This window comes from Gymnogyps californianus, chromosome 15 (assembly GCF_018139145.2).
Source record: "Gymnogyps californianus isolate 813 chromosome 15, ASM1813914v2, whole genome shotgun sequence".
Taxonomy (NCBI): domain Eukaryota; kingdom Metazoa; phylum Chordata; class Aves; order Accipitriformes; family Cathartidae; genus Gymnogyps; species Gymnogyps californianus.
The window spans coordinates 9,494,138-9,782,495 of NC_059485.1; the positions used below are offsets into that span (position 1 = coordinate 9,494,138).

The following is a 288,358-nucleotide window of genomic DNA, read 5'->3' on the forward strand; positions in this document are numbered from 1 at the left end:
TTTTACCTGAATTCATTTTGCAGCTTAAGCCAGATACAAACAGTATTTTTGTTTCACTAAACTGTTTTTAAGCACTCTTACCCCAAATGTAACTGCATTTTTGGTAACAAGGTTATTTCTTTTTGTAATGAGCCTTCTCCAGGAGAATGTTCCCATAGTATCAACCTCCACATACATCTGCATTATAACTCCCTATATATTATTTCTTTATATACACTGCTATTCTGAGTATACTCCAAAGAACCAGCTACCTTCGGTAGTACAGCTGGGTGCTGCACACACTGAGACTGACCATAAAGTAGGCCTTGGCACAGAAAAGGAGGTCAGCACCAGGAACCAACCCAGTGCAACTCACAGCACATTCCTCCGTGACAGGCACTGTGCCACACGTGGCCAATTGAAATTACTTGGTGCATGAAAGGAGGATTAAGAGTCAAATATACCCCCTATCAGGAAATAGATATGAGCATCCTTCTGAAATACCTGTTCTACCTGAAGAAAAGCTTCCAAGAGCAAATTCAGAAACATTTCTTATGCTAGGAGCCCACTTCAGTCTTAGGGATTTCCTGACAAGCTAAGCTGATGATTGCTGAAGTAAGTGTGCAGAGTCACTCTGAAAATACAGAGCTCTGATTGTCAAGACAGACTAACAAGCAGACTGCTTTCAAGAACAATGTCTGAAGAGTCCTATCTATCTAGAGTGCTTCTCAGTGTTTCCTTACTGCCAGTGTTAGAAGAGACATGATATTCCTCAGCTGCACCAGAGAGGATGTCTCCCAGTAACAAGCACTTCATGACAAATACCTAAATCTCCTAACAGCAGGTTTCCTCACCTTTGTTGGCTAGCACAGAGTAACAGAGAACACCAGATAACACAGGATTTCTGTTCCCATCCCTTTACCCCCACAAAGAAAAGCATCATTAGCTTCTGATAGAAACTCAAAGTTCACCGCTGTAGTATATTAACCAAAACAGAGCCAGATTATTTAATATTTATGTTTAGATACCAACTAGTCACCAGCTGTGGTCACATGGAAACATAGGGTGAAATTCATCTCACCTAACTTTAAGTGGCAAATAGTTATCACAGTCTAAGCAAGCAGCTGCAATTCAGACACTTCTCTTGGGATATGATGGATCTGGAGCTGTTTCTCTCTACTGGCTATAGAAGGAGTGTAGACAACTACCTTAAACTTAGCAGATGTCTAAACTTAAGGTGATATGAAGCCCACCGTTCTTCAGCTAGAAGAGTGACTAAATTCTGCAAATCCTGCACATTCACACTGCAGTTGTCTGCAAATAGCACTACTGATGTATGCAAGAAAGATTGTGGTCTTGCCCATGGAGTCGAAAAGGGAAAGAAGAAATTACTTGGAGATTTCCTAGAAGACAGAACACTTCTGCTGCAAAAGATGTTCAGGCATGCCAGGTCAAGAGATTTAGACAGAACTTGAAGAGATGTTTGCTGGAACTGAAGGCTACTCGAAAGCAAAATTGTATTAGCAAAAGCTACAGACATGTAAATGAGAACTCTGTGACCCAGCAAGCATACTTCATGAATAAGCATTACTTCTTTAAGTGACACTTGGGCCCATCTGAGGAAGTTCCTGCTGTTTCCAGTTCAATACTGTGCTACCCAACAATGCTTCATGGGAAAATAGCTATTTAAGCATCCTTTGAACCAAGGCTGATAGCACTTCCTATCACAGGTCATGCCAAATGTCTTCTCCATTTATAAGTCATTGGTAACTTTTGAGGGTCAGCAGTTAAAGCTTGGCAAGGCTACGTGGTGAGCATCTGTACCAAGCAGAAAAATTTCTGTATGCAGGCACATAGTAAGATGGCATTATAACACATACCTGTGGGGTGCTCATGTGCAATATTGATCTAAAAAAGAAATCCAGTGATAAAGCTGGAATGATCCCAACTTTTAATACTATTCCTTTGTAATCTAGAAATTTTTTTTTTTGAAACAATAATGAGCTTTGAATTAACTTATTAACTAGAAAGCAAATTCTGATCCAGGAAGTTGTATTTTATCTTGATTCTATTTTAAAAACCATCTGGACATAAATCACAGATAAACTAGTATCAAAAATACATGGCTATTACTAATTATGGTATGCTGTGCCATTTCTCCCACCACCTGCTAGTGATGACACAACATTACTCAAGAATAAAGCTTGATAAGCTCGATGAATAATTTTTAGACTATTTTCTTCAGCTTGCAAATGATCTCTGAGCAGATTTTCTTCCCCCTATTAACTTGTTATTTAAAATTAGTCACAATAGTTTTGGTGACTAATTCCTGATCAGTAACTTGTTTATGAGCACTGTGTTGCAAGTGTTTGAGATTTGAAATTCAAATCTTTGGTGCACAGTTTAGATTTGACATGTAACTCAATAGTGGTTTACTCCCCGACTAGATAACAACACAATCACCGTCCCAGGATGAATATTTGCATTTGTAGACTCAAAGCTCACTTTCTACCAACTTGTAATGGCTCCTTACAGTTTGCTCCACCTTCATAAACCATTCAAAGAACATAGAAACAGTGCAAACATTAAGGAAGCTTGTGGGTTGGAGGAAAAGGTGGGAGAGGTAAGGAATTGCCCGAGATTACTGCTATTTTTGAAGATACTCCTGTAAAGCCAGAAACAGTCAGCTATTCCTAGCAATGCTTCCAAACAATATGTTCACCACTGGATTAACATAATGAGACTTCACAAGCACCTACAAAGGCAGAGACCTTCTGAAAACAACTGTTCTCAGCACTGTTCATCTCACAGCCATCTTCCTGCATAGATAAGAATGGCCTCGTTAAGAGCACTAATCCCATAAGAAGTCACACATGTGCACTGTTCACTGGAGGAGGGCTTCAGCTTCCTCACATCTTCCATCTTTTAACATCCATGACATGCACCAGTTTCATTTTGAAGGTGGACATATTTGACAGCACAACATATATAAGCAAAGCATGTTCCACATGGAAGACAGCCCACTGAATTGAAGCGGGAGTATTTCTACAATCCCCCAGCTGTTTAGACCCAAGCCTACATTTTGGGAGAGGGGTTATCACACTGTTGGTCAAAGCCCCTTCCTCTGCAAGCCCCTTCCAGTGCAGAACAGGAAGCCTCCCAGTTCCCATCCCCCTCAGTTCCATCCAGCCCTGTGCAACCAGAACTACAGCCCTCACCTCCTGAGTTTCTAGACATCCTAAGACTGATCTTTTTCCTCTTGGTTTATCTTCTTTTAAAAAGACATTTGCTTCCTCTCAGTCAGGCTCCCATGGAAGAGTTTCAAATCAGCATGGCCAGGAGAGCAAAGACCACTGCAATTTCAGAATCCTCCCTCGCTAGCTGGCCAACTCCCTAACCCATGTTTTTGAGATAGCATGCTCCATGCCAAGGAGCAGTCAGCACAGGGGTGATCCCTAAGGGAAGGATGAGCTGGGAGCCAAGGGTGACCCCAGGGCAGCAGTGTCCTCACCCACCATCACGCAGTCCCACAGGCTCCACAGACAGTGAGCAGAACCAAGTGCTGGTATCAGCATCCATCTGCAGTCCCAGACAGACAGCAGCCATCAAATACACTTCACTGTCACTAATATCAGTCAGCCCAACTATGCATCATCAGAGCTTTGGAGCAGAGGCCTTAGAAATAAAAGTTGCCATCTTCTAAGTGCTTTTCCCTGCCAGGCCATCAGCTTTGCCCATGGGCTTCCCAACCACCCTCAGACTGTATTGTATAACTTGGTCATTACAACACCCAGTGCTACAGAGCTGCTTGTAACTTCTGGGCACCCATCAACTTTAGGTACATCTTCACATACTCCTCTTGTTTCCCAGGTACAGTCTGAAGGAAGCTTAAACATAAGGCAGGCGCTCCCAGGAGAAGTACTTTCAACCTATCCACGTGGAGCAGAAAGCTGGGAGAAATAAGTGCTCTGCCTGGGATCGGGGAGCTGAGCACTGAGAAAAAGCACAGCCACTGCAAACCATGGGGGATCACAGCTGCTGCCACCCAGCCTCCACAGGCAGTGACACCATCTTGCAATCAAATATTTCTGCAAACTAACCTGTAGCTCAAGGTGGATTAAAAAAAAAAATCACCAGACAGCATCCCCGGCCTATATTTTGCAGGAGGTCTGCAGTACTCTAAAGGGATGATAAATGAAACTTATGAGAAGGAGCTAGCACTTTCAGTACAAAACAGATTGGCCGAACAGTAGAAGAAATAGCTTGTGAAGCAGCTGTAGCATCTGCCCCATCAGACTTAACTACACCTTGTGTAACAACACACTGCACCTGAATGCTCCGTGCCATGTTACATCTCAGTCCACTGATCTTATAGGACTGGTTATTTATACAGGATGGCACAAGCAGATCATAAAGGTCCCTCCAGCCTTAAGTTTATGAATGTGCTATCGTAGAAGTTTCTAGAACTGCTATGTTCTCCTGACTGCCCTGCCACAGGTACTTTGGAGCATGCAAAGATGTGCCACAACCAATATTAAACTTAATTATTAATTAAAATACCAGAGAAGAGTTAAACTTAAGTTTTAATTTTGACCTATTAATTATGATTAAAGTACTTTTCACAACTTGCTAGTAGCATTTTCTTCATTAATGCAGTAATTTCACTCATTAGTTTTCATCTGCAAGTCAGCCTCACTTACACCAGCGCTTGGGCTTGCCTTGTAAAAATAAATGAATAAAAAGTGCATCCAAAGCAACCCTTTCCAATGAAAAGTTATCCTGTGATTCTACTCAGGAGGTTAATTCAGCCATATGCTCCCAATTTGCAGTTCTGTCCTAGGAAGATGAAACACACAGTCAAATTTCTTACAAGTTTAATTGAATAAGACAGGACCACTTTGATGGAAGACTTGACTGATAAAGAGGGAGAAAAATCCTAAAAGACAGCTTAACACTCTAGTGGTTGCTTCACATGTTCACATGTGAGTGGTTTACTCACATGTTCTGCCTGTTTCCCAACAATGTAAAATAGTTGTGTGTTTGCAAGTTGCTTTGGAAAAAAAAAATCCAGAAAGTTTTTTGTCCTGGTGTTCCTGGGGTGAAGTGCTCGGGTTTCTACCTTCATGGTGATGTTTCCCAGCAGTGCACTAGATCTTTAGCTATCTGTCAGGGTGACTCACACATTTAGACTTCTGGAGCCCATCTCATAGCCCAGGGAAGCTTTCAGGATGGCAGGTCCAGGGCAACATTGTCCATCCCATCTGTTAACCCACTCAAAGGACCTGGCAGAGACAGCTGAGCACAGCAGGGAGAATACAGCTCTCCTTAAACCAGTGCAGGCTAGGAGTCTTCCAGGCTCATCTCATTAAACCCAAAGTTTAGAGTGGGGGAAATACCCTAGATGAATGAAAACTAGCTCAAGAGAAGACATGTTGATGTGATGTCTAGGCAAGGGAACAAGGTAACACGGGACTTACTGAGACTGACTGCTAGTCCTGGGATGGCACAGCAGGAATAGAGAGAGCATTGGGCTGCTCCTGTTTGATGTTACTCACCAGGAAACTCAAAGCTTCTGCCTTCCTTTGTACGACCTCTTTATCCCCAGATGATAATTTATTGTGTCCTCCTTACCAAGGAAAATTTTCTTTAATGGAGAATAAAACAAACTAGGTTTTAAAATAATTTTGGAAATAAAATACTACATCTGGCACAGTTAGGCACTGACAGCATTTTACTCGCAGCAGCAAGTGGCTAAAGCAAGGATAACGAGTGGGAAAGGATAAAACCCAAAAGGTGGAGGAAAGACCTTGGCACTATGACTGTGGACTGTAAATTTGTTTCCTGTTGCTATGTTTGACCCCAAGAGAAAGGTGAAAGTGAAGAACTGGGGCTTGGGTGACTGTGGGACTGGGAATAGGACACAAACTGTTGCCTCCGGATAAAGGCTTGCCCTGCAACACCAAGGAAGTGGTCACAGTTTTTACTCCATGCCGTGCTGGGAAAACAGAAGTCAGGGAGCATTTCTGGTCCCAGCTCAGTCTCTTGCTTACATACCTGTCACTAACACTACTGCTGTTAGGAGATACGGGACCTGTTCTGTACCTTCCCAGACAGCCCTCACCACCCACTGCCTGTCCCAGGGGAATGAGGACCCAGACATCAGACCATTAACTGCTTTAAATAAACACTGCATTATTTGAAATCATTAGGGAGGGGCTGGGTCTCAATTGCTTTTTGATTTCTTTTCCCACTTGTCCCTGCCACCCCATTTTTTTTTCCTCCTCCATTTTGCTCTCTTTATGCTGGTATGAAACATGTTTTATTGTCTCATTTACTAGTTTCCATTTCTCTGGGAAAACTGAATGTTGTGCTGGAATATCTCCCCATTCTCATGGTCTGTTTCATACAGCAAAAACAGCCAGATGACAAAGCGCACGGGGTACCATACATCTTGGGCAAAAACGTCTGCACAAGGCACAAGGTGAAAGGCTCTGGTCTTCACTATAAATGGCAAACTACTGTAAAAGGGCCTGAGGCAGGAAGGAAAGAGAAGGAGAGACTCATCTAATTTATTAGACCTCTGCCACTGCTGCCTAACTATTATTGGCTTGGGAAATTACTGTCAACGCGCCCAGGTCTCCAGCCAACTCATTCAGTGACGTTACTCCTACTCTCAGTGCTTCTCACAGACCTCAGGAAGAAAGTCTGTGCTCAGTGCTTCTCACAGACCTCAGGAAGAAAGTCTGTGCTCAGACCACTGAGCCACATACCCACCACCAGCATCTGGCCTGCAAGAAAGACTGGTTACTTCAGCGAGCTAAAGGCAGAGCAGAGTATCATTGACTATCAGCAAAGAAAAATTAACAAGTGACTGGCTTAAGAAGAAATCCTTCACCATCCAGACCAGCCAGAGCCGGTAGCTCAACAGTAACAATAGCCTAAAGGAGACGCTGCAGTTCCAGCACAGGCTAGGCAAGAGCAGCACAGAGTGTGTTAGTGCTGGAGGTCAGACTAGGTGCCCCTTCTGTTCTCAGCAGAGCAAGCATCCACCAAGAGACAGAACTGGACCCAATCTTTGTGTGACATCATCTTCAGCTCCATAAACTTCTCCTTTCGTGCTGGCCATGCAAAGCACACAAGCCCCCTGCAGCTCATCCTCTGCCCACAGACCCTACCACCAGTTAGACTTAACCTACAGAGCCACTGAAACTGATGGGAAGACAGTCCCACACAAGAGCTATGGCAAGCCTGGGACAAAAAAAATACAAATCAGTTCTTAAAGTACTTTGGCTCCAGTTGCCAGAGCAACAAAAGCCCACCTCTTCACAAAGTAGCTTAGGGAATTAAATGGAAAGGCAGGAGAGAAGCGAAAGTAAAGAGGTGCAGAGAGAACAGCGGTCAAGTTTGGAAAAGTCAGATGAGAAAGCAGGTCTTTGGCAAAGGAGGTCTCAGCTTATTTCTGCATGAGCCAGTTGCTGCTGACAGCCTAAAATCAGCAGTGTATTGGGGAGAGGAGGGAATGGGAGGAGCAGGAGGCCACAGATCATGCAACAGAAAGCCTACGTGAGGCCAGAAGCCTTGTTGATGCCCCCAGCTTCAAGGGCAACTAACCCACAGGACAGGAAACATTGCAAAGAAATACCTGCAGATTCACCCACCAAAATCCACCCTCTGCTTCTCCCTCCTATTACCTGTCTCCCTCCAAGCTGAAAATGGCCACTGCTAATGAGCTGACACACACCGACGCACTAGATTGAATACATACAATGTTTTCCATGTGATGGTGAACTAGTAATCACATACAAGATGCATGCTCTTAGGCTGCAAATGGAGCACGTACAATACACCACAAATAAAGTTACATGTCTGTATTTTACCTGCACATCACGCATCTTAAACTGTATGAAAATTGTCCTGTACCAGAGACACCGTGATCACTTGTATGTCAAGGCTATAGAAACAGGGTCCTTCCCTCAAAAGCACACACTCAAACAACCTAATTAAAGCATTTCATTTTCAAAGTAGTTGGGTCCCCACACACACCTTTAAATATCAACCTGGACTTCTCCAAGGCTTTACACATAGAGGGCTTCTGAAGAGCCGGAAAGTCATCAGAACGATTTGTTCTTGGGGAGAACAGCCCTCATGCCATAGGAGCATCCAGATTTCATTAGCGCAACTTCCATTCAGTTAAGAGCACCACTGACCACCAATCTATAAACCATACATCCATGCTCTAAAGACAGTAACAAAGCTTGTAGCGCTTACAAGCCACAAACATTATATTGTATGTATTGTTTATTTAAAAGCATCACAAGGTTCTCATTTGTGTGATTAACTACCTGGCTCAGTGCTATAATCAAATGAAAAGCCCGGATCTCTGCTGACCCCAAAACACTTAAAACAATCAGTAACAGCTAAATAAGAACTGTCCTCCATTTTACTTTCCCATTTTACCTTTCCGTATAGCTTTCTCCCCTACACAGCCCCCAGTGCCCCAGCAAGATGACATAAGTCATTCCAGGTCCTTAAAAGCATTTTCACAGACCTATTTTTAAGTCTACTGAAGTCACCTTGTTAATTGTGTCTTCTTGGCTTCCTCAGATGACCGCTGCCGAGGATGACTTCATTTCAGGGTGGGGGGATTTGACTGTTTACGTGGATATTCACACAGCACAAAAAAGATTAGCAGAACAAACATCTCCAAACTGAGTCCTGATGCTTTATTACCCGTGGTGTTAACATCAGCAAGGATATATTTTGGGGTTCAGGACTTGGCGAGCACCTGTGTTGATAAGGAAGGCTAAATAAACAGAACATGCTCAAGGTGATATTGCAAACATGGCATCTTAACCTCCTTACTATCTTCCCTAACAGCCAGGGAAATGCTATGCTTTTAAATGCTTAAAAATGCTATGCTTAAACTTGGGTGTAAGAGTCAAGCATTGTACCTGAGCTAATTTTGAAACACCTCGAGCTGGAATTTATAGAAGCCAGCCAGAGCAGGAGGGAGCCTGGCTGGCAAAGCCCACCTGGGCAGCAGGGCCTGTATCTGACAAGTTACCTTACGCTGGTTTCTGCTGCTGCAGCCATGCTGCTGGCAATAAATTAGTTGGCCCTGACAGAGTCCACTCGGGGAGGACAGCACAAGCCACACTTGCTCCTCTGATGACAGCCTCAGCAGGTCCCGCGATGGCACCGTTTCTTATATGCCCTCAGACCCACCACCCTGATTCGTGTCAGCTCTCCATTCATCAAGGCAGCAGGACAGGAGACTGTATTAGCTCTCTTTGCTTGCTGTCATCTTACCTACTCCTCTGGGAAAGTTTCGAGCCTCCTAACTCTTGCTGTCAGCTGTCAAGATAATTAGAGTTATTGTTTATTGCAGCAAAGCACTTTGATTGACATCCTTGTCAGAGTGCAGAGCTACTGTCCTGTGGCAGAACTGCAGAAAAGCATATAGTGCCATTAGTTTCAAGGCAGGTAGAGAAGAGCAGGGATGTTATTCCTCCTTTGGCTTCCCCTCTACAGTTCTTATTTAAGAGATGACAATGCATTTTCTTGAATTTAACTTTATCTTAAATGGGTCAGTCACTGACTGCTGTTTCTTGATGCGATGTTACATCCGGAAAGGGAAGAACAAAGCCAAGCAAAGCTTGGTAGGAAGATGAATTTAGCACACCTTTATAAAGGGCCCCAGCACCAGTTTTGGGAGGTGTAACCAGAGCTTTTCTGACTCCAGCCTCAGGAGTTTTGCTAGGTCATTGCTTCTCAGTCATACATATTACAAAGCAAGAACAGACATGAATGGCTTAAAAATACCTTTCCATAGGTCAGCATTGCTCCTTCCCCTGGGTTACATCTGAGCTTTCCTGTTCTGTATCTGTATGAATCTACTCCCCAACTAATGTTTTGCTATGGCACAAAACCACCAAGAATAAAATAAGAACAAGTCTGCAGTAATGAGGACAGACCTGCTTACATAAGAAAATGGAAGAGAACAAAACTTGCCTTTTTAGCTAAGGAAATAATTCTGAAAGACGACATTTGGAACAAAGTTGTAGTACCTGCTATAGTTTAAAGAATGCTTAAGGTGATGAGATACCATCAGGCGGTTGTGTTCATCCAGGACAGGCATGATTTTACTTTAATCTCAGTTCTTTCTCCTCCATGCAGAAAATTAATACCTTTCCCAAAATGCAAAGGTGACATGGAAAGTTTTACCTGAAATGGCTCAGCTCTTATAAAATTACAATGAACCCAAACCCTACCCAATAAAGCAGCAAGTATTTGGTAACCCCATAGAGTTCAATTTTTCAATAGATGTCATGGCACGCAACGTCTGACCCCTGAGCCCAGGATCAGGCTCTGACAAAGACACCTGTCCTGAAAAAGTCACAACCCTGCTCTGCTCTATATTTCCAATATGCATTAACAGGAAAACAATGCACAGCATCTGACCTCTCCGTATAAATTATTCTAATATGAATGCACTATAAGTCTCCAGCTTGGATGCATTCAGCCCAAAGGCCTGTCTTAAACAGCTGCTCTTCTACCACCTTTTCTCCCATTCACTTAGTACAAGGCTGACAGAAGTGCATCTCCTAAGTATTTTTCAGCCTAGCAAGATATGGAGGAAAAAATGGATCTCATTTTAAGAGGCACCCTCATCAGCAACAAAAAGATCTTTTTAATGGATATTTACTGTTTATAAAGAAAAAATAATTGGCTGGTCTGCGCTGTGCCAATTAGAGATTTTTCAAAGGTTTAAAGCTGAAGCTGGCACAAGCCCAAAGACACTGTAGTTCGTTATTAAAATTATTCCTACTTCTTGCCTTTTAACTGAGGCGCACTAGTCCATTCCTAATTAACAACATGATGGGGTTCACACTACAGCAGGGTGACTTTGGGTAGGGAAAACACAGTATTAGTAGTAAATAAGTATTTATATTTTATTTGTATTTACACTTGAGCTCAGCATAGCAAAGCACACCCAGAAAATACAAAGGAAACACCAGAGTTCATTAAAGCTCCAGCAGTTTTTACGCTCCCTATTTTCTCGTATTCCTCTGCAAGGTAACCCAGACCTCAAGCCATAAGCTCTACACCTCCCCAGGGTTTCAGAAGGACCATCAGGATACGGAGCTGAACTTCTGCCTGGCGGCTCTGTGAGTGGCCTACTTCCCAATCGCAGCGCCAGAAGCATCCAAGCCCTCTACATTTGCACTAAACTCTTCCTATGATAAAAATAAAGTAAGCCACATTACAACTAGCAACACTCAAAGCTCCTCCAGCACTTTTTGCTAAGCAAGGAGAATAGGGATGCAGAAACCTTCTGCTAAATTGCATCTCCATGCTGTAGTGACCTGCCATGCCCTGCCCGCATTGAAGGCAGTGGGGTGGCTTGATCCCTTAAAAGATATTGGCTCTCAGTGCAAGATGAGCATCTGCAATTAGCGGCACATATCGGTTTCATCCGTCTCCAGTGCCCAGGGGAGCTGACTGTCAGAATACCTCCAGCTGTTTTAATAAAGCTCAAACCTGTTGTCTAAAGGTTAGTCCCCTTCTAAACCACACTTAAACACTTCAGGTGGCCTGGCTTTGTGGGCCACTTGCACAAAGGACTTGGCTTCCCTCATCCCTTTGTGATTTAATGGCACAAAGTGAATAGAGAAAGAGGCAGAGCTGGTGGGGGCAGTCCTGCAGCCCTCGGAGGGGAGGGCAAGGAGCACCACTGCCAAAAGCCCTCCAGCAGCCTGGGAACGTGTGGTAAGTGCTCTGATCCAGGATACAGAGAGCAGGATTAATAACACACTAAAGAGCAGCTTACAGGCTGCAGAGGGAGGTGGAGACATGAAGAAGGTGACCTGCACACAACAGCAAGAGCTGCTGAACACCTCCGTGCACCTCCAGCAGAGGGGAGATTGGCTCTACGGGCCACCTTCCCTCTGCCTTCCTCCTGGGCAGGCCAACCCCAGCTCCCACATCCCGCTCGGTCCTCCAGCTCCGTGGTGCAATGTCCACAGACCTGGGGAGAGTGATTTGCCTCAGGACCAGCAGTTGCATTGCCACAAGTCTGTCCACCCACTCAGGGCCACCTCCCCATTTGGCTCTTCCATTGGTGACCAAGCAGAGAAGCAAACATCAGTAGGGTTACATGGCTGCATAGCTATGCTAGACCTGGCCTGGAGAGCTCAGCAAGGGACTCGGACTCCATTCCTAGAAGTAAGTCACCTACTATCTTTGATATGTCTGTCTGCAGAAGGTCAGTTCAGGGCAGCACAGGCAGTAGTCGTCCCCCCCTTTCCAGAAGGCAGCAGTTTCTTGTTCTATGAAGAAACTTAATTAGCATAACATTGTGCTACTTCATTAATGTATGATTCAATGCCATCAAAATCAGCCTTTAATGATTTCTGCCAGCAACTGCCCTCTAGCACACAATCTCTTCAACAGGATCCTTTGCCATCCTCCCTCTAGACATTTCCTCACCACTCTTCTAGTCATTGTCATCTTTAGGTAAGTTTATAGTTTGTTACTAGTCCTGAATAAAATACCCACCTGAATGAAGCTTGAAGAAAACACCCTTACTGGGTACTGTAAGGGAAGGCCCATCAGGCTGCAACAGCCACCATTCATTCTCTGGAAGCATTTCATGGCAGCACAGCACCCTTGAAGCACCACACTTGGCCCCAGTTTTGTAGAAACGGGGCAGGTTAACACAGCTCTGGGGAAGGCTGAGCTGGGAAGCCCATTTGCACTTGCTAGTTATTGACCCAGCATCACAGCAGGAAAAGAGTACAGACACCCAAGGCTGGCACTCTCTGTACTGGGACCAGACTCAGCAGTATCAAACACTGCTCTCATTCAGAGTATTTCTTGCATATATACATTGGCTTGGGGCAACAAAGCTTCCACTGACTTCTGAATAGACGGTCAGGGCTGAATTTTAAAAAGCACAATCAAATCACTTGCACTGTAGCATCCTATAAAGAATATCTCAGTGGATAAAAAAATAAATCAGAAGACAATACTGCAGTTGATACTAATCTAATGATGGGCTGTACAACACAGAACAATACTTAGCAAATTGGTGCACACTAACAATGGAAAGTCTAACCAAGTTAGATTAGAAAAGGTGGGGGTGCCAATCATAAGACAACAGAATTAGGTGCAGCCTCTCAATGAAGTACCATCCTCCCAAAAACGGGCATCCCATCTCATGTCAAGCACGCAGCATTCATTGTAGTTCAGACCAGACTGACAGGCCCTTAGTGCAGCATTTACACTTCTCAAGGTCTTTTCACCCATTTCCCATCTTTCTGATCTGAAAACAGGCACTATTCAAAAGGAACAGGTAAAAATGGGACAGCATCTTAATGCAGAGAATGGGGAACATTTGCATAAAATGAGATTGGAGAGGCTTTCAGCAGCACAGGCTGTTTCTGGGTAGATCAGGGTGGCTGCTGAACTATCAATTTCAGTGCATCAGAGCCTATGTGGAGCAAGACTGGATGTTTTTGAGACAGTGGCCTTGACAAGACCATTATTTCTTTTTCCTTTACCCTGAAACACTGGGGCATACGTGCTGTGCTCAATGTGTCCTGTTGAGGCTAATGCAGCTGCCAGACACCAACACCAGCACTCCGTGGGGAAGCTGAGCCATTTGTGCTCTGCTTGGAGCCTCCATCGCCACACTGGGACAAGCGCCTGGTGCTTTGCATGGTTTTGGTAAAGTACCACCTGCTGTCAAACCTGCCACCCTCAAGCAAGTCCCCAGGGACCTCAGGATCAGCTCGTTTAACTCAAGGCTCTTTTGCACGGACCACTGCAGCGCACCTCTCCAGCAATACAAACCACAGTGTCCACCACTGTACGCTGGCTTCTTAAGAGTGATGTTCAAGAATGGTATCTTTCATATGCTCCATGCCTCACCATGCTAAAAGATCACCTTCCATTCCTTGATGAAGGCTGAGATGGGGAGATAAGTTTCCTTGGTCTATAGAACTGGCAGAAAGCTTTTTATTCAAGGGGATCCAAGGAGTCAGGGCTTTCCTGGGCTTTGCCTCTGCTAATAAAGGATTATACATTAAGACCCAACAGCAACTTACCATTGCAAGACACTCACTGCCCATGCTTCTCCTGAGGAGCAGATGAAGGGAAACTGGCCCATGACTGATGTTAGCCACGTTAATGCCTGGAAGGCTCAGAAACTAAAGATATGCATGCACACAGCACAGGCACCTGTGTGGAGGAGGACAGGTTACAGGACCATCCTCTGGTAAGCTCACCCTGCTTCTCAGAAAACACAGCAACAAGGAAGTGTTCCCAAGTTTTTCCCCTGGGGTCTCATTTGAACACTGGTTTCCCTGAAGCTAAGGTTCACACCCAGCAATGCATTTATAGAGAGGAACTGCAGAGCAGACAGGAGAGCTCAGGCAAGCTTGGACAAGGAGGCAACACCCAACAAGCTGAAATTCCCTTGGCAAGTAGCAGCTACAGACTCGCCAGCCAGTGTCACCGACACCAGGCAGCGCTAAATACTGCCACCAGCTCACACAAACAGAGTTCTGATTTCAGTGTCTCTTCCGCTCTTCATCTTTCATCTTTTTAGATGAAATAACCTTTTGGTGTAAGGATGGGTCAGTCTGTCTAATCAATTAGGGGTTAGGCAAAGAGCAAAATGGGAAGAAAGGATGAACAAACAGTGCCAACTATTTTTTCAGCTCATTTCAAATTCTCTCCATCCCCACCCGAGTCTCTAGCTCTATCCCTTGCAGCTTCTAGCATTTTTCCCCACCATCATGCATCACTTTTTATCACTCCTGCCATTTGGTTTCTCAAGTCCTCCTCATCTAATCAGTGAAAACTTTATCTGTCTTTCCCCGAAACAAAGTCTCAGTGAACTATTTCAGAAGAAATGCCAAGAGCATATCTTTCTGCTGACAGGCAAAGTCTGAGAAACTGCCTAATCATGGTCCTGATACCCTATACGACAGTCTATTCAATGCATTAACTGATACTTTATGGCATTAGAGAGATAACATAAGTTTTTAAAAAAGCTTCTGATGCCAAATCTCAGGTGACATCTTTAACTCCAACTGCCAAAACTTGTGCTCACTCATCCATTGTTATTCCCCATCACATGTTTTCTGAATGGGAAGTCAAAAAGCTGAACACATTTTAACCTAATCATGCACTGACATCAACAGCAGCAACTGCTCTAAATCACTGCCATGTTTTATATTTTAGGGGGAAATAAGTTTTTTTTGCACTGTATTTCAGCTGGTGCCCTTCCCAGGGAGAGGAACCAGGATGGGAGTCAGGCAAGGCTGGGGTCAGTGCTGGGCAGGCAGGAGCAGACAGCAGGCAGACCTGGAGGAAAGAGCTCAGAGTGATTTGCCATAGAGGGACAAGCTTGAATCAGAGGTAGAAAAACTTACCTAAGCATATAATGACGTATTATTAGCATATACTTACAGTATTATCATGGGTAATAGGATAATGTATTTATATAATACATATAATAAATATAATAACCACCTAAGCTTTGAGTTATACATTAGCAGTAACTATAGGGTTTTCACACTGCATTCTCTGAGTCAGCCCAAGGTCCTCCCTGGGCAGCTCTGAGGCTGGTCCAGCTCAGGCTGCAGCCAGCAGCCTAGAAGGGGAAGATGTACAGCCTCTCCCCCTTCAGGTCACCTTGGGTTTCCCAGCTTAATGACCGCTCAGCATTGCTGCAGAGAGTATCTGTGGGGGCAGCTAGGCACAAACACGGATTTCTAGATCTATCAGGAAAATACCTAATCCTGCCATCATCGCACTCCTGCCTGCAACAGGGCCTCAGTGGGCCCCCTTTGCCAGAGCCCCTCCTGCCACCAGGACACTGGGAGCAGCTGGCAGACTGCCCAGGGTTTAGAAACCCTGAATATCCGCCATAAGGAAACTATTCCCAGCTGAGACAGTCTAGCAGGGCCTGTGACACTGGACACCAGCACTTCGTATCAGACACCAGGTGCTAGGTGGAGCACACCGTACACATCAACAGCAATACTTGTTGAAACACAGCCACATGTGTGAAGATTTGGGTCTCATCCAAACCAGAACATCAGCTTGGACAAACCCAGACACTGGGAAAAGCTCAGCCCTGAACTTTGCAGCTCATTTCCACCTGGGTTGTCAATGTAGAGCTCATCTGCACTCCAGGGGCACTTATGTACTCACTAGCTTAGAGGCCACCACTTACCTTTGAGTCAGCCCACAAGCACTCCCAAGCTTGAGTGCAAACAGCATGAGAGCAGGACAGACTCACTGGCTGTTAGCCCCAGCACAAGCTGCTGGCTCTCCCACCCTTCTTAGGCTGGGATTATATCCAGGCCTAGAAAGTTGTTCTTAGTTCCCACCAGTACAAATCAGAGGACATTGAGTGAGCCGCACCACCTGACAGGACCCTCATCAGCACAATCTTTGACGAGCCAGCACTGAAGAACAGCATTTTTAAGACATGTACAGCAACAAAAGCTGCAGCTGACTCCCAAATAAGGATGCTCATCAGTGTGCAGAGCTGCAAGGCCACACTGCCCCACATGCTGCTGCTGCCACCAGCCCCAGGACTCACTGCAGGCTGTGTGCACTTCCCAAAGGAGCCGCAACTAATCCTAACCCCTGCACTAGCATCCTCCAGAAACACAAGCCCCGTTCCCCTCCAGCAGCAGGCTAGCACAGCCCCACTCCACCGGGTTTGCTCCTGATCATCACAGTGTTGGCGAGGGGGAACAAGTGGGCAACAATCATTTTTCCTGCAACAAAAGAATGTTTTATGTGTTTGTTTTCATAACATAATAGCAAATTTTAATCAATCACTATTCAGTTATAGCAACTTCTTATTTTAATTAGTTTTGATAATTAGTCTCAAATTTTCTACATCTAGTCTATTATCCCTTCCTACTCCCAGCACTATTTTTCCATTACTTTACACTTGGGTTCTACAGCAGAAGTGTGATGTTAAATATTTACAACCAAAATACCCCCAGAAAGTATTGGTTTCCAATTTCAAAAACTAGATGTTCCAGTGAATGCTTTGATTAAAATTATATTTTAATAAAACTCTTGTAGGAAAAAAAAAAAAATCTTTCTGCAGTAGCTCTTCCTGCTGTTATTGCTTGTATCACTGTCAGTATGCCCACAGCAACTTCTCTCTGTACAGGTTGGCTTTAATCAAAGCACTGGTTTATAGCAAAGACCCTATAATGCTGGACAAGAACAAGATAAAAGGCCAGAAATGGAAAGATGATAAAGTAAAACAGGTAAAAGGAAAAACCTCTCCTTCCCACTGCCATAAGTTGCTGACAGAAGAGCTAATTACCCAGCAAGACCATAGGGGTGCTGGTGAGGGATGAAAAGGCAGCAGCAATATTCAGCAGTCATGTTTTACTCCTGCTCAGATGAACCCACAGCTCCTCCAGCTGTGCTGGGACCTGTTCCCACATTGCTCAGTGAGGAAGAGTGGAGAAGCTCCAAGGGCCAAGAGCACAGGGAGGCCAGGGTGAAAGGCAGCTCTGGTGTTCAATTATTCTGAACATGAGGGGTGCACATACCCTCTGTGCTAGGAAAAGCCACACAGACTAAAGCTGTGGCAGAAGATACCCAAGCAGAAGATACCCCTGAGCAGCTCTCCCCCGGTCCTTTGGGAGAGAACTGCTGGCTCCCAAGTCCTGCGTGTCCCATCTCCTCGCTCCTAATTCAATGGTGCCACCTAGTGCCACCAGCCCTGGCATGGGACAGCCCGGGTCTCGCTGCAAAGTGATGCTTCACTTGCACCCTCTTGGGCAAACTAGCTTCTCCCTGGGGTCCAGCCCAGAGCAGTTGTTAGCGTAGTTCCTCTGCAGACAGCCCGCGGTGGGATGGGGTTTATCACCCACTGTCACGCTGGGGAAGGTGGTGCTCAAGCAAGGGAGCCATCAGAAGCAAAACTCTTCCTGAGCTTTGGGGTCCAGGGTCTCAGGGACATGCTCTGGAGAGGGCAGCTGTGGAGGTGCTCCTGCTCACTGCGAGGGCTGACTGTAACCTGACTTCCCGTCGCCTGCTGTCACCACGCTTTTCCCAGAGGAGGAGAAAGGGATCACGTCCCATCACTACAACTCGGCCAAGTTTCCTCCCCACAGACCCCCGCACTCCCAGGAGGGCCGGCCACCACTCACAGCCCTCTAGGGGGATCGCAACTCAGGAGTAGCCAGAAATCAGATCAGACACAAGCAACAGGCTAAAGTCCTACCTGACAGGCCTGAAAACCTGCAGAATGTAATTTAGCTGTCACCTCCCTGAATCAGAGGTTTAACATCTCTAACAGGGGCTGCAGGGCTGGAATTCCAGGGCCAGTGCAGACATGCTGGGTACAAAGGAGATGAGTTCATGGTGACACCAGCAGAGATGAGAATCTCCAAGGGGCCCATCCATGGGAGGTCCACATGTGACAAAGAGTAATCTGCTCAGATGACTGCAGTGGCAGAGCCACATGAATAATGATGCAGTTGCTCCAGGACTGCAAACATCAATCCTGGATGCATTAGCCAAAATACCAACCACCGAAGTCTGCACAGAGCACCGGGTGTGCAAGCGAGCCCCAAAGCTTTGGTGCTTGGCATGAGCAAGACCCCATGCAGAGACCCACCAGACTTCAGTGGTTCCCTGTGCAGGCATGAGCCAAATCCTGAAAAATCAGGAGGCAGAGTGAAATCTCAGCCCCACCGAGACCAGAGCCATAGCCCACTGATGCTGCTTTAAGGGCAGGATGCAAGAAACAAGTTAAGATGAGGCAGCCTGCATCTCCTGAAAGCTGTTGTATGTGACAAAGGCTGGCTTAGGCATAAGTTACTGCTCTATACCCCGCTGAGCAGTTATTTTCCTCCGGTCTCATTGTGCTATGAGCTGGAGCTCAAAGGCCAAAGGCAGAAGAACAGAAGAAAGGAGACCGGCTGCCTTGCTGAGTTTTTTTCCTGCCACACAAAAGTACAATAAAACCGTCACCGCTAACAAGGCTCTCCCTCCAGGATGGTACTTCAGCCCAAGAAATTAAGGATAATTTTAACAGACATTTGTTTAAAGGGATACAGTATTCAAAAGTCTTTTTTTCTGAATGCAATGAGACTGCATCCACTGGGAAAATATTCATGCGAGAATACAGCCAAAACATTCCTACTGTTCCAAAGTGCGGCCATGCATACATCCAGGTAATTTCAACTAAATTAGAGTGAATTGATCTTGGCATCATTTCCTCTACATGGAGGTGGGGATCAAATTTTACTGTCAGCATTGATTAGGGGAACTGGTCACTTGATTGTGCATTTATTCAAGGGTTCCCCTGGGTTTCTGGAAAATCAACCCAGTCTCTGCTTTTCAGGGGTACACATGACCTGAAAAGGAATCACTTAATTTCATAGCCTTGAGATACAAAAGGGCAATTTCAGTTTTTGGCAAGAGAATGAAGCTGGATCTGAAAGATGGAGTGCTCATTTAGATCAAAGTCCTGGCCAACCAGCACAGTGTTGTCAGCTCACAGATCAATGCCCAAGCTGCTTTTTGGATCTCTTAATAATTGGATCTGATCGATGCTTTGAGAGGCTCCAGCACACCTCATCTCAGCAATGTTTCCTGGTGACAGGAGCCATGCAGGCTTTGCAAGGGGCTGGGTAGCAACATAATGAACTACTGTAAAGTGAATTTGAATGTTCAATTCTTTATTTGGATGTATTTTCATATTTTCCCTATTGTCTTCTTTAAGCACTATTACTATTCAACAACAGCAAATTCATCGTGCAGGGCAGGCAGACTGCAAGAACATAGTGCCCAGATAAACTGGCACGCAGGGAGCATGAGGAAGCCATGTGAGCAGGTTGGAGTGTTTGTGCAGGTCTGCACTCAGGCAAACAGCAACCTGAGCAAGGCAGAAAACATCCCTCTGCTGCTGCTCGCAGCACCACCCCTAAACACCTCTGCCGCATCTGCTGTCTCTGCGTTACCACCTCTCCAGGATTAATGTCACCATAACTCAGCATCACACCGCAGCTAGACTAGACACCAGGACGCTCCCGACACATTTGGGGCTAGAGAGGGGAGAACAGACCTGTCAATCCCACCCATGGAAGGACCAGGAGTACTTCTAGGGACAAGTGGATGTCACAGCAGTGTACCACAGCACACCCCTGGCCAGCAGCTCCTGACCCTGCTAGACACAGGCTTCGCCCAGATCACACACAGCATGTCTACAGCGTGCTCCCTGGGCAGACACCTTCCTCTCTGCCTCCCTGAGGCATCGTCAGGCTGCAGATACTCCTGAGCAAGGCTGTACCAAAAGCAGGCACGATTTCAGTGTGCAGGGAGAAAGGTGTCCCCTTCTCTCCAAGCCAAGGCGAGGGAGCACCTCGCTGCCAGGGCAGGCTGAAGGGAGCAAGGACAGCAAAGTTCATGCACCCCTTCCTAGACCAGAGCCCGCTTTACCTGCCCACGCTGCAGTCTCGGTGCTTAAGTGTTAAACACAACGTGACTGTATATTCCCCAGGGTGTAGCAGTTTAATTGCACTCGTGAAGACGTGTTGTCCCCTCTGCCACCGAGGCCCTGTGACACGAGGTGGCACTCACCGCCCGCTCTGCAGCCCCGCAGGGCCGCGGCAGCCGGGCGGCTGCTCCAGCCTGCACTCCCTTGCCCTGCACCCACGGCAACCTTTTGCTGCAGACTTCACAGCAAAACCACCCTCGTTGCTTGAAGTTCACCAACTTCTGTTATTTAAATAGCCCTTCCTCTTTAGAGAGCAAGCCCTCTGAAGTGCACGTTGCTAACCCCTCTGCCTGCTGCTGTGCAGGATCACTTTCCCCAGACCCTTCCGCAACCAAGCCATGAGGTCAGGGCTGGTGAGATATGGAGCATTTATAACCTTTCACACAACTGTGTGTCTCTGTGTTCAAGCACGAGAGCATAGGCTGTGTGCAAGACTGGGGATTAACAGGTACCTACTTGCTTATGCTAAAGCCAGCAGCAACTCTCAGTGTAGCCACAAAATTCCTGCTAGCCAAAGCTGCAGAAATGTTACATAGCGGTGTTAAAGCACTACTGACTTTATCTGTGTGCTTGCCAAGACCAAGGCAAGAAGCAGAGTCTCCAGCCCTTATCAAAAAAGCTCAGTTTCCCAGGATCATTCTTTGGCAACCCCTAAACATTACTTGATTTGTTTGTGAGTGCTTTGAAAGTATCAAATCTTTCAGAGGAAGGGGAATAGAAGAAGGATATCAGTTTTAAATGAAGAAGATAAGAAGCAAACTTACACATGTTGACCCCAACAGTCTTTCAAAGTCGTGAACAACTGATGTTGCACCAAAGCTTTCACATGGGGCCCCAGCAACTGCCTGGTGCAATGCTGGGTGCTCAGCCCAGAGTACATCCCCAAAGCAATTCCCGCATTGTCAAGGGGGAAGCTCTCCACCACTCACCAATTGTTTGTGAGCTTTGCTCCCTGGCACAAATTTGTCAGGTCACATCCGAGGGAAACTGAATCTCTAAAGCCATGCAGAAACAGGAGCAGGTTCAGAGAGGGACAGCAGATGGGCACCCTGCACCTCCAGCAAGGCCAACAGCAAGGAGACACTAAGCTGCTCAAGCACAGCTCCCAAGAGTAACAACAGCAGGGAGCATGCAGGTAAGTACTAACAGCACATGCGTGGATGTGCTTTCCTCCCCTTCCCCAAGCACTGATGAAATCAAACCACCTCCTCCCCACATAAATAACTTCTTCCCTTGCCTGAAGCATTTGCAGCATCTCTTGGGTTCAGAAATAAAGCACAAGCAGTGGCAGGGCACAGCGAGGGCCAGCTGCACCCTCAGGACCAAGCGCGATAAGAGCTGGCAGGGCAGGGGGACCACCTCGCAGTACCTGAGCACATCGAGCAGGGCAGGCGCAGAGACCATGGCCAGGTTCCAGCAGGAGTTGAGATCACCAGGCAAGTTCACAATGATGACGGAACTCCTCGGCCAGGCATGGCAGCACATGGCTGTGGCTGAACTGGAGGCTACCACCCTTACAACACAGCTCAGGAAGAAGCTAAACCCCCTGGGCTGAGCTTACATAGAGCTCCCGGCCCACAGCTGGGGAAGGGGAGGCCCCGGGTGAGGCTGGCTGGGGCCAATTAAGGCCTATTAGTGCGCTCGGGCCCTGACAAGCAGCTGGCGGGAGAGGCAGCCTCCCCCCAGGCTGCAGGTGGTGACCTTTGTTGTTCCCCAGAGGCTGCAGAGCTAGAGAAATGTCTCCTGGGGAAGGTCCATGCAATAGCATCTTACCACCCCTCCAGTATGAGCAGGTGGGCAGAAGATTTAAAGGAGTCAGGAAAGAAAAGCTAGGACACAAGAAACACCCGTCCATGAGCTAAACCATCCAGGCAAGGATGGCTCCCTTGCCAACATAACTGCTCATCACAGCTTGACATGAAGACTCCACTGCTGCCAGCCCTAAAACCCAGGAGTCTTCAAGGCCCTGGGACATCAAAAGCCCTGCCACTATCTCAGGAAAGAAAAGACTCAACAACATAAACAACATTTAGACAGAAGGAGGGGTGGCAATGCCAAAACACAGCCATGCAGTGTGGCAAGGGGCTGGCTGAAGCCCCCATGCTGACGGCATGTGGCATAGCTGCTCCCGCATCACTGGATGCAGACTGCAGCAGCGATGTCCGCATCAAGCTTGCCATAAGTCTGTGGTGGGTCACAGCTCATCTGCAAAAGCAGGCGGATTAAATGCAGTGACCAGGAAGGCGGAAGATCTGCAGGCTGGCTCCCGCTAGGCAGTGTCCTGTTGGGCTGTTAGGGATAAACACTGAAGCCAGGGAAAGTCTGTGCAGATTGTTGTGGGGAAAACAAAAAACACTGCAATTCAACTGGGAAACCGTGGGGGAAAGCATGGGGAGCAGGGAATGGTCTCTAAAAGTTCTCCTCCATGCATGCGTTTAGCTTTCGGTGGCATCGCAGCACCATCTGTTGGAAATGCATTAAAATTGGCCAGCCTGCACTTCACGTTCTCAGCTGATGCTGAGACAGACACAGACCGTGTCATGCTTACACGCACGAATAGGCAGTTTGGGGACAGAAGCCCCGATGCCCCAGTTCACGCCGGTGGTTACCAACCAAAAGCTGGTAAAGGTGTGTTTCCCCAGGGAAGGCAACCTCCTGAAGCCCCACCAAATCTGACGTCCACCCTACCCCTGGGTGCTCCTTCCTGCTGCTGAACCTGGTGACTGCATCAATATGAAGACATAAACGTGGTCCTCAGCAGTGAACTGCGAAACCTTATAAGGAGTCTCATGAAGAAGAGCTGCGTCACAGAGAGGTCGCTACGCCCTGAGCCCCTGCTGCAAGCTGCACAGACAGCATGGCTCATTGGAAACTGCACAGCAGACAATGATATATTTGCTCTAGGGACAAAATTTAGCCCTTTGTGACCCTTTGGTTGGTCACAGTGCTGGACTTTACACCTGCAAAGGTTGACATAGATTAAAACATATGAAGTATATATGCATTATGGCTTTCTCATGGGAGATCTCTGATTTCTTGCCTGCAATACAGTACGACAGGCCAAGTGGCACAAGCCTCTGTCCTCTCTCCCTTCCTGCCAGCAGGCACAGCGCCATTAGACCAGTGAGGCAGTGGTGATGCCAGAGCAAGAGTGTTACCTATAGGGGAAGGCAAGCACACTCTAGCAGTGAAGCCCTCCTTGTATGCTGAGAAGAGTCCACGTCTGGATTTGGGCTGATCACCTACTGCCTGCCCAGACAAGTGTGACCTTCATTTTCACTGAGAAAAACCTTTCTCAATCCCGTGTGCCAGCTTTGGAGATCTCGGAGCTGTGGATCCTACCCTGGGGGCTGAGCTCCCGCAGCTGGAGCATATGCTTCACTGGGCATTCCTGCGTATGTCCTCTCTGCTGTGCACATGCTGCATCATTAAACAAGCACTAGTACTTCTCCCCTCCTATTGCTGCAGTGGCAGAACTGGCCATGCCATGTGTCCTGCAGCTCGGTGAGGACATTTCTGTTAAAAAATGAAAAAGCTTTCCAAAGATTGCATCTTATTAACTGGGATGCTTCATGGCCTCATTCCTCCCCAGTGCTTGCAGAGGCATTACCATATGGTTGCCAATGGCCATCCAACGCAGGGGCTGCAGCAGGAGGATTCCTGCTTTGCTTGCTCAAAGCCAGCAGCACCTGGGGATTACTGGACAGGCCTAACCACGATGAACCTGGTGACCCTTCTTCCACTTCATTCCCGTCACCTGCGGTGACACAGGCTCCGTTGCTAGAAACGGATTCCTTCTCTGCATTCATTTACTGCCTTCCTTTCCGGTATTATCATTTTATGTAATTGGCCATGTCAAAAGAGCCCTTATATAACCACAGCCACCCCAGGCACAGGTCTTGAAACACATGCATGCCTCCCCTCTCTGTCAATTGCAATCTTTTGCACATGGATGGATTCAGCCCTTCTCCAGGAAATACTAAAAATAAAGAAAACGCACTTGCAAGCATCAGGGACTCACTGAGCTTGGCATAACAGTTTTTCGTGTCTCTCACAGACAGTATCTGTATACTACAACATAAAGAGACCTGGAAACAACATATGCCAGTGGGAAAATAATAACTTGTTTTACTCATAGTCACCTTCTCTGCATTCAAGCAGAGCAAGTTTTCTGAATGAAAAACTAGTTTTTTAATCTTTGCAAGTGCACAGATCTGCGTACAAGCCATCCATACAGAGCAAGGACCTGGAGGGGGGCTAGAAACACTTTGGACAAAGTAATTTTAATCTTCTAAGTGATTCCATTGATTTTCCTGGGCTACTTGCATATCTAAATGAATCCGAACGTTTGCATGACTGCTGCCCAAAAGTTTACTGGCTAAGAGCATTGGCACAATAACTTCCTGTGAGATCAGCTTTATCGCTGGCACAGGGAACCATACTGACTTGCTCACCACTCTGCTCGCACGGATCATTTGCAAGGGCCAGAGTATCACTCACGGACAAAACAGGCTGGAGCCTGTTGTGCAATGGTGAAGTCAAGGAGCACTTTGGCACTGACTTCAGGGAAAGCAAGATCAGGGCCTAGATAACTAAGGTCACGATTTGTTTGCAAAGTGAAGAGCCACTCCACCTGATTAGTCATTGCAACCTTACTTCACTCTGACAGAAAGACTTTGTAGTTTCTTTTTCTCTTCATCTCCTTACTCTGCTACCACTTCCCATGCGTCCCAGGCAGGTGTCTCTTCTCACACCTACCATCAGTAACTGCAAAGCTACTAACTCCAGGTACATGCTAAAAGAAGCTGGGATCTGATCACATCTGTTAAGCTGATTTTGGCCTCATACATGTTCCTGAAGGCTAAAGGCAATCAGTTGTTTCCTCCTTTTTATAGTCAGCATTTTATTTTACAAGGCTCATTACAACAGCCCTTCAATGCCCATGTAGACTACTAAAGTGTTGTCTGGCCTGAAAATCTTCCTAATTTATGAGATGATGTCAAAGCCTTGGAGTTGTGAGGCTGTGCTGACATCAGTCCAGCTAATGATGGTCTTTTTGGAAGGAAATTGTTTTACTTTTCTCTTGGGCTATGATCACAGATTGTGTTAGGGTCATTGATGGTGACCATGGAGTCACTAGATAGAGGCCAATCATTTACTAATCATTTACTTACAGGAATGACTTTTCCAGCCCAGCAACTCAGCTGGCACAGAAATGACAGTGGCTTTCTCCTGCCTGCATTTGGGTAGAGCTGGGATTTGGCCAGGCTTGGACATCAGCTCAGTGTCAGCCCCTGAGGCATGACTCCTGCTCGGCCAGCAGCAAGACTGCAGCGCCCAGCACGTCACACCGTCCGGGCCAGTGGAGATACCCAGCACTTACACCAGCAGAAATGCCAGGAGAGTGGGGAATTTGGAGACAGGAGATGCACTGTGCTGTGCAGAGATGTTTTGTTTTGCTATTTTTACTTTTTAAACTAAAAGGATGTGATTTGAGTAGAACTAAGTCAAAACATTTAATTTAGATTGTCCACGCTAGAAAAGTCACATTTGCACAAAACTGTTGTGTTCCTGGAGGAAAAATTCAGCCAACCATGTGTTCAACACCCTACCTCAGATACACGGATACCCGGGTTGGCACCCGTGGCTGATCCCTGGCTCCTGACCATGCAGACACAACAATAATCCACTTCTTTGGGGCAATAAATGGCCGAGAGGAGGAATGCCTAACCCCAGCCCTGGCTCTGAAAGAAACCACACCAGTCAGTATTTTGACAGACAGTTTTCAGCCAGCTCTAATGAAAAATCAGAAATCCCCACAAGCCGCGCTTTGCTGTCATCGTCACTTGCCCCTCACGGCTTTTTTTCTCAGGAGAGCTCACTGTCTTACAAGCATTAATTAATTAAGCTTCTCACACACTTCACATGCTTGCTGTGAGGTAAGTAAGAGATTTCTGGATCACTTCACTCACGGCTGAAGCACAGTCAGCCATCCGGAGAGGAGTGTGGTGGCCGCACACCAGCTGCAGAACTGCTTCTGGCAGGAGGCAGCCATCAGGTACCGTCTGCTCCTGCGGCAGCAACCCGAAACACCTCGCTGAAGCCACGACAGTCACACCAGCAGGAATGACGGGAAAATGTGGGTTTGCACCCAGCTGTACGTGCTGGGGAATTTGGAGAGAGGTGATGTAGCCACTAGAGTTTGCGTAAGTCCGGTACCTTCCTCCTGTTGAGAAAAGTGGACAGGCTTTTTCTAAACTAGCTCAGATTCCCAGCACGTATTTCATCTGGACATCTCTGCAACGTGTTGATGGTCTGAGATGAGAAACTTGCTGGAAGCTTTAGAAGCTCATTGCTCAGGCCCAGCAGTACGTTTGTCTGGTAGTATAATTCTGACAAAGTTATTTTGCTTAAAAAGTTAAACTCTCTGGAGAGAGTTCCTCATTCTGAAGGACTGGCAGGCTAAGCACTGATCTAAGCATTTTCTTCTACTGTTAACACTGAGAGAAGATACTGCATATAATTTTCTTTTACATTTTTCCAAAGACATAATTTGTTCACGCTCGGTCTTGGTTAAAGCAAAGCAAACTTTGGGCAGGGCTCGGGAAGTGCAACACAGTGCACACAAAGCAACATTTGACACAAACTAAATCCAGCTTCTTTCAGAAAGTCTCCTGACTTCCCACAAGTTCTCCACATCTCCGCTCCCAGATGCACAGGACTGCCATAGGAATAAACGCATGAAGACTGCATGTGCTGAAATGCAGTGGTAGGTAGGACCATACAGGCAGAGCAAATGCCTTGCCAGAAAAAAAATGCATAGAATTGCTCATACAAGAGAAAGCTGGCCTCATTTGGTTTCAAATAGCATATGAGTGAGTTGATCTCCCACTTCTTCCTGAGGCACAATGACCTTGCCTACCAAGCACGAGCTGCAAGCTGCGGTCTCAAATCTGGGCCCCTCTTCAGAGAGGACTTGCCTGAACAGGGGAACTCCACCAGCACAGCTCCATGGAGACAGTGACCCGGCTCTAACTCCTCCTCGGGGACATCTGGTGACATATTAGCACAGTAAAGCACTGAAGCTCTGTTTCTACCAGCGAGGGGACTCCTTTCAGAGGGGATGCTATTTAAGAGATTTATTAATTTCTGACCCCACCACAAAAGGAGTTTCTAACCAACTGAATAATTCTTATAATGTAATCTTGCTCTTGTGGGACCTTCTCTACTGAAGTTTATAAAGACCAGATTAAGGCTCACAAACAGCTCTGGTGGGGAGCAGCATTAATCTCATTTCACAAAGGACAGGCAAGGAGCAGAGGTGCAAAGCGCCTTGTGCGGAGCTTGCCAAGTAGCAAGCAAAAAGGCTTTTTTGGTTTTGGTTAAAATGTTTAATTCACATCAAATTTTTTTGTGTGTTTCAGTATGAAAAAGTCTCTTCGAGTTGAACAAAAACCCCCCATTTTAACAAACTAACCAACTTTTGTGGTCAGTCACCAGCTTCCCCATTTACCCTACAAACCCCACCTGCTTACTTGACCCTGCTCTTAAATGTTGCTGTGGGATCTTTAAGTCTGCACTTGGGCATTTTATTTTAATATCTTTATTTCCCACCTTCCTTTCCTTTCCCATGTAATCGATAGCATTAGATCAAAGCATTGCGATGCTTTGTGGAGCTGCACTTTTGTGAAATCAAAAGCCGGCTGGTTTGAAGTCTTCCTCGGCAAGCTTTGTCAGCTTCCCCAATTCTGGGAAAGTAAAGCTAGGTCAAGCCGACAGCACAGCTTGTTACAGCACAAAGCATCCATCTCTGAGGATAAACAAGTTATTTGCATGCTTTTTCACTCTTGCAGCATCATGCTCTCCAGCCAAATGTAACACTGTAAATAGCAAAACAAAGCAACACTTCATCCTGCTGGCTAAAGACCTTTATCTTCGGAGGTTACAATGACAAACAACAGGCAAATGAAAATACCCTCCCAAACCCAAACAAAATAATGGTTAAACCCAGATGTTGTTTTTTCTGTATGGGTATACAAATCCACCTGCCAGATTAAAAAAGTATAAATATTGTGCCTGTACATAGCTGCGTGCAGCACCTGGAGCTGTATTTGTAGTACAGGTCCAGCTGGAGGCCTCGTGCTCAATATTAGGAGTGGTTTACCTTCAGTTTACCAGGATGTAAAGTCAGAGTTTGAAAATACTTGAAGTGCCATGACACCTAAGGGGCTTGCTAACCAAACACAATGCTACTTGTACAAATATTTGCAAAATCAAGGTATCTTAAATGCACTTAAAGATTCTGATCTACTGGTTTGTGGCAGCCCAACTCCCGCCCAGCTGCAGAGCTCCCAGTCCTGCCTGCTAGCTGAAAGCAGCCTGAGTTTGGGGTACACGGGCCAACAAATGCCTCCCTTCCAGGGATGCCACAGAGACAGTCTGTGTGCACACATCCGATTTAAACCAGAGGCTTGCGGCATGTGCAACACCTATTTGGATATCGTTCTTTAAGGCCAAGAAGTTCATGAAACTCAACCACTAATATTTCTAAAACTAAGTTTGTAATTTTCTTCCTGTTCAGTTCCTTCATTCTGGATCCTAAAGATGGAAAGGGCCTTTTACTCCTCCCTGCTGCAATATAAAACCCAAGGGAGACTAGGAACCAGAAAGAGCCTGGAGGAATGTGGCTCTCAATGGCCAGGACTCTCAGAAACATCAGATGTTCTCCAAAGCCCCTTTCAATATCAGCCAGATTTGCAGCCTGAGCCTGAACCTTAACAAATTAAAATTCCTCTGTACCACATAGGAGGAACACCAGCTGGCCAAAGGGAGGGGGAGGAAAAGAAAAAGGCCGCATTTTCACAGCTGTATTTGATAGGTAGCTTTGCTAATAATAATTTAATAAATAGCCTCACAAGTCTGGCCATGTCTGGTGGTACTGAGTGACCCTTCAGAAGCTGCTATCTCCTTGCAGACCTCAGACTCTTCACTTTACCGACTGGCTGCAGCAGAGGACAACCTGCCCTACCATAACTCCAGGGGAGGCAGACAAAGGATGACAAGTCCTGCCTAGGAGGCAGGAGGGAGCACTCTTCAGCTGCCTCTTGTCAGCAGGACAGTGGCTCCTATAAAGACATCCTGCCAAATGAATGTCTCTGGTCTTTCACTGCCTCTGAGAGTGTGACAGCAGTGGCATCCTGCACCAAAAAAAGGGGGTGGAAAGTGCAGAGCTTTGAATTAGGTACACCTAAACCTCTCCCTCATGGTGCACTCCCTGAAGAAGATCAAAAAGCTTCTGACCTTGAACAGCCAGGCTTTACCTTAAAAAAACCCCAACTTTCTGAACAAATTCAAAGTCAAACTATCAGTGACTGAACATGCAGCTCTCTGCCTACCTTATTTCAAGGCTTGGCTGCAAGTCAGTGACTTTTTGAGCTGCAGCCAGCTGTGCCTGTCCAAGTGGATCCCTGGGGAGCCCCGAGCCTGGCTGCCTTCTGCCCACTCCTCCGCAGTTTCTTGATCTCTGTGCCTGAGTTGTTCCTGCTCCTGGGCTGTGCTCCCTGTCTTCAGTCCCCTGCCCAGCTCTCAGATCTTCCCTCTGAATGTGCTCAGTAGCACCCCAGAGAAAGAGCAGCCTACCTCTGCTTCTGGAGGTAACACCTGATCCAGTCTCTGCCTTAAGGAACACAAACCTAACTGGCGTAAAAAAACAGGAAAAAAAGACACTGTTTGTGACAAAGAGCATGAAAGATCCCCCTTTGAAACTCATGACTTCTCCTGCACTATGCTGCAGTCCAGTCCCACTCATGATGTGAGATGGAGGTGACTTCTAACGACAGGGTGGATGCTCTGCTGCACATTCCTAGGCATGGCTGATTTTGCCCAGCAGACAGCACCTTCTTCCAAGCTGCACAGCTCAGCTTGCGTGGTTCCCCCTTCTCCTCCCTAGCCAAAGGCAACACTCCTAAAGGCATCTGCCAAGGGGCTATCCTGCATCCCACAGAGGTGCTGCCATAACACAAGAGCTTCTCTCTCCTTCCTCAACAACCTCAGTCAAAAATGCTTTGCCTTGACCAAGTCCCAACAACAACAACTGTGTCAGCCCCAAGCGGTGAGCAAATGTTCATCGTCGTAACACTGAAATACGAGACCCAAGAGGGAGTCCTGTTAACTCCAGGACTGGTTTTTGAGAGGAGGGACAAGAGCAGGATCTGCTCTTCTCACTGTGATGGCCCTGTCACCAGAAATATCACTAAGTCCAAACAAGCTTCAGGTGATGAAAACTCTAACGCAGCACAAAGAATTTCTTTTTGACCTTCAATTCTCCCTTTTGCTAAGATACATCATTGCGTTTTCACAGCTTGAGCAGTCTCTCTTTGCTGGATCCATTTGAGACACGTAATGTTTTTGCCCAAACTCAATTTCCTTCCTTCCAAAGCAGTAAGATCTGCTTGTGACTCAGCCTTCAATAAAACACACAGCAAGGACCATTAAAATGAATGCGCAGTGCAGGGATAAAATTCATAGGCTACATTTTTTAGGCTAGAATCTTCATTGCCCTTTATTTACCCTCAAAACCAATATTAACTCATGTTATGTCTTGGCGCAAAGTAAATCTACCAGCAAAAGAGCAGTTTTAAAGGGAATCTTTCTCAGTGGTGAGAGAATATCTCCATGTGATAAATAAAGTGATAGACGGGACTGAAGAGGCTGCATGATGGCCCTGGAGAGCCCACGCTCCCAAGCCTCCACAGTACTTACAGAAACAACACTCCCCAACCATCTTCTGCCTGAACAAAGATCCCACCAGCTCCAAGGAAATGACTTACTGAGAAGTGTGGGCGGATAGCAGAGAAGGAAGCCAGGGGGATTTTTTCTAGTTTTGCATTCACAAATTTGAAAAGAGAGCATTTCAGGCAAAGACGCGTATTCTCAATGAAGTTGGAAAGGCTGTGGTTTTTCCCCGTTGATGTTTGTGAGAGCTGGCCCCAGGGTCTACCTGGCTGTGAGCCAGAGGTTTCTAAGTCCTCTTGACACCGAATGGCCTTGAAGTGTTTTGCTCTTTTACAACAGTGCACAGGAAGTGAGTAGTGAGGTAACCTATAGGGGAGGTAAATAGCATTATGCTTCCTGTACAGTGGGGGGGACTGAGACTCAGCATCCTATATTAATCCACCAGTCCAAAGCCTCTCATGAAATGCATTTGAAATCCGATCCTAAATTCTTTGAAATGACCCTTTTCACTGAATTTAGTGGAATTTCACGCAGACTCTAATCTCTCTGGTTTTCTTTTTAACCAACCACTTGCTTTCTTAAGAGAGACATCCAGGCACCCAGTGTTCTCTGAAAATTAAAGCTTATAAGTGTCCAAGCACAGGAATGACGTGAAGGGAAATAAAGGGAAATAATATACCCATTTCACAAAAAAATCTAATAAGAAATAAAAATATGGCCATTTTGCATAAATTCAGTGCTAGGGATTGACTCCAGACACGGCCTTGGCTGCAGTGACCATGAAATGGTGGAGTTCAAGATCCTTCGGGCAGCGAGGAGGATGCACAGCAAGCTCGCTACCCTGGACTTCAGGAGAGCAGACTTTGGCCTCTTCAGGGATCTGCTTGGTAGCGTACCATGGGACAAAGCCCTGGAGGGCAGAGGGGCCCAAGAAAGCTGGTTAATATTCAGGGATCACCTCCTCCAAGCTCAGGAGTGATGCATCCCAACAAAGAAGGAGTCAGGCAAAAACACCAGGAGGCCTGTGTGGGTGAATAAGGACCTCCTGGACAAACTCAAACACAAAAAGGAAGCCTACAGAGGGTGGAAGCAAGGACAAGTAGCCTGGGAGGAATACAGAGAAATTGCCCGAGCAGCCAGGGATCAGGTTAGGAAAGCCAAAGCCCTGACAGAATTAAATCTGGCCAGGGATGTCAAAGGCAACAAGAAAAGCTTCTATAGGTACGTCGGTGATCAAAGGAAGACTAGGGAAAATGTGGGCTCTCTCCGGAAGGCAACGGGAGACCTGGTTACCCAGGACATGGAGAAGGCTGAGGTACTCAATGACTTTTTTGCCTCAGTCTTCACTGGCAAGTGCTCCAGCCACACCGCCCAAGTCGCAGAAGGCAAAGGCAGGGACTGGGAGAATGAAGAACCGCCCACCGTAGGAGAAGATCAGGTTCGAGACCTCTAAGGAACCTGAAGGTGCACGAGTCCATGGGACCTGATGAGATGCATCCGCGGGTCCTGAGGGAACAGGCGGATGAAGTGCCTAAGCCACTATCCATCATATTTGAGAAGTTGTGGCAGTCCGGGCAAGTTCCCACTGACTGGAAAAGGGGAAACATAACCCCCATTTTTAAAATGGGAAAAAAGGAAGACCCGGGGAACTACAGGCCAGCCAGTGTCTTAGAGACTTGAGAGAGCTGAGAGAGTTGAGGTTGTTTAGCCTGGAGAAGAGGCAGCTCTGGGGAGACCTTATAGCGGCCTTCCAGTACTTAAAGGGGGCCTACAGGAAAGATGGGGAAAGACTCTTTATCAGGGAGTGTAGTGGTAGGACGAGGGGTAATGGTTTTAAACTGAGAGTAGATTTAGATTGGATATTAGAAAGAAATTCTTTACTGTGAGGGTGGTGAGACACTGGAACAGGTTGCCCAGAGAAGTTGTGGATGCCCCCTCCCTGGAAGTGTTCAAGGCCAGGTTGGATGGGGCTTTGAGCAACCTGGTCTAGTGGAAGGTGTCCCTGCCCATGGCAGGGGGGTTGGAACTAGATGATCTTTAAGGTCTCTTCCAACCCAAACCATTCTATGATTCTATGATTCTATACATGAAATCTATTTTTTACAGATGTGAACTAAGAGGCATATGAAAAACATCCATAAAAAAAAAATCTCTTCAAAGTTTCAGTACAACATACGGCAGTGAGCTTGAGGGTTATTTTAGACGTGCTTTCAGGCAGCAATACCCTTGTGTAACACCAAGTGAGCTGAGGATACTTGTCATGAAACAGCTTCTATGGCACTAGCTTTCCTTTCCTATCAGCAGTCCTGCAGAATGCCAGTAATACAGCTCAATTACATATAAGAAAAAAATGCAGATTTTAGGAAGAGCTATAGAGAGTGATGCTCCATTGGAATAACCAGTAAAGATGCAGTTTTGCAGTTCAACGCCTGTTGTCCAGCTCAGCAACTCATTTCTGTGTCTTAAACAGAAAAAATCCCAGCTGAACAGTGCATTTCAGGCAGTACATTAACCTGCTCTCAGGTCTGGGGAGGAACAGGGGGGGCACTCCTTGAAATGGGGAGAGTGAAACACCCTGCACTTTCATATTCTAGCTATGAATTCAGGCTCTCTTGTTTACACCAGTTGAGGTTCTGGCCCAAAGGCTGGCAGAAAATGTGCTAGCAGTGACAACAGATGTGAGGGCAGGACCAGGACAGGGCTAAAAGAGATTTTTAGAGCAATTCCTCTCCTTTCCTGTAAAAGCCATAGTGTAGATCTTCAGTTAAGGTCCTTTGATTCCTGTCGAGCTCTGCTGGTCAATACTAAGATGTGGCCCTTTCTTAAGGTCGTCTTGTATCCATGGTCTAACACGATGAAAATCCACCAGAGACAGAATAGCTGGTCCTTTTTTTTTCCTTTTTTTTTCCCCTTTCCCTTGAGCATTAGTTATAGCTTATTTTGCTCCCATTACGTTTACTGGAACTAGCATTTTACCCCACATCTCCACTGTGATGAGATCCTGGTTTCCTTTGCATTAGAACTCCATCAATCTGGGCATTTTATAAATGAAGAAGCTTTCTAGATTCTTGATCTAGCTCCATTTACAGAATTACTGCCCTGTTTACAGTGAAATAAAACAGGAACATCTCAGTGGTGTAATTTCTAAAGGCAAAGCTGAATATTTAATTCATCAGACTCTGACTTTGTTCCAGAGATCCTGGTGAGCTGCTCCGTGGCCAGCAGGTGACAGTCTCAGCAACAGAAAAACCTGGGCAGCTCACAAAGAGGGGGTTTGTTCAATATTCTGCCAGGATGTAAATGTTTTTTATTTGTTTGTAGACACATAGACAGTCCATAACAAGGGGCAATATTTTTCACCAAACGTGCCAACAAGGAAGGCCAGCAAAGTTCCTGAGTGTGGTTTCCTGCCTCCCCAGAGGAGATATTACAGATGAGGGCATTAACGATACTGTGCCTAAGAGGTACCAGAACAATTCTTGGCAGCATTCAGAAAAAAAACTTTACATCTCCGTGTAGGTGTGAAACTAGCAGATATAAATAAAACCACTTATAAATCAAGCCCATTTGAAACATAGGTACACTCAAGTGTGGCACAGTTACTGGCTGATACCTTTAACGTTTCGAGGAGGGAACAGGATGTAGAAAATCTCTATGTGCGTTTTAGGTGATTGCAACATTTCCCTTGCAGCAGCCCTAGACAGGGCTGTGTACCCCTCTTGGAGCACAATCGCCGCCTGTGAACACAGGCATGTGCTTGCAGCACGACTGCTTGTGATGACCAAGACAACCTTTGCAGCAAATCTACGAAAACATTTCCTTTGTTCATGTAGACACATGCATGTTACTTATTGAAATAGCTGCATCTTGTTTAAAATCTAAAGGAATACAAGAACTGCTTGAGTGGATCAGTCAGAACCAGGATGTGTGATTTAAGGGAAAAATGAGAACCCATAGTGGGTAGAGGGAGGTTTTCTACTCCACAACCATTTCATGTTATTCCCTCTGTAGAGCTGTCACTCTAAGGAACCTCACTGCACCCACCATCATCCACAGCTACTCACTAGGAAGAAGCTCTAGGTTCTCACGCAGAAGTTGCCAGTCTTGGCCAGGGTCACTAGCTCCCCAACACATGCAGTTTTAAGGCAATGTTCTCCTGCCAGGAACAGAAAGCCACAAATCATTTGCCTGATCAAATTTATTTTAACCCAATTGGGACTTTGCCTGAGGAAAGGTCAAGTATAAGCTTTTTAAATCGAAATGGTTTGGCCAGTTTGAGAGGTAGCTAGCTAGCTAAAGCCTCAGAGAGTGTGTAACAATAATTCAATAAACCAGAGATTCGCTGATTTAAGTATCTATCTCTGGCGGTTTTCCTTGTGAAATGAGGGTTTGAAGGTGTGCAAATTCCCAGTCATAAGAATTTTAATCACATGTGCCTGGTGTCATAGACCATCTCGATCCAAATTGTGTTTTAATTGAATTCTACCAGCTGCATTAGATCTGAAAACTTGTCCATGTTTCTCTGCAGTTTAAAGTAAGCATTTATGCATTACTAGTGTGATAAAGAAATGTGTTGAGAAAACAAATGAATATCACATTGACTGCATTGTAAATCTTGCCTGCATTGCTACTCTCTTGTCCTGGTGTTGAGAGCTGTGACTGGTAAGCGGAGAAGACTCACTGCCTTTCCATACGGTGTCTGTCAAGACAAGTGATGGGGTGAACCGCAGGACAGGTTGTATTTATTACCAAACAGTCAAAGAGTTATGAGTAGGTGCAATGCTATAAAAGGTGTGTTCTTACCTTGGTTTGTCCAACCCAAGTTGAAAAACGGGTACAATTTGGATCTGAACACAGATGTGACATCCAACACTATGGCCATTTACCCACACTATCCATCCTGAGAGCACCTTTCTTTTGTATCATGGATATAAGTTCTTCTGGATTACATTTCTCCTTAATGTTTCAATAATTCTTTCTTTCTCTCTCCTCCATGTATCCATCTCCTTCCTGCCATCCATCTTTTGCTTCATATCGATTTCAAGACTCTTTCCTTCTTTCATTTCCCCTTCTCCTCACTAACCACATTTGGCCACTCAGACCCGTTTAACAGAGTACCGTGGAGAGCAGACTCTGCCTTTGGCAGTGCAAGGAGCAACATGTGAAACCCTCTGCAGTTACAGAGAAACCATCTTGCCGTGGTCACACAAATCGCGCCGTCTCCTCGATGCCGCCAACCAATGGGAGCACCAGGATTTGTATCCTACCCTGAGAAAAAGCAGGGCAAGTATTAGGCAAACGAATCACGCTGCAGGGATTTGTGTAATGAAAAGTACCTCTGCTTGGGGGTCAAAAACGGTGTAAATCAACTGCACACCATTGGTTGGGGCAAATTCATCCGATATCTCCTTATTCTCTTCTGTCGTGTTCATTATCGGGGCGTCTGAACATCTAGGAAGCGATACCACAGCCTGGTCACCCTATGATTAAGGCACATGGTTTGTCTCAGGGTATTCTTTCAGAGACCACTGGAAAGCAAACTGGTTTACAGACTGCACTGCACGCAGGAGGGCTGGTTTCATCTCGCACCATGCAGTCCTGTCTCTGCCCGGGGCCTCTACGTGCTCCCTAATGCAAACAATAGTAATGCATACTTAATGACAGCTGTCATTTCCATGTGCCTACCACTGATCTCTTAATGAAATATTCTATTTAAATTGCACTGGCACAAGCACAGTTCCATGCTGGCAGGAGCTGCAAAATCAGTCTACCAAGTGAAAAGGTTTTGCAGGACCTGCCGTACAATAGGAAAGCTGTTGGTGAAATACTGTTTGACAGTGTTTCTGCCTGCTCCTGCCGTAAGCATGACACCTTCCTGGCATCCTGAAGGGAAAGAAGAGACTAGAGGGTGGAAATCGCCTTTATCTCAGGTTGGGACACAGAAAAAATTCGGAAGTGAGGATGACAGTCTGTGGCAATACGGATTTGGCATTCGTTGATGGGTGAGTGCTATCCACTCAGCGCGGCTGTAATACGCTCGCTCTCTGCTGTCAAATCCTGCTAACAGCGCTGCTGCAGAAAAGAAAAAATTGGGGACATGCAGCATCACCAAGACTCTTTGTTTACCTATTGTTATAAGCAGGAAACCAAATATTGAAAAAAAAGCTAAAAATCTCTTCAATGACCAAATGTGTGTTGTAGGAAATAAGAAGAGTAAAATTACTGAAAAGTGATGGGTTTTTAAAGTTGGGCATACTATATGCCCAGTCTAAAATAAAGACAATAGACAAGAGATGTATTCTTCACTATTTCAGAGATGAACAAAAGCATTGAGCTTACATCTTCTTAAGTCATCAGCTCTGGGAAGTATTGCACGGCATAAGCAGAGTTCTCTAAATTTCACCTTTACTTTGGCCTTGCACACCTCGCCCCTTCCCCAGTCTCCGAGCAGCGCTCACGTGCAGGCAGTCGCTGGCTGCAGCCGCTGCAGGGTCCCAGGAAGTGGTGTAGGAGCTGGGAGCACCATGTAAAATCAGGGAATTCACACAGTCCGCCTGGGTCATAGCACCTACTCCATCCTTCCACCAGCTCGCCTGAGGCAAGGAAATGCTGAAGTTGCTGGTGAGTTAGTGGTTGACTGATGGAAATACTTTCCCCCATAATAATATTCAGAGCATATTTTCAAAGTTAACTGCTAAGAAAAGTAACGCAACCGGAGCTGTAATTTAGTCCAGCTACTCTACGAAGTCCTCCTGCAACTTCCTTGATGATTCTGTGTTCTGTCCTACACATTTTCATGGTAGCTAACACTAAAAACTCCCTCAGGAGGACAGAAATTAGCCTTTTTCAGTAATGATCCACTAGTAATGGTTGAGAGGGGCATTAGCTTCCCTGTTCTGTCACTAAAAGGCAAATGGGGGAGGCCATTTCCTTTACTCGTACCACGGGTTGTGTTAGAGACACACAGAAAGAAGGGAACAATGACCAAGATTTGCATTTGCTGAAGGGCTCAGTACATTGCTCCGTTGTGAGCAGGCCAAAACCTCCAGCACATGAATTCTTGTGATTCATCCGTCCCTCTGGTCTACCTCTCTGTATCCAACATGGTACAGAGAACTCTGTGTGTTTATTTATACACAAAAAGGATGTTGCTTGTTACTGTAGCATTTGGGTGCTTGGCTCAGGCTCCCAAGCCGGAGGGGGGGTACAGACTGATCTGGTGAATCAGTATTTTTTACTCTCCTGCCAGGCTGCTGAGTGACCTTGGGCAGAGTACACCTCTCACCACCTCAGTTTCTGTAAAATTATCCTGTTTTGCTTTGAATAGCACGTAGATATCGACTGATGCGAGGGCAGGGTATTATTGCTTATGTATGACTCAAATAAAGGCAATGCCTAAAATCCAGAATCAGCAAGGCAGAGAAATTGAGAGAGAAAAGATCAGAAATGTGAAATTGTTGCTCTGCCTCAGCTTTCTCCCCCTGCTGTCCTGCCTAAACACAGGCAATTACAGCCCAACCGCACCATCCGATTTACTCCATGTCAGCCATGCTGAGAAGTTCAGGTAACCCCCCAAGGCATAATAAGTGACATCTAAATAAGCCCACGCATGTTAGGACGAGTCTCTTTAAAGGTTACAGTTCTTCTGTGCTGAAGAATGCACGTTTCAGAGCAGATGTTTCCCGTTGGAAGGCTCTGGATACGGAAACCTGGCAAGAAGGGCAGCGTGCTGCCCATGTTCAGGAAGGACAGGCATCAGTCGCTGCCCGCTGACAACGCCATGTCAACTGTAGCTGCCCAGTTTCTCGTTAGCGGTTTAAGTGAAAGCATAAAACCACGCATGCACGATACAGCGTGGCTGCCAGTCACAGATGTGTCACACAAATGTGCTCTAACTGGTTGAAAAGGCAAACAAGTTTCTGCTGCTCATGAACGTCATACGCTGAAGCTGACTGTCTTTCCCTTCTACACATAATTCCTCTTGGAGTTTGTAGGAAGCCTTGTCCAGTGCATAAGGGTTACAACTGTCTCAGAGGTGAACTGTGGAGAAGCTGGAAAGTGGGAGACTAGCTGCACATTGGGAGGTGGGAGGCAGATACTGAATGGTTCCCAGCATCGCCTTTGCAGGGCCTCATGCGCTCATAAGGCCTGCTCCCGAATTTTGCTGCATAAGCAGACTGTAAAATGTCACTTGCACAAGAAAGAGGCACTTTTTCTCTTCCAAATGTTTAGCTGCTGTCTAAGGTAGCAGCAGGTTGGAAGCATGCATTCGAAGCAGATTTGGTCAACGTATCCAGCCCATTGCAAAATCTCCAGCTGTCACAGGGCTGCAAAACCTCTCACCCCTGAAATCCCCGAATTGGTCATAGGTGTGCACACGCAGCTAACGTGCCTGGGAGGTGTTTTCCTAATCCACGCTGCCCGCATTTCTCTCGCACTCATTTGCGCAGCACAGGAGCACACAGGAATGCCTGTATGCGTGTGTGCCTGCTCACGCCTTTCTGTGTGTCCTGCATTCGCGCCACCTTGCAGGAGCACGTAGAGCTGCGACCATACGTGTGTCCGACTGTGCAAGTCTACGCTTATAGAGGCGTATACGTGCCACGCTGCACATGCAGCTCTGTACGTGTGTGTGTGTGTGTGCGCGCACCCTTGCCGTGCGGATGCCCCTCTCCCCGGGGGTGCAGGGCAGCCCCGCGCTGCCAGGACGCCCCGGTGCCGGGGAGCGCGCTGCCCCCGGGGTACGCCCGGCCGTGCCGTGCCGTGCCGGGCCCCGCCGTGCCGTGCCCCGCCGAGCCGGGCCCCGCCGTGCCGTGGCGGGGCGGGGCGGTGGGAGGGGGCTGGCCGCGGGGCCGTAGCGCAGCGGGGCGGAGGGGGCAGAGCGCGGCGGACAGAGCAGCGCACCGGACCGCACCGCACCGCACCGCACCGCACCGCTCCGCTCCGCACGCCGCGCACCGGGGCCAGGCGCTCTATGAGCCGCCGCCGCCGCCGCGGGGGGGCTCGGCGCTGCGCTCGCTCCCCGCCGCGGAGCCGCCGCGCCGCCGGTGCCGGGATGTGACTTGCGGCGGGCTGGCGGACAGAGCTGCCCCGCCGCCCCCGGCCGCAGCAGCCAGCGGGTGAGCGAGCGAGTGAGTGAACGGGCGGGCGGTGGGGACCGGCCCCCGGTCCCGGCTCCGCGGGGCTGCCCCCGGGGCAGCGCTGCGGGCGGGGGGCCACAATGGAGCCGCTCGCCCGGCTCTGCGCCCTGCGCTGCCCGCAGAATTAGCCCGGTGGCCGCGAGCAGACAACAGGCTGGATATAGGAGTCCGGGGGGGGGATTAGACGGGATATAGGGCAGGACGGGGGGGGCTGGAGCAGGGGGCTGCGCGCCGCGGCGGGGAGCCGGGAAGAAGACTGGCGAGGAGGGTCGGAGGCAGGATGGGGAAGGAGAGCGGGGACAGGCGGGGGAGGGAGAGACTGGAAAAAGAAAACGAAGAGAGAAATGAGCGAAGGGACAAAAGAGAGGAGGCTGGAGCGGGATAGACATCGTACGAGAGGAGGAGGAGGAGGTTGCAGGCGGATTAAGGGGAGACCGGAGAGGAGGCAGCTGCGTACCGGCCTGCAAGGAGGGGGCTGCTTGGTTTCGCACCCGCGCTCGTACGCGGACACGGGGTAGCTGGAGCAAAGCCAGGCACCTTTGCGCTGTTCTCCGGCTCGCTTCTGGGCGGGAGCTCAAGGGCAGCGGTAACGGGATCTGGGCCGAGGGGGAAGAGCCTTTTGCTGGCCCCTCGCTGCTGCTGTCCGCTCCCGGGGCCGGGGGGAGGTGGGAGCCCCAGCCGGGGTTGTGGGTGCGCAGCGCTGGGTGCAGTGCAGCCCCGCCGAAGGGCTGCGCAGCACTAGCAGTTTTCTCTCTAGTTAATAAAAAGCCCTGTCTCCCTATTACCTCTCCCCAAAGCCAAATAGGGATAGGATTTAGCACTTAGGTGAACCCTTTGTTTACACCTGACCTAATGTTTATCCCACAGCTAACAGGATTTCCTGCGTGCTGAACCTAAACACCTAGGTTGGTTATCATCACTGTAGTACTGAGTATCTATTTGTCAGTGATATGCTTGCTACTTACCAGCAGAGAGTATCGGTGTTGAGGTGTTCTCTCGCTGCATCAGAAGAAATCAGGTGAAGGAAACCCATCTGTCATGAGGGTGTGACATGAATAGAAACAGTCTGAGAATTAGCAAAGGAAAGAAAAACATTGATTGATATCAGTAGTATAATGAACATCAGGCATTATGGTCAGAAGTATCTAGGCACAGGCGATATACAGAATCTGACTGAAGGGAATTGTGAGCACCTAGAACATTAGAAAGATCATTTCGTATTATATTCAGCATTGCAAAGTATTCCTAAATGAAAGCAATAGTTTTTCTACATGTTCTTTTAGGAGTGGGGTCTTGCTTTCTGTAGCCGTGTGGCTGTACATAGCATGATGTGTATTATTCTAATGCAGGGGATGTCTAAATCAATGCTGTATTTTTGCATACAAAGCACAATTGCACTATTAATTATTATTCTGGAAATACATCTCTTCAGTAGTCTGATCTCAGCTTGGCTGTTGCTGCTCTGTTATCAGTCCTAAAGCTCATTCTTCAGATCTGATCAAAAGGAGCTGGCAGAGATCCCGTGCTGTGATTATTTCCTCACTCACTAGCATCTCTCCACAACACTTCGTGGTGGGGGCGGTTTTCTTTCGGAAATTGTACAGTGAACCAGTCTTCTGCCTATGTGTGGCAGGGCAGGTTACTATTTGTGCTACTATTGCTTTTATTTACTAGATTGTTTTTCTTCTCTGTGATTGGATGCATTTTCCTGTATCAGTCGATTAACATTAGGACCCTAAAAAGGGGAACAGATAATACATCTAACCATGAATAGCCTAACCTTACATCTTTGCATGGTTACAGATTTATTCTTTATATACATTCTTTAGCAGCATACAACAGTATGTTTTTGACCGGATAAGAGATATTTGCAGTCTTTGGTCAGAAGACTTTAGCTATTGAGAGCCTCATTGATTTTTCACTGTGACAACTTTTTGATGACAACTGTGAGATTTTCTGTTTCTGCGTAGTTGCTTGTGATTGTACTTCGTACCCGCTGGGGCAGCTTTGTGTCTGCAATTTCTGTAGTGATTCTATACCAGATAATGTAGGGGACTTCACTCTGTTGAAAACAGTGGAGTTATTACTGTTGTCACTGAGAGCAGATTTTGGACCAAAAATTGAGGACTAGATTTGGAAGCTGTCCTGCTAATTGTTCGCTGCTTTTGCCTGAAATGTGTAAGGCTTATTGATTCATTTTAAGTGCTCGTGATTGCTCTGGGTCCAGGTATGTTGGCTTAATAGTTTTAATGAAATATAATTTTGGAGGGGCATCTTGGGGGGGGGGAAATCTCAAGTTGATTTCCTTCTGTATGAACAGTTCCATTCAGCTATGCGGGGGATATATCGGTGCCACTTACTATATCTGTGCTGGAATGTTTCTGTGACATTTCTGTATTACTATTGCTGTAGCTCTCTGGTAATAGAAGTGAAGTGCCAATCAAATAGAGCGCTATTGTTACTACCATGAGGTTACACAACTTTGCTAAGAGCTAATCTAGACATAAAGAGGTAAAAATACTATTCCTCTACAGATACTGATTTAGATAACTACTGGCCATAATGTGCAGACAGAAGATTTTATTACAAAATCTCGAGAGACACAGGACTTTGCAATTCTATCCGCAGCACAGGCTTGAGGAAGACACTATTTTAATAAAAAACCCATGTTAATATACTTCTCTTTTCCAAAACAACTTTTCTGGCAAAAAGACTTTCTAGTTTTCCCTTAAATTTATTGTATCTATGGTTTCAGCTAAAGTTGTGGTATTCCCTTGCCAAACTTGTATATTGTAATGCAATGTTTTCCATTGTCTATACAGCTGTCTTGAGTTCAGTGCTGAGTACCAGTGCTAGAAAGAGGATTTTGGCTGCCATCGTCATAGGGGGTTGATTATTAACGTTGCCAGTTTTTACCTAGTCAGGCAGAAATACATAGTAAAGAGGTTGCAAACATGGCTATATTGATAGCAGTGGTGAGGAAAAGATTCCTCGTTTGGAGATTTCGAGCCCTGCTTGCAAGCTTTGGTGTGGACAGGATCTAGTGTGTAGCGAGACTTACTGACATTTGGTAGGAATATGATTTCACGCCAAGAATACCTGTCAGCAGTCCTAGAGATTTCTTGGTCAATCCTATAGCTATCCAGGAGCTTTCTAAGAGAACCACTGTTTATCTCATCAGCTGTCCCAAAAGTAATTTCACAAATGGAATTAACTTGGGAAAACTCCTTTTGAGTTGAACATCTCTGCATTTCTGAATATATATTTTGTCTGAATTCTCAGTATATCTTGTCACAGCTTAATTCCCTCTTTCCGAAAGAAACTACTTCTTTGTGGAGGGGGAAATACTCAAAATTCATTAACCCTCCCTGCCCCCCTCCCAAACACTTCCAAATAGGAAGAGGAAACAAATGATGGGCTGACAATATGACTGCTTACCCATGCAGCACAATCTCCATGGAAACAGACTGTCCTAGAATAGCTCAATCACATGAGGGTTACATGACATGAATAAAGTAACCAGAAAACTGGAAAATATCTTAGAACTGGAGATACTTGCACTTAATTCATTACCCCCAGGTCTTTGGAGAGTAGCTAATAAACAAAGCTAGTATTGAAACCAATTTAGTACATGCATATCAAAATTTGTAAGTGATAGGATAGTGGAAAATTAACGTGATCCTCGCTTAAGGGCTGTTTATTGTTTCCAGTCCGGGCAGCATTTAGAATTAATTTTGAATAATTTTCCACATGACCTCCTGCTTCTTGAAATTGGTACCAGTGGTTTGCAGCATTGCCTTAGTAGATCCTAGTGGATTTCCTCCCTTTGTGTCAGCAGACACTGATCATTTCACACTTTTTAGGACATTTTGGATATTCTAAAGAGTAAATGCACTACTTGAAGTAGGAACTGCCTGTGCATAGAAGGAATTGCAAAATTACCTTCAGAATGTTTTCTTCTAGTTAATTATGTACTCATAGGGCAAGGAGATTTATTGAGTGTAACCATATTCAATAAAAAAATGAATATATTTCACCGATGATTAGTTTTCTGTCTGTAAAGTCAGTGTTTTTAATGTGAGTGTTGTGACAGTCATTGAGAAACCTGTTATACAAATCAGATATAAACAAGTAAATATTCTACCAATTCACCATAAAGTAAATTACAGCTAGGTAGAAAAAAAAAAATCATTAGTCATTAGCTGCAGGTCATTGCATCATTAGAACATTGTAGCCCTTTCAACAGTGCAAGGATACTGTATTTCTGTGGGCAGGCACAGATCATCGATTACCCTGTTCCTGTTTGTCCAATCCCAGATCACATTATTTGTCACAGCTTCCACTTCTGAGATGAAGTTTTGTAATAAGCTTTTTTTGTCTGTTTTTTAGTCTGAAGGCCCTAAAGTCATTACGCATGTATATTAGCACATTTGCTGTCTTGGTGCGTCTAACAGGAAACAGTATAATTTCCATCATCTGTCTCCTGGCAGAGGCCGAAAATGGGCATTGGTCATTACGCAGTGAAAGGGGAATGAACATTAGTTTGAAGATTGAGATCTTCAAGATTTAACTTTGGTCATTACAGGACTGTAATGCACAGGAAGAAAGCCCATAGTTCTCAGCTGTGAGAGACTCTGTACGGTTTCGGACAGTCTATGTAAATAGTTTTTGTATTGGTTATGACTGATCGTGTTCAATACAACAACACTGCACCGTTACTTTAAACCATTTTCAACTCTCATTAAAGTTTTCCATGTTTTCATTAAATGCATTTCAGATTCATGAAATATCTTTAGATGGGTAATCATTTAGGGCTGTTTGTCTAACTTACAAAAGAGCTACCGATAGTTGCTCTGCTTCTCGCTTTGTATCTTAAACGTGTCACATGAGCTGTATGATTAACACTATTGCCTGTTTATATGGTGCTTTTCTTCCGTATGGTCATACCATACAAATGGAAGTCTTACTCTGAACAATTTCGCCTAGGCGTGTTGCTCACATCAATGAACATAATCCTGCTGGAACCTGCAGCACTAACTATGCAAGTGAAGGTTAACAGCGTCAGGTTTCATATCTGGTAGATGTAGTGTTTACTTCAGACTGCCCTTACAGGGCAGCTATCACGGGGGCAGATTGTTCATTTAAAGGTTACATTTTTAACAATCATCTCCTTTGCCCTGCTTTGCTTAATAAAAGCAAAATGCCATAACATATATCTTTTTAAAGCACCTAACCCGTGTTCTTCCTAAAACTAAGTTGGGATTCGTCCAGGCTTTTGGTCCTGATGGTCGGAGTGGGATGTGTTGTGTTCCTAGAGAGTTTACCATTGTTCGCTCTCTGGATTGGGGAAAGTGATGCTCTGTTTTTTGTTGTTTGTTTCCTTTGAATGGCTTTAGACTTGCTAAGAAGCACAATGAGTCATTCATTTTTGATTAGTTGATTGATGACACTGCATGTGTGCACCATTGTCACAGAATATGGGATTTCTCTAGCCAACCATTCCCATTTGCAAATGCAATCTAATACCTAGGTTTTGGAAGAGGATGAAAGGAGTGAATATTATAACCGCCTATTGACCGAGCATGAAAACAAGATTTTCCTTTTAAAAAAAAGCACAATGTTTATTTTCCTGGGGCTGCTCTATCCTTAACAAAACAAAACAAACAAGGTTTTGACTCTGCCTTTATTCCAGTAAAAGGAGCAAGGCTGTGAAACAGTTTAATTCTGATACAACTTACACTTGCATCAGGCCCAGTGCAATTTACACATACTTTAAGCACCTGAATTTGAACAATAAAGTACTGTAGATAATGTATTATTTTGCAACAGGATACATAATTTCTTCTGGTTGTGTTTTAGGATATTTGCAGGGGCAGTGTTTGGAAATATTGTTTTCCATCTGTGCAAACACAGAAATGAGTCAGTTTGCATTCTGAGTACAACAGGCAAAAGCAGGTTTCTGGGAGAGCAGCAAAGGGGACTAGGGGTAGGCTATGCCAGCTGCAAATCCAGTGCAAAAAAACCAGTAAACGTGGGCTATTGAAACAAGCTGTGCTTCCAGTTGCTGCGAAATCCTCCAAAGTGAACTGTAGCTAAACGAACAAATATTTTGTTGTCTCAGACAGAAAAATGAAAACCTACCCAGCCATTGGTTTCTTCCTCCTCTTCGTGATCAGCTATGGCTCTTCTGAAAACTCAAGTACATCTAGAGGGTGCGGACTGGATCTTCTCCCTCAGTATGTTTACCTGTGCGACCTGGATGCCATTTGGGGAATAGTTGTGGAGGCAGTTGCGGGGGCAGGGGTGCTGACCACGTTACTGCTGATGCTGATTTTGCTGGTGAGGCTGCCCTTCATCAAGGACAAAGAGAAGAAGAGCCCCCTGGGGATGCACTTCCTCTTTCTTTTTGGGACTCTCGGACTGTTTGGGCTGACGTTTGCTTTCATCATACAAGAAGATGAAACAGTGTGCTCTACCCGAAGATTTCTATGGGGAGTTATCTTTGCTTTGTGCTTCTCGTGCTTGCTAGCTCAAGCCTGGAGACTTCGCAGACTAGTTCGACATGGGAAGAGTCCATCTGGCTGGCATCTAGCTGGTGTGGCAATCTGCCTGATGCTCGTTCAGGTCATTATTGCAACCGAGTGGTTAATACTGACAATTGTCAGAGATAACAAGTTGGCCTGCAGCTACGAACCAATGGATTTTGCTATGGCTTTGATTTACGTTATGTTCCTGATGGTATTTACCATGGGATTTTCTCTTTTCACTCTCTGTGGAAAGTTTAAGAAATGGAAGAAAAACGGAGTATGCCTCATTATAACGCTTTTTTTTTCCATTCTGATTTGGGTAGCCTGGATGACTATGTACCTCTTTGGTAATGCTGAGCTAAAGAGAAGAGATAAATGGAGTGATCCCACTCTTGCTATTGCACTGGTGTCCAGTGGTTGGGTGTTTGTTATTTTTCATGCCATCCCAGAGGTCCACTGTACCATCCTTCCATCACAGCAGGAAAACACTCCCAATTATTTTGATACTTCACAGCCAAGGATGCGTGAAACTGCTTTTGAGGAAGATATACAGCTTCCTCGGAGCTACATGGAAAATAAAGCCTTTTCAATGGATGAACATAATGCAGGTAAGAATTTACTACAGAGGACTATATTTTTCTGTAGTAGCCAAGAAAATCATCTGTATGAGACATTTTTCAGGTGTTCAAAACAAGGGTCATTACAAATGCCGTATTTTGCAGACTACATATTGTTCCCTTTTACAATTTTCATTAAGATATCACCTAGTGGGGGGGGAAATGAGAAAAAAAGCAATACAGAAAATACATGTGTTTGGTTAAAATTATTCTTCTGCCTGTTGTTTTTTCATTGAAAAACTGAACAATTTCAAATGCAAAGCCAACACTGGAGGCCAAAAAAATTCACTGTGGAAAAAATAGCCTCTATTTTAAAATAGTTTAAATGACATTTTTTGTCATTGTCAGTTAACAACATTTAATATGAAATATTCTCCAAAAATCCAAGAAAAAATCAAGTGAGTGCTCTACGTTACAAAATGCTCAGCCTCTTGAGCAACAAAATAATTAATTATATTTCCATTAAAATGGGATTTAGTGCCACTTCGTGACACTGTGGGGGAAAAAAATGCAAAGTGGCATACAGACAAGTTCAAAGACAGTCTTTGTTCTGAAGGCTTTAACGTCTGAATAGAGTATGCATAGACAGAGGTTTCAAGGTAATGGTTGCTTTCCTTGTCATAGCTGTTTGGTGACATAGAACAATGTGTGATGACACATCATTAAAATTTGGAATTAAAATGTTTTTGAGTGATTACTGAAAGGGCCAGCAACAACTGGTTGCTTAAGAGATGCAAACCATTGCTGAACATGTAACCCGTATCAGAAAATACACGGGGATGCTTATGTGACCAGCGATGGGAAGCACGAGCCTGATGGTGTTCTATAGTGCAGGATGCAGTCTGGTGCTGTCCCACAGTTGGATAAAGGATTTCATTACTAGTCACACTGCTTTTTATTCACTCTAATTGAGAAGAGGACTTTGGTATCCCAGCCAATAGTTGCCACATTGCTTTGGCAGCCCCCAAAAGGCGGCTTGGGGCACGTTGTCCAGGCGCTTCACCTTCCTATTCGTCTTTATTTATCTTCAGTTTCCTCTGGGTTTGATGCTTCCTCTGGATATAGACCAGATATGGAAGCAAACAGCACTATTGTTTGGCACAATGTCGGGTCAGGAAGGCATTTTTCCTCCAAGTGTTTTAGCAGGAACTTTAAAGGTCTCCCTTTAGTATGGAAGCTTTGAACAGAAAGGAGTTAGTTAAGTTCTGTGAGTATATACCAAGGGCAGTGGTAAAACAATCAAAAAATTGCATGGATAAAAGAATGGTTGTTTATTACTAATGTTCCAGAGCAGCAGAGGCAGCTTCATGATGGACTGTAAAAGCACTTTTTTTTTTTTTTTTTTTTACTGTCCTCTATCCCCTGTTAAATTAATTTCGTAGTAAGGTAACTGCAGTGGCTTCAGTGGAGCTATTTCTGACTAAGGCAGATCTAAGAACAAAATTGGATCTTTCACTCTGTATTATTCCCATTCATGCATATGTTTGAAAAAAGAACTGGAAGCTCTTTTTTGATCTAATTCAGTGATTAAGTTTTTTAGTGAAATGGATAGACATATGATAGCTATAAAATCATTATAGTGTCTATTATAGTGCGATTTATGTTGTTTTAATCTATCTGAATCTTACGCAGTACAATACAAAATAGATTTCCTTATCTGATGCCCTTATTAATATTTATCGTAATAAATGCATGTCATTCCTATTCCTATGGCATGTGGGAGAAGGATACATACATTTTTAATAAATCAAAACAGATTCATTATTCCTTTGCAGCAGTTCTTTAAGCACAGACTTAGGACAACAGGGTTTGGACACCAAACTTACTAGTATGGTAGAGAATTAAAGTAAATACAGGTAATAATATTCAAGTCACATATTATGGCTGCTGAAGTGTTAATTTAAGTCAGATCACTGTACTGATGGTTGTCAGTGGCTAAGCACCTGGAATCTATTAGCAATTGGCTCTCTGCAGGTATGTAGAGAATGTTCTCTTTTGTTCATTTAATTAACCTCAAATCAAGAATTCATCATTAAGAGTTTAGAAATTAAAGGAAGGGTACTTTCTTCAATTATACTTAAGAATGATGTTTAAGAATATACTACTAGCTGTAAAATTTTGGAAGACATGATAACCAGAAAACACCTCTTAGTTCCCTGACTGTAATATTTGTTTTAGTAAGTAGTTAGCTTTAAATAGAAAACATACTTGGATAAACATATTTGCCATTAATTCTTGTTATTTCCCTTAATACTTGTATAAAGTAATTTAGTAATTTTGCTCTTTTTTCTTTCTTTTTTTTAAAGATTTTAAGCAGCATTTTAAGAATCTGAACAACCCTTAAACTATAGGTTCAAACAAACATATGTTCTTCTAGTTTCTCTCTTTCTTAGCAAAATGTAGCTCCAAGTGATACATAACAACAAGAGCTGTTCTATTGCAGGAATATCATTAAGCATTAATAAAGCAAAACTATTTTAAAGTCAGTTATTTAAACATCATTTAAACAACATACTAATCTGGGATTTTAATATTCATCATAGATAAGTTGAAATATCTACTTAAAAGAGTTATTTTCATGCCTGTGTCTTGTAAAAATGTTAGTGAAGTATTTAGAAGCCCTGGAAAAAGGCAACTTGAATGAGTTCTCAGTGCTCTCTGGAAGGGCAATGCACACTAATAAGGCAACTTCTGTAACGCAAAGAGAATTTGCCTTATACATGAAAAATCTGGATGTGAAATGTAGAATGCTACAGCTGTCAAGAAACCCAAGCCTAAGCAGCTCTGGTACTCACTGAATTTCATTTAATAACTTTTTGTACTACAAATCACCCTTGGAGCCAATGCCTAAAAACACAGTTAACAAAATTTAAAATATGTGTTAAAAGGAGACTTTGACACGGCGTTTGCTCAAATCTTCTTGGCACTATTTTTTTTTTAACCTACAAATACTCTATGCAAGTAGATGTATTTAACAGTAATGGAAAAAGTACAAGGAAAAATCGTAAAACTGGTATGAGAAAAAAATTCCAAAATGAGTATTTTGTCCACACGCTGTGTCTCTGATTCTCATGTTAAAAGAATTTTAGACTTACTGCAATAATAGGGAAGGAAAATTTAGCAATATGAAATTGAATTTACTGGCTCTTTAAGAGAACTTTGAAATGATCATGGAAATTTTGTGTAAATATTTTGTGTAAATATTTTAATGATAGTATGCATTATAAAGAGGTGTTTTTCTTTATGTGTACTAGCAAATACCAGTGCAATCATTTGTGTTTAACACACAATAGGAAGCCAAACTACAAAGAAAGAATACTACTGACCCTGAGATGGTTAAATATAAAATAAAAAATAAATAATTCTAGTTTAGGCATTTTCATCTTTTGTTCTCCCAGTGTTCTCCAAAAATATCTAATTTTAAAATATCGAGCAAGTGAGGGTCTGTGTGTATCTGAAGTCAACAACTGAGCATTTGTGGGGCTGGATTTCTAAATTTCTGTGCTAAATCAATACTGTTCTTCACTTCAGTGCACAACTCCCAAAGAGAGGAGTAGCAGTGGACAGAGGACAGCATATGGCAGTAAGATCCATTTAAATCTTGTTCCACACAGTGCAACTATATTAAATCCTGGCTTCATTAAAGTCTATGCTGAAATTCTTGTAAACTTCAGCTCATTCACGATTTCAGCCAGAGAGTGTAGAATTGTAATTTGAATTAAATCTAAGAGAAATTCTTGCCCCAGGTGCCTGAACTAGGCGTGTTTCTATTTACCAGCTCACAGATGAGTATTGCCCTTTGTAACCACACAAGTCGCATGGATAAATGAGATCTGTTCCTTGGCCACATCTGAATTCAGTGAAGCCATTATTTACCCCTGAAGTAAAAAGAGAGTTTGTATTTGCCAATCCCTGGACTGGTTTAGAGAGAAAGAAGCATATCCCAAACTATGCATATCTCTCATTCAGAATATACATCTTGAATCCAAACTTGTGCTAAAATTAATGGAGAGACTGATATATTTTGGTATAAACATTCAGAAGGACAATCAGTATCTTTTCTTTTGCTTCAGTCATTTGCCATGTTTAAGCTATGCGAAAGCAATATTTACTTCATATTTCTAGTTTCTCAGAGTAAATATAATCTGAAACATCTGGAAAATCCTTATACGCTAGTCATGCTGAAGTAATGCTCAGGGGGGTTGTGAGCATGCTTACTGGCTCGAGCAATGTTTTGGATCCCTGTCCTCTGAATTTGATAGAAAGCAAAATGTAGTATCATTTTACTTAACCCCACAGTATCCAGACCAATACAGTAAGCACTTTGCAAAATACATTGCACAAGATACATCAAAGGTTCGGTGACTGAAGACATTTAGCTCCTATTGAAATGAGACTAAGCAAACTTGAAAAATTTGGTCCCAATAAATTGTTTCCCATTCCACAGCAAACAGTTAATTTTTTGTAAAACTGATTCTTCTGAGATCCATCCCCAGCTATGTAAGAAAAACTGCTGTTCAAAAGCAATGTGAAAACTAGTATGACAGCATGAAAGTTAAAATCAATGGCAAAGTTCCCAATAACTAAACTGGAAGCAAGATACTTTTATGATTTCAAAGGAGATGCAGAGCATTAATTGTGTTCCTAAGAACGATCTCTCTTTTCTAAACACAGCGCTAAGAACGGCAGGATTTCGAAACGGCAGTTTGGGAAGCCGACCTAGTGCTCCTTTTAGAAGCAATGTTTATCAGCCAACTGAGATGGCAGTTGTGCTAAATGGTGGGACTGTAAGTATCAAAATGTGATGATTTAAGAAATCTTTGATATGCACTGATACATACAACCACTACTAATTGAAAAACCTGCTTTTAGCTTATTCACAGCAGGGGGGAAAGCTATAAATGAAAATTCGGGCAGCAAGTATGCATGTAATGCTTCCCTCTAGAAAAGATGTAATTACAAAGTATTTTGCATTTCTTTACTTGGCCGTTCACATTTTGCAGTGTAGCTTGAGTGAACCAAGTTCTTTGGTGAGACTACATGTTCAAAAGCCCTTTCAAATTAAATTTGTGCTAAGGTATTCAACATAACTATTAAGTGACACGATTTCTAACCTGATTTTTTTTCAAGATGCTGTGAGTCACACAAATGTGTACAGGCCAGTACATTACTTTAAATAAGAATCATTGTTGCAGATAGTGGTGGTCTCTCATATATCTTCCGTTTTCTTGTGAAATGTATGTAATTCTTTGTAAGTAAGTTACAGATGTGTACATCTCTGGGAAAGGGATTAATAAAAGAGGAATATAGAAATTTTAATGTTAATAGCATTGATTTTAGTTTGGCATGCCATTCTTTGATAGACCTGTTTTTCTGCAGCCTGGTTGTTGTAGGAATGGCTTAGTGATCTGATGCCAAACAGACTTTCTAAATGTTTGTCACATGATGTGTAATTTGCACTTGAAGACATTTCATATAGCAGGCATACTGTTGAAAAAGAAGAATTTTCATCCCCATATTTTTCATGCATACCTACATGCTTCTTAGAAATCTACCCATGAGCCAGTTTATACTCATGTGAGTTGGGTTTTCTTTATTTTGAATCATGAGCTGATTCCATAACTCAACCTCTACATTTAAAACCAAATAACATGAACTGATTGCAGGTCTCTTTGTTTTTAAGTAAAGTTTTTGTTGATTTTAGTGAACAAGAGGGACTAGATACAAGTATTCTCCTGGGTGGGTAAGACAGTGGGAAACATATAAACTTGAATAAAATGAAAAGACTTGTGCTTTGCTGTCAGTAATGAATAGCATCCTTCTGATGCTTGGATTCATCTATGCCTGATGCTTGGATTCGTCTACGCCTGTGTTTTCTGATACCAGAATATGCAGCTCAGGGAAAAGGCAGTGTAGGGATGGGAAGCTAGAGAATTTGTTTGGGGGTTCTTTTTGTTTGTTTTGCTTTGTTTTGAGGTGGATACAAAGCTTAATGGAGAACATCAGATAGTAAAATGAGAGATTAATGTGTATATATAGTCATGGTTTTTACAGAGAGGTACATGTACTGTATGGGTGGAAGATGAGTGTCTTTGTATCACTTTGCTCTGGAATTACTGTCTGGAAAGCTGTCATGTATATGTAGCATGATAACACTGATTTTTGAACAGACTAGATCTCTCAGTTACGGGTTTATTATCCTTATTTCCAGATACCAACTGCTCCGCCAAGTTACACTGGACGACACCTCTGGTGAAAGGCTGTAGGCTGTAGAGAATAAGAATCCTTGTTGCAGATATTGTTCCCTGGCAGTGTGTCTTTGAGGGAGGAATCCATAACAGTACCAGAACAAAGCAACAAAGCATCCAGGAGCTTTCGAAATCCTACAGAGGATTTTGTCTAAATGTGAACACCATTGAACTGATATGATAATTGCAAAAGCAGAATTGTCAAACTGAAGCTGAATCTAATTTAAAATAAAGTAGGCACACCTTAAATTGGAAGAGAGGGATATTGTATTCTGAAATGTAAGATATTCTCTTGTCTGTAACTAGCGTGCGAGGCAAGCCTGTTTTTGTTGGTTGCCAGTTGCTTGCAAAATACCCTCCTCTCACCTAAACTTAATTAATGTTGCCACAAGAGATTGCCACTACAGTGTGAAAACATGCAGGATTTCTTTCCATTTTGCTCCTTTTCCCTTCATTTCAAACGTCATGAGAAGTATCTTGTTTGCTTCATTATCTAGCTGTGCTGTACAGTCAAATAGCACTGTGTAGTCAAGCACTGTCACTCTGTGGCAACTAAATTACCATTACACTGTAGGCTGATACTCTTCTCTTTCAAAAGCTGGTGTAGGAAATGCAGTTCTGGAGGGATGAATGGTCTACGCATGTTTTATGCGAGTTGTAGAGCTTCTAGAGGCAGAGAGAAAAAGCGTAGGTCCAGCCCAGAGGCAGCTCTCCTCAGCCGCGTGGGATCGATTCCCCAGTGTTCCAGCCTCAACCCTGGGTGCGAGCAAAGAGCCGCGTGCTCTCACGTCTCCTACAGATGAAGCCATTAAGTGAAACGTTGGAGGGATATACTTTTGCAAAGACTTGGCTGGGGAGAGAACGTGACTCGAGTTTGCCAGGAGTTTGTTGTGATGGTGGATTAAAGGCAACCCACTGTAATGCCTGAGCCAGCCTGTTCTGCTGGGCTGATCTTACCAAGCAGGAAGGCGGTGGCAGCTGAGAAGCACTGACCACCTTTCAGGAGAAACTCAGCAGCAGATAGGGTCAAGACCTCCCTTTCTAATCCCTGTTCATACGAGTAGTCCCCTTGACTGCAGTTGTTTGTGCATTTAAATGTGGTTGTGCATTTTAGTGCCTAGCTAGTAGAATCTCCGTGCTGGAGGTGGTTTGTTGGGGTTTTTTTAAGGTAGTTTCTTCCCTACTCCTCCCCCTCCCCTCCACTTTTTTGAGTTCATAGAAGGCAGACTTTCTCAAAGCTTTTTATCTTTGTTTTCTCCAGGTTATTTAAAAGGTTCCCATTGCCCATTGTTTGTGCCATGGTTTTTCATTACGTTTAACCAATCATTCCTTTATTTAACATTTAATACATATCGGACATTCAAAGCATCATTGTATCCTCACTGTTTGGCCAATGTTAATCTTAGCTTTCCTCGATACTAAAAGCTAACTGTTTTTACTTGAGGGCATAGGAAACGCATAACAACTAAACTTTGCATATGCTGTAATAAAAATATATATTTTCAAACTAAAAAATATAATGTACAAATAACTGAATAGCTTAGTAGCTTCACAGAAAGAAGTTACTTGCTGTATACTGCAAAAGAAAGACAAGCTTTTTATTTTTCAAGAGTCTTCCTGATTCTTCATGTACCTCCATTTCTACTGAATTAGGAACCTAGTCCTGCAGACTTGTACTCCCACGAGTAGTCCCATCGACACCAGTAGGTCTACATACAGGTACAAGGGCTGCAAGACCAGTCCCTAAGTGTTGCACACAGAGATATATATATATATATAAAAGGAAAAAATATATATTGCCATTCTTGCCATGATCATCTTATGGGGTTTTATTTCAAAGCCCTTCTCTTCCAGAAGCAATGTTTTTCTGTCATGCATGAGTAAAGGAGTATGTTAGCTCCCCCCTGCCCTTCCCTCCTCAAGGCCAAGGAAGCACGTGCTTGTTTTAGGGATTGCTTATTTTATTTTGTAAGTAACTAGATGGCCTTAGTAACCAAGTAGGGTAGGGGAGGATATTGCATGCTATCCAGCAACTTAGAAATACATTTTGCTTGTTTTCAGCAAAGCTTTGATCAAATAAGATAGTATTTAAGATAATGATAGTTACCCAGAAGATGCATCATTTGGAACAATAAAAAAACCTATTACCATCACTTGCCTGCAGAATTTTGCTTTTAAAAACCAATTAAAAAAACCCAACCTCATAAAACTCTGTTGTAAAAACATATAAGATGACCATGGCATAAATGGTAGGACAGCTTTCTTTTTAAAAGTTTATCATGCTACAACCAAGATTTACGGATTATAATACACATTTTACAGACTTTGGACAAAATCCGTACAAGATATAGTTATCTTAAGAAACGTTTTTTTCTTTTTCTAGATGTGACTGAATTGATAAATAGAGTTCCCAATCCTGCTCCTGATGAAGTTGTTTGGAATTTCAGGCCTTATGCAAAGATATGGCCAGATCCTACAAACTGCTACTCATGTGACTAGTCTCCTTGGGTTAGTCATGTGGACTATTCACAAAATTAAAAATCAGCAGGATTGGGTTTAATTTGTGGTGGTGAAGGTGTGGTAATAGATTAGGAAGGTCTTTATTTTCCAACTTTATACAATTAGTAATAAGCAGCTTTTTTTTGTCACTAGTCTGTGATGTAAAATGCCCCAAATAAAACTGTAATTGAAGAAAGGCACCTTTATGTTAACTTATATTTTTGTTACAGTAAACAAATTGTTTACTTTTGCCTTTTATGAAAGTTATCTAGAATGTAGAGCATCTGTGAACAACATAGTAAGTAAGCACAAGCCTTTCACAGTTCAGTTAATTATAATTAGCTTTTATACTATAAAAGCTACTATGTTGTCCCTTGATGGTTATGTGCTCATGGTGTTTCCATGCAGAAAAATGAAATCGTAAAGCATCTGAAAAAACTATTACCGAAACAAGATTTATAATAACTGGCTTTTGATCAATGGCTGGGAAAAAGTTCAAAGCCATACTTTACAGATCCTGTCCTGTTTTCAGATGAGTTGAGGGTGTTTGACACTTGCCAGAAAATATGTAGCATCTTCAGAAGAACACTCTCAATACATACAGTTGTTTCTATAAACAAAGTACATGAAATACTATAGAACTAGATGTTTCTGTTTTTAGTCTAAACACAGGCACCTTGGTTGGCTTTGTTTGAGCTTGATGCCTTCGGTCTAACCAAAGGCCATGCAAAAGGGAGCATTGTAGCTTTTATAATAAAACAATTGGACTATTCTACCAACTTACAGGATTACAAAGCAGGTGCTTTTTATTAATTGATGAGAGCTAAAGCTCATTTTTGATAGATTATATATATTTATTAAATGTATTAATGTGTGTTTTATAACGTACCCTTTTTTCCGCTGATTGTTGCATACTGGTATCTTATTAAGTACATCTTTAAAGGATTTTCAAGACAATCAATGTGTACCATGATGACTGTACATAAGTATACAAACTACAAAGGTTGTAAAGCATGGGCAAATGTTTTATTTTCAAACTGCTGTTCTTAACGAGAATAAAGGCTTTACTATTTACTTACAATGTTTGTGTTAACTTGGTGTTAAAATCCACCTAAGATTTTTCCATTACAGTAAACTAATGGTGCTACAGACAGCGTTGTCCTGTGGTGATACCGTGGGTGCAATTCTGCAATAGAAGCTAAGTTAAACTAAAGGAAACCGGCTCCTAGAGGCTAGGGCCACATTCCCACATTTACCCTTAGCTCTGGCACCTATCAAACCCCAGTGAGCCAGTCAAGGAGCTGAGCAGCCAAACTCTTAACACTACAAGTGATTCCCCCCCCAGTTGGCTGAGCAGTTTCCTGTACTGGCTCACTTGCTAGTGCTCGTGAAAAGGAGGGGATAGGATCATACAGCTGGGGTTGAAGAATGCAGGTTGAGAGTTTTTTCTTCAAATGGTTTGATTTTCCTGATCTGGTGCAACAACCAGCATCACCAACCAGGAAAAAAATGAGGGGTGGGTACTGGTATAACACTGAAGACAAAGTCTGTGTAAGTGATGGAAGAAATCCACATTGAACCACAGCAAGAGCTAGAGGGTATCCGTGTTTTATCATGCTTTCATTCAAAACAACTAGACCTTTGTTTAACTTGTATGGAATTAGTAGTAGAACTGCAAATATCTTCTCTGATTGTGAGATTATAAAGGCCTAAGTAGGACTATGCTTGACAAGACTGAGTTAAAAAAATGAGGGCTCCTTCACAGGGGGCCCAATCTGATTTTTATTCTGCATGTACCTTACTTAAGTACACATACACAAGATCGCTGAAAATGCTATCACTGTGATCTTAATTTTACACTTTCTCAGCACATGTGCTAAGTGATAACAAAAGGGCCTTTGACTTTTTTCCCCTGCAGAAATGCAGAGCAACCCTAGCTCTCACTGCCTTCAGTTGGAATTGCAGAGGCACAGTGTTTCTGAAAATTAGACTGTTATGAACAGAGCCTGGATTTGTGTAAATTGTCACAGCTCTGCAGAAGTCAGTGAAGCTACTCCAGTTTATACTAAATGAAGATTTTTGCCTTAGTTTCAACACTTGCCTACATGTGGGTGTAACCCCATTTAGTTCATCCGGAGTTTTGTCCCTGTCAGAAAAGCTTGCAAGTGAGCATTCAGGAACACAAGATAAACACAGACTCAAAATTTTTGGCTAAATGTGCACAATTCCATCTGTTTTAACAGAATTGTGCTCACTTCTTACATTAGGACTGAATTTTTTCTTGGCATGCTGGGTCCTTACATAATCTCCCTTTGATTTACAACACCTCACGTGCAAAAGTAAAACTGTAATGCTAAGAGTGTTTCTAAATCAGTACCACAAAGTTTAGTCCATGAGCTCTGTGTTTTGTGATATTGCTGAGAAAACTAAAACCGAGATGTTGAATGTTTTTGTGTATGTTCTTCTGAGTCTTCCGATTTGCTTCCCACTGCAACCATACAAAACAAAACATTAAATACTTAACTTTCCAAAACATCCACAGAAACAAAAAAGTAAACATCCATACTTCCACAGCAAATACTCTGTTGTTGAATAAATAAATAAATAACTAAAAATCCCCCACCCAACCCAAAAGACCTATTTCTTCTGTGCATGGCATTTTTTTGTTTTGACACAGCTTCAGCACTCAGATACTTGTACAGAGTTCTCAGTGCCATCTGTGGGAGTTGTGCATATGTAGCTGAGGGCAGAGTTGTTTGCTAATAAGAAGTTATTGGATTGTTCAAAAAAAATGAAAGCAGCTCTTTGAGGTTTTTGCTTTGAAGAATTTTCAATTAAAAGTCAGTGAAGAAGTCATACAGTTCACCTAGTATATAAATATATTTTTGTCATTTAGGACAACAAGCAAGGTCAATAAAGAATAGTTTTTCTATGTCTCAGTGGAAAGAAGAATGTTATCCATGTGATTGCAAAGGGTCTGCCAAATGGGAAAAATCAGTCAAACAAAGAGCACAGGGTTGCTTGCTGGAGTAAACAATTCTAAATGAACAAAAGCTCTACATAAAAGTAAAATGTCCCACCCCCTAGTGAAAGCTGTTTTCAAAGCTCTGTATTCTTTCAGAGTGCTGTAATACAGATTAACCTAATGTTTTTCTTCTGCTGATACAACAGTCTGGTTCCTCAGTCTACTTCTGTGATTTCAGCTGTCATATTCTGTTCTTAATATTTTAATATTTTACAAACTGCCTTTTAACTTACAAAGATACAAATCTGTTTTTCTACTCCCTACGCTTCAGAAGATGCATCTGTACACCTTTCACATCAAGCAAGTTTGTTGGGAGATTTATATATAAAAGTTATGCTAGAGGCAAAGAAGGCCAAATAAGGCCAAAAAATTCCCTTTTGTACATACAGTTTCAGGAGAGCTTAGTTACCCTTCCAAGGCATGTAGCTGAAAACCAGCAAACAAAATCCTCTTGGTACGTACCCGGAATACTGGGCTGCAACAGGCCCATGTGCTAATTTAAGGTGCTCAATGTCCCACCAACGTGGAAGATCTCAACTTACAGAAAACATACAGGAAAAGTGATGTGTGATGATGAGGAACACAGACAATACCTTAGAAACCCAAAATACAACTGCAGTGGCAGGATATGCCATATCCTTTAGGATTTTAGGGCTTTTGTTTGTACAGCTGGTAAGGAGAAAAATCAGAGTGGCTTAAATATCCCATGTGATTATGAATGTCCTATATACAAAATACTAACTATTGCATTGAATTTTATCTAATATTCCTTGATGTGATGAGGCTGGCTTTTGCAACTATTTCATAAAAACTACAACAAGTTCAAAAACCCCAGGGCTCTCACACTCGTTCACATTAAAATGAGCAGGTGTTTTAGGTAGCTGCTAGCAGTGCTTTTAGTCAGGAGCATCCATGTCTTATCATAACCTCTGTTACTTAAGCATAACAATTTCAAATCACATCACACTAACCAGGAAGCACAGGTTGTCAGCGTGAATCTGAGTTTCAGGCAGTTATTTAAATAGTTTTCGACATATACTTGCTTCCTATGCAGACAGAAAAGTAAGATGTCCTCAGGATTCAGATAAGCTGGAAAGATGGGGAAAGAAGCTGCCTGGCTAAGTCTTTTCACTAGAAATTTCCATTGGAAAAATGTATTTTTCAGGCTGTGACACCTCAAACTGAACTAACTTGCTTAAAATATTTTGAAACGCCTAAGGAAGATGTTTAATTTGTATATTAGCACAGTTCCCATGAAGTTTAGAACAACTTATACTAGCTGATAATCCAGGCCATTTCTTTCAGACAACACATATCTAAAAGCAATGAATAGTGTAACTGTCAATATGAACAACTAGCTTACAACCATACCATTCATATGCTGAATTTTAACCGCTTCAGTCTTAGGAGTCCTATCATTCATTCCACAGAGCAAGAGAAGGACCCATGTCTATTTTCAGTTGCATTAAAAAAAAAAAAAAATAAAAGTTGAACTTTAACAGCACAGTTCCCATTTTATCCCTCTATGTCCCTAGTCACTGTGTGCAGTTATGCTGGCAGATTCCTACTGTTGCAGAACTGTGATTCTACTGCAATGGAGACCATCTCTTTACAGAGATTTCCTGCATGCTGGGGAAAGGCGTATGGACATAACCAGGCAGAACAAACTGCCCAAGGATGCCAGTTACACAGTGGCAATTGCAACTGTGCACTGCTGCCAGTCTCAGGGCAGTGCCAAGAAAACCATTCTTCTCACAGAAGGCTGGATTCAGCTCCCATGAAAATTACAAACACCTTAACTCCCAAGATGTTTGTGTAACAGAATGTGTGAAAATTATCTACAGAGAATTCATAATCACTAATTTAAGGAGGTGCCACATAACATTTAAATAGAAGTAACAGTCATGATCATTGGCGGCATGATCACAGTATTTCATATAGTTTTAAAACATCGGCTCCTGTTCTAAGTCATACGACATAGAGCAACTGAGGCCCTTAGGTGCTATGACAGTGTAAGTTAAAAAAAAAAATCTCACATCTCACTTATTTCCAGTATTACGGTTTCTATCTATATAGGTCATATGGTTTCTACTGTCAGGACATCCAGCTGAATTTGTTAGCACTATGTTTCAGACTCATTACTCTTCCTTTTTAATACAGAGCGAACCTGATTGAACTATGCTGTAGTCACATGCAGGTTCTAAATCATAGGCCACTATAACCATCACTACAATAATAAGCACTAGTGGAGACTGTGATTAATTTCCTTGGAAGTGAGGTGGGTGTTGCTCTGAAGAGGTTAGCACAAGTGTTAACTGTTATTTTTGACTTGCTGCTCCTACTACAGTAAAGTTATCTATTAGTTAGTCTGCCACATTCCTTGGAAATGCAGCTCGTTTGACATAGTTTACCATGTATGTGTTGCAATGTTGAGGCACATGATGGCTAAAGGAAGCACTGGCTTTGAATGTATTTGGATTTACTGTTTTGGTTAGCTCCTGGGAGTGGCATACTCAAAAATCTGCAAAACTCCTATTAGACATCTGAGGATTGGCCTTTGTCCTATTTATATATGCATTAAGTTCAAACATCTTTACCATCTATTTTGGATAACAGACACAATTTTCCCTCATCTTAATGCACAGGACTGACGTTCTGGTTTGAGACCTGGTTGATTCAGCATGGCAGTGAGCAAACTATGACCTACTTTATACACTACTGTATGATACAACTGGTTTGTGACAGTAGCTTATGAAAGGTTTATACACCCACATGCTTTATTTTGTTTAAATCATAAGAACTATGCGAATTACATTTAGTAATTTAAACAGTTGAAAACAGTAATGAAAAATACCATAGACTCAGATTATAAGAAGATGAAAATCCATTAAAGAAAATCTATTGGAATAACTTATTAGCAGGGGCTTAGAGTAAAATATATATATAGAAAGGAGTTTCACCCTAGCCTCCCAATGAAATGCCAAAGAAGCCTGAATATGAAATTGGAGCCACCAGCAATCTTTCTGAAATAAGACCTGACTTTTAAAGAGACAGTTCTTTTTAAAGTATGTATAATTTTAGCCTCTTACTATTGGAAGTCAGCATGTACGCAATTATTAGTGAAACCTTACACTTCAGGAAATCTTCAGTCACTAGTGATAGGAAAATGATGTATTGAAGAGAGATGTATTAAACAAACAAACAAATAATAAACTGGAAATTATGCCCATAGACATTCCTGCTACTCATGAATCTGAAATGGAACTGTCAGAGGATCACTCATCAGAAGAGGCTTCTGCAAAATGGATATATAAAAGTGACAGGACAAACCTAATTCTCCAAATCAGCAACAGAGTTTGTAAAATGCTTAGTCTTGCCTCCATGACTTTAGAGAACAAACAATTTCAGGGCATTTTTTAATTCACTTAGGATGAGGTTAGGGAAGCAAGAACTGACATAGAGGAGACTCCCAACACCAATATCCAGTAATGGAGACAGGAAAAAAGGGCTGAAAGATCTTTAGCAGAATATGTTTGTGCAATGCACCATGCTTTCCTAATATTTTGACAGAAAGATTAAGAATTCATTTGGATATATCTGGCTGGCATTTTTACAGTTCAAAGTGTACAAAGAGAAAAGAAATATTGGAAGGTACAAGCATTAGACTAGATGAACACCTGAGTTTAGGAGAGAACAAACTACACAGAATTAGATATACTGGAGACTGCATTGCTACTGATTATCCAAGTGTCCTCCAAATGATTCAGTGACCCGAGATTCATGAAGAGACAGCCACAGAGATACAACAGTTTAGGGAAGACAACCCTGGACTGAGAGAAAAATCCAGAATGAAGGCAACCAGCGCATCTTCAGTGCATCTGATTAACGCAGTTTTTTTCCATGGAAATAGTCAAGATAGAAAAAGAGAATGGTGAAAATAGAAAGAACTGACCAGAAATGGAGAGAAATCATTCCAGAGTGGCAGGTCTCTAGGAAAAAGCATTTTGGGATTTACAGGCAGAAGCCAACGTGGGCAGAAAACAGGAATGCCAGATTTGCCAGGGAGCTTCATGAAAACTGCATTTACACCCATTAGCCCCTCTTATTTCTGAAACGTTTCTTACTTGCAAAATATGATAGGTTCTGTAAAGTCACCAAATCTAAACTCTTACACAGACTAAAACAAATGATCAGGTAAAAAAAAAAAAAAAGGACAGTTACATCAAAAAAGACGTCCAAGTGACTAATACTGCAGTCTGGGTTTAAAGGGAAGTCTGGGCCAAGCAGTTTGCATGTTCCGCAATCTGTCACCCGCTTCTTTGCTAATCTCTGAATCATATTTTAAGACTCCACTAACAGTTCGTGGTCTTTCCTTCCCTGCCCCCTTTTTTTGAACCGAAAGAGTCTCAAGTCTAGTTTTGCTGCAGGACTATTTGGAGGTTTTACTTTTTAACTGGTGACAGCCTTTTCTCCAGGCTTTTAACGCATCTCATAGTTATAAATTGAAATTTTGGTTTTGCATATCTAAATGACTAACAAAAAACACCAACAGAATTTTCAATAAAAATGCTCCCTTTTTTTCACTATTATCTTGAAAAATGTTAGAAGAAGAAAAAGAAAAAAAAAAAGATTGCAAAACCCATGAAGAATTTCTCCTCTCCTTTAAAACAGAAAAATAAACAAAAATATTTATGTTTATATAATCACAGAAAAATCGCCAAATTGCAATTGTCTTTTTTCCATTACAAATCATTACTAACAACTGCAGAGTGATGGGTAAAAATACAGCTTTGGTACTGCAGGATTAGTTCAGACTTGTGCTAGCAGATACACTGCTGTGCCTGTGTAAGCACAGTTCAGAAGATCATGTATTTTGTAGCTTATCTAAATGATCATCTTTCCTTTTTTTCCAAACATTCCTAACGTAGTTTCAGAAATTAAATGTTACTGTAATCTTTGTAACTTTTCAAAGACGTGTGAGTCCGGGGTGTGGACCAATAAAGTGGAATCTGCATCATGAGTCTTATGACTTTTATCACTACATTCTCAGCTGTTAGTGCCAAGATTAAACTTCCAGAAACATCTCAAGCATCTTGAATTAGGCTTGATGAAAACCACCACATACTCAGCTATCGGCACTGCTTTGTTCTTGGATTTTCTTTTTTTTTTTTTTAAAGAAATTTTGAAGTCTTTTGTGTAACTGAAACCTTATACATGTGCTTTTAAATCAAAAGCAATCACATATATGAACCCATTTTAAACCATTTTGACTGCAGCACTTTTGTTTTCAGAAAGAAACAACCGAATACCTGTACATACAACAATGTTTAAAAGCAGAGTCAAATTCTTTTAATTGCAGTGTCATACTGACAGCAAGTAGCCTTCCACTTTAAACCTGTTTATATGGCTCAGTTTGAAACAAAACGATTTGAGGAAATACCTTCAACATGTCAGATCTTAACATATATGTGTACATACATATATACGTTATATAATATGACAGCTATATTAAAAGTGTAGAACTATGGAATATGGGGAGGTCACCACTTACAAGAGCTACATAATGAGATTAATTAAAGAATTACAGCTACAATAAAAGGAGGGCAGATGAAATTAGAAACAAATTATTTTGTTTAAAATCTTCCTAAAACATGACTACATTTCAACCACCCTTGGTGAAAATGGGAAAAAAAAAAAAAAAAAAGAAAGAAACTCTCACATAAAACTGATGAATTCCTTACAGTTTACTGAGCTGAATTTTCCTAAATAAACCACAGAGGTGCAGTCTTTAAGAAACCCATTAGCTATTCAGACTGTGTCTTTTCCTAATCCAGCATTATTGCCTACAGTACATTTTAAATATTTTTTTTAAGCTTAGTGTAAGACGTCCCATTTATATATATCCCCTTTTCAATATTTTCCTTGGGAAACTACTCAGTCCTGCAAACATGCATGAGATTGTAACTTCATTTATGGCCCCATTAATAAGGATCCATTAGAGCACATGACTATACTCATATGTTTATTTGTTTATGGAATGAATTCCAAGAAGTTTCACAGTGTAGCCATTTTTTTCTGGGTACTGAATTTAACATTTTTCCGTTCCTCAAGTCATTCTGCTTTGATGTGATATGATTATTTACTTTGATATGATTACACACAGCCATCCTTCAAAAGTATGCAGACTAGACTTCCCCTGTTCAACTTAACTTGGTAAGCATATTTAGCTTTTGAATCCTTCCTCATAATTCAGGTCGAGACATATCAGAGCTGTATAAGGAGCAATTGACTGCATTTCCTTGCTTCTTGACAGTATGCATCTGTTCCTGCTCTAGCGCTCCTAAAATATGCAGCCTGTTCTCCCCTTTATCTGCAATCTCATTCATATTTTCAAGGATTTTCCAGTGACAGAACACCTACATTTTGAGTTCTTCAGCATGTTGCTGGCTGCATCTTCCCAACGGAAAAGATTCTTTCTATGAAAGTAGTATTTTTAAAATCTCTCAGCATAGGTGAGTAATAACTTCTACTGCCAAAGGAGAAATACAGCTTGAAAATTAAATGGAATGTAAAGGAATATTCCCTCCTGTATCTGGAAATCAACCCCCCCACCTGCTGTGAAGATTACTTTCTGTCTCAGTTTGGTTTAACTAGATTTTCCACACACTGTGTACATTCACTGTTACAGAAATACCTTGCAAAACCAAGGCTACGGTTGATCTGTAGGAACCGCGAGCTAATAGGATCACAATTGGTTTTGCCATAAAACCAGGAATATTTATTTCTTTTACTATTTTCCCTAAGAACAATGCTTTTTGAAAATAAAATTTTACAAATTATATGCAGGTAAGAAGAAGAAAAGAAAGCCCTTAGGAAATAAAATAGCTGAATGTACTGGACAGTGTATACACAACCAATTGTCTTTCCAACAGCACACCAGCAGAGAAATAACCATTGTAACAGACAGTGTCAGTAGAGCGTTTTGTAAGTGATGAACGAAGATTTAGGTATTTTCATTAAAAAGTTCAAGTATTTTCAAATTCCTTTCATTATAGGGCAGATACTTTTTCATTTCCACTGATGTCTCATCAGTACTGCACCTGCATAACGCACTGCTCAGAATCACGACTAGATGGGGTTTGTCCACTGCACGGAGGCACAAATCAAAATGACGAGGTCATTAACCAAAAAGCAAAGGCCTATTTCTTCTTGGAAACATTAAAGCAAAAATACGACTGGAGCTATGTGGGATACCAGCTAGAAAAGAAGAAGATGCAGCAAATTATGTCCAGTTTCAAATGGATATTTTAGGCTGCAGATATTGACGAAATTAATATGGACAGCCCTAGGTAAATGCATGCTGGGAAAAGAAGTTCTCCTAAACAGACAATCTCATGGTAGATCATCAACCTCATGAAACCAAAAGCAGGTCTTGCTACGTGTGTGCCACTGTGTCACATCCTGCCAAACATAATCTCAAATAACATGCAGGTTATTAAGTTTTAAATTACATTTACATTAAATATTTTTTATTTACATATTTAAATACATTTACATTAAAGTAATTTCAGCAAATCGGAATAATAAAATCAGAAAGGACACCATCTCCCCCCCCCAAAAAAAAAAAAAAAAAAAAAAAGGAAAGAAAAGCCCCAGCTCATCTGCTATTCACTCACATCCTCTGGAGGTTGGTTTTTTATTAGCCGTATTTTCTGTAGAAGGTAATATTTTTTAAAAATCCTGTGAAATATTCTGGAACAAATTTATCCCATCAGCTGTGCTATATTGAGGAGAATTCTCTTTCTCCCTGCAAGTCTAAAGCTGTGAGCCACTAAACTGAGTCTTGAGTGCTATGCTTCTCTCTACATTTTCAGTCTGAAAGTAGAAACTGTTAAGAGTAAGGACTATCACACCTTAAATATAGATCATTTTGTGGAATGTAATGTTACAGCAGTGGAGCAGTATAGCAAACAAAATGTCAGCTAAGAATGCTGTAGCTTTATGATCTTAGGTAAAGGCTAAAAGAAACACACCTTTTTATTTGCACTCAAAAAGAAATTTAGCAGGCATATGCATTAAAGAGGTCAACAGTCCTGCAAGATGCTATTAATTTATAAAGTAATTTTCATGCAAAGTTTTCACACTTTCTATCCCTGAACACTTTTCAAAACTAGTAATAAATAGTATAAAAGACATAGTGAAAGAAGAATAAAGAATTACAAACAAAGAAAAAAAAAAGAGATGCTTTAAACATGCTGTGAAGCAGGGGGAGAATCAGTGGTTTATATGAGACTACATTATACCCTGGCCTACCAAATCAAGCAGACATACCATGTAGGGTATGGTTTCACATGACAGATTAGCTGATCTAAAAGTGAGCGGCCATCACAAATGGGCAGTTTTCCTTCCCTCTATTACTGTTGCACCATTTCCCTTATATTGGATGTAAGGATTGTGTCATTACCCGGCAAATCAGTTTATCAGGCTGATCCAGCAGAAAACTAACCCGAGGGGCAGCAAAACAGAACTGAAGAGCAGGTCTTTGTCAGATCTGCCAGCTGAACCAACTCGCCATCAAGCCATGCCTGCTAGAGCCGAGAAAAGGAAAGGATGGTAGAGACCTTGGTTGAGGAAGGACAGGACTGCCTTTTTAATGGGGAAGTTGTTGGATCACCTTAGCTGTCCCGTAAAAATCATACTTTTGGTCCCTACTTGAAAAAAAAACCCAAAAGTGTTTCGTTCTGGTTATGTTGTAATGAAAACTAAAACTTCACTATTTGTTTCAATAATAATGAACATGTTTTAACACACTTTCTGAAACCAGAAAAATAAATTAAGCATGCCTTTGGATTTGTTACTTACAATCAGTTTAGATTTCTAACTTCCTTTTAATATCTTTTTTAAATATCACACTGGTCAAGATTATACAAACATACTTTCATAAAACTATACCTCTTTGCCTAAAACATACCCATAAAATAAGGTATATATAGCATTGTCCTGAAAACCACAACAAAGCAGAATCTGACTGTTAGTTCACATTAACTGAGTCTTTGGCTGATATTTTCATGGAAGGTATGCTGATCTTTCTAGTAGTGTCAATAGAATCACATTACTGCTCGAGTCAGCATTTTCTAAAAGCTATTTGGCAGCTCACCATTCATCCCCTACAGTTAGATTCAACACTGTTTACAGCGTCTAATAAACAGGGTTAGAGTCATATACAAATTTAAGAGATACTTCATTGTTATTCTTAATGTAGTTAACTCGGTAATAAATTGCTGTATCTATTTAAAAAGTTTTTCTTTTGATCATGAATCTTAATGCTTATTTGTGACATTTGCGGTCTTAGTTACAATAAACGCTTTGTCCTGCTTGATGTGAAGAGCTCAGTGGTTTAATTAAAGGGGATTAATTGAATTAACTGAATTAATTAATTCAGTTAAACCAAATGCACAGAAAGACAAGGTTAAGAAGTAGTTGCGTTGTGCTATTCATTATTGTATGAGTGCTTACAATCCACTTCAGTGGAAAATCAGCTGGGTTAGACTGAATCACTGGTAAAAGCAGTTTAAACTCTCCTTGCTGACTTTACAATGAAATAAGGTTTAACGACATTAAAAACCAGCAGAATAATAATAGCAGAAATAAGAGCAGCTGGAGCACTAACAAAATTAATTATGGCATCACAGCTGAGATGGATAATGAAAACCCCTGGACAGTAACTTCTCAAACTAGTACAGCTGTTTCCAAATAGCCATCTGCCTGGGGCCCAAGGCTATTTTATGTATGGATACTCTTAAATTAACTTAGCAGAGCTCAGTTAAGGAATTACAGAAACAATGTGATAATATTGAAAGCTAATGTGATATAAGCAAGATGAACTTTCACTGGTTTACAAAAAAAATTGAAAAGGGGCAATTTTACAACTTTCTTTGAAGTGGTGAAACAGCTGTGTGTCCTAGAGTCCTAAAATAATTGATTTGATGACAGGAAAGCTCTATGAAAGTGATTAAAAGGAAATTTGTTTTTCCTTTTGAAACAACTGGCAAAGAAAGCAAAGGAAATCTTATCACTACATTACTCTCCAAAACAACATAAATATAGTTTATGGAAAGGTTAAATTTCTTCAGAGACAGGAGTTTTTTGAATCAATTCAACTGCCAGATGACACAGTCCACTCCACCGTTAGCCCCTACTTTTCTTAGTTGCAACATTTTGAAAATGGTTTCTTGTCCTCTGAAAATGCAGTGGTAATTTTCACCTTTAAGATTTTACATGCATGAAGACTGTAAACTATGGCTGTATAATCATCTAATATCATATACATCCTTTTTCACAGTGGTATGTTGTAAATATATAGGTTTATTTCTTAGAAATAAGAGGGAAACGTATGCGTTTTTAACTCTTACTGGTATCATGGACAATGGAACATGTGAAAAAACATGCCTTGATGAGATGATGTAAATGCTAACAAATTGAAAACAGAGTCCAAAACACAAACATTAAACTGCAATCATTCAAAATGAATTAGCAAGCCTGCTAGGTCAACTTCTATCATCACCTTCAGGAATGCAATTTTTCAACAATTAACACTGACAGAATTAATCATGTATTACAAAGAGAAGGATTTGGCTTTTATTTTTTAAATTTATAATGAGATTAATTGTATCATAGTAAATTTGAATCCACTGTTTTCAGATCTTCAAAACCAGATCTATTTATGTCTTCTTAAAAAAAAAAAAAAGCCTACTTTTTTTTTCTCCATACAAACTCTTAATAAACCATAGTAAATAGGCTATGAAATCCCACAAAGACTTGAAGAAAACCTTGGTTGCTCTGCCAAAGTTTTCTTTACATATCAGTCAAGTCCGCTGGAAGACAACTTATGTCTCATGGATTTTATTTTTCATCATTTTTGTACACTGTTACTAGTTACTGCTTTGTTTAATCTTCTAGCTCTAAGCTACTAAAGCTAAGAATTCTACTTCACTTACTGCATGCAAACACCCCATATATATACATACATATAAACACAGTTTTTCCCTGCTGTGATGTATGATTTTGCTCCTCAGAATGAATTCTTTGCAGCTATAAAATATCCCTTAGGCAATTGCATGGGTTGGTAAATAAAACGTGATCTTTTGTAGATTAAAACTGCAATATAAAGGCAGTGAGAGCAGATTCAAATACTGTTCCACTTCACAGAATAGAGGAGAAATTGTGTTACAATAGCACCATGTATTAAGATATTTATTGGAAAGATTTATAGTATAACTACTGAACACTCTGTTCATTAGAAAATACCCAGTGGAAATACCTACTCATCAAATTCTGATTGCAGAATTAGTTGGTGTTCTGCATACACTTCAGAACGCTTGAGAGCAAACTTAACACAGCATAACTGCAACATTACCCTGACTACATGTCCTAAAAATTAATGCTATCCAACAGATATGCAAGTACAAATAGGAAATAATAGAAAAGACGTTTAGGGAATCAAAGATTTGCCAGTGGGGGAGCTTGAAAACATGGAGAACTTAGCAATTTGTAACTTTGTGTTTGCCAGTATCATAAAAAGTAGCCCATCTGGTAGTGCTGGGATTTCACACAAGAAAGAGTCTAGCATTTGTTTAAAATGTTATTATTAGCCCCAAGTGCCTATTTAATTTTTTGTGTGTGAAGGAAAAAACATCAAAATAAGGAAAACTGAAAACAAGGGACTATTTTGTAATCCCAGTTGTTATAATGATCATTACTAATAACAGATTTCTCCTTTCACACATGTAAAAGGAGAAGCTCCTTTCACCTTTAGGCAAAAATTTCAAAAGAAGATTCCAAGCAGAAAGGGAAATGTGTGGAACTTTCATGCCATCCTTTTAGCCTGATCTGCTTGTAACTAATGATAGACAGAATTGATGCACAATAAAAAGTGAAAGAATAATTGCAGTGCATCAGGTTAATGACCTGACTGCTGTTAATTCCTTTGACATTTACAGAGCATGAACTATTTTATAATTAAAATGTTTCATAGGGAAGTTTTAGTTGTATCATGTATTAAAAAGCAGGACGGTTTGGAAATTAACAATAGCCACAAAAGATTTCATGACTACAGTTATTGAAGAATTGCAAGGCTCTAGTCACTTACAAGCAGCTCCGACTGCTCCAGCAGTGATGTTAATAAGTACTCTTTATGTATGGACATTCTTACTGTAGTTTCTAAAATAAAGCATACTGTGAGGATGTCAAACACTTAATTCCAGAACACCCTATTTTGTATCTGTGCATGAGTACAATAACTCCATTTAATTAAAAAGAACAGTTAAGTTGCATAGAGAATAAGGAAAGAAAAAAACATTTGAGTGAAGACCCAGCAGGACATATTCAGTGTCTCATCTTAGACTTTAAATGTGTAGAAATTGGGCACCTGAAGGTGAACCAATGAAACAATGGCATGGTCTATAGAGGCAGCAAAGAGAAAGAGCTCCAAATGGTGACCCACAAATATTCAATGCTGAGTCAAAAGCTGCCTAGGTCATTAGGCAACACAAAGGACAGAGGCCTCCCATTAAGCTGCCTAATTCCAGATTGCACATCAGCAATTTTCTGTCACTTGAAATCCAGAGCTGTAGATTTTTCTGGATAGTAGTTATCTAACTGACCAGGACTCAGCATTTTAAAGCCTTTCACAGAAAACTGATTCTAAACTCTCTCACCCTGCAGGGATTCAAATGTAAGTCTTTCCTTTCCCAGTGAAGTCCCACAAAAAGCAGGCTCAGAATGAGGGCATCAACAGATGTTCTTTTGTGTACTGAGCTGAAGACGTCTAAGCCATGACTTGCCCCTGGCTTTTAACTCCTGCCAATCACCTGGAGACTGGCACTTCCTCAGCCATGAACAGTAACCAGGTATGAGAATACCATCTCATATTCTGCTCAATTTAACCAAGCTGTGAGCTGCTGGCAGTCATTATCCCTCTCTCTCCCCAGTTCACTTTCTCCTTTGTGTTAGATACAGCAATCATGTAGCAACAACGTTGTGGAAAACTAACCTGCCCCATACCAAAACCCCTCACTGATCCAAACCCATGGTGCAGTTACACAATCACTATAACTGATGCAAGAGCTACAGAGTAGGATCAACCCTTTTGGCAGCTCCCAGTTTCATCCAATTGACTGCGTGAAACTGCACCCTGAATGCTCTTATGTAGTTCACGGCAAAGATCGGCCATCTGAGAACACATCTGCGACAGTGCCATCACACTGAAGGACCACACAATGGTGACCGGTACAACATAATTTTCCCTCTCTTCAACACATGAACACCATAGCTGAACGACCTCTTCTCACCTCCATCTGTTGGTGTGTAGTTCACATCCCTACGTGTATCACGTTTGAGTCCAGCCTACAGAGGCTGATAAAATGTAGACTGGTTGAGGAGCTAGTGAATTCTCCTGCATTAATAGACAAAGAGGCTGGGCGAATAATCGTAATTACACCACTGTGCCGGAGTAAGTGAATGATAACTTTGGCTCTGTCAGTAAAGCCTTGTCCAGAATCAGGGCAAAAAGGAAACATATTACAGTGTCGGTTCTTAAGGCAATCTGGCCTCATTTCCCCTGGTAATTATATTGGGTTGTTTGGGTTTGTTTTCTTTTTTTAGAACTGTACAGGCCAACTTCTGCTATAAGTAACTACAGGAACATGCCAGTGGAACATTTACCAGATAGAAATCCCACAGTTCAGAAAAACTGTACTACAACCCGACTGGTAAAAATCAGTATTTACATGTTGCGTAGCTGGTAGAGGTCTGATCCTGCCCTAGGGAATACTGTGCCAGCACATTGTCATAGTCCTCTGAAATTATTGAGTTTTGGCCCTGTACTGTATTTTTCATTGCCACTTTCAGCTATACAGGCAACTAACTTAGAGTAAGTAGTGACTGTAAAGAAACAGCCAGGCATTTCCACCAGACATTACCTTCTCTTCTCACTCGGGATTAGTGTCCTACTGCGTGTCCTATTTTTTAATACAACCCAAAGTATAAAAATTCAACACAATGTAAAAAAAAAAAAAATTAAAATACACAATTTAATTCACTTACCTTTGGCTTCCTGCTTAGTCCAGAATTCTTTTACTCTCTTAATAATGTTTTTGTCCTCTCTCAACAGCTTTTGCCACTGACGTAGCTCTTGTATTTCACTATCACAGCGGACCTGGGAAAGGGAAAACAGAAAATGCAACTAAAATTATATATGTTCAAGTTACCCAAGATGATGATACAATTTTTTTCATGGGGCTGTGGCTGGGCAAATACGCGACATCCATCCTTTTTGCTGGGCCTGATATAAAAGCACAATCCCAGAGGTTTACAGTTTTCAACTTATACAGAGATAAAAACCCCATTGAAAACATAAGTATGCCAATTAGGGGATCATTTTGATTACCAAGGACTCCTGAGAATGTGATTGCAGTGAGACGCTTATTCTTTGAGTTAATTAAAATTTAAAGCATTATGCTGAAGGGTATTAGTGCCTTTAGAAAACCACAACACTATAAACCCAACCCACTGACCAACATAATAGAGCAGAAGAGGAGCATGAAGGGTCATACAGCAGGAAATTTATTCCAGCCAACTGATTCACACCTGCTATCAGCTGCAAATAGGCTTACTGACAATCCCAGCCATACAATTTTCACAAACAGGAGAGCCATTAATCTGTTATTTAAAGTAATTGGAATGCATTACATGATATCTATTCTTTGTCAGTCAATCACTCCTATGAAGGGCGTAATTCTGCTTCCACATAAAATGACAATAGTCACAGGCCTTGACTCCATTTAAGATTTAAGTTGAATTCTTCTATTATTGCTTTTGTACTGGTGTAGATCCTACCAATATAAGAAAGAGCTAGCTTTGCATCAACAGCTTTTACCACTCTGCTACTTAAACTTGTTCTAAGCAGGATTTGATTAATTAGCAGTGTGTTGCCAGTTGTCTACCTTGGCATTCACACAATTACTACCTCCAGTGCTAGAGCAAAAATCCAGAACAGATACTGTCCTTCTGACAATAGTGGGAAGGTGACATACTAGTATTGGTTTAGACATTGGTAAGTGATTATTCTGGTAGAGTCATATTCAAACTATAATAGAATTATTAAAAATGCAGTTTCTGTTTTTTCTAAATGTTACATATATAAAATGTCATTATGTTTTAGGACTTAATGTCCTAGTAATTCAGGCTGAAGTTGAATAACACGGTAGAAACAAGCAGCAATAAGCTTGGTTTCTCCTGGACACATTTTTGTTTTCAGGAAGTCAACTACTTAGTTTTCTAGAAAATCTCTTATATTTATTTTATTCTTACATGATATGGAAATGAGTTTGCTCTGTGATTTGAACTCTATCACTCTACTCCATTACACTCTGGCTTTCTCCCACTTCCCTGAGCAAAAGAGCAGGACTTAGTTTTCCACTAGTTAAAAAAAAACAAACAACAAAAAACCTTAAAGAAAATAATATAAATTATTTATCAAAAGTATTCTTTCCACCCAGAATTTCTCCTTTGTGGTGCAGCTAAGAATGCCATATACAGTAGCTGAACTCCCACAGCACTTTTCAATCCACTTAGGAGAAGATAACTTGCTATATTTCAGATAGTACACTGGCAGAGCAGAAATACAATACAAGGTCACATGATCAATAAAGACAGTCAAGACTTTTACTCAGTGACTTGACATCAGATACCTCTTAGGCCTCTAATAATATCCCATTATACTAATATAGTTCTGTATTATCTTCCATAAAAGTAATAAGAAGTTCTTACAAGGTTGGTATGAAATTTTAAAAATTAAAAAAAAAAAAGTTACTGTTACTAGTCATCTTCTTTTCAGCTATACAAAAAAATCAAAACCATTTTCTATTAAATCCATCAAATACTATTTCCAAAAATAAAATATAATCCCAAACATGGGATAGTTTCTTTAGGCTTGCAAGAGACTTTTTTTTTCTTTTATACTGTCATGTATGCTTTTATAAAACCCATAATTCCCTATTACATGGAGTCAGTTTATCTGCACAGGAAAGGGTTAAGGGAATGCTTATGGGACATATAAATGACAGTAACAGAAAAGAGGCAGGAAGATAGAGAAATTACTGCCTCTATGTCTAAATATAAAATTTTTGAAAAAATGAAGTGTCCATTTACAACTGCAGCTATGTAGGACCTGTGTTTTGGCCTGTGACAGGGCCACAGTGATCTCCGTATACTGAAAATGAAGACAATAACTCTTAACAGTTAAAAGATAAAAGGCAAGTATAGTAGATTCTGTATACTCTCCCTAGATAAATAAAACCGTGAAAGTATAGTGAAACACATAGCAAAATATAGGATTCTGAGATAAAGGCATAGTCAGACAGACTCAAATACTCCAAAGTCCAACATTAAATCCAAGCAGTGAACATGAGCTCCCAGAACAAAGTGATTTTTTAGAAAAGTGAAAGAAAAGGAACACAGATACGCCACCTGCAGTAAAACAGGTAACAGGAACTTAACAAAATACTATCAACATGTTCCAAATATGCTTAACAGATTATAATTTAGCATAGTTGTGATAATTTCACAGAAAGTAGTCTATTTTGTAATCAGAGTGCAATTCTACCATGATTAAAAAGCCATGACTCAGCAGCAAAATTTCCAGGCAAGTAATCAAAGAGTCAAGAGTCTTGTCCAAACAACCAATGTGTCTCTCCTGCAGATCAGCAATGCCTGAAGCACTGAAGGGGTCTTAACTTTGCAGTGAGAGTTCACTCTTACCCAGGTCACTTGGACTGAATCTACACTTGCTGTAAATAACAGCGAATATTCGTGCGACCTTCTGAGTTTGAGCCTTTGCTAGTAGCCACAACTTGCTGGAAAGGAATATAAATGTGATAGCAAAAGCACAACAACATTTTGTAAGATATAAAGATAAACCTGCTTCAATTCTGATTTAACTTTTGCTCAAACAATATTTATGTATAAAATAGCACTGAATATTTACATAATGCTGTCCAATTTAAACTCCATGATATTACAAGATTTAGTCAAACTGCTTTCAATACTAGGTAAGAACATGCTGCACAACAGTGGAAGGATAACACTAAAGCTTTGACCAGAGACATTAGAGGAAATTGTATTAATGAAAAATCCCTTCAGTCTAGAATAGTTATGCAAATTGTAAAGATTAAAAAGACCCCGTAAAACAAATGGTACTAAGCACAGATTCTGCAGTAGAGGGGTGAAGGAATATATAATCTTTTATTGGAAAAGTGCCTGGAAGATTGATACCTACCAATCAAGGGTTTTCGTCAGATACTGAATAGTGCCTTGGCCCACAACAGATGAATGGAACCTCAATAAAAGAGGACGGTGAGAAGCGAAGAGAAAGAATTCTGATGACAGAGCTGTCTCAAGTCTTATTTGGGTGCTCCTCCTTGCCCTCAAAGAGAGCCCTCAAGATGACATCTTCCTTTCTGATCTCCTTAGAGTACTCAGCAGTTGTACCTTCCACTGCTGTTTGTTCTGGAATTTAACTCTTGATTAAACTTGACAGAATTTTCAGAGTACTCATCAATGTCTTTGTATGAAAGATTGTAGCAAGGACTTTGTTGATGGCAGCCATTAATTATTACTACCAAAACAAGTATTTTTCTGAAATTTGCTTCAGATAAGGATGAATGTACTGCTTTGATCATGCTTTATTATCAAAAAGTTCTCAATATTCTATATCTGTAGCTTTTTTTCCCTTTACATAGAAAAGTCTTTACTGCCTGATCCATTTTTGCTGATTGCCCTGTGTTTTTGATACTGGCACACTCAGACAGCTCGATGTGGCAGAAACAAGTGAAGTATCATGAGAGGACACGATGCTCGGTCAGTTATATAACTAGATAAACTCTACTCCCTAGTTCAATATGGTTAACGAAATATCTCAGAAATGGTCCGAGTCCATAGAAGATGTGTCTGAGAAAAATAACTTGCTGTGGTTTCTCACACTTTATATGACATTGTTTAAGAATAAAAAACTTACAAGGTTCACGTTTGGGATAGCATTCTTAAAGACAAAACTATCCTGCCCAGGTTTCTGAGCCTGTTACTTTTTCTGAAATCCAACAGCGTGTCAGAATCCTTCTCCATCCATCTTTCAAACAAGTACCTATGGCATGTGATTTTATGTCCTTTAAAGTGTATCTTGAGAAGACCAATGATGAAGTACACTGTTCCTTTATCACAGTGCCATGTAAAATATGTATGTGTGCTTGTGTTCAATTATTCAATGTTATCACAATGTGTAAATTTTTATTTCAATAATAGTGATTAAAAGTTCCAAATTCTGTGAATTATAAAACAAGGTTTAATGAAAAACATCAGAAAAGACTTTAAAATACTGACACGATAATATCCTTAGAATGCAAAAGGGCATCATTTGTAAGTGTTCAGTTATTACCACAATAAATCAGTGTTAGCTGACAGAGCTATTTATTTTAAAAGCAAATAATCTGAATTCTTTGGTAAATTTTCATAATATACTTTATCATTAATGCAATGAAATCCTATTTAAGCTTAGTGTTCTCTTAATTTGCAAGCCCAAGGACAACACATTGCCCAATGTAGTAACTTGTTACTAACGATTTTTATTTTATATTCTGATTTTTATTTTATATTCTGATTTTTATTTAAATTTAAATTTTTAAAAACTCAAGTTCTTGCAACTCTCATAAGCTAAAACATGTAACAGCCAATTTTATAGTCTGAATTATTTTTGATGTCTCCTACTTTTTATAGGTACAGTTTCTCTCTCATTTCTGGGAACTGGTTTAGAATGATAAATACTACTGTGAAAATTTTGAAGTTAATATATACAGCAAGGAAGGATAGTGCCCTTCAGAAGCTTTGGCAGAAGCACAAGGTATCGGAGCAACCTTGCACTGTTCAGCAAACATAACTGTTATTGGATAATGGTTGCCTTTGCAATACTCCACTGTAAGGATGCCTGCAGTGATATTGTCAGTGCTAATTACTGTTAGTGTCAATGCCATCTCTGTTTAAAAAAAGAAAAATAAAGCAAAATGAACAAGCAGAAAGCGTCGCAAAAATCTATCCATCAAGAAGATCATTTCAAGGTATTTCATCATCTTTGGCTGCACGGCACATTATAGTAGCCACTCATATATTGATGCTTGTTAAAAGCAGTAAAGAAGAACTTAACAGAGAGTGTTTTATACTGATTGTTATTTAAAGAACACCTGATGTACAGACAGATGTCTCACTGTCCATCTCAACAAAATTACTGCTATATCTGGAGGCTATTTACAAGCTTAAATTTTGATAAAGCAGTCAAAGACATTTCTTTGTCACCAAAGTCACTGGAATTTCAAGTCCATTTCTTTCCAAGGCGTGAAGGTGTTAGAGCCTTTCAAAGAAATATTTGACAGCATCTGTTCAGGATTTTCAAAATAATTTATTTCATACCCTAGGGTTAGCATGGCTGTTACCCTCCAAAATAATAGTATTAGCCAATTTTCTTCGTATTTTTTTTATGCACCTTGCTTTTCCCCCTTAAACTGGATATTACATTAGTGTTGTATTACAGTATGGCTTGCAACATCTGCTTGCCATTTTGTTTTCCCTTTCCTTGAATAACAGCCTTCATGCCTCTCCTACATCTCCTGTCTCGTTCTTGGTCTCAATTTTTTGTCCTTTTTTTTCTGTATGCTCTTATTTCTTAACAGACCTCACCAATTCTCCTTGTGCATCTCCACACTCACTCACATATCCCTGCATGAAGCAAAATAACACTTCATCCTTTAGCAGCTAGCCAAAGATCAACTAAAAAAAAAATTGTTCAGTGTTAATTGTACCTTTGAAAATCGAATTTCTGCAGATTTTCTGTTGTTGAGGAAAACAGTGAGATTACATCAGCGTAAATGCCTGTGAAAAAATTGTAGTCACTAGGCATAAGGCAGAGCAACATCCAAAGCCAATGAACCATGGAGGTCTCAGCAGCTATTTATAGTATCCCCTACTTAAAATTTATGTAAGGATTTTCCCTGGGGCCTTCACAGTCCTACGGTTTTCAACATCAAGCAAAGTAATTTTAGATTACTCTTACCCGATAACCTCTCCAGAAGGACTGAATTACTATGCTTGCTTCTTCTTCTGATAGAAGGAGAGAGAGAGGAATTGGTGGCCTAGGACTTAAAAAAAAAAAAAAAGTTTTGTAAACAGACAGCCTATAAATGTAAAATACTTTCTTCCCTAACAGTATATTTTATAAAAAAGAGAAAGGTTGTTCAGGAGCTTGAAAGATATAATTTCTTATTGCACCAAAGATAAAATGTGCAAATAATATCTCCTTTAAAAATATATTCTGTGTTATGTACACTACAATCATTTCTTCTTTAAAGCAATAATATACAAATGGCACATCAAGTACAGTAATCTTTCTTATTCTTCTACATGGATTTGAAATTCCTGCTACTATGGTAAGGTTTGAGGTGGCGGTGGGAAGGGGGCGAGACAAGTAGGCATGCCATTTGTAAAGCAGAGGAGGTTTTAGTGTGCATGCAACAATGAACAGACTTAAGACATAAATGTTTATAACAATTATTAAATACACAGAAAGTAAATATATTTTAGTACATTAATTTACCTTATGATTTCACTTAAAATTAAAATGTCCTGAAAAAAGTAATGATTATCATATCTGCATAAGCACGGATCCATGTTTAGAAATGTCTAAACAAGTTCTTAAAATGCTGAAATTTTACTTTTGATAGCATATACACATGGTTTGGTGATAAAAGAAAGTAATACATATGTGAAGTCAACAATTTTCAGCCAAAATATACAGTAATTTGAAAGCATGTTTGGTGATTCTGTTGCTACCAATTTTAATAGGTAACTCTCTAAACTATAATTACAATTCAGCCATCACTAACAAAAACTCAAATCACTGTATCAAGTCTTGTTTCCCAAAAGCCATTTTCTATGGATGTCGATTTATTTCTCACACACAATGATCAGAGAGCATCCATGGGAAAGGACAAGTCAAAATTCATTTATATAGTTTCTAATAAATGTAATTTAAAGCTAATGAGCTATAGGGCAATAATGTCACAACTCATGAAAATACCATTTATAAACAGTAGACTTGGCACAGTGTTAGAATGGCTGCTAAGAGCCACTCTCCCTGCATGGGAAACAGACTGAACACAGCTTTGACTTGGAAGACCACAACGTTATGAATTTGGATGCAGCAATCATCTACAGGCACATGCAACCCATGCAGGAACATTATTTATAGTATTTATACCATAAAGACACATATACTGCAAAGACCATCAACTAACAAGATAGTTATGCAGTCTTACATTTTCTGGCTAAAACATTACTTCTGCCATTTCTTTTGGAAATTTATTTTACAGTATATTACAGCTCAAGCTAGGAAGCTTGACAGCTTACATATTCCTTTCACTTAATTTCGTTCATATTAGTCTCTGCCCTAGTAAGCTTCCTATGCTCTCTGATGTCTTTCTCTTAGGGCTTGTCTTCACTGAAGGGGCATTTCAACTTAGAGCATAATCTTAATTCTTATCTAATGCTACTAATGTTTTAGTCTGTGTACTCAGCTAAATTGGTCTCATCATCATGTCAGCGGGGTTTTGGCCTACATTTATTTTAATGTGAAAGAAAATCTCTGTCTGTTTGGAAGAGTAGAAATAAGACAAAAATAAAAAGAAGTCTCTCCATTAAGCTAAACAGTTTCAGCTCTGTGAACATTAATTAGCATTTCTACTGCTCAAGGGACATCATAAGTGCTGGACAAGCAAGGCTTCCTGAGCTAACGGCTTCTTATAATCAGACTTAAATATATGAAGTTGGACTGTGCTGGTTTGGCTGACAGGCTTTCATCCTCTGTTCTATTTTTGATCTTTTTGAAAACCAAAACTTACGAGTGGGAAAATCACAGAAAGACCTACATATTTTACAGCAGTTATATCAAAGACATTGAACTTTCTCTAAGAAAGAGTACATGTCCAAAGAACAAACTGAGATGTCTCCTAGCCTGCAAGGCTGACTCTAGCATTCATTGGCTTTCATTTTCAAATTATAAAAATGTCTAGTTTATAAGCCAACACTAAATTTGAGAAACCAATATAAAAATCAAGCAAGAACAGGACTTAATTTTCAGTATGACAGTCATTGGCAAATATCAATCATTTCAACAGGGCAGCTTTAAAGAAGAGAAGTCATGCCAGGTCCAGTTTTGTCTGAGAGAATATACGCAATTGGCTTCGGGTCAAATAAAAATAGAATCTGAGCAGAGGCAATCACCCCTCAGCAGTGAACTAGGAAAAGAGGGAATATGTCATTTGTGGCAGAAGACAGCTGTATGCCTCCAAGAAGATTAAAACTGACAGTAAAATGTACACTAACTATATTCTGCTTATTTAGTCTTTGATTATGCACAATCTTAAAAGCCCACACATTACACATTGATATTTATTTTGATATATAGATATATTGTTTAACATAAGTTGCACCTGTAAAAGAGCATCAGTAAAATGATTTTTCTTAAGTACTGTATTTTACCAAATCTGAATAAAGCAGACACCGACCAGAGGAAAGTTAAATTCCAGAAACACATTTCTTGCTTTCTGAGCAAACTTGTACAGATCCTGACTATGTGAGATACTTATTAATTATATTACATTATGCAGGTGGAATTTGGCACCCAGAAGACATAAAGCAGACTTGCATTAAATAAATGTATGAGGTATTGAAAAAGGTTTTTACTGAAGACGTGTATCTGATTTCCTCATGGACAGAAGCTGGGTTCCTCAATGAACTCTCAAGAAGCAGGGAAAAAAGGCGCTCCATTATCTCGACACCAAAACAGACAAGCTAACCTATGGGGGTTCATAGTCACGCTGATAGACACTGTATACAGTCAGTATTTTTACACAGTAATGTCCAGAAAACCCAATTGTCATTAAGTTCCCAATTTGTCCTACAAATAGAAGGTCTAATTCCTTCCTTGAAAAGGAAATATAAGAAAAAATTCAGTCAAGCAAAATTTTCACTATGTATAATTCAGGATTTTGTAATTGCTTTTTTAGTCAAATCTGTTCCCTAACAGTAACAGACAACCACCAAATTTAACCACTAGCCTTACAGCTAACTGCCTGCAGGCCCACTGTGCTAGCTACAGAGAGCATCAGTGCCTGGGGCGGATGGTGCGCAGGTGACAGTGGAATATCCGGGTGCAGTCAATGAATGGTCAGGGCTTCTCTCTGGTTTTAGAAAGCTCCTCTCTAGAAGTATTGAAGCAAGCCTAAGAACAAGAATCAGGCCTTCTGGAGGCCTGTGAGTTTCAATGCGACAGCCACTGCCGTATTAAACTGCTACAACCACTTCACCTGGAATTTGACTGTGATGGTTATTGTTCTTGAATATTTATATCATGTATGAACACAGCCAATGACAGAGTCACTGCAAAATTGATAATCTAAAAGAAGACAAAAGAACAGACTAAAGAATAGAGATAAATATAAGACACGCAAGCAAATGACCATGGTGATCTGCATAACTCTTAAAAAAAGGATTCTGAGAAAGTCTTTAGTTTAGAAAGTACTTCAAAAATTCAGATGCTGGTCTGAACAACCAAAAAAATTGTTCTGGAAATTTTTCAAAGCAGTTTTCTTTTATATTATTTTCAGTATTTCTTATTCATACTCAGAGAATCTAGAAATATTACAGCAGCACCTGCCTTCATTAAGTCCTTCTCCTTGCATGCCTATCCAGAGTTGCAAAAGTGTGCAACAATGAAAAAGTATTGTTTTGATTCAAAACAAATGTCTCAAAAGTCTCTGCTTATAGATCCTATTAAGATCATTTACCCAAAAAGCAGAAACAAGATTGTTCATACACAATCAGACACTGAAGTACTGATTTATCTGACCTGGTATTTAAAACCAATTAGATATATTAATCACATATCACACTATCACTGTATGAGCCTCACAGGTTTACAGGGAAATATTCCCACAGACACTTGACAAAAATACTCTGGAACATTTTCACAGGTCAAACTGAGTGTGAACTGAGACCTTTCTTTGTAACATTGTTAGTATTAATACAACTATTCAACAGTCCGAAAGAAATTACTAACTACTGGTTTTCTTTTGCAGTAATCTAAATGCACTAGAATAAGAGAAAAGTATTTGGAGAAAAAAATCCTTACAACATATAAGAAAACATTTTTGTGCATTATATGGAGGGTACATTTTTGAAGGATTGTGAGTGCAGGAATAACCAAATTTAATCTTCTGAAGAAAGGAAGTGCAAACGAGCAGACATTTTGAAGTGTGACTCCTGCTGTCTGAACTCTTCTTCTCTATCACCTTCTCCAAATAAAAGCTCCTTGATACTGTCAATAGCTAAATGAAGAATTAAAAAAAAAAAAAAAAATTTGACCCCTTTTGCCCCCTTCCATTCTCTGCATCTTCCACTGCTTCGCTAGTCTTTTGAATACACTTTTGTATTTTGAATACTTTTGTATTTTTAATATTGTCGAATATAAAGGCTATATTGTTTGTGAACAAACAAAACATTTCACTTTTAAATTTCCTGTTTCATTTCTGTCTCAGCCACAATTCTAACAAAAAACCCCAACCCCCCCAAAAAGATATAAAATATTACAGTATAATAAAACTATAAAAATACACTCAGAAGTATTATCAAAGTGTCATAGTGATAATATGCATACAACTGTTAACACATACAAACTACTTATATACTTATTCACTTATTTATAATGAAGAAGAGACATGTTAAAAGGAAAATATAGTGTGGAACTAACATGAGAAAGTTGGTAAGTGGGGAGGCAGGGTCATATAACGGACAGGAGAATGAGGCAGAACAGGAGAATGGTAACAAGAATGCGAGAGGAATTAGAGGAAGCACAGCCAGAAGTCTTAGTAGTGAGAACATGCCAAAACAATAAAAGACCAAGTATCTTTTGTTTTAAGTTCTGTCTGAAAACTATCGTGGCTTTCTTCCCCCTTAATATGCTCTCTACTTGGGGAGGACCTATCCATTTTAATGATAAAACTCAGTCCTCCTCCTGTGCTTGCATACTTGCAAGCATATTTTGCAAGTCACAATGTGTTGCCTCAGTTTTCTCTTTTGTAGGACCAACATTTATGTATTCTGTGTTTGTGGTCCTGAACTGAAGGAAACCAAACACGAACCTATTCCACAGTCCACTCATGTCAACACGGAAATTTCCATCTATGTTTGTGTACTTCAGATCAGACCTCGTATCCTGTAAACATGAAAAACTAACAGCAGCAAAAATAGTCTCCAGTTAGTGCTCTAACAGCAACATTAGGAAGATGTCACAAACCACTAATACGTTTTCAATTTTCTCATTGCCATTTTGACAATCTTTACATAAATTAAGGCAAGCTTAAACACTGCATCAGGATTTGTAGCCATAAAACCTCAACCTCATAAAACACCATTACACAATATAAATATTTTATACATAAACTTTGTGCAGTTTTCCAACACACAGTTGTAGTTTTTTAAGTCAAAAATTTCTCCTTTGTTAACTTGAATTCTGCCACATTACTGGAATGGCAAGTCTTTACTTGGATCCACATAGAATAACATCCATACAGATACATTTGTTGAACTTTTCTGTTATTACGATTAAATGTGCTGCTCATCATACCCCCCCGCAAAACCCCTTAAAGCTCAAATTATTAAAGAAAATGAAAGAAAAAACATAATGCAAATCAAATATACTCTAAACATGGCTGGTTTAGAGACAAACCAGTGAAATACAGCAGTGTGCGGAAAGCAAAGCCTGTAGAAACTGGGCACATGATGGAAAGAAAGAAATCAGTCACCCATGCAAAATTACCCCTATTGGCCATCTGAGAACTGACAATGAAGTCAACTGTAAAGGCAGCTGAGACCAGCAGACTTCACCTAATTAGAATATTGGGGGGGGAGGGAGAAAATAATAATCAATGTATATATATATGCATATACAGATATTTGGCAAAAAGCCACTATCTCAGATTTACTAATCATTTATAGACATATATATATATACACATCTCTCTCTTAGCTGTCCACTTCATTAAAGCCATGATAAATTTATTTTCTCTGTATCTGCACATTTGTTTTGGTACACACAAACAGATTAAACCAGGAAATATGTCCTTCTGAACTGAGTATCAAGTAAATACCTCTATATAAAAATGAGAAAATGCAGATAAATAAATTCTTGTGAATGAATGTCTATTTATAAAATACACCTTCAGTTCCTGTAACCCCTGTAAAATATGCATACAAAGACTGATCTTCAACAGCCAGGAAAATATTTATGCTTATTCCTAACCTAGACCTATATACCGTTCTCTTTCATTGAATGTAAGGGTTGAAGGTGAACTTGAACAATACTGTCATATTATTAAATTCATGTGACAGTAGACTATTATGATATCAGTATTTTTCAGAGCAGTGGAACTTTTTTTTATTGTTTTCTTCATATTTCTTTCATTAATATGCTAAAGAAGGTTGGGTAATGATACTCCCATGATACTCAGAATAAAGACTCAGCCTATCTATGCCAGAAAAGCAAAATTTAAGGGGGATCAGGGCATAAACACAGATCACACTCTTTCCCTGTCTCTAATTCAGTAAATACAGCTTGGTTACTTGCAATTGAGCTTCACTGCTATTCAACCAGAAACACCACTGGAAAATGCTGACAAAAGGCAACTGTGTTGCTCGTTAGCATATTTATCGGAGTACAAAACATTCAAGGCTCTAATTCTATTTACTTTACTTGGCTAATCAGCAGTCTTGAATGTAGGAATAGGGACATCAGTAAGTATCTCAGCAAGTTTCCAAAAACTTTTGTTAGTTTCTTGTTAAAACTCCAGTTTCCTGTCCTCTGAAAGGTACAGCTGTCCTTTAAGACAACAGAAATGTTTTGTGTTCTCCTGGACATGAAATGCAGATTACCAGTCAGTGTTGAGGCTGCTCCTTCTACTGCTTTTGAAATCTGCTTTGGGAATCAAGGATTCCCCAAGGGATATATTATTTTGTCAGTGCTACTGGTATTACACAGAACCCTGGAAGACAAGCTAACTATACTGAGGCTTTTATTTACTGATGTCATAGCAATTACTATAAATACTAAAGCTGGAAACAAATTCATATTTTACAAGCTCCTTCACCTACAGCTTTTGAAGGTACAATGTTTGCATTTAAAATTCTGGAAACCAATGCAGGATTTTGGTGTCCTTATAGAGGAAAAGTAGGCTGCAAGATCTCATTTAGAAACACATCATACAGAGAGTGAGGCTCATAAGACTGTGGCTTTGACTATTCTTAAAAAAAATTGAGCTTCAAAGAAAAAACTGGAGGCACTGGAGGAGAGCCAAAAAAGTCATACTCAAGTATGGAATATATTAGAAAAAGCTGGATCTCTGATAGAACAAAAATTTATCCCTCTGGGACTTCTTGTGGGTTTTTTAAAGCATGAAGACCACTTTGCACTGATAAACCCTATTTTAACACACTATAGAAATGTATCCCTATTTAACAGACCTTTCAGAATGCTTTCCAAATTTAGACAAGTAACTGAAAAAGCAACACAAGAGTTTACCCCTTAAATTTGCAGCAACACTTTTTACTTCTTTTTCTTTATTATACCATCTAAACAGTTGGGATAAGAATGTTTCCCATCAAAATTTGACCAGCACTTTTTAGCATATTGTCTCTTATATATTCATAAATCCTGTTAAAAAATGAAAACTCCTTTACAAGTAAAAATGGAAATGACAATAAAAAGCATAGAATCAATTACATTTTAAATGTGATATCTGGAAGCATATAGTAATAAACTATCTATGACATATCCAGAAGGATATAATAATAAATTATCTCATTTTTACTCTTATTTAATATTGCAATCTTTCACTTTGCTGTAATAATGCTTACTTCATAAGCAATATTTGTTAAGAAATCTGTAATTTTAAGATAAGTTCACAAAAAGTAGTTTCTTAATAATAATTTTAATAGTTATTATTTTTAAAGGCCTACTTGTTTAGAGGATTTAAGATCAAGTGTGTATCAATTTAAGCAGGACTTTGACACTTCAGTGTCCTTGTGGAGCTGTCACTACGTTATTTAGGAGCACAAGTACTAACAGAAGCTATGAGTCATTCAGGCTGCGATTCCACAGTGTATTTCTCTTGTTGGCAAAGCTGACTTAAGCAGTTCCTGCCACCACCTCTGTATCTTACCAGCTCATTTGTTCTCTTCACCTTGCCCTGAGCCCTTCATTTTAATCCTTCGTTTGTGCCAATACAAAGGTTTGTCAGGCTCCGAGGTGAACCAGATTGGAGAAATTATCTATATTTTAAATAGCTATACAAACCCTCCTCTCACATTTTGGCAGAGAGATTTCTAACTTGGAGGAGGTTCTGATCAGAATAACCAAGCATCGTACCAAACAGACAGGGTGATATTAGGTTGCCTAAAAGCAGGCTGGGGTGAAGAACAGGAGAGAGCAGGGAACCATTTAGGTCAGCTTTACTTCCAAGATAAACATTTGTAAAACTGTGATCTTAGATATTTACCTTAGGTACAAATATCCAGCCTCGTAATTCAGTGGTATCAAAACTGCCTTACTAACCGATGGCTCTTCAGTATGCTTAAGAATGAGGATGACAACCTCACTGCAGTTCATAATCAGTTTCCAAAGTACAAAATTCACTGCCTTAAACAGGAATCTTGTTGGCCAGACCTAGCGATCTACAGAAGGAAACTGTCAGAAGTGTCCCACCAGTGGCAGGTTTGAACAACAGCGGCTGGGCAGTATGATGCAGTAGCAGGTATCTGAAGGTATTGGAGTTGAGATGAAATGAGTCACTCTATGAACATGTCCATTTCTTACTGCAGAAACTTCCTACACAACTTTGACCACATGACTACCTTTAAGACAGTCAAAGTTAACTGTTCAGGCGACAATCATCAGCTTGTCTCCAAAGACCTGTGAATGTCAAGGAGCTTTCCTCTTGCTGGATCAGTGACTCAAGGGTTCTAAGTTTCACATGACAAGAATTCAAGAAAGCTCAATTTCCTCTTACATAGTGTAGTGAAGTAAACATATCTACAAAGACATTAATCTCTAAGTTTTCGCTGAGCATGCACCTAGCCTCCAATTAAGTTTTCAAATTGAAAATTTTCTTTAAAATCTGACCTCTGTAATTTTCTTATTCTCTCACTGTGGACTCTCACTTTACTTTTCTTCTTTTCTCATACAACAGCTACATTGTAAAACAAACTGCAGTCTCAAGGGCAGTAACATTTCTTTCAAAACTACTGTGTAGCTTGGTTCTACAGGAATAATGAGGAATATATGATTCAGGCTGCCAAAACAAGTGTTCATTTCTCAGATGCAAAGTCATAAATGTCTGCAGAAATGCATCCTGACGCCAAGAATTATTACAGGTATTTTTAAAACAGCTGCTTACAGTTAGAGGAAGAATTTCTAGATTGTATATCCTCAAAGATATCCATAGTAGGAAACAGCATTGAAAACACTGCTTTGCTCCTTAGTACAAAAATTACTAATAATATTACCAGACTATTTGAATGCCCTGCACTCTACAATTAAAATGTTTAAGAATTCTAAACTAATTTCTCTGTGAACAATTCAATTAGTTACAAAATACCTTGTAACTAATACACTACCAAGTTAGAAAGCATCACATAGTTCTTTGTTGCACACAGTAAAGGGCATTTAGAGGGCACAACTGTAATGCATCGAAGCTCTATTACTTTTTTGGAATAGCAGGGGAAAAAGAATAAAAGGAGAAAAGGTTACTCTGAGTACTGCAATAACTTACTGGTCCTTTAGCCAGTTGTTAACAAAAGGAATGGAAAAGAATTCTGTGAATGATTCATCTTTCCTCTTTGGGTTCTTGCTGATGATAAAAAAAAAAAAAAAAAGAAAACAACTCATTAATTTAAATTTCAGCTATTCTATTTGCAAATTAATGTCTTTGAATCATTAAGCATAATTAATAGTAAAAGCCATGATCAACTTACTTGTATAACCACTCAGTTAGGAAATCACAGGCAATAAATTTGGTCCTTTTTCTCTAAAGATAGAAGATAGTTTCAAATTATTTATTATCTTTGGATTGGTCACATATTTTTACTACTGGAGAGGAACAGAAGCTAAATTGACTGCTTTTACTAAATAAAACATACAGTACATTACTCTGCCTACTTTAATATTGCTACTGCCAACAGTCAGTGGCTCAGCCAAAATTTCAGAAATTTGTGGAATGCTTTCAAGTCAAGTCAAAAAATGAGTGAGAAAATTTTACATATACTATCTTGATATTTGCTACAGTATAGCTATAACAAATATCTCTGAATGGTGTTCTTTCTAAGTGGCAATCTCATTGCAAAGAAATTAACAGAACTCATATGTGAAAATACGTTGTAAATTACTTGCCATTTTGTTCAAAGTTCTATTATCATTCTTAAAATACTTCCCATGCACAGAAGGAACATTAGTGGAATATTGTTTCCTCCTGCATGGAACCAGCTTGCAGGCATTGTGCATACTTAGAAACACACCCACAGCAGAGTATTGTATGGCTGCTCAGACAAAATTGTTTGTTGGGTAGTCCAGGAAGAAAGGCAGAAACAAGGCATATGTATATCCACAACCACAGATACCATAGACATTACAGAGAATCAGGTAAAAAGTTGAAAACCTGGAGCTTCAGAGCAAAACAGTCGTGCCCTTTGCTCCCAGTTCTAGGACTTCTTCACCACCAAACAGAATTTTGCAAAACGCTTCGCAGCAGGTTATCCATAGTGATTCATGCAGCCAGTACCTGTTTAGCTGGACAGCATTACATGCTGTAAAATACGTTTCGAGTTCAAAATTCAAAGGATGAATTTTGATCAATACAGAATTGATTAGGGCCTTCCTTTTCTTAGAGATTTCCTCCCTGCTTTCCATCTTTACAGACTGAATGAACAAATGAGTACAGGTGCTTATTCTGCTTATCACAAACCAGACTAACTATGATGTGGAGAATATAATGTAGACTCCTGGTCGGAATAACAGAAGAGCTTGACTAGTATCTTCTGAATCCCTCTTACATGATATGTGTTACGGATGTACACAGCCAGAGAGTGAACACTAAAAGACTTCAAGCCCCTGCAGAACAGAGACACTGAGTGCTTTATCAAAATAGCAGCCATTTAGCTAGGAGAAAGCCTAGCTCCCATCCGAAAGGTAATACTTATCCTGTCAAATGGGAGATTCAACTGCAATTATTACTTTTTAGGAAAACAATTCACACTGGTCAAACACATTTGTGAAACTGCTAAATGTCAGGAAAGAGGTTGGAGTCTGGATTAAAATGTAAGAAATTAAGGTACTACTACCACTTGCTAAGAAAAACACAATAGATATGTAATTGGAAATTTAATGCATGACGGATGACTTTATTCTATGTATTATCCTCACCATCCATGTTTCCCCCTGTGCTATAAGAATATGATGCAAAAAGGACTGGGGGATGTGAACAGAGAGGCAGAAAAAAAGTGCTCTACATGGCATAATTCTTTCAAAGTCTGGGGTATTAGCACATGGCGTAATTTGGGGGTCAGTGTATTACTTCAGCCACAGGTGAAGTGGAAGAGGAACATTATGTGAGGTGCTGACTGCACAGTGAAGAATACAGGGTAGCCATGTAGCCAGAGGATGACAAATGTGAAGTTTAGAGCTAGAGTGCATGGCATTCCTAGATGATACCCAGGAAAGCTTTTACTTTTCTGAGTGAATCTTACCCTTGGCAGACATGTAGTCTGACTCCCAGAGAAAAGAAAGAGAACTTCTTAAAAAAAAAAAAGCAGAAGGACAGAAAAAGAGAACATTGCAAAACAATTATCAGTCCTGAATCCCATGTGCCTTTATGATCTGTTTCATGACAACAAGAGCTTTGGGGTTCATGTGGCACTCCATTAGAGTGCTTGGCTGTGAAGAAACACATCTCCTTAAGGACTTTTCACACTTGTCATGCTAATACCAGACACGGTTCTGAGAAGCCAAACACCTAAGCTTTAAGAGACAAACACCTTCACTGGAGAGCTTTCTACAGGTCATTTTAGATGTTAAATGGACAAATTTTGACTTGAACGGAATCTGTAAACAAATAGCAGAGTCTGATTGTCTTTGTACAGCTATTCTCAATTACAGTATGAAACTGGGTCCCATTACTTAGTGAATTGTTTCAGAGAATAAATTCTATACTTTGACAACAAAATTCAATTTAATCTAGCAGTTGTAATTTAATTTAAGTAAATTGCTTTTCCTTTGCGACAGGAAAGAACGATCAGAACAGTGTTGTCAAAACAGTTGTCATCAAAGGAATCAAACTCATCTTGCGCTATCCTTGTTAGATCCAGTGAACTTATCAGGGAGGAATTTGGTCAAGTTGAATATTATTGTATTTTGGGTTTTTTTGGCCAGGAAACAGTTCACTTTGCTAATGAATTAAATCATTAGTTGTATAGCAGTCAACATTTATAGAAGGGGAAGAATGACATAAATTGACCTGCCTTTGACACATTCCTCCTATGCTACATGAATCAGGATAAACACAGGAAATATCTGCCCAATGTGCATTGTTAACCTGCAGATGTGTTTATAAACTATTTATACTCAGAATTCATTTTCCATTTTTCAGTTTAAATACGATGTGCTTGGTAATAATCATGCAAAAATACTGGTGATCAGGAGATGGCAAAGTCATTAGGAAACTTTTTTCCATTCACTTTCCCTGATCTAGCATACTTTTAAATATAATATATTCCATTACAGAGTCTGATACAGCATCCTCTTTCTGTGATAGCTAACCAGAAAGAAAAATCAGAGTTATGCTAATAAAAACATTTAAACATTGTTCAGTTTTAATGCGGAAAAATGAATGCATTAGTTAGTTCTCATGAGAGAAAAGATTTAAGAAAATAGTCTTTCCCCTGGAGACATTTGACAGCAGATAGAATAAAGCACAGGAGAACTTATGGTAGGGAAAAAAAATCAGCAAGAGAATACACTGGGCAACCTAATAGGTTTCTTTCATCTCTAATTTAAAAACGAAGCTTCTACAGACTGTTCTCATATTTATGTCAGTTTGAAGTCTGCAAATATATCTAGCAGCTGGTGGTTTTTCTAGGTTTTTGCTTTTCAGATTTTTCATACACACTACATAATGCAAGAGAGCCTATTTTAAATGAAATGTTTAAGTTGTTATGTTTCTATATCACCTTCCAAATAAGATCTTGCCGATTTGTTTCCTACACAAATGACTACTTTCAGCATAACTGTCTCCCTTTCCTGACTTTCCCATCTGATTCTACAATTCTTCCTTTCCAGACATGGATGCATCTTTTCTGATCTCTTCCTTGAATTCCTCTGTTGGTCCCATGATCTGATCTCCCTTACCCTAATTTCAACAGCTAAACAACTCTCCTATTTAATTTTTCACTCTCTTCTCTTTCGTCTTCATTCCCCTTCAAAACATGAAAATCTTTAGTCCCTCTCATCAAAAACCCACTCTTCATTCTCCCTCGCAATTCCCTCTCTCTTCTCCCAGGCTCATTCAATGTTGACTGCAGTCAGTTCGATTGTTCCTCCCTTTCTTCTAGTGCTTCTTCCATTTATCTTCCACTGGTTTATCCTATTGGAGCTGCGCTTTACAGGCTTTAATGACTCATGTCTAGCCAAAATTCAAACCCAGTATTCTGTTCTCATCCTTCATGATTTCAGTTACCTTAATCACAATTAATCATCTTCCTCTCCTGTTCTCTTACGAATTCCATGAATCTTTCTACTCTTTGTTCTCCTATTTTTTGAAGCTATCTTCTGGTGTGTTTATCACAGGATCCTTTCTCCCTGTCCCTAACTTTCTCTGGGTTTCTAAAGACTCTGGTTTTGATCCTAAAAATCAGTTCCAGTTATTGCACTAACCATTTTAATGCAAATTATAGCACGTTATTTTCTCCAAATCCATATGGAACAACACATTTCTTATGAAACAAAAGTATAATTAGAAATTACGTATTTAAGTCAGATAAGGAAACAGAATGTCCAAGTACGAGCACCTGGACAATAATGGAAAAGAACACATTCAGTTATATGGCAAGCATAGAGAGCTATTGTTTTACTAGTTATTGTTCAAAAGGAGGAAGAAATGATGTCACAGCGGAAAATGATCATCTGACATAAGCTTGCTTTCCTAAACTTCCTTCCCAATAGCAGGACATCTCTCTATATAACAACAAAAATCACTTAGTATCTTTTCGATAAGATGTGCTTATTTTTATGAAGTTTCTATACATTAGAAAATAATTGGTTTTATTAGTTTACTATAAAGCAACACACAGACTGATACAAAATCCATTTTCAGAACAGATACTTTCTAATTTATATACCACTGAAGCTCTGCAAAATTTCTCACATTAAAAATAGATGAAGTAACCTTAGATTTGTCCTGAGTTTGAAACTGAAATATTTCTAAGAATTCTCATATTTTTGTATTAAGTGCTGTTTTATTGCCTTCAGAAATATGTAACATCTATCAAGGACTGTATTTTAAGCCAGCTGTAAGGCATGCCTTTTTCCTGTTAAAGGATATGCGCTTCCTTTAAAAAAAAAAAAACAACAAATCAATACAAATTTCATTAAAAGTGTGATGAATAATATATATGTTCAATCTGTTCTTGGCTAGGTAATGTAAATGTGATGGCAGGAATGATGTACAGAGATGTCATGCCATAACGACATGTAAATGAACCATTTTCCTCTTCAACCTGTATTAATCACAGATTAGAAATACATATACACATCTATAAATCAATCAGTTTATAGACACACACAAATCTTGTGAAGACTGAGCAAAAACTGAAATAACTTACTGTTATTAAACGTACAGATTTGGATTTGAAATGCAAGTTTGGGGTGTCCATTCAAGCATGGTGAGCTTTGTGTATTTTTGGCTGTGCCAGGCATGTATAGGTCAGTGGCAAACAGCACACATGAAATTTTTACAAATTGTTCCACAATGTCTGTTATCATATATACACATACCTATAACAGGAATTCAATGTCAGCAGTTGGAGAGGAGGTAGATCAAGATCTAAGATGATTAATAACCCACTAGTAACACAAAGTCCCCCTCACTTCACTATCATTTTAATCTAGAAACCCAAGAGCAGAAACTGTATTCCTCAGATGTGTATCATGTACAAAAACGGAGATATTCTCATCGTCAGTTACATTAATTGCTCTTCATATTATGAAGCTGCAAGCAAGAGGAGGCTCAGCTGCAGGCATAAAAATACAGAGAAGTTTTACATTGGAAAGTGTGGATGACAGGCAGAAAGTAGGAAAAATAGAAAAAAAAATTACTTCCATGGTTGGAGAAAATAGCAGAAATTATGGAAAACTCCACAACTCCCAGTACCTAATCCATTGCTGGGGGTCTGTGAGTTAGGCTATGGTGATACAATGAGCTTTATTTTACACCAGTTCTAATGCTTTTTTAAGCATTCCCTATATACAATGAGGAATGTCTCTCTAGATATGTTTACGCACACATACACTGAAAACAAATTTATAAAAATATATGTAGCAAACAATGATTTTCAAAATGTACAATTTTTATAAGCTCATTAATGCTGAATACCCCGCTTTCCAATTAAACGGAATTTACACAGAATGTTAAAAAGCTAAAATACAAAATGTACCTCTATTAGGATGCCAGCCCAGCAAAAATAATTGTGTAATGAAGTAAAATTCAAATTTTTGCATCACTCTCAAATGAGTGATGCGTATTAATCTGAAAGGAAGCCTCTTTCTCTAAAATACAACACTATTTACGCTAGATACAACCGGATATTTAAGGAGGATTTGTTGTGAGTTAGAGATTGTCATAATGATTAAGTGTGTGTAGTATGCAATCTGTTCTGAATTACTGGAGAAAACATTCAAGACCAGATCCAAAACAACTCATGATATGTTATTTCATATTATTGTGGTTGGTTTTCTTGCAAAAGATCAAATAAAGAAATACAGCCTGTGAAATAAAAGGCTCTAACTTCCTGCCAACGATTTGAACTGAAAACTAAAAACTAACCTCAAAACACTTTTCCTTCTTTGCTCGATGCAGAAGTTCAGCCATTCCAGGTAAGAGTACTGGAAATATGTAATACTCTAAGTATTCTTGAGGAGAACCTGAGCAAAACAGTACAGCCTTCACTTACAGGTAAGCACTTAGATTTCACAAAAAGACAAACATTAGATGTCATAAACTAAGTATCAGTCATTTTATCAATACCAGCACAGCTTGAACTAAACAGATTCATTCAGCTCAGATACAGCCATGGATCTGTCTTCACTTCTTTTCAGCCAAGACAACACAAACTTGAGTAAATTTCAATCTAAATGTGCATCAACACTGCAAACTACAGTGTGCCTCAGAGATGTCAGACTTAGTTTTAAATGAGTAAACTCAGACACAGAAGCAGTTTAGCCATGGAAATGAAAAGCGATGTGGACTAATTTACCCTGACAGAAAGAAAAGTAAATTAGCCTGCGCCGAACTTGGTGCTGTTACAACTAGACCATTTCTGGTATCTATACTGATGGCCTTTACAATCTGCAGTAGCAGAGTCGGTCATAAAAATTAATTTCTAGACAGAGGAAAAAACAAAGGCTATATTTCAGTGGTGCTGCGATTTCATTCTCATAATTACTTCCTACTTGCCAGATCCTTCAGAAATTTGAACATGACTCCATATACCAACTTTTTCCACCTTGGGAGGGCTGTCTGGGTTGGCATCTCTCTCTTACGTTTGACTGCACTGCCCTTACATGAGGTCTACTGACCATACTTCCCATGTACTCACACACATTGGCATCACTGAGTTCCATGCAGAAGAAAGCAGCTGCAGTCAGCATCACCAAAAAACAGCAGTGCTATTGCCCATGCTCTACATATAGTTTAATAGCCACATGCTTGCTCAACTGAGAGACTCAAGCTCTGTTTCCTTCTCAGCTTTTCCCCACATCTCCATCTTCCCTAACAGAACCTTTCACCATCAACTTATAAACTGTGTGAAGTGGAAGAGCCTTCTACCTCTTCTGATGAAGACACCGCACATGGAGAAACTCAAGTTCACTGGGCCAGAGGGAACAGGGAGCATGACCCTGTATGAAGCCATAAGAGAACTTCCCTCAGAAAGGTGAACAAAACAAAACCTGTTAGGATCCTAGACAAGCAGGGGTGGCTTATTGGCTGAAGTGCTGTCCTTGATTTAAAGCCAGGCTGCCTGCCATTCAGTGAGTATTCAGGTTTTGGTGTGGTCAGTAAAGATTAGAAGTGTTCTCTTTTGGCAACACAGGTGAAACACTGAATTTATTCTCTGCTTTATACCTTTAATTGGCCCATACACTGCCAGAAAATGTTCATAATTGGAAGGACACTATATATATATAAAAGCCAAGGGTAACACTGCTTCTGACTAGCAACAGGAATTCCTAATTAGCAAGAATGAATGGAAGAGAAGAAAAGACAAAAAGGAGGGCTAAAATGCATAACAAAAATACATTGCTACTTGATAAATTTTATAAAGTATAGAAATTGATAAAAATGGAAGGACAAAACTTTAGAGCTGTTTCCATTCTAATTTGTAATCAGCAGGGCAAAGATAATATTTTGAAAGCAGTTTTCAAACTCAATTGTCTATTTAGTCGATTGATCCTAGTTTTGCATTATTAAATTAGAGGAAGAAATGCTTGCCTTTCTCTGATTTATGTGGCTAAATAAAAAGTCACTTGTTCAGAAGAGAACAGAACTACCTTAACAGCTAGACAATGCTACTGATTTGTAATGCACCATTTGAGCTTTCTCCCATTGACCAAGTGGCCAAGCTGGCTCCCTGTTTACAGACCAGGGGACTAATCATGCAAATTCCACTTACGAAAAGGTGTTGTTGAATTTAAAGTGTTAACAGCTACAATGACAAACCCTTGCCAAATGCACGAAAAATAATCACAGCAGTGTTCAAGATAATATACTGCTACTTACATGTTTTAGGATCAGGTGGTTCTGGAAAGGGGGCTGCCTCGGGTATGGGAAGCGACTGTCGGACAACAGTATCAGCTGCAGGGGCTGAATAAAATTGTTCCATACATAATGGCTGCAATACTCCTGCTTCCGAAGACACCTGTTCAAGATAAATGTAACCTATATAAATACTGTAAAATCAGAATCAGACTGTAAAAAAATACAGAAGCCAATTCAACAGGAAAAATTATCAGGTCAGTTAAAAAAAGACGGAATTATAATTTCTAATTCAAATATTAAATTATTTCAGTATTTTCTAAGTACTTTAAAAGAAAGAATTACACTTTTTCAAAGTCTGCATTTTCCAGCACAATAGAAACATCCAAACCTAACAGAAGCTATATGACTGCTTTTAAGAGAATATGGTGAGATATCACAATTTAAAAAATATTTTAGCCATTGTAAGAAATAGTAATTCTTTGAAAATTAAAATTGGCAACATTTTCTGAATAAGTATTTTTCCACTCAGAAGCTTATATATTTGTTTCTGTATTGTTCAGAAGTCCTGACACTCACCTTTTTGTAAAAAAAAGAAACTTTCCTTCTAAATAAAGCACAAACAGACAAATTCAGAGCAGATGCAAATCCAAATCTTAAGTTTCGCCATACAGAAACAATTATGGATACCATGAAAAAAGACAGCCCACAATTTTGCGTATGGTTTTTAGGAGTGCAGAAACTGCTACAGTGAGCCAGAAGAATACTCCTAACAGACACTGAGCAGCACCTGTTATAGAAAGGCAGATAAAATCCTTTTATCCCCGAGAATGCACCACCGTTACAGTTTGCAATGAAAACGTGTTATGAAAACTATGTCATCTAAACAGTTTCACTTTAAAATTCAGTTGGATTTATGAGCTACTGAAAAGCAGGTGGTGGGATCAGGCCACTACACTTATAATACACTGCATGTCAATGACCGCAGACAGACTCCTTTTTAACATATGCAAGATTCAAAAAATGATCCTTTTGGAAATTTAAAAAAAGTGCATCAACATAAAAAGGTATATTATTTTATTTTGATGCTCAAATATATCAATATATTATGCCCAGACTAATTTCCCAAGCAGAGTTCACTACTCAAATTTAATAACAGCCTGTAATGAAGGCAGTTTCATTTGGGGAAACAGGACAGGTCTAAACAGACCAACTGTCACACAATTTAAAATACAACGTCTTAAAATAGTTTTAAAATAACAAAGTAACCTAAATACAGAATAATAAGATAAAACATCTACAAAAATGCCTAATTTAAATGAAAGTTAACTCTGTATGTGATGCCCAAAAGAATTAATTTTGCTGCTCCTAGAACTGCTGGGGCAAAGATTTAAAGCGGTTTGTCTTTCTTAAATTTTTATGTCTGCCAAACAAGTCCTCCTAGACTGAATTTATTTGGCCAAAATTAGACTTCAAACAACTTTGATCAGGTTTAATTCCACTAATTTCAATGGCCACATCTAAGTGACCCATCACATATGTGAAACTGGGGCATAACTCCTTCGCTGCGCTTGCTCCCCTCTCCTGCCTGTTTCAGTCCTCAGTCTGCCTGCAACACCACCCAAAGGAGATCCTTGCACACTTCAGAGTCCTGCCTACGAAGCAGACAGTCGCAGAAAAAAGGCAGCAAGATGTACAAACCAAACACAGCTGGTAATCTAATTTTAGGATAGCGCTACCCAAGTTGCTTTAAATAAAAGCAATGATTTGGAATATTACATTTGTTGATTCACAAAAGTTGTTTGCAAAATGTAATTTTGTTTTCATCTTATCAATGAGTCTGCTCTGCGGGTATCTAATTTTCCCATTTAGTTATTTAAAATCTTTTAAAACCAGCCCTATGCAGATTTTTTACTTGAACTATACTCACAGATCCATGTTCTGATTCAGGAACATCTGGGAATTGAGGCTGTTCTGCTTCATACTCTAAAAGTAAAAAGAAGTACAACATTTATCCAGAAGACTTTAAAAACATATTTATTTTTCTCCTAAACAAACATTACTTTCTAAAAGTACTTATTCTGGTTCGAAACAACAAAAATTAGTATACAACAAATATGTGTTTAACATGAAATCTAATGTTTTAAAACAAATGAGAACTTTAGAGCCTCTTGTCTTGGCTTTAAGTCAAGTTCAAGGTTCTCACTGATAAAAGAACCCTTTATTGGGAAAAAGATTTTTAATTGAAATAGTAATTTAAAATACTTTAATGGAAGTAAAATGCAGATGTTTGCACAGAATTAACCATTGTTTTTAGCAGTATGTAATAGTGGTTTTCAACTTGAATTCCTCTATAAGCAATTAAATCCCCAGGACATTGCTAAGTATTACTGTCTCCACTTTAAAAAAAAAGAACAAAACCCAAAAAGCAAAAGCAGTACATGATCCACATAGATTACTGAGTGAATCAGGCTAAGAAAAATAAAGGAGGAGGAGAATGGACCTGACGTGAAAAAAAACTTACAGATTACACAATACAGAAAATTCTGACAGCCAAACCCAGCAGGTTTACCATTCTACCACTGTAATTAGGAGATTTACTGGCATTGCTACTTCCATGTGTAGTACAGATGCCTCAGCTGAATCATATAAGAATAAGCAACTTTATTCCTACATTAATAACGGCCATTTTAACACAAAATACCTACTTTAAGGCATTATAAAGTACTAAATGAGGAGAACACCATTTGGGCACTGCAAAACTACGGTGCTGGCGTCTCAGCTTCCCAATCGGTCTCGGTGCTCTCAGATTTTAGGAAAAGACCAAGACTTTTGCTATTAGAATCGGACTCTGGTAACAGAAGTTTTGTATTCGTTGAACTTGCATAATAGCAATAATATTGTCACCTCTCTGCTTTCCCGAGGCAATGATCTAACTCCATTACCAGGATAACCCCCAAAGCTGCATCCACACAGGGCACAGATTACTGCGTGGTAAATCAGAGGCCATGACACTACTGCAATAAGCTGGATACTTTTGGCCCTACTGGCAGCAGAAACACACACAACGGTATGTTTCTGTCCGAAGATGATAACAATAAAAAGTAACATAATGCTCATGAGCGGAAACGCTTTTGAACTTGCTCTCAGCGGTGAGAAGGGCAGTTTTTTAGCACTCTTCTGGAGGCAGGTACAGCCAACACCTCCGCAGGGCCGGCTTTGCTCCCCGGTTCCCCAGCACTGATATGGGAACGGGCGCGCCACCGGCGGGGCAGGAGGCCGCCGGCAGCAGCGAGCAGCGGCCCTGAAGAGCCTCCAGTGACCGAGGCGAAGGACGACGCCGGCGGGCCTCTCCCCGCGGGGGTGCAAGCCGGGTCAGGGCCGGGGCCTCCCTCATGGGACCCGCAGCCCGCTCAGGGCCGGGCCGTTCCCCCGGAGGCCGGCAGCCCGGCAGCGGCGGGGGTAGGCGCTCCCACCTGCGCACACCCGCTCCCAGAGGCCCGGCGGCCGCCCGCCCGCCGCCATGCCGCGCCGCGTTGCCGCGGCAACCGCTCCGCCAGTCCCCGCCGCGGGGCGGGGGCGGCCGCGTTCCCCTTCCGGGTCGGCGGGGCGGCGCGGGGCGGCGGGCGCTGCACGTGGGCCGCGGCAGGTAAGCGGCGGCAGGGCGGCCTGAGGAGACGGTCTGCCTCCGGCCGCGGCCTGCCCGGCGGAGGCGCTCCCGGAGCTCCCACCCGGCCGGCCGCTGCTGGCGGGGGAGGGGGGCGGCGGGGCCGAGCCGGGCGGTAACGAGGTGTTGCCGCCGCGCTCCGCTCTTTCCATCTAAGGGGGGGCACAAGTGGAGCGGGATGTGGGGTGACCCCAGGGAAATGGGGTTCAGTCGGCGGGGGTCCGGCTCCTTCCCGGGGCGCAGGGGTTGCCTGTGGGCAGCCCTGGGCCCCTCAGCCCGGCTCCCACGGCGCGCAGGCTGGCAGGAGGAGCGGGCGGCGGCGGTCCCGCGCATCTGCTGGCTTTATTCGAAAGCCCTGACAAGCACGCAGATAACAGATACAGCTGTACTATGGTATACCTAGGGGTTTTTAAAGGGTTTTGACAGGGTACCTTGCAAGAGGCACCTAAAGAAATCCTGTGGATTAGTTATTGATTACAAGATGGGAAACCAAGTAGGAATAAATAGGTTTCTCTGCAAAGGGAGGGAGTGTCAGCAGATGGGTCCCAAAGGCTTCTCTGCTGTAACCTGCTCATAGGCATAAATGTCCCGAGAAAGGAAACGGATAGCAAAGACTAGAAATTGCAAACAGAAGCAAATTCAAGGTAATAACTAACGTGCCTTAACAGGATCTTGTAATGCTAAGTGGGCAATAAAGTGACGTTCAGTGTTAAATAAGTGAAAAGTCATACATACGTGGAAAACCATCTTAACTATACTTTCCAATTTATATATATGTATATGCCTTGTCATTTAGGAAAGATTTTTGGAGGGTAGATATTTCTGTGAAAATGTCATCATTGGAAGCTGCCAAAAAGACAAACAGAAGATTACAAACTAACTAGGACAGCGCTAAAGAACAAGACAAAAAAATCACTCCTTGACCACTCCAGTAGAGTGTATTTTCAGTGCTGCATGCAGTTCTGGTTCCCTCCATCACAGAAAGCAGATTGTGAAACTGGAAAAAGAGTGCCAGGGACAATGAGAGAGATGGAATGGTTTCAGAATAAAGGGAGACCAAATAGACTAGGACTTGTGTCATTTTCTTGAAGCAGTGCACTAACATCTTCATTTCATTTTTTAGAATGATAATAAAGAAAAAGAGAAAAGAAGTTCATGAGGAACCTGTACAGAAAAAGAAAAAGGTGAAAAGTAGTAGGAGCCAGACTATCATTAAAATGGAGAAACATGTTCAAGCTGTCATTAAAACTGAGGATGATGACCAGCTGGAGACAAAAATAAAGGTAAGGAAAAAGGAAAATTTAAAAGAAGATGAATGCTTAGATCAATTAGAACTGAAGAAGAAGAAGAAGAAAAACAAGAAAAAGAAAGTTGGCTCTGAATTACTGAAAGAAGCACATTCAGAAAGCTTTGTGAATGTAGGTCATCTGGATTCAGAACCTCAAGAGGCATCAGAGGAAGAAATTAAAATTCTCAAAAAGAAGAAAAAAAAAGTCCAATGTCATTCCTCCTTATCATTGGAGAATAATCAGAGTAGTGATGTGGAGCTTTCAAATTATCATACAGATGGTACTAAGGAAAATGAATTTGCTTTTAAAAAAAGCAGAAAGAATAGTGCTTTGAATTTGGAATTGGATGGTGAAGTAACTAAGAAAAAAAAGAAGAAAGGCATTTTTTCTTTTTCATTAGAGGACATCCAGGACAGTGAACATAAATGGTCTGAAAAAGTTCGTAAAAAGCCACACAGATACATTTCACAAGAAAAAGCTTTTACAGGCAAAAACCATGGAACAGATATTATCCAGAATGATGGGGAGAGTTATATGAGAAGAAAGAGGAAGAAAAAGAAAGATAGGTCCGACTTCTTTTTACCACTAGCAGATAATCAGGACAACATCTATGGAGTTCCTGATAGCCCCATTGCATTCAGTGACTTCAGAAAAAGGCAAAGAAAGAATTCCCAGGAAATTACATTGACAAATAGAGAGGAAGAGGACACTACTGAGAACTCTGGAAGTATCAGAGAGACCAAGAGGAAGAAGAAGAGAAGCAAAGATGTTTCTTCCTTAACATGTGAAGATAATCAAGACTACAGTCACAGAGTTCCTGATAAGCCTCTCCCAGCACAGCAAGACGTTGAGTCTGAGGAAGAAGAGCTTTCTGGAAAAAAAACGAGGAAGAATATCAAGGATAATAATGAAGTCATCAAGAAGAAAAAGAAAAAGAAGATTCAGAAAGAGGAGGAGGAAACAATATATTCAAAAGTTTCTTTAAACAATGACAGTGCATCTAAAAGCCAAAAAATAACACGACTAGAAAGCAATAAAAAGAACAAAGAGAGTGAAATGAAGCGAGCTGAATGTGTCACAGGGGACGTTGTAGATAGGGTATTATGCAATAGTAATCATATGCTCTGTGACAGAAAAAGGAAAAAAAGAAAAAAAGCGGTACTACAGGACTTTGCTGAAGAACCAGGTTCAAAAGCAAATACAACAAAGAAAAAGATCAAAAGAGAAGACATGGGAAATGAGGCACTGGTAAGTTGAAAGAAGGTATCCTTCCACCCTCCTGCTAAGGAATTTAAAGCTTTTTAGGTAGACAGTTTCCTATTTTGCAGGCTGTTCTGCCTGTTCGGACCCTTAGGTTACATTTCGGTCAATAGGGGCCTCCTCTGGGTTTTGAGAAGCAGGATCAGCTGATCTATTGATTTCAGCACGTCATAGTTACGAAACATGGGAAAGTATTTTTTAATGCCTACTGCTGTAGTCATCTAGTGTTTCAATTGTGAAAATGTAAATATTACAACTAACAGCAAGTATTGGCACAAAAAGAAAACTAGTATGTGCAGTCAAAAATGTTCTTCTATCCCTCCTTCAGCTGCTCTTAGCAAAGTGGCAACACTCCTATAAAATAGGATTTTAATACCACGTCATTTAACCTGAGCAGGTTGGTAACACTGGCAGCATGAGTGCATCTAACTGTGTGCGTTAGACTTCTCCTCAGGCTTTTGCTGCTGTTAATGCTGGAATTGTGTAGTGTTAGAAACAAGGGGGAAATTTAGCCCAAACCTGTTGTCTAACTTGGACAAAACTTTAGAGGAAATCCTAAGAATCCTAAGTGTAAACTAGGCCGAGAGCATTAATGTTTAAATTCTGATAGAAAAATACTGGAGAACAACCTAAACACAAATTCTTAATTAAAAAAATAAATCTATGCAAGAAAATAAATCGATAATAAGAGCTGTGTAAATTATAACTGAAGGTAACTGGAATTGTATCCAGACTGACTGTTAAAGGAAATCCCATCCCAGAGTCTTGCAGTACTGCCATGTCTGAGGTGAAACAAACATGGAGAAGAACTGATGAAAGATTTGAAATACACAGGTTTCTTCTTTGATTTCTTTCAAAAATTAGACTAATAAGATTTGGTTTTATTGCTTTAACTTTTTTAACTTTCTTTTTCTTATCTGATTAGGGTCATATTTTAAAGCTATTTAAGTGCCTAAGGTTAGTACCTACATGCCTAACCTCTTGTTATCATTGGGAATTAAGCTGTGAGATGCTCAGAATTCAATAGGTATCTATCTGTATTTTTAGCTGCTTAAACAACTTTGAAAACAGCTCATTGCAAATCATTAGGAGCTGGTTTTTATTTTCATAGGTAATGGGAAACTGCACTCCAGTTGTTTTTTTATCAAGAACTTTGAATGCTTGGCTTGTTTAAAAGTTAATAAACTTTTAAAAAAAGTTATTATAAAAAAATAACTAGTTTATTCACTAGTTAATAAAGTATCATTGAAGATTTTTGTAAACTAGGGATAGAGCGGGCCATAGCGCTAGTTGCCTCTCCAGCACACTTCATGGTGTGCTTTACTTTGTTATACACTCAAATATGCAGTTTCTTATTGTTCTGTGGAAACCTGGCAGCTTTCTGGTGTCTAGTGCTAATAATTAAATATAGATTTATATAAGCAGGTTCTTCAGCCTTCATGGAGACCCAGATACAGGCTTTTTCCACAAAGGTTTGTGTTGGGAGTATGTATGCTTATCAGTCGTTAGGTGAGCAGATGTTTCAGGCTTTTTACTTAGGTTTCTCCTTTTGACCTTTCAAAGGACAAGGTGGTTTTATTGCTGGAATATATCTTCTAATTAAATTGACATTGCCTTTTTGAGACTGTTAGACATTATTTGGATTTTTGCAGCTGCTCACATTCTGTGGAGGCAAGATAAGCCTAACAATGACAAGTAAACCTGCATGACCAATTACAATGGAAAACATGGCAAATACCTTGCAAACAATTGAGGAGAAGGGTATAGGGTGATGCATGTTTTGTTTCTCTTTCCCATATTCAGCTCTGTCCTTTAATAATAAAAAGTACTTCAGAGAGATTCTCCTGAAGATTGAGAAGTCTGGGTAAATGAGTTCTAGAGAAATGTAGTTCCTGCCAGGCCAAAAGACAGTGCTGTAATAAATGGCTGATAACGTCGGTCTTGCATTTAACTGTGCCATAGTCCTGAAACTAGTCTACAGTGTGTCACTCACACTGCTGCATGCCTTGAAAAATCCTCTGTTGGGCTTGTGCAGCAAGCAAAAGAGTAAGTTTTTAAAGACAATGTGGAGTGATACCCACTTAGTAGCAATGATTTATGTTTTTCCCATTGGATGCCATTACAGTCAACTTGGGCAGAGTGAGGAGTGAGGACTCAGTTTACTTCTTTGAAGTTGTTTGCCTGTAGATAGCATAATCCTACCACGTGTGAATGTGCTCCCCTTCTATGAAGTTGGGGGAAGACTGGCATACCTCCAGAGGGAGTAATTTTTGCCACGCAGTAGCCTTCAAGAGGTCAGTGACATGCTGTGAATTAGCAGGGATGGGAGTGCACCCTTCCTCCTTCTTCGTCTGCCACTTAACCTTCCAGCTAAAAAAAAAAAAAAAGTTGCAGCTGTTTGCGGAATCCTGTCATCACAGTTTTCCTGCTTGTTTTGATAGGTCTATAAAGACAGTACCAGGCTGTTTGGAAGTAAACTGGAGGGGGTGGGTGGGTTGGTTTTGGTTTTTTTCTTTTCATTCAAGAGAATGAGCTCTCCTTATTGCAGACAGTGTTCTTGCATTTTTAATGGTGCATGCACTTGTGTGTGTGTGACATCCATGTATAAAAGGTAGCTTTGGAAAACGAGGTAAATCATTCATGGCTTTAAATAAAACTGTAAACCCTCAAAAAAGTAACAGCAGCTTCTGCTGACAGAAGTATGTTACAAATCTTTTCCTTGTCTTAGTGCTCCCTGGTTATTTCATGCCTGGCTTATTATGTTTGCTGTATCAATAGATCTTCCCTTTGGCCACCTTTTCCAGGCTGGTCTAAAGCTTATGGCTCTAATTTACTACTATCCTGGTGGTAAATTTTATTACTTATTAAACTTATACTTTACTTACTTATCCTGTTACACTGGACGCCCAAAAATCTTATTACAAATTTGGAAAAGAAAGGCTGAGGGCAATGATCTAGAAATGCCAGTCAATGGGAGCAAACGCTGCTGAAGGGCTGCACTTTGTGGAAGAGTTATCAGTGTCTGGCTGCTTGTGGACTCTGCCACTGATTTACCTCTTGCCATCCTGCCCCTCCGTTCCTGCCGTAGCTGCTCTGTCTCTTCACACCAGCTCGCTGCTCCTTGCTCTCAGATGTGGAATGTGCTGTTTGCTGCCATTGCAGGAGACACTTTATGTATATGTCACGCCTCTCCCCGTGCTCTTTCCAGACTGGAAGCTCCTTGGGGACTGTCATCTACTCTGCATTTGTACAAGACGGAGCACAATGCAGCTGCCTCTCGACTGGGTTTTTTTTTTTTGGTTTTTGGGGGTTTTTTGAAGTGGCTAGTGGGATCAACATGCCTCAGGCTTGTCCTGTGCCTTCAGACGGGCCATTATCTTACCACCAATTTTTAATTTTTTTTTTTAACTTTCACTGTTTCTGTCCCTTATTTTAAGTATAAATTTAAACTTTTATGAAACGTTTTACTTTGAAATGACCCTGTCTGCAAACGTTACTGTATGTGCCAGTGATGTTGGCAGGTCCATTTTAACATGTCACCTTAAAGAAATCCCTTATCCTCTTTGTTAAAAAAAGATCTCTTCCTTGGGGAGAAAGTCTCTCCATAGAAATACACAGGTTTAATGGGCATTTCCAGCTTAGATATGACTATGTCTTCTCACCCCAGAATAGTAGTATTGTATTGCTGAGTGTTTTTGCTACTTTTGTGGTCAGAGCTGTGTAAATTCTAATTAACCAGAATGGCTAAAAATACTCATACAAGCTTTTTCCTGTTTTACAGGAATATGTGGATGATGTAACTATTGTGCAGGAAAAAAAAGGAAACTGTGATGAAGTTAACATAGACAAGGTATGCTTTTTCTTAATTGTGTAGGATTTAAAGCAAGTCCGCATTTAACGTATACATAGAATTTGTAACAAAAAACCTGCTTTGTTGCTCATCTATGCCAAGATTTCCCTCAACAGAGCTCTGCTTAAAATGTGCTTTACCTTCCATGGGTTAAGTCCAAAATGTACAGCTCCAGTCAATGTCAGAAGCTTCTAATAAGTAGCTTATTAGGTTAAATACAGGTTTCTTTGCCTCTCATCAATGTTGGCAGTTTCAGTGTAGCTGTTACCTGCAGTTAGAAGATTAAACATATCTGACAGAGCAGAATGTTCATTTGAAATACCACTAGAAAAATCACAGTTCTCGTGTTGAGTGTGTAAAAGGACCACATGCAACTTTTTAATTATCATGGCAAGATTCTGAAGATAACTAATTATTTTATTCTTCCCTTTTCATTGTGAATTAAATTAACTGTCATTTAACACACAGAAGACAGTGTCTTGTGCTGTTTTTTCTGCATGCTAGGTGAGACGGCAGGCTCTGCAAGAAGAAATCGATAGAGAATCTGGCAAAACTAAGGTTTTCAGTCCCAAAGTAGAACGGGTATGTATGAACTTAGACCTTGATCTGATGGAAATACCGTGTCCCAGAGCAAGTTCCTGAAAACAGCACTGCACTTTTTTTTTGTATGTGGCTCAGGTACATGGCTTGGCACAACAGTCTTCCTTCTGACGCTAAATTTAAGGTCATGCTATAGAACAGGTTAGTACAATCCCAAGAGAGTCTGGGAGCTGACCAGTGAAATCCAACAGCAGTTGGCATTGTACAGTGCTCTAATTCCCATCATCAGTCCTCAAAAGCAACATTTTCTCTGGTTCCTCTGGAGAATGAGCCATGACAAATTGCTACAGAAGCATGTTCTGCTTACTGTGAAATATAAATAATTCTAGGCTATGGATATAGCAGTCACCGAATTGTATCTGAATTGTTATCTGGAAGGCTTTGCAGACACTCAGAAATGCGTGCACATGGAAAGGTAAAAGGGATGACAACTGATAACACGTGTGTGATATTTACAGTCGGTTCTCTCCTAACTTCTACATCTTTCCTCCACCTCTTTGAAAGATGATTCTTTATTCTTTGCATCCTACTCAGCCTGCCTCCTGACAGGTTTACTGTAAGGTAGTGGAAACTGTTGCAGTAGTGTTTAGCAGGAGTAATAAGATTCAGCAGGAGAGAAAGCTTTGCTAGTAGTTCAGGATTCTTAGTTGTTTCGCAAGACTGCCAGTATGCCTAGAAAGTTGGAATATACTTCAAACAAATACCAGAAACAACAACTGTAGGTTTTTACATAGTGGGAGGCAGACTGCAATAGCTCTGGAACTGCAACTATCTAATAGTCTCTGAAGTCATCGAGAAAAATGACATCCTTGGCAGAGGATCTCAGTTCTTTGGTGCTGATCTGTCTCTGCTTAGTAGTATGCAGAAGAATAGAAGCTATGAAAACTAATTTATCGGCTTCACAAAGAGTGAGCTGGAAACGCTGCAGCAAAAGCTATGTGTAGTGCCTGCCAGCAATTCACTTAAAAAAAAAATTACAGGGTTTGACAAACCATAATTATTTTTGCATCTGTGCAGATGCCTTCCATTCCAAGGGGAGGACATGTATTTATGTGCATGCGTCTGTGTCACAGACCTGGGCTTATACAGCAACTTGTCTTTGAGCAAGGTAAAAATACTGAAGTATTATGGATAGCTTTCTTTTAATAGCAGGTATTCTGGCCTGTGATAGTGAATGATACTCCAGCCTTGTATTTTTTAAACTTAAAAAACCTGCTACAGCTTGCCTGCAATATTGTGTAGCATGCTGTGTGTCATGTTGGCTGTCTAGTGGAGAATGACTGTTTCATGCAAGCTACAACTGTTCAGTTGGAAGGATTTCAGGCTTACATAAACACACCACTAAATTAACATTTTTTCCTTTGATGTAGCCAGCTCAGTCTATTTAATTAATGATCAAACATTCTTCCATTTAATATCGCCCCCAATTTTAAAGAAAAAATTGGGAGCAGCAGTCCTGCCAAACATAGTTATAAATGACTGCATAGCTCCTAGCTATAGCTCAGGAGTCAAATAAGATCCTTAGATAATAAAGCCTGCTTTTAGGTAAGCCAAAAGTTCATAAACTTTGTAAATCATATGATGTATCCTGGGTTATCCACGAATGGCTGAATTCTGATTTTACTTGGACATTGCCTGTGTTCTCAGAAAGGAGCCAGTATCTGCAGACAAAAGAATCCTGAAGGAGTGAACTAGTTCAAAGAATACAGTGAAAGGCGAATACAGCGAATACAAAGAAAACAGCAAACTGCAAGGGAGGGGAGGCTTTAAGAGTATTGTATTTAGTCCTGTTGGATGAGGGTATGCCCTCAGTTTTTGCACCCTTGCAATATTAGTGGTAATTAGTGGGATGAGAATGCAAATATTACTTAAAGCATATGAGCCTGATGAACAGTCTCCAAAACTAACGTAACAAAACACTGCTGAAAACAAGAGCTACCTAACTAGGCAATAGGAAAATGAAAAGATAACCGCACAAAGTGACAGAGTGAAAGAGAAAAAGGATTGAGTCTGACAATTGTCTTAGAATAAGAGAAATGACTGGGCAACGTCTGGCTCTTTGAGCTAGGTAAACATTATCCAGAGAGCAGAAAAGCCAAGATTCCTAAAGACAGAGGGAAAGGAGATTCTGGAAGTGCATTAAACCCTGTCTCCAGGTTAAATGAACTGAAATGCTAATGAAGATGCACTCATGCAGGGTTATGTCATTCTTTTATCATGTCCTTCAAGAGGTATGACCCATGGAATGACTGCTTCCCAGCTTTGTCAGCCCTGTCAGGTTTTTGTAGCTGGTTCTGTTCTCATGGTCCACAGCCAGAAATTGTCTTCCTTGGTCTTGGTGTTATTTAATGTCAGTGTTAACTTTGTTTTGCTTCACAGGATACAAAGTTCGGCCAGTGGAGTACAGCTGGTTTTCAAAGTTCTGAGGAAGAAATGAAGTTTTTTAGACTGATGGGTGGCTTTAAGAAGGGCTCTGTGCCTATCCAAAATCTCTCAGCAACCACAAACAAACCGAACATGGCTCTGAACAGGGAAGGGCAGGAGAAGTTACAGCAGGCTCTGAAGATGGAGTTCGATAAAGCAATGGACTTGAAGCAACATAGAGGAATTGGTCTTGGATTTCAACCTGCTGCCAATAAAAAAGTATACATAGACAAATATACATCTAGATCTATAAAATTTGAAGATTAAAACTCTGAAGTAATAAAAGGAATGAAAATTCAACAGGCAAATTTCTTTTTACTTCTGACATCTTTTTACTTGAAATAAAATACAAAATGTTTAAGAAATTTGATTTATGAGGCACTTTTAGTACAAGTTTTCAACTGCATACGCCAGATTATGTGGAGCTGGGTCCTCACTTCAGCTAAACAGTAAGTTTTTGGAACCTTTACAATGTTTTGTACAAGGCAAGAGACAGCCTCCTTCAAAGACTGAAGATACATGGGCAATGCCTGCAACAAGTTGAAACTTAAATTTTTTTAAAATGCTGATTTCATAAACTTATTTTTAGCTACATCTTAGTGATTCAAAAAGATTTTAGTGTTCTGTAAAATCTTCACATTTTCACACTCAGTGGTACAAAGTGATGGTGTTTTACTTTGAAGAAACACTGCTCGTATGCCTACAAATTTGATGAGGGGAGACTTTTAACTCGGAAAGTAGTTTCTTAAATATTAGCATCTTCATTATAAGCATTAACATTGAAGCGAATAGTGTTGAACATCGTCTATATTCTAACTATGCTCTGGCAGTTGGATTTTCAAGCAACAGCTGTTATCTGTGGATGGAGGTAGACGCTTTCTGGATAGCAGCACCAAATATATGGTTCTAGACTTCCTAAGTTATAGAAAGCAAGGTAATTTTAATAATGTGCTTATTGGGTTCATGATACATCAATCTGAATGAAATTTCTAACCTTTGGATTTTCAGACAACCTACACTTTCACTGGCTTTTTAATAAGAGAGTAAATATGAGACTACATTTGCATATGTTGTGTTCAGAATTCAAGGGTCCAAAGCAGTCTATCAGTGTCTTGCTTGAATTTACAAAAAGATAGTGAAAAACTGTCATGTATTTTATTACTGGCTGTGCCATTTGTTATGGGAGATAGTGTTGTTAAGTTTTAGCGTAGCTCTGGTGCTTAAGCAGAACAAGGTGAGCATCTCTTACGTCCATGCCTGCTGTAATGTAATAGTGGCCAACTTGCAGGGGAACCTCAGCCCCCCAGAATTAGGTTACTATCTCTACTTACCCAGCTTACTGTTTTTCTGCCGAATTACCTATCCTTTTTGATAAGATCATGGCAACTGAACTACTAAATTTCTTGCTCTTTTAAGGCAACCTCGCTTTCCACAATAGTCTTCTCCAGTGGACCGCTCTACCTGAAAGCAGCTGCCTTCAGCAGAAAATACCCTTAACAGAACAGCAGTTGGTTCCAATGCATTTTGGGCAGCTCCTGAGGGGAAGTGAAAATTATGCAGAGGCTCCAGCTTAAGGGGTTGCCATGAATTCATTCCTCTACCTGGGAAGAGGGATGCTGAACCACTTCCTGCAGGGCCTGAACTTGTCTTTGAGGAAACCATCTCCTTTAAAGTGTCATTTAGAACCACCACTATCTCAGGGTGAGTCTGTTTTGCACCAGTGCTCTCCAAGGTCAGCGGCTGGCTTCAGCTGGCCCTTCTAGGCTTCAGCTGTTGCTTTACGTATATTCAGGTAATGGAGGTTCTGTTTTCTCTTCTGATTTAAGACAAATGCTGAATTCAGGCCCTCAGCTACTTGCCTGGCAAAAAAATGAGTTAAAATAAAGGAACAGGTAGGAAAATGTCAACTAGTGACTTCATTTAGGAGGAGAGGGACAGCATGTACAGGTTTCTGCTGCAGAGCCAGTCTTGGATGGGTAGTGACTGGTCTTGCACTGCCACTGACGAAGATGCTGAAGGTGGTATTAGTCCTAGCCTTCCTTTTGGATAAGGACTCTCTTTCCCATCTAGAATTGCATAATGTATACCAGTGCGTTGCTCGACTATAGCTTTGTGGATGGCCTGGCACCTTGCTGTTGATAATACTGTGCACGTGAAAATGTTGTAGTCTGAAAACAAGACACATACTTGGGGAAAAAACCGTCAGCTTTTTTCAAGCAGACAAACTTGGTCTGGCCTGTGTATTTGCTACATACAGAAGAAAGAGGAGGTCTATAATAAGTAGAGTGCTTTAACTAAAATTAATTTTGCTCAAACATGGAAGTAAGCCAAAAGCAGTTTATTAGAGTGGTTGTGTTGGCTTCTAAGCTAGATGTTTAGAGTTTGCTCCTGATAACTAACCAGAGCTTTCTGCCTGTCGTTGAGCAATTTTTGCACTAATAAAGACAGCAGTAAAACATTTGAAAACATTTCTCATGGCAGCCTTGCATCAATAAAGAAACCAAAGTTATACTGTGCTCAAAAGACAACAGGCAAAAATTGGTGCCTGCATGGGGAAGAGGAATGGTTGGGACATTTGCAAGCCTGCTGTAAGAGTTTCCATTTTACAGAATCTGGAACAACTCCACACTGGGTTTAGAGCAGTACATTTGCCCCCAGAGGGCAATTTCTGCCATACCACAGCTGCTTAGTGTGACCCACTTGGCGGTTTAGAGAGCTCAGAGTTTAATCCCACTTACCCAGTTCGTGGTTTATGTTTCCAAGCCCAACAGGAAGAATCATCTACGTGCTGTTAAGAGTTGTTTTGTGCAGCTGCAGCAAGAAGGAAAGCTAAATTAAAGTGGGACATGATAACATATGCAGTACTATCATTTCATTATCTATGTGTGCTTTATACAGAATTATTTAAGGAAACTGAGTATAATTAAAATAGCTATGTACTAAAGGTTGGAAAGGTTCTGTGTCAAGTTGATACCACTTCATAATTATCTTGTATTCCTGCAATTTTAGTCAGCTTACATATATGGTCTATACCAGGACCAAAGGGTCCTAGTTCAGTTCTTTACAACCTTAACACAAAATACATATTTTAGATGTACCCTGCTTCAGTAACCACTGAGGAGGTGAAAGACATGCATCAAGAATGGTTTAATAATCTGGGTGGTATTTATTATCAGGTTGCTAACTCCTTAAATATATGGTTCTAGCAAAACTGATTACCTGTTTAGCCTTAACAAAGTAAAACATTTTTGTGCAAAAATGTATCTTAATATCCACATAAGGATTTAGCTCATTAAAATACTTACCACTAAGCAAAAGCAGCAATAGATGCAAGGTCTCAACATGGTTCCTTACCGTGGGACAGAAGTGGTGAGAGTGAAATTTTATTAGGTGTAACAGCAGTACATGTAACTAAATTCCACAAGGGTAAAGTGATAAATTTGTATACACAAAGAAACTCCCCTAGAACAAACAGATGAACTGCAAATTGTTTTATTCAGTGATAGTGTACTTTGCAAATGTAGAGTACTTTGCATACATTTCCATTTTCCTTTGCAGACAGCACTTAAAGATTCCTTCCACATTACAAAACACCATTGAACTAAAATGAAAGCATAAACATGTCTGTGAAAATGTATTGTAGAAATTAGAACAGTAACACCTCGGCCATTTTTCTCTTCTGCTGGAACTGACCAAACAAATGTTGGCATCATCCCGAAGCAGAAAGATGACTTAGTAGGATTATTATATTGAAATGCTGCTTTCTACACAGGAGAAAGACTATTCTGCAAGTGGGATGAAATTTGGAGGCTGTGAATTGATCCGTGCAGATGATCTTCTTCCTTTGTTGCTAAAATGACAATAGATTAGATTTCGAAAGGCTTTTGCAATCATAGAGGTTCAAAATACCGTTTACTGAATCTAAATCAGCATTTAAAATAAGAATATAGCGGTAAAACTGGAAACAGAAATTCAGGTTAAATTATTGCACTCAGAACTGTTTTACCTTTACCTGTGTCCACATAAATCTGTCACACTAAGTAAAATAAAAATACACTGAACTCCTCCATTCAAAATCTAGATCAGTGATTTTTGGCCTTGGCTGCATGCTCTCTTGTACAGATGACTCCTTGGAAAAGAGGCATTCTTCAGGTCCTGGACTGCAGAGGAAGCCGAAGGGCCAAGTCTGTGAAGTGACTCATTTCAGGTTGTTTGCTTCGCCTCTTGATGTATTCTAGCGTTTTCACCTGGGTATGAAAAGAAAGATACTTTGAGATTTTTAGTGTCTTTGTCTTTTCTCATTTCATAGGCCATCATTTAATCTATGTGAAGGTGTTTTAATAGACACTCTTATGATTTTCCCTAAATTTCACTGGCTACATGAGCACTTGCATTTCTTACTCCAGAGCTTGTTACCATGTATATCTTAAAGGCTCTAGAATGCCCACTTTCCAAGCTTACACCATTCAGTTCCTCCACTAAATAAAAATGCTGTATTTCTCTTAAAGATAGTTTTCTGTACTGAAAAAAAGTTATAGCACCCAACATTTCCAGGTTCCTTAATGTGTGAAATACATTTAAAAGTGCTAGAAAGATAAAGACCCCTTGAAATAAGAGAAGCTGCTTATTCATTAAGCATTTAAAAAAATAAGGTGGGTTTTTTTTAAGCTCATTTAATTTTTAATTTTTTTTTTTAAGAGAGCAACTTGTAAAGAGATTAGGTTTATTCAGATCAAGAAAATCTTACCTTTTCCCAAATGAGGAGCTGAAAAAGATCTTAAGAACTAAAATTTCTCTGCATTATCCATTTTCCTTACCATAGTCTTGGTGTCAGCAAAGCCATGTTTCTGAGCAAGATTCCAGAGATTGACTGAAAGCTGGTTTAGTTTGTTGTTTCGTAGATCCCCATGAGCTAGAATAGTGTTAAAGAAATAGAGTGCCAACTGGCTCTGTCGCTTTAGGGTCTATAATGAAAAAAAAATTCCATATAGTCATCCCAACATATCCAGCATAACCTCACTGGGTTCTCTGAACTCTCAGAAGTGCAAGGGGCAGATACTAATTTTGTAATACAAAGCAATAATTACAGACAGAAGAACATGGGCATAGTTTTCATGTTCCATTCAAAATACAAGTAGTGATAGTCATGAAACAACCTAAGTTGCTGTAAATAAAATAATTACACAAGACTCCTACATCTCATACCACTGGCACAGCACAGTATGTAGCTCTGACACATTTTTAACTCAAGACTCCCTACAGTTGCAGAGAAATCACCCTTGCAGACCAACCAACCTTGCACTTAGATCACCATAGCTATATGTTTTTTAGGGAGACCGCTATGATCAATCTAGATTAATGCAACTTCAGGCTTTTTCCAGCAGTCTATTCTACTTTTATTTATTTAACCAAAGATGTTTTTTCCGTGCTATTCTTTCACAGAAACTTTGGTGATACCAACATATTTGCACCATATTTGCAGATACTTTCCCTGAAATTGCTGAGGAGGGACCTTGAGGAGGACCCCTACTTCATGGTAATCTACCATGGAGGAGCACCATGCCCTTCAGCCTCTGTGGAGGAGTTCTGGGGCACGGACAATCCTGCACTACGCTTACAGGGTGCTACCACCCTGATTTGGGGTGAGTGGAAAACAGAAGTAATTAAAATACTACTGCAGATTCTGCCTATTCCTACAGAATAAGTTTTAAAAGGCTAAAAGGATGAATTATTATTGGATGCATCTGAGTTGTAATATTTGTTTATACTGCTTTGCTGCAGCTGTTCTTTGTTTTTTGCTCAAGAAAGACCACTGACAAAAGCATAGCTCCATCTTATACAGAAACCACAGCAGCAGATTAGTAGTTAAAACTATCAGCTGAGCACCTCGATTAATGAACTTAATACTTCAGCCCTCTCAGTTCATGCTAGGGTAGCTAATATATAGCGTTCAGATACGAAGTTACAGGAAGAATGAGGCAGAGATTGGGTAAGAGGAGTGCAGTGATCTCTGACTTGTGTGCTCCTGACATGATACCAATGCAGCTATGCAGCCTCTGCCCTTTCCCTAAGGGACTGAAAGTAAATTGATTTCCCTTCTCACTGCCAGCAGAAGAGAGGTCAGATGCTATTAATCAAAGAAATGGCACACACTGAACGATCAGTCCTTCAGATAAATATGGAAAAGGAGAAAGCCATGCCATTAAAGAATTGGCTAACTAGAAAAGGGGACGTAGCATGCCCCAAACTAGAAGCATCAGACTGCTACTGTATGTATGTGACATGCGGTAGATTTGTCCAGGCAGAGAATATCTGACATCTCAGAAGCTCTGCACCCACACACACATGCATGCACATGCAATGCCCAGAGCTGCTCAAGGACCCAGGAGAAGTTCCCTAAGCACTCAATTAATTACATGAAACTACCAAGAAGACAGCTCTTCCTGTAAGTTATCTACATTAGCAATTTCCATCACAATAGCTCCAAAACCTGCTTATAGGCTAAAACTACAACCATCATTTGGGAGCGTTGAACTGTACTCCCTACCAGATAGGGAAATACAATTGATCAGTCTAGTCCAGTAGTAGTAACACAAAGAGCAGAAATAAAACTCAAAAAGACAATAAAGGGTGAAGTAGTTATGCTTAAATGCTTAAATATTACTGTAGTATTTCTCTTGTAGGACTAACATCCTTCAGGGAAAAAGAGATACAGGGTACAGCCAGCTAGTCCATGTTTTGCCACATTATTCACAAGGCATCCTGACACATCACCATGTATCCTGAATTAACAAAATAACCTATATTACCTATAGGGTTTTTTTTCCCATTGACCATCTAATGCCTGTGTGTCTTCTGCTGAATACGAACTTCAAAGAGGTTCCTGGGAATTGCTTGGAGGTTTCCTCACAAGAAGTGGGACAGTTAAATTATTGGGCAGAATGCAAAAGCAGCAGTACTCCACTCTGAGTATCAACTAGCGAGGTTTTCCAGGCAGTATCAATGCAAATACAAAATCCATTCTTTAAAATAAGGATGACATTTTGACTAATTTGAAACATATGTACTTCAAAAAGGATCATACTTCAAAAAGGATCTAGAAACACATTAAAAAGCTGGAAGAATGAGATGCACACTAACTCTCATTGTATTGGGATAGGTAGAACAGACAGGATTTTGGGATCTAGTCATCAGTTACACAATGTGAAGTAAAGAGAGAAGCAGGCTCAGGTATGCAGTAAATCCCACCACGTCTGAAAACGAACAAGAGTCGTCAGACAAGGCTTCACATGATGACGAACAGGAATGTTTGTGTAACATGGCACCAACCTCCAACCCGAGGGAGATATCTATGCCAGCAGGCTGCCAAGCCTGCTGCCAAGCCTGCTGACATAACTGAGATTGAATTGTGGGTGGCACTCCAACTCACAGCACGTATTCACAGGCAGCAAGGAGAAAGCAACAGCTCAGCTGTTTGGCAACCACATACATCATGGGACTAGCAATTCCCACACCAAAAAGAATTGCCAGCCTTCTAGGCAGTGCATTTTCCATAATCTTTGGAATAAAGCTGATGACAATGAAACAAAGAACAAACTACATCATCCCAGAATGTGACTCCCTTGTGTCCTAGCCCCTCCACCAAAGTGCAGAGCAATGTCCAAATTTCATATAGCATAACAGAAAAAAACAGGATCTTTCACACAATGGACCATGTAATGTATTTCACAAAATTCTGGCTAGCAATTCAAATATTCATTCCTCTCTTTCAGTGACTTCTGCCAGACATCTATGTCAATAAGGATACCTTGAGCCTTCTGTTAGAAAAGCATTTGTGCATTTAGATATGTTGCTCCTCTGAAGGTGCATCTAGCCTGCTGCTGCTCCCATGTACAGCTTTAAAATAACTGGCTCTGATACTTGCTAACAGTCCATCTGTGGCAGCACAGAGCTCAGCATGGCCTGTAAGGCTCCTCCAAGGTACTAAATATATCGGTCTCGGCCGAGTCTCCATGCTGATAGAGCATCTGTTTGCTAGTATTACCTGAACTATCTAGCCCAAAATTAATTCCAGTACTACTGTGATGCTTGCTGGTGATTACATCCTTGTGATCCAAATCTAGATATTCCTAAAGAAAGCCATGACAGGCAGCTTTGCCTTTCTGTAAAAGCTCTCACGTGAAGCCCTTTGGGAACATTTAACATCTGTTAGTTCACTGGGAAAGATCACGAGCTGCATGGGGCAGACCAGGTGCTCAACTCTCATTACACAACTGTCCTAACGTGGGATAAATGAAGCACCTAGCACCAATGGCAGCTGATACAAGTTCATTTATAATAAAAGGAAATAATGATTTGAGAAAACACCAAGAACCAAGCTGCAGCAGGGAGCTCATATACCACACAAGAGGATGCGTATCCCCTATTTCACCACTCGTCTAGCACACTGAGGTGGTCAGAAGAGAAAGTGCTTTCTTTTGGATACAATCCTTGAAAGAGTAGTCCAGAACCTCCCTCTAGAGTACTCAAGAGTCTCAGTGACAGCTTCGGCTGGCTCAGGGTGCAGTAACACACCTCTAGTTAAGGCAGGCTGAAACATTTTACTCCTAGCTCTATACTAGCACCATGGTAGGTTCATCTCTATTTCAAAGTCCTTAATGTATTTTTAAAGCTTTCCACAGTCATAGTGCTGCTGCTCACATCAGTTTGATTTCCCTCTAAAATTAGTCCAACAAAGATGTGCTCCATGTGGAACTTGTGGTTCATGGAGGACCAGACCATACTTTCCAAAGCCATACTCAGTAATCCTGCTGTAGGCCATTAGCAGAATCCCGATTTATTTATTTTGGTTTCCACCATTTACCAAGTATCTTACAAACATGCAGAAACAATGTTCCCAATTAAACTATTTCTAGTCTTTAAACTCCACCAGCATGCCAGAGACAATGGTGTAATAAAAGTATTAATCTGGGAGTTAGGACTCTCCAACTCTGAGACAAAGAAGTGGAGCTGATACGCGCTAACCAGCCACAGTTCCTCACTGCAATGCACTCATCCTCTTGCTGAGCCATCAGCAGGCAAGCTGCAAGCCTGCCAAAACAGGCACCTCCACCACCTGCAGTGTCTTCTGGAAACTGCAGCAGGTAAATTCTCTTGCCTCCATCCTCCCAAAGAGGAACATAATGTTTAACCACCTTTAGAAAATCTTGGCCAAGGACACAAAATTCTTCAGGTTGAGCAACGTCTTCTCAACTTAAAACATACCCACACACAGAGAACTATGTCCAACTCTGCTTCTAGTTCAGATTCAAACACATGTGAAATCAACTGAAGTTTTTATAAGTTTATATAAAATTAAAAGTCAGATGTGTTGAAAGGAGAAGCTTCAAGACCATACCCAGGAATTACTTTCTACTGCTCCATTTTTGATACTGACTATAAAAAGTCCAGTATCTATCATATGGTACATGGGAATACTGCCATCCTAACATGGCACTGCCAGGGACACAGCAACATGCTTCTAACTTTTTGGATCACAAGTCGTGTTTCAACAAAACATACTCCATCTGGACATTTATCACTGAGTAGCAAGAGGCAAGGTATTTACATTTCTAAGAAACCTGGAGCATAAGATTAGTCTTCCACCCACACAAAGGCAGAGAGGATTCACTGATACATGCTCTCATGACCAGAAACAGCTTGAACTTTACAGAACTGTCCAGAACTGGAAATTTCCATTCCAACACTGTCACATAAATGAAGCATTCTCTAATATTGCAAAAAGACCACACTGTGTTAACATAAGATGCGTTGTTCTCTTCCAAATTGCCATTTTGGTGAAAGCATTTTATTGTGAGAAAAATTTATTTTCCTTTATAGCTTTTAAAGGAAATGAACCAATAAAACCGCAGAATCATCAGAGGCTTCTTCATTTAAATGAGCAGCCAAGAAGATGAATAATAAAAGGTCACCAACACTGAACAATCCAAATACTACAGTGATTTTATGATCGGTTCTACTTCAGCACAAATGGAGGTCTCTGACAATATTCTCGTTGCCTCTATTTCCTCAGCAACAACAGCTTCCTCAAAAAACTGTTCATTCTTACAAAACAATTTTATCTAAATCTCTCAAGGACTTCTACTCAACAAAGCAAAATAACTGCTCCCCCTTTGTAAACAAGGATGGACAGAGGAGTAAATCCAAGGCCACAGAGGCAAAGGCAGGGCAAGGACCTATATCCATGCTGCTTAGCTTTAAATCCAGTTTTCCATGCAACAACTGCTTCAGTGAAATAACACAGGATCTCATTACTCAAAGTATTAAGCTTGAAAGCCGGGGGAGGGGGGAAAGAAAAAAAGCCTTTCAGAAACCGCCGATTTCAAGCCCTACAAACATTCCCACCCACATACTCCATATAGGAGTCAGACGCAAAAAATCGTTAATATACAACCCACAGTCCTGAAAACTCTGTTAAAAATCTCCTTCCAATGCCCACTTGGACACTCTTAGCTGTGCAAGAATGGTTGTTTTCTGCTGTTACTGTTCTGAAAAAGAACTGCTATTCACGTGGCGATGTGTAGAATGCTGTAGAGGCATTTGAGCAAAGGATTTATTCATCTTACATCTCTACAGTTGCTCAAGGAAGGACAAATAGGATAGCAAAAGCAGAGAAAAGGCTAAACTTAGAACAGTATCCTCCAAATATGTATCACTTAACACATTTTGTATTGGCAAACACTACAGGCTACTGTGCAAACAGGCTATCTAAAAAAATTCCATCAAATTAATGATCCCTTGCCCTCCCATTTCAGTCTACAAGCCACAAGATTTCTATCAATATACAGCAGTTTAGTAAGGGGTGATTAGGAAGTTGTGGAGGGGTTCAATCTCAGAAAGAGGTACATGAGCGGAACAGTAAGTTCTCATTATTTCAGTAATACTAAAAACATTAGTCACCTGCCTTTCACATACAATCCATTAAGCTATATTTGATCCCTCAGAGCCTCTGAACCCCAATCAAGAAATCCAATAAGCTGCCTAGAGTTTTCTTTATATTGAACAAATGTAACCCTGTACCAAAACCAGGGTACAGCCAAAACACCTTTTCCCTCCCTCTGCACCTCTCTCCTGACTTCATCCTAGTGTCTGGGATCCAAAACTTTTACAAATTAAAGGTGGTTTCCATTGTATTTTACCCAGTAACAGACTAACTGTGAATTCTCACTTTGCCCATTACAGAATTGGACACTTCAGGCTACTGTTAACTTAGCTGGCAAGAAAATATGGTTTATTTACAGAGAGAAAATTGACAGCCAGGAGGAAACAACAGGAAGGACGGACATGGAGCAGATTTTAGGCGTAACTATACTGCAATCAAAGGAGAGACTGTGGCACTGTCTCCAATTCTCTGTCTTAGGCCAGTAATTGCAGTACCAGCATCATGGAGCTCATTATAGTCAGAAAGACTCTCATAAGAAAAAAGTTATCCCACACTGAACATCATATTTCCACCACAAGCCTGCCTACATGACTGACTTACTTTTTAAACAAGTAAAATTACCTAACTTCCTCTTGTTGTAAGGTTCCTGGAGCTTTCTAAAAGAGCAATGCCTGGTCAAGTAGGTGGTCCGTTTATTCAACTCCAAAGTAACTTTGGTTTTGTATTGAATCAAGCCGAGTAAGAACATACCTCTTCTTTTCCAAGGGTTTTCAGATGATCCAGGATCTGTGCTATCACTGTTTCACACAGTTTATTAATTTCAGCCAGGAACTTGGAGTCTCCACCATACAGGGTATCATTGGAATCAACTGCAGAGATGAATTCAAGCTTAGGTCTGGCTAAAGAGCTATGCATTTGTTTGCTACTGAAAGCGCCAGCTATTTATAGACCAGATTTGGAAGTTATAAAATGACCCTCCTCCATGAAACACAAACAGAACAATCTTGTTTAAGTGCCTACTACTTGGTTGCCTGCTACGTCCTCTTGATTTTAAGAACAAAACACTGAAAAGAATCTTCTAGCTTAAAGCCAGTCCTGTATTCCTGGATGCAGCCAGGTCCAAAAATATCTGCTAGACTTAAATGCAAAGCAACATATAATGTCAATTTTCACTTTTTCCACAGAGACAGACTCCCTGCTCCCATCAGTTTAGAAGAGTATGGCCATCACCTTCAATGGCAGCAGGACTGGGCCAAACAGTTTATGTTTTACTTAGTGAAAACCACAAGATTTTCAAAGGAAACTGCATTTTAATTTTTCCCCCCCCCCCCTAAAATAAAACCTTGATTACCTCAAAGTCATGGAGAGAAATTCAGAAAGTGTATTTTCAATTTTGGAGGGAGAGAGCTCTTGAAATTTTTAGACCTTATATAATTGTGATTTTAAACATGTGTTTTGGCCTCATTTATTTATAAAGTTTTACTAAGAAGGAAGTTACAAGAAATTTGTCAGTTTAAGTGTATTCTGGGTAAATCAGAGAGCATGTAAGATAAAAGGTGATCCCCTGTTCCCAAGTAAACTTCATTTTAAGAAGCTAAGATACATGGTCCACCTAGAAAAAATCCATCATCCAACTACAGGGGAAAAATTACTAATTTATATTTCCATGCTTCTCTCCATTGAAATCTAATTCATTTAGATTTCTCATCTTGGGATTATGCAGCTATTTTGGTCATATAAAAAATGGAGTGAAAGAAAAAGCAGCTAAACCACATTTCCTTACAGAATCTGAAGAGCACATTTACTATAGAGTAGTTGTTCAACTGACAACTATTTTCTGTGCTGCTAACTGCAAGAGATACTTTGTCATGGTTGGTAACTCTGACAGACTATTCACCAGAAGAACTGCAGAATATATTCCAGCCTGTCTCTTTGTGAAAGCCTTGTGCAACTAAAAGAAAAAGCCAAACTAGCTTAGCCTTACACTCTTGCCACTATGCTTTAAAAGACTTGATTAATACTCTACCAAAATTTAGTAACCTCTCTACAATCAGAAGGCAAACACTCAAATTTTAGAGCATATCAAAATACTATTACAAAAAGACTACAGCCATTTTATTAAATGCATAATCTTTAGAATTTTTTTTTCTAGCTATTCTGAAGATTTTTGTAAGTTACCACCACCATTTCCAAAACTGAAAGCCTGCCTTCAAAGCAGCAAATACATCATTTAAATAATGAAGACAGGCATTACATTCTGAAAACTGGATTTGTTAATAAATGTGAATGAAACACCAACAATAAATATAAATCAAGTTGATACTTTAGACTAAAAGAAAACCCTCCATATGTATAAAGTTCTAATATTTACTTGAAAAGTTCACAGATCTAAGTATTTGCACCAACACCACCAGGAACAAACTAAGTAAACCACTCTGCACAGATTCACTTTAAAGAACAGACTGTACATCTGTTCGGGAGCCACCTCCTGTGATTATATTAAGTTACAATATCTGGACCTGCATAGGAAAATAATCCATTCTCTAAGACTGACTACATTGATTTTCATTAAGTAGGTACAGTGGTAACACAATACTACAAATCGCACGGTGGAACGCAAGGATCCAGAGCCACCCTTATGTATTACCTTTATCTACATGGTAGATATAGGCTTCTTGAGTCATTGCAGACAGCAGATGCAAAACATTAGTATAAATCCTGACTTTGTCATCGCTGTTATCCTCCCAAGTATAATCCTGGATCACATTTAGTAATCCTCGCACAAGAAACAACACTCCTTGTTCTGGATGGTCCTACAGAAAAGAAAAAAGGTAAGTCAAAAACAATACCACAACAACCCCAAAACACAAACGGGATTATTTGTGAGTTATTCAGGGGTTTAGAGTCACAATATTAGCTCTATAAAAGCAAAACCTACAATATAATTAAAGCTGACAACTACTTTTCTTAAGTGTGCTTCCTGCAAATCCTTTTAAAAATTTGTTCCAGTTTCCTTCTAAAATGCCCATTTGATCCATAATCATAAACTCGATCTAGGCAGCCTCCACAGACAAACTTTGAAATGCTTTGTTTTCTAGTCACAGTGGAGTAGTATAAAATTAATTGTCAGCTTCTTAACAGCTAAGCCTTTAAAATTAAACACATTGAGTAATTTTTTTTATTAAAATAATGTCAGTAAGCTATAGAAACAAGTATATGACTCATATAATTATGAGTTTCAGAAGAACACCTACACTGAGAAGTCAAAGTTACAGACAATCAACAATCTTTTAATACGAAAGGAATATAAAGACATCTGCTTTACTTAAGCTATGAGTTTTTGCGAAGAGTTTTAATACTGCACCCAGCTTATTTCAAGCTGGCAGTTGGTGCAATGATACCAACATACGTAGGGCAAATCACAGTCCACTGGGGACATTTCTTTCTGATCACCTATCCTGTACAGTAAATAGGAGAAAAAATTATGGAAACTGATTTCTGAATCCTGGTATCTCATTGCAAGTTCTTCTTCATTACTGAATCTAAGAGGTTGGATCTCCCTCCTTCAATCATCTGTTAATGATCTCAGTCATTTCTCTGAGCAGCATCCAGTTCTGATAAAGCTTTCCTTCAAAGTCTTACTTCTGCAGTCAGTGGACAGCAGTGACACATCAGAGGGGCAGCTAGCCTTTTCCTTCTAACAACACAGCACCTCCACGTTGCTGAACGTGCATGGCTTGGGACACCCCTTCTATTGAAAAAAGGAGAATCCACTGCTCTGATTATGAGGATTTGGACAGCACTATACTGTGTGCTGCTTCACCAAACATGTAGTCAAAGAAAAAAGGAAGGAGGAAACTGTAAGGAATGTTTCAGTGAGGAGGAACAACCTACTTTCCCTAAGAACAAATACATAAACCCCAAACTTTTTCTTTTTTTTTTTTTTTTTTTTTTTTTAAAACATGCCATGATACTAAGCCAACACTTGCTGGGAAAGAAGAATCTTCTCAGAGAGGGCCAGAGCTGTTAAGAGAGGGAGATAAAAATCTCCAAGTGTTAGGTTTCCACTGCAGTGAAATCTTGAGAGTCGGAAGCCTGTCTTTCTTCTCTAAGGTCAACAAAATACCTTGGCTATATAAGTTTTATCTCAGGTCTTCCAGATTAATTTACAATTTTTCCTCATCTTTTAGCTATAGCTGAAAATATAGGAAGGAAAATTACATATATATCTCGAAACTTGACAATTGGTTAAAAGTTGGAAGAATGCAGAATGGTAGTATTTTGTGAAATATTCATCAGAAGAGGAAGATTATGCCAAAACACATCTTCTAATTATTGTTTTCACTCAAAAGATTAGGCAACCTATAACAAAGTAACTGAAACTAACAGAAACTAGAGCTCTATATTTTTCCCCTCCTCAGATATTAGATTTTATGCATGCTCAGGCAAAATACCACTTTTCTGCAAGGATCTGTTAAAACAGTAAATGATGTTTACACAATTAAATGATGGCAAGATTTCACTCTACCCCAAATCCAGTTAAGTGCAAGGTGCTACTGAGAGAGGCAATGCTGTACCTCCGCCTCCAAACAATTCTTCTGCCTCCCCATTTTGCATTGGGGTTAGTGATTTTGCAGCCAACGAGCAAATTGGTTCAGCTTGCTCGTGGAAAACTAACCACTGCATCTCCCGCTCCCAAAAGCCCAGTCTACTCTAAGTTTTTAAACAGGAAAGTCAAAACAGCCTACTAGCCTATGTGCTGTTCATACACACAACTTACCGGAACAACTAATAATGTGGAAAAAAAATTACAAAGGAATTCCAGGAGGAAGGCATCAGAAGGTCGCATCTTTCCATCTACGCTGATCATTTTTGGCACTTCAGGAACAAGGCTCACTGCAGCTTTGAAAAAAGCATCAGCTACAAAACAAAAATATAGTTGCTGTATTATCACTCCAACTGTGATGGCAGTCATGCCTGTGATCCAGTGATTGCTTCAAGTTTGTTTCAAACAGACCACAGAAAATGAACGCATGCTTAACTGCAAAGAAACTCGAGACTCAGCAGTCAAAATCTGTGGTAATTCAAATGATGCTGTTTTTTCAAAAGAAGTTCCCACATCACTCAAGACTTCAGAAATTTTAATTCTTCTCCTGTGCTTAACAAGAGGACACCACTGTTTCAAATATATTGCATATATAATAAAAAAAAATTAGCGCACAATTCAAAACTGACTTTAGATATCTAAAGAAATGCTTATGCCAGGAGAACGGGAAATCCAAAGGGGAGGAAAAAAGATCATGCTATCTTGTTCACAAATTTGTTCACAAAAGGCTGTTAATGTTATAAGGAGGTACAGACAACTTCATTTACAGTGATTAAAAGTAAAATACAAATATAGTAACAGAACCTGAGGTATTGCTGGTTACCTAGATAAAATTATTCTTTCCAAGAATCACAATACAGGAATTACAGAAACCATCCACCATTATGGCCTTGGCAAAATAGCCATTAAGAGGTTTTTCCTAACTATTATGTCTCTAATCCTACCAAAAAAACCCCAAACCAACCAAACCACTAGAACATCTACTCCTCAGTTTATTAAGTTAATATTCACAAATTCAAAACAACAATATTTTCCTTCTTACCCCAGAAGATCTCCTATATATGCTAAGAGTTCACCAAAAAATTTCTGACAGCAACATTCTTTTGCACTTTCTTGGCTACATTTCAAAATATCCAAGTATCCAAATCCCATTCAAGTTGTTTAGTCATATACTTCAAAGCATCCTTCAGAATTAATACTGTATCTTTATTTTACAGGAACAGAGACTGAGGCCGTGAAATCAAATTTTAGCAAAGAGAAAAAGAGAATTCTTGGTGAAAGCCAAGAAGTGTTACATGGCTGGGATGGAGATACCACTGACAGGCATGCATGGGCATTTCCAGGAGTGCAGCTTGCTCTGGAAAAATTCATTTGAGCACATGAGACTCCAAGCAAATTTGCTAAATATAGTACCAACTGATATCTAATTTAAGCTTATGAGGAATACCAGGGAAACATGTGCTTTGGAAAAACTGTAATTCTTCTGATTCTTATTTCTTTTCAACACACGAATGCTCAAACCCTTCTGAACTTTTCAGTGCTTAGAATGCAGATCCCTTCAGTCAAAACATCTTCCTTTTATTCTGCACATTTATTTTGAGGTGAAAGAATGCTTTTTATTTATTTCAAACAACATACAAGTTTACACAGCCAACCCAAAGGAAGGTAAGTAATCTTTCTCTGAGCCTTCTTAGACGAAGGAAAGCAGCAGCAGATGTTCATTCTAGCACAAGTAAATGGATCGCTGTCACTTCCACAGTTGTCTCAGCAGGAAAAAAAAAGTGCATGCCCCACATCACCATATAATAAAAACATGTGACCAGACAAATGAAAAAATGTGTCTCAGAAAATAGTCTGCATATCAAAGTACCCATGTCTGTGCAGAGCATACTCCTGCCTTCTGAAGTTATTTCGTAACGGGACAGGAATGATCTGTGCAGCAATCAGTCTCCGCAACAAAAGAGAAAAGTTGCAAAGTCCCTCACCTTAATTTACTGCCTGCTCTCCCAGCAATCAGTCCTAGACGTTCTCCTCTCAACTTTTGCCATAGCACAAAACCAAAACCTCTTATCTTCACTATGAATAACTGCAATTTGATTCAATTTACCCTTGACCTCCTGCCGTTGCTGTGAATGAGAGCTGCCTTCTCATCTGGTTGAGCACCTTCCGAGACATGACCTCCCTCTTTAGACCTGCCAGTAAGAGCAGCATGCCCAGCTCCTCTGCAGGTGACTGCTGCTGGGAATGAGGAGAGACCTGTCCACATCACAGACGGCTCACCAGGCCCTGCCCTCGCTGCGACAAGCTCCTCTGTGCTTCCATCTTTTCCTTCCCTAACCATGGCAGTCACATAGCAGCTGCCTCCCTGCTGTCTCCATGTGGCTGCTGTCCTCTCACCACTGCGGCAGGGTTGTGTTTGCAGGTCACCCTGCAACCCCCCCACATACCGTCGCTGTCTCAGCACAACGGGGAGACTGCAGGGCTCTTGCCCCCACACTTTTAATTCTTCTTCCTTGCCTCATTCCCCCTGCCCCCCCCACAATGCAGCAAGGCAAGCCAAAGAAGCAATAGAGCATAAAAGCAGTTAGTTGTATTTTCTATTAAAGAGATGTATATTTTACTTTGGTACATCCAGAAGTACTGGCAAATGAGAATATGTTCATTTTGCTACAAGTTCAGCTCATCTGTGGTAACCCCAAAATGGTTCTCATGCTGGAACTAAAAGCACGTTCATCCAACATATATGTGCTTTGTAAGAAGCAAAAATAAAGTAAATTCACATTAATGCAAAGGTTTTATTAGAGACACTTTGCAGAAAACTAAGTGTCCTCCAAACACTACCACCCTATTCACCTGCAGAGAGGTGTCAGAGTATGCATCACATACTCTGAGTTTGGAGGAAAAGTTCACTAAATAGGTTGTCACAGACATGCTATTTTCTTAATAAGTATGAAATGAGCATTGGTATTTAATTCTGAATTACACTAATTGCGAAGTTATGCAATGGTGCTTTCTTTGTATCTTTTAAAAGTCAATTTATAAAGCTATTACTGTAGAGATGTTTCAAGAGAAAACCATAATCTGCTTTTCCTGGCTTCCAAAAGGTATAAGGAACCACTTAAACAGCACCGAAAACCACAACGATGTTCTGTTCTTGATTTAAAAAAAAAAAAAAAAAAAAAAAAAAAAAAGGTAAAAAAGGCTTCTTCCCGAGAAGGATACTGTTTTCTTATCTGCCTAAACTACGATTTTAGTCACTGCTTCTAAAGTGAGCCACTGTAAAGTTGGATAAGGGGAGAGCAGCCTGTGCATTACAACAAATCATCATGATAAAGTCTTCCCAGACTGCTGTTAATATCTTGTGCAGTGCTCCGAACATGACATACTTCATGCTTCGCTAGATTTATCCTTTCACAGCAGCTCCTTCATTTTGGTTGACCATAATCCTATAAATCTTTCCCCCGAGCATACGTGCTGACCTTCAGGCTATGAAAACTAACAGTCTTGGGTATCCAAGTCAGCACTTCCAGTAATACTCTCCTACAGAAAATGCAAGTAAAATTGCTGTTGAATGTTTTGCTGTTGTCAATATTCATGATGGTACGTACGCATACACATTTAATTATACATACACACAAACGTATGTACCTCCATATATTTCTACATATATCAATCTCTCTACATATAAAAATTTATCTTATATTTGCTGCATCTATGGTAGTCAATTAAACTGTACCAATTTAAGATTTCACGCAGGCAAAAAACCAAGGAGGAACAAAGCCATTAGAGATGGGCTCCTTAAGTCCATCTTCAAAGAGCAAAAGGGAGAGAGTTTGACATAACTACACAAACTATTTTTAGTCACGGATACAATTACACAAGGCTAAGTCCACTCAAAGGACAAAACCAGGGACCATACGCAGTCTTCTGCATTCCACATCACCTTTGTGTCCTACAACACTGTCAAGCACATTTTAATACTCCAAAGATTTTCCTTCCACGTCCAACAGATGTTGGAAAGTTAATGAAGCCTTGTACTTCAGTGCAAAAAATTAATGGGAAGCAAGCGTGGGGTTTTTTGTTGCCTTTTTTCTTTTCTGTTAAATAAACTAACACATTACTGTTTTGACGATCAAGCATTGCAAACATTTGGAACTCCTTCTCCTCACAGTGGTGAGGTCACTGTCAGAGTTTTGCCACATTGCTGAAATGTGTTTTTCCCTTGAGCTATTGAACATTCTCCGTCTTAAAATCCTCTACACATGACTTCCAATCCAGAAACTACAAAGAATTATTTGAAGTAACAAAGATGAAATAAGAAAATGAATGTGCTGCTGCTTGGTGAACTGGAATGTACTATGTTAATTCATACTATGAATTAGCTGAAGATAAAAAGGTAATTACGTGGATGAAGCTTGCTAGTGCTAGTTTTAGGAATAGCTTGATTATAGACTGTTAGCAAGGCCTTAGTACTTCCAGACAAAGGCATACAGAGGCGTAAGTGGAACGGAAGATTTGTACAGGGACATCACACACTATGAGCAAGAACACTGGATACAAGATATTTTATTCTTAACCTGTAATCAGTAAATGCAACACACACCACCACCCCCAAAAAAACCCCCAAAACAACCAGCCACAAATTTCAGCCTGCCTCTCTAAATTCCATGTAATCCCTAAAGACTGTGAGGTAAAGTATCATCAGCAGTCTGTAAAGAGAGCTCCATTGGTAATACTGGAAACTTTGAAATAATAAATGCTATAGTTAAATACTGTAGTTTCTCCTGATTATTATGAGGTGTGGGGGGGAAATCAAACGAGCAGACACATGGAAAAACATGATACAACACTGAAGAGCCAATATGGTTTTTGCAGAGAGAAATCCTCAGAAGTCTCTCAAGTTTTCCAAAGAACCAGCAAGTTTGTGTTTAAAAGTGACCCAGCCAATGCAAATACTTAATTTTTTAAAAACACTTAACAATGTCCCTCATACAAGAGGCTCTTAAAATAACTAAGTAGAGGATGGGGTGGAGGGGGAAAGGAGCAGGAATAAAGTTTTCATAGTGGAGTGAAACGACTACCACATTCCTTAAGGTTTTGCAGAGAGACATGTCCTTACGATGAGCTGTGAGGTGACACTGTTTACAGACTAGACTGGAACGTGACTGCAAAGCATTGCAGAGGGATCTCATGATTCTGAGCAATAAAGCAGCAGATGAAACCTAATGTTAGTAAAGGATGCAGGGAAAGAAACAGCCCTTGCTATAACTATAGAAAGATAAGCTCTAAATAGGCTATTTACACTCATGAAAGATTTTGGAGTCATTATAGATGGTTTCCTGAAAACTACATCCTAAACAGCTGTCGAAAAGGCAAGGCAATTATAAGAATCATTAGGACAGTAATGCAAAACTGAGGTGTCATTGTATCATTTATATAGCTGTTGTGCATTTATACCTGGAATACAGTCCTGATCTTCCCATTTCCAAAAGGATAAAAAGAAAATTAAAAAGGTGCTAAGGCATGGAACCGTTTCCTTATTAGAAAAGACTATACTGACACAAATTCTTCAGGAACTTATTAACTCCATCATCTCATAGGTAGCATAAAGAAAATGAACCAAGAATGACTGAATTTGTCACAGTATCACTAGTAGATCAGCTGCATGCACTGAAACACTCAGCTAACATTTAAAAACCATACAGAAATAAATCCCTAAGTAGTAGATTTCCGAGTAGCATGCAACTGTGGAACTCACTGTCACATGAAGTTACAAAGGCCAAGAAGTAAAAACTGATTAAAATTTAAATTCCTAAGGATTGGTCCATCTATTTTATTAAATATCGTGGTCCATATGCAACCATAGCTGAAGGATGTATTTAGACCACCTGCAGCTGAAAGCTAGGAAGCATCATTCTACATTATTTTTTCCTGTATGTTCCCTTAGTAGATGCTACTAGACACTTTCAAAAACAGGTCATGGGCTAGACAGACTTGAAGAACTGACAAACTGATATGAAATGCTAGCCTGAAAAGCTTACAGGGACAGAGATGTCATCTCTCTTAAATAATATGGAAAAGCTATTGGCTGGGGTAAAGAGAGGAACAAGAAAAAGCTCAGTGAATGGGAGAAGTTTCCAGCTGTGGAAATCCCAGGTAACAGTACAAGTCATAATTTTGTTAAAATAATGCAACATTTAGTATTACTAGTAAGGAAAACAGTATCTCATCAGTTTCTCCCAAAGCTACTTTGCTGCCTTCGAAGAAAACAGTATTTAAAAAGATAACAGAGACAGCATATACCGATCTCACCAGAGAAGCATAAGCCAAGAAGTCCCAAAACCTGTAATTGAGAAAACCTCTTCAGGTTCTTATTTCTCTAAATTCTTTACCTCAAATTCTCTCTATTTATATTCTATTTATATTCCTCAGATCTATAAAGATTTTAGGAGATTAGGAAGGAATACTAAAAATTGTTATCTAATGCTACTGAGAAAATACATTAAAACATTATTAGACTAAGATTAAAAATTACTTATTAGATATTCCATACCATACTTTCTCCAAAGTGTGGCTGAAGCCTGTCATATTTAGAGAACATTCATGGAAAAGTAACATTTTCTGAAGTAGAAAAAGAAATTCTTTTTGCAATCTACTACTGAAACTGTGTTTCAGCTACCTTTGAAGAACAGAACAAATATCTAGAAGTACATTAAGCACTGTATGCTTCAGAATTAAAATTTGCATTTGCTAAACAAAATAAAGATCTGCGTCAGTTGATTTGGGTGACAAAGACTCTCCATTTTTATAGTTTTATGTTTGACAACATCCCAGTGAAATTAAGTCACACACAATCAGTTGAATTACTTTATTCACTCAGCATGTTACTTCTGAAGTGAGGCAAGGATTTCAGAGCCTTTAAAATAAAAATGCCACTCAACACACATTACCAGAAAGTTGTGTCACCTCTACCCACCTGCTGAATGCTGTGACCAACAATTAAAAAATCATATTGTCTGTTCTTTTGACAGGCAAAAGCAGCATTTCCATGGGGAGGAAATATGTGCAATTAAAATAATACCTATATCTCAAAAAATCCAGAAGAATGACACAACGGAGCATGCATTTCATCTCAATTTAGTCCAAGCACTCCCTATGACAGAAAGCATGACTGATGAGAATTTATTATTCTATGTGGCAGCATGCAGCATTCTGTGGCTCAGTTAAAAAAAAACGAAAAGCACACCTCTGTAAAATCTAGCATCCTCCTTTCTAACGTGGGCTCTTAGTAGGCTCTCCAGAGGTACAAACTGTGCATCCAGGACAAAATCACCTAAAACGTTCTGAACTTAATTACAGATTCATTTTAATTAAAGCACCTCTTGGGAGCTGGAGACAAAAGACACAATAGTCATGTTTAATACACGTTGAACAGCACACCTGGACAGACATCTGTCAGTGTATTAATATTGGACTTTTCATGAGCCTATAAATTCACATTTCTGACCCAATTTCATTGTACTAAAGAAAATCTATTCCAAGAAAAATTACAATTACAGTTTTCTAATACTGAAGTATTTGGGTGAGTTCAAACAAGCACCACACAGTTGCTTTGATTAACAGTGTGGCAAATCCCAGCAGGCAATGCTCTGATTCGATAGAGGAAACTGGAACAGCGACACGCTAGGACTGATGGTCTACTGCTGCTGCTGCCCCTTGAGACTGGGAATGAGGCAAAAACCAAACTCCTCCAAGTATAAGCAGATTAGCTGTGGCTCTCCACTTGTTGGTAGTTTATCAGTGCAATCCTCAGACTGGCAAACTTTATTTACTGTTATGACCCCCACATCCTTTTTATAAAAAAGCAATCTTTTAAATTCCCCTTATCTACCCCAATAGGTAATTTTACTCCTTTTTCAAGTTACATCCATCGGCAATTTAGAGAAATCTTCCTATCGCCAACAGAATTCTATCCTGTGAAATCCAATTCTGTTACACGTTTAAGTGAAAACTCAACTCACTGAAATAGCTAGACTCCTTGTAGGAACTTAAAATTAATTAAAAAATCCAAGAATTTAACTTGCTAAAAACAACAGCTGGAATCTTTAAAGAGAAACTGCATGCACACATGCATGCCCCACTACTGACTGAGCTATCAGATCAGGTACATTACCTTTCAGTTTTATTTCTCTTCCCAATTTTAAACTGATTAAGCTAATTCCAATCAGTATGAAATAAAGGTTACACACAAGGCACAACTTCACTTCCTAGCCTAATGCTATCATTAATTGCACACTCTTAAAACTTCACGCTGAATTGGTTTTAGCAGATCAGTGTCTAATTGGCATCAGTTAATTCAGTTAACTGACTGGATTTAAATTTGCTGTTATGAATTAATCAGTACTTCTTATACACATGAAATGCATTCAGTTGAGATACAGATTAAACTGTGTTAAAAGTAACTTTCAAGGACATGTTATCCAACTACAGTACATCTGATGTACTGTAATATGCAAAGACGTACTGTAATATGCAAAGACAGTTCACAAAAAATGTCCCAAGACTGGTGTCACTGTTGCCTAACTGGTTAACACATGCTAAATTACTCATGCAAGTGACATGTCTCTGAATACAAATTATGCCCAAAATAGCTTTTCTAAGGAAGCAAAAAAAGTGTATCACAATAAAACCTTGGTAAATGAAGTGAGTTACTGAACACCAGAGTTTTGCACATGCTTCATTTCAACAAAGCTGAAATAGACCAAATGCTCTTCTCTCTAGCTTGTGGGTCTAAAATTCAGGAGAGAGTGGTTAATAAATATGCATTTTAGAGATTGAGTTCATAATACTTTGCATATACGTGCTACCTTAAAAGATTTCAGAATGGGGATCCTATTCATTGTTTAGTGAGTGCACTGTGTTCACATGTCAAACAACAGCTGTGCACATTTATAAACTCTCACACTGAAAAATCTGGACAATTGTTGGGGCCCAGGAGTCTCACTCAGAGAAGACCTGGATCACAAAAATAGTGGAAAAGCAGTTTATAAATTGAAAGATTATTAAATCACAGAGTTGGTCCCAACATGGGCAGGGCATAGTCCTCAAAGACCGAATGTTACAGAAAAACTGCTTTGGATTTGCTTCCAACAAGAGATGCACTGCAACTCAGCAACAATAACAAATATTGATACAAAGGATAAGGTAAGCTGGTCAATTAAACAAAATACCATAGGAAGAAAAAGCGAGTCCATTTTTGGTAAACTGTTATCTACAAAGAAACTGCACAATACTAATTGCACAACAACAGACTTTGCAGATCTTTTATTTGCACAACATACTTGGACACAACAGCCAGCTTTACTCTAAATCCCTCTGCTTTGCTATATGGGCAGCATCAGATTCAAAACAAAGAAATACAACAGTCACCCTGTACTAAAAATTCTTAATCAGCATCCTAAGTCAGCTTGTTTGTGGAGCTGGAACTTACTGGTAAATGCAAAGCTTGGAAAACAAGCTCTCGTGAAGAAGCACAGAGTCAAAACAAAGAATTAATAGCCACAACAAAAGATGTTGCAAAGCAATCCAATTTATTACTCTCACAGCTCCACTGAAAACATGTAAAGGAAAAGCATTTACCATTGGAAAGCAGACATTTAAAGTCAGTATTAAAATTGCAAAACAAAGTAGAATGACATCACTTTAAAAAGGAAAAGAAAGACACCACAAACGGTTAAAGTATGAGAAGAATTTCAGAATAGGTAACTGTCTTCCATTTGTGATATGAACAGGAACAAGATCATACTAAACAGTGATACAGACTTAATGCTCATTCTGGAGTCAGAGTAGCTCCGATTTTTTTTCCCAAATCACTTTTTGTCAGAATTTCCGATTACTTAAGACTGAGCTAACAGGATGGCTAAAAACTGTACTCAGGCCCCAGTTCAATCAATAATTCAGATTAAAAAGAGAAAATATATTTTTCATTCTTCACATTACCTGGTATTACTCCATTGTTTCACTGTGATATAGTGGCATATTTTCTTAGCTAAGTGTTTATCATGCAAGTGCTTTGATAGCAAGTTTCTGGTGTCTTTGACCTAAGTTTTAATTCTTTTCCAGCTCATTGCAGGATTTTGTCAGCCTGTGAACTACTACACAGATGAACTAGTTTTTTTTCCATAGTTATAATAAAGCACATTATTTGTGATTAGAGTGCTTGCATAATTATGCAGGAAAAAAAACATTCCATGCTTTCCACAATTTCTAAGTAATTTAGGACAACTTACCTCATAGCCATGACTATGTCAACTAGAGTCAGCTGTCTTGGTTATTTAGATCACAGGATTAGTGTTAGAATTGAAGAGTTGCTTTAATATGGCAAGTTTTCACTGTAACAGTGCTTGAAACAGGGCTGTATTTTAATTACATCATAAATATATGACGTATGATTTCAACCAAATTATTATTCACAGCTAGAAGTATTTCTGAAATAAGAGAGCCTTTAAGTAGACAAATTCGTGCCTTACCTTGCGAAAGGCACTGATTTGCCAGAGCAACCTGTCCAGAGTGTAGATATAGATTAAGACGTGTGAAGATACTGCTTAGAGATGGAATTGTAATGAAGCAGAAGGCAACACAAGCCTAAAGCAAATAAAAAAATGAAACTGAAGAAATTTCCTAACTCAGAGTTATAGCAATCATTACTGATTTTATACATAATTAGGAATCAAAATCCATAAATCAGTTTTGGGAAAGACTTTCAGTAAAAAGCAAATATTATGTGAAGTCCAAAACCAGCAACTTCAAATTTCTCATTGTTATTTCAATAATTATAACAATATTTATTAATTATTGTTATTATGAGTAGATTAGCTCAAAACTTATTCTATGACTCTAGCTCTAAGCGTTCCTCTCTCCTCAGGTAACCAGCTTGCAGCTCAAGACCAAAATCTAACTAGAAAAGCAGACTACTGGTCCTCAGGGACAATCCATCTGTCAAACTGGTCAAAGCAGGGCATCGTGTATATTTGGGAGGAAGCAGATCTAGTGCAGCATGCTGCAGCTTCAGACCTACTGGAACAGCCCAAACACCCAGATGGAGTGAGTAGCTCCCAGGCATACAGAAGTTCGCCAGTGTCACCCTAGCTGTCCTTTGTCCAGGACATCATGCACAGGTGCCGTGAACAAAAATCCATTCATTAATGGTAGCATATGCAAACACGTTCCCAACACACGAAGATGAAGGCATCTTAGTTGCTATGTTTCAGGTGAGAAGAAGGGAACACAAGCAACTTGCATTGCCTGTGCATAGTTCAAAGCTCATTTGACCATATCTATATAGACTCGGAGGCACCAAAGCCAAAAGGAGCACTTTATTTGAAATTCAAATACTGATTTCAGCATATCAACAGTGATATTACAAGACAGAAGTTTAAACATACTCTTTTCCCCTCATCTCCCATTCTCTCTGTGATTGAGTTACGTAGGAATTAAGTGTTTTATTTCAAATATAATTTGAAAAGCTGAGCTTTCTAGAATTCACACAAACACCTCTCCAATGAACCTTCCTTTGGAGAGTGAGTCAATCTTGCTGCTCTTTTTTAACACAAAGCTGCTATTAGATGCTTTGGGTCTTTTTTTTCTTAAACAGCAGCATTTGGCTTTAGAGACTAAAGATCAATGGTAACAAGAGAAAATGAGACTACAAACAGTGTCAAAAAATACTAACATATTGTTTTTGCAAAAATTATAAACTTAGGTGGCAGCAGATAGTATTATCTGCTAAGAAGGCAGGCTCAAAGTTTATTAGAGTCAGACCTACCCTGACAAACGCAGCAGTCTTTCTGGAATGATTTCCTTTCATCACCTTTCTTGTTTCCATTGCTAGTTGGTTCACAGACTACACATAAAAACCAAAAGCAAATCATTAAGAAAAATGCACAGATTTATTAGGTCAGTGGCAAATAACAAACTGCATGTTTTACTGCATGCATTTAGAGAACAGAAACTGTCAAAAGGGACCCTGGTATGGTGTGCCCTCACTGTACTATTTAGTTTTTACTTGGAGAATTTTAGTGACTGTTCCTTAAAGCAAATATGATTCTGAAGGTTTGTGAAGGCAGACTTGTTGATTTATTCAAGGCTTTAGATCATCCCTTGCTTCCCAGCTATAGTGCTGTCATCACCTCCTTCCTGGTGTAAAAATCGTGATTTCTAGCTAACACACTTATTAAAAAAACAAAAGCAAAATAATAAAAGGATTTAAGAGAAGATACAATGTTGCAAAGGAATCAGATGCAGCTAATGCTCACCTGACACGTGACTCATTACAGAAAAGAGATTAACGTTCCCAATCACAGCAGGACTCTGCCTATATTTGCAGCCAGACACAGCCTAATCTCTCCTAGATGGAGGATTATAGAAGAAAGAACCCAAATTCTGAAGGCACAAAAGTGCGACTTATTTTATTAGACATGAAACCTCTTGCAAGATAGCCAGTTTTCTTTATTGCAATGATACCATGCATGCCTGTCAAGCAAGAACTTCAGAGAGTTTAGGGTGATAAAGAGAGAGGTAAGATCAAAGTCTACTTTAAAAACATCTGATAAAAAGACTTCAAACTTACTTTGACATAGATCAATAATCTGGGCAGGGAATGGGAGAACTGCAAATGTATCCCCACTTACTAAGATAATGTAGATAAACTGTAGCTTACATGAATCAACTGGACTAGAACAGGCTCCAGATTGCAAAACATGGACCTGGCTTCAACATAGAAACTCAGCTGCTGTTCAAAGTCACGGCCAAATGAAACCTATAAAAGACAAAAACCCCCTTAGATTTTGCCATTGTGGGCCATTAACTTTAAGAAATGTAAAACTGCATGCAGATAAACCACAGATAGTCAAAAGTCAAAATCCCCATATATTGGTAAGAAAAAACCCTACCGTTAACAACAAAATAGCACCCGGAGAACCCCTGTCCTTTTAACTGTCTGCTTTCCAATACTTAACCTTCAGGGAAACTTGAAAGTTTTGCTGGTTTTTTTTTGTCCGTACTCCACATGATCTTCTACTTTACAGATCAAGCACTTATCAAGAAAACAAAATTTAAATCCTAGATTTGTGAAGTGTTTTCAAAACTAGCAGAACTCTTGATTCTTTATGGAACAGGGACAAAGGCTTGGTATAGTTCATACTTAAAGAGCAAAACAAAAAAAAACCCCAGAAAAATAGATCAGTGAATCTGTATTCAGATTCCTGTAACGTCTAGTTGATAAAGGGCCTCCAAGAGAAATTAGCATTTTCCTAACTAGATATACCAGTAAGAAAAGCAGGTTTTCATCAAGTTTGGTTAACAAATATATGCTTATATAGTATGGCAAAAGCCTGCAACCTTGCTTGTTGGCAGGAAAGAAGTCAAAAAACAACCCTTGTGTGAGAACACCCTACTCCCAACCCTCCAGATTTAAAAAAAAAAAAAACCAAGTGCTGTCAGCTGGAGTGTCTCAGCTGTCAATTGAAAGCCTAGCAAAAGAAACAGTCTCCAGGCAGTCTACATTTATGTATTCAAATAGAATTTTTTTTCTAATAGAAGTAAAGGTTGCATTATTTATTACTTCTCAAGCCACATGCAAAAGAAGTTTTTACAGAATTAAAATAAAAATTACACTTAATCCATACAGTGAAAGATCAAAGGAACTGCACCAGAAAACAAAGGATCGCTTCTTAAATTACAGACAACTGTCTTCACCTTTCCTCTATTTGTGCAACTGCTGATTCTTGAGTCCTAGTCTCAAGAAAACTTCTCTAAAAATATAAAATTTTCCACAAAAAAGCCTGACTGTAAGGATGACTGTTACAACTGATTTTCCCTCCACATCTTAATGTGTGCTGGTTTAAAACTTATAACTAGTCATTTTGCTGCTATGGGATTTTTTTTCCCCCTAAACCAAGACTATAAAGCCACATCAAATATTATTCAATGTGGGAAATCCTCCTGAAGGAAATTATACAATATTATACTGCATATAAAGCTTAATAAAGCAAAATTACATTTACAACATATTAAATAGCAAATAGCTCAAGAGAAAGCAACCATCTAGAGATAAATTCATAGAATTGCAACAAAGAACAACAAGGACAAGTAGAGACAAAGCCTGTCAGCTCTGACTATGTGAAAGAAAAGCCAAGCATTAAGAGTACCTGGTTAGAGAATAAAAAAAAGCTTGAGAACATCTCCCTAAAACAACCTGACATCTCAAACACAACAGACAAGAACAAAAGATTTTATTGGGATAAGAGGGAGGGAAGGGTTAAAAATTAATTTCAAGACAAAACAACTGGAGTTTTTGTGGGACTACTAATTTGATGATACAAATTATCTTATTTGTAAATTAAGATAAACAGAGATAAGAATAACATACAAGTTATATTTATTTTGTGTTTTTTAAAGCTGGTATTGGTTTCATTTAGAGCTGGGTAGTGGAACTTCATTCACATAAATCAGTGACCTCTCTTATGCTATAATAGGCAAGACTAATTGCTGTTTAACTTTTAAATACTTACCATGTTTTACATGAGATTTAAAAAACTAGCAGAAAATATGATTAAATAAACAACGTGCACTTTAAACTCTCATATTGCACCATGTCAGCTTCAACACTGTGTATTTCTTTCAACACATGCATACTTATTTCACTAAAATACACCGGTTGGGGTTTTCAATGATCTTAAGCAAGTCAGACACATAGTCTCTGATTCAGCTAAATAGGCACCTGTTTCTCATGGGGATCTCACGAAAATCCGAGCTATAAGGTACACCCCAACAGTTGCACACAATTGTCACTCACCATTTTAATGAATCCATTTATCAAAGCTGCTAACATTCTTTTCTCATCCTCAAGTGTCAGTGCACTATAAGAGAAAATTTATATGGTAACTGTTAGAATATTGCTTATCTTATTTATCTGTAATGGTTCAAATTATACATACTGAATTATATAATGTTATGTCCATATAAAATATTTATTGCATACTAAGACCACTAAGCTCGTAATTTTAGTTATAAAGCAATAAAACTAATTTTAGTATGAATACCACCAAGTCAACCATGCACCAAACTAAATTCCAAATTTAAAAAAACCAAGAATTGCTAAAAGTGTCTTTAGATTTTACAGAAACTCAGATTTTGGCATGAGGAAAAGGAAGCTAAGCTAATGTTCTTTACTGCAGCAAGCAAATGGCTTCAGTCTTGTGTTACAACACGAGAACTTGAGTAGGAACTTATTACAAAAACCTAAAGAAATTAGTAAATCTATTCTTAGAAGAAAGTTATCCTATTTAAGGGGGAAAGCTTTTAAAATACACTTTAAATAGTATATGTAATAGTGTATTTATTTTAGAAACAACATTAGTTTATTGTTTTGTTTGGGGTTTCGGTTTGTTGCTTTGCTCGGGTTTTTTTTTTAACTAACCCTGCCACATAATTTAAAAAATAATTAACATCACTTTGTTACAATTCTGCCTTTTTGATGTTTTATTAAGAACTGAACTAAACCGATATGTAAAGAGTTTCTTTTCAGGATTATCACAGATACCTATTCTGTAGCAAGAGTGCAAGTCTGATTTGAAACAAATTTACATCACATGAAAATCCAATAAGTCAAACCTGTTTCACTGAAAATGGATGAACAAAAAGTTAAATTACAATTAACTAATACAATTTAATCCTTTTACTATTATATACTTGGCTCCAGCTTTGACCTTTAGTGTATCAGTTACCAATTTCCTAGCTCAGACACCAGATGGGAAGAGAACAATAGTTTTATTACACAAATTCAGTAAAGGAGGAAAGAAAATCTCAGCATGATTAGCTCATTAGTGCATTGCCAATCAAAAGAGTCAACTGATGGGCTCTGAAAGGCTCAGAAGACTTGTAATGAGATCTCTGGGTCAGTTATAGGTTTCCAGTTCAATTCTGAATCAGACCCCTACCAGCCTGAAGGCTGTTATCCTCCAACAGCTGTCACAGGGGTCAGCGAGCCCTACGCAATAGGCTGGGAGTTACCTGAACCAGGATGTAAAAATAGATGCAGGAGTTACTTTTAGAGAGTTAGCATTTACGATGATTGGCCAATAAGAGATGACACAACAGAACTAAGCTAATGATGTACACCATCTTACCTCAGCTAAAAAAAACTGCTGGTTTAAGGGATTTTAAGGATCCCAGTAAACTATCAAATTGTTTTGGCAAAGCATCAGAGGAAGCACCGAATATGGATTGCCACAAACTGCTTAATTTTTTTTAATAAGTGTTTCAGCTTCAATATATTGTTCTGTTTAAAGGTTGAAGTGGCTTTTAGTGCAACATACAGCCAAATAAGGTGCTCTAACTCAAAATAAAGTACTCTAGCTGGTATAAATTGGAATTACATGCCAAATCTGACTTCTTTATTGGCAATAAATCTTGCATTCATGGCATATCAAAGCTGAGAAAGTTACAAGTTCCTTTACAATGTCTGCCATACTAAGAGGCTCTGGGTTCAGAGTGCCAAAAGAAATGGTGTCCTTACAATTCTACTCAACTCAAACCAGAAAAAAAAAAAAAAAAAAGGAGATTTTTGCTCTTCAGATCTAAAATTTGCAGCATTGTGATTCTGGCTCTATTTTCAATCAGACACAGATTTCTGTGTGATTTTTGCAAGTTACCGACAAACCACAACTGTTTTCCACATTGCACAACTGCTATTCAAACAGTGAGGGCGCAACAGGGCACCCAGGATCCCTAACAAACTCAGCACTCAAAGTCAAGGGGAAAAGAGAAGAGGAGGATTTAGGGGAAAGACATAGATGATTCAAGAGCTTCTCCTCTGTTCTATCTTCCCCTACTCAAGTTCCTAGAGATCTTCCAGGTGTCCTTTTAAAGATTTCACACCCCTTTGTAATGGCTGAAAAAAAGTGGCCCAAAAAAAGATATAATTGAGTATGGCAATCTGTGCTTTAATAGCTACATATTCACTTAAATCTCAAAAATAGTCTATTATTCACTATAACTCAAAGATTACATTGGTTTCACTCTCAAAAATATTTTTAAAAGATTGGATTGTTTAGTGTCTCTGCTTCACTAGAAAACTACAAAACCATTGGTACTTTCCTTTTAAAATTCTGCTTCAGTATTCAAAATAAAGCAGTAATTAAAGAACAAATGGTACATGCTGCCACTTCGCTGCACAGCTCTTCCCTCACCACTAACTGGATTCATGTCTTAATCCACCATGAAACAAACAGCCTCAGAAATGTGAAACTGTACACCAAGCAGCCAAACTTTGCATAAACCATAGTTATTAGTATGAGTAAAGTTAATCTTACTTCACAGAATCATGCATCGTCTTGCAGATATGCAGAAGAGCATTGAGTATAACAGGATCCTTTGTAGATTCCTGCTGATGCCTATAAAATGTTTTAAAAAAAGTGATGAAAAATCCTGCTCTGTCAAAACAAAAAACAATGAACAGAATAACACCGATTTAATACATAATTCCAATCATCGGCATTGTATGACACTACAGAAGTTTTATATTCATTTTTTAACCAACAGAACTCCAAAGATCACATGGTTAATAGACGTACAATTCCAACAAATGCCACTCGAGAAATATTATCTTAACACATGGAGCTTCACTGCCAAGCCACAGAATCTGACTCCTTAAGGGACACAACAAGCTAGACATATGATACATTGAGGCAATCTAAGAACATCAAAACAAAGCAATCCTACATCTACCAAGAAGTAATACAGTTTCTCAGCTATTGATGGACAGACAAGAAGGATAAATGTCACGTTTTGGTACAGAGGCACACGTGCAGTGGAGCACCGCTAAGATGATTAAGGGGCTGCAGCATCTCTCATGAGCAAAGGCCAGGAGAGCCAGGACTGTTTAGCCTAGAGAAGGCTTGGGGGGGGCTTAGCAGTGTATATAAATACCTGAAGGGAAGGTGAAAAACAAAAAAAAAATGTTTCAAGGAACCTGTTAATTATTTGAAAACAAAAGGACTGTTTGACTTTCACAATATTTGAAGATGAAGCTTCATCTTCTAAGTTCATTTTCAACTGTGGAAATATCCATTTTTCTACATAACGGAGCTTGTAACAAGAGACTGTCTCTCTTCCTCCATTATACCAAGGTAACAGTTCTGTGCTGTCACATCAGCTGGAACATGAAATAAATTTCATAAAGCAACTAAGGCAACACAAATTTAAAAAAGCTCAGAGAACAACTATTCTGTTAATCCACAGCAAGTCAGCATCAATATGATTACTTCAATTTCAGCTTTCTTTGACAAAATTGACACATTCTCATTTTTTTTTTTCCCATAGCCTGGAACACCTTCACGAGCTAAGTGGCCTATATACTGACTCATCTTCCCTAACAATCTTTCAATACATTCCCCAGACCCTCCAGACTGCATTTAATATCAATATTCTCTACTTACTTAATAAAAGATTCCATAATGCACTTGCAAACCTCCACTCTCACACTTTCCTTCTGGAACATATCCAGAAATGGCAAGAATTTCTCCTGAAAGTACAAACACATAAGCAAGTAAAATTAGGTATTTTACAAACAACACACTAAAACAATAACTATTTTGGATAATTTTTATAATCATAGCTGTTTTAGTTAAAATTATTTTAATCTTTTTTGAAGACAGTAATTCATCTTGAAGGATGAAAGAGTGGAACAAATGGAAAAGCACCGATGGCTGAAAGGTCTATCAATTTACTGATTGCAGAGATCCAGAATAAAACACAAAACACAGAACTGTTTGAATCAAATGTTGCAAATTTTTTAAAAGCAATCATATGCTTGAAACAGCTTAAGATCATGACAAATTCAGACATCTATGGGAACAAAAGGTAGGATATTAAAAACAATGAAAACAGGCCACACGCCAGCACCCATTTTGCATGTATCCAGGGCAACTTATGAGTGTCCAAGACATTCAAATTTTCTTCAAAGATAAGGGTTTAGGTTGTTAAGATACTAAAATACTTAGTTTCTGTATCATCTCAAGAATATAGCGAGGGTAAGTTTTTCAGAATTATCTGAGCAATTTGTGAACAAGCCTTGACTCCAAATCCACAGGGTCAGTCTTGAATTTCACTCTTCAACTGGTTTCAGTACTTTGGCACTCACTGTCTTTGTTCCTCTTTCTCTACCTCACATACAGTCTCTGACCCCTCTAAGTTTCACTTTGTTTCAATGCCAAACTTGAGCCCTATGACAGAGCACGTCAAGTATATATCGTAACATAGAAATGGCTATCAGCAATTACACAAACACACACACAAATAAACAGTATTTTATCTTCCACTGATTGTCACTTATGCCATAGTAACAAACATAGAGACTCTAACAGCCTAAGGAAAAAAAAACCTACAGAAAATCAGAATTAGAATAATGAATATTTAAGTAGTAAACAGCAGAGAGCTTCCAAAACATTTCTACACTTATCTACTTAATAAAAAGTCCTCTCACTATGTGAGCTTGCAAACAATCTAAATATTCAAGTCAGGTAAATTCCTTTGCAGAAACAGTGTAAAACAGTTCTTCTTAAAAATTTATTAAACAGAGTATCACTTACCACTGAAAAAAGCAGAGAGAAGTCATAGATATAGGTAATAACTTTCTGAATAATTGACTGCAGCTGGGGGGGGGGGGGGGAGAAAAAAGAAAAAGAGAGGAAAATTATTGTAATACAAGTTAAATTAAGACTATCCACACCAGAGATTATTCTTCTCTAGTTATTCATAGAAAACTGGGTTGGAAGACAATTCAAGCATTCATTGATGTAATTTCTTTCCCCAAAGCAGGATCAACTACAGCTATGCTGTTCCTAACAGATGTTTTTCCAACATGCTGTCTTCAGAACTCATATGAACAGAGGCTAACCAGCCTGCCCAGGCTTTATTTGTTCTTTACTTTTTATAGTTAGGCAGATTTTTCCGATTTACAGTCTGCATGTCCTCCAGCTCGCTAGACTAAAAAAAAAAAAACCCAAAACAAATAAACAAACAAAAAAAACCCCAAACCAGTTTGTTAAATCTTCTTTTGCAGGCACTTTATCTACTCTCCAAGTAACCATAAAAACCTTCTTCTAGAACCTCTTCAACTAATCCATATCTCACCTGGCATGCAGTCTCAAGAACTGGACACAATAATTCACTGAAGCCTTAACAATGCCAAGTAGAGTTGGATTACTTTATGGTTTACTTCTGTTTAAACAGCCTGCCATGATTGCTAATTTTCTTCAGCAGAACACCACTGTTGATGTAGGAGTTAACTATTGCTACTTCTAAATACATAAATCATTCTGGTTTAGCATTTTTCTGAACTGAAAGGTTGATGTGCAGGAAAAAAAGGAGGAACAAATCACAGCATTACACTGTTCCAAAAGGCTTCCCAAATTATAGCCAGTGTTTAAAAATAATTATTTTGTGGTAAGAGACATCAGTAATGTTTAAGAATTAATTTCATCCAAGAAAATGCACACCAGTTTTTTACAGATTTGGCAAAATAAATTCTTTACCTGTGGGTAAGCATCTTCAAATGCTCGATCAGGAGTCATGTGTTTGATAACATCAGCCAAAACTGTATTGACCTCTCGCTTCTGTGTAGAGAAAAATGAGGTTACAAAATACAGTAATGAAATCAGCACATAAATCAAGTCACTGAAAACCAGCTGGATAATTTATTTCCATTTGCCAAAGCATCAGCTTTCTACGGAGCTCTAGTTAAGCCAGGAACTTTAGCCATAGCTCCAGTAAATCCTTAAACTGGTCCATCTGCCATTAAAATAAAAGGATAAGAAATATGCAGCGCTGGGGAATGGTGAAGACTCCTTCAAATCTGCATCTTCTGTCCCTATTCATCTTTCATGAAAGGAAATACATTTTTTCATTCACTACTGAAGTCCCACACACTTATACCGAATAGTCATAGCTTTTCCATTTTTAACACCAAACTGCTAATGTAGCCACTTAGTCTGTATCAGAAAACCTTCAAAGGAAACAAAGTAATTTTTACATACCGTAAAATGTTTGCATGTATACTCCACCCACACTTCAGCACAGTTGATATAATCCTAGAAATACATGTCTTATGATTACCAATATTTACAGGAGGTTATGAGAAATACACTTGCAAAAAATACACTTAAAAGAATTAACTCCTGAGGTATGATTCATGCAGACCTAAAGATCTAGCACTAATGACAAACCTCAGAATTTGCTTATGTAGAACATATAGAATTAAGTTATGCTTAAGTAGAGCTCAGAACAGCATGGATCACATAAAGATATTACCAGGCATATTTTTTGGCAACTGTGTATATCTAGAAAAGGTAAACCATGTCATGCTAAGCATATGCTTACTGAACAACTGGCTACAATTTTGCCCTAAACACAGAATCAGTAGTGAAACAGAATGGACAATAACTTACCTGTGGGTTCTTCAGCTTTGTTATAACCTTCCAGGCTTCATTTAATATTTGAAGGCGATCATTTTCAGGAGGATCAGCCAATGCCAAGTTTAATCCCAAGGAGCGAAAGAGGAGATGCTGAAAGTTAATGAGAAATTTTAAATTAAAAGCAGAAGATGCACATCCGTCCAACACTGCTCTAGCAAGTACGCTGTGCAGAAAGATTTTTTGGATTAAACCACCTTTTATTTAAATGATACGCAAGTTATGTAGGCAACTAAGAGTATAAAGAACTCTGTCAGACAATGAACAGGAATTGTTACAAATTACATACAAAAAGTTACCTTTGGGAATCCAGATTCATCACACTCTTTAATCATGCCAATGAAGTCCATAGATCTTGCAGCAATAAACTCTGCTCTGAATGCTGACATTACTGAATTCAACAGCAAAGCACTACAATGAACATAACATAAATCAATACAGCTCAACATCAACTAAAATTTTGTTGTCCCTTCATTTACATTCATCTGAACTTCTTAGACTAACAACTGTCCAGCATCTATTCTAAATTTGAGAAAAAGGGGGTAAGGAAGAAAAAATCCTCACAAACCAAGCTTGCATTGATGAGGATTAATAGTGCATAAGCAAAACAAGAAAACATTAAGCCATCAGATAAGGAAAAGGTAACCCAGCCTGTAGAACACTTGTTCCACACAGGTTTTTTTGAAGCCATCAATTTACCAGAAGTTTACTAGAAAGATCAAGTAAACCAGGAGTAGCTGACATATTTAGAAACTTACTCTTTCTTTTTAATTACAGTTCAGAAGTATACTTTGGCAGGGCAAATCTCTATTGAAGTTTTTCTCACCGAATTAAAATATATATGCATTATAAAAGTCAGATTTCTAGCAGCTGCATTGTTAGGATTAAAATAAATCTAAACAGTCATTATCATATGATAACTGGCAATGACATATTTAGACATTTATGATTAATCATTCAGACCTGTATTTGTATTACTATCAAGCCAAAGTTACCGATGGAAGAGTGAACTCTTTGCGTTACTGTAAAACCCAGTCTACTGATACTATTATGCAAACATAAGAAACAAAATCTAGAATCATTCAAAAAGGCAATTCATTTGGGCAAACTCAGCCATGAGTTAGCACTGAAGCTGCCTCATAAAACACTGTGTCCTTCACTAGACTGAAACAGACAGTTTGAATACAGGGCAGTTTACCTTGAGGGAAATTCTATGGAGCGCTTGAAATAGCCCAGCATCCTCTGTGCTTCTGACTGAGCATTAGCGGTCCCATTGCAATTTGACTGGAATTTGCATTTTATCATTAGACAAGTACTTCCAGTTCACTAGGTATATGCTTTGCAATACAGAGCAGCAGGCTGTCACTTTTCACTTAGATGGTTGCAACGTAGTTCATGGAACACACTGAGACTATTTTAAGATTTATATACTGATGCCTCTTGCTTTATAATATTTTGACAGTCATGAGAAGACATAAAAACACAGAACTCCACTTTAAAAGAAAATGACCATGCTTTATAGATCATCTAAACCGGATTATTCAACTTCCCAATAAAAAAGACATGTCCCCAAAACATTTCTTTAAAAAAAACCCTCATTATACTCAACATTTTGTCCTTCCTTCAAAGAGCAAACAGGCACAAAGAGGAGGCACCTAGCCGATCTTTACAAGAAATGCTAAAAGGCGATTTAAAAATAAGTTCCACAAAACAAATCAACATCTATACAAAATAATTAATAGAGCAGAGTACGTGGATTATTTTTACCCATATTATACACTCTGATACAATAGCATCTTCATAGCACATTTTTAAAAATCACACTTTCCCCGCACTCCTTAGCTCAGTCACAGAATGCTAATGCTGGCATTCCTCACTATGTGATTAACATATTTTAGTTCCTCAGCCACTGCAGAATTGGACCATGCAAAGCACATCGGAAAAAAAACAGGCAGCTGAAAAATTTCACAGAACCCAGCCTACCTACCCAATAAAATGAACTGAGATTAGCTCATCAGCAGGCCAAATTGCATTCACAGAGCTCAGAAAGTACACCCAAAACTTTCAGACCATCTTCCTGAACTACTCACTGAAGGTGATTAGTCTGCACACAGACTTCTAGGAGACATTTGGGATACTAATTTTAATGTTGAAAAAAAGTAGTCGCCTAAATATTACCATCTTCCAAAGGTGTCAGCTGCTTTACGACTTCCCTTGCAAAATGCCTGTATGGGCTGACTGTAGCCAGTGGAGGCTAGGAGGAAGGAAGTGGGGGGAAAACACAGAAAAATGAAGCACAACGAGGAATGAGAGACATGGCTGATGGAGAACACATTACGTGTCTTAAACTTTGGCTTAGGAGCCAAAATGCAGCAACCAAGTTGATTAATTTAACTTTTGCTCTACAAATAATCTACCATATTTTAGAATTCATCTCTGGAAAATAGATGTTCATAATCATGATTTAGTAAGCTACTGGGAGAACAAAAGCTATACTATGCATCCAGAAAGTGTTTTCAAAAGGGAGAGAGAATTTTATTACAGGGACTCACAGGTACTCGCTACAGACTTGTGTCTTCTACGTTGTACAATACTTACTTGTTCCCCAATTTTTTGCATCTCTCCATCATCTCAGTAAGCAGAACCTGGAAGAATTACTTATTAAAATTAGTGAGCAGAGACTCTGCAAATAAATTAAGCTTTAATTACTGTAGTGAAGTCTACTAAAAGCTGTTTTAATTACCTACCCAATACATTCCAATAATCCTGTCTTATCCTGTATTTACAACACATGGAAACAATGGTGTAGTACCACATAGAACACACCTACTGGAATAGGTACAGTGGTATTTTAATCAAACCCACCATTTTATGGAAGTCAAATTTGCAATCCTTCAGCCATGTCATTTCTCAGAGTAATTATTATTTGCCAGCCAGGCCAATTATCTCTGGCAGGAGAGGTGAAGATTACCAACTCTGCCACAGAATGCAAAACAGACTGACGGAGATTAAAATAGCCTGTTGACTATGTTAAGCAATTACAAAAGTGCAGTTTACTCAAATCATTTTTATATCCGTATGACAGAAGAAACTAATGAATTCAGGACATAAAGATTAAACTAGCTAAAGAACAGCAAGAAACAAACAGGAATACTGCCTATGAATTTGAAGTGATCTAACTTGAGCTTTGTGGAAATGAACATTCTTCCTGTATAGAAGGGAGAAACAGACAGTCGTATGTAGGCTCTTTATATTCGCTTTCACACTCATGTAAGTACTGACTGAGGGTTTTTTTTAATAGGCAAAATCAACTCTTCACCCCAACATTTCCTTTAGTATCAAGCATTATCACGCTTACTTACTTCAGGAGCACGGTATGCAATACACTGTAAAATCCAGTCTATAGCAGGAGAATATAGAGTCAAATACAAAGGAATCTCCACACCTTGTACTACCAGCTGATTCTGAACTGTATCCCCATGAATCTGTTGAAATAAAACACAAAACCATGTTGCTGTGAAAAGGTATTTAATAGGAGCTATGATAAACCAGACAAAGTTTCTGTATGAATGGAAATGACAACGGACAAGATCACAAAGATACAAAGTATTCTGAAGCATTCCTTGCATTCTGGGGAAAAAAATACCAAGCTTGTAACATATATTATTAAAGTATGGAAACATGCTGAATAGAGCAGTTTCAACTTATCAGGATGTATGTAAAATTTCCCATACTATACGTAGGTACAGGAACACCCCTAAATCTAGATTTAAGAACTTCAAAGATCTAAAAAAAGGATGCAGTAGTTTGGTTAAGGAGTGTACTTATGTGATTTTGTGAACAAAAAGCCTATTTGCTTACTTGTTTAAATGTTAGAAGAAAGTCAAAGAAATTTTTGTTAAGGCTTTCTTTGAGTTGTGGTGCCACTTCCATCCCAACCTGTATTAAAAGAAAGAGAAAGATTTTTATCTGCATCTATCACCTACGATTCTCCTTCAACTGTTAGACAAAAATGCATTTTCCGGAGGAGTACACCTAGTCACACACATCACATCAACAAACAGCATTGAATCACATGCTTTTGACTGGTTATTTCCTTGCTTACTATTATAGTCATGTCCACTAACAACTACCCTGAGGTAGTTACAGCTGTGTTTAAACATGGTTCTCCTAACATCAGCTTCAAGTATCTGTAAGCAGTGAGGAAATCAATGTCTACCCCAGTGCCTGCACTGCAACAGCTTATATTCATTGTATTCAGAGAGCCTACAGTGAAAAACATTTAAAAAGTCAGTCAAAGTTCAGAAATAGCTTAAAATCATGTGTATTTATTCCGTGGACAGAATGAAGCAAGGGTCCCAAAGGAAAATACGATAGAGATAAAATATTGATAAATAATACAAGGTGATGCACAAACACAAGGCCTATGTAGTAAAGCTGGAACTGCAAAGGAAACTAATCCATACAGGACTGTCTTCAATAACACAGATAAAAAAATATCAAAAAAAAACCCCAAACAAGTGGCATATTACTAAAGAAAAGAGAAAGATGCAGAAGTGAATGAGAAGTTAGTAACAGATCAGGCTTAAAAACACACACAAACAAATCCATCTCAATAGCTTAAGGCTCCCCTCTTCAAACCAACCCAGGGGTCTCAGTTTTTGGGATCCCTGAGCATACGGAATTCTAGCTAACTTCATCACAAAGCAGAGGTACCTTGCACAGATCCAAGCCACTCATCTATCACTTTTTTTTATATATCATTTCCTTTCAAACCATGGGGCTAAAGAGAAATGCATCACCTTGCTGTGTAAAGATCTGGTTCTTTTGTTTCATGCAAGTGTTTATTCCCACATTTTACTATGCTGTGGCTTTAGACATCATTTATATTGATACTACAGGTTTCCTATTCCAGAATTTATATTTTTTAAAAATCTATTTTCATTATCTTCATTGTGAAAGTATTAATACAGTGTCAGTAGCTGGAATACAGGATATTAAATGCCTTCCATTCCAATAAGTTTTCTTATTTTAAACAAAAGTCAGGATTTTAACAGCTAGTATTTTATTCCAAGAAAATTTTCACTGTTCATTTCATATGATCATCTTTGTGGACAAAAAGGAGCATGCTAAGTACTTCCTTACTACATAATTGCAGTTACTATTACTAGATTATTAGTCCTAACTGCTCTATCATTATGCATCTCTTTTAGCTGTATCAGGAGCAGTAAAAGGTGGACTGTGCACACAAACTGTTTCCTAAAAAACCTTCAGAAACCTTGCACTACGTAGCAGGAATGATTAGGCTACGACAAAAATGCAGGCATTATTGTATTTCAAGATTCAAAGAAAGTAAGCAGCTGATGTGTCAGAGTAAATCAGAGGTTAGCGATTACTTGCAGATGCAGGAATTCATATGGACCCCCTGAATAGTATACCAAAAGCATACTGGACGGTTTATTCAAACAGAACAGATATATAAACACCGAACAAACTCATTGCATTTCATAATGGCAGCTGATTTCATGCAAGTATTGCTCATCAGCAGCTCTACCATTTTCCAATTATAGTCGAGATCTTTGCCACTACTTCAAAAATGTATTTCACAAATATTTTTCCAGTATTGATGACTTTTTGAATCATTTTAGGATCTCTTCTTGGGTAAGTTTATCTTGGCTGAGCTGTTAAGGTAACTGCAGGAGTGGTTGAGAGTAAGAACATAGCCGCACTGCGCAGTCAGACAAAAATCCACTGTCTGAATACTCTACCAAGTGGCTCCTCTGCCAAGGAGCTTGCCAGCCCTCTGCCTGCCACATACACTCCAGCAGTAGAAGGAGGAGGATAAACACAGGGAAAGTGCACATATTAACTATGAAAAGCAGCACCTAGCAATCAGACAACAGCATGTAGTCTCAAAGTCCAAATTCTCCTTCCACTTAGGTCCCTAACATTTTGCCCCACCTGAAGATGAGAAACTGGCATAAGCAGCATGTAAAAATATTTTTACTTATTATAAACACTTAAAGAAGGATTCCCCATTATTAAAACAAGAGAAATTTTATTTTTTGGTTTGTTAGAAGGAAGAGACAGGCTGCTGACTACTTCAGATAAGAACAGTAGTTAAAAGAAATTTTCCTTTAGTGGCAGAGCTAGCTGCAGTAAATCTTTGATACAGATCCGAAGTGTTAAATGATAGCCTACCCTGCAAAGGTATGCTCTTGCATAGACTGCAACCAGTGGATCTCCAATTCCTCTAATCATAGATGTTAACCGTGGGAGACATTCCGAAATCCCCCTGTTAAGATTTTTCAGAAATGAAAATGAGATTTAACAATCAATAACAAAATTATATCCCCTACAGATAACTTCAGTAGCTGCCTTGAAGATTGACAATTGAGTGTGAGTTACAGAAACACCTATAAGAATCATATTAGCACAAAATTTTATTTCAGAAATAAAATTTTATGTGTATAGTAACACATATCCTATATGCAAATTGCAGTATTTGCCATTAGGAGTAGTGCAGATAGCCAGGGTGGATCCTTGGCCTATAAAAGACAAGCACAACTGAAAAACTCCTCCTCTAGTTTGGAGGAACAGCAGAGCTACAGAAGGGCTGTAATCTGATGTGAAGAAAGCGGCTGCTTAAAGCGGAACTAGCAGAACTCCTCGTATGTCTCATTTTCCCACAGGTCCTTTTTGACAGAGCTGTACTAGTGCCTGGAGATGAGGCCCATCAATTCCGGTAGAAAAACTGCTTTTTAGGGATAATGAAGTTATCACTATAGTAGTAATTTGGCTTACAACGCATTTCAAAATACAACTGAAAAAGGAGGATTACATGTGAAGGAACATTTTCAGCTCAGCAACTGACACTGTTTGGCAACATATGAAGCTTATATCAAGATTTTCAATAGATAATGGTTCATTGCTCCTAAATTGTTTCTCCAGCTCTGTCTCTAGCAATATGACACATCAACATTTTCCTTTCAGTTTTCTATCCCGTCTTTTTGCCACACTCCTCATCTCAACAATCTTGCTTCCGCCTCCGCCATCTGAAGCCACTGTTTTTTAATTTGCAAACTCCTGATGTCACAACTATACATATATTCCAAAACTCCAAGCACTATTGCATTTCAAACTGTATCACAGTTCACCTTGAATTTTTCCATGGCATTCTCTCTAAAAACTCCAAAACCTCTCAGTACTGCTTCTTTTCAGATCTATTGAGACCCTATCCACCATTAATCACAGAACTTGCATGCTTAACTCCTTAAATTAGTTTATAAGCCTGCCCATTCACTTCCTTCCCATACTTAACATTCACTCTTACGTTTTGGATAGGAACTTATTGCACTTCAGTATTGCTGCTTCCACGTAACTAAAATGAAGCCAAGTTAAGGAACAAAACTAAGATGCATGCCATTTAAAAACACAAAAACAAACTTACATACCGAATACATATTGAATAAACTATTTCAAGGCCTTCTGTAATTAATCTCACTACACTTTGTTGATTTTTATGATTTATCTACAAGATTTTTATTGTTTCAAAAGTTTTTACACATAGCTCTACTTTATCACTGCCATGCTGCTCATAGCCAATAATTCAGCATTCAGTTTACTATGAAACATGACTCAAAATTAAATTCAAAACATACAGCCTGAAACAAACAAAACAAAGTCAGTATAAACATCAGATCCTGTGGGTTTTATTGAAACAAACATGTTCATTTTTGGAAAAGTCTATGAAAAACCTGCAGACACGCTCCAAGAGTCTCATTTGACAAGGATACAATCTGGGAATGAGTTCTCTGATTGAAGCAATCTTGAAAAACCAGTTTAAGCAAGTTTCTTTAGCTGTGTCATTAACACTCTCTGGAGAAAAATTATCTGGGGAAAAAAACAACAACCCAGAAATAGTTACATTCTTTCTGCAAACAAGTTACTTTTCATTCTAGGTTTAAAACTGTATTCTCTTTCCTTTCAACAAGAAATTAGGCACACCATAATAAACTAGGCAATATGTTTGCTTCTCAGCTCTCTTGTGCAGCAGTAAGAGCTGAGTACACAGACAGCAAGAAGAGGTAACTTGAGCTTCCATCTTGCATTAAGTAGCATTTCAGAAGCTGAAGTCAAGCACTCAAAGCTAATCTCAGATCTGCTACTTAGAAATCTAACCTCTGCCTCCCCCCTAAAAGCAGAAATTATAAAAAAAAAATAGGGGATCTATAACAAATACATGTATATAAATCTATAACAAATGCACACACATAAACGAGATTTAAACACTCAAATTCTTTAAAAGGCTAATATAATTTTTAAAGAATATTATTTAAAACTATATTGCAAGAAGTAGGAAATGTTAAACACTGAGAGAACACTCGTTTTTGTACACTAAACATCTAACACTGCAGCACAGCTCTCTCCTCATGAGCTCTGGGACTATTTGTGTCAGCTGCCAGCAGGAAAAAGCTGCCACCCCAAGGTGGAACAGATGGGTTATGGGGACAGTGCTCTGGTCAGGTGGGCATGCAGTTCTATGGCTAACTGCCTCCTCTTTCTCTAGATAGCCTGGAACAGAAGGCAAAAATAGGCTTCTTGGGATCAACCCAGGTCTGAGGCAAGATGGTTGGGAAGGATGGGTCCCTCTTCTCTCAGTGAAAAAGCTATACAAGCAGCTTCTGCTGTGAATGTCTGCTTATAAACTCCTTGTGAAACAGTTTTAAAATACCAGTGCTCTCCCATCCCTGCCCCCAGAAGGTGAGAAGCTCCTGCTCCACAAGAAAGTTTCCAACTTCCAAGACTAGAGAAGGCACATGCTCGATGCTGACTAGGAAGATGTTCTCTCTCATCTAGGACCACAGGAGCTCTCGTCCAACTTTGTTTCACTTGGTTCCCACAGGACGAGCATGGAGGATGGGCCTGAAATCCCTGGGGGTTCACACTGCTATGCACAGCAAGCACAGCACAGATTTTCCTTCTCCCTCCCACTTTTATAGCTGCTTGGGAAGTTCCCACCAGCAACGCTCTCGGCAGCCGTATAGCTGCAGCATGAGCTCAGCTCTCCAGAATGGAGGTAACTGTGCCCAGTAATCATGACATGCTACAGGAACTGTCTGCCTTCATTAATGTTTATAAGAACAGTTTTTCAGATCTGCAACAACCAAATTTATCTTAAATATTTTCTGTAAGTTTATTTCAAACTTAAGTATTTGCTGGTTTCAAGCTTCTGGCTCATATCCTATGGATTCAACTGCAACCTAATGGTACTGTTGCATTGCCAACTACAGAGTTAAGAATGTTTCATGTTTCAAGGACATGCACTTAATACACTCCAAATTGCAAGGAAATGCCTGTATTTCCATGGAATGTTTCAGTGCCTTCCTAAAGAGGTTCTTCCATGTACGTTTGTACTGTAAATGTCAAATTAGAATTTTACACTGTGTTGGAACTTCAACTGAAAAAATAAAAAGGGCTCAAGTTAGAAAGATTATGCTATCCTAGTAAACTGATCATCAACTCAATGACTGCCTGCTGCTGCTTCCAAAATTCTTCCCTAATTAAAGCAAAACTGTCAAGTTTCCAATGTAGCAACAAAAACATCTATGTACCAAAACCTGAGACTCTCAGCTTTGTTAAATTTGTACCATTAACTTTAAGCTACTAAAAGGTAGTACTTTCAGAAAAGAGCGTATGCTAAGAAAAATAGGAAAAAAACATCTTCCTTCATCTAATTTGGCTAATTCATGTTTAATTCTCCCTCTACTTATATATCATTCTTTGTGATTTCAAGTCTCAGGAAGACCCAGTTTGTGTTTAGTAACATCAAAGCCACAAGCACATTTTATTATACCTTAGGTATATTCTTCACAGTTAAAATGTAAACTTGCATAAACACTGTGAATGGTGGAAGCTATAAGTAATGGATTTTACTGTTAAAAACTAAAAATTACTAGATTCAAATCAGAACTTTTTCCATAGGAGATACAGTACCATGGGTCCTGTTTAACCTTTCTCAAGTTAGTTCAGACATGATTTTTTCCAGGAGCACAGTAGAAACAAACGCGAAGTTACCTGGCAAAGAGACACGATTATCCACGCACATTGACAGAATTCTTTCATACACTAGTTTCCCTGTTTAAAAAAAAAAAAAAAAAAAAATCATTCATAACAAACTAACGAACTCTAAACCACAAAATGTTAATACAAAGGTTCTCTCTCCAACATACATTGAAATTAGCTGGAAAAAACTTCCTAGAACACTAACATTATGCTGCCCTCTAGTGAGACTGAAATGTTAAGTCTGAATTTAGCATTTCACACACTATAAAAAAATTTATCTGGCTCCCGTAAGTGCAGAGGTAGCACACAGGTCAGATTTCTCCCCGGCCAGGAAAGGACAGCTGGTGTCCTGTCTTTGCTGAGTTTGGATATTATGTTATCTTCAGCAACTTTCAGTAAGTAGGAAAGAGCACAAAGAGGAAGCAAGACCTGAAAAAACAACTAGATCTATGTTATAGCATATCCTGCTAAACATCAAAATACCCTTCAACTCTGAATGTTGTCGTAAATCTTTTCCATAATATGGCATAAAAACAAGAGAATCACACGAAGTGGATGACAATTTCACTTAAAGGATCATTCAAAAATTATAAAAATAGATTAAAAAATTCAGTAACTACATTTTGATCACTTCATAGTCCCTATTCAGCTAAAGAAAACTTTGATTTCTATTCTTCAAATACAAATAGAATGAAATATTGAGTCAAGAGGCTGCCAAAACCAAAATACTTTCATAATAATGACAGTGTGTTTTAAATTTCAAAATGCAGAGATTGTAATTTTTCCCAAGGTTTTGTTCTAGATATTCACTAATACATAAAGCATAGACCTACAAAATTTAAATATTCTGATTTTAAAGACTTTACTTATAAGAGTTTTTGAAAATTATATCCCGTGTTTATACCACTAGTGTCCAAATGTCTATGTTGCAAAAGTTCAGTGTTAAAACTGAGAGTCACTTCAGCACTTTCAGGATAACTTCGATGTTTTCTAACACTACAAAAAATTATTTTCATCTTATTAACAATTATGTAGTAAGTCTGGCATATTAGATACTTACCAAAAGTATCAAGGATATCTGTAATTAAAACAAATTTACTTGGATAAAACTGGATTACTGTTGTGTCTGAAAGAAGCTTAGAACACTAGAAAGAAAAAACACAAAGAAACATCTTTAGAGAACAATGCAAGTTAGTGTTTTTACTCCAAACAGGCTGGAACAGATGAGTATCTACAGATGGAAGAACCAACATGAACAACTATCCATCAAAAAGCACAAGAACATCTAACATAACACATCATGGCACACTCTGTATTTTTCAGGTTATTCTTCATTCCCAGCAGAGCTAGACACAGATCTGTTTTTCCTTTATACAAGCTAATCTACAATGCAGAATTTCAGCTGACCATGCAGATCTGTGCATTTGTTCAGACATGACAAATTCTCTCCCAGAAGCATAAAAAGGCACTTCTTTTCTAAAACAACTTTTTTTTAAGGGCATTTTTCAGTTTCTCACCATCTCTTTAAACATCCATATAAAACAGAAAATTTAATATAGACTAAACTAAGAAACAATTTTGAAAGTTTAGCTAACGAGCTTTTCAACACATCTGTGTGGCCCACGTAACCAGTTCAAACATTTTGGAAACAGGCCAGCCGGTCCACAGTCAGCTCCAGGGAGGAATCTGTAATCAATCACCACCCACAGGCACCCAATGTGATCACAGCAGTTGGACTATAATTATGGTTGGTGCAAAGTCACATTTGAAAACATATTAGCCAACCTAGTTCTAGTATCGTTGAATGCAAGTTCAGGCAGGAATCATTTATATTAATTCAAAATACACAGTGACAAATGAAGATATTTTAAAGACATTTAATTAAGCTATACTTTGTTTTCCAAGATGGTGCAAAGACTGCAGACTAAACTGCAGTCAAAAACTTTGGCACAAAGAATCAACTTCCACCTGAAGAAAACAGATAAATGACTGACTGGGGAGAGAAAGCCACCTCCTCCCTACACGAGCCAAACATGGCCTTCGACCGCGAGTCTTCTCCAGTCTCTATTTAAGATTGACAAGTACAGTATTCTCTGTGATCTCTGTCCCTTCTCTCTCCTTCACCAGGAGACAATTCTTCAACCTCAATGGAATAAATAACGTTCAAGTTTTCATTACATTCCAAAAATCCAGTATTGACCCCACAAGACTGCTTTGTTTAAACAAGAAAATCGTAACATTTGAATATGCTTAAATGAGGGGCACACTTAGTCTTTTTGCTTTATTCTTCAGGGATGAACTTAAGAGTGCACCAAAAAGACAGGTGAGAGCATTCACATCTTACAACCAAAGCAGAATCTTCCCTACTGCGTGGTAAGTCAGTCACCTTCAAAGAAAGGTAATTCAGTAGCTGTTTAGGACCTACACACACCATGAACACTTACTTACCACTCTTCTTAGAGCTCACATACATAATCAACTTACTTCAGCTTACTCTAAGTAGCTTAGCTTATTCCATCTTGACAAGTAAAGTATCTTGTAAAAAGGCACTGGAGGAATTCACGTTATAAATTCAGACCCTGCCTTAATAACCAGAACTCTTCCTGCACTTCAGGCTCTGTAAAACTCTCATACAGAGAATGAAGGCTCCAACCCAAATGTCCAAATGAAAGATCTTGTGTAATTTCATCATTAGTTCTTAAATCAAGATAATTCTGGCATTCAAATTAAAATTGCTTTTTCCAGCCCAGTATACATTTCTGAAAATAACAACCAAAAAAAAGGCCAAACTTACTCCTCCTATTGCAGACTAATCAGTATGTGATACTAATAATGATAGACTATGTATATAATCACAGCCTGATGTCAAGAAAACTGCTTAGTTCTTTAAGAGGATATAAGATTCTTAAAATTACGTTATTTACTAGGAAGAGCCACAACAAGGGAAGTTCAGTCAGGTTTCTACCCTATCCTGCTTTATAAGTATAGAATTATTATTAGTTACTTATAGTCTCCTTTATGAAAGATTTTTGTATTCATGTTAATTACCCAAAAACCTATTTCGTTCTTACCCAGTCTTTTAATTAACGATGAGCATCTGCAGCACGAAGTTCAAGTGCAAAGTGAACAATACACAGACAACACTTTAAGAGAAACACGCGATTTTGATACCACTCTCCTAAAAGAAAGCACTGAATCCCATCTTAGAAACTATATTATTTCAAGTTTGTGAAACCATTTGTAAAAGACTAAAGTATTAATGCGTAGATTATCACTGCATGTCAGACACTGTATATATATGTATTAACGCACTGTAAATACAGCACATCCATGTCCCTTTTCTCCTCCTCCAGACTTTTAATATTGTATTCTCTTTCACTAAGATATTCACATTTCACAAAGCTATATATGTTTGGGGTTTTTTTAAAGAATAATAGTGCTGATTTCATAGTATTACAATAGAACATCAGTCACCCTAGGTCACATATAATTTTCTGATCTCCCTACATTTATGCTTAATTTCCTTTATTGTCTTTACCACAGTTTAGGCTGAAATTACTGCAAACAGTTTTCACAAGAGTATCCAGCATCAGGGAAAAAAAAAATCCTGACTTTATATAACCCTGCTTGATGACTATTAGCATTACATCAGTTTTACAGCTTTTAAGGATGTCATTATCTCCTCTGTCCTCTGGTGCACTCTGCCTCTGGCCTTTTTTAAAGGCCAAGCCAAACAAAACAGCATTTAATTGTCCTAGTCCCCCTTGCCCCCCTCACAGCCCGTCACCCCAAATGAGCCAGAGGAAGACTGTGGAGAAGTTTAAAAAAAACAAAACAAAACAAAACAAAAAAATCCCAAACACTTAAAAAATCTGGAGTTGTTTTCTGTACTTTGCTAGGGTCCTAAATCAGATTATTTAGTTGCCTTAGTAAGTCTGGATGGGGAAAACACTGACATTCAAAAAGCCATTCTGGTATTATTTGGGATGGGTGGCAAGGGGGTAGAGGGGAAAGAGGAGAGGACAGGAAATTATGTCCTAGAAAGAGCTGATATCACTACATGTTATTTTTTCTAATTATCCCTAACCAAGTAAAATTTCCACATCTGTCATTTGGCCGCTCTCTTTAATGAGAATTCCATCCCACATACTCTAGTCAAAATCAATATATAAGAACAAAGTTGAAAATCTAACTGTTGTCAGAAGTCATAAAACTCTGAAAGAAATGGGTTTCAGTGAAGAACAGAAGAAAATAGTAGAAAAATAATAGAAAATCTTCTTTCCCCAAGAAAGAAATCGGACAAGCCACACCACCAAACTCACCAGTTCTGTACAGAGCAAAAATGTAAAACTGACCTGGATGACTATTTTCAGAGCTTTTACTTTCTGATCAGAAGACCAAGCATCCTTCAAAGACTGGTTCAGTTCTTCAATTCGGTTCATGTAATCCTGCTGAGTCAAGTTCAACAGCTCTTTCTGTGACCCCTGGCAAGAAAACACAAGCCTACTTAATAAGAGGGAGGGAAGGAAGGAGAGTGCTGTTACTATAGAGTCAAATCACCAGGAGGGGAACCCACAAAACTTATTACAGAATTACCTAATTTTCCCTTCTTACCTTTGCAGCATCAATATTGCAGGTGTTTGGCACAGGAGTGCATCACAACTGCTTTGGTTTTCAAGAGACGTACATGCTGGTACCCAAACAAAGTTGTCCGTGAGATCAGAAATGTTGGACTATTACAGTGGCATTGTACTCGTGGTACAATTAAGACACTAACACTATACATAAACACCCTAGCACCTATGTAGAAGCAGTATCAGAGAGAAATGAAATGTTTTGCCAGCAAGGTCCTAGGAAATTTGTTGACAGCAAGAAAAATCTGGCTATGTTTCACCCTCAGTAAGAAAATAAAACTATTTTCATTTAAAGCTCAGTTCTGGAGCATTCTTGTGATCTTTCTTCCAGAAGATCTTACAGACCTTATAAAAACATTACATATCAAAAATAAACTAGTGAAACACTGGAAGCAGAAATAATTGTTTAAGCTTTAGAACCAAACTGACACAGGAACAAAGTGGCTATAAATGCATCTAGAAAAATCAGAAGGTGGTTCTGGAACAGCCTTTAGTAGAAGTATGACTGACATTAAAAACTACCTTCAGGACTAGTTTTGATGAGTTTATTAAGCTGCATCACAGAACAGATTTCATAATATGGGAGTCTAGAAACAGCCATCAGTAAAAACAATCACAGATGAAGAGATAAAATGCAAACACAATTAGTTTCACACAAGGTTACATATTTCCTTATGGTAAAGGGTACTTTATTTTTCTACTAAAAGAATCCAATCCTTTATTTGTGATATGCAACTATTAGAACTGTGCTGGCTCAGGCAACAGGCAATCTGAAGTTAGTTAAGAGGCAGAGGTTTCAAAACAACATTACCCAAAACAATTCTAGAAGTACACCACAGATTCAGGTTTTAGGAAACTAAGTTATGGAACACCTCATCTTTGCCCAGTAAAACACTGCAGTTTGAGAAATAACTTGAGTACTCAATATTTCTATCAAGCACATAAATATAACTTTAATTAAGCTCAAGTAGACGGTATGCAGCTTCTGCAACAGGGGCAAACAAAATTATCAGATGTTAAGACTATTAGGCTCCATGAAGTTTTATAGCAGCTGCAGACCGTACACAGTACCAAGGTAAATCAACATCGGTAGATCAGGTGAATTTTTTGATCACAATTTCTAGTGATACAAAAATATGATTCTGCCTGAATTCTATAACAATAAGGACTGAAATTACTAGAGAAGTCCCATGGAAAGTATATATTTGTCTAAATACTGCATAAGCACATGCAGAATCAGGACCTTCTTAAAAGGTTTCATAAAAGATTTTTATTTCACAAATTTATTTAACTTTTAAAATCGTTATGTAATTCGATCAGAAAACTTTCTCACCTCTTCCAGATCATCCAGTTCTTCTAACCTTGTCCTCACTTTTTCAGAAACTGCTGAGCCAGCAGTAGTAGCTTTTCCTGTAAAGAATTATACGTTTGAGTTTCTTTAACATTTAAACACTTGGACTTCTAAAGGGAAACAAACCTGAAGGAGCTTGACAGACTCAGACAACTAGTCAGCTTGCATGACAGAAGACAAGTGGCTTGACCCATCTGGTGGCTATTCTTGAAGACACACATTTACACCTATCTACAGTCCATTCACTTTGAACAGGGAATGAGAAGTAAGCAAAACTGAATATAAATGGATTTTCTTGCAAGTTTTGCTGGTAAGGAAAGAACCACTGCATAGAACCATTGGGCTTTTCTAACCTAAATTGTCCTACAGAGGTCTGTGTCCAACTCCCCTCCACAAAGCAGGTCCAATTCTGAAGTTTTAACAGGTTGCACAGGCTTATATCCAGTCAATTTAATGATATCTAAGGACAGAGATTTCACACCCTCTCTGGACATCCTGTTCCAGTGTTTGACCATCCTCATTCCAAAAAAAGTACTTCTTTTTTTTGCAGAAGCTGAAATGCTGCATTTTTACTCATATATAAAAATTCTGATTTACTATGCAATCAGCTATGACTACTTAGCCCGGATTTGCTTTGCTAGAAAACATGATAAAATATTTAACATTTGGTTCTTTTTTGAATGCTCAGCATACAGCTGAAATAATTTCACTTTCATCTAAAGAGAATAACTGAACAAGTTCCCAAGGGACTTGTTTGCTTTCCTTTCCAGCAAGCAGAAGAGTTGATAAACATCATCCTCAAAATATCACTGCTCACTTCAAATGGAAGAAAGTTTTCAGCTACAGTGGAAGGCAGTGAATTTCATTTGCTTCCACAACACATAATCACAAATTCATTAGCCTACAAGGCATACAAGACAAGGTGGTTGGGTGGTTTGTTTTCAATAATTATTTTAAGTAAAAATCTAGCAGAAGTCTTATTCACCAAAAAAACATAGATTCAACCATATGTCAGAATGGGGGGAGGAGAGGAAATCACATTTCAACCATTCTTGACCACAAACCTGTCACTGCAACCTACCTCAAGCAAAATCTGTTACTGTTGTATATAAAGGAAATGCTTACCTTTTTCAGATCCCATGTACAGATTCTGTGAAGAAACAGAAAAAGCAAACTTTTAGAAAACATGTACTCATTAGCATTCCAAGAACACACAGGGTAATTACACTGCTAATTAAGCCTCTAATCATTTAGAAGGAGACATAAGACCAGAAGTTACTTGTATTGTTACAAAAAGACAGTGATGGCTTCTAAGTATCAATAGACTTTTGGACTTGGCTCCAAAACAATCATTATAAGTGACAGCTTGTGGTACAGTTTTCTACAATATTAAAACTGAAATTTAGAGGACCAGTATTTACTCATGAAACAATTACAAAACAGCAATATCCAAAATCCATTAAAGGTCTAGTACAAATAAATAAAACTGGAGAAGCTGCCACTTACAATAGAGAGCTTCTCTGTTGTTGTGTATCTAGCAAGGATTTCACCACGTTTGCTTGACCATGGTTCAAAGTCACTTCCTACTGCTGAGCTGTCATCTTTATCCCGTTTCTTTCGTGTACTATCCTATGAGGGGAGTATGAGTGCAAACGTTAAATACAAATCTGGAAAAAAAAGAGAAGGCTGATAAAAGTCAACTTAATGTTTCAAGTGCTTACTGATCCAAAAAGTTACAATGTTTTTAAAAAAAAATAAATCCATATTTAAATAAATGTCAACATAAAACAGGTAAATAAAAAAGAATATTCTATTAATACAGTATATTTTCTGTTTGCATTAATCTCCAAACTGGTGAGACAAACGTATTTTATCCAGGGTTTTGTTTTTGGTTTTTTTTCTTATTTTATTTAGTTGAGATAACTGCCCTCCAGTGTTACCATGGCAGCAGTAGTTGTCACAGGATCTGCAGCTGCTGCAAATAATGACAAGGGATCGGTACCATCCAATACACTGCTCAATGGATCCATCATAGAACTAGAAGAAGAAGAGGAGGTAGAAGAAGTACTTCCTTTCCGGTTCATTTTCTTGGTCTTGGATTCAGTAACCTGAAAGAAAAACTCAAAACTATCAAACAAAAAGACTTTCTTTTTCCCCTCTTTTCTTTAATAAATCATCAAAATATGTACTACATAAATTGTGTTGTTGCAATGAAAGCAAGCACTCACCTACAAGAAACTCTTCAAAATCAGCATTAGCATTTAAATCAAAGCACATCTTTTTCCCCTCAATCTGGAGGCACTCTGCACTAGCATTTCTATTACTTTTTTCTTTTTCCTTCCAATTCTGGGTCTAAAGAACTATAGGAACAACCATTCTAAATTTCTGTCTAGTACTCCTCCTCTATTTTATTGTTTTTCTCCCTCTCCTCCAACCTCTTTCTTGCTATTTGACTTCCTCTGCCAGCCTCATCTTTACTTTTCTTGTACAATATTCAAGCCTGAAACATCAAATCCATTCTTAAGGCCTCCGTCTTACCTCCCTACTGACCTTCCTGAGTAGAAGCTGCTGTCCATTTATCATTCATTAGTGTATGACTATCATCTCTTTGAAGCTGGATTTTTTTTTTTTAAAAGCCTCTCATACATTAAAGAAATGATAAATGTTTTAAAGCATACAGTTGACTGGAAGTTAACCCAAAACCAAATCTTACATCAAGCAATTATGCAGGTTATTTGTAATGCAACAATTTGATTTTAAACTTATCCATTATTCAGCACTTAATGCAACCAAGAAAACCCACAAGTTCAAATGCTATGTTAGTCAGAAGGAGACTGCTTTCGACACATAACAGCACCAGCAAATTTCTGTAAAGGACAAACAACAGAATAAACCTTGATGCCTCTAAAATAACAGGCCACTAACACAGAGAGCAACTTCACTAGTACCACCACCAACTTCAAAGCTTTTTAATTTTAAAGGAGTGGAAGTGAGAAGAGGAACACAATCAGTTTTAATTCACACTCACTGTCCAAAAGCACAAAAAGAAACTCACTGTAATGGGTTTTAGTGGATGGTAATCGCCAAAATCCAAGGGTACAGATTCCAGTTTGCAGACTTCAGATTCTGAAGCATAGTTTCTTGATCTCGCATGCCTTAAAAAGCAAGAGTAAAGGGAAAGTATGCATGTACATAAATAATCACACACTTACGAACAGAGAAACATATCCTATATCTATATGGACACAGGTGTATTTACAAAAAGAAACGTATGTTGAAAAATAAGTCAATGTAAAGACCAAAATTTCTCTCTATTGAGATACATAAACTAAAACTGAAGAAATTTTACTTTCAGCCATTCAACTGTATTCTGCCTCTACAGTTGGATTCTCTTCCATTCCATTGGACATCAAAAGGGCAATTTAACCAAGCATTTGTATGTGTGACAGGCTGATGGAAATTATTAAACACATCTTTTAAATTGAATAGTCAGAGTGAAAGAAAAAGGTAAGTGTGACAACATAAGGGAAGAAATCAAAGTGATCATGCACAAATATAATGAGGGACTACACAGATTAACTTGTGTAGCTGCAAAACTCTTCCCTGAGAAAGCTATTTCTATCTGTTCACTGTACTCACAATAAAAGTTGCAGAAGTCACATTATAAGAAAAAAAAATATCAGTACTCATATGCTTGCATTGTGGGTAAGTCCTTGCATAAAAGCCTTGCCTCTCCTATGAAAATTAAGTACGCCATTAAGTGAAATAAATCACAAAAATATACATATTTCAGGTTTTACTTTTAATCTGATATTAAGAGAGAACTGTGAGAACTATGGCTTCCATCTCTAATTAAAAAAAAGACTTGATTCTATGAAAAGAACATAAATAAAAGCATTTGAGTAAAACAACTTTGCCACTGGGCACTAACAGTAACATACACTAACTTATCGATCACAGTTTAAGGACGCTGTTCTTTTACAAAATAGACCATTCATCCTGGGTTTAATTGCTCAAATATAAATATATATTTTAAAAGGCTTTTAAAGCATGTTTGACAATGTAGGAATGCAAAAAAAGGGGATTAAAACTTCCCTGACTAGGACCGGATGACAATTTCAAGAGAGACTTAAGAGTTACAAACGCTTGCTAATATCTCTAACACATCAATATACGAAATTAATTCCTTTTAATTGTATGGAGTAGCAGTAATGGTTAAAGGTGGAAATTAAAATACGAACTCACAAAAATACATAGGACAGCTGCTTCCTAAAACAACTGCCATCATAGCTACCACATGGTACCTTCCTTTAGCAGTAGCAATAGTTAAGTACTAAAGCAGAAGGAGATCCAAGTAAAATCTAGCAAAATATATTTGAAAAGGTTTTGTCTGCATTCTACCCTCCACAACTTCTTGATTTCTTTTTTAGTCTTTGAAACATGCAGAGCAGCTAATTGTTCTTTCCTGTTTCATCCAGGATCCCGAGAATGTTTATAGCACACACTAAGGCCTTAGCTGAATGAGTAAAACCAGTGGATACACAAAGGTTTCTTTAATCAGACTCCTAACAAAAACAAACAGCATCCCCCCCATATAATATACATCCCTCCCACAAAAACTAATCCAAACTTTCAAAGAATTCCATTCTTACTGAGAGACCTAACTCTTTAGGAAGAATTTCAGCAGGGTCACGCAATCAGCTCTTCTATACATACTATGTACCCCCAACTCCCCCAGATTTATTTAAAAAAAATATTAAGAATGAGTTTAATTTACGGTTGTGCTACTCCAAGGAGAAGCTTTGACATCTAATGAGATACAGCAGAGCAAGAGAAAGAGTCCAGTGAAATCCATGTGCTTATTCCTTTGTTTTCTTGATCTCCAGCTCCTTTTCTTTATACATGAGTAGTCTCTTTAATTTACTATTGTCCCATGATTCACGATTCTCCTTGCTCACTTGCTTCATGGATTAATTAGCATTTGGGTGAAAAATCTTTCAAACTCTTTCTGGCTGCCTAATTATAACATTTCTATTACTCTGTTACAGTTCTGTCAGTATTTCCATACCTCTCCTTTACAGATATTTCCAAACCAGCAGTAAAGAAAGATGTCACTGACAGCTCACACTTGGCATACCACTCCCAGGCCAAAATCAATTGTACTCTAATTATAATGTAAGGCATCACTGGGCAAGTATACATGTCTAATACACACGTGGGAATGAAGCAGAGCTGTTCACCCTGCAAATACGTCTTTAAAAAGCACATTTACAATGTGGCTATTCAAGTGATAAAACAGCTTGTAACACAGCTAATACAGGAGACAAGTTCAAGCTTGCTCTGACATTATGTTCCACTTACTCTCCAGGGAAAGGAGATTAAGCATTCCTTTCTCAGCCACAGCAGTGCAGCCAACTTCCAAGAGTAAATAAAAATAAGACTCAGGCCAAGCCGGGGTTTGATCCCCAGTGCTTACTGCAAGATACACCCCTGCTTGCAGGCGCTGTTTTAACAGTGGGTTTCAACCTTTTTACACACACGAGCATCGCTGCAATTGCCACTACTCTAAGCCTTCGACACTTGACAGACTGCCAACCTTTTTCTCTCCTCGTGGTAAACAATCTTTTTTCCTGGGACCGCTGTAATTCCTCCTTACCCCTAGATATCTATCTCTATATATTTACACATAGCTATTACAAATATGAATTCTAGCCCTAAGTTTTAAATTACTTTATATATTTGCCAATTCTTGTTACGACTCTAACAAATTTTTAAACCAATAATTTTCTTAATTTGAACACTCTGTTAATGCAAGATTCTTTTATTCAGCGCCAACAGGTGCTATTTTCTTCCTCATATGAAGAGTAATGAGTATGCAGACAATTAATCTGCAAAACTTTTTTTCAAAATTAGCATCCAACAATGCTTAAAAATAGCCAGCATTCTACTGAACCCTGTAGCATGACAGTATCTTCCACGTTACAGAAAAACATGCATTAAAACATTTTACTCTGGTTCATTATTTCTCCATGGCCGCTTCTGCATCAGTGTTACCAGACCTACTTATTAACCTGCTACCTCATTGCTGTATTACGTAAAAATCAATTTGGCAGCATCCCTACTGCTTTGCTTTGTGGCTGCAGTCCTTAGTTTTTCATTATATTTTGGTACTGCTAGAAATTCAAAAGTTGCAGCCACATTTATTCCTTTCTGTTTCCGCAAGGTCACTGACCACACAGCGATTCCACCAAAATTACTGTACTCAAAGTAAGTACCAACAGTTCCAACAATCAACTAATGTGTTAGAGACGTCTTACACCCTCAAATTTTCTTAGCTACATAAATTCAAGTTTTAAAGTATTTCATACCCCAGTGAATTTATTTTAAAAAGCATAACTCTGATGTTTTTATAAAACCTCAACTGGTTTCATTAACAATGACTTTTAAATCCACCAATTATTTCCACTTTTTATTAAACATGAAAGTTTGCTCACACATTAATAACATGAAAGAGTGAGACATGATTTTCAGCGTGACAATGTATATATGGGGAAAACTTTTTGGCATCCTAATGCTCTAATTAGCTCTAATTGCTGCATATTACTTTTCTTGATTCCACATTAGGTTTGATTTCTAGTTTGCTCAGGACTGGAACCCATCAGCCACATCAAAACCTGGAAGTTAGATATATTCGATGTGTTAAAGAACAGTAGCCTCAGGAGAGCAAGTCTTCCACAAACAGAAAATCAACTCATTTGTAAACAAGAACAAGTTTGAAGAAAAATTAACTATGAAGATATTTTCCTTTACTGTCAGAGAAAGAGTGCCTATTTTATCCTTCCTTTCCGTAACAAATACGACTGCGAGTTACTCCACGTCCTACACAGTGCAGCTTCCTCAGCTGTACACCAAGTTCTCCTGTAGAAATATTGCATGTCGCTAGAAGCGACTCTGCCTCTTCAGTTTGTGGCCCGTAAACATCGTGTCTACTTCTAAAGAGCCCTGAAAGATAACTAACAGAAGCTAAACTGTGCTAGTAAACTTAAATTCACTGTACGAAATCTTCATCTCCACTGGCGAGTTCTGAGGAAGGCGCGAGCAGCCGCTTGCTGCGATCCCACAGTGACACCGCCGGGCCGCGGCGGGAGGAACGCTCCTTTCCCTCACCGGCTCCTTTCTCTGAATAGAGGACACACATCATAAAAAATACAACGTGATCAAGGCACACCGAACGTGAGCTGCCCTACAGTAACTTTCTTGCTTAGTTAGGGGAAAACAAACCCACGCCAGTGCGCAGAGACCAGCGGCCGCCCTCTCCCGCCCGGGCTCTCACAGCAGCACCTCCGGCCCTCAGCCGCCTCCTGCACGGCTCGGCGCCGGGGCCGGCTCCCCGGAGGGCTCACCGGCACGTACGGACCCGGAGGGCCCGCTCCTGCGTGGGAAGCCCACGTAACATCGTGCGGAGCTGTACCACCGCCCTGGCACCCCACGTAGCTTAAGGTAAAAACAGCGTGTTGTAGATCTGATCTGCATCTTCAGATTTCCCGAGACAGCCGCCAAGAGAACCGCCGGACTGCGGTCCCACGCCAGCGGAGCCGCGGTACGCAGCGTCCCGGCTCCCTCCCGCCACTCGCGGAGGTTCCAGTCTCCTCAGGCCGAGCGGCCCCGAGCCCCGCAGGAAGCAGCCCCGGCGGCGGCGAGCGCTTTCGCTTCCTGAGGGCGAGGCTTCCCCAGCCCCCCAGACCTCGCTCGGCAGAGCAGCTTCCCCCGCTGGCACGCTCGGGCGTTCTCCGAGCCGCCCCCGCCTCAGCCCCCCCGTCTGTGAGGGGCGCCGAGGATGACGGCTGCTCTCACACAGCCGCGGGAGCCCGCAGCCCCCTCAAAGCCCGCTACCCCACCCTGCCCTCCCCCACCGCCGTCTCGGGGCCGGGAGGAGCGCAGCCCCCTCCTCGGGAGGGGGGCAGGCAGCGCCCGGCACCCTCGCCCGCGCCTCCCACAGCCTCACCATGGGAAGGCAGCCATCTTGCCGCCCCGTCACATGACGCCGCGCCCGGGCAGCGCCTTCCGCCGCCATTTCCCGCCCCGCCCCGCGGCGGGAAGCGCCTCGCCTCAGAGCTGGCGGTTAGCGGCGGCGTTGGGGCGGCTCGGTGACCGGCTGGCTGCTCCCGCTGCAGCCGGGCGGCCGCGGAAGCTCTTCTGCAGGCCTTTTTTTGGAGTCTTGTGTAAAATACTACACGGGGGTAACGCCACAGCCAGAACTTTTCATGGACAGGTCAGAACACCCTTATGGACCAGTACGAATGGCAGTGAGTTGTGAGGTGGAAGGCCTCGCACCACAGGGTTTGCCTTTTCCTTATTTTACATCGAGTGATTTTTCAACCCGGAAAAAGAAAAGAAAGGCAGTTCTTTTTAAAGATTTAAAGTTTATTTTGCAGTATGTTTTAAGTAAAAAGCAAGACTGGTGAACATGAAATAAAGTACAAAAATAAATACACTTTTATAATATATTACAATTCCACACAAAATAAAAAGATAAATATGTATAAATACAAAACATCAAGTACAAAAACAAATTCTGGCACTTGTCAAGAGAAAGGCCTCATGGAAGTTAAAAAAACCTTGTGCTACAATGTTTTATTACACATATTGGAAGCATGCTTAAAGTAACAGAGGTTTAGATGTGAAACCTGAACAGAAGGTAAGCATTCGTTTTTACTAACACTTAAACTAAACCTATTTTTACATCAAAATATCGCCTATGCTAATAATAAATACAGCACATAAAACATCCTTTAAAAACATCAATCTTTAGCACTGATATATCAACAGCACATTTTGTCACCTGTGACACAGGTTATTCTTGTCATCGTAAATTTTTCCCGTCTTGAGTTGATTTCCACTCCTGAAAGCTGGGAACCAAAACAGATGCCTACTGGGTGAGCAGGAAGCTTGCCTTGGGCATTTTCTGTATTATATCTGAAATTTTAAAGATCCATAGCATTTGTATGAAGGAGGCAGGTCCTTCACTGGTGTAAACTCTTAAATATACCCCATTAAGGGAGCCCCCCCGCCAAGCTTTCAAATAAACACCACTGTAAAGAGCCACCCAGCAGTGTCATTCCTCAAAGTGTTTAGGCGGTGGTTTTGCCGTTTTCCAAGTACGCAATTTGTACAGAAAGTACATTCAAAAAGACTGCTGACAAATTCACTGATGTAAGAGCTCAGGGGTTTTTTAATTAATTTTTTTTTTTTCTTATTTAACTGCTTTAACTTTATGGTATGAAACTAAAAATACATACACACAACTTATGGTGGCAATCATACACAGAAATTGCAATTTTAAGTAATGCAAAAAGCATATGTCAGACACAAGAATTAGAGAGTGTGAAAAAGTCACAAATTAATTTAAATGTTGCCCTATGGTGGTCTTTAAATAAACAAGATTATGAATCTTATGTGTACACAGAAGTATGAATATATAATAAGTTTTAACATGCAATTTTTCCACAAGTATTAGAGCTTCACAGCCCTTTATTACTTCAATATGATTGTTATTAATGTGTCATCGTCTGGAAATGACAAAGTATGTTTATCATTTCTAAATATACATATACGTATAGAAGATGCAATATTTGATTCAGTGCTGAGAATGCCATAATTAAAAAAAATAGCCATTTTATCCCAGTGAGTGTTGTCTTCTTAAATTGTCACAACATTTGGCTTCTTTCTTTGGGTTCTTCCTGCATATGCTCCTAAAAATGAAGTAAAAACATTACCATTTTACAATTAGTAGTACTGTTTTTTGTAACAGGATTATCCAACAAAAATAGCTGAAAAAGTTTAGGACAATTTTTTTTTTTAAGCAGTATTATATATTCACTGGCTACTTTTAAAATTACAGTTTTCATAATGTTACACCCAAAATGCCTTACAAAAACTACCTATAGGTTTGAAAGTAATGACATTTTGTAGTATTTCCTTCCTCAGTAACTATTCCATCTTCTTTTCTGCCACTCTAAAACATCTACAACTACAATTCCCAACTTTTTAAAAGATAAGTCTGTCACATCACCAAGACAGAGATTAAATGACTGATTACTTTAACTATGCCTGTACTACTTTCAAACAATCAATTAAAAAAATATAATTAAAAAAATAGAAGTCAAATATTTAAGATAACTTTCCTTTTCCCCAGCTGCCACATTAATAAACCAAGAGACAGTTGTAGGTTTCCATGTCGATATACACAACCAGAATTAAAAGTGCGGCATGAATAAGGTCATCAGGCAGAGCCCTTATAAAAGGAAAGCTGCTCAAGTATAAAAATAATAGTAAATAAAAAGATATCTCCACATGGAACAAATTTATACATATATATATATTTAGAAAGCCATATTATACTACGCATAGCACAAATATCTTCCCGTAGTAAGGGTTTAGCACTGCAGGCTGCTAAGAAGTAGCACAACTCAGCATTCGTTAGGTTCAGGCAGTCACCGAGAGTGTCCAGCAATGTGAGCAAACATTTACCACATGGTGCAGAGCAGTGGAAATGGAAGACAGCCATGGAAGAGAAATAATTAGCAGGCAATGAAATGAATGTGACAAAGGAAGTGCCAGTCATTTTTAGGCTCTTCAGTTACTCTTTGTCAGTTGCAGTGGTTACTTACAGGTGTCCAAGGGCTACATTCAGCCCAGTGCAAAGCAGCTTTGGAAATGCCCACAGCGACCTTACCACAGCAGGATCCCCCACACCTGAACCCTGTTTCCCACTATACAAAAAGGCATTCTCGCCGGCCCAACACTCCCCAGTGCTGTACTCTGCAGCTCACCTGTGATCTCATAGGACAAACAACCAGGCTGACAGGCATGATGCTTTATTAGTGACTTAACGCTACCTCGTAACTCTCCTCAACTGCACTCCAAGTTATATAAAAATCTCACATACAGAATAGGACAGTATAGGGAAGTGTAAAAAACCCCAGCAATCTAGACTAAGGAATTAAAGAAGCCAAATTTTATTAAAAAGAGTTACAGTCCTGAATACAATTATCACGCAACCTTTTCCAGTGGCAAGGGGAGCAGTTACATGAGGCCTCTCCTATGACATACGACTGACCTGCTATTCACACAAAGCAAGTCTGACGCCTTCCTGAAGTGCTGGCCTGAATGCTAGCACACTTCACAGCACCCACCATCTCACATGGGCAATCTGCTCCCTGCTCAGGCTGGACAGGCATGCGGGAAAGACCACGCTTGGCCAAGTGCTGCTGCCACCCAAATACTCTATGTGCCTCATGCCCCGTATTTCTTTTCTACAACACTTACTCAGACTGGGCAGAAACAAAGGAGATGAATAGGTCTAGTTGTAGCAGCAGCCTGATCTCAACCACCTTCTTTCTATCACAATCAGACCGCATTAAATGCTCTGCCTGGCACAGCTTGCAGGCTATTGACTGAACATCGCGGTCCTAGTTAAAATAATTTTAAAAAATCACCACATAAGACTCTTTACGGATTTATTAGTTTGTACTTTTCTCTTTAGCACAGAACTTTGGATTGAGGGAGCACAAAAGAACAAAACCTAAATTTAGCATCACCAGTTGATTCCTAAATGAAATGCCTTCTTGCCAGAAAATGACAACAATCAGAGTGGCATTAAAGCTACAAAGCAATTTGCAGATAAAATTTAAAACAACAATCAGAAGAATGAAAAAAAAAAAAGAAAATTTGGATGAGTACGTTATTGTTTTCTTCTGAGGGTTTGTCTCATGTCTAATTTGAATGTATTTATAATAGCTGTATTCTACTAACCCTCCTTCCCTTTTGCCCCTCTAATAAGCACAATTTAATTGGGAGTCAGGGATGAATGAAGACAAGACATTAAATAAAAATATTACAGGTTAGGAGTACAGCAGACTGATATAGTTGCAGATATAAATAAATCTCTGTATTGCCTAGACCAAGCCACTGCTACAAGTCTTTGTTTTCTGATATGCACAACTTCTACTAAAATAAGAGAAGCATATGCATTTGTTTGGCTTTTTACATTTTCTTTTCAAATTGACCTGAGATTATAGTTTCTCTGTCTGTAGTCTTTCCCAGACAGAACTTGTTGCCTCACTACAGATTACTTTTTCAAGGGAGGTCCTTTATTACTTCCAAAAAACATTTAAAAAAAAATTATTAACAAAAACCCCCTATTCAACATACCGCCAAGCATTTCACTAGTCACATTTTATCCATATATAAAGAAAACCATGTTCTATTTAAATGTATTCAACTTAAGTTTTTTTCATTATCGCAAAATTACACAAATTATTTCTTTCATGCCATGTGTTCCCCATCTAATAATTTCAGAACACATTTCTATTCATTTAGTACAAGTAGTCTAACCTATTTATAAAGGAGCATACAGAAGTATTGGTATTACACCATGGGAACACGTCATGTCCAAACACTAAATGAGGTTATGTTGTGCGACCAGAACTAGTCAGCATACAATTGGTTAGACTCATCTGCTTTAAGTTCCAAGAAGGCCACTATAGAAGGCATTAAATAGCTTCCCAGATATTCAACAAATAGCAATAAGGAAAGGCAGAGAGAAATTTAGAGATATATCCCAAAGGATTCTTTTCATTGCCAAGTATCAACTGTCACGACTTAGATAATTATGACTAAGATGAACTCAGGGACTTACTTAGCAGAGCAGCACACACTGCCAACACAGAAGAGTGAGAAAGAATGCTTTAATTGGATGTCTGATGCCAGACGCAAATGTAAAAACCACTGTAGATCATTACAAGCTGAGCATGAATTATATGAGATTGGGGATGGCATCCAAATCTCAAATCAGTGCTAAACTTGACACTGACACCACCCTTACACTACTACTCTTTCACAACCTCTGTAATACTGTAACTCGTAGAGGTCTTGATTGTTTTGTTGTCCCTGTTCTTCAGCACTCTCATTTACTAGTTAATACCAGACACATTTTTGCAAACTTGCATATGAAAACTTGCCTTAGTGGCTACCTCTGGTTGCTAAAATTACATTGCTTACTTTATTTTCTTCTTCATATTTCAGAGAGATTATTTACTACCTTTGCTAATTTTTCTGTAGTGTCACTGAGTGCAACTGAACAACTGCCTTGCTCCACTTTAGTGGTGACAGTACTGCCAGGAGAATTGGCAACAGAAAAATAAATTAACAAACCTTGGTTGTAATCTCATCGTTTGCTTTTTTATTTTCCTCTCTTTTTTTTTTTTTCCCCTCTTCAAACTGAAATGCTACAGATGTGTATGCATAGTTTCTTACTATACATCCTTCTATGGCCACTTCTCTTGGCTTCACAAAGTACTACGAAAAGACCAAACACTGTGGGAAAACATCACATTTAAAGAGTGTACACACTGCACTAAAACTCGCAGATACCAATGCCAGCATTGCTCCAGGGCAGTAATAAATAAAAATTTCCCTTATAGGAAAGGTTTGATACTTAATACATAAAGATAATTCAGGTCACTATAGAAAACAGTTGAAATCCTACTACGTTATAAATTTGCCTTATTGAGCCCAAAAATTCCCAATTTTTATACTTGACTTGTGGAACTCTCCTTTGAGAACAAAGTGTAATTGAGTTCTTAAACAGTTTTAAAACCTATAAATCACTTTACCTTTTGATAAATTAAGGTTTGTCACTTAAGAAATTTAAAATCTGATTAAAAAATGGAAATTGTGTAAGATGTTTCATAGTGTTTTATTCCCTTCATGCGTGACTGGGCTGAAAACTGAGAGGTTTGACACTATTATCAAACCTTTTTAATAAAAGGTAACCAATCAGTAATCTCTGTATGTAAGTACAGGATTACTCCACTTTTAAAATTGGGTCATTAAGACTCAAACATTCTGTAAGATGCTACAGTAATATATATAATTTTAGGACTGTATGATGACTGAACACTCATGAATAAGTCTGAAACTGTCCTTCCTGTCCTTTCAATAGGCTTCGTGTTGAAGACAAGTGGCAAATGACATTAAGATTCTAATCCAAGTCGATTTTGACTACTATTAGCTTCTGAAACAGTTACAGTGAATATATCTGGCAAACTTTTTTATGACTGGGCATCTGGTGAGTGAAAGCAAATGAGCTGTGCAATACATTCTATATACTATGTTTATAGAATTTGAAAGTCGATGGTTAAGTTACCAGCACGTTTGTTTAAAGAGATAGGTTAGATTTAAGACATAGCAAAGCAGGTGCACAAGAAAAGGAAAACAATATATTGCCCATTTACTTTTTCTAGATACTAGTAACTTATTTACTATAAGATCCAAGCACCAATTTTCTACACACCTGAAACAGCCTTGTTAGACACTCTGCTCTCTGAGGCCTTCTTTCTATTTTGCTCAACCCCCTTCATTGAGGTCTTAGGGGTTCTAATTAAATATAAAAGAGTTAATAAGTCACTTGCAACAAAGTTGAAAGGCTGTATCCAAAAATATAAAGACACTATCAAACTGTGTTTGGCATGAAAACATTTTTACAGTGTCCCACAGAGCCTCCTCCTGAGTATGTGTACAATTCCTATTGACATTATTATGGCTTACGTAGATACATAAATAGGAGAACATCTCCCCATGAACAGATTTTTAAAACTCTATTCAAGAAACTGATTCAGTTCAGATACTGTGGCATTACAGTCTACATATAAAAATATACATATTTCATTAAGTGGAAGCAAAGCTTCATGGAATGAATGCTACAAATAGAAATGTTGGAACACAGTGTAAATGGAGACAATACACAAGAGGATGAGAACACTAAATATTTTCTTGCAGTATAAGGTAAAACAAAGCTTCATCACTCTCTCAAAACACTGTGAGAAGTAATTATTTTTACTTTGAACAACAGTTGCACCAGTATGCGTAAATATTATTCAGAAATCACTGTGCTCTTGCACTTTGCATTTACTTTCATCTTTAGGCTACAAACATGCTGTGCCCTTACCCTTGTCTGCAAAGCAGTCTATGAACTGGGGCATTCTGTCCTTGATTTGGTTGAAGTACGCTGTTAAAACACAAACTTTTATTAGCGCTTTTTCTCTTCTTTAAAAAAAAAAAAATCTCATAAGGAATACTGAATTATGCATCGTATTTCACATAACAAATTTCAGAAAGGCTAACAGGTTCTGTAATACATGTAGGCAAAAGTGGCAGGAATTAAAATTCCAGAATAGGATTACTACTTTTGCTATTTAAAACAAAGCAACAAAAAAGCACACAGATAAAACTCCCTCAACAGTGCCTTGTGTTTGTAGTCATTGATAAGAACATAGAGGAAAAAAGGACTGAATCGCTTAAACTAGTCATTGAAGATTGAACTGTATTAGTAGGCAGCACGTCTTCAAAGCTTTTGGGTAAGCATGGGATAAAAATTGTTTTTAAGGGATGCCAGGTATCTGACTTTTTATACTAGAAAAAGATACAGACAAGCCTCATAAGAGAAGGGCTGCTGTCTTCCTGAACAGCGAGCATTGAACACTGTAATTTCTGTGATCTAAAGCAAACAATCACACAATCTAGAAGCAAGAACTTTTCCTCACAACAGAAAGTCACTTCTTTTCTGACAGCTTTCTAAAGATAAGCATATCGATGATTACACTGCAAAGTAAAGGGTAGTAAGAAAAGTAGTAGTGTCAAACTGCAGCTTAAGAGATACTAATAGTGTATCTCAGAGAAAAACCTTGAACCTGAGCACAGAGATTTAAAGCCATAAATAAATAATTTCTGAAGATAAAATTTCAGAACTGACTCTGAGGAAAAGAAATCTTTTCTAACTTCTAATGAGCTAATAAACCCCTTTTTCTCAGACCATGCTAAATCAGATTTCATTACTGTCCATCACAATAGTGGCAGGAATTGAGCTGATTGGTGGCAAACCAGCAATGCAGATCAAAGAATCTATCGTTATAAGACAGTTCTTTAAAAGCATCCTAATACAAGTAATCTTCACTCACCGGCTTTCAGGAGTTTTTTGTTTTATGATTATTTTTTTACTCGGCATTCCCATTTCTGAAGCCCTAGAGAAACAAAAGTATTGAAACATTTAAATTATAAAATCATCATCTAAGTCTTAAACAGAAACAGTAAGAGAAAACCTATAACAGGATCTACACTACATGTAATACTGCCAGAGCAGTACTACAGATTTTCACTTTTTACTCATGAGCAAGTGTAACACAACTGTTCAGTCCACTGTGTTGCAGGATAATGCCTGATATCATCCCCCCAAAAAACTTTGCCAGAGATACTCTATCAAGTATCTCTATTGCTAGGCACTTTGAAAGGCTGATAAAATAACTTGGAGCACTTTTTACAATTTACAAAATCAACCATAAACTAAGTGCTCACCGCTGGAATATAGCATAAATGCACAACTTAGAACAAACATTTTTCTCTGATACAAACAAGTCTCTTAAAAGTAAAAGCGAACTACTATTAGTAAGACACCATATACCTGAAGACAGTTTTTCATTCATTCTTCCTAGGAGAGATGTTAGTTTGCAAAGAACTTGTTACTCCAAAAACTTCTTTTCACTATTTCCAATGCCTCCTACTCATCCTCTTGCACCCCACCCCCCAGCACAAAGGGAGACCTGCCCATACTTCATGTACTTTTTCCTGTCCAGAGATTTCTGCGTAGCTGTTGAAAGTGTCGCTCTCTCTCTTGGGCTCTTTACTTTATCCTAAAAAAGCAAAAGAACCGACAATAACACTAGTTACTGCTCTTATTGAGCTTAACCCCATCTGACCTGCCCCTACTTAAAGAAATAAAATTAAAAAAAAACCCCAAACAACACAACCAACAGTGTTTTCAGTACTAAGTTCACAGTCAGGCTAAATTCAAGGGTTTTTTCTCTTTTAAAATTAAAGGATCTTCCTTATATTACCAGATTAAAAAGGTTTGTGTGCCGTAACAAATTCTTGTTATGGACTTTTTGTTATTACTTTCACCATGTTTTTCATTCTAATTTTTATACATCTACACATTAGAAGTTTCAATATAATAATCTCCTACTGCGCTGACCTCTTTTTTTTTATTTGAAGAAAGTTACCTACAGAAGCATAATTAAACAACAATTTAGATTTAAAAAACTTTTTACTGGTGAGGAAGAATCTCTTAAAAGCAAAATGATTCAGTACTTAAAGTCTTAAAACAGGTTACATTCTCTTGAATATAACACACCATTTGCCTGAGCATCTTCTCTTTACGAACTTCACGATCATGACGCAGAATATTCATTCTTTCTGATGCCTCCATTGTAAAAAAGATGTCATGGATGTCATACAGAGCAGCTCGCAGCTGGAAAGAATAATTAAAATTTTAATGAAATATTCAGTCTAGTTAACATTCCCATGGTTTTGATCATCAAGCTCTTCTCGCTTTCAATCTAAACAAAACACTTGAAAAGATAATTTTGAAATCTCTCTTAATGTGTCAGCACAAAAATGGAATCTTCTCTTCACAGCCACAGTTTAAACTTTTTACTTTAAACAAAGTCACTGTGAAGGCTTTAGGTATTTATACTACAAAAGCAGAATAGCTAGGAAAGGAAAACAAACAAAAAAAGGTTTAAATTGTGTCACCTGAGCCATTACTCTTTCATGAAGGGATGCATCTTGTGCTGAAACATTTCCTCTTTTTAATGGAGCTTCAGACTGAAAATTTTTTATGAACTCCATAGTATCCTGGGTAAGACAGAAAAATAAGAGTAAGCACCAAGCATAATCCTTCACAACAAAGCAATCATTACAAACTGTACGTGTAGGACATATATTCTTTGTTTGACCTGGACCTTATGACACTAAGCAATGCAACACACAAACATGTTCACGTGACAGACATTCCCAAATTCTTTTGAAAGCAGAAGAGGCATGATTTCATCTGTCAATTGAAGACAGGAACAAAAACAAACAGGAGGAGAAGCTGCATAATATAAAAATGCCTATCTTACTTTTACAGTTTGCTTAAGATGTTTCAGTTTTTCTGTCTGCAGGAGTCTACGAGTGAGAAACCCCTTTGCCACAGCAGTGATCTTATCAAACTTCATTTGTATCTCTGGACTGAAAACCTTAAAAGAAAAGAAGCATTTTCTAAACATTCGATAAAAAGCAAGAATTATGAATTATTTCTCCAATAACATCAATCATGTGACATAAGTTTTCAAGTAAGAAACAAGCTGTTGATAAAGGTTTTGGCTAGGCCAGAAGTACCCACCATAATATTAACTTAGCAGAAGCAATATATTGTTATATGTTTATTTTGCATATATGAATGAGAAAGTGTTCTCTCATGTAATCAAAGTCGATATAGGAAGGGATACTAAACTTTCCCGTGAGATTTATTACTGCACAGCTATTATGAAGTAACCTGTCTCTCACAAAAACTAGAGGGCTTTTTAAGCTATAAATAAATCTTTTTTTTCCTTACCTGAGTCCACCTAGTTTTGATCCTGTTACTCGGCCTAGATACTGAGGTTTTTATAACTCCACTACCTGATGGTCCCCAGAGAAAGAATGAAGTTTCACTTGTTGAAGCAAAGGTGTTAGGTGTTGTAGTATGAGCAAAACCTGCATGCAAAGCAGAATGTAGAGTTCAACACACACTTTTTTCCATAAAGTAATGACTACGTGTGCGTATACACTCAGCTCAGAGGTAGCAGCTTTGTTTACAAGGTCAATTATAGGCAAGAAGCAATCTGAATATTTCTGATTCATTTCCTAGCAAAATTTGCTAAACAGAAGACAAAACAAAACATTTGATAAAGTTCGGGAGCAGGTGAGAGGTGTTCCATCAGCTATAGCTGTACTTCCTTGCAGTCAAGACCCCTTGGCAGAGCCCCTCTAATCCTCCTACACAAACGAGAACACCTGGCCCACTGCTGTGCAGCTAGGTGGCATGAGGATGAACCTTCTGTGACATGATGCAAATCCACATCCTCATCTTGATCAAATCAGTTTACTCTTAGCTTGTTTTCCTCTAATATGCCCTGTAACAATTATATAACAAACGCAATACACGGAACGAGGATGGCTGAAACTGTGCTAAATGCCACCTAGACAAAGATACAACACAGAATTTGTTTTACATATGTTGTCAACAGCTGAAGGCAGCAGCTGTCCGCATATCCTGACCAACAAGTGCCCTAGGACAGGAACACTGCATTTATCAATACGGTGGGGGAGCTGGTCCAGTCAAGCACTGTAGAGCAAAATACATCACAACATTTAATATATATTCTACTCTCTCAGTTTTACCAATGCTGGTAGAGTTTGCATTATGGACTGTCTCCAGCTGAGACTGCACACTTTCCAGCAAGCCACTTTCACTTTTTTTCCTCCACTCTAACTCCATCCTGCTGTTAATATTCACTTTGGAAATTTCTATTTCCGTTGTAGCAACCTTCTTTCCTTTCAACTTTCTCTCCTGCTCTTCCAGTTCCTACAAAAGAAAGAATCAACTATGAGACTATTTTTCTAACTCTGCAAAGCAATATACATTTTAAAACCAACTGCTTCCTGACAAACTGCAATACAACACACATGCCCTTTGCTTAGAATTTCTCCTCTTTTTACCTTACCTTCTGCAATTTCTCCTGTTCTCTCTCTTGTTCAGCTATCAGAATCGACAGTTGTTGTGCATGCTGTTCTTCAAGTCTCTTCCTCATTTCTTCAAAGGCCAGCATTTTAGTTTTTAAAATGTCTTCTGAGAAGATACATTACAAAGAATCAAGTATTAAATAATTTCTATATGATCTTTGCCACAGACATAAATGCTTTTAACAGGAGTAATTTGCATCATCAGTAAAAAAGTACATATCTTTGATATCAGGTTTCCATTATGTATTGCAAAGAACCTCATCAGTTACTACAGTCCTTCAAAATATTTGCATGTTCATATTTGTGGGATAAGCATGTGAATGGAACAGCAGTAACACCAACTGAGCCTATATTAAAATAAGGACACAAAAAATCTAGCTCTAAGAATAGTATACCTACACTTGCTTGAGTGAATTAAAATTATTTATGCCACTTCAACTTGATTTGGTAGAGACACATACAGATGTAACACAGTCTTGAATTTGAAGAAAATACCTATATACTGATTTGCAACCCATTAAAAGGTATTTTCTTTTAATTTACACAGGCTATCTCTTCTTTTAGTAGTCTTATTTAGACCTCACGGAATAAGACATAATTTTCTTAGTAAAACTAAATTCCAATTTCTACATTCAAATGGGAAATTAATATTTGTGCCGTCAAATGATATACTTGAGAATAAATACAGAATTCACAAACCTGATACACAATGTTTTAGCTGATGTTTCCTCAAATTGTTTAATCAAGTATTTGTTACAAATAACTGTTAAAAGACTTTTGACTCCAAGCAATTGCTTAAGACAGCAATTACTCCATTCTGTAGCAGTTAAAAATGGCTCAAGGAGCAAGTTGAATTTCAGAATTTGTCATTAATTAAAAATCAGAGAAATAATGAGGTTACTGAAAAAAAGGTAATTTACACTCAATAAAATTTTAGCCTTTTGATATATATATACATACTTAGAAACACCAATGACTAATGATCATTGAGGTTTTTTCTAAAAGATTTATAAACTGAGAAGTAAGTTTAAGAAAAACCCTCAACTACAGGAAATCTTTTACCTTTTGCCATACTATCAGGGGCTGCATTCTTGGTAATGTAAACTGATCCCACAGGATATTTCTGTTCTTGCAACCACTGCTTCCCTTGTTCTTCCATTCCAACTGTTAGAACACAGGAACTGTTTTCTTTTTGGCAGTTGTCAGTGTCCAAATCAAGTCTACGTTTTACCTTTTCAAAACTATTTTCTAGAAACTGCTCATTTGCTGGGGAAACGCTTGGAGTGTCCATCTGCTGTTGCATATTCTTGCTCTGCATTAGTAGTGGGGATGGGTTTTCTACGTCGTAAGATTTATTGAGTTCTACAGGAGAATTGCATTTAGTATTTTCTAGCAAACTAGATGGTTTGGTTTCATTCACAGCTAGGAGCTTCTGTGTTACAGTAGACTGACTAATGGCAAATGGCTCATTCAATTTTGGAGCTACAATATTAGTACTAGTCTCTACTTTATATGGCCCTCTGCTGTCCATCACTACCTGTCCTTCCACTGTAGCTGACAACGTTCCTTTGCTTTCCAAGTGCCCAAAGGAATGGCGATTTGGTTTGCCAGCCCCCAACCCATCACAAGGGCCTGAAGAATTCCTGTTGACACCAGAAACTCTGCTAGGGCAAACCATAGTGAAGTCCACCATGAACTTTGGCACTGATTCAGACACGTTATTTTTATCTGCAATATCTTGCATGATTAAATCCATCGCTCTACCCTTGCCTTTAGGACTTAACTCGTAAGCATTCACAGGGTTATTTATAACGATGTGTCCCATTGATAAAGGTCTTGGGCGCCTTCGATGCATTTTAGGGCTCATGCTTGGCTCTGGGCTCGGCAATTTGGCGTAAGAGCCTGTGAGGCTCCTGACAATGCTACTGTCATGATCAAAGATAGAAGTCTTTTTAAATTCTTCATCTGAATCCGAATCCACCAGTGGGGGTGTTCCAACTCTCATAGGTATGTCCACTTTAGAAAAACTGGATAAAGTGGACATACTTGTGTTATTTGTACGAGTAGAGGCACCTTGGAGAAGGGTATTTGATTTATTAAGACTGGGTTTATCAAGTGTCAGAGCAGTGCAACTTCTGCCTGTAAGCTTTGCTCTTTCTTTCACAGAGTCAGTTGTTTTAATGCCATCATTTTCTTTATCTGAATGACTTTCACTCATGCTCCTCTTTGAATTACTTTTTGAGCTACGCTTGGTTTGCTCTTTCTCTATGCACTCCCTAGACTTCTTCATCAGGTTCTGAAGACTCATTACGTATGGATCTTGGACTTCCTCGTCTGACGGCAACCCTCCTAGTCCCTCTTGCTTTTGCAAAGCATGTGACGCAAGCTTATTATGCATGTTGTCAGGAGTCGCAGCCCTTGGACAAGGTATGTCTTTTGAGAAGCAGCTCTCACTTTGCTTTGAAAAAACATTTTCTTCTGCTGCTTTAACTACTTCTGTCACACTGGATGTCACCTGCCCAGTAGTATCTGACGGCCTAAGTTCTGGTGTCTTTTCAAGCTCTGTGGAACCATGCCTTTCAGGAGAACACGCCAAATTGACATCTGATAGAGCTGTGCAGTCAGTTGAAGCTTTTGAATCTGAATCAAGGCAAGTATTCTCAGCCTCCCGTGCGTTCACATCACTCACGCTAGGTCCTCTCCTGATCTGCAAAGAAAAATTGAAAAAAGTCACATATTTTCAATGAAATCTCAGATTCCTGCAAACTTCACCTGAATTTAAAAAAAAGAATGCTACCACCTTAAAACCAATAAAAATTTTCAGTTCGACTGTTACCGATTTCCTATAAGTTACTTATAATGCAGAGCTCTGCAATGAAAAAGAGATTATTGGAATTAAAATATAAATTTGAATAATGGTCCACTCAGCATTTTTACTGATACCAAGTATCTGACTGCAAAGATGCTCTTTTCTTCATAAGGTAATTTGGATATATTCAAATAATTTTATGGCTTCAAATTATCTTGCAAGATTCCTCTTAAAATATGAACATGTTTACATTAAATAAGAAATATAATTGAAAAATTTCAGCATGAAATATAGACTAACCTATAGATGACTAAGAACAAATCAACATAATTCCTAATAAAAATAGTGGAACTATAAAATAATTTGTTCATTTCTTTACTAATCCAGATACAATTAAATACGAGTTTTCATTTGTCAAGTCCTTGGAAAACTAACGTTATTTAAGTGAGAATTACATGTTACTTCTAGCCAGCATTTGTTTAAAAGGATTTTCACACTACAATTATCCTATAGGTTATCCTATGTGTTGCAACTCAGTTATCAAGGGGACACCTTTGGGGGGGAAAAAAAAAAGCTAACTTATTTTTGTATTTAACATATGTTCCTGGTCTGCTCTTCAAATCCCAAGTCAGATGACTGTTGCCATGTACAGCCCAGTAAACAATGCAAGCTAGTAAGTTTGCCATCTTAGTAACTCAACAAATTCAATGTTAACTGTACTTGTTTAAGCAACAGGTTAAAGACTGTAATACAACTGTTTCAAAGACAAATAATACTGCTTTTTTAGATGTATTTAATAGTCTTTTAAATTTAAACCTCTACTAAATTCATCATTGAAGCAGCAAAGAAAACAAAATAGGTGCAGTAAAATTATAAAGCATGCAACAGAATTGCAAGCTGTTGCGAAGGTAATTTTAATTCTGTAATTGTAAGGTTGAATATAGATTATTTTCTGATTAAAATATAAGCTTGCAAATGAAGCAAGATGGTTGCTCTAACACCGGGGATTTTGTTCATTTATTTTTACAATCTAGTTGTTTCAAACACAGTTACAAAAGCAACAGTCAGTCATCTGGTGTGCTCTGTCTTTTGCATAGAACAAAGCAAGCAGTGAAAGCAAGTCCCATGCATTACAATGAATGTAGATATTATCACTAAATAATCAATTTTCAGGTCACATAGCACGAAATACTAGCAAACGCTGGTTCTGGAGAGTTAACTGCTATTAATTTCATGTTTATATTGGGGAATATTTAAACCCCAGCACTTTCTCAAAATGTCTATAAGCAGGAGTTTTCTGTAAAGCTGCAAGAAGGCTTTGGACTAACACTACCTGAACATTTTCTAGAATCTCCTGTACACGATTCAATAAAGCTCTTTTCCGGGAGTTCTGTCTCCAGGCCTCTAGGTCCAGTGCTTTCTGTTTATATTGCTGTATTTCCTTTTTCTTTTCCAGGCTAAGCTGCAAAACAGAGTGTAAGAACCATGGTTTCTATCACTAAATGCAAATTTCAATACAGAATTACAGAAATAAATTAGAAAGAAAAACAACAGAACAAAACAATAGAAGAACAACAATCGCCTAAGTTGAGACTTTGCGCACATTTTAAATGCCAGCTTCTTTTTAACCAATTATACTTTTTTTTTAATGGAAGATGCACAAAATGCCTTCTTCATACACATGCAAATGAACATGAATCTAAAAGGTCATTTATAAAAAATTTGCATGAACATTACATGCTATGGTACCGACTTCAAATGACACAGGTCTCAGGCTGCAGGACAGGTCTTTCTCAGTCCTCTATGGAGATGGGAAGTTTGGGCGTCCTGTAGAGCCCTCTGTGACCTATCTTCCTACCCATACTCTTAAGCTCTATGAAGGACTAGCTTGCACTTGCCCTCTTGAACCAGAGGTGAATTTCACAACAAGGCAGAAATGTATGCAAGCAGTCTTCTGGATCCTTTCAACGATCAGAATCTGAAAATCTTCACGTTACTGCTTTAGAATATGTAGCTTGGATAAAAGTCAAAACTAGATCTACAAAACTACATCTACAAAAATTGGTTTCACAAAGTTCTACAAAATTAAATAGTCTCAAGTCAAATTATACATTTCTTCTATGAAACCTTAAAATATCCACCCATTTGTAAATGAAAAAATATTACAATATATCATTTAGTCTCCAATGTATATCTGTATCACAATTTTTGGACATCGTTGTTAGAAAGTCTCTCCATTCATACTTCCCATCTCTGAAACAAGGAAGTCAGCTGCATTATTGCACAAACTACCAACAGTCTTCTGCTTGGCTCTGTTTGCATTAAGCATAGAATGACTTAACATAATTGATGAGCCTGTGAAATACATTAGAGGAAGCTGCAAACATATGCGAAAAAGAAATTTACTTAAAAGCTTTTTAAATATCTCAGTATTTCCTATTTGCACTTTTTTTTTTTTGACACTTTTAAACAAACTCACATGTTCAATATTTGGAGTATCAATATGATTTTACACAAAGTTAAGCCCAGCAATAACATTCATCTATTTAATACCACAAACATTTTTACTCTCCTTGTGAAGATAACAAATTTCAAGAAATTAAAGTAAATGCAGTCAATGTGAAAAAAAGTACATTTTACCCCTTTACTTTGTAAAATTAAGGCTAGGCATGCTTAGAACACACTAAGCAGCAGGACAGATGATACCTCACACAGAGCTGTACCTTCAGTAGAATCATTATATGTGGACATCAAAGCTAGTGCCAATAGCACAGTTAGCACACGAGGGAAGAAAAGAAAAAAAAAGAAAAAGGAAGAAAAAAAAAAAAAAAAGCCTTACCAGAGGGGAAAGCACAGGAACTCCACGGAATTGAATGAGGGAGATATTTTTGTGCTGAGCAGTGAAAGAGGTTTCTCTTTTTATTGCCTCTTCTTGGATTCTGGAAAGATGCTTCTTACAGAATATTTCATAGTCCTCCATCTTCATGTTAACTAAGCTGTAAAGAATAATAACATTACTCTTCCGTGTACTTCCAAGACCATGAAGGGAAAACAACATCACAGCTAATTCTGTATCACTATATTCTGGGAAACAAATTACACATCAGAAAACTCAATTAAGTTTCTCTTCTTCCTATCATTAACAAAAGCTGCAAAGCTGCTCTTTTTTCCCCATATAAAAATAGAAACTGAATATATGAGCAAAAAAAGATGATCACAGGTACACTGAGAAGAAAGCAAGCGTTGACATAATCAGGACTTACAAAACTACAGGTGCTACAGATAATTTCCATCAAAGACTAAACCTTTCAGGTCTCCCACGACTATCAGATAGATCCTATCAACTGTAAAAAAACCAAAAAAACCACAAACATTGCAGCCAATTAAAAAAAAAAAAAGCTGGTATTAAAGCAAGACCAGCCTTTATATTTAGGGGGCTGAAAGGAATTTGTGTCTCACTCCCATAAGCTTCCTCCTCGATACATCCCTGTATGAACAGACGCCAATACTTCCACCAAAAAAATACATTACAGCCTTGTTTCCTTAGAAGAGCCTGCATATCTCACACTGCCCACCCCTACCGGAGTAAAAATTCAGAGCCAAGCACCACCTGCCAAGGCCTGCCAACGCTTTTGTTCCCCTCGCACACCCCTTCGGCTGATTTCTGCCTTCCTCCCGCCCGCCGGCTCCAGGCGCACCGAGCCCTCCCCAGGCCGCCCGGTAGGACCCCTGCTCCCGGGCCCGGGCGGCAGCCTCGCCTCTCCCCTCCCCTCCCCTCGGCTGCCCTGCCCCACACCCGCCCCACACTCACCCCGGGGAGGCAGGTGGCACCGGCGGGGCCGGGCCTGGGCCCCGCGGCCCTCCCCGCCCGGCGGCAGCGCGCCCAGCACAGCCGCTGTCCCCCCCGCGGGGCACGGCCCGGCGCACAGCCCCCGAGGCCCTCGGGCTCCCGGCGAACCACTCGGTACCTGCGCGGGGCTCGGAGCCCGCGGCCCGGCCCGGCCCGGCCCGGCCCGCTCGCTCCCCGCAGCCAGGCGCCCTGCGCGGCGCTGCCCCGCCGCCTCCCGGCAACCGCCGCCTCCCGGCAACCGCCCCGCCCCGGCCGCGCTTCCGCGCCGGGGGGGCCGCAGCACGACAGGCCTCAGCGCGCACTGCGGACCCGCTCCCGCTCCTCCCTCCTCAGGCGGGCCACGGGGGCACGGGCGAGGCGCTGCCTTCTCTTGGGCCGAAAATTCAGGGAAAAACCCTCTTGATTTGGTCTAGGAAAGGACCTGAGCTCGATCTACAAACCTCTTCACATAACTCAGCCCCGCGGGACAAGTCTGTCATTTTTGGGCGAGCACCCAGGCAAAGGTAGCTCCAGTTCTCAGAGGTGTGAGATGGGACTGAGAGCCATCCTGGTACTCTGATGTCCAGTGATTTCCACCCATAGGTCTCCAAGACAAGTTCCCCTGTTAGCATGGGTGAAGTCTATTCTGCTTTATCACATTAAATATCGTATGGCTGTGCAGTCCTTGTACAGTCAGGACCACAAATGAGCCGCCAGCAGGTATCAGTTTCATTGAACATGCTGTGATGAGAAAGATAGACATGAGAACTTGCTCTTTGGAGACAGCATCACGGTGTCACCGCAGACATCCTATCCCTCCCGCCCCGGGAGCAGCCAGCTGCTGGTCCAGCCAGCTGGAGGAGCAGGTAATACTCACCCATGAGGCAGGTCAGGCGGAAAATACACGCTTGTTTGCCAGCACTCGGCCCAGGCAAAATTAATTTAAATTTATGGAAACATCTAGTTCCCAGTGAGCATTTAGAGATGTTAAAGCTGTCGTTCTTGTTTCAAAAAACAACTCCTTCATCTGTTACCTCTTCAATATGTTAAATATTATTGAGGGTTCTTTTAAATCTTCATCTTTAATCTTAACAAATGCTGTTGTTTATCAAAAAATTTTTAAATATGTAAGACATTTAATTAGACATTCCATTATTTGTTATGTATCTGCATGTATGTGTCTAATTTTTCTATAGATACACCTGGCAGAAGCACAAAACTATCGACAGACATCTGAGATGCTCAGAGCCAGCTAGGACAGTATGTGACAAATATTTATCTCAGCTATTAAAAAAAAAAAATTAAATCCAGTTTAGAAGATTGCCTGGTGCCTGTTCCACCTCTGGTTGGCAAGAGTTCCTCACTACAAAGTCAGTTCCTTCCCATCCTTCCCATAGAGAACATAAAAAAAGTCAAAATCCTCATTTATGTTAAGACAAACTATTTCCTCTGCTTTGCTATTCTTTTTCTAGACTAAAGAAGCCCAGTTTGTTCAACCTTCACCGATTTCCCTGTCTTTCCTCTGGATTCTTTCCAGTTGTTTACACTTTTGTCACACACAGTGATAAAAGTGAACTTCCCAGCAGAAGCCTCTCTTCACGCAGGAGCGAATTGCTGTCCCTTGGGTGGCTCTTGGGATCTCAGCCGTCCTCACAGTATCGGGGTTTTAGTGTCAGGTTTAGTTTGTGAGCAGGCATGAATGGATAGTTAGCTACATAATACAGATAGTTAGCTATATAATATATACAATATATAACAATGTATGTAGAAATACAATAATTCATTGGAAAATAACTAATATTAATATTATATTTCGAATTAGTTAGCTGGCATACCTGGAAAAACCACTCAACAGTCTCCAGACACGCAGGTCTTCCACGACTGTCTGGGCAGCGGTACCTTTCCTTCAGTTAACACCATTTATTTTTACCTGCGCCATTTTTTATGTGGAATAATCCATGTTTTCTTGCAGTGCTCCTCCGACCTTTACCTGAGGGGGCTTCTCAGCCCTGGGACCCGCCGGCCTCGGCCTCGGCCTCGGCCTCGGCCTCCGCGTCCCCGCGGCACCCGCCGGCCACCACCCCGCACCGCCTCCACCCGCCCCTCAGCGCCTGCCGGCGGGCGGTGCCGAGCGAGGATTGGCTGGCGGTGACAGCTGCCACGCGCTGGTTAGCTGAAGGCGGGCGAGCGGCGGGCGCCGATTGGTTGCTCACGGCTGGGGGCTGAGTGCTGGTTGGCTGGCGCTGGGCGGGGCGGTGTTGCTGTCGCCCTTGCCCTGAGGAGAGGAGGCGGCGGCGGCGGCGGCGGCGACCGCCGCCGGTCCGCTGCGGCCCGGTCCGGTGGGCGCCGCTGCCGCCATGTTGTGCCACGGGGAGGGCCTGCTGAGCTCCCTCACGGCGCTGCTGGGGGTGGTGCTGGCGCTGAGCCGCAGCCCGGCGCTGGCCTGCCTGCTGACGGCCGGCCTCTACCTGGCGCTGCACCTCTTCAGCCTGGAGCCCGCCGCGCCTCAGAGCGCCCAGCGCGTCCTGCGGCCCCGCGGCGCCGCCGCCCGCATCGCCCACCGCGGCGGCGCGCACGACGCGCCCGAGAACACGCTGGCGGCCATCCGACAGGTCAGCACGGCGGGGCCTCACCGTAGGGTGCCCACCGCCCCTCCCCGAACCCCTCCTCCCCGGCCGGCCCGGCCTGGCTCGGCTTGGAGAGCCGGCCGTGCCCCGGGGGGCGCTGGAAGCGCGTTTAACGTGCCCAGCCGCCAAGGGACGTGCAGGGCCTGGGACTAGGTTAGAAGTGTGAGGCAAGGCTGCCAAATGCTCTGGAGAGAGAGAGCGAGCCTCGGGGAGCCTGTGTCTCCATAGGCCTGGTCGGTGAGAGACTGAAATCGGTGGGCAGTCATACAAGCCTGTGGGTTATGTTTGATAATCTGCCTTTTCAACAGACACCAAGCCCTCGTCACCCCAAATAACTCCAGCTTCTTCTGACTTGCTGCAGGAAGCTGTATGGCTTGTCAATCCTTCATCCCCAGGCAGATTCAGCACAGTTTGATTAGATTTGAGTCTTGTGGGAACTGTGTTATATCCTTGGTGCTGATGGATATTTTAGCCATGTAGCAATAATGAAATACTGTATTTTGCTGATGTTGCAACAGAATATAGAGAGCAGACAGCAACTTAGTAACAGGTCCTTTGCTTTTTAAGCCTTGAGGATCTGTAATGAGAATCCACAGTTATGGGAAAATCTGTTATTGTGAGAACTTCACTGTGTACAGCCCTGCCATGAAACTTACTGCTGCCTAATCTGCAAGGCATCATGTTGCAGCCAGGGTTCAAAATCTGTTTCTGAAAATCATTTGAAGTTGTGATTAGCAGTCTCTCAAATGTAGTGTATCTGTGATGATGAGATGTTGCTGCTCTGACAGTTTCTTACCTTTGGGAGAGGCAGGGCTCTTTGTTCTGATAAATTCTGAAGCTGCACAATAGAGATCCTTACTTGGCAGATAGATACCTCTAGAGTAACCTCTAGTGCATACCTGACATTTGTCTTTCTGGTGCATTGGCCCTTTTCCCAGGAGGGCATTTGGCCTTCAGAACGATTCTTCTTGCTTGCAGTTCACTCAGGTGGTTTTCTGAGTTCCTGGGAAAGAGCCAGGGCAGGAGCAGGATGTATGGAATGTTCTAAGGCAGCCCAGCTGCTTATTGCTCTCTGATATGGGAGTTCCTCAGAGAGGAGCAGGGATTTGCCTACATACATCTACTCTTTAGTACAAGTATGGTAAGTGATGCTTCTGGGAAGTTTTGTACCTACTGCGTATGGTGGATCAACCGTACTGCACATGAATGGCGAATCTGACTCTTAAAGGAAATACTGCACCTGTGTGCCATAAAAAAAGGGATGATAGCTTTTCCTTCTGCAAGCAAAGACTTTATGCTCTGATGGCCTGCTCTGATTCTGGCTTCTAAGTGTTAATCTATAAATTATCTAAACTGTAGGCATTTGCTTCCCTTCTCTTTTAGAAAGTAATGTAATTTAAGGACTCAGGAGTTATTGGACCAGAAGGATAGAGCAGGATTCTTTTCTACATTTTTATCCTGAAACGGTCCCAATCCCAAGGCCAAGACATTATCACTATGGTTTTATCTGTAAAATAGATTATGTGCTTTCAGTTGATCTGCGAATGCTTCTCACAATAACTTGGATAAAACCTACTTTGTTCTGCAGATCGAGCTTACTGAAAAGAACATTAATAGTTTATGATTTTTTTACCAGAATACAAACTAATTATAGCTATACCTATATTAAATCTGTAAAGCTGTCTCTTCTGTTGTGTATGTGTTTTGTTTGTTTTTTTTTAAGGCAGCTGAGAATGGAGCAACGGGTGTTGAGCTGGATCTAGAATTTACTGCAGATGGTGTTCCTATTCTAATGCATGATGAAGCAGTAGAAAGGACAACTGATGGGTCTGGAAGATTGTGTGACTTGACTTTTGATGAAATTAGGAGGCTTAATCCATCTGCAAAACATAGGCTATGGTAAATGAACTATTGCTATTCTGAAACTACTGTTTTAACAGTGAAAAAAACATTCTTGATAAACAAAATTATTTATTTGATCTATCACTGATGAAAATTTTTGTTAATTTAAAGCTTAGTCCCGTATGTTACCTCTCATTTGATTTTAGAAGCGTATGAGACTCTATCTCCTTACCCATCCTTGCAATAGGAACAGTGAAGCAGAGTCAAGATAATTGGCTTTCAAGGACAAAATCCACAGGCACCTATTGTGAAACAGGTTAATCTCTACATAAGCTTCCCCTAAATTGACTGTAGGACACTAAAGCTACTGGGAGTTTCACTATATGTCAAAATTGGCTTGAGTAATTACTTCTAAAACTAATTTTATTCACATATATTTATTGACTGATTGTGTCTTGGGGATTCTAAACACAAGGATTATACTGTTGAAAAGGAGCTAGACAGATTTCCTGGGTAGTCTCAGGTAGGAGCTGTGACCCCAGTGGCTGATTAGGTCCTTTCCAGCGGTATGCAGGGGAAAATATTTTTATACATTACTAAAATTTTGATAACAATGCAACTTCTACAGTATTGTAAGTGAATCCATTTTAGAGGAAGAACTTCTAGTGTGTGCTCCTGAGACACTGCATTAGGGATTTCCAGACTCTTGTAAACGTACCACCTGTGAGTCTGTGGTACAAGTAGCATCTTCCTATTACTGGAGAGGTGATCACCTGAACCACTCAGCGAGAACTTCCACATAGGCAGTTACTGGTGATCAGCTGTTGTTCACTGTCACCTTATCAGGTGTAGTTTATTGATGTGTGAATCTGCTTCTCCTACATCCTCAGCTTGTCTTGCTTATTCTGCCAGGATCTGCATTTCTGGCTCAGGGCTAGGGAGCACAGTCAAGGCAGGGTGAAGTGGGTGGATAGGCGGTCAGCAGTTGGGACTGAATGCTTATTTGTGGTAGTTGAGGAAGGAGGTGAAGAACTGAGGTTAGTGTTTTGGTGGGGGACACAGGGTCAGTGAGCATCGGATTGGACCTTGAATTTGGAAGGTTATAATTGTCTGGTGGGATTCTGGGGGAAGAGGAGAGGTGCACATATCCCTCTACATGTGTGGCCTGTTACTGGGTGAGAGAGCCACCGCTGCCATTGCTAGTGGTGCTTGATCCCACCTCTAATACTAGTGTATCAGCAAACTACGGTTAGGAATCCCTAGGAAACAGCTCTGTGTAGTTGAGGATATGTGTGCCTGTGTGTGTGCACACGTGTATCTTGACTGCATTCCAGTGAGGAGTTCTCCGTTTCTACAGGAGCAAATTCCAGGGTGAAAAGGTACCAACTCTGAGAGAAGCTGTTGTGGAGTCTATGCATCACAATCTTACAATCTACTTAGATGTCAAAGGCCATGCAAATCAGGTACCGCTTACTGTACTGACACCTTCCTTCACCCTTTCTTTGGGTTTCTAACCTGATTTTTTGTTGGTCTCAAATTGATGTGTGTGGTACAGTCCCTTTTCTAATATGAGTGAGACTGGGTCTGCTATTTGTGTCATCTAAAGTTGGGCTGTCAAAGCAAAGACAACATGTTCCCTCATCCCATTCCATTGTCCTGGGAAGCTGCAACTTAAAATTAGCATGAGACTTGTGTGAGTTCAGCTCACCGTGCCACCATGAAACAAAGCAAAGTGAATTCCCTGCCTGTGCTGGGGGAGCTAGTATCTCATCTTCAGCCTCCAACTAAGGATCCTGCTTGTCTATAATTTGCATTATGAAGGGAGATACAGGTGATCAATCATTAACATTTTATGCAAATTAGAATAATTTTTTTTGAACTAAACCCTAGGTAGTACTTCAGAATTTTATCCACAATATATTTAAGGGTATTTCAAACACTGAGAATGCTACTCGTTGCTGTAAACAGAATCACGAAGAGGACTTTTGTTGCAAAAACCAAAATGTCATTTCTGTGTTAATGGTATAAACAAGATGCTGTTTTTCTTCTCCCCCCTTTCTATTTCAATCTTGTTACACAAAACAGGGAAGTATTTTTAAAGGGGATTATTCTAAAATGACTTTGCAGTGTAAAGTAAATATGAGTGTATATATAAATATAACATATATGCTATCTCTAATTGGCAGGCAGTTGACGCCCTAAAACAACTCTATCTGGAATTTCCACGTTTGTATAACGGCAGCGTAGTCTGTTCTTTCATGCCAGATGTTGTTTATAAGGTGATGTTTCCTAAAAGTTTATTTTGGATTTCTTTCGTTCTGTCTGGGAATTTCAGTAAGATATACAAGTCCCAGTTCCAGATTACTTTTGGGTTGTTAAAATTGCCAAGACTTTTAAAAACAAATGAAGCATGAATCATAAGTCTCCTGCATAATCTTATTAGATCACTCTGTGCTCATTAGATGCGCATATGAATCTACGGCAATTCCCTCCATTCTGAAAGCTATGTAGAAAAAAGTGCGTTGCTCTTACAGTTGGCATATGGCCGGGTATCTGTGTGCAAGGTACCTATTAAATGAACCTCATATTTTGATGTAAACGTAGACTATTCTTAAAACTGTTTCCTAATTCTCATTGCCAAATCCATTTACTCTGTATTTTATTCCATTGCCTGACTGTTATGCTTTTTTTTTTTTAACATAAGAGCAGTTGCTTATTCAGTATGTTTTAAAGAAATATCATAAACAGCTTTCTAAGAGAGTCACAAAAGGATCTGGCTGGGAGGGGGAGAAGGCTTCTGGTAGAGCTGCAAATGCAAGCTAGCACTTTGTATCTAACCTCTCCCAATTTACATTGCTTTTGTATGAATTACGGTCTTTTCTCCTTGATCTTCCAGATGAGACAAGCTGACAGAAACGTTGTAACGGCACTAACACACAGGCCTTGGCATCTGAGTCATTTTGGAGATGGGACGCCCCGTTTCAATTCCTTCTGGAAACATTATTTGTATATGATGATGGATGTCATTCTAGACTGGAGCCTACACAGTTTCTTGTGGCGACTGTGTGGGGTTTCAGCTTTCCTCATACAGAAAAATTTTGTTTCTCAGTAAGTGTTAAAGCTTGCTAATATATCAGGAGGCAATATCATTCTATTAGTATATAAGGGTAGAGTTAACATAGTATATATTAATCAATATGTTCCATTTAGTGTTGTGTAAGGTTGTTTAGATAGTTTCTTTACCGCATGCAATTTTATTATTTTAAGCCTCTATCTTTTCAATCTGTATTTTTATCTTGTGTTAGATTCTAAGTTTAATCTCAAAGGGGAAGAAAACTGTTGCTTTTGCCTGTTTACAGTAATAAAACACAAAAAGATGATGTTGCGAAAGATGACACTGTCGTTCTTAACGTGATACTGATGTAAGACAAACTCAGTTGTAGCCTCAGCACTGTCTGCCTTAAATATGGTAGTGTCAGCCTTCCTCTTACAGTGTCTTTATTCCTTGCAGAGAGTATGTGAGGCACTGGTCTTCAAAAGGAATTCAAGTGGTGGCCTGGACAGTGAACACATTTGCAGAAAAAAGCTACTACGAAAGCGTCCTTGAATCCAGCTACATCACCGACAGCTTGGTGGAAGACTGTGATCCTCATTACTAGACCTGTGCTTTGTAGACAACTCACCAACCAAAATAAGCTGTCTTACTGGGGCAGGTCTGAATTCACCATCGAGAGGGTATCCACTGGCGTAGATGGGACTGCTAACGATAGTTCTAGGAAAAGGAAGAGCAGTAGTTTACTTCTGCTGTATGGTCAGATCTGGAATGCAGAAAAACCCTCTGCTGCAGCACTGGACAAAGCTGAGGTACAGCCAGTCGCAGTCTGAGGAGATCACACTGTAACGTAAAAGGATCGGTTTTGACAAGCTAACTGGGCAGTACGCTGTATGTGCAGGTTGCTTTGTAATTCTCAGACTATTCCTTTGCTTTGTTTAAATCTTGGTTATAAAGTCATATCAGCAATTTTTGGTGGCAAAAATATAAAAGCATACCTTGATTTTAGTAATTTAAACAGTCTGTTCTATGACTGTATCATAATTTGAGGTTGATTTATGGCATCGTAAAAACATCTACATTACTGTTCTCAAAACAGAACCTGAAAATAATGGTGCCAAAATAGAGGGTGAGTATATTTCCCTCCTACGGCATGGAAAGATGGCTGTGCTGTGTCTTGACAAGGAAAAGAAAGCCAGCTTTCCATGTTCAATGTGAAGACTATGAGAATTAATGAATAAAACTTGAGAGTATCTTCTTATCTTCTATACCTTTTAAGATAACCAAGGGAGGATAGAAGATTATGTCTTCTAATGATACAGCACATGAATGTATTTATTTTTAAAAGAAAGCTATATGTTGAGTGCTAGTCACGGTAGAACAAATAGAGTTGAAATGTCTTTTTACTTTGCTTATTGTTTGCATGATTAAAGGACACTCACAAGGATATGTGGGAAACTGTAATCCAGATTTAACTTGAAATCAAAAGAGTCTGCAGTTACAATAAACAGGTTGGTATTCTTTATCAGCTGTGCACCAGTAGATTGATGTAAAATGTCAAAATTAGTGCAGGTTGCTTGCTATTTTTTCTAAAAAGTAAACCCCCTAGGTGTTCTCATCACAGCTAGCATCGATGTGCCATGAACAATTTTGGCTCTGCTCTGGAAGGAGCTGGTAGTTAGAGAAGACTGTCAATGATTAGCAGGAGCAGAAAACTTCTGTGGAGCCAGCCCTAACATAAATTAGGCCACCTTTTCTTAATGGCCAATACATGGAACTACTAAGTTTAACAATTTCATTTCAGAAGAATGTGATACTAATTTCAAATGTTCAAATTCCTCATTTCTGTTAACTGATTGGTTACCTGCTGCAGGTTACTCAGACATAATCTCACAAGATACCTTAGACTGCATGCATAGCGATTTGTATGTTTGAGTAGAAAGCGTAACCATGTTTTAGTAAGGTAGTTCCTTGTGCTACTTCAGTGTTGTTGAATTCATTGTTTCCTTGTTTGGGCATTGCTGTGTTTCAGCTGACCTGCGGCACTGTACGCTGGGTGATCACTTTCGGATGTGCTAGGGGAAAGCTGCACTTACCAGAAATGGAACAGCAGATTGCAGTTTGGTACATTGCTTTGGCTATAAATGTTCTTGATAGCATGCCTCACGGTTAGAATTAGTTCTCATGCACAGAGCCAACTGAGATTTAAAAAAACTTCTGTAAAAGAGGCAAAAGGTAACAGAAAAAATTGTAAAAAAGTAATTGGTGGAAAGAACTACACAATTGTCCTAATTAAGGCAAGTCCAAACTTCTGAATTAGCAGCAGATTAATGCTGCCTTCTGCAAGGGGTGATGGGTTTTTTGCTTGTACCTTGAGCTATATGTAAGCACAAAGAACATAGGAGTAAGGAGGTGGTTTTTCCTGTCAGGATGATGAGAGACTCTTCAGTTCACATCAGTCATCCACCTTGCACTGCAGAACCAATAATCTCAGTCTTCTGGTGCACATCCTATAGCATGTGTACATTATGCCTTCAACCAGGTTTTGTCTAGCCATTTCCTGAGTGCTGTAGCCTCTGCCTTTACTGCTGTGTTCAGTACAAGCAGCCATCAGAAGAGCAAGTGACCCTTGCTCCAAAGGTCCATTTTTTGTTGCTGCTTGAGTTGCTGGCACTGTTGAGTCACTGCCCTCAGTGCAAACACGAGGCCCATATTCAATATTCACAGCCAGACTCCACAGCTATACATGCAGAAAAACCTAATAAAATTGAATCTCTGGTCTTGCATTGTGTGTAAAGTTTGTCCTTTTTTCTGTACCTTTGGTGGCTGGTTTTGGGTTGTCTTGAACCTAAATCATGAGCATGAGGAAAAGATGTGCCTCTTTCCTAAGGCATTTTTATGTCCAAAGCAACGAGGGAGGAATAAGCCAGGCAGTAGTAGAAAATGGGCTAAAAAAAAAAAAAATTATCATCATGGCAAAGTTGTGGCTCTGAATAAAAAGAAGCTGCATCAAGTATCTCAAAGTCATATATGATTAAAAAAAAAAACCTCAATCATGTAACTTCCAATCTATCCTTTACTGGAAAGGATGTGTGTAAACTTTTTGTTCACAAGCAGTGGTTTTACAGAGATGAGAATTTTGGTAAGTAGTCACTCTTAAAAAAGAGTTCTGATAACTTTTAACATCAAAGCTGCTTTTGAGTGACTGTAATAAACAGTAAAAATGGCTCAGAAAAGTGAAAGTGGAATAGGAGCTTAACCTGGTTCACACAAGTTATTTTGCAGCCATTAAAATGGCTCAGTCGTTAAAAACAACTGCACTTTAATTTCCTTCTATTTTTATTTGACCAATACTTTGCTTTTGGTTTAGATCAGATAAAAGCAGTTTGAACAATATAACTGATAAAAAAATATTTTTAGACCAAAGCTTTTGTTTACAGTGACACACGAGTTTCCTTATACTTAGTCAACAACAAGTGACCAGCTGTGGAGGGACCCTTGCTGTATCGAGGTACCGGCCAGTCCTGGGGGAAGGCTGATTATCACCAGAATATCACTACTTCAAAAACCAACCACACACGCAGGGTATTCACTATCGTAATAATAAACTGCAGTCAGGGTGCATTTTGCAATCTGTTCTTCTATTTTTTTTCTTCCATTTAGGGGTAAAAAAAAAATGTTTGAATGGTTCTTTCAGTCATTAGCACAAATGAGTATTGCTTTCTGCGGAACACCAGTCAATGACTTAACATTTATAATCGATTCTGCCTGCTCATGGTCAAAAGTCTTTGTCGTCATCTTCGTCTTCCCACTGAGCTGCTTCTCTAGCACGCAGAGCGAGCGCCACTGCCTCAGACACGCCTGGCCTGCCGCTGCGCTGGGACGTCTCTGAATCTGTTTTTCACAAAGGAAGTAACGTTAACTGTGCTGACGCCGGTACAATCACCACCCCCGTTAAAAAGCCCCATGCTATTTAAGTGTCTCATCTGTCAAGTATGTGGAATGAAGTTACATGTTTGTGTAAACCAGGAATAGTTCAAGCTACCGTGCAAGTTTCCATAGCTTTTTTTATTCCAGACATACGATGTCCTAGGGACTCTACGTCGTTAATAACCTCTTCTGAGGTGGACACCAAGATGTGAAGTGTATCTCTAATGTGATGTAATGTTCTTGCCTGTGGCTGCTCCCATAAGACAAAATGGCTCAGTTACCCAAAGAAATTCAACACTCTGGCACACAGAAGCTTGTGATCAGTCTTCAGAAGTCACCACCAACATCACAACAAGCTACCAATAAGCACATCCTATTGAAAATGTTTACCTCAGAAACCCAACCCAGTCTTTTTGTTTTCTCTTTACACCAGGTGCTAAAATTCTGTCTCTCTTACACCAAGCTGTTATATGCTCTGTCTGTGCTATATCAAACATTTTGACTGAGCTGAGCTTCCAAGAGCTGCTTTCTGTGTTTAGCATTTGTTGCTTACCTCGTGGGAAGCCAGTCCCTCTCAAGATTCCAGCAGAATAGGGATACTGAAAACGAAATTCACAAGTAGATTTAGGTCGATGTTTCCTTCATGTGCCTGTTAACTTGTATTTAAAAAGATACCAGTTACCTGTAACAAAACCATACTCTCTCCAGATCCTAAGCAGGTTTGTGAGTATGAGTATTCCATCAGCTAGTCTGATTACATTTGTGTACCTCCTCAAATTAATCTTTAAAATTATTTCTATATATGCAGGACGTCCTCTTTGTTCAACATACGCCCATTGTCTATATCATGCCCCAGGTTCTATACAGGGAAATCTAGCGGAGACTTCCTTCTTTTGACCGTCTCACCTCGTCGTAGGATGCATTTTGATTTCTGTCAAATGCCCTTCCTGGGTAGCCTGGCACTTGCTGGGCAGGTTGCCTGGACTGGTGGTATGAAGAAGAGCTTCTCTGTAAGACAGAATATTTGGCATTAGCAGTACTATATTCTGGCTTCCAATCATGACTTTATGGTCAGCGCTACTCACACCCAAGGCTATTACCCTTGTTTTAAGGAGATGGCTCTTCTACTAGATCCACAATGAAGTTATTCTGGCATCTCCTTTTGAAATCTGACCTTAACAACTACAAGAACATCCACATGTTGTAGGCTATCAAACCCTCCCCTCAGGAGTCCCACTCGTGAGCCTGGACACGGCCACAGGGTTGTCTAGTGTTTGAAAATCTCCAGCACACAGAAAATGCCCATTCATTTTAAGCTCCCTTCTCTACAGTCAATTTTTATTTATATTATCACACTAATGATGGCCAGTCATACAGGGGGATGTGGGTTTTTTTGCGGGAGGGAGGGAAACTTAACAAACCCTTTTTCTTCACCAGTATGTAGGTCAAAGTGTTTTCACTCAACCCAAATAAAAACACTGCACAGCAAAATATGTGCACATTTTAACACTAATTTGATGGCTCAGCAGGCAGGACTGAATGGAAAAATAAATTCAAGTTTAAGACATTAGATGTCTATCTTGATGTTGTATGGGATTTAAAATGGAGTTAGGTCAAAGCACTCAGTTTTACCTCAGCTGAAAAGATGGGGGGGGCACCAACCATAAACCCCTAAGGAAATCCAGAGTCAGGGGAGGAAGGCAGCCTCGTTCTTAGTCTAGACAAGGTTCAAGTGTGGCCGAACCCTTTAGGGACCATCACTCCACTCCTAGATTAGGAATGTTTTCTTGCAGTTTCATAATCATAAATAATGTCTAGTGAGGGTAAAGGACGTTTCTATATCCTTCCTAGGCTAAATTCCAGCCTGGAGCAACTAGTTAGGGAATTTCCACGGTATCCTTTGGCTGTCTGGAGTTAACTAGTAATCAATCAACTTAGGTGAAGTTTTAAATACGGCCATATGCCAAAATGGCAGCCTATTTGCAAGGCTAGAGGAACCCCATGAAATCGTACCAAGCACGTAATTGAAACAGCAGTATCTGAACTATCAAACTGACCTGCTGGTCTTGTCCTCTTGGCGCAGATGGGGTTTGTTTTGCCCTTTGCAGTGCCCGTAGTTTTTCAAGTAAGAACATTTTATCTTTTCCTTCCTATGGTCAAGACACATTTGATCATTAGCTGGAATGACCTAATCATTCTTAAGAGGCTCAAGGCCTATGAATAACCATTGACCAGAATAATCATTAAAATTCCTTTTATTCTGAAAGAGTCTGTCTACAGAGGGAGCTGCAGCAGCACAGCTTGAAGGTAAAATTATTTTGCAACAACTCTGTTTGTGAGTTAAGTTTCCCTGCAGTTCACGTGGGGGAGGGCTCCCACCGTCCCTTGAACTCTCACATGAAAAGCAGATTACAGCTCCACAATAGCAGGATGAGACAATCAACAAGGAAGCCAAATTTTAAAAAAAGATAAAGCTGAAAGTCAAACTTACATTAATAATTTGCTTACGTAAGAGTTTGGTCATGGTCTTTCTTCCTTCTATTATTTGCCAGTAAAGGTAAGCAATAATTCTAAACAAACAAACAAAAAGTCCAACGTATGAGCACTCATACCCATAAGTACTTCCTCCTAGTCATTGCCTAAACAGAAAGTTGTCTTGTTTATTTTATCCATTAAAAGATATATACACACATATATAAAAAATGTATGTATACAATTACACAAGGAACAGCAAACACATGAAATTGCTTAAGACATTCTCTTGGAAAAGACCCAAAGATTTATGGACTTGTATTCAAGATGAGAGGTACAATTAAAGTAAGCCAGCAATACAAGGTGCGTTTCAGACAACAAGTAGGAACCTAATGCTCTTATCCAGCTTTGTGTCATTTGCTTAGACACATGCCTGGCCCTTAAATCACAGCACTGAACGCTTACTGCTTCCAGGCCAATCCTGGTCCCACTAGAATGAGTGGGAACTTGTTTTATGAGGACAGGTTTGGGCTCTTAAGCGTGTGCATGGCCCACACTAGAAAGATCAAGCAGCACAGCTACAACTTCAAACCTTACCAGTAGGCACATAGCTTAACATGCATGGTTTTGCCAAATAATTTACTTCAGCCACAGGGACAGTACATGAATTTACCTGAGATTAGCTGGAAGCAGACTGCAACCTACTTATTAGCATTTCCCCATATAGTGTGCTCACTTTAACATACTGCTTGTACACCACTACGCCCTTCCACCGCAGTGTCCCTGTGGTAGTTCAGCTATTCTCTACATGGTATCATCTCCTCTAATGACTCCACGGATGAGAAACGGTCAGAAAAGACAAAGCAACCATCTCCCAAACTTCTGCTTTTTATGTCGCTCAGGGTCCTAGTATAGATCTGGCCTGTACTCCCTGTCCTTGTGAAAGCTTGCTCTTTCCCTCCTGATGTATTCACCTCTGGGGAAGGGGGGGAGGGAGGGGGAAGCAATGTATCCTGCCAACTGTATGCAGCATGTTCCCTTTTGCTGATGTTCCTAAAGCTAAGTGTGCCAGTGGTAATAAGATCTGGAGCATAGGCAGCAGTAAACTAGAAATACTCAATTAAAAGCAGTGTATCCTAGGGTTAGCATGAAGCTAGTTTGTAAAGAGCTTTGGCATCCTAACATAAAAGGAATAGATTTTATAACTTCTTTATGTACTTCAAATACATGAATTTCCAATATATTAACCATTTCTGATGCTTTAAAATGCACTTTGCAATTAATTTTTTTTTTTTTTTTTTTTTTTTTTTTTTAAAACACGAAGAATGGCTATGTCATAGCCAGTTTTTTTCCACTTCAGGTCCTTTTCCAGTGCTTTTCATTAGCAGGTACTTACAGGACAAGAACGGAGAGGATGAAGAAGAAAAGTTCACTTGTAATTAAGTTATGGTAGATCCACACTACCCATTTTGAAGCAGTGTAATTTTCCAGTATTTTTATCCACTCAGCGACTGCAGCATACATAGAAGACAAACCTCTGAAAGGACCACATTCTTCTGAAGGTTTTAACCTGAAAGCGTGAGAAGACACCTAAAGCTTCATATATCAGTCAGTGATTCAGTTAATATTGTGATTTTGTACATCAAGATGCTCCTTAGTTTGCTATAGCCCTCTGCTCTCTTCGGACCCTCGGGGAACTTCCATGATATATGTTTGATTTTTAACTTGGGTCATTCTCCAGCCATTAAAATGCCCACCTCAGCCTACGCAGTGAGAGGTAAGAGACCTTGCTGCAATGGATCGTTACCAAGCCCTGTAAATACAATCTTGACCTAAATGTAACAAGTCAATCACTGTAGCACAAGCTACAGCAAATTGAAAATCTAGGTTTTCAAAGTTTCACCACAGGTGCTTAAGGGAACCAGCATGTCACCTTGCCTTAGAGGACATGAGTCACTACAGATTTTCAGTAACAGGATGTGGTGAACTTAGGCAGCCAGTAGCAAGAATTAACATTTTCAGGTAGACTGAAACAGGAAAGTGTTGTTTGCTTTAAAATTGAACCACTCCAGACAGTCTGAAATTCCCACTTGCCGTCTGGAAATGTTTGCTCTGAAGTATTTCATCCCACCTGGTTTCATGTGTAGCCACCTGTCTTACTAAATATTGAAATCATGTGGCTGAGAATTGCTAAGAAAAAGAAAAGGGGTATCCATGCTGCCCTCCTTACTACGACCAGAGTAACATGCACATAAACAAAGCAGCTGTAAAATACTGGTAATAACCAAGATGCATTATTGCAGAGGTCAGCGCTCCCTGCAAAAATAGCCTTTGAAGTTCATAAATAATCCAGAAGTTGACCTCAATTGAGTTTTCCAGGTGTTTCTTCACTGCAGACCCAGTACGGCCTATAACATAAATAACTCCAGGAACTAGGACTAGGTTGCAGAAACTTTTAAGGAGGAGGAAAAGCCAAATTTGCTGTGACATTTAAACAGGAACCCAAAACTTCAAGGTAACTTTGTTTCTCCTCCCATTTTCTTATGGGACAAGTTATTGTTTTAACCACACTCTTGCAAACCTCACTGAGCATGTCTTGTTTTCAGAATACATAACATCTCATGAACATCTGAAACCTTCCATTAGCAATTAATATAGCTTTTTCTATAGAAAAATGCAGATTCCTCTGCCTGGTGTCCGGTCACACAGCATAACATAGTATCTTCCATACCTCCAGACAGTGACTCCAATGACAGACAGGACTCCAAGGAAGGAAGGGAAAAACAGCAGGAACATGAAGGATGTTGTCATTTGAGCAGTTCTCCAAACTTTGCGAGGGGGTTGGCAATTCATCATCAGACTGACCTTTAGAGAGAGGAAGGCACGCTGACTCTTGGAATGGTGTTACCTGCCACTTCAACTCGCTTTAAGTCAATCCCACTGAAATTGCTGGTGGCAATTGCTCGAATAGCACCTATCAAAAGTTTCCAAGAACTTCTTTCATATGAATTTGATAGATATACTGTAGTTTTAGAGCACTTCAAGAATATAGTCTTTAAATAGTAAGAGGCAAAATGAGGTTCTGATGGATTCTTCAGGACCGTGTTGGGTAGAGTTTGCTTTTGTAGCATACGCAAACCCACCATTCAGGCAAGTTTGCATCAATCTTTCTAGCTATAGCTTTGTTCTTCTACATTCAACACTACAAACTGTTCAATGACCCAACAAACAATCTATCATCTAGTCATGCTACTGAGACAAAGAATTCTGAAAAGAAGAAATTTCCACCATGATCTTTAGCTCAATCACCATGCCTACACTGAGATAACTTGGGGGGGGGGGGGGGGGGGGGGGGGGGCGGGTGCTGGGGAGTAAGCAGGAAGCCAAAGTCACAGCCACAGGCTGAGTGTCTATATTGACATATGCACTTGTACACCATTAATTCCCCAGCCTTTAGTTTTACTACTTTATTCTCTCCCCTCTCTAACTGTGCTCTTAACCCCTCCTATAACCCTTCCCCACTTTTCCCCCCCCTCAAGTTTCACAGCGTTGTAATTCAAGGGCATGCATCTAAATTGTGTTCCTTCAAAGCAAACCCACCCACCCAAAACCCAATCAACCAAACTGCTCCCCTTAATGCAAAACCTCACAGCCTCCAGACAAAAGCAGCACTTTAACGCAACAAATTCTGCCCAGATTTCAAACAGTGTAAGTTTATGATGAATACATGTAAAGGTTGTTACCCTTTTCACATAAAATACTATAGAAAATGATATCGTCTGGATACCAGGCAGCAGAGGTGAGAAGAGGATAGCGATCCTACAAGAAAGGATTTATAAAAGAAAAGTTAAATCTTCACTATTCACACAGCTCTCAATGCACTGAAAGCAGAAAATATCACACTAACTTCATATACAGTTAGTGTTTGGTTATTTGGAAATGTAATTATATTAACATTGATCCTGTAACAGTAAGTCAATCTTTAAAAATATGCAGCTTCAAACATACATATCTATGTACACATCTGCAAAACTCTCTTATAATTGGAGTAACAGTCTCATTCTTAGAAATAAGGCATCTTTTCCAGGGTTTAATACTGAGACTATTTCAACAGGAACACCATTCCAGTGGGGAAGTAAACAGAACTCTAGGATGTTCCTTTTATGGGTTTCTCCCAGACCAGGTAGCCACAGGGTAAACTACTGACTAAAGTTACCGTTATTACCTGCATAATTACAAAGAGAACTGGCAAGTCACAATCCTTACAAAGGTACTTAGTATGTCATCTCTCTCAGGCATTTATCCTGCTCTTCCCCCCATGATGGGGAGCACCCAGAAATGTCAGAATAAGAATGTTCCACGGTATTTCTAAGTGCAAATGAAGTTTTGGCCATAAATGTAACACTTACCAGGTCAAAGTCTGTGCATAGATCAAATCTAAAACATTTCGTCCTATATCAAATTCTGGCAGACCCAGGCTCACACAGACTGTAGTTCCAATAATTCTGGGGGTGGGGAGAAAACAAAACAAAAAACCCAAAAAACTAGAGCACAATAGCATTTGCTAAATGATAAAACCCTTCGTAGAAATCTCTACAAATGACCTCCTGAATACAAGTATCAATGACAAATTATTCAGGGGCTGCATTAACCACGTGTCATGCAAAGCTGCCACAGCTCGTTGATTAGACAGCACATCAAAAATGAAACAGAATTTGGCAAAAGCAGATTCCCAGAACACACAGTAGGGTTGAAATAAGACCTAGGATATTTTTCACGCAACTCAAAAAAAAAAAAGGGGGGGGGGGGGAAAGGATTTGTAATGATATCAGAGAAGTATGCTTATGCTTAAACAGTTGAAATGGCAAGTTGCCTCAGTACGAAACTGTAACTGCTTTTCAGTTCCTGAGTCCTGAGAATTTTCAGCCTCAATCACAAAACTGAATCTTGTAGACTGATACTCTTAATACATCCTAAAGTATATCCTACTTCAAACTAACTGAGGTTGCAAGTGGCTGAGACACACACAGGAAAGCAAGTACTCAGAGGATTCCTACTGAGGACCAACAATCCCTTTTTATTATCTCATTTTTCCTGAGCTGGGGAGATTCAGTTTCTGCTTGTTGTAGCAAGAACAATAAAGATTTTGGTAACTATCCCACCTCATCTTGAATACAGGTCTTGGTACCACCTTATCAGCCGCACCATCAACAATGTTTCAGGGCTGGACTTTCAGGGGGTTACTCTGAATACACACAAATAAATACAAGCAATTGTACTTTTCATCTTTCACAGCTGTAAGTCTGATGCTTTTGCACAGCTTAGTGGAGGACATTCGTCACAGCTGACACCGCAGTTTTGGTACTGTGACCTTTTGCTGGGAGGTGGTTTCCTATCTGAACAGAACGAGAACAGAAGGAGGATTAAAGTACACTGGCAAGAGCTGTGGAGGGAAAGTCTTCAAGGGCTTCCCAATGTTGTTTTGTGTTAATTTAACATAAAGTTAGCAAAGTCTACCCTGTAAACCAGTCTTGCTCACATCATGTGCAGAGGGCAAACAATGGATCTCCTACACAAGTATGGCCAGGAACCCTAAATGCTCTGTATAGCTGGCAAGCACTTAAATACTCTACTACCTTAAGTCATAAGTAACGTTTGGCAATAGGGAGGTACACACAGCAGATGTCAGAAGTAAATGACTTTTTGCTTACATGCCTAGCTGTATTCATGTTCAGTTAAAAATACTTTCTCACTTACCATGCTGCAGAACTCTACACTTGAGAGTCATATTACATCCTTAATAAGGCTGATTAAAATAAGATTTTAAACTTGTGTGCACTCTGTAGAGTGACATAACTAAGAGGAAAAAAATTACAGGTGGACATACCAAGGCAAGCCAGCAGTGTGCCTGTGCATATGCAGAAAAGCAAGGTTTTCTGCTTGAGACACTTGGTCCTTTGTCACCCCATTCAGGAGATCCATGGGAGTGCAATGTGGCTTCTTCCCTGCTTGTGTTTCCATCTCCAAAGGAAAAAAGGACACACTGGGAGAGTAGAACAGTACAAACTCTGACCTCCTCCTAAGAAGGAGCTGCAATATACACAAGACATGTACCCAGAGACTATGCCTGGTAGAGACAACCAAGGAAGCTTCAGTGGTGCCACAGCCATGCTTCTGTTGGACTTCTTTTCTCACACTGGGCAAAAAAGACCATGTCTTTGGTGTCTTTGGTTAATGAATAAAAACAAGATTAGAAAAGTAGTACTCACCTTCGTAAAAACTCTCCAAAGAAAGAGCCACACAAACAAAATATGAAGTCAACTAGAACAAGACGATAGATATCTTGGCCAACCAGAGTTTCCCAGCACTTTAAGAAGTAGAAGAAAAAAAAAATAAAAATCCCTATCTAGAAGTAAAAAATTATGCGATTCTAACATTGTCCCCAAATGCTTGGGCATCTGAAACTTGGGCTACAGATCAAAGATTTGCTAACAGCCTGACTAATCATAGTCGACCTCTCATTGAACAATGCTGCAAACCAGCTGAGACCTGAGTTGGGCAATTCATTTTTTCCTACAGCTCAATTCTCTAAAGATACTAATAAAAAAAATGTTGGGGTGGCAAATGCAGCTTTCCAAGACACTACATGTACTTCTCTCTGCTGGAGCAAGCCTCTTATCAAAGTGGTTCCTAACTTGGCACTGTAAGTCAAAGATTTGTATTTTTGAAATTTTACCTGTGACTCTGATGCAGCCACAATGTTAAGCCAGTAGTAGCACAGTATTCCAACAATTGATATTTTCAGGATGATATTTCTAAAAAGAAAAAGTAACAATAACTGCACTGACAGTTGATCCATAAGCTCACTGGAGGGAGTGATGGCAGGACGACCGTTGGTTACACTTTATTACCTCCTCTTACAACAACACTAGCACTGCAGAGTGCCAGGACTAACAGGAGCTCTCCTCAGAGCTTAGGTGCAGCATTATTCTATTGTCCTGGCAGAAGGGGAGCTGGGCATGACAACCTTGGCACAAGCCTCTGCTAAACAGGCTGCTGGTTGGGTGTGTGGGCTCCATAGAGGAGGAAGGTCTGAGGGGCACCAGGGGTTACGTGGTGTTAATTCCAGGCATCTGTATTTAAGTAAGACCTCCTCACTCCTCTCTCCACTTCCCTTCCTTTCGCTGGGGGGCCAACAGCCCAGAGGCCATCTAGGGAAGCTACTAACAAAGCCAAGCCCAGTGTGCCTAATTGAGAGGGAAACCATAACCTGTCCTCATGCAGAGATGTAACGCTCCAGAAGGCTCACAAAAGACAAACAAAACATGGAGGGAAGAGTGTACAGAAGCCTTTGGAGAAGATTAATTCTCCTCCATAGCTCCTTGCTTCCCACCACACCACCTAGACACAGCTTGCTGTCAAAAAGAAGACTCAGACAACCTCAGGCAAAAAGCACTAAGAGGTGGTAGCAACAAATACCTGGTAATAGTGACATATATCTGGTGCCCAGGAGTCTGAAATCTCTCCAGGTGTCCAAGCCACGAGTAAAAGAACGGGATGAATGCGTTGAGGAGAGATGCGACAACAGGTAGCACCAACATGGCAGCTTGGCTCTCCAGGTCATTTGTACGCCCTTTCACAAACAGCTTAGAGGAAAAACAAAAAAAAAAAAACCAACCAAAACAACCAAACAACCCCAACTTAGAGCCTTAACCAAAATGCTGCCTCAAGTTGTGTCCGCAGGGAAGACACCTGGCACACCTCCCCGTATGTTCTCAGGTTAGAGACTATCATGTTTTACAGGCCCATGCCCAGCAGCACAGCAATCCTCTCCCCTTCCCCTGCATTACATGGGACCAAGGGTGGGAGCCCCAGCTTAAATGCAGCTCCTAGGCAAAGGAGAGGCAGGCCTTGCTGAGGCGGCTTCTTGCTGTTTCTTTCAAGGTCACCAGCTACACTAGCCCAAAGCTAGCCATGAGCCCAGGCAAGCAGCTGCTGGTGTGAGGGGGGAGACTTGCTCAGACCCCTCAGGTCCTATGCCCTTGCCGTAGTCCCCAGTGGTGTGAACCGTTGCAAACCAGCTTTTTAGGTACAGCAGAATTTGTGTTTGCATTGGCAGAAACAACAGCTATGCTTCCCTATGGTTCTAGCAGCGAACAGACCACTGCTTGCACTCAGTGTAAGATAGCCAATGTGGAAAAACACATCTCCAAAAACACAGTGCAAAAATTGTCCTTACCTTTAGGTTATTAATGCAGAGGAAGTAAACACCAGCACAAGCAGCTACTGCTGTGCCCAGGGAAGCAACCCAAGAAACAATATGAATAACAATACGAACAACGCGCTCTGTTACAGAAAAATTTAGAACTTCTCGGTTTACTTCAGTGAGGTCTTCCTGCAAGGAAACAATTCCTAATGAAGAATTCCTTAGTCAACAGCATAAAGCAAAACTTGTTTCAAGTAACTGCTTGAGAGACTGAATGAAAGATTATTCTCTAGAAGATGGGCAGAGTAATATCCTGGGAACATTTACTGGACAACTTTGTGTTCCTATCCTAAAAGCCTTTTCTCTTGACAGTTACACTGTATTTCACAGATAATATTACAAGCTTGCCTTTTGTTTACAAAATGGTTAAATAGCAGGAAGGAAAAACAGAAGAAATATTCTGTTTGGCAAATATTGAATAGTCATAGAGATTCATTCAGTAGAACAGAAGCATACAAATATTTATATGTAGGTTAAAGAGAAAAGAAAAAACAAGTAGCTAAGCCAACTCCAGGAGTTCAAACCAAACGAAACTTCACATTCAGGAAGACTTAAGTCTATTAGGAACAGGACTAGCATGATTGAGTCACTCTGCCAGAGACTCATTTGTACGTGCATACACAAATTTGTATGCACATACAAGTCTCTGGCAGAGCGACTCAGGCATGCTAGTTTCATATCTTTCTACCTTTTTGTACCTCCTGTGTTTTGTACCTTTATTTGTGTGCTGAGATTCTTTTGTTTCAGCTTCACGGCTTTTTCATTAGTTATATTGAAGTCCCAAGTGCAGAGAAGTTTGCTAGCATTTCCAGAGTATGTCTGAGGGTTAATGAAGTTCCTGCAGAAGGATTTAGCCACGCTGTAATGAAAATTAAATTTGTGAGATGCATAATGGGGAAATACATCAAGTCTGCACAGCAGGGCAAGAAGAGAAATTTGTCAGTTTTTCTATCCTGGCCCAAGGCTACTGGACCTATGTCAAGCATGTCACATAAGACAACATGGAAAATAAACTTTAATGTAAGAAACAACTCTCACATTTCCTTCTCCTAGTTGTTGACAATCTTTACCTCTGGAAGGCCACATCAATACCAGAAGATATTAGGAGCAACAGCTTACAAAAGGGGGATCATGATATTCATTGGTTTGAACTGGGATTCTCTGCATGTCCCTTACTATTTTGCAGTTATTTTCATTTGTCTAATAAAGGTTTGATTTCTGGAGACTGTCTTTTGAGCAGAAACTTCTACTTAAACTCTAGACCTGGAAATAAGGACTTACAGAAACATACTCAGGTAATTATTACTGCCAACCATGGACAGGGTGGGGTTTTTTTTTTGTTGTTGTTGTTTTGGTTGGTTCCCCCCCCCCCCAATATCAGTGAAATAAGAATATATAGTTAGTTTACCTGAATAACAAGATAAGGAAACAGATGACAAAATACATTCCGACAGTGAAAATATAGGCCAGCTGCATGTTGTAAGATGGACCATTCTCTATTTTACTGATTGTAGCATTGGTGTAAAAGCCATAGTAGAGTATTGTTTGTTGAAAATAACCCTGAAAAAATATGGACATCATTCAGAATGTTTGCTATCACCTACATATGTAGGAAGTATCACCAGCTGAAGCCCAATTAATGGAAGTGGGAGGTGTCCCATTCCCTACTGTGAAATCACAGGTGCGATTAAATTTCTAAATATCAGGCCCTTTGTCTTCCTTCTATCAGCTAAAATATTCCGTAGTTTTGAGAGCTTCTAGAGATATATAAATGACTTGTACCCTTCTTAAGATTCACGTGGGATGGTCATGAGCATTCAACACCTTTGCAGGATTTGGTCTTTTCTGAAAATTCCTGAAGAGGGAAAGGCTTAATTGCTTCTTTCTTAGGACCAAGGTTCTGTACTGACAAATTGTATCAACTATGAAGGAACTAGGAAGGAAGCACGTGACATTCAACACTAGAGTTACTGCATTATAGCTGAACTCCTGCAATGGTGACTCACTTTCCAAAGTACATTACTACAAAACACAGCACTTTAAATGCAATTTTAGAAGGAAAAGGCTAACACCTTTCCTCTTTAAAAAGATCTCTTCTCAACTAAGCATTAGTAAGAGCAGAGTCTTGTTTATTAACTAGAGAAACCCTTTAACAACAATAAAATTGACAATTTTTTTTTTACAGCAAAGTGGGGGAGGGGGGCAGAGTAAGTCATCTTCTCAGATCACTTAGCTGATGAATACTAGTAGAGTTAAAGCAGTGCAAAATCTTCGTTTAAAAACAGCCTGGGACTTTATTCCCTGAATATAAATATCTCCACACAATGAAAAGATCCTCCTGTTTCCAGGCCCCACTGAGTTCAGCCGGTTGCCACAGAAAGATCTGTGTGCTCCTTGGAAGAATAAAGCTTTGGAAATAAGCAAAATTCACAGGATCACATATGGAAGTCTGCACTGTATTTTCAGAGGAAAATTAGCACGGGAAAAATGTTCTGCTGAAGACTATTGTAGCTATCTCTGGAAGGCCTGGCTTCCTTTGTGTCTCTTCCACTGCTTTCTGAAAGAGTGATGAGTCTTGAAATATTGCGGAACACAGCAATCATTTGCAGTGAGAAATGCATCAGAATGAGTTCCATTCATCTCGCTCTGAGTCAATGTTGCAGCTTCTTTTTAAAAAATGTACTAAATGTCATTTCTAGTCACGTAAAATTCTAACTCCACCTCTTAATAAGAAATACTAACTTTTTTACTCTATTGTGAGTTTTTAAAGTAGATCTGTTGCACACAGTACTAATACAAATCTGCTGTTACGCACTTACAGCTCCAGTGAACAGCTCCAGACCCGTGAATGAAAGGTTATTTGGTTCTGCTGCAAGAAACTGAGGGATTGTGATGAAACTGAAGGTTATGAGGAATGAGAAGATGTTGAAAGTTAGCAGCCACTTCAAGAAAATAAAATAAGAAAGAACACTTGTTCCAAACTCAGCACCAATGATCTTCAGAGTCTTGTGCCATAACTGCAGTAGGTGAAAATATTCTGACAAGCTATTTCCAAATCGCCGAAATGACTGAAGTGCAAAAGAGGAAACAGAGATGAATCTCAGCAAGTAGTCTTAAACAGGACTCAAATTCACATAATAGAGCCTCACATTTTTTACAGTTCCATTTTGATAAGAACAGATTTCCCCCACTAAATGCACCATAAGATGCTTAACTGGGCTTCCTAAGTGCTACCATAATGCAAGTTATTATTAATGAACCCTGCAGCAATTAATTGGTTCTTTGGTAAGTAACATAAAGCAAGATACCAGATACCTCTGGAGACAGTGATACCATTGCAGCTAAAGTGGTTTATTCTATTGTGACTGACAGAAGTTTCTGACACTTACCACTACTGTTCCCTGCAGACACTGTGCACAGCAGGGAAGTTGAGTACTGTGGTGCCTTGATTTTTTTGTTATTTCTTTAAGAACTTTGTTCCTGTGGAAGAGCAGGGCAGGGGGTGACAAGCATTATCGTATGGGTTGTAATTAAAACAAGAAGCCAAAGAAGCTGCAGCAAATACAGTTTCACACATGTGCACGTGAACAGAGTTAATAAAACATGGAGATATTCTGCTGGTTCTTTTTCTATTAGCAGATACCATGGCTCTTGTCCATGCTATGACAGCATGTTCTAACCCCTCCACTAATTCACTCGGGGAACAAAATTTAAATATGTTCTGTGAGGAGACAAAAGGATGGTTGAGACCATGTGGTTTCTTCTCCATTTTCAATGGCCAACATCCCAGTTTCCTTTGAAAAGAAATTGCAAGTCAACATTCATAATCAAATCAAGGCCTTGGTACTCTGTTTCATATTACCAGGAGAGATTCTTCTCATCCAGAGAAGGGACAATGAACCATCTTTAAATTATTTTCTCTTGTAAGATGTTAACTTTTAAAAAGTGCATTAAAAAGTACTTCCAGTTCTTTCAAAGTGACAAACCAAAGCTAAGCAGATGGCAAACACCCATACTTGATAGCTAGATGTTGAAAGTATAGTGTTTGTAAAACTAAACAGATAAACTTTCCTTTTTACCTGATCTCTCTCTTTTTTTTCATGGTCTCTGGCATCTTCTGGATTGCTTTAATCCTTTCACTGGTGGACATACTTGCAAGATTTTCAACTAACTTTTCCTCTGCATAAAACCCATAAAAAAAATCACAATTTTGGGATAATATAGTAATTCTTATACAAAATCTGAAATGGATATAACAACATTCCCCATTTTCACCGCTACCAAGGTGTGGCAAGTTCTGAGACTTAATAACACTCCCCAGAATATTGTCAGCTCCATCAGTACTCTAACACAGATGTAAGTAGTACAATACTGAATGTTAAAAAATAAATATCGCTTGTCTGATGCTTGTTTAATGTTAATACAAAAAGCTGCAATATAAAGGAAAACAAAATACTGACAAACTCCAAAATTCTGGTCCATTGCTTGATCACTGTTTGATAGTTACATTTCTATGATGCTACATATTTACTTGAAAGCTAAACTTTATTTATTATTCTATAATTTTAGTTGATGTTAGTGTCCAAACTTAGCACTACCTATGAAATGGACAGAACTATTACTTGACATTCAGGCTGTTTTTGCATAGTTGGAATTTGATGCTAATTCCAGACACAGTGGCTGAAGACAATCCATTAGCTGGTCAAACAAATTCTAATACAGAGTTTAGCTTTTCTTTCTACAATTTAACACATATTCACACTTCACTGTGCTTCATTTATCATGGGATTTTAGTCTGCTAGTAGAGTATAAAAGATTAATCACTAGCGTTAACACAAAACTAAGCTGTTCCCATAACCACAGAAAGACTGTACCTACAATTCTGGTGATAAACCAAGAATAGTATCATCCTTGTACAAGATGCTATTTAATATTTAACCATTTATCTAAACTCCTACCTTCTTTGCACACTGGATTTGTTTCAAACAGGCTGGAAGAAGTCATGAAGATCTCATCAGGTGGTCTTCTGTTGCGTCTCCGAATAAAGCTATCTAAATAACGTGCACTGTTTAGTAATCCCAGATAGTCCTGACAAATTGACTTCAGAAATTCAAATTTCACTTTCATAGAAACAACTTAAAACTGTACCCTTCAATCTCACTACCTACATGCAAACATATACTTCCTCACTCACTTCTCTCCTGGTCATGCTTGACAACCGCATGCAATTTTTCAGATACATGCGGAAAAGAGGTACTGATCCCAGTCTTCAGCTGTCACGGAAAATTGTGTCATCTAGCCCATTCATAAATGTGCACATCGATTATTCGAGACTTTCTTCCTAGAAGACAGGTCCTCTCTTTAAAAATCCTTCCACTGACTTCAGAGAGTGTTTTAGAATCACACTCAATCATACTGAATAAGTTATATGTACCAGAATCCCACTTCCCTGGGGCCATAATGCAATTGTTCTCTCAACCTTCTTTCATCCAATTATTCAAACACAAGTGACTATATTCCTTAAATGCATCCACCTTCTAGCTATGAAGCAGATGAGTTTAGCTACAGCTTTCCTTGCCTTGCCTTCCCAGTAAGCTAACGGCCAGTCTGCGCAATGTTACATCCCCCTTTTGAGCTCAACCCTCTGGTGTGGAAGGCCCCAACTGACTGATGCGCCTGTTAGTTAACGCACATGGTGCAGGCTCCTTCACCATATTTACTATTTAGATCTAATGGTTCCCTGATGTTAGTGTCACTTCCACTTTGAGCCAACTTCCTTTGTAGCAATTAAAAAGAATCAGAAGAAGAAAAACATCTGTACCTCCTTGTGGAGGTACTTCTTGAACTTTCAGCACCCAGACATTTATCCTCTAGTTGATTGTCCTGGAAGTGCACTCTCTCCTTCCTATCAGGTATTAAAAGCCATGCACGATAGTTAATGTTTGGAAATGTCCTATTTCTATGGTCACTCATGGAGTGAGGCATTTCCAGGTACCAATAAAATCATTGCTTTTTAATACAAATACAGGATTTTGCCAAATCAGGTCTTAACTTAAAGACCATGTTCTTAAAGATGAAAAATGAAAAAAAACAAACAAACAAAACAACAACAACAAAAAAACCCCAACCAACCCACAAGAATCCCTCACTTTGGGGGCACAGAGAGATGGTTGTTTCAATGCATCTAGGTAACAATTCCAGAAAAGGACTCTTAATTACATTCCAGAAGCAGCAGACAGGAACCAAACTGATTGTAACAGAAAAATTACAAGACATGGGAAGAACAGTTCCTACCCAGAACATGAACAATAAACTACTATGCTAGCCTAAAACAGAACCCAGATTATACTATTCCGGACCCCCTGTATTTTAATGAATATAAATATCAAATTACTATTATAGTCTAGAATTTACACGGAGACAACATAGTGAAAAATTCACTAAAGAGTCTCAAAAATGCATCGTAGCCTCCCCTTATTTCCTCCTACAATGAGTCTTTTCAGATAACTGTAAGTTTAGTTTATGTTAACCCACTTATAAGGAGTTTGGGTTAAAATGGGTAGGCATTGTATCTTCCATTGCTCAAGAAACAAAGATCATCACCTTCAGAAAGATATTGAAAAATTCAGCTACAATGATGTAGGACAGTAAGAGAAAATGTATGTTTTATGATTCCTTTTATTATGTGAAGATTTTCATACCTGAACCAGAAGGCTTTTAAATATTTATTTTTTTATGGAAGGCAAGACTGACATGCAATATTCTGATGCACCACAATCCTTATGTCTTACCTTCCGATACATTGGAAATTCTGCGGGTATAGGGGTGATCCAGCAGATGGAAGGTAGAAGGTGGGTTGTATGCCAGTTCCAGCTCAGGCTCAAAGGAAAGATTATCTGTTGAAGGGAATCAGAATTATACAGAAAGTTGTATACTGCTACAGATTATTTACACACACAGAATATCAGCCCTATTGACCAAATACAGCTCTACTGCAAACACAGCAATATATCCCATTAACAAAACTCCTATATCTCACTCCAATGTACATCCTAGTACTCAACAACTTACGCAGTCCATACAAGTCAGTATTTACCGATCTGTTAATACAACAGACATGGATCTGTTAATATAACATTTAAACTACTTCTAGGAAAAAAAGCAAAAAAAACCCCACTGCCATCACATACAAATATATACAGAGTTGAGCTTTCCAGAGCTGCAGGACTCCCTCAGGACAGAGTAAGTCATTATTTGTTCCAGTGTTTCTGTAAGCTGTTCATATGAGAAATTACATACCCGTGGAATTTCCATATGGACTTCTGCTTAGGACATTAACTCTTGGTAAACCTTCGCTGTATTCAGAGCCATGTCTCATGGAGGCCATTGGTATGGCCAGAGGGTAATTCTGTCCTCTTCCACTGTGTTCTCCATAGGAACCATGCAGTGAAGAATCATAAGGGGTTTGGTGAGAGAACGGATTCTTTTGAGAACTCCTCCTGTGTGAGCAATAAAAAAGAAAACCCTGAGTGCCACAAAAACTCTCAATAGATATCCTTAATAAATTGTTACCTATTATCATCAAATTTGAGTACATTATAAAACAAACTCTGATACTGAGAGGTATTTTGTATTTAGAGCTCCAATATCATAATTCTGATTTGGTCATCAACTGAATTAGACTAAAACTTTTCTCCACTTGAAGTTAGGTTGGACTCTACCTAAACACGAATAACTGCTTGGAAAACGAGGACATGCAAGGTTACATCACATTGCGAAAGTTACTGGAACTAAAAAATATCCATGACATTATGCCATAAATCCTAAAACACATTTAACTGATAAATTCATCTAACATGTAAAAAGCAAACATGCCATTTCTCTTGAATGCCGTCTTCCTGATAACAGCTTTAAAAATTGGTGTCTGAGAATGCAAGCATAAAGGAGGGATTAAAAGAATTCCACAAACTAAAACTAAAACTATGGAGAAAAAGTTTCTCCTGCTGTCATGGTTCAACCCCAGCCAGCAACTAAGCACCACACAGCTGCTCGCTCACTCCCCCCACCCAGTGGGATGGGGGAGAGAATAGAAAAAAAAAAAAAAAAATCTCGTGGGTTGAGATAAAGACAGTTTAATAGGACAGAAAGGAAGGATAATAATGATAATAATAAAATGACAATAATAATACTAAAAGAATTAGAATATACAAAACAAGTGATGCACATGCAATTGCTCATCACTTGCCAACTGATGCCCAGTTAGTTCCTGAGCAGCAATCTGCTCCTCCCAGCCAGCTCCCCCCAGTTTATATACTGGGCATGACATCATATATTATGGACTATCCCTTTGGCCAGTTTGGGTCAGCTGTCCTGGCTGTGTCCCCTCCCAGCTTCTTGTGCCCCTCCAGCCTTCTTGCTGGCTGGCCATGAGAAGCTGAAAAATCCTTGACTTAGTATAAACACTACTTAGCAACAACTGAAAACATCAGTGTGTTATCAACATTATTTTCCTACTAAATCCAAAACACTGCACTATACCAGCTACTAGGAAGAAAAACTTATCCCAGCCAAAACCAGGACACCTCCATATAAATAGAGAATTTAATTTCTTATGACACAGTCACAACAGCAAAATTAACTAAACTCACCTTCTATCAATTTCCAGTGTCTCTGAGAAGTGGTAGTCTGGATTTTCAAAGGCTTCATTGTAATAAGACATGACAAGTCCTTGGTTTGAGGGATAAATCTTCCTTATTTTCGTCTCTACCACTTCATTAATATGTTAATGGGAAGACTGATTACAGACCTAATTACAAAATAGATGCATGTACATACAAAATGAAAAGAAAGGAACTTCATTTTAGCATCTTAGTTAGAAGATTTTGCCACCCTGCTAAAAATAACATGAAACAATATAAATCGGAAGTGGTTCTAACTTAGTGCTATTTACCGTCAGGAAATCAGGGTCCACCAGAAGCTGCAGGTAAAATAGGAACTAATATTCTCTATAGTAAGCGCTCTACAAAGCTAAGGAACTGGAGTACCACATGGAGTCTTCCCCAACACTGACAATGAAGTGAAGTTTTAGAGCATGTCGAAACATTAAGAAAAACAAAATAAGGTCCCTCTTTCCTCCTCATACAGGAAAAGCCAAATACACAAATCTTCTCTGAGTACTATGTTTCCAAAACCAAAGAGGTGGTGAGGTCTGCCCACTTCCTTACCAGCAGTGGCATCTCTAAGCCTTAGTTGTGAAGAAGGGACCCACTGGACCACAGCTCTGTACAGAGCTGACATCATTTAGAGAGCTGCTCTTAATGAGGGCTCTTCTAATGACTTAATGTCTCAATCCTCTAAATAGGTTTGGTTTTAGCTTTATTTCTCACAGAGTGCTCCATTTTAGTCTTAAGCAAACCAGACTTGGTCAGAGTTTAACGAACAGAAGTCCAGGTAAGTCAGTGAAAAGGGAACTTTATATTAGAAAAACAGAATCCAAATTAAACAGGCAGTTCTTGCAATTAATCAAAAGTCATACTCAAAATTAAAAAGGAAGCAATTTTGAGCATTTGTTCTTAAAGGCACCACGTCAAGTTTGATCAGCTGGCAAACTATTCAACAACAGGGAAGTAAAAAAATAAACAATGAAGGACACATCTGGCAAAACCCATCAGACCCTGCTTTTATCTCAGCTCACTCCTAGAAAAGCAGAGCTGAATCTCATTTAACAGTACAGTCTCAACCAATGTTTCCGTCTGCAGTGGTTTCTATTTGCTATTTCTAGTGCAGTAAAGGAAGTATCACATGAAGAAAAGTGTCTTCAAAATGGATAATTGTACAGTGTCTAGTTTCTGAAGGCTTGTCAAAATCTTCTCATTCTGCCAAAACAAGCTCTTTAATTACTATGGTGACACTTACACACCTAAAGATCTCGAAACAGTCTAAAATCTTGCAGTGCGACATACAGTTGTAAAACACTGCCCACGTTTTGCACACTGACTTGCAAAGAGATTTGCATATAAACACAGGTGGTTGATTGAATTCAAAGTCCTACATTTTAATGAGAACATTGTCTACACTTTCATTATAGCAGGATGAAGTGTGCATGAGGCCCATGTCTTCAGCAAACATTCAGTAAAAAAGCATACCAGGTAATTTGAATACATGGTGCATCACCCATCCCTTCTGCAAATAGTGGAACGTGATTACTGCCAACAAGAAACTATAAACATAGTCTCCCCTAGGTGAAACTTGTGTATTTTCAGGCAACAATTTCACACCTGCAGAGACAGAGTGAGATTCTCATGTATTCAGAAAAGTAATCAGCAGAGCCTCCTCCCCTTATCTCCAAAGAAAACCAATAAACACCCCAGGAATCTAAGGCTCTTACATAAAAGTCATGGGAAGTTTAAATCTCCCGAGAGGTAGGTTTTCTTTGACAGGAACCACTTAGCCCTTGATGATCTTTTGAGAGCTAGCTTAGAATATATCTGAAGTTTTATACAAACTCTTCAGGAATTAGTACATTCTGTCCTTACACTCCATTAAAAAGCATGGAAACAATTCTTGAAAAAGACAATCATGGTCTTCCACAAAGAGTTGCTTGGAAAACTAAATTTCCCCCTATAAAAATGTTTTACATTTGAAACTGTAATGAAAAGCTAAAGAGGAAAAGATTACTTTCTCAGGGGAAGAAAATTCTCAGACAATTCCCTTTGAAGTGTGCAAAATTACATTTTTCTATTTTTTAACTGGTTTCCCAGGAACCCAACTCACTTTGACTCAGCCATCCAGAAAGCTGGGAAGCGTGCCAGCAAGGCAGCTGGAAAGCTGAGCACTGATCTAAACAGCTCATCAACTTGTCTGGTCTTCATTCACTGTAGAGAGAATTGATATTTTGATGGAAATGTATGAGTTGTGTAGAACCAGCATTACCCAGAAGCAAGCTGGCTGGAAGCATCAGCAGCTCTATCAACCAACTTGCTGAAGTACAACCAGCCAGAAGAAACAGATCAGCCTGACTAAAAGATACATCCATCACTTCTTTCTCTTACTTATTTTAAAGATCTCCAGGCATATCCATAAAAGCTTGCTAAGACACTCAAATAAGCCCAAGACAGACTGTCTATTGGTTCCATCATTATCCACTTTATTTCCTTTGAGTCTTAAGATGTGCTTTATGCCAGGTTTCTATGAAAATCTACAGGGACATTTACAGTCTAACACTGAACCCAGCATCTGAAGCCACTCTGTTTTTTCTCCACTCCCAAAGTTTTAAGGATTTTAAATAAATTCCCCATGTACGCTGAGGCAAATTCAAATCTTTGCATTTCATTCCTGAAAAAACTAGAGATTTTCCGCTTGCTACCTGAGAGCATTAGATCCCAAACCTTGAGGCATTTGGAGTGAACAAGAATGTGAATATGGATAACCCATATGTTTCTTGACTGAGGCTGTAGTCACTCAAAGATTACTATGCTACCTGGTACATAAATGCTGTAGGGTGGGATGGAGGTGTCTATGAGCATACATGCTCAGGGTGTACAGGTAGCATGCCAAGGGTGTACAGGTGGCACACCAATCCACTCCCTTCCTCCATCCCAAGCCCAAAGATCACGAGAAACTCTTCTTATCAAATTAGATGCCTACATTATAGGTTTGGTTTGGGGTTTGATGGACTGGCAGTTTATAAATTTCTGACCAGTCATAGTTAATTGGAAAGAACCCAAAGCAGGTAATGCTCAAGCTAAACCACCTCTTTCTTCTTTTTGACCTATGATAGGATGCAGTAAACCATAGCTCCAGGAAAAGCTATGACATTTAGACTTAACTTTCCCTTTAAAAAGTTATTTTCCAGAAGGAAAAAAAAAAAAAAAAAGCTGGAGAACAAAGGTCATTTGTGAAAGAAAGACAGAAAGCAGGAGCTTGACAAATCTTCCCTTTGCAGAGTGGTGCCCATTTGTTGGATGACATTTTGGATTTCAGCAAGCAACTAGACAAATCTGGTGTTCCTCCTCTGGAGAACAGAAGGGTTTAAGATCAGTGGGTTTAACAATCATCGATACGTAAATAAGTTACAGGATAGGTGGAGTGTGGGTGCTTTCCGCTTAAATCATTCAACATATACTGTAATAACACACAACAGGAAACTCCAAGCAGTGCAGACTCATGCTTCTGGATCATTTCCCAGAAAAATAACTGCCTTCACGTCACAGACCAACAGCCTTGACAAAATATTCCAGGTTAGTTTCAACCATTCCTGTACAGGTAATTCTCTGCTATAGACACTAATCCTCATTTAGAATATAAATCAAACAAACATGAATGTCTTCCTAAAACAGCACTTTGTCCTGGTATCAAGTTTCAGGAAAGCCACTTAGACCTTCAAGTCCTTTACCTGTAATCCCTCAGTAAAAAGGATTACATAAAGTAAATTCTACTTACACAAATCTTGAAGAGGAATGGAAACAGTAAGTTCCAGAACTACGTCATAGTTGACTTAATAGTGTTGAATGAAGGGAATAGAACTCAAGGAAGAACTGATTCACAAGGTTGAATGTGCTCTATTTCTATAAAGATCTTTGAGTTTTGTAGGGTATGACCAGAAAGGGCTTCACTGTTACCTAAGTTATTTTTATTCATGAATCCCTGTCCTGTTTAACATGTTCCAGGCAGCTTCATAGTGAAAAAAATCAGATTGATTTCTGGAAGCCAAAAGTGAGTTTGAGAGACAGACCAGAGTTAAAACTAGATTACATGCTGCATCAGCAACTAGGTTCCAGTACTGACCACTACTCTTCCACTATCTCAATCCCAACAGTTTCAACACTGCCGCAACAAACCAGGAAAGCCTCTCAGAAAATCTAAAGAGCCTGTGAATTGACGCTAATCAAACTCTACACTCAAGAAAGCCTGATCTTTAATTGACATTTTAGCAATGAAACAAGCATGAATCATACACAGAAGTGAAAGTCACTTACTTTTTATGCATATTGCCAAAGTACCCAGTCTACACTGACAAACGCCAACTCTTACCAGCCTTCCATTGTGTTTTTATTGATGTCAGCAGGGTCGATTACAGGAGCCAACATCAACTTTGTTATTTTAGACCTTCAATCAATTTCAGCAACGTAAATTGTGCCTCTGCTGCAAAAGATCTTCCCAGTGAAAGATGACACGTGGTAGCACTAAGGACTCATCTGCTTACTACTGCACAGGCAAAGGATACACAACCAAATTGGGAAGGGAAAGGAGAGAGTGACAGCATCCCCATTACGGTCACAATGCTGCTGTCTCTCCCAACAGCTTGTTGGATCTCAAGCTCACAAAGGAAGGTAATTCCTAGTCCTACAGTGCAATGCTACCTACCAGAATTCAGATCCTATCCTCCCTGTCCCCCCAGCCCTTCTTGGTGAGAGTGGAGTGCAGAGAGTAGCCAGGCAGGCTGGCAGAAGCAGGCAGAATAGTGTCTGTCTGACACAGGGGAACGTCCTACTGTCGGACTATCTCTGCCCTCAGCTGGCTGCTCCCATTGCCTCCAGCTACTGCTTCAGCATCATGAGCTCTGCTCCTTATTTGCTCTTTATCCATTTTTTGCACCTACTCACTTTTTTGCCTTGTCCTGTCCTTTCCATTCAACATTCCTCTTGTAATCCACCCCCCCCAATATAGTAAAACTACAATATTTTCATCCTGTTCACTTTGTTTGCAAGTTAAATCCCTTCTATCACCTGTGGCTGCTTAGACAAGGCTTTTGGAGAAGGACCGCCAACTACTTCGTGTTTGCAGTCTCAAGCAGGGTTCTACTTCTTCACCTGAGTTTAGACACCTTTATTACAAACATGCTCCTGAAACATTCAAAAAAATCTCATCACAACATATAGTTAAATTTTAGTGTTCTGTAAAGTGTCATAAAGACGTGGCACACACTTCAGAGTTTTCGCTTAATGGCAGTGGATTAAAGTTCAGATACTTCATTAATTCTGTGAAATTCATAGTACTCTTCCTAATCTACCACACAAATCCCTTCTTCTCCACCCAAAAGGCCCCACAGGATCACTATTCTTATGGACTGAAGTACATATCACACTGATATGTGATCTAATCCTTTCCGCAGAGACCCCTTTGAGAGCAAGTCTCTTTTCGTTTGCTATTTTGTTGCTTTTATTTTCTTAACTCTGACCGCAAGTTGCAAACTTAACCCATTGGGAAAATTACAAGCACTGGGTAAAGAGGAACAATCAGGGATACACAGCTACTAAAATTAGAAATAAGGAACTGAAGAGTAAGAACAGTACACCTGGCAGAGAGAGGAAAGATTAACAAGAAACTGTGAACAGAACTCTGCATTACTTCTTTAACACTTGAAAGACATTACCTAGCTCATAGTCTGACCATTATGGGGCAAAAAAGGCTAAGGCCAGAATCGCTTCATATCAGTGCAAGTCAGTCTTATGACTAAATTTCCAAACTGCAGACTATCACGTTCTTTGCATATAGCAGGACTAAATCTTGCTTTGCAAAACAAGTTTAAGTCTGTCTATTAAACAACATTACCAGCTGCTTGTATTTGAAGGAAACGACTGATTACAAAAAAAAGGAAGCAGTTTTTGAGTACCTGTTTGGAATTAGCTTTCTGCTTTCAGTGGAAAGGCAGCCTACCACACCAGGTCTATTAGAGGCATGAGATACTGTTTACTAGAACAGTTCTAATGTTTTGCCCTAAAAGAAAGCTTTGTTTATTCTGTACTTGCAATGGATACCTATCCAGTTTAAATGCAACCTTCAAATTATACTTTAATGAGCAGTATCAGTTACAGGAGTCTCATTCACAAGTTCAATTGGAAAAGCTTATGAGAACTACATATATGGTAATTTTAGATAATAAATAGGGTTTTAAAGATACACGATGTTGTTGAACTAAAAAAAAGTGCATTGTTCTGTTTGTAATTCCTAGCTTAACTTCCTGCTAGGATGTTGTCGTCTCATTACTATTTGCACAAGCAGCATTTAAGATGACCCTGAGGGAAAAACAAAAGCTATTCACAATATTCTGGCAAATCAAGTAAGAAGCTAGAAAATGGCTGGGGAGAACCAGTCAGAAGAAAAGAGAACCGGTTTTGCCACAGGTTTCTCCTAACTCTTCAAAATCCTCATATGCAGTTTTCAAATTGTTGGACAAACAATTTCACATAAACTAAATACTTTTTTTTTCAGACAAAATGCAGCTACATTAAAATGCAGTGTAACATGTTAGTACATTAGAGTTCTGTTCTACAATGAACATACAGAAGCTATGGACTATACAAGTCACAATTAGAGGCTTTTTCACAAAAATGTGAATGAGGACACCGCTGTAGAGTGCTCGTTCCTGTTATGTCAGCCCACACAGCCATACCACACCACCTCGTCACTTTACCACTTTCATGGCAAGAATAAAAGCCCTCCAACAGGCTTACTCGGGGGGGGAAGAAACTGAAATCAATTGTTTTGGGTGAAGTACTGACATATCAGCCTGGAACAGATGCCATTTCAACTACATTGCTTAGCACAGGCAGCCTGCTGCTATCCTTATCCTGTGCCAGGGCTGTGTCGCATGGGCAGGGACTGACACGGCACCCACACGTGAACTATCACACCTTCAACGTGGCTCTAGAGCTACTGACTGGCTGCTTCTGCTACATAGAGCAGGATCAGGCTGCTATCGGTCCCAGGACTGGCAGAGGAGACTGTAGTGACACTAGGTCAGTGGCAGCAGAAGTTAGCACAGCTCCCATGCAGTACCACGAGCTACTTGCAGGTTTGCTTAAGTAACAGAGCATTACTAAGGGACAGAGACTTAGCAATAAAACTTTGGATGTAAAGATTTGGCTTTTAGATGTATATTTAATCTTCTGCATAGAAGCGTTTCCACCTTCGTAGGTTAGGGCATAAAGGGAAAAAAAAAAAAGTAATGCTGAGACTGAAGAAAGAGAGAGTAGTATTTAAATAGTAAGCCTGTGTGTTTTGATGGAGTGACAGAATGATTGACCACAAACAACATGAATAATTAAACCTGAGATTTTTCCCACCTATTTAATACAAAAGTACTTCTGGTTTCCCATTACCTGTTCTAACATACAAAACTCACAACCTGCTACTTGGAAAATACAGTGCCACATTCATTCACTAGCTAGCAGGCTCCCAACACGCAACCTACACCAAAGCAAAAGCAGATGTCACGCCACAAGCTGGTGATCCCAGCAAGGCTGGTGCAAGAACTCACAGACTGAAGTGTGGCACACTGGCTAAATACATCAGGGAAGGATGTGGCTGTTAATCCCCCATGGGACCAACCCTTCTAGCTGAAGACAGCGAAAGCTCATATGTGACTAATGGGGCGATAAAGCTGTGAGGTGCCATGCACCGGGGCTGACACCAATGTCAGGGCACCGCTCTGTGTGGCTATTTACCTCTCAGATAGCAGAAGCCGAGTACATCCCTGAGCACGCACGGAGTCCGGCCCCAACAGCTCTATCACTCTAAATTAACAGCGGGCATTAGCAAACCGCAGTCGCCTGCGGTCAGGCGGCTCGGGTGACTCCTCCAGGCCAGGTGCACCGTGAAACCACCTTCCCGCCCCGCCGCCGGAGAGCTGCTGCAGACCCTGCTCGGAGCCCAGCAAGCTCCAGCCGCCGCCGACCGCGGCCCTACCAACCGCTGCTGAAATCGCAGAGCCGCAGCGGCGAGGGGCACTGGCGCAGCCCCAAGCCCCGGAGACGCCCGGCCCCGGCCCCTTACCTGCCTGCCTGCCTGCCGGGGGAGCGCTGCCCGGCCCCGGCTCGCCCGCGCCAGGTGCCTCGGCGTCCGCGGCGGGCGGCCCGGCAACCGGCACCCCGCCCCGGCGGCGGCTCCTCTCGGTGCCCCGGTCCCGCCTCCGGCCCCGATGCCGCGGGGTGCCGCCGTGACCGCCCGCTTCCCTTCCCCTCCCCGCGAAGGGGCTGTGCGCGGAACGGCACCCCGCCCCAGAACCGGGGAGCTGAAGTCCTGCTCTTACAGCTCAAAGAGAGAAAGGAAAACAAAAAAGAAAGGTCCATTTCGTGTTACCTGCTATAGGACACGTTGCTTAATTTCTATTCGATCTCCAAGATATTCAGTCTCCTTCCCTCCATGAATTAAAACATGCTTTGCTTTTGGCCTGGATTGCAATAACACCACAATAAAAAGACAGAGAGAAATGGTTTTCAGACACATGATGTGTTACCTTTATCCCTGGATTAATCATTTGTAGAGCAGAGATAAAGAACAATCTTGACCTCACATATTTTTATTTGTATTACAGAAAGGCTCACCTAGGGGTAAAAAAAATAGTTCACGCTAATACAGGCAGATAATTAGCAGCTCCTGGATGGGGAATTTAATACCAGCCCTGTCTTCCTGTACTCTGTAGGGACCAGAAGGAACAAGTTCTCATTTAGTGTGACACAGAGATACTGATTTTTCTTGTCTTCCTCCTCGCCCTACATATCTTCCTTTCAAGCAGACACGGTGTCATGGTTTAACTCCAGCCAGCAACTAAGCACCACACAGCTGCTTTCCACCACCCTTCCAGTGGGGTGGGGAGGAGAATTGGGGAAAAAAGGTAAGACTTGCAGGTTGAGATAAGAACAGTTTAATAACTAAAGTAAAATAAAATACACTACTAACTAAGAATAATAATAGTAATGAAAAGGAATACAACAAAAAAAAGAAATAACACCCAAGAAAAGACAAGTGATGCACAATGCAATTGCTCACCACCTGCTGACCGATGCCTGAGCAGTGATCCGCCCCTCCCAGCCAACTCCCCCTTGTTTATATACTGGGCGTGACGTTCCATGGTATGGAATATCCCTTTGGCTAGTTCAGGTCAGCTGCCCTGGCTGTGCTCCCTCCCAGCTTCTTGCACACCTGCTTGCTGGCAGAGCATGGGAAACTGAAAAGACCTTGGCTTAAGATAAGCTCTGCTTAGCAACAACTAAAACATCAGTGTGTTATCAACATCATTCTCACACTAAATCCAAAACACAGCACTGTACCAGCTACTAGGAAGAAAATTAACTCTATCCCAGCCGAAACCAGGACACATGGGCAAAACCATGGACTGGACAAAGCTACAGCTGAGCACCAGGCAGGGTGCAATACAGAGAAGCCAATGAAGTGCTGGGGTGGTGCCTCTTGCAGGAATTTCTGTCCCAAAGCAGCTCAGCAGGGATGCCTCCATTACTTTAACTACTCTGTAGCAGTTGGATGCTGCCAGCTGGGCTCAGGGTTACCCCAGCACACCCACCGCACAATAGTCACTGCCAGGCTGGTGCCCAGTGCCCTTCCCGAAGGCTAATGATGTCCTCTGACCAAGAGAAACATCCTCAAACTGAATGTGGGGCCCAACAGCCACCACCAGGACAGGCACAGGTGAAAAGGGAAACAGGGTAAGGACAAGACTGGCTCTGCTGTCCCAGACCTGTGCTCTGCCCATTACTTTTTTATTTTTTGCTAATACTGTACAGAATTATAGAGCCTCAGCCACTTTTGTGTTAATACAGCTTGTTACACCATATCGGCATATTTTATCTCCCCAGAAAAAAAACCCACATCTTGAAACTTCCAGCAACTATTCCTAAGTAACTTCTCTGGTCAGCAAGATTAAAAAACAAGCAAACAAACAAAAAAATATCCATGTCAACCTTTGGATTAAAGGCACCCTCACTAGCCAGTGGGGAACTGGGAACAAATCAGTTCGCTCTGTGTTCAGAAGCTGTACTCTTGTAATGGCTGAGGATCACTTTTACCAAATGGCTAGTGCTTTTCCAGCTCCTAAACTGGGTAAAACATGTCTATCCTGTACCAGACAAATTCAACATAGACTTAAGTGAAGTTTTCTACTACTACTTTAAGATTACATTTTGCCCAAAGCAACATTCCTGGCATGACCGCAGAGGACCTGTCTGCAGATCTTTTGTACTGATCCAGGAGCTGCCTGCATGCTGCACAGGCCACAGGGCAAAGCATGGGGGTATCTGAACACAAGATCCCCTCAAAATTAAAACAATCACTCAGAACTTCCCTGAACATTTAGAAGCATTTTTGAGCTGTAGCATTATTAAGAGGAACCATACAGAAGAAAAAGCATCCTGGAAACGCATGGTGTTACTAAATGTGACAGACAGATCTCCAGCATCACAGGAAACAGTATAGGGCACTAGCTTCCATGCTCAGCACAGACTGAAAACTGCTGCTTTTGTGAATAAGATACATTGGACAGATAATGCACGAGAGGAACCTACTGCATTCCCTGCGTGTGACTGTCGGGCTCTGGCAGAATCATCCATTTTCTCCTCCTCAGCATGTCTGTCTTCCTGTTTTCCCACCTGGGATTGCTGTGATCCATAAAATTCATTGAAACATTTCCAAGTGTCTACAAAGCTTTCTCAACTGGCCAAAAAAAAAAAAAAAGAGAGAGACAATAGAGAACGTTCTCACAAAATTCCTGGGGAAGTCAATCTTCTTTCAATGCCTCCAATCTTTATTTAACTTTGTTCTCACGGGGTCATTAACCCAATACTTCTCTAGCACACAGAGTTTTGGAAAGAGTCTAATTAATCAGCAAGTGTATTACTCACCTTTCTTCTCTGTATTCTTAGTGGTAAGAAAAGGAACATAAAGGGCAAAACTGACACCCCAGGTGACACCTCTAGGGAAGTCTTACACCATAAGTATTCCTATTTAAGGCAGAACCAGCCCTGCTCTATGTTCACAGCCAAACACAAAGACGGCCCACGCCTAGTTGGCTTCAAGGCACCAATAAAAGTGGGTACTTAGGCTCTGGTGGTGCAATACACATTCGTATCTGGCATATGAATTGCACACTTAGCATGAATGCTGAACATTGAATGATTTTTCAGTAATGCTACCGAGAGAGGCTTCAATTTCCACCTCCTGAATTTTCAGGAACGATCAACTGGAAGTTGTTCAAACGAAGGCCATGAAATGTGACACTCAACCAAGGAACCAAAAATCACCCGTGTAAACAGGATTCACTGAGGTGTCCAGCTCTGTTACAAGCAAGCCGATCCTGCATGCTCTCAAGCTGAAGCACAGCCCAGCCTCTCGGGAGGGCAGCAGACAGTCATGCAGCATCAGCCTTTGCTATACAAAGAAATCCCACCTGGGAAAAATCATCCTGGAGATCTGTGAAAAGGAGAAGGGGAAAAAAGCAATACGCTTGAATTCCTGCCCTCTTGTACTAGCCTCTAGAGTAACTTATTGAAGGATGAGAGCAAGTTATAGCTTATTTTCATGGAAAAAGAGCTAAAAAAGTATTAGTTATATTCTAGACCAATCTACCAGCATGAAGGCAAGAACACCTACAAACTGGTTTGGTTTTTTTTTTTTTTTAAAGTGGTTCAGTGCAATAAGGAAGTTCCTGTGCTTTAATTCCACGTCTCTGTATTTCACAATAATTCCCCTTAAGATATATCTTTCTCCTCTGCCAGTAATACATCAACTTACTGATCATAAACATGTACATCTAAATTACTTTGAGAGCTTACTTTTTTATCAATAACATTTTATGGTTTTGTTATGAAAACTGATTATGCACATAGATTCTTACTGCTAATAAAGCAATTTGAAAATCACATACCTGAGCTGATGACACACAGGTGAGAGAAGAAATGTCCTCATTTATGTCTGATTCAGCATCCTGAAACCTAACGATGACTTATTTTTAAAAGTACTGCAGAAAGTAGATGAGGAATTTTCAGAAAAATCTGGTTATCGATTTAACTACCAGTAGAATACAGTAAGAAATGCTAGAAATGCTTTTTCTTTCCCCCCCACATGTAATACTGTTGAAACTACTGGAGGTTTCATTTTCTTCTTTGTCACATATGCTGTTATTTTCACACTAAAGGCAAGAATTACTCCAAGAAATAAGTCTCTCAGGGATGTTTACTGCAACTTAACAGAAAAAACACCCTCACTGTCAGATGGAAAAAGAGATCCAAGCATCTACTGACTTTGTTTGCTCCAGTTCATACTTGGTTTTCATGTTCAAAGGTAAAGCTGTGTTGTTTCCACCACAGCCTGTGTCACTGGATCCGGTCACTCAGAACAAGCTAGGGAGTTTGGGCCATGACCTAATGGGAGTTGACCAAATATCAGAGTTTGTAAGAAGTTTTTACAGCACCCAACACCAGCATGAACATTTAATAGTAACAGAAGACATCGAAACAAAGCCAATTTCTAAGCCAAACGTCTGTGAGAGACGCCCAGCAGTCAGAACACCCCACAGCCCTGCACGCGGGGTGCTTGGGCCTTGCCTCATTCTAACGGAGAGGGTGGTCTGCTAGTAGCGTTTAGATCCTGCTGTTTCTTCACGGTATTTTTAAAGGAAGCCCTGGGTAAGAGGAATAAAAAGACTCTGATGTCCCAAAATATGAACCTCTTATTTCAAACCTACAAGCTTAAGGATACAAAGCGATGCTACGGCGGGAGGGGGGCCAGGACCAAAGACGGGGCTGTCGGCGCAGGAGGGAGCGGGCCCACTGCGCCTCAGCCCCTCCCCTCACACCGGGGCCCGCGGGGCGACACACGCCGCACCCCCGCGCAGCCCCGCCGCACCCCCACGCTGCGCCGGGGACAGCCGCGCCGCCGGGCAAGGGGCCGAGCCCCGCCGCAGCTCCTCGCCTGAAGGGCGAGCGCGGCCCCGGCCGCCACACCGGCCGCGGGGAGGGCGGCTGCGGGCGCCCCCTGCGGGCGAGGCGCCTCGGGGAAGGCGGCCCCAGCGGGGAGCCTCGCCCACGCCCCGCAGCGGCCCCGGCTCTCCGGCAGCCGCCGCCCCACAACTCCGCCGGCTCCGTAGCGCCCGGAAGCGGCAGCACCGACGCGGGACCGCGGCTTCGCCCGCGCAGACATGAGCGGGTTCGGGGCCGCCGCCGAGCCGCCAGACTGGTGGCTGGGCGGCGGCAGCAGCAGCAGCGGCGGTAAGGGCGCGGCGGAGGCAGGTACCGAGCGCCGCGGGGCGCAGACGGGGAGGGAGCACCCGCGGCGGGCGCCCGCGGCTCCGGCAGGTGGCGGCGGGAGGGAGCGGCGCTGCTCCCGCCTCGCCTCGCCTCCCTCAGCGCTGCGGGGCCCCGCGGGGCTGCCGGCCGGGTGCCATGTTGTGGCGAGCCCCGCTCCGCAGCCCCTGTGCTTCCTCCCTCTCGCAGAGGTCTTTCTTCCCGAGGAGACGCGCACCGCCGCACCTGTGGGTTTCCTGCAGGAGCTGCCCAGCTACCAGTCGGCGCTGAGGCGCCGCGCCGCCGCCGGGGGCACCCAGGAGCGACGGGCGGCCGCGCAGGGCTCCGCGGGGCTCCGCGCTGCAGAGGCCTGGGGGCCGGAGCCAGAGGGAGGCGAGCCGGCTGGTCGCCCTGCGAGAGAATACCCCTTGAGTATCGCGGAGAAGAGGAAATTAAGGTTAATCTTTACCCCTTTTTTTCCTTTAAAAAAAAAAAAAAATTACCTTTTCCTAAACACAACACAGGTGCGATGGAAGGCTGAAGCAGAATTGGGTTCATCTGTATCTGTTTCACCCTGTGGCATGTGGTTTTGACAAGAAGTTGCCCAGGTACTCATGCCAAAACGTGGCAGGCTCCCTGTGGCACCTCAGCTGCAGGAGCGTGGCTGGGTGCTCTTGGCTGGCATGAGGGAGTAGCTGACTGGGGGGAGGAATAGGTTGAATTGGAAGAAATGAGTCAAAACTGGGAATTACCTGCAGCAGCCAAGCGCGTTTCTCACTGGCTTCCTTTTTTTTTTTGCCTCAGGGTTTTGTGCTTTTAAGGGTCACTGTGGGTTATCTATCATCAGCAACCACCTTCTGCTATGTGAGTGCTGCTGTTCTTGAGTCTTCTCAGCAGTTCTTCCAAAATACATTGTGCTGTCTCTGGTGTGGCTCAATACAGGTGGAAAGAAGCTTTCCAGGACCATTTCTTCTTTTTTTTTTTCCATATCCCTTTTAAAATTGCTCTTTGCTGTGAGTTAAAAGCAGTTCCTGCCCCCCGGTGGTAACCCCCAGCAGGGAGGGGATTGCAAAGAGCATGCTTTGCCCCGCCTGTATTTCTCTGCTTGTTGTCTCATGTCTTACTGCTAGGCTGAAAGCTCCTTTGAGGAGAGAGGATACAGTATGTGTTTTTACATTGTCAGGGAACAGCTGCACTTTTAAATCAGGTACTTTGTAGTTGTGGTTATGAACCAGGAGAGAGGTGAAAGTACAATTAATGCCTGGTGCTCCACAGAGAACAAGAGTTACTCGCAAGAGCAGTGGGAAATGGGTTACAGCCTGATCCTGGAGTGAAGTTTAACCCTACAGGCTTTACATAAGGAACAGAAGATCCAGGTCATGGTAAAGGAAAGTGCTCGATACATTGAATTTTTATTTGAAGTTGGGTATCTAAAGCTCAGTTATTCAAGAAAAAGGAACTGCAGTCCTGTGTCCATGGTGCCTGTTAGGAATGGAGTTGGGATGTCCCAAGCTTGTTTACACGTTTTAGCACTGAGAGATTCTGGTGGGGCTTCTTGGCACTTCTGCGGATCAGTGATCTGTGCGTATTGTGCAGCAGCTGCCAACACAAAATGCTCGATATAAATGTCCTGAAGGCTGAACACTCAACTTCTGTAACAGATGAATGTGCAGCCCACGCCTCTGTTTAAAATGCAGACCAAACACGGGCCAGATAGTTCTCCAAAGTGTCTGTTTAAAACACTACATGCTGCAGCCTGTAGTTTCCACAAAATGAAATCTTTTGAGAGCAGCTGTATTTGCACTTAAAGATGAGATCGTCTGCTGCCTCTTTGATTGTTACATGTAAGGTTTAATTTGGCTTGTTGCCGAAATGCTAATTTTACTTTCAGCTGAGAAGGATATGGAAACTTTGTCAACGTACAGCACACACGGCAGTGGCATGGCGTGGCAGTGAGTCACTTATGCACTTAAGTAGTGTTGCGTACAAAGTCTTTTGAAATTGAAACCTTTGTCTTCTATTCTAGCATGGTATCCTCATGGGTACTTAACTGCTACCCTTCTTCAGTGGCATCAGAGGCTGGAACAGCATTTGCTGCATAAAAGTCAATCTTCAAGCTATTTTTCTGGGAAGTTTTGTCTTTTTTTAAGGTTTCTTAAAAGAAAAAATGAAATGTAAACTCTGAGCCACTCAGAATTCTCCTTGATGCTGTTGCTGACCATGCAGCAATTTTTAAAATGTGAATGTATGCATATAGTATGAAAATCTGTAAGTCAGAAGTGACTAAAAATTGTAGACAGTTTGTGGCACATCCTCGGTGTTTATTTGCAGCTTATTGTTAGAACAGTACACCCCCACACATGTTGGCAAAGAAATACTTTCTCAAATTCATTGAGTTGGCACTTTCCAGCAAATTTTTCAAAATGCTATAAAACCTGAATAATTAAAAATGAATAATTTTAATAACATTTGTTTTCTATTATGTACTAGAATGTGATATAAAAGTTAAAATTATAAAATCCAAATAAAATATTTAAGCCTCTTTATAGCGCTCTCTTTTTTTTACTTTTTTCCCCCACAACATATTTTGACATTTCATTCTGATTTTGAGATCTGTGCATTTTCTACAAAAAAAAGAATAATTTTCTATTTTGAACAGCTGCATTTATAACATTAAAAGAGGAGAGCTAAATATTTTAGAGAAATTTTTTAAGAGCTTCTTGGTGAAGATGCTCTGGTCAGAAGTTTTGAGGAAAGAATCTTCTCTTCCAGCCATTTGTAAATATGGAATCATTAATGGCAACTTCCCTGAGATCCCACCGGGAAGTTCACCTACGTATTTTTACTGTGTTGTGCTATTGTCAGTTGGATATTCTTTTTTCTCCAAGAGGGGCAAGTGTTTCTGTGAGAGAACTTGCTATATTTGAATTAACTTGATGTCACAGTTACCAGGACGAACAGATGGGGACAGCTAGTGTGTGTTAATCCAACTTCTAGCACTGTGCTGTCCCTCTGAAGGGTGCAGACAGGCTCCATTGTGCTAGGCCCTGTTACATGTAGTGAAGAAGTATTTCTTGTGCTCCATAACTGTATTTCTTGATTCTTAGGGACTGTCAGCAGGCTAATATAAAATATTTATCTGGATGGAAACAGTGGAAAAGAACTAGCAGTAAATCATTGAAAAAAGTCCTCAGTGAAGTCAAGGAGTTGTCATCTTATCTGGAGCTTTGGCGACATGATATTCACAGCATAGAAGGTATTTACTGTCTTAAGTTGATTTCTCCTCTTTCAAGTTGCTTCTGTTATTGGTGGTTTTAAGTGTGTGAGCATAGATTCAGATGTAACTGTATGTGTTTAGGAAGTTACCTGCTTCCTTTATTATTGCTGATGTAAAATCCATGATGGGGTAGATGGAAATACATTGGAGAAAATTATTAAAAAGTCACATTTCCATTTCAGTTATATTGCTAAAAGCCTGTGGTAGTTAAAACTAGCTTTAGTAATGTTTCGTCAGTTAACTCAATGTTATTGAAATTATAATTTGCTCATTCTGTATTTTCAGTTATTTTATCGTCTTAATTATTGGCACGTTTCTTTTATTCCCAGGAAAATTTGGTACTGGCATCCAGTCCTACTTCTCCTTCCTGCGTTTTCTGGTCCTGCTGAATTTTCTAATTTTTGTCCTGATGTTCAGTTTTGTTACCCTTCCCAGCATCATTTCTAAATATGGACTATTCAACAGTAGCTTTGTTAAAATTCCTCCAAAGAACATAGGTAAACATCTTATCTGTGTACTGCTGTTGTTTGTAAGATTCCCCCTTTCCATCAGCTTCTCCTCCACCTCCCAGGACAAAGAAATGCTTTTTTTATAAGAACTTGCCATTGAACTTGAATTAACTGGATCTGGCAGTGTAATGGGCATTACCATTTGAGTGACTTTTCCTGCCTTTCTTTTGACAGAGCCTCACTGCACAGTTTATGAACCTAGTGGTAATAAGGGACTTGTTTACTTCTATACTTACCTCAAAGATCTGCTCAGTGGCACTGTAAGTAATTAGATTTTTTTTAAAATTAAGTTTCTGTGTCTTGCATAACATGTAAAACGTGAAAACATTTTACTTGGGGAATGAAGCTTTGATGATTTTGAAAAATGATAAGGCATATGCATCACTGGGGTAAAATTATCCTTTATCTGTGAGAAGGAGAGTTTTCAAACTGACTTTTACTGAGTGTCCATAAGGCCTGGTTGGCCACGTGCTGCAGCCTGCGCCTCTCCTCCCCAGCTGCTAAACGTTACGTATTCTGGAGCACACTGCCTATTGTGGTCTCTGTGTAGGGTCTCAGTGTCCTTGTCATAGAGCTCTTTGATTGGAGAGGGGAGGGATTTTAAGCACGCCTGCATTACAGTTTGGTAGAGGCGATGGCAGTATTTAGAAGCTACAGACTGTTGTAGCTTGCTGGGGGCCCCTATAGTAATTTTAAATTTACAAAATGATTGCTTAATACCAGGTTGGATTTAGCTGGGCAGTTGCTGCTACTGTTACAAATTCTATTTAAACTTCATGTTTTCACAGGGGTTTCTTGAAGTGACAAGTTTGTTTTATGGCTATTACACAATAGATGCTACATGGCTCAGTATGCTGAGGTACAACTTGCCACTAGCATATCTGCTGACTACATTTGCCTACCTTGCGTTAAGTCTCCTCTGGATAATAAAACGGTAAAGATGTTGGTATAGTTTATTTACTGCTACCTGTTGCACACTTTACGTTGCATTCTTGCTTGTAGGGAACACGCTGCATTCTAGAACTGTTTTACATGGAAATGGAGAATCTTTTGCTTGAGAATGCAGTGCCACAGTAGCCTTTGTCTGTGTTTGGGAAACTAAGCCAGCAAAATAAATAAAAATAAATAAATTTGAACTATTAGTTTTTCATATGCACGCATACATATAAATAAAAGACCCTCAACTATACAGTAGTTGTTGGAGGATTTTATTTGGGGGTTTTTGGTTTTTTTTTTCTCTGACACTCTTTGCAGTGTCAGAGAAGCACTGGATGAGGTGAGAAGGTATGACTGTGGCTAAGTGCAGAGGGAAGTAACTTGTGTCAGTCACGGCTTCAGCTGACTGTGGTTGCTGCAGAACCTCACACTGAAAGCTTCCCAGAGACTTGCTGGGGGGGGGGCGGGGGCGGGGAGAGAGATTGATTTAGTCTTTGATGAGCCAGGTTGCTTGTCTGCGCATAAAATATGTCTTTTCATGAATGAAGTAAAGTTGCATTTTCCCCTAGGTCTGTGGAAGGATTTAAGCAGAACTTGGTGCATGATGAAGATCAATTTCAGAGTTACTGTAACAAAGTCTTTGCAGGCTGGGACTTCTGCATTACAGATCCAAACGCAGCACGGCTAAAACATCGCAGCTTGCAATATGAGCTCCAAGTGAGTAACTTTCATTTTTCTGTGATTACAGTTTCATATAGCTTAGATGGCTAAAAAAGAGAGGTGGATAATTTTGCAGATAATGGAATAAGAAGGATTGAAGTAGTTTATATTGGGGGCAGGGCAACCCACATCCTCTTCAATGCTTTCTAGGTAGCTAGAATTGTGGTGCAGCGTGAGAAGGATTGGCACTGAGGTTGATGGCCCTTCCCCCATCCACTGGGGACTGAAGCCAGCCTGTTAGCTGCTTGTCTTATCTGCCTCTTCCTCACACTCCAGTCCTGCTTCCTGTGTTAGTTTCTACATAATCCAACAGGAAAAGCTATCCCTATCCCAGCTGTGAGCAAAACCCTTGTACTGTTGGGAATCAGTTTGAGTATTCTGGGTTATAAGTCTGCAATGTGGTAGGCAGTAGTTTGGGGAGGAATAAAGTTCAGATGATACTCTTCATACAAGTTGAGAGCATTGTTGCAGTAAGATACTGAAAGTTTTTCACTAGGTGTCTGACACACATGCACGTACAAAATGCTGATGCAGCTAATAGATTTCCCAAATGATAAAGCTCTCTGAAAAAAGAGTCTGAAAGGCTTTTCTGGTGAAACCAGTACCTTCTTTTTGCTCTCTGTACACTGGAAGCAGAGATTTGTGTAGTGAAACAATTACCTTTGAAAAGATACTTCCACTTCAAACCTCAAAGCAGTAATTACAGATTTCATAAATTACAGTGAGTTGCTTTCTGCTCTAGTAAAGTTCACAGTCATCTTTTTTCATCATATAACCAGAGCCTCCTTCACTTACCACGCTTTTGCCTCTAGAACTCACACCTTAGAAGAACTTGCCTCTTAATATTACTGTTTGATGGAAATAAGTCCTCATAAAATACCTGGGTAATCTGTGGGTTTGCCCAGGTTAAATTGCCGTCACAGGCGATACTGTATTTTCACATCAGCTGAGGTGAAACATATCAAGTTTACGTGACAAGCTGCTCAAGACTGTACTTCTTTCTCTCTCTGCTATCCCCCAATTTGCCTTCACAAAGAGTAGGAGAAGGAAGTTTGAGCCATAGTGGTGAGGTCTGGTTACTTACCTACAGAAGTAAGGAGATGAGCGGGCTGATCTACCCATTTCAGGGTTGAGTACCAAGCTATCTGAGGTCAGTCTCTCACAATAAACAGACAAGTTGTCTTTCTGTCCTCAAGGAGATATGTTACTGATATAGTAGAGATAAGAGGATTATGAGACACATGTCTTTGGACACAGGGCCATCAGTCTGAGGAGACTGAGCGCACTGGGGCTTCCACTCCTGCATGGACCTGTTTGTCTCAATGAAAAGGCACTCTCAGTTCAGTGTGCTTGGGCAGGCAGTAGAGTGACCCTTCTAGAACAGGCTATGGATTTGCACATCCCAGAGGTAAAAGACGTGATATCAAGTGTTGTATGCTGCACCAGAAAACTACACATCCTTTTTCTTTTGTTTGTAGACAGACTTGGAGGAAGAAAGACTGAAGCGAAAAATAGCTGACAGGACAATGAAAGAAAAGCTACGCATCTACTCTCTGAGAATGTTTATAAATATAATTGTCATTGCTGTTTTATCAGGATGTTTCTACTCTATTTATAGAGCAACTGTCTTCTCTCAAGAGAACTCCAATGTAAGTATCAGACATGACATTAGGACAGATTCAGTCGGGGCTGGTGATTACAGCAAGAGGAACTATTGTGAAAGAGTCAAGTGTCTTAATATAGCACCTTTCATGCAAGGGATCTGAAAATGCTTTCTACAGACCTAGAATTTTTTTAGTAGAGGAGAGTGAGAAGGATCAAGAAGCACATGCAAAAAACCCAGTGATGTCTCCTTTTGATACAGAGGCTCCAGTGTCATCTGCCTTGGAGCTAACGCAGCTGACAAGAAAAGCAGCCCTCGCTTCCCTTCCCATGTAACTGTTCTCACTTCACTGTGATCTGCTAGTACAAGCGCTTGTGTGTCCGGGCAGTGAGCTGGCTCAGGAACTGATCTGGTTGAAACAAACTTCATCATGATCAGTTTCTTGAGCTGGTTCACTGCTCAACTGCAAAAATGAACAGCAAGGGAAGGGGAGACTAAAGATTACAATCTGTATTGTGGCTTGAGTTACAGCTGTGTGGGAAAACAGGAAGACTTTGAACACGGAGCACTTTGGAGAAGAAAAGGTTTTTGCATCAGTAGTGGAAAGAATCAGGTTGTGTGGGGTTGTTCACCCCTGGCAGGACAAGCAGATGGGAAGAGCAGTTCAGAAGCAGAACAAGAGCAGACAACAGTTTCACAACAGTAATTGACTTCTCTGTAGGACCCCAGGGTTGAATTAGTCTGACATGAATGGAGACCAGACTTTTTCTCTCTGTCTGTTCATTGGTGATGTGATGGGCACTGGCTGTGTATGGGGAAAGTTGTGCTCGTGGACCTAACTCTTAACTTCCGTAAACCGCCAGGATTGCAGAGAGAGAAGCAGGAAACAGGGACTAAAGAAGTGTTTGTGTCAGAGGTATTGTTTGAGGGCAGAGGAGGAGGATAGCGCAGCACTGAAAAACTTGAAAAACAGCCTCACTTGCTGTCAGCTTTATGTTTAAGGGTTGATCTCTTGACCTTGCCTAGATGAGTAGGTAGAGGAGCTTGTTAAGATGGTAGGAAGGTCAGGGGAGCTGCTTGGTACCAGTGCAAATAACTTGAAAAGTGTCTGCACTTTGGCATAGGTGTAAAAGCTGGTAGCCCTAGTGCTAGGTTAGACAACGTAGTTGGACACAAGCCTTGGTGAGACGAGCCTCTTCAAACAAGCTTTGGGGAAGCACTACAGTACTCATACCTGGAGGTGGGGGGAGTTGCTGGTGAAGGGAGCAGGAGAAAGCAAGGGTGTAGCAGCAAACTGTAGAGATAGCTAGCAGTGGTCTGGCTTGTAGTTCCAAATGTAGGTGGAAGATGAAGACAGAGTAAAAGATGCTACCTGAATCCTGGACAAGAGAGGCTGGTTGGTAGCTGGAGAGAGCACGATGTCAGGAAGGTGTGTTTTTCTGGGTATTATCTTTCTCTCATCTCTTCTTGCACAGGATGTCAGCAATACGAACTTCCAGGCTAATCTCTTAGTTCAGTATTTGCCTTCCATGGTGATCACATTGGCCAACTTCATTGCTCCTCAGATCTTCTCATTTCTGATCAGATTTGAAGATTATTCACCAGCCTTTGAAATCAGGCTGACACTCATGAGGTAAAGACATTTTTATTGTGGCCTTGGATCTTTCAACAACTTGTTCTTGGTAGGTTGTAAGTATTGTAAACATTGAAATACAAAGAAGCAGAGAGGTTGGACTCTGCACCGGAGGGCCTGGGCACTGGAAGCCAAGCAGGCGTTTTGACTTACGTTTAGATGGAAACTTTGATTTTAAATCTGGAAACAATCTCCTGTTTTGATGACAGTACAGTGCAGTCATTTCAGTGTCCAAGTTTTTCTCTAAGTCCCATTTAGCTGTGTTATCTGGACATTTTCAACAGCCTGAATAAGTTGTGGCTGCAGAGCTGTGGTTTCACACTGCTTTGCATGCAGCAGTTCCTTGAATGAGCAAATGTGTGTGTACAGCAGTGACTGAAGCACAGCTTTGCTCAAGGCAGAAGTTAAAAAGTTTTGGGCTAAAAGATACTTCAGTGTGAGAGCACGAAGAACTGGCGTTTGGCAGCTTAAGGCAGTAAGATCTGGGTTGAAGCATCTGAACTCTGCAAGCCCCTGTGGTTTGTATTTCCGATTTGGCTAAGTGCCTCTGAAGGCCTGAAGCCACGTGAGAGGGAAATGCTGCACACACAGTTGTCACCTGGCCTCTCAAACTGTACTTGAGAGAATCGCAGCCCATTGCAGCGTCAAGATGTGCAGCTGAAATGACTGATCTAGAAACAATACTGAGAAAAGAAACACGGGACTGTAGCCTAAAGCAGGGAAGGTGAAAAGCAATTTAACTTACTACTAAGGAAAGAAATGTGTTTATCATCTAGCTGGCTGTTTCATTAAAGCTCTGTTATGACCCTTTTGTGTTTCAAGCCTTCCTTGGACTCCTGTGCAGGTTGAGCCAGGTGTTAGAATGGCTCTTTTTTGGCAGGTTTGGAATTGGGTTTTGCCTTTCTTCCAGGTGTGTCTTCGTGCGGTTGGCCAATATTGGTGTTCTCTTGTTCTCGCTGTGGAGTCAGATCTCCTACTGTGCCACCGAGGAGTGTAAGGCCTGTGGATATAATTACGAACTCTATCCTGTAAGCAGATTTATCTTGGTCTTTAATCATCTGAACTTGTGAATAGAGATTTGTTTTCCATGAGACTTGCTTGTCTAGCAGTATTCAGAATCAGACCTGCAGTTGCTGTTCATGTTATACCTGGTGCTGATTCTTACTGCTCAGTGGAAACCAGTACAGTTCTTACGTGTATCTTTTGTTTGTCTAAAACTCTGATAAGAATTAGTCCAGTGGCAGATTATCATTTGGCATAGACTTTCTGACTACCATGAACATTGTTTGAGGTAGCTCTGTTTTGGAGACAGTTGTGTTACTGCCTTTTGCTCCAATAAGACAAATGGTCTTTCCTCAAAAAAAAAAAAAAACAACCAACAAACAAAACCCAACAAAATGAACAAACAAAAAGCTTGATATGGAAGCTCTGAATCGCTTAAATATTTTAGAAATGGGAGTTAATACAATTTGAACTTTGTGGTGTTAACTGAGACATTTGTTGCTTTAGTGATTGACAGATTTATTTTTCACTTGTTATTTAGACTCCTAATCTTGTTTTTCCTGACTTGTTTTTATAGTGCTGGGAATCTGAAGTTGGGCAAGAAATGTATAAACTGATGATATTTGATTTTATTATAATTCTTGCTGTGACCCTGTTTGTGGACTTTCCTAGAAAGTAGGTATCTCTGCCTTTTAAACATACTTTTGCAAATGACGTATGAAACACATTTTCTTTTTTTCTGTTATTAATTCCCCATATTTCTAACCAGATTACCAGTTTTAAAATAAACCATAAGCATATTTCTAGTGGTTTGAGCACTTGTTTGCTATTCAGATGGCTGTGTAGTTTTTGATATTTGAGTCTTTTTTTTTTCCTTCAGACATTTTTCTGTTTTGTTGTCTAATGCTTATATGCTAAATATCTGTGTGTTCCAAATGTGTTAGAATTCAGCTGAGCTTTATAACTTCAATTTAGAACTAATGATATTCTTTGGTTTTAGGTTGTTAGTTACTCATTGCTCTTGCAAGCCAGTTCAGTGGTGTGGATTGCCGGAATTTGGAATTTCTGACAATGTCCTGGAAATCATTTATGGGCAGACTATCTGCTGGATTGGAACCTTCTTTTCACCACTTCTCCCTGCAATAGCAATTATAAAATACTTCATCATCTTTTACATTAAAAAGGTAATGAAGGTGTGTGGTAAACAAACAAAGTTGAGCACATCTCTGTGGTTTTTGTGATATAGGTATGCAGTTGACATAAAACAAACAAAAAACCCTAAAAACACCCAAGGATGCGGTGTACTGGAAGTGAGGTAACGGTGTTCCATTTTCTGTAGGTTTTTTGCTTTTAAGAGAAGGTAGAATTTTGCTTTGAAATCAAGCAAACCAACATTTTAATAACTTCCTCTTCAATTATTTGTCTGGGGTTTTTTTAATAAAGTCTTTTTATGTAATAAAGCTAGTTTGTAACATTTTTCTGCAATAATCTATTTACTAGCAACACAGCTTAGAACTTGGACAAAATTTTGCCAAGCTGCTAAAAATTTGGAAGCAAAATGGAAAATCCAAGCTGGGCTGGATGTTCAGGATGTGATTTCTGCATATCGGAAGCTTTACTCTAGGACCACACAGCTCCTTCCGTGCATCAAATTCTTACTGATATTTTAGTTCTTACGAGAGGGGATGTATCCAGTGAAGATGTGGCAGAACACAGCTAAAGGCTGTGCCATGGATCATACACCAAAGGACTATGTCAGTTGACTCTGTGCAAGTGTCTGAGGCTCTCTGGATCAAATTCTTACTCAAAATAGGAGACATTAACTTATACCAGAATGTAAAATGTTCTTGTCTTAGCCCTTTTCAGTCCATGTACATCAAAGGAAGGATGGTTATGTGGTAGCCAGTAGCATATTTGAGAATGGAAAATTCAGTTGGTGGGGAAAGTATACTTGGACATATGTATGTAGATGTACTGGTAACAGTCTTGCTCACTTTCCCTCTTCAGATCAGTTTGATACACACATGTAAACCTGCAGCTAGGCCTATCAGAGCATCAAGTTCCAACTTTTTCTTCTTGGTGGTGCTGCTGATTGGGCTCGTCTTGGCTTTTATTCCTTTGGGAATCAGCATAGCACAGTAAGTGACAATTTAACTTCTATGAAGTTGACGTTTGTTCTAAGGTTGTCAGTTCCCTAAAACCAGACACACAACTTTGGAATGATAAATTGGAATAAAATATATAGTGTATAATAAATCAAATTATAACTTAGTTCATATAAACAAAAATTACAGTTTTAAAGACAAAGGACACTTTTACCCCATTGGCAAAGTGGTGCTGGGCTTGTGTTGGATTATTTTGTCTTTACATTTTGGTGTAGCATCTCCTTTCTGTTCTGCTTCTTTGACAGTATTCCCTCCTCCAAGGCATGTGGGCCGTTCAGGAGTTTTAACACTTCATGGGCAGTTGTTCCAGATACAATACTTGGGTTTCCAACAGGTCTGCAGCAGGTTCTTCATGGCATAGCATCTGAAGCCTTTGCAGTGCCTTTTTTTATGGTCATTTGGTGAGTACTGTGGAGACCTGATTCAGTCATGCAGCTGCACGGTTCATTTCCTTCCTTACTGAACTGATACCAAACAAGTATTTGGCATCAAATCTGGTACCAAGACCAGATTTTCCATCTGCAGTTAAAAGCATCAAAGCCCATATGAATCCTCAGCTCTTATGTCTTTGCCCATGTGTTCACACTCATTAGGTTTATTCCATTTCCTCTTGCATGTCCCATATCCCACACGTGTCTTTCTCAAAAGTGTTAACTGTGAATCATTCTGCAAATTAGTATTGTAAGCTCTGTGATCACAAATACTATCCACAAATCTTCGTTTAAAAAAAAACCAAAACCCCAACAACAAACAAAACCCCTAAACCAATCATTCTATAAGATAAAATTCAATACAGAATCATAGAATTTTTAAGGTTGGAGGTCACCTGTAGAGATCATCTAATCCAACTGTCCTATTCAGAGCAGGGTTGAGTAGAGCAGGTGCTCAGTAACCGTGTCCAGTTAGGTTTTGAGTATCTCCGAAGATGGAGACTCCACAACCTCTGTGGGCAACCTGTTCCAGTGTTTGGTCACTCTTGGAGTAAAAAGTGGTTTTTTTCCTTACATTGAAATGGAATTTTTTGCATTTCAGTTTAACCTGACTGTTTTCAGATCTTGCAGCCTTGTTACCTGGTACTTTCTACAACTTCTACACCTGAGAAACCATGCAGTTTATTTCAGAATCCACCCAGCCCTTCATTCCATAACACATCTTTATGTGTTCTCCTGAACTCAGCCTGTTATTGTGTACACAGAAAATAGCAAGTCCTCTTTTTTGGTTTGGGTTTTTTGTCTTTTTTTACTTTATCGTAAAGCCTGTGTAAGAGGTGGAGGATGACTGGCACTGCTACATATTTGGAAAAGAAAATACATGATTTATATAGGCATTTGTGCTATTCTGGTTCTTGCTACTGCTCTTCATCATTTAATGCACTGTGGATAATCTAGGTCACAGATTACATCTGGAATATGTGCTATAAGGAATGGCTGCAATACTGATCTGTGGCTGCTTACCATAGTTAGAAACCCCAATGGGAGTGAAGAGTTACTCCAGTGAAACCTCATTAAACTGAATTTCTGAGGAGCAGTCCCCCCCATACATACACTTGGAGCAGGGCAAGAACTGACAGTCTCGAGAGAGCTGTCAGAACACAACCTGTAACATCTGAAAGTGGCCGTGCCTCTACGTCCCCTAGCACTCTGCTGGCAGCACAAGTATCTCAGCAGATGCTTTTGAGCAGAGCTATGCCCAACCTACCCCAGCTGTATATTGATTTTTTAACTTTTTTTTGTTCTCCAGCAGCTTCTCATCTGAAGAAAATGCACAAACTGACAATTCCTCTAGCCCATAACAGCCTTTTTCTGACTAATTCTGTTTTGCACAATGCTAACATACAATGTTGGTTTGTTGTTTGCAGCCTCATTATGTTCTATTTTATTGCCTTGGCTGGAGCACACAAACGAGTGGTTGAGCAGCTGAGGGAACAACTGGTTATGGTAAGATTTGACCCACTTGTGTGTACCCCTAAAGTTTTCTTTGCTGTGTCATTAATCAGGCATGCAGAGGAACAACAGTTTTCATAGTCTTCTGGATACTTGGTGTTTGCACAGGCAGTGAAGAACGTTTTACAAGTTACACAGGAAAAATAACTGAAGCATTACAGTATTTCCCAGTCTAGCTGATTTTCTTGGGTATCAGCTGCAACTGCAGCAAGGTCTGGTTATATCAAGCAACACACACGCATGAGAGACGCCTCTGAGAAGCGGTATCCCTGTTCTTCATCTGTCATCTTGCTTCAGTGCCCCCATCTCCGTGGATTTTTCTGCCAAACAGGAACCTGACTCTTGTGCTTGCTGTGCCCTCCACCATCTTACACAACCCCCACCTCTGTTTCCTTCTCTGCTCTCACAAACAGGCACCCAACTCCCTACCCTTCCTCCAGGCCTATGTTTCTACTGCATTATGTCTGGTCTTACTCCTGAGTGCAGGTTCCAGCACCACTTGCTGGAACAGGTACTCACAAGTGGAGCAAGTCACCACTAACTAGTCCTTTGGAGAACGGTGCCAGTGCAGACATGCTGCTTTGTGGCCATCAGAAGCTTCTGCCATGTTTGACAGCGTTCATATACTGTCGTCTGTCAAACTCCGCTCTAATCAGAACCTAGCCTTACTAGTAAGACTTCTCACTTTCTTAGGAAATAGCTCATTTCTTGGTGTGTGCTTCTTCTAGATATGGCATTTAACAACCCGTCCTTAGAAAAACACTGTGCTGGGGAGAGATTTTTGAAGAGTAAGGGATTTAGGAGCAAAAGCCTTACTGCTTTTTCAAGGGTTCCCAAATCAGTTAGGAATACTGAAAATCCTTGCATGCTTTTTGTTTTTGTTTGTTCACTGTTGTTAGGCTTCTTGGAAGTATGGTTTTAAGTTTTTAGGCGTGAGATGTTTTTACTAGGCTCAACGCAGAACTGTTAATATGTGACCTAACAAGATAAATGATGTCAAGACTATTGTAAACTTAAAATTGTTCAGGCAGTTGAGAGTGTGCTGGGAGCCACTAATTAGAGTACAATGTGGTGAGTCCACCTATTTATTTCTAATAAAGAAGTGAGCTGTTCATAGATAACTTGTACTACTTCTGTTCATCTAGAGCGTACTTTTTATTCTGTCTTTCCAGGAGAGTCGTGACAAGCTGTTCTTAATCAGAAAGATAACAGAAGCTCAGAGGCATCCTTGAAAACCACAAGAAGGCAGAAGAACGTGACTTCCTGGAACTCCCAGAACCACTAGATAAGAGTAGAAGCATCTGCAGCACCTAAAAACTGAGCAGCTGACTGGCACCCTGGCACTGCGGTCTATGCAACGGATGCTCACGGTCCTAGTCTTGATTATGCTAGTGGGCCTTAAAGTTTCCAAGACTGGAAATTTAGCTAATTTATACTGTGTTAGACCTGTCCAAAAAATTGTATGGTAGGACACTTTATTGCTGCTACAATTTCAGGGTTGTTGGGGTTTGTTAAGTCCCTGTTTTTTCAGGGGTTTTGGGTAAAATGTGATCAGAACCGAAACTCTGTTTAAGAACTTTATACTGTTTTTACAAATTATGCTTTAAGAATCGGGAGGGAGGGGAGAGGGGTCGTTTTACATGTTTCCAACTCAATTCTCTTTTAAAACCAAAGAAAAGAGAGACGTATGTCAGTATTTTGGAATAGCGCATAGGAGAAGAAAATATGGCATGGGTTTGAAATCAGTTTTCTAAATATTTTTAGAGAAGAGACTTTGATATTTATTTTGCTCTGAAATAGCAAGTGCGGTTGCACACTGGATAACTTCACAAAATGGCTCAGAGAAGTCAAGCTGATAAAAGAGCTCTGAATAAACACTGGGAGTAGGAAGAGACCACCAGGCAGTTCACCGAGCAGTGCACGTCTGTCGCAGGGAAAGCCATTGCTCGGGTACCAGCCTCACTGCTGTGGAGTAGCCTTTTTTTTTTTTTTTTTTTTTTTAAATGTGTTAAGGCATTATTACTTGTGTTTTATTCTCATACAAACATCTTGACTACTGTTCTCTTTGTTCTAAAATGTGAATATTTGAGAGTTAAGTTATAGTTTGGAATTACAGCATTCAGAAACTTGTGTCAGTACCCTTTAAATTCATGTTTCTTCTCGCTTAAATGAAATGATGGAGCTGTGTGACTCAGGGAACAGTGTTTCTAAGTAGACTACTAACTGTTTCCTTTATTTAAAGATTATGCTTAAGGATTTTCTGTACAGAATTGTGTTTCGTACTTGAAATTTGCCAGTAGCACACTGTTAGTTAATACGTGAGAGACTGTTTTTTTAATATAATGTTTTGGAATGTTTTCTGTCTTCGTTTTAAAGAAATTAACATTCAATAAGTGATTTTTTTTTTTTTTTTTTAAATATAATGTCTGATGTTTTTTGAATTAGTTTCCTTTGACTCTGAGTGGCCCGGCCTTTGTGCAGGCTCGGCCGGGTGTGCGAACGCCTTTCTGGGCCCAGGGCCTGACGCCCCTCAGCTCTCCCGCCCACACCTCGCACCGCCGGGCGCTAACACCCCCTCAGCCGGCACCGCGCGCCGCCCGGGGCGGCTGCCGGCGGTTGGCGCTGCCGCTGGGCGGAGCACCCGCCTGCGCCCCGCCTTCCCCGCAGCGCCCCCGCACGCCTCAGGCGGTCGCCCCGCCCCCGTTCCCATGGCAGCCAGGGGACGCCGGCCCTGACTGACAGCTCCGCTCTCCAGTGCGGCGGCGCTCGGGAGCCAATCGGAATCGTGATAGGGCGGGATGGTGGCGGGAGGCCGGCGCGGAGGCGGCCCGCGGTGATGACGTTCCGGCGGCGCGCCGCGACGCGCCGGAGGAGGTGTCGGGGTCAGCGGGATGGAGGTGGCCGCCGCCGTGGCTCCGGCTGTGCGGCGCTCGCTGGGGCAGTGCCGGCCCCTCCGCTGCGGGGCGGGTAGGGGCTCGGGCCGGCTCCCGCGCCTGCCCACCCCTCAACCTGTTGGGGCGCCGCCCTGAACGACGTCCGCGGGCCTCGCACCGCCGCCCGGGGCCGCCTCAGGCCGCCCGGGGCCGCGGGTGGCAGCGCCCGCCCGCCTCGGACGGGGGCTGGGCGGCGGCAGAGCCCGCGTCACCTTTGTCTCTCCGGCAGGTCTCCGGGGGAGATGGCCTTCGCCCGCCGGAGGGGTTTCCCTCAGGCTTTGCAGCACGCGGGTGACGCTGGAGGGCATCAACAAGCCCGTCATAGACCGCATCATCCGGGTGGACCATGCCGGGGAGTACGGGGCAAACCGCATTTACGCGGGGCAAATGGCCGTCTTGGGTAGATCAAGTGTGGGACCGATTATCCAGGTTAGTGGACCTAAAAGCGATCGCTGTGTTTCTGGTTAATTTGCATTTGATTAACAGTGGTCGAATGAAGCTGTAAGATGGGAGCTGTACATCTTTTGCTAAACACGTTTAAACACGTGGGTTTATAAAGAGTGGTGGGATTACTTGATAAGGGAGTTACCAATACTACAATTGCTGTAGTATTGTCACAAAGACTCATCATTTTGCAAATGTTTTTATGTTGCTTGTTTATAACTATCCTTATCTGCCCTTCTTCACCGTTTCCTTTTTGTGATGTGAATAGTGTTACCTCTGCAGTTAAAGTGTGAGGGGCCTGAGCTGTTTTGTTTTTCTTTGCTTTATTAGTTTTATTGGAAACGTTTAATTTTTCTGGTTTTATACTTTACTGTGATCTGGCTCTTTTGCAGCAAATGTGGAATCAAGAAAAAGACCATCTGAAAAAGTTCAATGAACTAATGGTTGCATACAGAGTTCGACCTACTGTTCTATTGCCTTTTTGGAATGTAGCAGGTTTTGTTTTAGGTGAGTTTGTATTATTACTATTATTGTTGTTTTATGAAGTCTTCAAATGTGTAAGTTATTTGTATTGCTTCAGATTTCATTGTTTGCATATGTTTGGTACCACAATCGCAGGGGCTGGAAGTGCTTTACTTGGAAAGAAAAGTGCAATGGCTTGCACGGTGGCAGTGGAAGAGAGTATATCAGATCACTACAATAGCCAGATCCGAACTCTTGTGGAAGAAGATCCAGAAAAGTACAAAGAACTATTGCAGGTATTTAACTATGACTTCAAAGGTAGTTTAACAAATTCATCAAATTATCTAATGTGACTTTAGTCTTTTAAAATAATATGCTCTTAGAATTTACAGGAGATCTCTTTTTGTTCTATCACATAGAATGCTGAAGTCAACAGAAACTTTAAGTTAAAAGGATGTTTTTTCCTTCAGCAGCACCAAAATTAAAATGTATGTTGGATTAGCTTCAGCATGCTTTCAGTAACTCAGCATTTGCCTTTTGATTGGGAGAACTATGCTTTAATTTTGATTACTTTTAATTGAAAGGAAGGGTTTAGAGGGGAGACAAAAGGAGAAAATATGATTGCGTCGTAACTTTTTGCTTATACTGGACATGATTATGTAGTTCTAGTCTTAAGTACTGTTCGGAGCATGTAAGGAGCTAATGTTTGTTAGCTCTGCAAGAAAATTATTTCCCAAGTATTTTAGGCATCAAATTGGGACACATTCCTATAGGGTGCTTGTCAGAGACTGACCTGTTCCCACATGCAGCACATCGAGCTTGTTTGTGCTGTTTGGTGGGAGCTTGCTTTAGGGTCTGCATGTTCATTTCCATCTTTGCTGACTATCAGTATGTTCAATTGTGCTTAGTTTAACGTGTAGCCAAGTCTGGTTACTCCAAGCATGTCTTCTTGTTACAGAAATAGTATCTGAAGTAACCCAGGTTGTGCTGACATGTGCACAAGGGAAATACTACCCCTGAAAATAAAGACTATAAACAGAGAGGGCACAAAATAAAGAGAAAACACTAAGCAGCAAGGCTATTCACAGTGTCAATATGAGGAGGACTAGCAATGAAACCAAAAGCGATGTGAACCTGTTGGGTAGGGACAGCGCTTGGTGTCTGTAAACTCTGAGCACTTTATTAAGCAATCCTAGTTATCTGCAGGCATCTCAAGAGAAAGAAAACAGTGTTCTTTAGAGTACGCTAGAATGGCCAAAAGCCCTGTTGGCTTACAGGGAAACACCCTTACTGATTATCCGGCAAGGCAGGGACCTTAATGTCATTATTTAAATTGTCAGAATAATTTGTATGTGTGAAACTAATTAGTGTTACGAGTTACTATTACTATAGATTTTCTTGAAACAGTGAAAAACATAGTGATATATTAAACAGAAGCTTGGTTTTTAAAGACTTTTTTTGGGAATATTAAAAGAACTTTTAGGTTTGGGGAATGCTGTAAATAATTCCCTTCTTGCTGAATTGGAGATTCAGGTCTTTGAGAAGCTTTTGAGAGACCTGGGCGTCAGATGCCTGTCCTGGTGCATGCAGTGGTCAACAGCATATAGTTTTGTATACTAGCTGCCTTGATTTCTCTGCCAAGTAGACTTACTAATTAAGTGCTATTTTTAAAGATAATAAAGCAATTTCGGGATGATGAACGGGAGCACCATGACATTGGGCTTGAGCATGATGCAGAAGCAGTAAGTACAATGTTAAGTAATTGGCACTGTTAGCGAGGATGTGGATGTGATATTCTTATCTTCCTTATCCAGTGACTGTGTGTAGCTCGTTATTTGAGAAATAGAGAATAAGGCGCTTGATATTCTTTCACAAAGATAAATATAAGAAAACACTGCATTCTATAGCTTTCATTTTTCTAGAATAGAATTGAATCTGTTGGAACTCATGTCAAGTGTTAAAGTGATTGTGTTTTCCTGAGAGGTGTCCTCTGCACAGTTTTTAATTTTATTTTAAGTTTAGATTAAATATTTTTGAAGATGAGGCTAATAAGTGCTATCCATACAGCTGGGAACTTGAGGCATCATCTTGGTAGATGAACAGAACCATGTTAGGAAGTGTGAAATACTGAAATAAATTCTGTGCTCCCTTGGATACCACGTGAGGAGTGTGTGACTCCTCGCCTTTTTTTCTCTTGACTTACATTTGTGGAGAAATGGAAACATTCTGCAAACATGATCATTTTTATTTTAGTTTTCTCTAGGGTAGATTAGACTACAAATACAGGTGGGTTTTGGTGGGCTTTTTTTTGTTTGTGTGGTTTGCTTTGTTTTGTTTTTTGTTTTTGGTTTTTTTTAGATAATGCTTACTATTCCTTACCACAATCTGGTTCAAACAAAACACTTCATTAGATGTATTTAATCTTTTATTCTTTGATTTACAGGCACCAGGTTATTCAGTTTTGAAGACAGCTATACAACTTGGATGCAAAGCTGCAATATTTTTATCAGAAAGAATTTAGTGATATTTTCCATAATGTTTGTGGCAATAAACTGTGACACAAAAGTGTATGGAAATTGCGGAAGACTAACAGTTATTTTATTCAGCCTTTTAAAATTTTCTTCACTAAGCATCTGATTCAGCCATCCTTTGTCACATTGAGTACCTGTTCAAAAAGTATCTATACTAAAGTCAATTGAGCTAAATGTGAATAAAGATGGCAGAATTGGGTCTGTACGAACTAAACCTCCTTATTCAGAGACTGTTCACAAGGTGGCAGCAAAATATGTATGTATATACATGATTTATGTATATAATGTGTGTGTATGTATACACACATAAAAATGATAAATACATTCTCTCTTGCCTTCAAATTTGTATGTACTTGAAATAAGCTGGAGCTCATCAGCTCATTTTAAAATGGTTAATACTGACTCCGTAGGATATTTTTGGGTTCTGTTTTCAGGGTAAGTAAATGAAGTACTAGTAAGTATTTCTTTTCAGTCTGTCTTGAATAAAGATTGCTATTATAAGACTCATTTGAAGACTTGTTTGTTGTTTTTTTGGTTTTTTCAGGCTCAATTCTGAATTCTTTATTTAAGTAGAATTTTTCTTCTCTTTGGGGTTTTTTGTTGTGTGGTTTGGTTTTTGTTGGTGGTTTTTTTGTCCTGAGTGTGTGTAAGGAATTCATCCCTGATATAAAGCAGGTGGAGAGAGCAACTTAGAGCACCTGTGGAATCGCGCTTAATATTCTGTTAAAGCTTTCAAGTTTATCTTACTTTGCTTCTAGTCTTCAGTGGCTCTTGAATAGAGACGCTCTTATTTTCTCCATGTTTGAACAATTTCTTCACGCTTTCTGCTGGCATCCTGGCATGGAGCAATAGAAATAAAAAAGACAAAGTTGTGCATGTCTGTCCTGTTAAACACTGATCAAAGATGATAAAAGTGCAGCAATGGAATTAGTGTGTCTTAAACTGGTAGGGATGAAAGGGACTTTGTGCAAGATTGCATCTTTTGCTCTTTATGTCTTAAGAACTTCCTGACCATTCCATTCTTTTCCTGTTGCATCATTATGGAAATGGGATGACTTTCCGAATGCATGAGGATAATATAGAAGATGCTGATATCTTGATACAAACATTTAAAGTCCCTGTGAGAGACCTCTTTTTGTAGCTGAGAAGCATGATGTTCTGATTATATGCGGCAAGGCAGGGAAACCCTGTGAGTAAAATTGTGGGTCACATAGAAAGCACTTATCCGTGCTTTTCCCCTAATATCCATGCTTCTAAAACTTTGGGGAGATGCAGCTTGGTTAACTGCCATAAACTAACTTTTGTTTCCCAATTTTACAGGTTTTCCAGTTTCTACAGGTTTGTGGGTTTGGTTTTGTTTGTTTTGGTGTTTTTCGTAATAAGAATAGCTAAGCTCGACAGATCAGGTAGCAGAATTTCTTGCATCTTGTTTTCTGGTTAAAAGCTATGATGTACTAGAAGTCAGTATTTCTTAGCCCAAGCAATGGGGTATACCTAATTGAACAGGTCAGCTATGGATGTGGGATTGTTTCAACTAGGTATAAACCTAGTTCAAAAGGAAGGAATTGGACATCAAGAAATAAAACAGTAGCAAGTGTTGCCCATTACTGTCATGAGGAATGGGGCCACCATTGCCAATCTTGACTTTTACCTTATATGGCAAAACCACACCGTTATATTGAGGCCAGTTAAGTAATTTGATGAAGTTTTGCTGTGTGCTGGTTCCAGTTCTGTCGTGCTGGCCAAATGCTACGTACTGACTTTGTAGCTGCTTGGAGACCAGAGGAGGATAAGAAGTGCGGAGTTGCTGCCAGGAATCCAAGACCTGTGGGAGCATTTCAGAGCTTCTCAAATCCAAGCATCTGGGAGCTTGGTGAGGCTTCAGACGGCATTTAATCCAGGTACATCTGAGTCTACCTTTTTGAGTAGCTCTGTTAAGTGTTTGTAGGTACTGATGGTGTATAATTTAACGTGAAAGACTTCTTAAAGAGGATTATTTACCCTTTTTTTGTGAAGGAGCTTAGACTGAAGGTTAAATTTTAATATAGAAATTCCTGTTCTGTATGATTTATTATGACTGACACTTTGTACGTTCTTTAAGAATAATTTCTATCACACCATTGCAAGTGTGGCCTGGTTATACTCAAACTACTGATGTTATTTACATTGTCCAAACAAAGTAGCATTTGGTTCTCTATGACTGGTTTGCACACCCACTGGGATAATTTGACTCGGAGAACTCAAAGCTAAATCACAGATTTCTCATGGACTGCGTAATAAGAAGATAGCTCTAAGGGATTGTCATTTTACTTGCCTCGGCCCCAGACAGTTGTGAGCAGCGTGCATGTAAACTTGAGTTTACTAAAGGTCTGTTATATTAGACTAACGCTGTCTTCCCTAACTTGACCAATTCTCTGAACAAACGTTACACCTAGCAGAATTCTTGCCTTAATTTTCTCTAAAGCATTTGATATGCTGGCCTGTGGAAAATTCCTAGGTAATTTGGAGAAGAGAGAAATCAGCACAAAAGAATGGTTAATTAAAGTGGCCAAAGGGTTAACAAGTGGTGTTGAAAGAACATGCAGTGCAGTTGTGTAAGTCATGGACTTTAATAATTGAGTAAAAAGAGGAAAAAAAGATTGCTTGATGAATAGTCCATTGTAAAGTCTTTAATAACAAGGGCAGCATGGACAGCATCTTTTATAAGTCTAGTATTAGAGCCGGGGAGGGAGGGGCACAGTATGTTTTGACTCAAAGCTGGAAGTTGCACACCCATGCATACAATGGTCTTGTGATATAAACTGGAAACCGAGCCAGACAGTTTCCTGGTCTCTTAGCCATTGCATCAGGATTGAATACTGGACAAGGCATCCGTGGGGCTTTCCTAGATAGATGGTACTCAGCTGAAGCCTGATATTCTCCAAGACAGTGGTTACAGAGATTCTCTGAAGATATCTGCAGTGGTGTTCAACAGTTGTGGGATTTGCTGCTGACATAGAGAAGCGTTCGTGTGATCCTTTGTCCAAGATGTGGGTGGCCTCCGAGACTATCCCACACTGCTCACTTGGGGCAACAACATTTAAGAGACAAATCTCATTTTTAGTGCGTTTAGTTTGGCCAAAGGCTGGGAACATCAAATACCAGGAAATCGCCATGTGAGGTCAGTGTGTTTGGCCATATCTGCAGTAACTGTGAAAGCACTCACAGCGAGTTCTTTGTCCTCAGCAGCTGAAGACATCCTGCACATTTGAGTAGGCCGTCAGAGAGTAATACTGTCTCTAGCTGTGAGCATAAAATATGAATCAGGAGAACAACTCTGCTTTATGCTCCCGAGCAGGATTTGTTCCTTCTTTTTACTGGAGCAGCATATTTGTGCCCATCCATTAAAGTGTGGGTGAGCTGTTCTGCCACTCCCAATGGCTGTGCATTTCCCTGCTCGCTGGCAGTTACTCTTCTTTTGTTGTCGTACATAGAAAGTGGAGTTGCTTTTCATTTTCCTCATGCAAAAGGGACATTTTTTTTTTGTTTAAAAACCCGTTTCAGATTTTGAAAGACTACAAAAGGTGGTAGAAGGTTACAAAAGGACTAGAGATGCTCAAGTGCTGTACAGAACTTGTGTTGTACAGCTGCTGCAAGGCTATAGTTTCTTTTTTATGTTTTGAGGCAGAACTAAAGCTGACTAATGTCAGCCATCCTGGCAGGGGTCAATGGCAGGTGGAGGCCAAAGTATATAGCTTATACGAGTCTGTTATAGTGATTCTCGATGAACTCTGGTCGTGTTGACAGAGGAAAAGGAACTTGGATCAGACAGGGAGGCTGTGAAATGCTGCCTTTTCAAAACAGGGAGTGGGGAAGATGACAGGGTCTTCACTGTGCCTTTGGGTTTTGGGGCTTGCTTCTGAACCGTAAGATAAGCATGTAATTTGGGTCTTGTAATATGCAGTGGGATGAAATCCTTCCCCTCAAAGTAATGAGGGCTGCTTCTAGCTCCTGTGATAACCAAGGGTTTCATCCTCATTTTCTCCTCTGGAAGGAGAGTGAGTTTTATTTTTCGGTGAGGAGGAGCAGAGGGTATCCATCTGTGTGTGCATAGGGCTACAGGGCTGTTATCTGTTCCTTGATCAGCATCTCACCTCTTACTGTTTCCTCCTGCAATCAGTGCTGGGGACAATCTGGCCCCTATTCTCCAAACCTGCTCTGAGTCAGAGATTTAAGGTAATGACGGTGCTTGGAGGCGAGTGACATGACCAGATGGTGCAGTCCTTGTGCTGAGCATTGGGGCTTTTTCTGATGCTCTGACAGCTCTGAAGCAGGATGTCCGTACTGTCTGTAGGCACCGCGCTGGCTCGGGAGGAGGAGAACCCAGCAAAGGAAAGCAAACAGGCAACGGCAGCTCTGTCTCACAAAGCAAGAAGGATGGTTAGGAAAATTCAAAGCAGCTCTGAAGATCTGTGGCCCGTCAGTAATAGCTCTAGAAAGCTACCAGGGTGGCAAGGCGCATGTGATGCCATGGCAGTGTAGGTCTGGCTGTGCCAGTACGTGTTTCAGCCTCTTGCTGCTGCAGCTAGGCTAGGCAAAAATCAAATCCCCATGGCTGTGATTAATGTGGTGATGCTGACATAAGCTGAATGGACTTATGCCACAAGTTATGTAAAATGGGACTCATAAGATTGTTTGGCAGAGAGCTAAATCATTGTCTGAGATGATAAATATTACAGATAGAAGAAATATCGGATCTCATGGGCTTGATCTTTGTCTGGAGTAAATCTGTGTGGCTCACTTTGATCATAATAGAGCTAGGCTTGCTACAGATTGACTGAGGATATGCCATACAATTCCTATGCTGGGGATGATGTGGACTGTACTTCTCTATTTTTTTCTTAGCATTTCAGGGGTTATTTAATCTATACAGTCCCTTGTGTCTGCCTCATTTCTTGACTTTAGGGAAGATATAATTTCAAATGGTGTGCCAGTCATTTTTTGTTACTAGCTTCGAAGTTGTGGCATGTCACTTGCATTGAATTCTGCACATATTTTCAGACTGGGGAGCTTAAAGGGATAAGTCAACAATATTGGCCAATTTAAAGGAGGAATGTGTGTGATAAGGGAGGAGATTGTTTAAAGGTACCATTTTTCTATTTGTTAATTCAGTTTCCCCAGAGTAGCTCAGATGAAAAATCTGAATAGATTTAGGAGAATGACAGCAGCTTTGCAGTTGTACTCCCAGAGTGGCAGAACTTAACTTGCATTGAAGATAGCTTGCTGACACTCCTGTTTAGAGTTGGGGGGCTGATCTAATGTTGAGTAAGTGAATTAATGGTTAATTGGAACAGCTTCAGTGGGTAACATCTCTAAAACAACTTGACTGTGTTAGAAGGAAAATTCCATTTATTGTCATTAGGTGCTTTCAATAACTGCAGCCTCCTGTTCACTTCAGGTGTTTTTGAGAAGTACCACCTTATACTACAGTTTTACAGAGCAGAACCCAAACCTAAGGAGACCAGGGGATGGTACCTCTGTGTCCAGTAATACAGCTTACGGCAGCAGCAGCATTTCCTTGTGTTAAGATGCAGATTAATACACCTATGCTGATATTAAAAAAAGATTATTTTTTTTGGTGCTAAATATCTTTGTTTCACGAATTAAAGCTGTGGCACTGCCTTTACTTGTGCTGTTCTTAACTGGAAGTAATGATCTGATGGACGAGAATCAGCAGTGTTGCTCGGAAGCTTGGAGTCATCTCGTCAGCTGTGAGCAGGCTGCGCACTAAGCAGTCACCATGTTTTTCTAGCAGTGATAAACTGGACAGAATTACATCTCTGTCATTCCAGCGCTTTACTACATGATGCTTTTTTTTTTTTTTTTTTTTTCCCCTCTGATATCCGTCCTGAACCTTCCGAGACTGTGGCTGCTGCTGCTTGTGATGTCATGTGGCACCATGGAGAAAAGAGTTTGGCTCCACTATCTTGGTAAATACTCTTTGAGTAGTTTTAGGCAACTATTAGATCACTCAGTTCTTACCTTCCCAGTGTCCTCCACCGAGCCGTGTGCTGAAGAGCAGCCTGGGAGGCGGTGAGCAAGGCGGTGGGAAACAGGGCACGGATTGGGGTGCACATCTCTCCTCTGCATGGCTGCACCGTTCCTGCTGCCTTTCCACTGCACTCATGGCTTTCACAGCAAAAGGTACCTGCTGGTGGCACTGTGTCCCCAGGAAGGAGGGTGCAGAGCTGTAGCTCTCCTTGCAATGCCTTGTTCCTGAACTGGCACGGAGGAAAGAAAGAGGCGCATCTGGTGACCACCTTGACAGTCTCCTTATTTGTTTTAGACTCCAGACTTCATGTGAATGCCTGAAGCTGTCTTCTTACCCTGCAGGTATTTTCTACCCAACTGTCAGTGATTTGTTTTTTGATGTTACCTGTGCCTAGGACAGATGGACTTGTTCATTTGATGGTACAGATGGACGTGTATAGACCACGGTATTAATGAAAGCAAGTCATACACACACAGTAGGTGTTTTTCCTATTTAAAATATTTTTTCTGGACTGCAGAATAAAAAGATTATTTCTAGCACTAGCAGTGCTCTTCTATTTTCTTTGTGGCCACTGGCCAGCCACTTGCCAGGGACTGCTCGGGTCAGAGCAGAGGCAGCAGCGGGTGAGGGGGATTTGAATTTTTTTGCAGTGCATTCTGAAGGCAAGCTCTGCCAGCTTCATTTTCAATTTCTCCCAGGTTTGTGGTTTGAGGGCAGCTGTATAGTCAGAGGCTGCTCTGTGTATGCAAATGGATAAAACATGTAGTGGAGTGAAAAGCATTTGCTTATAGGACCAGACAGACATGCGATGCCAAGGCAGATGACTCAATCCCGTTGATCTTTGTTGCTATCTCTGGATTAAAGTAAATTTCCTTTTTAAACAGTAGTCTATGTCTAATTTAAACCTGTCTCTCATCTTGCTGATAGATTGTTTCCTCCCTCCTGTGGAGGCAGAGACATGCTCCAGAGATGGCACCCAGCTTCTGAGGAAGGAGAACACACACAACTTGCTTTCCCAGGACTAGTGCCCAAATGCCGAAGCACGGTGGGGCCTCTGCTCTCCGGATGTGTTGTTCCAAGTCTCCCTGTGCGGATGGCTGCGGATCCCGAGGCAGGCGCAGCAGACTCCCGCTCTCCTCTCAGGAGTGATGCTGTTGTTTAACAAACGTCTCTCCTCTACTAGCCTGCAGCATTCCCATGAGAAAGGGGCTTTGCTTTAGGGTTGGATTAAGAGAAGGCTACTGGGTACAAGTCTACTAGAGATGTAAGTTTATGCTTAGCTCTAAGCCCAAGAGCAACGGGGATAATTGGATGCTCCAGGCTAAACTTGTTCTGAGGATTTAGCAACTTGCCTGTGGCCACCTAGCAAGTCTGTGGCAGAAATACACTGGAAATGCAATTTGAAAGGAGTTGAACCTCATGGGTGTCTGTACTAACCATACAGCACTCCTGGTGTCTGGTGAAACTGTGCAGACTTTGCTGCCTTTAAGTGGTTTTATCCAGCAAAAGAACAGCAGCAGGACTTAAAATCACTGGTGAGATTGTTCTGCAAGTATAGCTTAATGGCTCAATTCTAGCCCTGACCTGGAAAGCTAACTGCTAGTGACGGATGAGGAGCTGTCTTCCATGTCTCATCTTGTCAGTCCTCATTGTTCTGACTTTGGCAGGAAAAATGCAGTTTACATGAAGACTTTGAAGGGGGCTGAAATGTTGTGATTTTTTAAAAAAATGTAACAACTGTCCACTTTTCAATTCCTCCAATCCAAGTATTGCAGCAATACTTGCTAATGAGAAATAATTATATCTCAATTTTAAGTGACACAAATGCTATTGTTTACACAAAATGTGAGAATCTAGTAAGACATCAGGCATATGTTTAGAGGGATAATGCAAGAGAAATCCGTTATCTCTTCTCGGGGAACTAAGCCTTGCAAAGAAAGATGACAGATATATGTGTTTATAGACAGACCCTAGAGCTGGCTGTATTTGCTTATTTGGCATAAATGTGGAGACTTGCAGCACAAGGTACTAGTACAGCATAAGCTGGAACATATGCCCATCTCCAACAGATGTGGCACGAATCCTAGTGCTCACTGGATGTGTCACGTTGGTGACCAGCAAGAGGATTTATCCTGGTAAGCTGGTATGAGTAACCTTGAGCCTTCCTGTGGATTGTTGCCTAATCCATGGAAAAATCCCAAATGGAGCAGGCAAAGTACGGCCTGGTTTTCAGCTTGCATCGCTGACAATTCATAACTGCTGAAGCAGCCATCTGGACCTACCTGATACATTGCTTGGAAATGATGTTGCAAAAGTGTTGGGATAAAAACACTTACTTGAAGCTATTGCTTTGAAGTGACCTGTAGAGTGACCTGATAGTTCAATATTTCTTTCCAATTGACTCATTCTCCATAGACGTGGTATTCAAACAGAAATAACTCACCACTCAGTGGTGAAAGCCCTGTGTCTTGTTTTCACTGACTTTCCTATTAACAAGAAAATCTATGGTTATATTTTCCCCTCTTTTTATCTTCCCTGCACTTACCAAAATACATGTGATACTGATACAGCCTTGTTTTTAGAAGATGTGTTATAATACACCCTCCATATGTCATCTCATACTGAGTACTTATTCCAGGCTGAGCTGTAGTGAGTTAAGAATAATCAGCAGAATTCTAGTACACTTATCTTTCTGATTTACTTAAACCCGCCCCCCCCCCCAACATTTCCCTTGCGAAGTCTTATTTTCACAGCCAAGAGAAACTAACAGAACAAATTACATATATTAGCTGCATGTGTTAGGTATGAAAACATAGCATAAAGCCAAGAGGAGAAGATGACAGAGGAGAATTCCTAGAGAATATTCGTCTACCTTGTAAAACCAATGATAAATTTTGCTGCATCTGGCAATTATTATGCCACACTCTGCTCTTGCTCAATGTTCACCCTGTTCATCTTAGGCAACACTTACTCATTCCTGAGTTCTCCCACATACCAAGATACTAATCTGCTTCTTGTGCAAACAGTCAACAATCTGAAATTGCTACAACACACCATCACGGACTTGATTCAGTAGCTGTTTTTGTTTGCTTTCTTTTGTTTGTTGTTAAGGATAAAGAATCCAAAGTGGATCAAAGTCCATTTGGTCTCTGGAGCTGGACCCATTCCCCTGCTGTTCGCCCCTTTGTCGAGACTTGCATGCTATGAAGGTTCAGAAGTTGTAGCCACTACCCATCTGTATTTGCCTTAAATCAAGCAACTTCTTAAACGGATTTTAGGTGTTTCATTTTGCTTTGCTTTGCTGGGTATAAGCTGGGTCTGATTTTTCTGTGGGCTTTGCTTTCCTTGGCTTCTAAAATAATTTTATAAGGTATTGCTAATTCAAATCATTAGGTCATTGGGCGAGTCCAGCTGTGCCCCTTATCCAGCTGCTTCAGGGGGTTACAGAAAGAATCAAACTCTCGTGCTGAAGGTAATGAATTACAAGTGCAAGTATTATCATGACACTTGATTTTGATTATTGATGGGTGGGTGAAAGTATCTATGCAAATGCACATCAGTGCGTGCCTCTTACTAATACTATGTATCTCTGTTGAGCTGAGGAATGGGCAATGTGCCTTTTATTCAGAGAGAGTGTTCACAGAGATAAGAGCTGCTATGGCCCGCTCGGATCACCAGCAATGAGCCACGTTCAGGTGTGGAGTCGGCTGCGCCTGAGTAGGCGACAAGGGGATAGGCAGTGGCTGGAAGGTGGCTGTAGTTGGAGCGGTTTACACTTAGGAGGGCTGGCAAGACCATTTTACTAGCCATGTCTTCGAGTCCGCTGGGTGCTCTCCACTGGCTCTCCTGGGATGGAGAGAGCACACAGGCATGTTTATGCCTTTCCTGGACTCAAAGCCTTCCAGCCCTTCTTGGTGAGCTGGTGACAAATGGTGCATTCACACTGCGGAGCAGGAGCTGGGTTTCCCTGAAGCTGAGGAGAGGTGGTTTCATGCTGTTATGACCCGCAATGTGGCTGGAGGCCAGGAGAGGACAACCTGGCTGCCGTTGAGCTTCTACATACCGGGCCGCCGTGCCCTGTTCAGGTATATTCTGACCTGGGTGGCTTGCCTTTTGCTGATGCATGAAGATGGGCACTAAAACTAAGTTATGTTTGTTTCTTATTCTTCTCCTCCCCCCGCCCCCTTCTTTGATCAATGGACAGGGTGTAAACGGACTTGGCTGGCTGGCTGTTTGGGAGATACCTGTTCTTTGTAGAAATACCTGCCTTCAATTAATCTTATGTTATTATTTATTTAGTCATCTGCTCAGGGAGCTAAATCAGTGCTGTAGCACGTGTACAGCTATACACACAGCGCAAACTACAAATGACAGAGGATACCGGAGGCAAATGGTGTCCAAGAAACCTGCTGGTTCAAAATTGCTCATTCAAAGTATTTTGTGAACAGCTTCAAGTAAGATAAATGTCTAAAAGTCCATGCATGATTCATTAAAACAAGGGAAATAAATCCAATGAAGTATTCAATCATCGTGAATAATTCACTGTACTCTAATATGTTTAGGAGTGATATTTAAAATATATTTCCTAGGCTTATAATTCATAAATCTGACAAAAAAACTGATCTAGAAAGAGGGTATGTTATTTATTCCAGAGCCAAAGGCTGGTGCTGAAATTGTGTGAACTGAAATCTCTTAGTGAGTTCAGATGCAACCCTCGGTATTTCATACTTATTAAATGACTAAAAATCTTCCCGCAGAGATGAGTTGTTAAAGCTCCCATCAGATCAGATCCCAGAAAAGCTGTAACCACAGCGGAGCAAAAGGTATGGAAATTTCAAGTGTGTAACTTCAATATCAAAGTGCTCTCAGAGCTTGAAATTTGTTCAGCCTGAAGCATCTCTCCCCAAGCCTCTGTCATCTGTCACGCCATGGCAGCAGACAGAGCAGAGAGATGGGAGCGGAATAACGCATTCATACGAGGGCAATGTCGTGTCATTTAAAGAGCTGCGATCCGAGCGGAAGTCTTGTTTTCAGGTGGGTAACCATTCCTCTTTATTTTTCAATTCAAGCTTTTCATTCTTTGGCCACCATGGATATCCCTTTTTTCTGCTACCGTGAGGATCAGCAAATTATTGCGAGGGTGGCTGGTGACGTCTCCACTCTGCAGTGCCACATCCGCGGTCCCTAATGTGTGATGCTGCAAAGGTGTCTGAGTCTGTTTCACTGTAACACTTTCTATGTGGTCTTTTACTGCTCCATGCTTTCTCCAACATTTATGTCCTCCTTTAATTACGAGCATGTTCTTTTCCATTCAGAGAGGACCCGGACATAAAGATCCCAGAGGTACTGGTGACCCTGCTGCTAGGGAAGGTGGTGGTGTTGGGCACTGCAACATGAGCCCGATGCTGAGGAGAAGCCGTCTGCAGGGAGCCAAAGGGGCCTCGTGTCAGCAGAGATAAGGTACCAACAGCTGCGGAGGAGGACATCTCAGCATCCTCCGTGCTCCTCTGGAAGGTGCCCTCGTGTCCCATCTGCAAAACCTCCTGCTAGCTTCTCTGAGCGCTGTAAAAGCCCCCAGTGAGGGATCCACTCACTTGCAATAGTAGGACCTCAGCCAGGTCATGGACGTGTCCCTTCCCACTGCTGCCGAGACAGGGAAAAACAACCTTTTGCATTCACTGTTCTCCTCCCCCGTTTGCAGCTACCACTTCAGAGATGGCAAAGGGAACAGGAGACAGAATGTGTTCCTGGAGGTAAAGTAAGAAATCAAACGCAGCCGTGAACCAGCTTGTTGTAAAGGCAGTTTGGGCTTGACCTCAGTCTCCCTTAGGTGAGCCTGTGTGGTTCCTGTTGTTTCAGTGGGTTTGCTTTGCATTTGTATCTATATGAGAGGGGAAGGACGACTCATATTTTACAGTTCCAGGGAGCAAATATGATGCCTTCTGTGTCGTAAATTAAAAAAAATAGATTTAAATTGAATTAGGTAGGACATGAAGGATGATCCCACCTCTGTTCAAGGGGTCGGCACTGTAATAATAAGGAAAGCTATGACACCAGATGTAAAAATAGCCGTCATTTAATAAGCTCGTCTGACTGGCCTTAAACAAAGAGATATATGCTGCACTTGCTGTCTTGCTGATGAAGTAATTGTGTTGCTTTGCATTGATCTGTGGAACGTTTAATCTTAAAGGGGCGCAGCCTGAAGAATCAGTGCGGAGGGATGCTGGGAAGAGATCAAGTTTAGCCTTCCTGGTGGGATTTCAGGCTCCAGCGCTGTAATGCTGGTCCCCTCACAGGGCAGCTGAGCAGGTAAAGAATTTCCCTTGAAGCAGGAAGATTACATGAGTGAGGCTGATTTTTAAGCATGATTTAAACAACTATATGTGCAGACATCTCCTATACCAGGCACTGTGCTGCAAGGTTTTCATTTCAACTGATGATGAGCAGTGCCCGCAGCATCCCCCCAGCATTTTTCCACCCAAATCGGGTCGGCCAGAGCAGTGCAGAGGACACTGCCCTGCGTGGGCTGCTGTTGCCGGGGTGGCACTTCCCGATGGAGATGCCGCCAGCTGGAGATTGCTGCCAGGCTCCCTGTGTAGGTGTGGGGTGAAACCCCCCTGAGCCCAAGAACCTCTGCTACAGTCCCTCTGGGAACGCAGGGGTGAGAAACAATGCTGGCTCAGGCAGGCTCATGGCTGGGACCTGGTAATGAGAGTCACTGGAGGGGAGGCGGCTGCTGCCCGCTTTGCTGCTCTTTAAAAGCCATCAGTGACACAGGCACAGCGCTGCTGAAACCAGTGGAAAGCTGTGGGATGAGCCCAAGGTCTCTTCTCTAACTCCCTTGCACTGGTTTATGAAAAACAGAAGCTTTTTTATTTTTGTTGTTGTGGTTAAGGCGATGCGTATCACCGAGGAGCTGTTTTCACTGTGTGACTCGAGACTCTGCCAGGATAAATTCACAAATACTGGTAGGTGGGATTTATACGTGTAGTGGTGAAGGTGAGGGAAGTTTTAACCTGCTTTGTGAAAACTTATATTTTTAATGTTAAAAAAGAACAGGTGATTCTCTGAGCAGCTGATGAGGTTTTGGCTTTATTGGTCTCAAGTGGAACAAGATGGCCAGGCAGTGCCGACGTCCTGCTGCAGCCTGAGGACCTTAACAGCATCTTTCTTGTATGAAATTGCATACATTAATGCTTTGGGCCTCTGCTCTCTTTCCCAATGGCCAATTTCAACCAAATTGATTGCAAAGTTATTTGGAGGGGGAGTGCTGGACAAGCACCATAGTTTCCTTGGGAAGCAAAGGGAAAAGTGTGTTCCAATAATGTGAGCAATAAATAGCAAGTTGAAATCTGTGTTAAATTCTCTTTCCTAAGTCCTCTCTTTGCTAGCAAACAGGCATTAAAGATCCAGACCAATTTAAAATGGTCCAGTCTTGATAAATTGATTTTAAAATCAATCAAATGGCACAATAATCCCAAACTGGTATAATGAAACTGTTACAATCCTCATTTAAATTACTCTGCTTTAATCAGGAAATTAGGGCTCAGCTATGTGATCAGTTTTTATTAGTTTAGCAAGTTATGGTGCAAATATACATTTAAGTGACTTACCATTAATTAAGCTAAACCATTTCAGCCAGTGATTAAATTTACATTTGCGCACACGCACGCGCACACACACACATCCAGGTTTAATTAGATTGGTATTAAACTGGTTTATGTTAAACTAGTTTAACACAAGCACGTGTAAGGTTTGGCTCTACCTGATGCTTTTTAAACCTGGGGGTTACCTGGTTCCATCTTGGAGGTCCTCAGACCCACAAGCTCTGCTGAGCCCTGGGGGTGGTGGGGAAAGGGAAGGGCTGAGCAGGCTCCTGCACCCCGGGGACTGCCCTGCACAAGGAGGGTGACGCGCTGGGGCCTCGTCCTGCCACCCGAGCTCTTGGATAAGAGCCTGAACTGCCGTAGGTAAGGCATGCCCACAGGGCTGGCTTTTGGCAGCGCACTCCAGCAGGGTGCTGGGAGGACCAGCACAGCGTGTTAACCTCCTCGGCTGCCCTAGGAGAGTTAGCAGGGCTTGTTGGCAGGAGCCTTTAGATACAGCACTGGAAGCTAAACGTCAGCATGACTGTTGTCATTTATATGTGGATCACATCAAATACTGAACTTAAAGAGCAAGTGCAAGACTTAGGATCTTGACCTGGAGAGTTTTCGTGTTTCCATTTTCAATGTAAGAAACATCTCTGATGGAAATACCTAAGGGTATTTCCATTCACAGTTACTGCTGATTCCTCTTCCATATGATGGCTGTATACTTGCACTCCCCTTGCTGAAAGATGTTTCCTTTCCATGATGCTGTAGTTGGCTTTCTTCACAATACCAGCAACTTCAGCATTCTGGAGGACATGTGACGGCAGTCTCCCATGCTCGCAGCTTGTCAGACAGAACTCGGCATGCCAACTGACACTAATGTAGGTAGGCCGGGGTTTTTTGTTCCTGTTGCATTGCTTAGCTGGAAACATACAGGCATGGCTTCCTGAATGCCGGTGTAATGGGTAAGTATAAATGCCCTGCTCACAAAAGTTTCTATGCAAAAAAAAGTCCTTGAGGGTTTTCAAACAATATGTGACAAGCTGGAGATGAGCCAGCTGATGCTGGTACTGTTCACCAGCGTAGAGCCAGAGTATTTCTGTCTGTGATAAGGACAGGCTTGGGCAAGAGATTGTTGTATGAATTACTCAGGAAGCCATCCTTCTACAGCAAGGAAATCCTGTATTGGGCTATATGTGGTTTATGGCAGCCAGGTCTGCTTGCAGGCTTTCTGATTAAGAAATGCTATACCCTGCTGATAGCTAGTGAGCAAACAGACTGGCAGAGGTGGCAAGAACATCCCACTTATTAAACAGAAAATATTTTAAGAGAGAATGTGCAGTAACACCCCTACCCCCAAACTCCTCCATGTCCGTGCATGTGCTCTGGAGGTCTGGCTCTCCTCAGTCCTGGTTTGCTAAGTCTGCTCAGCTGGTTGTGGTAGCAAGACACCCTCTCCAGTTTTCCTATCCCTAAATGGGGACTCGGCCACCCTGCTGCTGTGACTGGCAGAGATTCATTAGTCCACAATACAAAATGGATTCATGTCTGCCCGATCATGTTGGTTTGTGTTGTAACAAACAGTATCCTGTAAAACCTGGGAGTCAGAGGAATGGCAGGTGAAGGATGTTTATTTTGATCATGGCATCTCCCTCTCAGGATCACCCAGTGGGCTGGGGGAGGAGATGAGCTAGCAGCTTTGTTTCAGAGGAAATACTTAGAAGAGTAATGGTTGGGTGTCGTGGTTTAACCCCAGCCAGCAGCTAAGCAGCACGCAGCCGCTCCCTCGCTCCTCCCTGCCTCCCAGTGGGATGGGGAGGAGGATCGGAAAAAAACCCAAACTCTGTGGGTTGAGATAACAGTTTAATAACTAAAGTAAAATAAAATACTAACAATAGTAACAATAAAAATATAATAATAATTGTAATGAAAAGGAATATAACAAAAAAAAAGAGAGAAATAACACCCAAGAAAAGACAAGTGATGCATGGTGCAGTTGCTCACCACCCGCTGACCGATGCCCGAGCATCGATCCGCCCCTCCCGGCCAACTCCCCCTGTTTATATACTGGGCGTGGCATTCCATGGTATGGAATATCCCTTTGGCTGGTTCGGGTCAGCTGCCCCGGCTGTGCTCCCTCCCAGCTTCTTGCACACCTGCTTGCTGGCAGAGCATGGGAAACTGAAAAGTCCTTGGCTTAAGATAAGCGCTACTTAGCAACAACTAAAACATCAGTGTGTTATCAACAGTATTCTCACACTAAATCCAAAACACAGCACTGTACCAGCTAATAGGAAGAAAATTAACTCTATCCCAGCCGAAACCAGGACATCAGGGCATGAAGTCAAGTGACCAATATTTCAGACTTGTATTTTTTGGCAATCAATTCTTGTACTTTTCTGCTATGGACTGTTTAATAGTGCATTATAATAAGTTGGAGGTATAACCCACTCACTGTAGAAGAGCAGCTGTACGTCACTGGTGCAGGAAGGGATCCCCATGTATTTCCTCCTGCACCTGCAATAAACTACATGCAGCTTTGGTTCACTGGGGCAGATGCTGACCTGGGATAGCTGGGAGGAAGTCTAAGGCTTGTGTCTCAGGTACGTCGTGAAAGCACCAGACAAATGTCGTCACCTGTCTGTGCCTTCTGTCTTTCTGCCACTTTCTTCTGCCTACTCAGATGGTGAGCTCGCTCAGATGTCACTTTCTTCTACCTACTCAGATGGTGCAGGTTGCTCTTCCTACGTCTCAGACAGTCTCTTGCATACTGTAGCATTAACAGATCAGTTACACAGATGTATGAAATACTGTGGAGAAACTTTAATGGATCCTATATACCCAACACTTCCTTTTGCCTCTGCAAATCTCCTCCAGAGATATCATGCAGATCGTATATACTGGGATATCTATTTTTAGCTTAGACTTGTATGTGAATAAGTATAACATTATTCCTTATTTAGTGAACAGGATATCCTGGATATGGGACATTCTGTAGCAAGTGTTTAGATAACATCTATTTAAACAATGGGTGAGTTAAACAATGGTAGTAAAAATTGATGTTGTGAATTCTCTCTGGTCCTGATTTTGAGGTCATGGTTATTAGTGTACAACCTATTATTTTTCTGGAGTGTGCAATTGCTATTAAAAACTTCATAAACTTTTTTCATAGAGGAACAAGAAGACCACTGCTTAAGCAAAAAACCAAAGAGCATCAGCATTATAACTTGCTAATCCAAACAAATGAGCTGCTACTCTCTGGGAGACACAGAAAGAGGAAAACAAATCTGATAGCCACCACAGAAGTAAATGTATTGCATGTGGTCCAGCTCCTCGGAAGTGGTGTAAGACCATGCGGGAGAGGTGAGTTGCACCACTGCGACTTGTTCTCAAGTTCAACATATTCTTGTTACTAGAAGTGATAAGAGGAGCAAAGTACTCCAGACAAGATAAAATTGTTTGTTTCTTTTCCTCTGTGATGTGTTGTAAAATGCAAACTACGGAGAAGCTGTGATAAATGTGGATGAACTGTATCCATTGCAAAGTAAATACAGCCCCTGCAGCATAATTTCAGTAGGACTGGAATGATGGGTAATGAGGAATGATGCTTGTCGCTATTTGGTAACTGAAAGCAGTTTTGTGTTTATGACCACTTCAATTCTGGTACAGCAGCCATCATATGCCCTTAGCTTGTGTGAGCAGATAGATGGAGCGGCTCTTAAATTGGCTCTTTCTAAGTAAGGTCCAGATAGTAAAGCTGAGCACCTCTGTGAAGTCTCCCACCTCTGATGTATTCAGCATTTTGCTCAGAGACCCAGCCTGCGCCCAGGGAGTCGTGAAGCAGCCAAGGTCCTGGAAAAGAGGTCGTTGGCCATCTTTTACCAGCCCCAGGTTCTACAGCTCTCATCTTGCCACTGGCTGAGGAGGTGAGAAAGGACTAGCTGGTAATTTAAACAGCAGTAGTATAAATCAGTGTTGTGGCTTCACTCTGGTCCTGATTTTGAGGTCATGGTTATTAGCGTACAACCTGTTATTCTGCAGCTTGAGTGAGCCTGCACCAGCACTGTCTGGCGCATGTACAAGCACGTGCTGAGCCAGTGTTTGCACTGGTGGGTCTGGTGTGGCTGGTCGCACGCTTTCTGCCAGCTGGCCCCTGGGCTTGTCCCGCTGGCTGCGGTGACATCTGCATTTTCTCCAGCCTGTGGGGCCCATGGCTGGCTGGGAGGCTGCAGCCGTTCCCCTGTACGTGGGTGCCACAGTGATAATCACCGTGCTGCTAAGCTCTAGGTCACCCCATGGGCAGCAGCTGCCTGACAGGCATGAAGGGCCATGTCAGCTCCTGCAGATGTAGCTGTCTGTCTCCTGAGCGTGGACGTGCAGCTAATCAAATCAACCTTGCATGAAAAGAGCAGGCAGGCTGTCTTGAAAAATCGGTATGCCTGTAGCAAGACCTGAAGGCATGTGAAACATGCTGGGCTTGAGGGTGTAAAAAAGCACAGGCTAATAAAAGTCGAACGTATGGGCCAATGGGTTCATAGAGTTCAATGGTATTTTTCAATAAAACATCTTGAAGGATGGGTTTCATACCAGCACAGCTGTGCTTTTTAAACATTTTTGTGTTTTGGGGGTGCAGAATAAAGTATTTGAAGCGATGGGTCACAGGCAGTAAGCAGCATGATGAATGTTTTTGTCCTCTTATCCGGCTTTGTGAAGAAATACAGGAAAACGTGAAACAAGGAGTGGGAAAGAAAGATGCTTTTCACTTCCTGGTCGTTTTCAAAGATACGGCTGGTGTGGAATGACATTTCTGAGTAGCAAGGTTGTGGCGTCAGCTGTCCCACAGCTGTCAGAAAACACACTCTTGGTCATGGGGCATGGAATACTGTGCTGGTTGAGATGTTATAAAATTGCCCATGGTTTCTTACGTTTACATCTGCTTTATTTTCAATTAAAAAAACCCCCAAACTCCTGATTATAACTCCAAGGGTCAGTGTTGGAGTGGTTAGGAAATCTCTCTGTAGCTCTCAAGTGTATTCTTGACTCTCACCCTGGTTTGGTTGCCTGTGAATTAATTCAGGCAGCTTGACCTTGGTTATCTAGTGTGACTTTGAGTGCAGCATCTTGGCTACAAAACATAAGCTTCTTTCTGTGAAGTATGATTTTTATGTACTTGAAGTTGTGTTTTGATTCATATAAAGAGAAATTACATAACCAAACATTTGTACAGCCTATCTCTTGTACTTGGTTCTCTGACCTGTTCCTTGTCACAGCATTTTCAGCTTGCTGGGTTCAGTCTTTTGTATTCAAGCACTGCTCCTTCACCTTCATCGGGCCACCCGTGACACTATGCAGATGCAGCAAGTTGCAGTAATGCAGTAATAACTTGATCACCTGAAATTAAACCACAACAGAATGCTTACATAGATGCTCCTTAAACTTCAGCAGCTTCAAAACTCAGTAAACATTTATTAAACAAACAGAAGCCGAGGATGATGATCCTGTCCCCATCAACATCTGAGACAGAGCTAACACGCTTCCAGCAAAATACACATTTAAAAATGATCTCAAGTATCTGTACAGAAAGCAGGGGGGATGAATTCTAGAAAGAAAAAAAGAGCAATACACAATCCAGTCAAGAAATACAGTGACAGATAAATGCTATAGAAAGAAGTCTTGCCCTGAATAAGAAAAATGTCAGACCACCTTGATGACTGGATCTATGTGGTACTGTGTGTCACAGTTTTCCTGTTCTCTAAATTTGAAATGCTGCCGTCACATCTTTAGGTAATTGGAATCTCCAAAGACTTGCAGGAGCTTGATATGCTCGTTCCTCAGGTTTAATCATCACCATTGTAGCGGACTATTCAAGCTAAAGCTAGTTGGGACACAAAGACACATCCAGAAATACGGCTCAGCTACAGTGGGGATGGCACAGCCCATGAGGGAGACATGATATGAGGAAAGGTAGGTGCTAATGATCTCTTCAGACCTGCAATGCCCTGAAGGAGAAGTTTGGGTGAACAAGTCTTAGTGACAGACAAGTCCCAGTGACTTCTATGGGGTTTAATGTGACTGCTCAACTCTCCAGAAGTACCTGGAGGCTTTGCACGTGCAGTGATGTTTCTGTGCCTGTCTTCTGACCTGAATGTTTGGCTCTGCTGTTTGTAGGCTTGGGATGACGCCCGAGGTAGCCCTGTGTGTGCGCTTCTGAGGGATCCCAAATTCTTCCATCTGGTTCGTGCTGAGGGTGATGCTGTGGGCAGAAGCGTTGTGACAGTCGTGGTTAACAACAGTGGGCCTGATATCATACTGGCTGTCGCACAACAGACGAGGCCCAAAGTCCCTCTGCAACAGATTAGTAACTTCTCCCAGGGTTATTTCTTCCCTTTTAGTTTGTCAGCGTCTGAATAATTTGAGCACAAAGTAAAAAAACTCAGGCTTTTGAATGATTTGACTGCAAGCAGCTGTTAGTACGGCAGCAGACCATACACACCCTGGTGAATTAACAGCGACAACTTTGCTGTCCCTTTGCCACTGAGACCCTTAGGCAGAGCTATGAACGGGAGAGACTCCCCTGCAGCAGGACAGCCCTTTAACACTTTTATTTGAGGAAAAACGTGCAACGTTGAGCTTGTGACATGGCACCACTGCCCAGGCAGCAGCACTCCCCAACGAAACAGTCCTCCCCCTGACATGGGGATACAGAAATACTGAGTTTTACACCCAAAAAAACCCTCCAGTGTCCGGTTGCGGTGAGGGGGGCATGGAAACGTGTGCTCGGTGCCCACAGAGCGGCTCACGCTCCGCTTTCGGGGCCAGTACGGGCAGGCCGCTGCGGGAGCCGCGGTGCAAGGGGCGGAGGGGCTCTGCCCTCGGGGAAAGAGCCGCCCGGGCTGTGGGGGGCCCGGCCCCCTCCCGTGGCGAGGCCCGGGGCTTCGCGGGCGCGCTTCGGCGCCCAGGCGCCCCGCGGCTCGGCCTCGCTCCCTCAGCGCGGCGGCGGCGGCGGGAAGGAGCGGGCGGCGCCGCTCCCCGCCCCGCGGGCGGCCGCGGCCCGGGTGGCCGGCCCCCGGGCGGACAACGCCCCCGGCCCTCACGCCGCGGCCGGGCCCGCCGCCCGTGGCATTTCCTCTGAGCTCACTCGGCGGCTGACGCGGCGCCGCTTCCCCTCGGAAGAGGAAGCCTCGCAGCGGAGCGGCGGTGGCAGGCAGGGGGGCGCGCGGCGAGCACCGTGCCGGCAGCGGCGGGGCGGGGGGGGGGGGCAGCGGCGCGGCCCGCGCTGGGGGCGGCCGGGGCGGAGGAGGGGGGCGGCGGCGGGGGCGGGCGCTCCCCGCCCGCGGGGCCGGGCGGCGGCCACCCCCGTGGCCCGAGCCCCCGCCGCGCCGTGCCCGTCTACGCCCTCAACTTGCGGGTCTTGTGGCCGCTGGTGACCGCGCTCTGCACCGCGCTCCTCTGTCTCTACCAGGCCCTGCGGGGCGGCGCGGCCGGGGAGGGCGCGGCGGAGGCGGGCTCCGTCCCGCTCCTCAAGGGCTCGGCGCTGCTGCTGCTGGGCTGCCTGCTGGCCCGCTGCTGCGGCGCGGCGGGCGGCGGCCCGAGGCCCGGCGGGGTCCGGGCGGCGGGGCCGGCGGGGTCGCGGCGCAGCGCCCTGGAGAGCTTCTACGCGCGGCAGCTGCGGCTCTCGCCCCATGTGCTGGGCCACAGCAAGGCGCACGTCGGGCGCGTCGTGGCCGAGCTGGTGCGCGCCGCCAAGGCGCAGGGGCTGCAGCCCGGCCCGCTGGCCCTCAGCCTGCGCGGGGACTTCGTGCGCATCGGCAGCGCCTACGAGCAGCACAAGGTGCGCAGCCCCGACTGCTTCGACATCCTGGTGCCCCTGCGGCTGCCGCTCCACCTGGAGCCCCAGCCGCGCTGTGCCGACGGGCTGGGGCCGCGCGGCGCCTTCGTCTGCGGCCTGCGGGCGAGGGCCGGCTGGCCGCGCCGCTGCCGGCCCTTCGCCGAGGGCTTCTGCGTGGAGCTGCAGGGCCGCAGCCACCTCTCCTCGGGGCTGGTGCTGCGCTGGTTCCAGGGCCACCTGCAGCGGTGCCTGGGCGCCGTCCGGTACCGGCTGCAGGAGCGCTGCCGCATCAGCCTCTCCGCCTGCCCCGGGCGCCCACCCACGCTGCACATCCTGCCCTGCTCCGACTACGTCTGCTGCCACATCTCCATGGCCGTGCGCCTCATCCCTGCCATCCCCCTCGGCGACGCGCTCTACCTCACGGCCCTGCCGCCCGAGGGCCCGCAGGCCCCCCCGGCCCCCGAGGCCCTCTGGGGCCTCAATGCCTCGCGGCAGGAGCAGCGGCTGCTGAGCTGGCTGAAGGAGCAGGCCCCGGCCTCCTCCTGCCACCTCAAGTGCCTGCAGATCCTCAAGGGCCTGCGGGACCTCCGCGGGCAGGGCCTGGAGGAGCCCTTCTGCTCCCAGTGGGGCCGGGTGCTCTCCTCCTACGTGCTGAAGACGGCCCTCTTCTCTCTGCTGGTGCAGGGGCCCTTGGAGGCCTGGGACGAGCGGTTCCTGGTGGAGCGGCTGGAGGACCTGGTGCTGTACCTCAGGGACTGCCTGCGCAAGCAGGTGCTGATGCATTTCTTCCTGGGCAACGCCAGCCTCCCCGAGGCTGTGGCGCTGCCCCGGTTCCTCAAGGAAGCCGCCCCTGTGAACTTGCTGGCCGCTTTTGACGGGCCCACGCTGGACCTGGCTGCCTTCCAGCTGATCAACACCTGGATCCAGGCCCCGCACATCATCAGGATGTACAGCAGCCCCCGCTACTTGCGACCGGTGCCCGCCCCGTGCCGGCACGTCGCTGAGGCCCGGCAGGAGCCACCAGGAGAGTGAGCCAGTGGCCGGGTGAGCCGGTGTTGCCCGTGGACCCTGCCGGGGCAGCACGCACTCCCAGCCCGCTGGTCCGTCGAGAGACCGCGTCTGCCTGAGGAAGGTGGGACCTGTTTAAACGTGGTTCTGTGGTTTTGTCCCTGGCCTGAGAAAACTAGGAAACCAGAGGCCAAGACTTAATGAAATTGTGATTCTTGTTTTTTAATCTCATTGGTTGTTCATGGGAAAATTGTGAAATTTCTGGGGAAATGCCTTAGTTGAGAAGCGTTACGTTCAGTCGACTGTTTGCAAACCTAACTTTAACAGGCTCAAAATGACATTTCTGGAAATCCATGTTAACTTGTTGTCCTAGTGGCAAAATTGACCTTTTTCTGGGATTTGCTTTTTATGATACAAAATCCATTTGGGATTTAAAAATCCTGTAAGTGCAAACAACACCCCCCCCCCCAACGTACCAAGATGCTCTTAAAATGCAATGAGCACCAGAGCATGGGTGTGGATCACAGTTTGAAATGCTCAATGACATGCTTTAAATTTCCTGTGTAATCGAATACATTGTGCTGAAGAGAAATATCATGCGTATATTAATGTAAAATTGAGGGAAGAAGTGAAACCTCTCCGATAACAGTATGAAGACTATAGTTGCACGTTACTGTGTTCAAGTGAAGGATATACTGAAGGATTGAAATACAGATAAAAGGAAACAAATAGCACTTTATTTTCACAAAGACCTTCTTTTTAGGATAATTGGCTGCACTAAATATTGCTAAGGAGGAGGCATTAGTATTTTGTTAAAAGAATGATGTTTGAATCATCCCAAGGAAAACCACCTTTTAAGGAAATAGTCTGAGGTTCGTTTGTTTGTGGGTTCTTGTTGAGTTGTTTTTTTTTTTTTTTTCCCGTCTTCAAGTATTATTTTCTTAGAATTTGCTTTACCTCAAGGACCAACAACAGAACTAAGAAATTCTGTATTATTTTTTGGAACAAACCTTAAACCAGTCCAAATCTCAGTGCTGTAAGCTGACTGCTGTGCCCTCCTGCTCTCCGGTAGGAGTTTGGTGGGATTTTTGGATGACTGCCTAACCAGTTGTCTGATCGTGGCAGTGTTTTGACCAAATAACCTGACGGGATTTTCTAGTGCTGTGCTATAGCAAATCGTTATCTTATTGCAGGGAGGAGGAAGTGAAATATTTCAGGGTACTTCAGAATTATTTAGCACTGATTCATGGTACAGTGGTAGTCTTAGGCTATGGATTCTGGTGTCCTCTAAACATAAACATCAGCCAGATAATTTCCACTTCTTGCCTGGTTATGTCCCAGTCGCTGGAATAACCTGGCGAGTTGTAATGCAGCCAGCTCTGCAAGTGTCCTTAGCTCCCGGTACAGGTACCTGGTGTACGGGAACCTGATGTGTCCCAGAGTGTCAGCAAACTCAGAATTTCAAATCCTTGCTTTATTGGGTCACCTGCTCAAGTATTTGATGTATTAAGACCCAAAATGTGTTGCTGAATTGCTGGCGCTCAGGAAGCTGAGCGTGTGCCTTATTACCCGCTATACTGTGTCCTAGGTGAGCAGTCTGAAATGAATTACAAATGACCAAATGTAACTTCTGAGAAGCTTTAGGATAACTTGAAGTTACTAATATAGTCCTCCTCTCCCTGGTGTACATAGAGATACCGGTGTGCTTTATTCACAGTTCTATGCATCAGAGCACAAAACAAACATTTTCAAAACCTATGAAGCTTTATAAAAATCTATTTTTCTAAATGGAAACACTCCCTAGGCAGATGTTTGCCTACTTCTGTCTATTTTTTTAACTGCTCTTGCAGTCTTATTTTCAGGTAATTATAGCCTAGGTCACACCCGCCAGTGGGGTTATTTTTATACATGAAGCACTGTGCTTCTTTCTACAAATACAAATAGTGTATTTATAGGTAGTATTGATCAAATGTTCTTTGCACATGGTATTTAAGGCTAAGTGAGCTACCTTGGTGTTTTGATTTTTTTTTTTTTTTTTTTGGTAGTAAACCATGATATGTACTATTTTTGCAGACTTGTGCTACATGGCATTTAAAATAAGATGCAGTTCTGCAACTGATGCCATTGAATCTTTTGCCCAAAGAAGGACTAGATGACCAGCCCAGGGTATTGTGGCTGCCTGAATTCATGACATAAAAACCCTTTAGCTGTTAATTCTGGCATCATAACCACTTCAGTCAGCTGTCAGTTTGTTTACATCACTGCATCCCTGTCTCTGAAAAGTGATCTTTTCTCTGAAAAGGGATGCACATTTAGTGTGTATTTAGCATTGCTGCAACACATGGAAATCTGTAATAGACTTGGTAAGGACTTTCTCACGAAAATGTAGTAATGCCAGGAAAAGACAGTTACATCAGGAAATGCATGACAGGGAGAGATAGTGGAGAATATAAATAGTTTAGAAAACAAAAGTTGGGCTGAGGGGTGAGTGAGAATGATGGTAAACTCTCAGTGAAGACGCACTGCAAACAAGCCAAAGGACATGGGGATAAAATTGGAGGAGAGCTATTGACAGCAAGGTGGATTTGGAGAGTAGGGAAAAAAAGATTTAAGTGGGTTTTGCTTTGACAATATTTCCAAAGTGGTTGAATCTGTCAGGGCTGAACAATGAGGCAAACCCTCAGTTTATCAGCCCTGTAGGCAGATCTTCAGTGCGAGTTTTTGCTCAGCAAGGCATTTTTGAGTTTGTGATGGCTGGTGATGGCAGAAAATGTATGCATTTGCTTTAACCTTAGGCTTGGGCAAGCTTTCTTGAGGAGAGGGGGCTTCCTGCCAGTAAGGCAATGTGCCTGCAGCTGGTGGGAGGTCTGAGAAAATCTCTTAGACTAACTCGTGGCTCTGTTGTACAACTGAGATGCTAAGTGTATTTTCTTTATCTGCTATAAAGCATGCATTCATGAATACAATTGACAAAAGGAGCTGATAAAAGTTGGGTTCTGTTATGGTATTCATCTTATTCCACAACAAATGTGACAGCACTGGTACCTGCAGCGTGCTGGAACTATTGTAGGGCCGTATCTGCAAGGAGGTGTACAGAGAACTCGACCTACATGACTAATCCCATGGGCCTTTTGCCTTCTCCCTCTTCTCCCAGCCCATGGATACTGTACACAGAACAAGGTTATGAATACGTATTTGTTAAGATCGTAACTGTATCGTAATGTATCATAGATTCAGCATGGTTGCCTCTCTGTGTGTAAGCTGAAACACAAACATAGAAGAAAGAGTGCGTTATTTAGCACTAATGTGGGTTCTTGGTTCTCTTTATCTGCAACCTAATTTTGCAAAGACTCTGTGCAAATGAAGTTGTTTTTATTGAACATTGATTGGGAGGAGGAGTCACACCTGCAAGAGAATAAGTTTATTTACGGCACCAAAATGCATATGTGACTTCATTTTGTATTGAAAAATGCTGTGTATTTCTCAAAGACATCATTATTTCTTATCTGACTAAATATCTCGAAAACATTCCTCTTTGATTTCAAGTCTCTGCAGAGTAATGTAAATTTTAAGTGTCTGTTTGCAATGGACATTCTTGGTACAAATATTTTTTGCTGGTTAATGATCAGACCAAAGATTAAACTAAAGTGTTCAGCTGCTATTGTTTAAAAAAAAAAAAAATGTTTATAGGCTCAAAGTGTCAGCCCATTTTAATGAAACGTTTATAAATTCATTTCCTATTTAATATCAAAATACATTTGCACTTTTATTGTTTCCATAAAAAGTTGGTGGTTTTGTTTTAATATTTCACTGTAGTAATAAACAGCTGTTTTAAAGCATCTATGCCTCAAGATTTAAATTCCTTGTTATCTTTTTGCAGTAAAAGCTACCTGCAGCCACAAAACTGTGATCGGCAGGTTTATGTGCTCTTTAGGAGGAGACTACTAAAGTGGCAAAGCCATGGGAAAGCAGGAAGTCCACGCCTTGGGAGTTGTGCAGAAGGATACAGGAGGAGAGCCAGGAGAGAGACTAGAGCACGGCTGGCACCATCTGTGGTGTTGCTGACTTTTGAAATGGAGCACGTTGGGGTTTGTGGCTGTCTGGCTCAGAGGTTAAGAAGGATTCAGTTCTTGTTTCCCTGGCTCCTGTTTCAGGTCACTGCATAAAAACCGCTTTTTCTGGTGCTTAATGGAGAGCTAGGACTTCATCTTCATTTCACAGTATCTGTATGAGCTTTTCAGCGTGGCATGTACAGACACATCCAAACCGTGTAGGTCGCACTTCATTAAATATGGAAAAAGTCCTGCTGAAGCCAGCAGGAGTTTTGTGGATGGGCCAGCAAGTTACCTGTCCTTTATTAGTCTTTGGTAAGATGCCAGAACTATACACTCACAGCTCGTGCTGATCTTCCCTATTAAAGAATGAAATAACAGCAAGACCCCTAGCTTTTTAATCATTAAATCAAAGCTAGGCTGAAAATAACTATCTCCAGATCTTTGTGTGCCTGCCTCTTACCTTGCAGAGAGCCGCTTCTGTAAGAGGGGCAGGAGTCGTTGGTACGGCACTGAGGCAGCCCAGCTGGCTAACGGACTTCTTGCTGGTAAAGACTGGAACAATGTCATTCCTTTAATGTCAACACTCTGTCACCCAAGTCAGCGTGGAGGAAGTGTATTTACATCTTTACCTCTTTATAACATTATCTCTTATTAATGGCTTCCTTTAAAAGCAATAACCATCCTCTGATCTCCATTCATTCCTTGCTCTGAAGTATTTCTCTGTTTGAAGCCTGAGCTTCTATTCAGCAGAAAATCATTAAAGAAACATAGAGTTTCCTTTTGCGATAAATCTGTTAACAAAAAGTTAACTGGCCTAAGGACTTGCATGCTTAGTGTTTAAAGAAGAGACTGTTTGCATCCAACTCATTGGATAAATTGTTTAAAATCTTTCCATCCCTGGGCAAATACCTCCCTTGTAATGCAGCCAAGGTCGGTAGTGAATTGCTGATTAAGTACTGCTAATGTAAGTTAAAGCTGCCTGAAGGGGAAGGGACTTATTTGTGCATTCCACTTTCATAAGGCTCCAAAAGAGTTCAGACGTGAGAAATTTGCTTTTCTAGGCTGGTTTATTTCCTGTGTCACCTCTTTAAATGTCTGCCTGCTGAGTCTTCCCTGAGGTAAGTGACGTTCTGACTGATGATAATTAATTTGAGTAGCTGGCACAAAAGCAGCCAGCCCCACTTTCATTGGGCCAACAGCACTGAGAAGCTGGTGGTCGACGTAGGGGCAAGGACCTGCACCCCTTTAAGCATGTGGATTCGCCTTCAGTGCTTGCTGATGCTTCAGAGCACAGCGCTCTGCTTACTCCAGGGGTCTGAGTAGCTCACAACTCTAAAGCAAGCAGGATACGGAGGGCTGACCGTAGATAGAGCTGCCTGTACATTATATTACCATTGTGGGTTTCTCAAACATATGGTATGCCTAATTAAGAGACTACCTGTGCTCTCGTGTGTGTGCCTGCAGTGTCCTATTTTAAATATGTAACCAAGAATTGGCATATTTGCAAGTGCTTTATAAGAGATTCAAAGCACCATAATACTCGATCAGCAGCACAGCTATAGATAACGTATGGTCTGTATCTGTGCGACAGTCTGTTAGGATTCAAATAACCATTTACACGCAAAACTCTTAAAGGTTGTTACAAACGCATATGCATCAAATGTCATCGTGTACCAGTCTTCTGTGTTAAGGAAACCTTATTTTTTTCCTCTTAAAGGATAGCAATGCTGATTCAGAGACTCAGAAAGTTTCTGTTTTCTGTGCACTCAAGTTACAGGCAGCATTCCTTGGGACCCCTGGGAATCCCCGCCCCCCCCCCCCCCCCCCCCCCCCAAAACCAGGACCAAAGCTGCATAGAGAATACTCCGTTCTCTGGGCTGGACTGGATGTAATAAGGGTTTGCTAGTGTTTTCATGATACTCGTGATCCTCTGTAGCTTCTATCCCTGCCACAGAGTCCATAAAATAATCTGGGCGGGGAAAAAAAAAAGGGGGGAGTTAAAGAATCAAGAAGACAGGAGTGATGGGGATTATGCTGTGAAGGTTACTAGCTATCAAATTAAAGAAGAAAAATTACCCTTATGAGGGACTCTGAGTGGAGAAAGTGGAAGAGTTGCTTTGAAGAGTCTCGCTGTACTGATAGAAACCCGCTAGCTATAGAAACGGAGGAAGAACAGTAGGAAAATCCAACAAGATAGCCCACTTCTCCACTGCTATTTCAGTCCGCTCCTTTCCAGTTTCAAGTAGGCGAGAAGAGAAACTTAGAGCTGAATTCACTGGCAAAACTTAGTAGCCATGCTTCAGGGGAGGGCAAGGGAGAGGGTAACTCGCTCTTCCAACGTTTTATTCTGTGCAAAATTAAAATGCTGAAATACAATACTCCCATTGAGGGAGGGAGTGTTCGGGAACGGTTTGCGAATCTGTCTCCTGTGCTATCCCAGATGACAATCTGGGATCACTGGTTTTAAAGACAAGTCCTGGTTGAAATTCAGCTAGGTTTACGCATGCTGGAAACTGTTCTTGAGTTTCCCAATTCCTGCTGGCATGGCACGGGGAGCCGCTCCACTGCCTGTGCAAGTGAAGCGCCAGAGCAGCAGCTACAGAGGAAATGAGTCATTCCTCTATTTCTGTTGCAAAAGACTTCTCGGCGCTGTGCAATGCATTTAGGAATATATTCTTGCTGCTTCTTGGAAGTTCTCCTCCTAGGACCACGTTTAGGCATACAAACATCAGCGAATTAACAGGCACATTACAGACTTTTACTTCATTTTAAATAGATTGTGCAGGCTTGGCTTCTGCATGGAGGTGTCGTTCAGGGTCTTCCTCGAGCTGGTATTTCATGCAGTTCTCAGCTCCAAGCCTGTCCGCTGGTGGAGGGGCTGCTGCCGCCAAAGAGGTGGTTGTATGGGGGCATTAGTGTGTCTTCTGAGCATCTCATTTTGTCATATACCCTTGGAGGCTTGTTTAAGTGTGTTTCAAAAAGGAGAGACTTGCTAGTCATAAGGATTGTGAATCACGGGCACTTCTCCAAAAAGGTATTTCTGTACAGAGCCTGTAAGTGTTTTACCAGAAGCTACTTGAGCTCAGCAGCCATTCAGACCCTACCAAAACTAATGACATCTCCTGAATATAAAAAAAAAAAAGGGGGGGGGGGGAGAACAGCAGCAGTAGACTCCAACAAACCAGTAAACCCATTTCTCCCCTTTTATTTCAGTGTGGTGTCTTCCAGGGTGCTGCAAACGGACGTTAAACTGCCTGTTGGCAGGACGGCTGGTTTAAGAGGCACGGTGCGTATGAGGCATTACCTGGTAAGACAGCATCAGTCCTCTATCTCCTCACTGCTGCCCTGGCAGGTAGGTTACTAAATAAAGTGGACTGGCACTCAGTTGTAACTTCTGCTGCAAGAACGCAGGAGATCTTGTTAAGAATTCGGCAAATTGTCCGTTTTCAAATCTTGCAAGAGTCTAACTTGTTCAGGAACAAAGCAAGTCTTGGCCAAAGCTTTGTATATGCCTAAGGATGAGTTTCTTCTAACAGTCTCCTTATCTCTTGGCTCGAGTGGCTGTCTACCTTGACGTGCAGAGTCTTCGTGATGTCCTGCACCTGGCTGAGCGCACCAATTCCAGCAGAGCAGCGGCAATGCAACTTTACCATGACATTTACCCCTCGCATTTTACAGGTGCTCCTTAAGGTGTTCGCAGTTTCAGTATAAAGACATGGTGGGTGCCACAGGGAGGGAGGCTGGTAGAAACACACTGACTTCTGTGGTTTGCTCCTTGGAAATGCTACTAGTGCTCCAAGAAACCATACAAATCTTGTGTGCAGAGCTTGTGTGAGCAGCAGTGTTTTAAATTTGCCTCTTGAAATCATTCTCATTACCCAAAACGTTTATAGGGGCACATAACGAGCTTTCAACACTCAGTTCCTCAAGGAAGAATCGTTATGGTCTTCCAAAAGGATCCCTGTGTTAAGTGGCAATTAAGAGCTAATTATAATGAGATGCTGTGGGATGAAATTTGTATCCAACTTAGAGCGACAACAGAAACATCCGTGTAGACAAGCTGGAGGGGAGATGGTGGGAGAAAGGGGAAAGTAGGGAATGCAGCAGCTACACTGCAAGGAGGGGCAGGTGCATCACCTTGGAGAAGATGGCGACTAACTGGAAGCGTCAGCCCTCAATGGAAAACATGACAGCTTTTCTGAGGGCTAACTCTGGGATTTGCATGAACTTCTTCAGCCAAAGCTTTCAGGGCTTGTAGCTTTTGTGGAAGAAGATGTGGTTTGGGCACTGTGTTCTGCCTTCTGAAATGTCGGCTGGTGAAAGCGCTGTTCACCCATCTCTGGCAGCTGGAGGGGTACGATGTCCGCTACCTGAAAAAGGGCTCTTTCGGTGGTGAAATTCATCTCTTCAGCTGATAAAGACCTTTATAATGAGACTTTCCTATCAAAGGGCTCTGGCAGCGCAACAGTTTGAGTATCTATTTGCCTGACTGCCATTGGAGTAGCTGCATGTGAAGTGCACAGGTATTTAGTGCACAGGTATTTTATTTGAATAAAAATTCTTGCTCTCAGTGGTTAACAAACACAGCTGCCCTGGAAACTTGTGAGTTGCAGAGCAGAAGGTTAATTTTGGGTGGATAATGTGCTGCTCTGATTGAACACAGGAGCCTGCACATACTGGGATATGCTGTCCTGGCTGCTCTGGCACATCTTTGCCCCTCGAGAGCAACTAGGGTTTGTCTTCAGCAGATTTTCCCCCTCTGTGATGGGTCCGGGCTTGCAGAGGAGGCAGGCCCGTGCAGCGAAGGGAGCAGATGGATAACTTCCTTCTCCCTCCCGCGCAGTATTTTCATAACCTTTTAATGGCATCCTGGTGGAATGGGGACAAGATGACGATCATGCGCTGGCCACAGCCGCTCTGATTCTTCCAGTGGGGGAGGAAGCCAGGATGAGATCGGATTTACTTTTTTCCCTTTTCTGCTTGGAAACTTTTTTGTGTTGCTAACGAGGTCCCTGGTCCCACACTGTAAAAGGGATGCTGCAGGGAGGAGGACAAGTAACCTTCCTCCTTTGGGAAGGGGCTAATGCAGTCTTCACTCATATAAACTGCTTTTTTGAGGTCAGTGGGCATGCAGTTTGTCACCTGTGATGGCAGGTGATACAGGTTGAGCTATTGGCACAGTGGGATGAGGTGGCAGATAGGCCTGGACCCACACGAGGACATTGCTCAGGAACAGAGACATCTTCCCTGACGGCATCGCTTGATCAACTGCAAGTTACTGGGCACAATATGGGGGAGGAACATAACGTGCTGCTACCTACGTAATATAGGGAGCAAGCCCGAGATCAAATGTGTTACCATCTAATCTATAAGAACAGGTTTCTTCAGTCAGACACCCAGGGGAATGCCCGGCAGCAAGCAGGAACTTTATCACCTGGATTTGAGCAGACTTCTGCATATGAGGTTGGTTCGGTCTGTGATGAAGACAGGTTTGCCTTCCAAGTACGGCTCTGAATCTGAATGGTGCAGGGCACACTATGTGTTGCTGTGTGCAGTGATTTTGGTTTCCATTAATGTCCAGAGAAGACATTCCTCGTGAGAAGGAAATTTTAATTCGGAAAGGACTTGGTCCATTTATATTGGTTGCATTTAGCTGGATTTGCAGGCTCCCTCTTCAGCAGAGCTGCGTCCTAGTGAAACCACCACAGGGTAAATGCATAGGAATGGGGAGGAGGGAAAAAGAATCGAACAACAGAAACAAACGGGTGAAACTGAGGTCCCTACGGGGCAGAAATATTCAGTAATTCCATTTATTTCTCAGCTACAGCACTGCAGTGCTTTAGAATGCAAATTACCCCTTTAACCCACCAAGTTTAGCTCTACTGCATGATACAGTATTTTGCACATCTGCTTAATGAGATGCGAAAACCAGATGTAACGGTCTCTGCTGCTGTGAGGGGACGACTGGAAACAGAGCCTTTTTTAATAAAAATAGTCCTGCCCTTTTGAACCTGTTGAATTCTGAAGTCGACATGGGCATGTTTTTGCAAATGATGATTTGGTATTTGCAGCTGAATGATCCTAAACTCATTCCCGTAGCTGTTCCTTCGCAGCTCAGAAGTGGGTTTTATTGCTGTTGATGCTGTTTTTTTCCAAAAGCTTTAAGCAATCTCTATTTTTCTGTTTTGGTCATTTGTTTCATAATTTGAAAGCTTTTCTCTTAGCAGCCATATTTAAATGTTTTTGGATAACTTTTGCTACATTTTACAGCTGCACAGCCCCAGGGCTCAGTTATAGAGCCTTGCTGATTTAGTTGAAGAAAGTGTGCTTGACCACATCTGTTTCTGTGTTAACTTATGTCTTTAGGCCACTGGTGGAAAGGAGAAAACCATAAATGCCAATTCCTCCTCGTCCTCTTTCTAGGTTTGATACAGTTTTTAATGTTTATATGAATAGGAACGGAATATTTAAAATTGTGACTTATTATATTAGTGTGAATCAAATGGGAAGAGTCGTAGCACAGTTATTCAAACAGCTTCCAGGGAACGAGACTGTTCTTCTAAAATAAGTCATCTGTGAGTTTGTAACACAACAAAAGCTCTCAGCATTTATCTTACAATTTTATCCTTGAGTCTGAGAGATGACCTTGAGCGAGTGTGAGACTGAGTTTGTCTTATTGTATAAAATCCCACACTCTGACCTTTTTAGAAGATATCCTCTTACTTTTTAAGGTGGGCACTGGAAGTATCTAGAGTATCTTTATCTCTGAAGTTGTGTCACTTTGGAGACCTGGGTTCTGTCCCGGATTTGCTCAGCCCCCCTCGCTGGGGTCACACTGCATCTCCCCGGGCTTGGGAAGCCGCGTCTGCAGCTCCCATACAGCTCCTCTTGGTAGGACTGACTCTCATTCTGCTGAATTTGTCTTCCTGAGAAATGGGGATACTCCTTCTCGGCTTCAGAAAGGCTGATGTTGCTCATTTCTCAGTCATTAGATTAAACAAATACTAAGTAGAAAATCTCTTTAAAAATAGAGCTCGCTGCCTTAGGAATTTGCTTCAGTGGGGACTGTGAGATATTCTCTCTGTAATGATTTATATTACAAAAATAGCTCTGTCTTATGTCTGCAAACAGTTAGAAATGTGAGCCTGGAAAAGAAATCTAGCAGCTAACTCCTCAGCCCTACGGCTTGAATAAACCAGTCGTAAACAAAATGAATTACAAAAGCAACTGAAAAACTGAACTTCCCTATAAATACAATGGTCTCTCCTCGGAAGTCTGAAAATACTCTGGGCTTTTTAGTGTGACCCAAAGCGTACCGTATCCAAGCTTTTTTGGCCTCAATGCAAGGAGTGAGTTCCAAAGCAGAAGAGTCCTGGCAGCGCTGTGCCTTCTCTGGCGGACTCTCCTGCTGC

General features: G+C 40.8%; 10 protein-coding genes across 21 annotated transcripts; 6 read left to right on the forward strand and 4 right to left on the reverse strand.

The window, feature by feature from the left end:
• The first annotated feature begins 40,335 nt into the window (after positions 1-40,335).
• GPRC5B (G protein-coupled receptor class C group 5 member B) lies at positions 40,336-57,373 on the forward strand. Of its 2 annotated transcripts, XM_050906297.1 has the most exons (4): positions 40,336-40,386; positions 46,529-47,542; positions 52,226-52,338; positions 53,763-57,373. In XM_050906297.1, exons 2-4 carry the CDS (start codon positions 46,537-46,539, stop codon positions 53,805-53,807), a joined length of 1,164 nt encoding a protein of 387 aa, XP_050762254.1. In that variant the 5' UTR covers positions 40,336-40,386; positions 46,529-46,536; the 3' UTR covers positions 53,808-57,373. The 2 variants fall into 2 exon arrangements, with proteins under 2 accessions (XP_050762254.1, XP_050762255.1); XM_050906298.1 differs by lacking the exon at positions 40,336-40,386 and having other exon boundaries at positions 46,522-47,542.
• A 1,200-nt stretch (positions 57,374-58,573) lies between these two features.
• On the reverse strand, positions 58,574-101,076 carry IQCK (IQ motif containing K). Its single transcript, XM_050906295.1, has 9 exons — positions 101,028-101,076; positions 99,482-99,537; positions 97,576-97,714; positions 95,623-95,720; positions 89,507-89,559; positions 89,305-89,382; positions 79,479-79,563; positions 73,427-73,538; positions 58,574-58,786 (listed from the first exon to the last, which is right to left on the reverse strand). The coding sequence occupies exons 1-9, from the start codon at positions 101,074-101,076 to the stop codon at positions 58,725-58,727; spliced, it is 732 nt and encodes a 243-aa protein (XP_050762252.1). The 3' UTR covers positions 58,574-58,724.
• Positions 101,077-101,174: 98 nt separating this feature from the next.
• On the forward strand, positions 101,175-111,213 carry KNOP1 (lysine rich nucleolar protein 1). The gene is made up of 5 exons (XM_050905699.1): positions 101,175-101,200; positions 102,342-103,755; positions 107,549-107,617; positions 108,122-108,199; positions 110,597-111,213. Exons 2-5 carry the CDS (start codon positions 102,343-102,345, stop codon positions 110,906-110,908), a joined length of 1,872 nt encoding a protein of 623 aa, XP_050761656.1. The 5' UTR covers positions 101,175-101,200; position 102,342; the 3' UTR covers positions 110,909-111,213.
• Positions 111,214-114,117: 2,904 nt separating this feature from the next.
• Positions 114,118-171,791, reverse strand: VPS35L (VPS35 endosomal protein sorting factor like). 5 transcript variants are annotated; one of them, XM_050905694.1, is made up of 31 exons: positions 171,775-171,791; positions 166,825-166,924; positions 165,710-165,877; positions 165,276-165,398; positions 164,895-164,919; positions 163,752-163,828; positions 162,140-162,268; positions 158,845-158,929; positions 157,797-157,856; positions 155,516-155,612; positions 155,053-155,100; positions 153,921-154,014; positions 151,581-151,658; positions 151,082-151,204; positions 150,318-150,364; positions 148,019-148,130; positions 147,696-147,812; positions 147,285-147,338; positions 146,784-146,864; positions 145,839-145,901; positions 144,687-144,772; positions 143,562-143,642; positions 141,044-141,107; positions 138,908-139,006; positions 138,014-138,091; positions 136,719-136,833; positions 126,364-126,503; positions 124,231-124,396; positions 122,334-122,452; positions 115,459-115,605; positions 114,118-114,888 (listed from the first exon to the last, which is right to left on the reverse strand). In XM_050905694.1, the coding sequence occupies exons 1-31, from the start codon at positions 171,789-171,791 to the stop codon at positions 114,790-114,792; spliced, it is 2,892 nt and encodes a 963-aa protein (XP_050761651.1). In that variant the 3' UTR covers positions 114,118-114,789. The 5 variants fall into 5 exon arrangements, with proteins under 5 accessions (XP_050761651.1, XP_050761650.1, XP_050761653.1 ...); XM_050905693.1 differs by lacking the exon at positions 171,775-171,791 and adding an exon at positions 168,547-168,599; XM_050905696.1 differs by lacking the exon at positions 138,014-138,091.
• A 387-nt stretch (positions 171,792-172,178) lies between these two features.
• CCP110 (centriolar coiled-coil protein 110) lies at positions 172,179-192,042 on the reverse strand. 4 transcript variants are annotated; one of them, XM_050905907.1, is made up of 15 exons: positions 191,905-192,042; positions 189,080-189,236; positions 187,574-187,702; positions 184,494-186,138; positions 183,413-183,537; positions 183,090-183,273; positions 182,263-182,402; positions 181,787-181,903; positions 181,419-181,520; positions 181,018-181,134; positions 180,447-180,517; positions 179,789-179,851; positions 178,780-178,839; positions 178,126-178,208; positions 172,179-173,521 (listed from the first exon to the last, which is right to left on the reverse strand). In XM_050905907.1, the coding sequence occupies exons 2-15, from the start codon at positions 189,224-189,226 to the stop codon at positions 173,469-173,471; spliced, it is 3,036 nt and encodes a 1,011-aa protein (XP_050761864.1). In that variant the 5' UTR covers positions 189,227-189,236; positions 191,905-192,042; the 3' UTR covers positions 172,179-173,468. The 4 variants fall into 4 exon arrangements, with proteins under 4 accessions (XP_050761864.1, XP_050761862.1, XP_050761863.1 ...); XM_050905905.1 differs by having other exon boundaries at positions 180,438-180,517; XM_050905906.1 differs by lacking the exon at positions 191,905-192,042 and adding an exon at positions 190,531-190,604 and having other exon boundaries at positions 180,438-180,517.
• A 378-nt stretch (positions 192,043-192,420) lies between these two features.
• GDE1 (glycerophosphodiester phosphodiesterase 1) lies at positions 192,421-200,374 on the forward strand. 3 transcript variants are annotated; one of them, XM_050905655.1, is made up of 6 exons: positions 192,421-192,681; positions 194,420-194,595; positions 195,896-196,001; positions 196,725-196,817; positions 197,435-197,646; positions 198,050-200,374. In XM_050905655.1, the coding sequence occupies exons 1-6, from the start codon at positions 192,427-192,429 to the stop codon at positions 198,195-198,197; spliced, it is 990 nt and encodes a 329-aa protein (XP_050761612.1). In that variant the 5' UTR covers positions 192,421-192,426; the 3' UTR covers positions 198,198-200,374. The 3 variants fall into 3 exon arrangements, with proteins under 3 accessions (XP_050761612.1, XP_050761613.1, XP_050761614.1); XM_050905657.1 differs by having other exon boundaries at positions 192,624-192,681; positions 194,424-194,595; XM_050905656.1 differs by lacking the exon at positions 196,725-196,817.
• A 537-nt stretch (positions 200,375-200,911) lies between these two features.
• Positions 200,912-232,980, reverse strand: TMC5 (transmembrane channel like 5). Its single transcript, XM_050905654.1, has 25 exons — positions 232,918-232,980; positions 231,560-231,707; positions 229,341-229,431; positions 220,907-221,064; positions 219,558-219,757; positions 219,050-219,154; positions 217,217-217,309; positions 216,338-216,437; positions 215,648-215,738; positions 215,078-215,326; positions 213,667-213,818; positions 212,973-213,117; positions 212,232-212,387; positions 211,472-211,638; positions 210,729-210,807; positions 210,262-210,359; positions 208,402-208,497; positions 207,736-207,811; positions 206,724-206,857; positions 205,389-205,562; positions 204,012-204,090; positions 203,578-203,670; positions 202,427-202,528; positions 202,074-202,119; positions 200,912-201,484 (listed from the first exon to the last, which is right to left on the reverse strand). The coding sequence occupies exons 4-25, from the start codon at positions 220,975-220,977 to the stop codon at positions 201,369-201,371; spliced, it is 2,622 nt and encodes an 873-aa protein (XP_050761611.1). The 5' UTR covers positions 220,978-221,064; positions 229,341-229,431; positions 231,560-231,707; positions 232,918-232,980; the 3' UTR covers positions 200,912-201,368.
• A 1,600-nt stretch (positions 232,981-234,580) lies between these two features.
• Positions 234,581-249,711, forward strand: TMC7 (transmembrane channel like 7). Of its 2 annotated transcripts, XM_050905884.1 has the most exons (14): positions 234,581-234,731; positions 237,382-237,530; positions 238,235-238,320; positions 238,849-238,994; positions 239,566-239,713; positions 241,195-241,365; positions 242,795-242,952; positions 243,863-243,980; positions 244,532-244,629; positions 244,955-245,138; positions 245,962-246,092; positions 246,365-246,520; positions 247,978-248,056; positions 249,235-249,711. In XM_050905884.1, exons 4-14 carry the CDS (start codon positions 238,912-238,914, stop codon positions 249,292-249,294), a joined length of 1,386 nt encoding a protein of 461 aa, XP_050761841.1. In that variant the 5' UTR covers positions 234,581-234,731; positions 237,382-237,530; positions 238,235-238,320; positions 238,849-238,911; the 3' UTR covers positions 249,295-249,711. The 2 variants fall into 2 exon arrangements, with proteins under 2 accessions (XP_050761841.1, XP_050761840.1); XM_050905883.1 differs by lacking the exons at positions 234,581-234,731; positions 237,382-237,530 and adding an exon at positions 237,888-238,048.
• Positions 249,712-250,953: 1,242 nt separating this feature from the next.
• Positions 250,954-254,939, forward strand: COQ7 (coenzyme Q7, hydroxylase). Its single transcript, XM_050906034.1, has 6 exons — positions 250,954-251,029; positions 251,225-251,424; positions 251,832-251,946; positions 252,058-252,197; positions 253,575-253,643; positions 254,345-254,939. The coding sequence occupies exons 1-6, from the start codon at positions 250,954-250,956 to the stop codon at positions 254,420-254,422; spliced, it is 678 nt and encodes a 225-aa protein (XP_050761991.1). The 3' UTR covers positions 254,423-254,939.
• A 16,468-nt stretch (positions 254,940-271,407) lies between these two features.
• ITPRIPL2 (ITPRIP like 2) lies at positions 271,408-277,785 on the forward strand. The gene is made up of 2 exons (XM_050906195.1): positions 271,408-271,418; positions 275,424-277,785. Exons 1-2 carry the CDS (start codon positions 271,408-271,410, stop codon positions 276,913-276,915), a joined length of 1,503 nt encoding a protein of 500 aa, XP_050762152.1. The 3' UTR covers positions 276,916-277,785.
• Positions 277,786-288,358: the final 10,573 nt, after the last annotated feature.

Excerpts from the sequence above, each read along its gene's own strand:
- GPRC5B (XM_050906297.1), top strand. The coding sequence starts at position 46,537 with ATGAAAACCTACCCAGCCATTGGTTTCTTCCTCCTCTTCGTGATCAGC. Across the intron at positions 47,543-52,225 it reads AATGGATGAACATAATGCAG|CGCTAAGAACGGCAGGATTT; the intron begins GTAAGAATTTAC and ends TTCTAAACACAG. Across the intron at positions 52,339-53,762 it reads TTGTGCTAAATGGTGGGACT|ATACCAACTGCTCCGCCAAG; the intron begins GTAAGTATCAAA and ends CCTTATTTCCAG.
- IQCK (XM_050906295.1), bottom strand. The coding sequence starts at position 101,076 with ATGGCGGCGGGCGGGCGGCCGCCGGGCCTCTGGGAGCGGGTGTGCGCA. Across the intron at positions 99,538-101,027 it reads CTGGGAGCGGGTGTGCGCAG|AGTATGAAGCAGAACAGCCT; the intron begins GTGGGAGCGCCT and ends TTTTACTTTTAG. Across the intron at positions 89,383-89,506 it reads CTAACTGAGTGGTTATACAA|CAAGAACCCAAAGAGGAAAG; the intron begins GTAAGTTGATCA and ends TTTTATCATCAG.
- KNOP1 (XM_050905699.1), top strand. The coding sequence starts at position 102,343 with ATGATAATAAAGAAAAAGAGAAAAGAAGTTCATGAGGAACCTGTACAG. Across the intron at positions 107,618-108,121 it reads ATGAAGTTAACATAGACAAG|GTGAGACGGCAGGCTCTGCA; the intron begins GTATGCTTTTTC and ends TCTGCATGCTAG. Across the intron at positions 108,200-110,596 it reads TCAGTCCCAAAGTAGAACGG|GATACAAAGTTCGGCCAGTG; the intron begins GTATGTATGAAC and ends TTTGCTTCACAG.
- VPS35L (XM_050905693.1), bottom strand. The coding sequence starts at position 168,578 with ATGTCAAAGCTTCTCCTTGGAGTAGCACAACC. Across the intron at positions 136,834-138,013 it reads AGACTGCTGCGTTTGTCAGG|GCTTGTGTTGCCTTCTGCTT; the intron begins GTAGGTCTGACT and ends TATTTGCTTTAG. Across the intron at positions 115,606-122,333 it reads AAACCCTTGGAAAAGAAGAG|ACCCTAAAGCGACAGAGCCA; the intron begins GTATGTTCTTAC and ends TTTTCATTATAG.
- CCP110 (XM_050905905.1), bottom strand. The coding sequence starts at position 189,226 with ATGAAGATGGAGGACTATGAAATATTCTGTAAGAAGCATCTTTCCAGA. Across the intron at positions 187,703-189,079 it reads TTCCTGTGCTTTCCCCTCTG|CTTAGCCTGGAAAAGAAAAA; the intron begins GTAAGGCTTTTT and ends TCTGTTTTGCAG. Across the intron at positions 181,135-181,418 it reads ATGAAAGAGTAATGGCTCAG|CTGCGAGCTGCTCTGTATGA; the intron begins GTGACACAATTT and ends TATTCTTTCCAG.
- GDE1 (XM_050905655.1), top strand. The coding sequence starts at position 192,427 with ATGTTGTGCCACGGGGAGGGCCTGCTGAGCTCCCTCACGGCGCTGCTG. Across the intron at positions 192,682-194,419 it reads CGCTGGCGGCCATCCGACAG|GCAGCTGAGAATGGAGCAAC; the intron begins GTCAGCACGGCG and ends TTTTTTTTTAAG. Across the intron at positions 194,596-195,895 it reads TCTGCAAAACATAGGCTATG|GAGCAAATTCCAGGGTGAAA; the intron begins GTAAATGAACTA and ends CCGTTTCTACAG.
- TMC5 (XM_050905654.1), bottom strand. The coding sequence starts at position 220,977 with ATGTCTTATTACAATGAAGCCTTTGAAAATCCAGACTACCACTTCTCA. Across the intron at positions 213,118-213,666 it reads TTCCTTATCTTGTTATTCAG|CGTGGCTAAATCCTTCTGCA; the intron begins GTAAACTAACTA and ends TTTTCATTACAG. Across the intron at positions 207,812-208,401 it reads TATGCACAGACTTTGACCTG|GATCGCTATCCTCTTCTCAC; the intron begins GTAAGTGTTACA and ends CCTTTCTTGTAG.
- TMC7 (XM_050905883.1), top strand. The coding sequence starts at position 237,961 with ATGTTCAGTTTTGTTACCCTTCCCAGCATCATTTCTAAATATGGACTA. Across the intron at positions 239,714-241,194 it reads GCTTGCAATATGAGCTCCAA|ACAGACTTGGAGGAAGAAAG; the intron begins GTGAGTAACTTT and ends TTTTGTTTGTAG. Across the intron at positions 248,057-249,234 it reads TGAGGGAACAACTGGTTATG|GAGAGTCGTGACAAGCTGTT; the intron begins GTAAGATTTGAC and ends CTGTCTTTCCAG.
- COQ7 (XM_050906034.1), top strand. The coding sequence starts at position 250,954 with ATGGAGGTGGCCGCCGCCGTGGCTCCGGCTGTGCGGCGCTCGCTGGGG. Across the intron at positions 251,947-252,057 it reads TGTAGCAGGTTTTGTTTTAG|GGGCTGGAAGTGCTTTACTT; the intron begins GTGAGTTTGTAT and ends CCACAATCGCAG. Across the intron at positions 253,644-254,344 it reads TTGAGCATGATGCAGAAGCA|GCACCAGGTTATTCAGTTTT; the intron begins GTAAGTACAATG and ends TTTGATTTACAG.